The sequence below is a fragment of the Labrus bergylta genome, chromosome 14 (genome assembly GCF_963930695.1).
Source record: "Labrus bergylta chromosome 14, fLabBer1.1, whole genome shotgun sequence".
Taxonomy (NCBI): Eukaryota; Metazoa; Chordata; class Actinopteri; order Labriformes; family Labridae; genus Labrus; species Labrus bergylta.
In genome coordinates this window covers 11,761,418-12,020,126 of record NC_089208.1, presented here as the reverse complement: position 1 = coordinate 12,020,126, position 258,709 = coordinate 11,761,418, and the positions used below count along the sequence as shown (strand labels likewise).

Below are 258,709 nucleotides of genomic sequence, written 5' to 3'. Positions count from 1 at the left end.
TGAATTATATACGTCAACCCCTTACGTTTATGTTTTAAACAGAAATCCTTTGACTCAACATGGAAACTTCATATAGATGTGAAAACAGGAGGAATAAGTATAAAACAATGGACCCTGTATGAGTGTTGGTATGAGCAAATGCTGTTTGTGTGCCATTGATGGACGTTCCAAAACATGGCAAGCGTAGGATCCATATTCACCTTTTTTCTTGGGCCCGTTTTTCTGGGAGTCGTCATCTCCGTTCTTCTCCTCTCCAGAGTCATCTGACTTGGCCTTCAGGTTCTCCTTGCTCTCTTCGATGCTCTCTCTTTTCTCCTTTGACTCCTTCTTGGCCGTTGTCACCTTCTTTGGGCCCTGCAGGTGAAACAGGTTGAGACAGATAGACATTTAGAGTGGTGCTGTGTAAATAGTCAGATCTTAAAACACATTCAAAGAAGAGAGGGATTAAAGGAGACAATGCACAAAGCTATTAGTGGTAACACTTTTTAAAAATGAAATCTGCAGAAACTGGGGATACTGAAATGCTATTACACAAAATGCCATTTGGCCAACTGGAATGTTAGCTTAAAACTAAAACACTTTTTTTATTCTTTGAATAGACATAGATTACAGTCATAGACCGTTGTAAACCCCTCCCCCTAACATGTAATTTCTTATTCTAGTTTAGCAATGCTAGCAGAGGACAAGCTAGAGGCTAGTTCTTTCAAGCTCCTGAGCTAGCAAAGTGTCAGATATAGAGAGAAGTCAAAAGAAATACTTCACTTAGCTAGAGATAATAGAGTCCAAAAGGTTTAAAAGGCTGCTATCTGTACTTTTGTCACAAACTGACTTTTTCCTCTTACAAATCTGGATGTTAGCCCCACTTTAGCATCCTGTTTACTTCATTAGTAGGTAAATCATAATAAATTAAGCATTAGCTACATTTACTAACTCCCCAATTTATTAAAGCAACCATCAATTTTTTTAAATTTCAACCAGCTTTAAATAAAAAGCTGATCATGTCTCTCTCTGTGAAATCAAGAGCTAGGAATTTCTGTTTCTTTATTCTGCATAGCAACAGTAACTCTGGGAGGGGAGGGGCTTCGCAAGAGTGGCTTTTACACTTCCTGGATGTTTCTATGCCATGCACTTTATATCAGTGAAAAATATCAATGTTCTGTTAGTACATTTACACTCCAAACAGAAAAATATGCAACCATTATCTGTATGAAAAATCCAATGAGTGAATCAGATTTTTTTTTTTAAACAGAGTTTGTACCAGGAGGAAAAGGCTGAGTGTATACAGTGTGTACTAATACATCCTGTATGAAACTGTAGTTCATGGAAAGCATTTTATCAACTCAAGTTGAAATTGCAAATTCTACCTCCTGAGGGCCACAATAAAAAAAAAAGTCCAGAACAAAGCAGAGTTTGCATGTGGTTTCCATTTTTCATTATCTCCTCTTTAGTTCTCATTAGAAGGTTCACCTGCAGCATAGCAACACGAGTGCTACCGACTGTCGCCCAGCCCAGCCTGAGCTAACAAACAGTAACAGAAAGAGAATATCCTTCGCTGGTTATCTCTGCTCACAGAGCTGATATCCCGCTTTAATTCAAATCAAACAGAGTTCGGCAGTTCATCTGCACTACGACAGCTCGGCTATCAGTCACACACGTCTGTGAGTTTTGACACCCCTGAGGGGGTTTGCATAAAAGTCATGCAAAGCATTCGACTCACGTGGAGTAAGAGATAGCACACATTTCAAGCCCCAAACCTTTATGTCCACATACTCAAACATCCTGACATGCTCAGCCTGTATGGTGTCATTCACAAACTAATGTAATCACACTAAACTCAAAGGCACCACTTCAAAACGTGCACTGTGCTCATTTGTTTACAGAGTTAGTCTCACAAAATCAATCAAACAACAAAGGAGGCACAAGCAGTTCTGTTCAAGGTTCTGAGTTATAACCGTTATGTAACAAACCAGCTTCAGAATGATTGTGACTGGACTGATGGAGAGTTGATTTTACAAATTGGAGAGACAAACTTTAAATATTATTGAAGTAAGATGCTGTATTAATCCCAGGCTGCCATGTTTCTAATCATCGCAATTATTCATTTTGGTGACTTTCAGGGTTTACACTGATGGATGTGTGTATTGACATGATTAAGGACTTTTGATTCAATGCTTTTCAATCATTTCTTCTAAAGACTGGAAGGAGAGTCGATCACGCCAATAAAGAAAACTCCCTATGAAAATAAAATCTGATTTCAATTGTTTTTTGCAAAGATTGAATTTTGAATCTAGCTTCTTTGGTCACCCTTCATGTTTCTGCAGAACTAGATTACATCATTTCTTTTTATGTCAAAATGGTCAGATCTTAAGAAGCAAACCCACACAACCTTTAAATCACTGAACTGTATGTTTAGGTATGTTCTGCACAGAAGTATTTTTTATCATTTATAAAAGTAGTTTGTATCTTCTTGTTCCAAACTATTTTATCTGATTTCCCTTTTTTCATATCCATAAACCTTCGTTAGTCGTTCCGCAACCAATATTGTTTTGCAGTGAAGAGTTTGACAGCAGGCTTCAGGGTTTTGTTACATTAGCTCTACTTTTTAAGTTATGCACCCTGTACATTACTTTGCGTCATGACTCAACTCCCTGTATGTCATAGCGACTGCTGAGGTTACATAACAAGCAGCTGCTCTGATTTTGACAGTTTGTACAGTTGCTGTAACTTAATCTAGACCCATGAGAGAGAGCTAGCTAATGCTACCGAGGCAGCTATTGCTAGCTAGAGTTGCTAACACTGACATTTCATTTCAGCAAACATTCAAATAAGATGATTTATTTTTATTCTTTGTGTTTTTATTTGGAGTTGGCTTTATTTTAAATGGTGATGCAACATATGGTTCTTCTTATATGGATATGACGGTATGAAGTTTGATATTCACAGCGACATGTGCATCAGTGCTGTCTGGAATTTGATGTTCCCCTTTTATATTTTATAGATTTGTCTTGATTTTGTTTTCCCTCTCTCACAGTTCTAAATAAACTACACTTGTATGAATGTGAAGGAGATGACTAAGCAGTTTGACAGTTAGCATGCTAGCCTAACTGCAGTCACATTTCTGGGAGGAAAATAAAATTATCAGCGCCTCCTCAATGTTCACTGGGCCAGGCTTTACTGTGTTTTCTGTCACACAAAGACATGAACTGACTTAAAGATATGGCTAGATGCTGCTTTCATTATGTGGTGTTGAATTTGGAGGTAATTAACTTGTTACAGGTACGATTATTAGGCAGGCAGGCTGCAGGTTTCAGAGGCTGCAGGTTGGACTTACAGTGAATCTCCATGAGTCTCTGACCTGCCTGACAGTCGGCGGGCAGGACACGGTCCGTGTCAATGCCTCGATCTGAACAGAGGGAGGAGGGAACAGCAGTTTAGAGAGGACAATGAGGTGGACCATGATGTACACACACACACACCAACACAAGCATTCATACAGTATGTAGAAAAAGCACACATAGGGGTACAAATACGAAGCTAGTTTCTAATCTTAACACCCCCATGTTTGGGGACTTTTCAGGCCCTGAGGTGAATGTTCAAAGTCCCGGCACCTTACCAAGTCATCAATGAGTCTTTCTACACCCCTGCAGTTCTAATATGTCTGCTTTGTGCGAGGGGAGAGTGTAACTACTTTATTATTGCCTCTTTAGAAGCACTTCTGTGGGTTGCTTCTCTGCTTTACATTATGAGGGCATTATGTTTCTTTCTTTGCTATCCAACACACTAAAAAGCTCCCTGTGGGTTTTAAAAACTACATCCCATTTCAACTCAGTGGCTAACGGGCTAATGATGTGTCATTACATCCAGAATGAAATACATTTTTCCGCTTCATTGCTTTGCTTTCTGGACAGATGGGAATATGAGTCGACTATTTCTAGCAGGGATAGAGAAGTGTGAAATGAACCATTAAGGTAGACGACTGTTTAAAGCTCAGGTGTGAGTGGTGAATCTTCCCCCCTGAATCATTAAACGTGTGGGCTAACGGCTGAGAAAATGTCGACAGTGATGCTGCTGAGGGATGCTGATTCATTGCTGTTCACCACAGGGAGGAACCCTGGAAGCTCCGGTTACAGTTGCTTTCACAACCAAAAATAAGAATGCTAAACATGACAGCAGCAACTCACAAACACAATGACAATCTTTCCTATCCGGATACAAGTGAGTCAAGAAAATGGGATGATAGGGCTTGTTCCGTGTTGCTGAGCACAGCTATGTGATGCTTTTTGGCAGGAAGCCTGTGTTCAATAGGTGAACATGTGTTACTTTTACAAACTTAAACCATGCTGCCACTTTACAAACTTCACTGTTTAATAAAGCACTTTGCATGTGTGTGGAGAGGACCGAGACAGAAGAGGTGACAAAGTACAAATCTTCATTTCATCAAAGAAAGAGAATGACAGCTCAGAGTGAGCTCTTCTATTTTTATAGAATATATGTAAACAAAAATTGTGCCTTTAATTTGTGTAAGACTTTTAATCCTCATATACATGAGGTAGAACCAGAATGTGTTTTTTTTACATAAAAGTAATAAATGAAAAAAGTATTTATTTCAAAGGGTTAGTTAACTGACATCAACAATAGAAATGAGGCTGTGATTTATGGTTTTTTTATAGTAACACTCGTGATTATTTTCTTTGCTGGCTGTTATTTAAACTATCTTTAATTAATGATTTATTTTGTGTATGAAATGTCAAGTGTGGTTATTTTTAGTGCCCTTTGCCTCTCTTGGTTTGTACTTTCAAAAGTGAATCTAAAAACAGATTTAATCCTCCAACATATACATTTTCCTCCACACTGAAAATGATTCAATTTTGACATTATAAGCTTAAAATCTTAAGACGTTGCTATGATATAATAAAATGATAAAGACTATAATGTCATTATGGTTCCGGTTCAGACTTCTAAAAATTGATAAATAAATATATGTGACTTATTAATGCAGCTCTAACTTTCCTACTTTGAAGATTACAGTACATAGATTGTTTTGTTCAACCTTACATAATGTAACAAAGAACACTTCCTCAATTCCTCACATTGAACGTGTTGAGCATAAAAGTGAATGATAATCATCCAGTTGATAAACCTTCTGCCTACTCACTGTTTCAGGACAAACAAATGCTGTCTTTTCATGCCATTTCATTTGTATGCTTTCAAGACACGGGTTATCTGTCACTCTGGTGTCACTGAAGAAATAGTTATGAAATGAGGCTACTAAACTCTTTATCAATCACCCATAGGAGAAAAGCCACAAGCGCACATTTATAACATAACCCTCACATCAGATACAAACTGTACTAGAATGTAATTCTAACCCACACACATAACTGAGGGTGAGTGTGTTTTTTCATCTACTGTTTGAATTTTAAAACTGTAAAACATAGACTACAGGACAGTTCACTGCATGAAACTTCTGGTTAAAGTTAAACCCCTGGATTTTAAAAAAACCCTCCTTAATCAGTTCTCAGAGTCTGTTTCCCAGCTTATATAACTTGTAGGTACTGAGTGGCTGATTTACAGCTGTAAATGTTATGTGATGTACGGTGAACTCAAGCCCACTAAGAATAGCAGCAGCACAGATCGGGGGGGGGGGGGGGGGGGGGGGGGGGGGGAGGTGGGGTCATTGAAGGGGATCCCTAAAAGGACATCCCATCCCAGGCCTTGGCAACCATCTCCAAACTCCACCCGCTCCTACCTATGAATTCTGCCAGTTATTCCTGGCCCTGACGAGGTGACCCACATTTCCCTGCACTCTGGGACACACTCTCTCCTGGTTGCTCAGACCTGGCTGCCTAAAATAGGAGGGGTCAGCAGGGTTTCTCTTCCGCCGACACACTATCACCAAGAGATCAGTAATAGAAAACGTCTCCGAGGAGTGATTGACGACTGCTGCTACTGTAAGACGACACAAATGAGACACATCCCCATGCAGCGCAACAGCTGTAGGACGAGTAAATATGTAGGGGAGGGGGTCAGTATGTTGGGTGTTTCGACACCTGAGCAGCGGTTCTAGACCAGAGTAGAGCTAGAGCACCCTATATACAGATCAGCAAAACCTCAAACTACTGAGACTGGAGGTAGCACATAATGGCCATTGTTGCATGACTCATGCTGATGAGAATCCTCAGTCAATTCATTAATTGAACAACAATTTTAGCCAAAGTTCAAAGGAGATTATACAAAATGAAGTTCCTTAAATGTCAAAAATAATTAACAAAAAACTGTCTACAGCAGTGAAGCACTTTGTTTCATGTCTACATAATTCTTCTCTCAAATGACATTCTTTTTACACATTTCCATAAAAAGTTAGCATTGATTTAAAGACATGTTGTTATTGTTGTCTCTGAACACTGTCCTAGAAGTCCTGCCACCATAGTAAATCAGAACTAAAACTCCATGTAGTCCTGCCAATACAATAAGCAACCAGCAGGAGCAGACTGCTCTGTGTGGATGATATGCTTCTGTGTAATAATTACAACCACAATATATGTAACTATTATTAGAAAATGACACGCATCCATTACAGCACAATGAAACAGGACATACTGAACTGATCCTTTAATTGGTAGGTGATTATGATCATTAGTCACTTGACAGTTCAGTGATTCTGTTTTATAAACAACAACCTATTCCACACCCTCAATTAGCATTTCAATTATTCTGACTGTTACACACAGGCTACTGCAAACAATCACATTTACATACCAAAAAAAAAAAATAGAGTTTAATGCCAACCAACTAACCGTCTACCACGGTGAGATCGCACTTGTATATACACATCACTGAATGTGTGCCTTTAAAGTTAATTTGTCAAACACATTGTACATTTCCATCCATTTTGAGATCCATTAAATTCAATTCTCCCATAACTGCTGCCTCCTGATCTAACAACACATGTGAGGTGTGAGGAGAGGTGTGAATGCAAACTAAAACTCATCAACAGCTCAGTATTTTGGGAGTTATGCACTTATGATCAGAGTCAGAACACAGACCTTGTTTTCTTGCATGAGAAGAACAATCTGTAACTGCTCGAGAAAAAAAACACAATCATTCCAGCCAATTCCAGAGGTGGAAACAATTCTTCCCTCTACATCAATATTGTATTGCTTTTAGGTGCTTCCTTGTCCCATCTGTCTGCTAGCAATCAACTAAATAATGCCCAGTGTGCAAAAGCTGCAGTGTGCCTTGCCACACTAAAGACAGGGTGAGAAACCCCAGAACTAATGTTTCTATGAGCTGATGATCCTTAAAATTGAGCCTTTAAGAAGACAAAAGTGGATACAGGCATCGAGACGCAAACATAATCCTGCGGCCAAAGTTCCCAACAAAAGTTTTGACAAACGGACACCATCCTCGTCACATCTGTGTCCTCTGCACATTGAGCAACCTGTGACTTTTCAGACTTACGTTTACACCAACCTGCATGTCCTTAGTCGCAATTTCCCCCGGAGTTGGCCAGCTGTTGGTGTCACCGAAATCCCCAACCTGAGGAAGAAATGAAAAGACACAAAGCTGGGTAAGCAGGAGTATCAAAGTTATGCGAAACCTGAGATGTTAGAGAGGGTTGTTCATAATCCAATTCAACTTTAAAGGAGTGGTTAGTGTAATAAACTCCTTGTTTTCTGCTCAAAGTTCATTGTGTTAATGTGTGGGGGAGGAAAAAAACTACAAAACCAAACATCCTATTAGATCCACAAGCTCAAATGTTTCATTAAATTGTCTTTGTTAAAATATCAGCAGTATAATTGAGAGGTCGAAAGCATGACTCATCTTCCCGAATGTAAACAAACACTGAGCACGTTTGCACAGCTAGCGTCGCTCTCATGAGGACTTTGGTCTCTACAAATGTGACCAGGAATTCATGTTTACATTGCCGGAACTTATGAAGGGAGGTTTCTGCAGCTCCTGACGCCTCACAGTGGAGGGATATTCAGTCAGTGTTTGTATTTATCCGAGTGCTGAAGAAGCTCTGACCTAATAAAAACACACTGTTTGATTTGGCTCTGAGCTTACGGTCAATAATGACATACAGAAAAGGTGTTTTCTGAATTCATGACTTGAGTTAATAGGAATTGAGCAGCTCTTGAATAACTCACTAAATCTTAAACTGTTCAAATAGCCAAGATGGTGAATTGTTAATATTATTTACTACATTTCCTAAACTGTATTGATGTCTATAGCGCTTCTTAAATCTGGTTAACTTATGACCTGCCTGTTCTTTTTTGATGCCTTTGTTAAAAATAAAGATATTTGTTGTTATGATTTAACTGTTAATTAAGCCCAGTAATCATTATATCATATTTGGGAAAAAAAAATGTTTTCCTTTACATCATACAGAAAGAAATGAATGAGCATAGTGTATAATAAAGAGTGTTGTGCCTGAATGCGCTGATACTTTTGGTGAACAGGGAACTGAGTGGATCAATCAGCAGCTCATGAACGAGTACTCACAGTTGCCGAGCTCTGTGTGGCAAAGACTGATATGCGGCTCTTGGCATGTGTCTGACATGGCGTGCATCTGGTGTGCGTTATGAAGCACACATTGTTCTTCTCTCTGCCGAGACTACCCATGTTTTCATACAATGCTTTAATTCAGAATGTTTGTCTGGGACAGTTGATTAGTGAATTAAGTCACTTGTAAAGGTATTTAACTTCCTGTGGGATTCCTGCTAAACTTTCATAAAAAAAATGAAAATAAAAACGTCGTCATACATCTATATGCTGGATGTACACTTTGTTTATCATTGAAAATATTCAAATAAAAGTGAAATATTTTAGGCTATATCATCTTACTACACAATATACACATTATTTTCTAATACAGGCGCACACACACACACACACACACACACACACACACACACACACACACACAGTTACCTTTCCTCCGCGTCTGGCTTTGGGTGGGTTCCCTGCTCTGACTACTTTGGCAGGTCCGGTCGACTCTGAGGAAAGAAAATGAGAAGGGCGACGTTACAATCAGCTCTGCATTAATGTAAGAATGATCCTTTAACAGCAATGACTTCAAGTGAACACTGGAATAGAACATTGGACATTTGCTGGACCTATACTTTATGAAAAAAAAAAGAAAAAAAAGGCTGTTGGGAAAAATAAAAGAAATTATGATTTAAGATGGCAGGTGAGCATCTCAACCTTCAATGTGCCATAAACCAGAAAAGAAAACAGCATTAAAAGGAAAACGGCCAGCAGGGATCACAGAGACGCATAAAAGCAGCCACCCAGCAGAAGATGACAGTCATGAGGAGAAAGTGAATAAGAGTCAGCCTGATGGGATAAAATCATTTCAGTAAGAAAAGGAGTGATTTATTGAACAATATTCAATCTTATCAATGTTAGGTAGTAGTGTTAAAGCCAATCACAGAGCCCTAAACTCAGGAGGATATCTTGAAATCAGCTTTAGTCAGACAAATCATCCCAAACCTTAAGATATTATAATAAGTATGAAAACACACCAAGTGTTGGAGAAGCCTTTTGTGTCGTGTTTAGCCACTGAATTCTCATTAATCTAGCATTTTATCTTTCAAGACTAAAAAAACTAAAAGAATACTATTAAATAAGAAAAACAAGGCCAACAACAACACACTTACTATGAAACCAATCACTCAACAACTCAATAGATCTAAAGGCCATAAGAAATAATTAAATAAATGGTTCCTTTTCATTTAGGTCCATCACCATCCCTTAAATTAAAGCCAACTTCATTCGAACATGCATATTCACTCGTACAGATTCATTTGTTTTACATGTTTCAGAGTTGTTGCTTCTCTTACAAAGTTTAGTGTCTTATACAGCTGCAGAGAAATACCTCGCTGTGTACAACATTGTGTTTTAAAAGCCGAGTCTTGCCTCGAGGGAGAACTTAATAAACAACATGACCACTGGGATCAAATCAAGCTAATTCAGTTCCTAAAAATACATAATTTCTAGTGAAATACAAGAAATAATCCCTATTATTGAACAGATTACGTTAATTGATCAGCCCTGGTCATACCTAGTCAAGAATCTTCCCAACAACAGAGCATCTAAACTGATTTAATTGTGCTGATTTGTCTCGTGTCCTGAACTCACAGATCCGGCCTGTTTCCGTCTTTGGCTGCCGTCGCCACAATAGACTATGAGGGAGTGAAAGCAGCTCACATGGACTCAAGCGAGCCGTTTACACCAAAGAGAAAATCTCAGTAAGCTCCTTAAAGACGATCATGTCAAGGGACGAGGCCAGAAACAGGAAGAGAGAGGAGAATACAATCCGTTGGCCAACTATTTCACAGACAACAAGAGGGGCAGCTCTGCGCTTTAACACAGATGGGTTTATGTTTATTGTTAATGTTAAATATGAAAACAAACATTTTACAGGTAAACTGTCATACAGGACAAGAAGAAGAAAATCTGGTTACAAATAGGATGTGAGCTGATCATTCTTTTAAAGGGCCAGCATAAAGAATTACTGCACCATTTATCCGAATGCTAATTATTCTCAATCAGCTAATCTTTAAAGTTGTGGACTGAGAAGTAATTCCACAATCATTTTATATTGGATGATTGTCAAGTCACTGATGATGCAAAAACTTGATGAAAAGCTGTATGATTATAAAATGAATGTTAAGAGATATAGTGCTTAGATCAAACAAAACGGGAAAATGTAAGACATTGCTTCGTCTCCATGAAACTGACTTTATTTATAGTTACAGAAAAAACAGATTATTTTTGCGTCCTACAAACCTTCTGTCAAACACTCTAGCCCCAAACAAATCCATCTTAATCTGCATGTATTGGCTTCACTGCCATTCCTGTTAAACACAGTAGCCCTCTGAGAACCTTCTCATTTCAAAACCAGTTTTGATGTGTTTGTTGTTTCCACAACACACACACACACACACACACACACACACACACACACACACACACCGTCTATCCAGAGAGAACCTCAGCTGCAGTGTGTTAACATGTCACGGTTGTTCAGAAGCTTATGTGGAGGTACAACAAAACTTCACATCCCTGAGGCTAAACTCAGAGAGAAGAAATCAGAAATATTAAAGGCTAGGAATGGACTAGGATCGTTCAACTCAGCTGAATGCAGAACCTACATTTCCTGACTGGATTTAACCAGCATAATATAAGATGAAAATAGATGAAAATATGGTAAATGATATGCAGCAGAAGAAGAGAGAAGTAAAGTGAAAATGTACTGACGTGTGGTTAAATAGTTCAGAATCTCAAAGTTTTCTCTGGATAGAAAGTCAAAGCATATCAACACACAATCAATCGGGTAATAATTGTGATCAGCTTAGCTCAAATGTGTGCAGAGACTTTTTCTGTACCAGCATTATGTGCAGGTTGGTAATTTAAAAACACAAGAAAGTTATTGAATCTAAGTACTTCTTTAGCTGGATTCATTGACAAACTGATTCAGGGATTTAGCTCACGAGTGACAACATTGCAATGAAGCAATGTCAAATTCTTAGCAGACACTTTGACTCTGAAACTATTCCAGTGAAAAGATGGTATCTCTTTTGGTAAGTTTAACCACGGTGTTTAGCATTGGTCGCCATGATTTGAAAACATTTTGTTCAAAACTAGGGACGTGCGTGTTAAGTCAACTTCTTCATCACCCCCACTAGCTGGCACCGTAATTGGTAATCTGTTAAACAAATTATTAATATTTTGACCAACAACACTGGTCCAATGTTACTGCGACTGTAGCCACAGACTGGCTGCAGCATGGTTTGGCTGTACAGTATTTTGATCGAGTAAATGGAGACAGAAATTCAGGTAGGCTTTATCACATTTAGCACCAGCATGTACATTTGACCTTAATTTTCAAGTTTAAATAAAGACATATATAACTGTTTGCTGTAGGAAGGACCGAAGCTCGACAGTGTTTGCACCGCTAGCATTAGCCACACTCGGCAAAGCAAATTATATAGTTTACACACAAAACATTGTGCTCCATTTTGACTGGTTTCCAAGTGTCTACTTATCTGAAGACCAGTGATTTAACCACATTTGTTTTTTTGTTTGATTAACTAGGAATTTGTCAGCTGGGATCATCCCTAGTTCAAATCACAATTGTACAAAAATATCCAACAGCAGGCACATCTGAAAAGTTCAGTACTTGGTGCTGGACAAAAACATCCAAAGACAGAGAGACTAAGTCCACACACCAGAAGCTGCTCCAATTATCACCACATGTTTCGGGCTCTCGCGCCCTTCATCAGACATCATTTCTGATGAAGGGCAAGGGCCCAAATAAAAATTGTAGCCTTCAGGTATAAACTCGCTGACTCAAGTGACATCATTAGAGGTAATAGTACTGCAGCTCCGTCTGAAGCCATAAAAAAGATTATGAAATTTTAACATGAGCAGAATTTAACTTAAAATGATTGGAATTCCCATTTAGATTTAATTTGAATGTATTGTAATTTATTGACTAATTTGACATAGACAATATATTAAAAGGTTATTTTATGTATTCATTCATTTATAATGAAACAAACTTCACCTAGTTCCAATACAGTGGATGGGACTCGTGTTATAAGATGTGTTTGTAGCTCTTGTAGCACTAATTTTAAACTCTTGTTCCTACTGTTTTTAAATGCACGGTGTCAGGCCGCTTTCTTTAGTGTCCTTTTTCGTAAGGACACGTAATTTATTGACATTCCCTTAAATTACTTCTAAACATATTCTCCAACTGTTGACTCATTTTTGGATCACAACGTGTAGAAATATGTTTAGTAGAGACTCAACTAAAGCTTCCTGACACCACAAATTTGACCTTTGCTTTATCTCGTTTGCTAAACTGTGTCACAGTCATGTGTCCTCCAGGGATTTTCAACGGAAAAGGCATGATTTCTGGGAAGCTAGAAATTACAGTGATTCACAGTATGAAATGCCAACAATCTGAAACCTGAGCCCATAGTACAATGAGGGTCAGTTGTCCCGTATTAAAATTGTGTTTGTTCAACATGTATTAAGGTAATATAGCAGGGGGACAGCAACCCCTGGCTCTGGAGTGGCATTAGCCCCCTTTTCCCCTCTCCAGTGGCTCCTTGTGGCATTGTTAAAAAAGAAAAGTAAAGCTTTTTTTTTTTTTTTTTTGTGTCAGACTATTTTTACATGCGCAATATCCTGCTTCAGTGGCACGGCGAGAAACTGCACCTTTCCATTGTGCTGCCTGGTATGAAAAGGATCCCGCTAGGGATGAGGAAAAGAGAGTGATTTCTTGCTGTTGCTGAAAGCAGAGCAGAGCAAATGTACCTTTAAGAAACTGATTAATTCTCCATTAAACTTCTGCAGAAGTTTTGTGGTAGCTCAGGAAATCTTAAGGCATGGAAAGCCATTTACAAACCTTAAATTCAGGTAAGAAACATACATTACAATATCAAAGCACCAGATCTCAGACCTCAAAACCATAAATGGACATCCAGCGCTGACTCAAGACAAAGATGATATAGGCAGTTGCTTTGGGCACGCAGATCTGAAGGGTGCTACCTCAGACCCTGAAAACTATTGAGTGCTATCAATAAAGGGTCTGAAGTTAGCCACTGTAGCGACTTTCCTTTAAAAGTTGTTTTAATATGATGTACAACACTTCCCTTCATGGATATCGTTAGTGCTGCTGATTCATTAGCGGGCCAATACGCGTCTGTCCCTCCACATTCCTGTGTGTATGACAGATAGATAGACAGAACGCAGTGTGACGGAGGAAAATCACCCACTGGAGAGTTGTCACATTTTGTGGTAAAAGATATTAATGTATGCTCATTTCAATTATTAATCATGTGAACAGGCTAAGATAAGCTGCATTAACTTCAGTGACATGTTTTTTGGGGGAGGTGCGGGCAAAAATGGCTCTCTTGATAGAAAATGTTGCCGACCCTCGGTTTAACAGAGCAACTTCTTCCCACAGCATGTTTTGGTATCAGCTGTTCTAACTAGGTAAGTTGGTATACGTTTCAAGCAGTGATACCAATGATTCATTGCAGTTTGTCTTTTTGTTGTAGCAATTTTACCTTGACCTTTCCATTTTTAATCACTTCAGTTTAAGATGTCCAACATGACGCCATTATTAAGGACAAGATTTGGTGCCCTGGACCTTCAATCCAAGTACTTCCTAACTTCCATTCAAAGTTGTTCCAAAACATCAGCCTGTGATTTAGATTAAAAATTATACATTTGCAGGTATGCAAGTAAATCCATTACCTTAATTAAAAAGTGCCCTACTAAAGATTCAACTAGTTTGAGGTAAACTATCATGTGACAGTAACAATTACCAAAAGTATGGTGGAGGTGACCAGTGGTCACACCAAATAGTCAAGACTGCTAGAACAAGCCTACAACATTCATTTAAATAGTAAGAAAGGCCCTGGTTATATGAAGTACAAAGGGGACTTCAAATAGGAATTCCCACTTCCCCTCCCACAATCATGGCAGCCGACCGCAGACTGCTCTAAAAGTAACATAAACTATCAGATGGGACTTTTTCTTCAGAAGAAGTCTTTAGTTAACTGTAAGCATTAATAAGGGTATTTTGATGTGAAGTCTAAAAAATAAAGATAAAATTAGACTTCTTGGAGGAGGTAAATATCTGCTCATGTCAACTATATATCTACTTGGCAACAAGTATTAAAGACAGGTGGAGGATCAGGCTGTAGCAAGAATTCTGCCACATGTGGACCATGTGAACAGAAATCTCACAGAACAGAATGAAAGTCTCCTCTAAGCAGCCTGACGTAGAAACTTGTGCAACAACTTTGTGCTAATTTAAGAGAAGGAATAAGCAAGAATTCCTTCGGCATTTATTCATTCTTATCTGCTTAGTTTGAACAGTAGTGTGCAAGTTACACTGCTGCTTAGAGTGCATAACAGAGCATGTCAAATACACAAGCTGAAGGGAGCTAAATGTTGTGACCGTCACATATTTAGAGAGTGTTGAAATGCTTCAATAGTCTCCTTTATATCGCTGAATTCCTCCGATTCTTAGTGTAAAGGTCGTGTCAACTGATGAAACACTTACTGGAGAGTTATTCTGCCTCGTCATCGTGACGCCTGTAGCATAGTTTTCTCAACTCAGTCTTGTTTCTCTTATGAGGGGGTTGACATTAAGTTAAATTTGCCAATGGCCCTCCAGGCCACTAGTCTTCAGCGATCACTGGCCCGACCATTGTAACCGCTGGCCCAGGAACGTTACTTTTAATAAAAATAACAGTCACCATTTTAATCTTGAACCATTCTGATCCAAGATTAAATTACAACTTTTATTGAATTAATTGAGCTCTAATTATATCAAATATTTTGTATTTTTCTTATATTTATGTGCTCATGTTTATTCAACATGCTGGTCAACTTAATCTGATTGATATTAATATGAGGCTGTGATAGAGCTGGAATTGTTATGATCACCTTTCTCCTTCTCTGTGAGAAACTCTTCATCCTTAGATCTTGACTTTAGGAGCTCTCTTAAGGGCTAAGATGCTTTGTGAATAACTTTTATATTTACCAGGATCTAGTCTTTAACTTTAAGGGGAAATTTAGCTGCAGCGTGTTCCAGCTCATGCCCTGCCGTCACTCAACTCTTCCGGTTATTTTTTGCCTTTGAATGCTGATTGACTTGTGTGATCCCGGCTTTTGACGGGATCTGCTGTTTTTTTTTTTTTTTTTTTATTAGAGAAAACCTGCGCTAAGATCTGTGTGCGAGTTTACAATTTGATTGTAGCGAGCACGCTCGCGGGAGGGACAGCAGTGAAGCCTCAGCTGCCTTTCAACTGTGACACACAAGCGTGCGCACGAGCGCTTGATACGTTGATGCTGTAGCAGTTATTAGCGCGGTTATGTTTTTAAAATAATTACTGACAAAACACCGGTATGACAGGATAACGCTATGAAATTGAGAACGTCTTAAGAGTCTATTTTCTTTCAGGCAGTATTTTAACTGGCCTGAGCAGGCCAGCTGAACGTGCAATCAGCTGGACTGGACGCTGTCAATCATTCAACCGGGCCAGCGGGCCAGTTATAATGTTGAGCCCTGTCTTATGTCTCTCTCTTTTTCATCTGATTAAAAAAAAAAAAAAAAAAAAAAAAATCAGACACAGTCAAACAAAAATTACTCTTATTTCTCATAATTTCATCTGTAAAACAAGAATAAGTATTAGATTTTTTGCGATGGGCTGGTACCAGGGTCCAAAATTAGCACCAGACACTCACATAATGAAGGTAGAAATCCAATTTTGTGAGTAAAATAATTGAGCTCATGCGACATTGGCAGGTGGCCTGAACAGTACAAAACATACTGTAAGTTGATGACCACATTTTGCTTTGCAATGACTTCCCTTTTCCGGCATGTGACTATCAATAATAGTGATGCGCTACTTTGAGTTACCCTTGCTAATACCATCAGCTCAATAAGACCTCCGTTTGCTTTGCAAGTCGAGCTCATCAAACAACCAGTGTTGTGCTGTGTCCGACCTGAAGCAGATTACAAACAGAGTAACTGTTGAAAAAGTGAACATTAAGTTAGCGAACTGGCTGCTTCAGCTTAGTGCTTTGCTGAAGTCAGAACTGTCATCCAGCCAATATTTATATAATATTCCTCTAAATTAAACTGACACACTACTTTTAATTCAGTACTATTCTACAATTCACTTAGCAGACACTTTTATCCAAAGCGACGTAAATCTGAGATGTACTAAAGCAAATGTTTATGGTCACTTCCTATAACTGAACGTTGGGTTTCTATTCAATTAGATATCTGAGAGTATTCTAACTAACTCAACTCGGATGTAAAAGTACAAAGTTCAACATTTTAACATAACTACATCAGCAAAATGAAAGCCGGTTAGCATGCCTATATTAGCTAAAATGATCACTTTGGCTAAGCAAAGCCTCGGTAAGCAGCTAGCTTGTAGGATCCAATAAACTCTGATGGTCAATTTCTAGTCTGGGGTCAGCCTCAAACATTTAACAAACCACATTATTGTATTTTCAGTAAAATAGTTTAAATTTCTTGTGGGTTCACACAATCAGTTTGGCTGAAGATTACTTAAAATCACTTCTATTAATCTAAAGTATAACTTCAAAGACCATGAGCCATCAAAACAGACTGGTTTCTGTTTCATAAGACTATTGGACTGAAAAATAATTGTTTGTAGTCAGTGAGCTAAATGCAGCCGTCTGACAAATAGTGGTTGTTAGAGGGGGGGATAAAGCAGTTTTGTAGGGCTTCTGTGTTCTACTGATCAGCTGAGTGTATGTACCATAATGCCTCCACCCAGAGTACTTAGGTACCACTTACAGACGCTCAGTGGGCCGCTCAGTGTTGGGTGTGTATCAGATGATTTGAGATGATTGTGAAGGTCAGAGGAGAACCTCCCAGGGCCGGGACTCCTGCCAAACCATTAGCTGCTGCTTCTCTGGCGGTCACACAGTCATTGGTGCACTCAAACAAGTTCTTCTCTTATTGAAATATACTTCTGTAGGGCTTTACATTTTCTGCAGCACTGATGGCAATGATTTTTTTCCAATTTACCTTTCTGATGTAGCCATTATCTTTTGGCATTTCTAACTTGCTATTTTGTACATTTTACAAAATTCTCCTCTCACTCTATCTCAACAGCTAATGAATACAGCTCTATGCTTAAAAAGGTCTTGTGAATCATACAAGCATTTCAAGCAATGAAATACAGTTCAGATTTCTGTTCCTGGAAAAAAAAGTAGAGGCTGCTCCCCTTCTCCCAAATTCTACTGTTATCTTGGTTCAACTTTGATCAAGTAAATAAATTTATTCAAATGTATAAAATAAATTCAAACATCAACAACTACAACAAATCCATTTCAAACATTTGAAATAATCACCACAGTAAATTATACCCCCAAGGATCACCTTTTAGTTATCTCTCTTATTTGTTTATTGTTGATTTAGTAACCATATCTGAGATTAGTTAAACATCAATCACAGTAAATGCTCTTTACGTTTTAGTCTCATTACTCAGATCATTACTTGGTTGAGTTTTGTAGTTTAAGATGGTAAATGGCTGTTTGAAAGCACCCTGAGAACAGTCTGACCTGAGAGGTAGGAGTAGCCGCTGGGAGTTATCGGAGCGTTATGTGCTCAACTGTACAACAGGCAGATAAGAGTGTTATATTCTCTAAAACTCAAGGCCGTTTCAGGTGTGTACGATGTCTGTTTACTACTGAGAAGTATGGCTACTAGAAGAGGCAATAGAGGCATTGATCTCTCTCTCTCTTTCAATGACGTACAGCCAATCACAATGCAATTTTGAATGCTCATTTTGTGTTTTGCTTTGAGGAACTGACAGCATATTATAAAAATAAATAAACATATATCAGACATTATGGAAATATTGAGTATAGCTACTTTGTAAACTTCTTACTTACTAGATCAAATGTTGTAAGTACATTTCAAACATGCAGTTGTCTGAAATTAGAAATTGAATTAAGTAAGATTTAAGATGCTCGTGACCTGGTGGAGAAAAAAAGCTTGTCTAACTTCTCACAGAAATGTTACTGATCTAATATAACTTGTCTTACTGTTACAATCACTCTTCACACATTAGATTAAAAATGCTGACATTAACAGTGACAGGATTGTCTGAAAAGGGAAAACACAGCATTCATCATTTACCTGCTTCTCTCTGATTTTAAGTTTACCCTGCAAACACACTACTCAGGTATAATCAAGAATACCTGATGTAGTGACTCCATTCACTCAAATTCATAATCACCCTCTCTCCTCTCAGTTCCTCCCTTTTTTAACTGTCTACTCTCCTCTGAGTTTATTCACTGATCTCTGCTCAGAGCACTCTGAGCATGTTGTTGCAGCCCGTCGCGCACACCTGACTGCCAGAGGCTACCATTAACTTTAGTCACAACTAACCCCCGCCAGCTTACATGAACCATTATCTCCCCCTCTGTCTGTATAAATCTGCTACTTCTAGTCAGTTTTGTTGGCTCTTTATGTGATCAGATTTCACGTTCAAAAAAGTTTAACTGTTGTTTTATTTTCAATTAAAAAGAGGCAGCAGTTTGTCAGAGATCCTCTCTCTATCCATTTGCTTGCTTCCCTCAGTTTCACCACACCCCACAAACTAAATTCTTCTGAAGAACTCACCACGTACACCCCTCAGGTGGAGTCCATAGACGAATTCCCATGGGTGGTGCAGCACAAGCACACGCACGCACGCACGCACGCACGCACAAACGCACAACAGTGACAATACCTGCTAATAAGCCCATAGGGTATCGCTGGTGAACACTATAAATAAACCTTGTGCCACGTCGACACTGCAGGCTTAGATAAACACAGTCGGGACAGAGCGAGGCCTCAGCCAGATGCTGGGCATTTTGTTGGTTGAAGGGATTTTTTTTTTTCAGCCCCCACATGTATTTTATCATCATTGTGATTGTGCCTCACTGTGTCTAAATTAACCCTGTACTGTTGTGGAACAGCCTGGCAAATCACGAGAGCCTATAACAATGCACACTCGGGGTGGGGGGGGGTTATTAGGTTAGGGGGAGAAATTTAACGTTACTCAAATAATATCTTCAAAGAGTACTCGATTAGTCGTACCCATCCCTATCCCTGAGTGTTGTGGATTTGTGAAAGGATATTTCTACATCTTTCAAATTTTAGACCTGTGATTTTCATACTTTTCTTTTTACTTTGTTAATCTTCGTACCTTTATAGTAAATAGGATCGAGTTTTCCTCTATAAAAGGTGCTTTGCAAATAAAATGCAATTGTCTTGCATATTAATAGTAAAGGCTTCTTTGGTTAGTTCTCAGTAGGGGGAAGCACAAATTGGACAAAGAAAATCACCAGTAATTTCAGTGTGAATCTAAATCAATAATGTCTAACGCAGCTTGCAGTCTGATGGTCCTGCATGCAGAGCATAGTTACATCAGAGGAGGGAAGCCAGTCTGCAACAACCAAATATGGAGGAAACGGTCAGAACTGGCAGAGCACCCGCCTGCCAGAGACACACACGTCAAAGACTCTCCTCTGCGTCACATGATCAGAGTGGTGACATCACCTCATGCAGAGTAAGAAGCTCAGACAGCAGAGAGCCAGGAGGCGTCTCCCTGCGCATGCTGAGCTGCAGTGACAATAAGCACAAAGCCCCACACACACACAGACAGACACACACACCAGGTAATTTAACAACAGAGTGACCTGGACATTACAGATCTCACCTAACAATGGCATTGACATTAAACTCTTCAGCTTTGTATCCAGTAATTAAAGGGATATTTCACCCGTTGAAACATGAATCTGTATTGACATTGGGTCATATATGTAGTAGAAATGTGAAATAAATTTTGAAGTTGGTGCCTTCTTGGCCGAGAAAAGGCAGAAAGTGTCTTTTTGGCTCATGTGGATGAAAGACACCAAATCCCAGAATGCACAGCACCACAGGCCACTCCCACTAAGGTCCTCTATATCAGAATCAGAAATACTTTATTAATCCCAGAGGGAAATTCGATCGTTACAGTTTCTCTAAAATACACAATATAGCAGTAGAAATATAGAAATAGATAAAAACATTTACAGACATATTTACTTCAACACATTTCCTCAACTGATTCAGAGATTTCTTCCAAAACTGATCTAGGAAATTACTGGCAGAAAACAGACTCCATGTCTGTGTCCAGGCCGGTCTTGTGTTGCGGTGGCCCTGGCGGCTAGCGACGGCCCTGGCGGCCGGTGACCGCGGGAGCCAAAATACAAGACCGTTAGCATAACTTCCAAGCAATATGGCAGACATTAAGTTTCGATTCTGGGAGTGAGTTCTCACCCACTGATCTGTGATAGGTCTGTAGCTTCAGTGGTCAAAAATGTAAGGAACTAGCGTTGTAGTTTCACACCGCTAACCGCAACAGCTTCCAGTGACGCAATATGACGATATTTGCGTCACTGGAAGCTCCTTTTCAGACTTAGAAATACAGAACTTTCCAGGGGAAATGAGGGCTGGATGCACAACCATTCAAAAATACTACCAGTTTACTACTGATACAATGCTTAATGCAAATGGGTGAAGTATCCCTTTAATATCTTCATAAATATGAAGTAAATCTGATTTTAAATAGAGATGAGGCAAAATCATTACTAGGCCTGAAGTCAACTCTTGTCTTTTTTTCTGATTTTTGTTGTTTCAAGACCAAGCTATGACTGTCCTCTTTTCTTTTTCGTTCCGGATCCTCCACTTAACGGTCTCTCTAAATTAAGATAAAATCAGTGCTACTGTACTAAGCAAGGCATCCAATTCTGCAAGTCTTGAACTTTTGTGCACTAGCTGACTAAAATCCTTCGTCCCCTACAATTATGGTGACCAGATCTTCTGGGACCTCAACCAATAACACAACTTGTCTTATTTTATGATCAAAATGTACTCACCTACAAAAACTGACACTACAGCCCATTATAGAGACATTTTAGAAGGATTACAAACAAGAGTGAAACTTAAAATCCATGAAATAAAGATTTATTTTTAACAAAAAAGTACTGAACGAACAACATAAAGATACTACTAAAACAACTTTGCTACAGTTTAAGCATAACTTTGAAGGTCGATCACAGCCAACACAAGCGGGAAAATGTGCAGACTGTCTTCTGCAAAGGCCCTGTGGAGTTGCTTGTGTTTAAGCACAGTGAAATAAGAGCCAGCTACACTTTAACCTTGTAAGAAATGGTAAAAGGTGACACTGCAGATTTTTGCTGTTCAGGATGGAACAACTGGTCTGGGGTAATTTTAGAAGCAGAGCAGCAAGGATTAAACTGTAAGGTGTTTTTTGTTTTGTTTTTTTGCGGAAGGAAGCCAAGCAGCTAACAATCTGCAGCTTCTGACTCATCCAATGCTTCATTCAGCGTGCCAGTCATTAAACCTACAAACCCTGAGAGGCAGTGGTGGAACTGGAAAAGAAGTAGTTTAACTCTGAGTAGTAGAAGTAATGACATATATAAACCACATTAAAAGTTGTTAAAATTCTTCTCTCAGCTGCAGGAGCTCAGAAATATTTTTTGTACACCACAAACTGGACCCATCCTTGACACTCTCAGTCCACACCCAACAGAGGGTCTTGTCGCTATCGCAGTGTCCAGACACAACCTGATACAGATAAAGCAGCTCGAGGTGGACGACTTCAAGACAAGAGCTCATCTGAGACTCTGAAACAAGAGAGTGTGTGTGTGCACATGTGAGGGTGTGTGTGGCACAGATGTATAGGTGGAGTAGAGTGAGTACAATAGGCTGCAAACTAGCTTAACAGTTACTTAAACCCTTTTCACACATACAGAAATCTCCTGAAAAACTCCAGAGATTTGGCTACACAGAGGCTTTTAGGCTTTTAGGTGTGTGAACGCAAACAGCCGCATTTTTCGCGCAGACTTTACCTGGAGTTTATCCGGCCAGACCCCTAGTATTTTATCCGCAGAATATCCGAGTGAGCTGATGTCTGAACGCGGCAGCATATACTCCAGAGGTTTCCATTTGAGCCAATGAAGAGAGAATGACATTTATACACAGTGACCGGCTAAAGTGTCTGCTTGCGACCACTACGATCTCCATGTACGTAATTAAACGGCTGCATTATGTTTTCTGTTCGTCAGTATGTTGTTCTCCTCTCTTTTGTTGATGTTGTCATTCCATTGGATTACACATAGCATTGATATAAAGGCAAATATTCTCATTATAACGTCGTGTAGCGGACTCTGTTGCTTCGGCCGCTACTTCCGCAATCCTCCTGCGCCCCCTCCCCTCTGACAGGGAAAGTCCCCCGCTGTGAGGAGCATATGTGAACGGCTAGTTCGGGAGAATCTCCGGAGAAGGCCTCCTATAAATATCTAGATATTAACCGGAGTGCATATGTGAAAACGGCTTATATCTGCCCTAAAGTTAGGTGTAAAGCAGGTTAAGAATAAATGCTGTTGAAATGTGTGGTTTAGTTTAATGTATATGTATATATTTGACTCGTATCATGCTAGCCAACTCGAGATGACAGTAAAAAACAATTCAATTCAGAAGCAGCAGCAGAGGGGGTAATAGTATATCCTACAACTGTAGTTCCACACATGCAGCACTCCCTCCAGGTTCATGACCTTTGCTGGGTCCTGACGCATCATAAAACCAGACTACAAATAGCCCTGAGGTGTCTGACGACTGGGGGTAGGGGGTGTGTGTGTGTGTGTGGGGGGGGGGGGGGGGGGGCTGCTTCTTTACGGCTACAACAAAGAGAACCAGAGTCACACAGGAGGGACAACTGTGGCCAACGTGTAATGTGTCCATGCTAATTATGAAACAGCAACCCCCTCCCAGAAGCATCGACAGCAAGAGGGCCGAACATCTTCCAAATAATCACAAAATACAGTGTCCTCCGCTCCAAATTCACAACTTCATTTAGAGCTTCCAAAAGTCTTAAAAGTGTTGTGACGCAAAAACATTCACTATTTAACATTTATAGACAATATAGAATACTTTCATAAATGGCTTAAAATACTAATGCAGTTTGAAGCATATATTAACCCTTATTAAAATTTAAAAAAATCTAGATATGAATATAATGGGAACCCAAAATAGGAGATAAGATAGAATAAATAAATAGAAGTTCAAATATAAAGGTGCTTATAACAAATTAGATTTGTTTTTCTCCAATAAGTCAAGATTAAGTCACAAATTATGAATACAAAAATGACACATCTGTGTTTATATGAAGGTATGGTGTGTTACCAACCATTTATTTTTTATAACCTTCCAATAAATGCAGTTGTAATTTGTAAACGAGCCGAAAGCTTGACAGCAATCTTCAGAATCTCGGACTGAACACAAAATTGTGTGTCTGGATCCTTCCCTTCCCAACAGACCACCTTCAAGTGGTGAGAGTGGACAGCAGAACGTCTTCAATGCTGACCAGCACAAGAGCACCCCAGAGCTGTGTCCTCAGTCCCCTCTTGTATTCCACATCCATGACACAGGCTTCAAACGCCACTGTGAAGTTTATGGATGACATAGCAGTTGTGGTGCTGATCTCCTATGCCAACGAGATGCCTGAAGAGAGGATGTGACCTCCCTAGAACAGTGGAGCCAGGATTACCACCTCTCCCTGAATGTCTCCAAGACCATGGAGGTCACTGTAGATTACAGGAGGGGAGGCACTCACTCCCACAGTCACTATCGATGTGACAGCAGTAGAGATAGTGGACACATTCAAATATCTAGAAGTGAACATTCACAAGGACCTGATATGGGCTAACTACACCGCTGTGGTTGTTAACAGGGCTCAACAGAGACTGTACAGCCTCAAACACCTAAAGAAATTTGGCCTGAGACCCCAAATCCCTGGAGACTTCTACCAGAACACCATAGAGCCTCTTGACAGGTTGCTTCACCACCTGGTATGGGAGCTGCTCCAGCATGTTTTTTAAGGCAATGAAAAGGTCGGGAGCTGCCCAGTCTGCAGAAGCTGTCCACAGGAAGTCTGAGAGTCATCAAGGCCCCCACCCCCCACCCCCCACCCCCACCCCCACCCACAATTCACACTGTTGCCTTCAGGTCGGAGGTACAGATTCCTCAAAGCACACACCAGAAGATTAAAGGGAACAGCTTCTTCCATCAAACCACAGGACATTTAATAAATGAAAACTCAAATACAAAAGTTGCAATTCAACCCTGTGTGCAATACTTGCCTCTGTAGTATCAATCTCTTCTTTATATTCCTATAGATTTTCTGATTTACATTTTTTTGTCTTTCTAAATTTATAGTGATATATTTATGTTTTGCAGCTTATTATTTTTATTAGAAATTTCAAGTCCTTACATTTCATATTTACCATTGTGCAGATCCGAAAATATCGTCCATGTTTGTACCGACATTCAAGTGACAACAAATATCTTGAATCTGGAGAAGTCTTGTTACATGAGCTGGAAATGTCCTTTTCAACTTGTACTTTCTATCCCAAGTTTAGAAGTGAGAAAGGCTGCATTTGCAAGTGTGAATTAAGGTCACAAAACATGCTAAAGAAATGCTAATGCATCTAGCCGAACCGCTATTTACATCTATTCATTTGGCTAACCGGCCAGTTGTTCCTGATTACTTGACCCAAGGGGGTCTCACATAAGCTACAAGACAACAATGCATGTAAGGTTGCATTTCTCACAACTTAAAAAAATTAGTTAGTCGTTAAGTAAAGCCCCTTTACTTAAACAGACTGAGAAATGCTTCCTAAAACTCAAATTGAGAAACTTTATAGACAACTTCTTTATCTCTCAATGTTATGAGTTCATTGTCTCGGAGTAAGGACACATACCTCCTGTAAAAAAAAAAAAAAAATCATGTGTAAGGGGTTCTTAATAAAATGTGTCCATGTCATGATAGTATTTTAAAGCCATCTTGTCTCCTGCACTGTTTACAAGAGCTCTGGTACTCAATGCTGAGGCTGGAGAGCCCTTGGAGTTGTGCCTTCAGGGAAACAGCACATGCACTCACTCAGCAAACATTACAGTAGAGTCATACAATATCAACAAACTGAAAGCATGTGTGCTGAACAGCAGCATAGCAAGAAGGAGCTCTACAAATTTCAGACTGACAGGAGTTCAGCTGTTTCAATGAAACTTATTGGTTGGAGCAGATGACATTTACAAATACAACTCATTACTTAAAAAAGGTAGAAAGTACTTACTTTGGAACCAAATATTCAAAACGTGTTGCTGTTGTGTCACATCAAGTGAAAATGAGTAAATAAAAAAAAACTAGTGGTCTTGCAGATTCAAAACAAATTCAGCATTCGCAAAAAAAATTCTTTGAAAACTGCTACCTGGACCAGTCAGATAAACACTGTGGCAATCTATCACAGGTTGGGTTTAGGGCTGTTCAATTAATTGCAATGTCATGTTTACTGCAGTGTAGTCCAGGAGAGAAAGTGTGTTACACCCAGGTACCATCCAAAACATGCAGAAAGACAACATCATAGATTATATCATGCTTTAACATGAGAGTAGTTATTTAATTATTAATAGAAGTAATGAACAAAGAATTATACCTGACTGACCCATTCAAATCAACAGGACGACCTGTTATAGTGAGATGATACTTCAGATGACTTGAACCAAAACAAAGCAGGGTTTATCTGGAAAAGCAAGCTGACTTTAATTTTGTCAAAATGTAATTAAGCTCATTCTATCGTTTACACTGCAGGGATTGTGACAGTTTAGTAGATTATTACAACCATGATAATTACAGCTCCATGAGCATGGAAAATTGTCGAACCACATCTTAGTTTTTATAACGGCAACTAAAATACTTTACAAATGCATCAACAACTACTGGTTTGGCTTTTCAGTTTCATCTCACCATCAAATGTACTGTAGCAACACATGGCCACTGGTCCCCATATTTATGGATGTTGAACTAAATTCAGTAAGAAAGCAGCTTTATGTTCTGTTAGCAGCAAGAGAAAACTCTCCAGCTTCTCCAAAGTGGCGGCACTTTATTTTGTGCACTGGACGGTCTGATCAACTGTTTAGTTGTACATTCTCCTTGGCCACATATTAGACCTTGCACCAACTTTTTAAAGTTAAAGAACATACAGTTAAGCCTACAACAGCACAGCAAGGTTTTAATTGCCAATTCACCTTTAACTCTCTTTGGGGGCAAAAAACACACTTACTTTACAAAAACATTGAACTGTTCAGAGAACCTGAGCCCTTTAGTCTGGGACTTTAAATAAAAGCATTTAAAATGCTCAGAAGGTCTTGCTGAACTCACTTTTGTTTCACTTTTACACATAAAAAAGAAGTCAGAATCATAAATTACCCAGACTTCAGAGGCGTCATTACAGCAAACTTCCTACATTGAGGAAAACATACTAAACAAACATTTTGTAGACAAGAGATCACCTTCTCCCCACTGCACAAACAATGTCACGTGACCTTTCACACAGTAGTGACTCAGCTAAATGCCTTACATTAAATGTCGGACCATGCTTCTGCACATAGTCAGATCAACTTTTTGTGTGAACTGACTATGGGTAATGGTCAAATGCAGGCTGTGGTAATAAGTCAAAATGATTACATTACAGACTAAAACAGGCTTTTTCAAAAAGTATGTTAAAATGTTAGTCCGACTGAAATCCTAACTCCACAAAGTCCAACCAAAACCATTTTCACACATACAGAAATCTCCTGAAAAACTCCAGAGATTTGACTACTCCAAGGTGCTATGTGTGAACGCAAACAGCTGCATTTTTCGCACGGACTTTACTAGTTTCTCCAGCCAGACCCCTAGTATTTTTTTTCCGCAGAAAGTCCGAGTGAGCTGACGTCTGAACGCGTCAGGTCGGGAGAATCTCCGAAGCGGTCCTCCTGTAAATATCTAGCTATTATCCGGAGTGCATATGTGAAAACGGCTTATTAGGGATTTATACTTACGGAAAACTCCTGAAAAACTCAAGATATTTCTAGAAGCAGTTGTATGTGTGAAAACAAACAGCCACATTTTCACTCAGTCTTCACCAGGAGTTTTTCGTGCAAGACCCCTAATAGCAGGATATTCTCCAGAGAATTCACCTCAAGCCAGTGGGAGGGGGCGGTGATGCTTATATCTGTGACTGGTGCACCGTGCATAGTGTATGCACGATACAGCTTCGATCTCCATGCATATAATTAAATGGCTGCATTACATTTCCTGTTCTCTGGTATGGTCTTTTCCACACTTTTGTTGTTTATGTGAACAGCCGCGTCTGAGAAATTTCAGGAGCACTCCTCCTCAAATTGTCTAGATATTTTTAGGAGTGCATAAGTGAAAACAGCTGAAGAGTGTCTACCTATTGGTGGAGATTCAAATGTAACATTTAGGGTCTCAAAGAGTTAACGCGCACGTCACGCTATCCTAGTGTTAAATGCTCACCATGAGTCAGCTGATTATCTCTCTGTGCTATTACATGTGATGGGTATTAATGATAATTTAACCTTCGTTAATTGTGAGATCATGGACAACAGCTTTAATGTAAACCAAAATCAATGGCTAGCATAGTGGCTTTACAACAAGAAAAAAAAAGTGTGTTTAGCTCTCATTTACAAAGAAATATAGAATTTTTTTCTCACCTAAATTAGTTTTTCCTTTAAAAATATCAGTAAACCCAGTGTGACTACCAGTCTGTATTAGCAGGGCTGAGGCAATGGTGTAGAAGCGCTGCTTAATCGGAATCCACCCAACAAATTATGTCGTACACAGTAACATATTTCTCCTGTGATCCAAGCTGCCAATGCAACAGAATTAATGTGCTGCCTTTCTCTAGGACAGAAGTCGAGGATCTTGTTCAAGGACATGCAGAGTACACATGTCTGATTAGAGAGCTGTTTACCTGTGCAAAAGAATATTGTGAATGCAGATAATTATTTTCAAACAACAAATACTAGTACTTCAAAGAAGAACCAACCAAAAACTCAAAAGTCAAACTTAAAAATTAAAAAAAATAAAACATTTCCTTGCATCTAACATAGAACTTCAAAAATTAAGTGGCTTTGTATTAGGGGGACAAGAAAAAGAAAAACATACATTTTGGAAACTCTCAATCAACAAACGTATTTAGTCTTTAACTGCAATGAATCGTAATGAGCCACTACTGCATTGTTATCTCAACATATGGCTCTTTGCTGATGTGACAGCTTTTAGAGCTCACCCATCCAAAGCACACAGACTGCTCCTGATTCAGCGTACAAGCTGTACCCTAAATCTAGAGACAACAATATTTACACACCCCTCAACACAGCAAGCAAACAAACCAACAACAACAAAAAGGTTGGTCGTTGGTCGGAACAACAATGACCTGGCTGTGCAAATACTAAAACACAGGCTGTGTGCAGGAGGAGACACACCTGGCTGAGAGGCAGGAAACCACGTTGGTTAAACACACAGCAGAACATCTTCATGTGCAGCACTAATAAGTCAATCCAAGCTGTATAATAGTTGATTGTTAATGTATTTAACAGTCCTACCATTGAAACTAGTCCCATGTGTTTATTACAACATAACATTTCGGGTTCTTTCATCGCGAAAATGAGTAATATCATACAGAAGCCATCATTACTCTCACCAGCTCGCCTGTTAGCTTACGTGCTAACTGTGTGAACAAGCAGCCAGGTTTGCCCTGACGACAACACACACACACACACACACACACCCACACAACACGAACACCGGGTCAGATTGCGTCATATGTGTAACCCCCAAATTACATCGTGAAGTCTTCTTTCGCACCGATCCAAAGGTGCATGGGTAGCTAAACCTACACTGCTTTAAAAAAAAAAAAAAAAAAAGCTAACTAGCTAGCCAGCAGCGCCCATGCCTTTTCTCCAGGAGAACACGTGGAGTGAACACGTGATGTCTCATAACAAACCTGCTCCTTTTGGAGATTAAACGAGCACACGGTGAAACATTTAAGCGTTTTGCCGGTTTAGGAGACTACATTTCTTTATTTAAAAGTTGACATGGTCCACTCAATTTGACCAGAAGTGTAGAGTAACGTCATGGGGAGCTAGGCTAACAACCGACTGGGAGGTGGCTTGGACGGACGTGCTAGGCCAAAGAGGAGTCCGTGTGTGTGTGTGTGTGCTATTGTTAGCAAGCTTAGCAGCCGGTAATGCTCATGGCTTTTTCTTCAAACTGTTTTAATGAGAGGTATGTGTCACTAATGTGTGGCGTGGCTGTATGCCGAAAGAATAAACACTGGAGATGTAATAACCACTTTTTTAACTATTAAGACATCCAGCGTGTAAAGGAGGATTTTAAAAAGACTGGGTGGTAGTGGATTAATAAACACTGGCAGGGAGGACATGGGGTTAAACATACGGACAAATGAGTGCCCCGGACTTCCCAAAAAATGTTAAAAATGTCTCCACAGCATGCATGCAAATGGCAGTGCTGTAATGACCGTGATATCCTCATAAACGCAGGAGGAGCAGCATCAAATCCGTCCAGTGCGACAAAGTGACACAGACGCATCAACTTTGCGCTGTAACACAACACAACACACGAAAACGCTCAAGCAAATTAACAGCTATATTAAATTAAACTTCTTCTAATCGTGACTAACTAACGATACATAAAAAAAATATAATCTCATTACAAGATAAATCAGAGGTAAAGTAAAAAAAAAAAAAAATTTAAAAAAAACGAGTGACTGTGTGAAATGTGTGAAAAGTTGAGTTTCCGTGCAGAGTAAAAAAAAAAAAATGTCATTATTGCTAAAAGAAAGCTGTAAAGAATCTTAATTAAGGGATGTACAACTAAAAATCCGTCTGCAATCGACCACCCATGTCCACTTTGCAACCCTGAACTCCAATAATAGCCTTCTCTAGGAGGAGGATGAAGTCGGGGGCTTTCACTCCAAATATAACCAGCTTGAAAGGTAGTAACAAGAGGGCGACCACAGACGGGGCTCCTTTATGCACCTACTTGGCCCTTTTTTTGTTAAAAAATGTAACCAGAGCCATGTGACAGCTGTTTAGCAGTCTCATGTGACCACACCTGGACGTACAGATAGCAAACACAACATTGACAGCCTGTAAATCAACATGTAGGGAGGGGTACAAACCGTGGTGTGCTTGTCCATTCACGCTGACCACGGTCACCGCGTTCATTTTCCTTGTCCACGGGTTCACCTTGGGCGGAGGGGCTTCAGTAAACTCCTTTCTGCCTTTAACACCATCCTCGTTTTGTTTGTCGTCGTTGTCACAGCCTTCTTTGCCTTCTTCCGCCGCTTCCTTGGAGGTTTGCTCCTCCGTGCCGGAGAGCCCTCCCTGCCCATGGCCGCCGCCGCTGCCGCTGCTGCTGCTCCCGTGGTCGGGTATGCCCGCCTGCCGCTTGGCCCCGTCGCCCTGACCGCCCTCCTCCTCCTCCGGCTCACCGCGGATCACTTTACCGTGCTCCTCCGCTTTCGCAAGCGGGTTGCCGGGCAGGAGTGTCTCCACCTGAGTGGCCATTTCCCACCACCGTCTTTCTTCCCCCCTCAGGATTACCAGTCCTCCCCCGGCCCGAATTCGGCTTCAATTTCAGGAAAATATGAAGCTGTTCCGCGGAGTCTGTCGCTCCTAGACCAAAAGAGCTTCAGTCTAAGACGCAGAGTAGTCCGTGTTGGATTAAAACATGTATAAAAATAAAGAAACGTGTCCAAGGGCCTTTCTGGATTACCACCTTAACTCCACCACAAGCAGCAATATGGATGATCCCCACCACGCGATAGCCGGGTACGCGCACGCTTGCCGTAAAGGGGGAGTAGCCACGTTAAAGCGGGAGCGCGCTTTTAGGGCCAGGTTGAAATGGTGCTTTCAAGTGCTTCATCGTAGTAAAACCTCTTTTATTCCAATTTAAGGAGTCATGAAGAGCCACTTTTCCGGTTGTTTGTAGTGCCTTTAGTAAATTGCATAAGAATGAGGCTTTTCTTTTTTTTTTTTTTTTTTAAAGATTAAACTTAATCTAGTTTGTTAAAAAAAAATCAAACAACTGAATTTTGTATTGTAGCAGGTTTTGACAAACCCTTCCCATTGGTTTTGGGGCAGTAGAATGTAGTCCATATAATTAAAGATACAATTTAAACACATGTCCCCATTCCTACAAATATGTAAGCTACAAAATAAAATATTGACCAAAGATTGCATTTTCACCTCTCACATGTCACAGCTTCTTTAGTTCAAGAAAACCAAAATGCTAATAGTTGCAGATAAAGTTGATCTCCTCTAAGGTGGGATTTGATTATATTACAACTGTCCTTGTCTTCTTTTGAGGAGTTGATCAAAGGCTTACATAACTTAACATCATTGTATCATTGTAACATGTTTCAACAAGATTATATCAAACCTAAATATCTCTGACTTTGACTTTTGACACAAACAACCTCATTTAATTTAAGTGCTTCCAAGATACATACACTTTAAAAGTCATGTTGACTCAGAATAGTGTGAATTTTATCAGTGGGCTACTGATAGCCTATTAACATAGGAAGAGATTTAAGGCTGGATGGTGGATATTGGTTTTACTTGAACATTCAGATTAATCTATTTGTCACAGACATGTCTATCTTAATTCACAAGATGCTCAAAATCAACATTATTGGACAATTACCTGGACAATTCCTCTCCTTTTTGTTTTTCTCTTAATGTAACACATTTCTAATTGAAGAGACAGATATTAACATACAACTCAACAATGACATCAAAGCTGAATAAAGATAGGTCGGGTTAACATAGAACTAGGCTTTTAGGCCTACTTAAACATACTGCAAAAACGTAATTAATGGCTTTTTATATACATAAGTGTAAAGCATTGCCTTGAGAAAGATGATTTTTGAACATGAAACAGAATTGTCATCTCTGAATTCCCAGAAATGTTTTGGGTTAGGCATTACATTTCTTTGGCATGATATATCCTACCCTACTTGTTAACTGAACTTATCCCAACGTGTAATGTAGACCTTTCCGACGTATTTGAATGCACCACGTAGCTTTGTGTGACGTCGGTCTCCTTTAGTCGATTCCGCAATTCATCGTTACTTACCTAAATAACAATCCCTCAAAGAAACAGGGTCTCACTGTAACTATCCGATTTTACAACATCCTTTTAATGTCGTGATATGTGTATGTCCCCCACGCGTGTATTTCCTGGTACCCTGATATATAAAACTTGAAGAAGATGGGAAACTGCACCTTAACACCTCAACACTGTTCCTACACACACGTGTCCCTACAGAAAACGCACGTGTGCATTCACGCTCTCAGTCCCGGTTTCCAGAGAACTTCAGCTTGCTTTCCCTCGAGCGTTGAACTTTAACCATAACATAGCCTACCGTGTTTTAGGGTTGTGTATATGTGAAGAGGCCATTACTTTAAGTGCCCGGTATGCGTGATGTTTATGTAGTTACATTCAAACATTAAAGGGCCCTTTTTATTGTGTGTGGTTGATTATATAATAGGCATACGAGCCGGATTTTAAGTGAATGTAATTTGTATGTGTGGGCTTAAATGCAGCCTAATGTACATAACTGAGAACAAAGGTCATGACTTCTGGAAAAGAAACAAGCTTATATAAACATAGTGTAAACTTATTTAAGATGCCATTGCTGTCAAACAATGGAGAAGCTTCCCTGAAGTTTTTTTTTTTTCATAAATAGCCTTTTCAGCAGCTCCTGAAGTAGACACACTGCAGCATCATGTGTGTTTATGACTAAAGCCTCTAATATGCTGTCAGTCAGGAGGCCTACTGATCACATAGTGTAGGCTACTCTACGTTAGTGCCTCTGTAAATGGCTGCATTGTTTTGAAGGGAGCAGTAGGCCTATTGGTTGCTATTTGAATGTTGCAATGACGGGCGTGTCACTGTTCAATAAGTAGTATTTTGTGAATCAAGGTAAAAGGAAAAAGGGGTTTGACATTAAACCGTCATGAATTCACACTTACACACACTTTTTACAACTCCTCCTTGGATCAGTGCTTATCTGATGACTGGGCGCTTACTCATGAGTCATATAAACAATTAGGCAACCTTCAGTAGTGGTATACAATAGCTGTGCAACTTATTTTTTAAATAGAATATAATAGAAAAAATGAGAAAGGCTTTATTGTGCACAACATTCATTCATTCACAGTAACACAAAGAAAACACACAAGAAACACGTCTGAACTTTATGAAAAATATGACATAGACAGTAATTGACTTCAGCCAGAAGAATAAAATAAATGTATTGCACTACTAGACAAATATATTGAAAAAGAACAGAAGAAATATTACACTAAAACTGGCCCATTTGTCTGGGTGACTTTATCATTAGGAAACGCATGGCCCCCGCCAAAAAAATAATTTGTTCAGAATGTAAAACATCAGGAAAGATTTATTTCATTTTGAGTTCAGGTTTTTATGACAACTGAGTGTTTATGCATACATTATACTTGATTTAATGTAACTTAATGAAGTTCGATACCAAAGTCTGTGAAAAAGAGCATCTTCAAGCCACATCAACACTGAAATCCTCGAAATCCCACTCTTAATATGCAAAATCCCTCGGTTAAATGGGGTGTGTTGGACAAGACAGGACCAGCCACTCTCCTCTTGCTGCTGTACACACTCTGGCTGTACTTACATTTGAGTCACATGTGGGAAAGCAAACAGTGAAATGTCAGATTTCCGCTGCGATATAATGTAACAAGACACAATGATCGGTTGTGAATATCTGTACTGGGTAAAAGCCATTCCATTAAATGTTGTTTTTAAACAATTAGCAAATATCTATTTTTCTATTTAATTGTAAAAGAAAAAAATAATGTGAGTGCATGGTTGCAGCAATACATTATTTAAAGGACAGAATAAAAATTAAGACACATTCTAAAGTGATTAACTCCCCTCATAAAAAGACAGTGCCCCAACAAAATACTTTCAAATCACCCAAAATGAAACAAAAGGTCACAGTGCTTTCTTTTAAACTTGTACAGTAGAAAGTCCTTTCTCCCATTTCTAGATATGTTGGTCAGACTTTCTAAACAAGAAAGATTACTGAACTGAATTTGATTATTGAACAATGCTAAACTATATTTGCTCAGAAGAGAAGTGGGTCGAGCAAAGATCCCTGAGGTACGCCAGAGCAAAGGTTTTTACACCTCTTCTAGGGCACGGTCACACTGGCCATCCGTACCGTGCCCAAGCACGCTTCAACGCTAAAGTCCAGTTCGTTTGAAACAGTGAGACCGCTCCGTGTTGTGCTCAGGCACAGTACACTTCCTTTGCTTTGGTACACTTTGGAGAGGTGTGCTTCTGCACGGTACACTTCATGCACGACCACAAGCACGCAGGTACACAACGCTGACAGCCTTCATTGGAGAAATCCAGAGTTTCATGTCTGTATCTGACTAAAATTACACAATATAAGCCACAAAGTAGCTGTCATGATCTCTGTGTTGTTCTCCGATGTGCGTGGCTGTGTCTGTAGCCAAAGTTGTTTGAAAAGTCCTTCTGAAGTTGGACTTCAAGATACATAAGTTATTTGGTCAAAGTGAACAGATCGTTAAGAAATTTGGAATTAATGGTAATCATTTGGCAAGGTTTTTCACACCAGCATTTTATTAATATTTTAGATGTTTTGGACCAGACCTGACTCCCAATAATAGCGCAATGAAGAGGTGTCTGCTTAAAACGTGAATGACTAAAGGGTTCAAAGTATTTTCATTTTAAAATTTGAATGCCTTTGAAAACAATATTGCCACTTTCTGTGTAGTTTCTCATTTAATGGTGCCTGCTATCATAACAACAAACCATGATACAAGACTTGAGGTGATTATATGCACCGATCCCTTTGTTTAGCCTCTTTTAATCTAATATGTCTTTCTCTCTTCTGTCCTGTTCAGGCCACGTTGTGCTGTTCTGTTTGGGAAACAACAAGTGGAATGACTCCTTATATGTTATTTTATAGGCCCAAAGGAATACTGTTGGGAGCAGGTATAATTTTGGAAGTTTGTCAAACAAAGGTATTGCAGTAGTAGCTGTGTGCTCGTAATTTTAAAGCTGGATTTCTTGCTTCCAAAGGAAACAGGCTATCCTAATAGACAGGATTTCATTTACACATAGGCTAACCTTAATGTATTTACCTTATAACACACATGAATCTGTGTGTGACTGTAGAAAAAGCACTTCAGTAGCAAAACAGCGGTTTTGAAAATGCTGACAGAAAACACCTTTCTGTTGTGTAGTTTGTTTGTATAAATGCCACTCATTCTCAGAGTCACACATACATGTCTGAATGTATGGCCACTGAGGTGTAACAAGCTTGAAACACTTCTCTCATGTCTAAGTTTCTGTCACACACCCTTAAACCACATAATCGCTATACACACCCGAACGAAAGCCTTTGTATTCAGACTCTGTAGGTATTGACATGTAGACATACCCACACACACCCTCACCCTGGCCCCTCACTGTAAACAGGCTGATAATTGGTTCAATGGCGACATTCTATTCTCTGCGGCCGATGACACTGGTGACATGTAAAGCTCTCGGGCATTGTCCGGCTCTCTGGAGCTCTTTAGCAGTGTAATCGCCAGTGAAATGGCAATGGGCCACCAGGATGAAAACACAAGTCAGCAGCTGGTCAGCAAATCACAGCTGAAAGCTTCTAAATGGTGGATTTGCCTCATAAGCAAGACTAGCTTGGGGGGGCCTTTGTGGCTTTGGTTTGTGAGTGCATAGAGTTGAAAGGGAAGAAGTTTTTCATAACCATTCATGTAATTAAATTACATATCTCAATAAAAGGCTTTTGGATTAATAGCCTATATATTTACATGGGGTTTCTTACACTGCTTGACCACCTGTAAAATGTAACCCACAGGGACAATTAAACATTATACTGTCAGTAACGGAAAGATGAACTTCATCTTGAACGAGTCTGTGTTTTTTTTTAAGATGTCCATTGATTGTTTGTTTAGTTTGCCCCCCCCTTCTCTTACTGCCCTTTTTTATGTGAGAATCTTTTTATATGATGAAGCTCTAGTCAAGGAAAATGGTCACTCTCAGTGTTGAGGGAAAAAAGGTGGATTATAAAAGTAGAAAGGATTTTTAAACTCTTGTATTTGGGCAATCTTATTGTTTCTTTATCTTTTTTCTTATTTTCAATAAAAAGTCAAAAGTTATCTCAAGTTAAACACAAAATTTTAAACACCTGCTTTGTCTTTTTATTATTATATTTTAAAATAGAAACCATGTACTTCTCAGTGTGACATGTACATTTAGAAGAAGCTAAAAAGATTTTGAACATTTTGACTTTGAGTTTCAGGGTCATATCTTATGTTTTATATTTTGTTTTTACTTTGGCCAGTAAATATGATTTATGTTTTCAACTTTTACATAATGGTATGATTATGTGTGTGATTCAGTAGAACTGAAATGTCCCTTTCAGATTAAAGAAGCATTCTATCTATTTGAATGACAAGTATAAAAGTTATTTGATATGACAAGCAGTTGGGAGGAGGTTATGCTATATGCATTAAAGAACACAACATTTCTAACCAGGGCTAATATCGCTGTGTTCTTAAACGCATATAGCAAATAAATATGTATATCTTTGGGAGCCATAGTGTTGTCAGTCTTTATGCATCATATATTGTGTTTTTTGACAACTCACCCCCTGAATAAGTGATGTGCTTTTCTTTTCTGACTTTTTCAGGAGGGAGATTATGACATCATCATAAGGCAACAACATGCCGAACATAAGAAGTGATCAATATATGTCCTTTTAAGAAAGAAAAAAAGTTTAAAAAAAGTTTAAAACATATTTATTAGCAGTGAGGGTGTGCACACGAGTCAAATAGAACTCTCTCTTTCAGTGTCCATCTGTTATAACTTCTTGTATCTGAGAAACCTCTGTATGATGTAATGGACCCAGTCAAATAGGCAACTTGAAATATTGTGGCAACTCTAACACACCACCTAGTGGTACTTTAGGACAGACTGGCCTCAGTTCTCACTAGGGAATTAAACACATTTTCTTGTCACATATCAATTGTATCGTTTTTGTCACTTTACATTTAGTTATTGTTGTGAGCTACAGATGTCACTGTTAGTTTTTTGTAGTCTTTTTTTCAAACACAGTATTTTAACTTCATTTCCTTTTTCAACTTGTGTTTTCTAATGCAAGATTAACATTTGATGTTTTTTCACTGTTTTTTGTGGCGGTATATATATATATATTGCTTTATTGCTGCTGTTTTGTGTGGATCCCTTTAAGCTATTAAGGTAATCAATTAGGGACTTAATAAAGATTTTTTTAAAGTGTCACTGCATATTTTCAAGTGAAATTAAATGTCTGTGTGTGGAGATTTACACCACCTTAACTACATTTAAGAGTGTGTTTTCCAACAGGACAGCCACAACAACAAAAAAACTTCTGTATTTATCAATCAATTGAGGCAATTGTACTTCTTGCTAAACTTAACAAAAGTCTGTGTCTTGTTGTGTAACTCTCAATATCCCAAAGCATTTCTGTCAGCGGTCTCTACAACTTAATACAACATGCACAGTCTTCTATCAAAACCCTTTAAGCTACACACAAGCACCAGAAAAAAACCTAGTGTGAATTCTGCAACTGTGACTCAAATAGTGAACAAGTTTAGTGAATATCATTAACTGTAAGCCCTGCATAAAAGACAGGGAAAATACTGATGTTTTTGCCTGTGCTAGATTATCACTAACAGGCTAGATCACTTTTAATGTTTTTATTGATCACCTAAAAACACTTTGTTTATGTTTGTGTGGCAAAAGTAAGTAATCAAAGATCATGGACAGAGGTCACAAAGTCCTTTACATCAACAAAATACATACAGCCTAATGAAAACAGGAACAAACGAGTACTTTATGGACTGACATGATTAAATCCTGTTATGAACAGGAACAAAAATAAGCAGAGTAAAACATAGATCAGAAGTGGGACTGAGAGCAGGTGTAAGGTGTTTGACCTAAGCGAACAGGTTAGTGAATACAGGTGAATTCACATACAGTATAAGCACACACATTTTCACTGTGTATGGAGCAGCATTGGCTCAGTATAGGGCCTTGGGTTAGAAACCTAAGAGTTTCCAGTTGAGTTCCTCATTAAAGGTTTGCTACTATATACTGCCTCTTAAAATGCAAATGTAATGTTTGTGCTTGGTTTACTTTATTGCCTTAAGCGATGGTGTTGATTAATATTTAAACTCGTCCTACTTCAAAGGCTTTACAAAATTTGGATAAGCAGTTAAGCACTGATTTGGTGATTCTATAAAGACCTTCAAGTAAACCTAGTATTGTAAATTTGAAGCACTTTATCATTTTATTTCTAAATAACAACCACACCACATAATTTAGCTTCCTCAGCGCATTTATATATATATATATACACATAAAACTCCCTAAATGAGTCATCCAGTAACCACAGCACTATATCTCCATCTAGTGGCCATACATGAGAATGTGTGATTTAAAAGTGAGTGTTTTTTCTGCTCGTGCAACTTTTTAATGCTTAAATTATTTCCAAACTCCTTGCACATTATGCAGAATTGAAGAGGAATTTCCTGAAAGCAGACTGAAACAGTAAAAATAGGAATAATATGAAACACTAACGTGCCATGGCATGTTAAAGTGTATAAAGTTAGTAGTATTAAAAGTCATTTGTGTTATGCCTGTGGGGCGTGTGTCTCTTGTAGCAAAAATAAATCTTCACAAATTTCTATAAAACCCTATTCATATAATCTTAGAATATGCCGTCCTAGCACAGCATGTTGTGACACGCTCAGTATTTGTCTCCAGATGGGCGGTGCCAAGTAGTTTCTACAAAATCCCTGCCGATTTCTCTGTTGTTGTCATTTCTGCAGGGATCTCCAACATCTGTGTTTCTCTCCTCTGACCGAACAGCTGAAATGGCGTTAGATGGTAAAGTAGCGGTGGTGACAGGAGCAGCCATGGGGATAGGAAAGGCAATGACGGAGATACTACTGCAAAACGGTGCCAAGGTAAAGTTTTTTCCTTAGGGGAAAAGCTCACTTATTTGTTTGACACCAAGGATACCACTAGTTTATTGTGAATCTCTGGGTAATAATTAAAAGTTTATTCACTCTAGTAATGCAGTGAAATTTATGCGAGGCACTGGCAGCCTACATTCTTCTTGTTTTACTCTGTTTTGTACTTTTACTCTACTAAGACAAATATGCTAGATGTCTTCTTTTTTTTTTTTTTTACACACCCATATTTTCCTGAAAGTAAAACTCTTCTTTGGTCTGTATTTTAAGTCGTATTTAAAAAAAAAATATTTGGACTAAAAGAATGTGTAAACATGTCAAAAAACCCTTTTAGGAGAGTGTTGTGTAAGACATCTGATCTCATTTTGCACTGTTTTTTTTTACTGGAGTTTAGAGCTTCTATATGCCACATACCATTCAGTTTACTTCTGAGTATATGCTACTGAGCATATACTCAGAAGTGTGGAAATCAAGTGATTTCAAAAAAACTAACCATAACTTTATCAGACTGTGGAGTTTTCAACAGAAAGCAAAGGAGTGGTTCTTTGAAGAAGTTAGCATATGGGAAGCAGATTGATGACTAACTAATTGTGTTGCTATGACTCAGCACGAGAGTACAGACCCAAAAGCACAACTCCGGACACACAAGCACAATCCAAACAGTCTGTAATTGAGATATTGTATACTCAGTCTGAGAGAAGGAGTCCACTGTATTGCATGTAACAATCTAAAGACCTTCTCTAACAGCACAGACCTCCATTTGTGGAGTGGCTGCAGTGCAAGAGTTTCCCTCTACTTTGCTAGAAGTTCAGGTAGTATGTAACGGAGGATATACAACACGATTATGACTCATCTTTGAAAGTATTTCCTGCCAGCTTGCTTCATTGGGTATCCATCACACAGTGGAGCATCAGTGCCGTGAGAAAAAGAAGAGACGTAAAGAAGAATTAACAAACAGAAAAATTAAATGATATCTAATGAGAGATACATAGACAATAATAGAAACAATACTCTGAAATATACCAGAGAGCAAATTAAACGCTAAACCACAAGGAAAGCAGCTTCGTCATCCAATATCATCATAAAGCTTAGACAAGATGTCTCTGACACCATTTAAACAAAACAAAAATAATTAGAACCTCAAAGATCACAGTATGATCCATGACAGGAATCGTGTTTTAGACTGCATTAGTTTGAGCTTGATGTGACTAATAAACTTGCAACAATTGTTTAAGTTATTGCTCGTCTTTGTTGCAGGTAGCCCTCCTTGACTTCAATGAAACTGCTGGAAAGAGTTTACTGGAGGCTCTTAAAAAACAGTATGGACAGGAGAAGACTTTATTCCTCACATGTGATATAGAATCAGAGGAACAGACCAAAGGTAAACACAGACACACACACACACACACACACACACACACACACACACACACACACACACAGGAACATTGTGTGCCATAGATTAGTTTTGTAGTATATGGTATCAGTTCAGTCCAAAGTGTGAGAAAATTATGTGCTGGACTTAAACTTCATGTCAATACAAGTAAAAGATCAAACACACCCTGAGGTCTTTATACATTTACATTGCCATTAAAGTTCAGTCAGGGGTTTTAAGGTTGTTTATTTAGAACACACTTTGTGATTTGTTAGTAATAAAACAGGGTTGTTAAGGAGGTTACAACTTTGTGAATGAAAATAAGTTAGGCCTTTAAAACTGATCAGGTAACTATAGAGAGTCAAGGTTTCTCTAAGAAATGCTAAGGCCAACAATTCAAACTTTTTTTACTGATCTTTTTCAGCGATATGCCTCTTTGCTTGTTTGGAACTAGTTAGTCTCTTTGCCATTGGACTTGTGATTTTCTTTTCTTTTTTTTTGTGAAACCTGAAGTGACCATTTTGAACAACAGGACAGTACTGTGCTGTAAACTTGGGTGTCAATCACAGGTATTCACAATCAAAATCATGACCTGCTTTCCTGTCACTCTAAATGGGAGCATTATTTCTGAAAATGTACACCTGGCTGTATGGAAAAAGACTTAAGTCAAGAAATTGAGACAGATGTTTCAAGTTCTATTGAGGCAATAAATTAACTGAGAAGTAACCTCTGTCCTCATTTCACTTCCTCAAACAAACTTATCTAGAAACCAGCACAATCTCCCCCTACTGGCCTTTAAAAATATTGCAGGTTGGAAGCACATCAGAACTGGCTTCAATTTTGAAATGGGTGGTAAGGGTTAGAGAGGCTACATCCACTCCTTACAGTCTATGGCAAAGACTGAGGACATGATAATGACCTCCTCCTTCAAGCCCATCTATGACCTGATAGGTGGACTCTTTTAGAATCTGTTGGCTCTACTATAAGCCACAGTGAAGAGTAGGGAAACAAGGCACATTATCAATAAGGCAAACCAGAGATTCAATCTTGGCATGGTCTTCTCATAAAGCCTGGTGTGACATCAGTAGCAATGCTGCACTTTTGAAGGGCTCAACTGAAATTAAATACTCTATTAAAAGTTGACGACACACCCTAGATTGAATGATTTACAGATTATTAGTTATAATAATTAATAATCCAAAATTTGACATCTGTTTACACCATGTTTTCTACAATAAGCAGTCTAAAAACCAATCATAATCAGATTACTATCAGAAGAGGGGAAATGAACAACCTCACTAGAGAAGCTGGAAGTGGAGAAAATAAAAGAAAATGCTGTAAAAAAAACTATTTAATTGATTTATGGGATATTAAAGATTTTACAGATTGATTTTCTGTTGCTTAAGTAATCGATTAACTGACTAATTAAGTAAGTACTGTAGAAAGACCAGTTAATCACTAACGTTTTTTTTTTTTTTCAAGCTGCCTTACAGACAACAAGAGAAACCTTTGGAGGAATAGACATCATGTGCAACAATGCTGGCATCTTGAATGAGAGTACTTGGGAGAAAACTGTCTCAATCAACCTGGTAAGAAACAAACTATGTGAATTACATGTATTCAGTTACACCACTTCAACGAGGAGATTATGTAACACATTAAATTTGCAGTGTGTGAAGTACTGCTTGCTCAACTGCAGAAGAGGAAACTCAATGTTGCTTTCGTATCAGCAGTTAATGCGAGAGGAAATCATTTAAGAAATCTACATTCATCAGGTTTTACATTGCGTTTGACTTCCTCTGTTTCATGACACAAGACAAACTGACAAAGAAATGCCACCAAAGTGTTCATTAACAAGAAAAGACCTTCCTGCTTTCAACATTAATCAAACCTGACTTTCCTGGGTTGTAGATGGGTGTTATCAGGGGAACGTACCTGGCTCTGGAGCACATGAGCAAGTTGAACGGAGGTCAGGGTGGTGTCATCATCAACACAGCCTCCATGGCAGGTAAAGCAAACATGTGTTTAAATCTTCCTGAAAACAACACTTGACGAGTTCACTTCTCTTGAATGTAAGATAGGATTCACAGTGGATTGTGTTGATAAAATTAACAGAAACTTCACTGGGTGCAAACTTGTTTTAAAAATCATTTGAAAGAATCTGAAAAGAAAGGGTTTGAATTCTGCAGTTATAAGTACAGATCCTTAAAGAACATGTAACTGTATCAACACAGTAACAACTCAGCTGATTCATGAAACCATATTTTGCAGGTCTAGGTCCTCTACCGAGCTGTCCTGTCTATACAGCCTCAAAGCATGGTGTGGTGGGTTTCACTCGAGCCATTGCGGTAAGTACCCTTGTTTTAAGACTAGACAGATGAATATCTCTGAGATCTGTGTGTAAGAATTAGCGGGGAATATCGTAACCAGCAATCAGATTTATTTTCAAGTAAACGTAAAGAAATGTTGCACACTAGCTGGTGATCACATGACAGCCAATATTAGAAACTGTCATTTCAGAATCAATTTACCTCGTGCATTGATTTGGTCATTTTGGTTACAAAAGGAAATTTTCATGTTGTGTGAAAGATCAGAATTGTCTAATCTACTATCATCTCCTTCTTTTTTTTACTGCTACCTATCACAACAGTCAGCAGCAACATACACGTTCTATGCCCACAGATGAGCTTTTGTGTGTCTGTTATGATGATCTTATGATAAGCATCGAGTTTCTTGGTTACCTGGCTGACAAGTACAGCCCCATGACTGGCTACCCTGAGTTGGGCTGCAGCATCTTTCTGAACAGTACTGAGTGAGATGTTTCAGACTCTATCTAAAGCGTAATGGATTTGCATTGCGTGCAAGCTGACCATAGTTAAGTCTATCATGCTGACCGCTGCAAACGCTAGCCAGGTCATCAAAGGTCACCTCATAGTCTCAAGCACGTTCACTAACCGGGAATAACAAACTGGCCTCATTTCGGGCGGCTGTGATTCAGTTGGTAGAGTCGTCGCCTCTCAACCGGAAGGTCGGGGTTCGATCCCCAGCTGAGCAACATGTCCGATGTGTCCTTGGGCAAGACATTTAACCCTGCATTGCTCACGCTGCTTCGGTGGCGGTGTATGAATGGATTAGTGTTGTACTTACTCTCTGATGTACGTCGCTTTGGATAAAAGCGTCTGCTAAGTGAATTGCAGACTTGTAGAATTTCACTGGCTGAAGATGCTGCGGATTCCCTCTCTGTGGATGGCGGCTGATGATTTGAGGTCTTGCTTGTAAAACTTATATTCATAACATTAGATAAGCTTATTAGCTATCTTACTTGCTCACAGAGGTGCGCTGATTGAATGAAACTCATAACTAATGCATTTCCAAACACTCAAGACAACCTGATTGTTCCTCTGGTCGTTAGGACAGATCGACAGATGGTGATATTTTACCACTGATTAACACCTGTACAGTCAGGGTGAGACTAGCAAGGGATGGCCACTCTATCCTTGAATATAATGCTATAGGAAATTGTCCAACAATGAACTATACTGTAATTAATTGCATATTTGTATGCTGTTTACCAGGCTGCCTCCTCTGCATTGGGTTACGGTATACGTATCAACGTCCTCTGCCCAGGTTTCGTCCAAACTGACCTTTTCTCCAACATTCCAGCCAGACTCGGGAAATTTTCCCTCTTGGCTGATGCAACCAAAAAAATGGCAGAAAAAATGGAAACGTTAAGGTCAGTTTTACTTCTGTTGTTTTTTTAAATAAAGTGCCCCATTTGTCATGGATTACGCTTGTTTAGTTAGGTAATTCCTTGTTTTGTTGCTTGGTTGTCATTTTCTGTCTTTGGTAGTGCTGCTTGTTTCCCTTGTGTATTTCTTTATCTTAATGTTTCCTAGTTTAGTCTTTAGTGTTTCCTCTTTTGTTTTGTCATTTCTTATCCTTGTGTTTCTCGTTGTTCTTGTTACATTCTTGAGTTCTCTGTGTTGTCTTCAGTGTTTCCTGATTAGTTTTGTAGTTCTTGTCCCCAGTGTTTCTTGTCTTTCCTTCTGCCCGTGTGTTTTTTTCCTCCAGTTTTGATTTCCCTCATTGTCTTCACCTTCTTGACGAATGTACTTTGTCTTTGAGTTTTTATAAATAAAATGTATTATTCTTCTTCTTCTTCTTCTTCTTCTTATTATTATTATTATTATTATTCACCTGTTTCATTAGTCTCACCTGTAGACATTTAATTTAAATCGTGAAACCTTAGCAAGTTGTTTAGACTTCCATTTACTACATTATCAAGCACACAAACTGAATGTTCTCTAAAGTAGATGATGTGATGAAGTTCCTCATCATGACCTGGTATGATCAGTTTAACCTCTTAACATTTGAAGTGACTACATTTTAATTCCAGTGTGTCAGAGGTAGCAGAGTGCCTCCTGGAACTGGTGGTGGATGAGATGAAGAACGGGGAGGCCTTCATGGTGCTCCCTAAATCCAAGAAATACATGACTTTTCCTGTACTCCTGTAGATCCTGGCCATGTCAGACTGTACAACGTATGGAATGTATCAGAATATTTTCTATATTTTAATTTACTTTGCTAAGGCTAATACCCAATTATTACCTTTGCTATTAACTACAATAAATATGAAATTTTGTCTCTTATGCTATGTAACTGACAACTGGGTTGACATCACTGATTGTAGCCTCAATGGTTGACATGTCTCAGTTGAATTGGACTTTGAGTAATAACTTAACAAATCGGATATATATGTTATTCTGAAAATTGTATAGTCTAACTCTTGTTTGTTGAAAATATATGGATTTTCATAATGCTGTGCTTTGTAGATTTTTTGTGTAAAACCGTAAACAGTGATGGAACAAAGTGACACAAAATGTTTATTTGAATGTGTTTTAGCCTAACCTATGTTTTTAATGTTTTTGATGTTGCAAAATAATTTGAATATAGCCTACATGTTTTGGCACAACCATAACCACTATAAGGGAACAACACAGTACTGTTGGTGGTGAGTATCCCCGCCTGTCAGGGTTCGATTCCCTGACGGAGAGTACTTGATTTTTGCACCTCATGGAAGGTGGGATCTTGGTTACAGTCGGTTGTAGATTTGGCCAGGGAGCTTCTTTTCAGTCCTGCAAAATGTATTCTTTTCATTGTCAGAGACAGCAGAGAAAATCAGACTGACAGCAAGGAATCCCTCTTCTTCCCTATGAAAAGAAAGGTCACCTCTCCATCACAGCATAGATTTGGTTTTAAGTTGGACATTGGACAGGCTTTCCCGCTGCAGCCAGCGACGTTCGTTTGGGCTACTCGGTCTCCCTGAAAGATGTTAGGAGGACGGTTACCTCAATTCCTGGCACTTGCCCTTACCTACCAGAGACTGACTAAGGGGCCATCAATAAATAACTGTTTCATGGAGACATAATTGTGCAATATTTATTACTGATGATTAGCCAATCTTAATCCTTAACATGCACAAGTGAGACACACACCTTGGTATGTTACATATTTGTGCTTCCTATATTTCAAATACAGATTTTTGTAAAGATAATAAACTGCAAATAAACATAGACGATGCCTCAGTAACGTGACACTGAAGGTGAATTTTGAAGCCCACTGATGGCAGTCGCCATATTTGAAATGTTGTCTCAACCTCCCTCCTCATGTTTTTGCACTTCTTGCACTTTTGTTAAGCTTTTTTAAAAGCTTCAAGGTCATGTGACCTTTTATCCTCAAATTAAGTTATACACTTTATCCATACTTTGATTAATGAGACAAACCTTGTTTTAACACATGTTCTTTATATACTGTCTATTTTTATTATCAGATGTCAAATTATGTTCTTCAAATAGCTTCCGGTCATTTTCAATTCATTCTATTATGTTCACATTCATTTCTAATGTTAAAACGTTCATAAACAAATAAGACATGTCTCATTGTATTTCATATTGTGCTTTTTATTTAATAAATTTAAAGAATATATAGATATAAAAAGCCACAAATATGCAATATAATAAGAAACTTAAAAGTTGAACGCAACAGCAGTTCCTTACAGTAACCTGAAGTCAGGAAGGTTTTATATATGATTAAAATGATAGAGAAAAGGAAAAGTCTTAAAATGGGTTTATCTCAGTAGACAGGCAATAAGTTAATCAAACTCCTCCAGATTAAGAACTTCAAAATGAAAATAGCCATCTTGTTTGACCTGGGTGTGGGAAGAAAAGTAATTGTCACCAGAGACCTAAGGGTGAGATGGAAAATGAGATACAGGACTGGACTGGTAATCTGGCATACCCAGGAACTCTCCCAGGTGGGTCAGTGCACCTTTGTGCCAATATAATCAATCTTTGAATTTTTATTTGCTCAAGACTGACCCACTGAGTAGGGCTGCAATTCTATGAACATTATTTTATAGTGACAGCAGCTGGCCTGATCACGTCTTCCACAGGGACTGAGCTCGCACTTGCCTTTGACATTTTTCTATTAGCTGAGATCTTGGAATGAGACAACTGTAAGATGTAAGAGCTCTCACACAGGGCTCACTGTGACACAAATCATTTTGATGTCTCTGGATCGTCTCAGAGACAAACCAGAAAATGGACAAAATCTCCCTTTGGTCTTAACTCGTGGTAAATAATTTAAAATAATCAATTTCAGCAGTCTTCTTTTCCCGCTTACTTTTTACATACTTTTACTTAAGTGAGGATATTGTAAACTCCATACTTACCTCTGACAAAGTCAGACAACAAAGAGTGAATTTTATCTGTGTCTGTGCAGAAGTTGAAAATACTTCTAAATGCTTGATTAGTTTTCTAAAAATACCTCTGATAAATGTGATAATGAGGAAAAACGATTAACAATGGCTCCTATGTGTGCCCATGCCATACTTTATTCATAAAAAAAGTCATGGAGCTACAATGTGGCACACTTGTGCAATGTCAGTCAATTTTCAAATGGCATGGTAATGTGTTTTAGTTATACAAAGCATGCTTGTACATTAAACACTTAATAAATACAGATATTTCTCTTCTTGTAGCCAACACTAAAAAAATCTTTAACTCTCTGGGTCAAATTGCAAAATAAGTCTTTAAAACACAAAGTTGTGGTGGCAGGAAGGAGGGTCAACGACAGTATTCTCCAGACCAAACACACTCAGAAATACAAAACTGATTTACAATCAATTAGGTAGACGGCATGCATACAAAAATAGACATCTATTCTGATCACTCCTTCAAAATGTACAATACTCATTTTTATTGCCAAGCGTTCTATTTTTTTGTGTGCTCCTGTTTCAAGGGATAGCTTGCTTTCTGTATTACCTCTCATCTGTCTTGGAAAAGTACAATGTACATTCACAATCACTGAGGCACAGCACTTGATTTACAATTTGTACAAGTACCCCAAAACATTGTGTAGTCACTGTTGTAGTTTAATATTAAATATGTATATAAATGCTTAACTTCCTGTACACTCATGGAACAAACATACCCTTAGATCATACATACATGCATGTCAACATGTTGTGTACATCCAAAATAGCTTCTGCTTACTGAGTATTTGTACACAACTGCAGCATAATGTTCAACACAATTCGACAGAAGGGAGGGGAGGTGGCCATGCATGCGAGCGATGATTTACAAAGCTCTCCAACAAGTTTTGGACACAAACGCAAAGCGCCTAAACCCTGTCATAAACCCTGTGACTTTGCAAGATATTTTGTCAGCCTAGATCTCTTTTTTGCCTTCTGTAACAGCCCTCATTTATTATATTTATATATATTTATATATAGAGAGATCATGAGCAGAGGGGCAACAAGTCTTTGTGCTCCTCCATGCTGACCAAGGGTGAAGAGTAGTTAAAGGAAAGGAGATGTAGAGCCGAGCAGGGAAAGCTTTTTGTGAAAGGTTTTTTCGGTGCCTTTTATCTCCAGCAGAGGGATGCCGGCTGTGTGAGGCACAAGCAGAGGCAATACGTTAGGTTGAATCAGCACACTGATCTTCACCCTAAATAACCCAGTGAGCGGTGTGTGTCTTGCAGAGGGACATTCTGTAAGGACAAAGGGTTGACATCAGTAATCAGTTCATGATCAATACATTCTGGGGTTACATTTATGAGCTATGCTGTACATGGCGGTTGTACCTTGAGTGAGCTATGGAGGACCCTGAGGCGATGAAGCTTGTCATTCAGCAAGGGGTCGTTAACTCTACGGACAAATGAGCGCTTGTACTCCAGGCGACTGGCCGATCTATGGTCAGCCGAGGTGGACAGACTGGTCTGCTCCAGAGCCCGGTACAAATCTCCCAGAGAGTCCGCCTGCATCCTGCAGTCCCGCCCAAGGCCTGGATAGAAGGAAACCAACAGAATTCACCATAAAGTGCACCAACATTATCATTAAGGAGAAAAGAGCCTGCTATTTTTTTTTTTTGCCTGTTCTATGCTGAACAAACACATTTCATAGACAGGAACTTCAGCAAAATCATCTTAGCAGTGAATGTTTCACTTAACCATTATAAGATCCTAAAGGCAGCCTCTCTCTGCCCACACATTCACACAAACTGACTGTTTGCTACCTGCCCAGCAGGAAATGGCAGACAGCCGAGCAAACAAGTGGCTGGCGAAGTGACTCAAAAATAAATCTGACAGCAAGGGCAGCGGATTATCCTGACAGACATTTTCCTGGAAAGAAATGTTGCTGTTGAGTTTTTGCGGATGAATTTGTTTCCTGATGACAGTGCCAGGGTTTAAGTGTGTTCAGGCGACATGCAAAGACTGAGATGAAGCTCTGTCTATGTGTTGCATAAAGTGGTGGACATGTATCCGGTATACTTAACGCTAAGTGAAAGTGGTTTAAACACAGTGCAGAAACACTCTGTTGCAAGTTAAAGTCCTGCTTTGAATATTTGATTAATTAATGTTCTGTATGGTAAAAATAGGAACATATTTTTTTATTCTACAAAGAGTGTTGAAACTGTTGCAGCCCTCCTGCAGTGGTGAATATTGTTTTTGTTTCGTACTTGTCATTGTTATTAATTATTGTGCTTTTTTTTGTTTTGTTTTGTTTGTTTGTTTTTTTTTAATTGAAAAAAGCAAAATAAAATATTCTAAAAAGCGTTAAGTGTCATTTCAGAATCATTCAGTTGATTCTAATTTGAGAATGTTGTGTATGCTGGGATCATCACATGTTTTCTTAATTTGATTAATGAGTCATTACAACAGTTTTAATTGTCTGTTGTTTTAATTAATGAATCAATCCATCACTTCAGGTCTCACTGTATGTACTGTGGCCTGGTTAATCCATCCATCCATTATCTATATCACTTTTCCCGTTCCAGGTCGCAGGGGGCTAGAGGTGTTCCCAGCTGTCATTGGGCGAGAGGCGGGGTACACCAGTCAATCACAGGGCTGACATACAGAGAGACAGACATCCAGCCACACTCACACTCACACCTACGGGCAATGTAGAGTCGCCAATTAACCTAACAAGCATGTCTTTGGACTGTGGGAGGAAGCCGGAGTACCCAGAGAGAACCCACGCATGCTGGAGGAGAACATGCAAACTCCAAACAGAGAGGTCCTGTCCGACGGGAATTCAAACCAGGAGCCCCCTTGCTGGCCTGGTTAATATTCCTTATTTGATAAGCTTTTGAAATATTTACGTGGTGAAGTAACATACCAATACATAGAGTTATTTACAGTATTTGATTAAATCCACTTAGTCACTGTCCATCATTGTTTGATGGGTGGGCTTTTCAGATAAAAAAAAAGGTGGGAATAAAACATTTAGTTTTAAGTCTTGATGCTGAAAACAGAAGCAAAAAATAACAAAAACTGTCAGTAAATTAAAATGTTTGTATACGTACAAAGACCCTGCTAGATTAGACAGGTGCAAAAAAGGAATCTTAATATATAGAGACATCAAATGTACGGTAGTTTAATTGTAAGTTAAGTACAGTTTTAATAATGCTTTCACACATTATATATCCACTTTATACTCTGTTTTACTTCTCGAAGCTTCATTAATGTCTTTAGTCTTATTCCCATCCCTAATATTTCCTTTTCATATTAGTTCTCCTTAGATACCTCAATTTTTCTACTAAACCATGGTCATATACAGTATGTCCTCTCCCTTTACTCAGAGAGTAAATATACAGATTTTATGAAAGGCTCACATGATGCATGTATTACATTTAGTACATCATTCATGTCCCTGGTACATCTCTTCATCATGCTACAGTCTTTAGGGAAAATTGGATCTACAACATTTTGTGCACAGCACATACATTTTCTAATAAATTGCCTGGACCCATCTTGTCTCTTATTTACACACACTGCCCTCTGTTGGCATAAATCTAATACTGCACTAATACTGTCTACCCCAACACTAGTACTAGCCTCTGACTCTGTTAGCCGTCCCTTTACTTTGTGTTTTGGAAGTGGGGTGGTTCATGCTGAAGCTTTGGGGCCGAGCTTTGAAATGTATCATGCTTTATTTGCCGCCTGTTTTGTGCTCCTTTCTTGTATTTACAGGCAGTGGTGGAAAGAGTCAACGGTGGAGCAGTAGATAAATGAGGACAAGGAGAAAGGACCCTTGGGCGTGTTTTTTTTTTTCCTGCTCAGGATTCAACACTAATATGGGCTGAAAGGATTCCTCCTTACTTCACCATTCATATATTGCCGAGAGGCACAGTGACATCTCGATTGTGCAAGAGAGAGACAAGAAGGGAGAGAGAAAGACTGAGCGTGAGTGTGTGAGAGAGAGAGAGAGTGGACTGCCAACATAGATCACGATCAAATAAGACACTAAATTTCATCTCACTTAGACAACTGCCCCGGAGGTCTCAGAGGGGCTGAAAATGGGCTGGCTGCAAATCCAATCCAATAAAGCAATAATAGCACATATTCAACCTCTGACATTTGCTGGCTCTGGCTGCATGTTAGCAGCTTTAACTAAATAACCGACGACAAATACGCACACTTGCTCAACACTCTGCAGATGGAAAGGCTGATCTGTGTGTAACAGTGGACAAGAGAATTAGAAAAGATTAATTGATAAAGTCTAATGTGTTATTCCTTTATCTCAACTCATGCTTTCTGCATCGGTTCCCAATATTAATCCTCTAGCACAGTTTGAACTGATTAGGTTTATTTGTATACAAGGGAAATTTAAATGTTTTCCATGAATGATAAGAAAATGATTCTGACTCTTTGTCCTTCTTTGTATAGGAGGTGCACACATATGTCCATACTTCATTACAGCTGAGCATGCCAGAAAAATATGTAGTATGTCCCATTAATTGTATGTCAAACATATCATTATGTTCTCATTTTGCAGTATGCAAGTCAACATGCTCTCTAGCCATTCTGACCCATAATCCTTTGCAGAGCTGAAGAGATGTCACATCAGCTGAGCCTCAGAGAAAGCACAGGCTGATGGGCTACTGATACTCACTGATATACAAAAGCGTTTCAAAGTTCAAGGCGCAATTCTTTTGATGATCTAGTATATCCCAATAGTTAGCAGACTGCATGCAAAGTGCATATCACATCAGGGCAGCTGTAGTACAGATTTTGGTGAGAGTGCTGGTTGGTGTCTTTTTTTCTTGGATCTGAGTTGAATTTGTACTTGTACCAGTACAACCTGTAAGTGTTGTAGTATTTGAAATCGGTCTTGGGACTTTTGGTCAAACTACAAGTAGCACTGATGCACTGGCTACTTCTGTCATTCTTTTTACGTCATTTACTGCTTCCTGAGACTCCCCCCTCCAGTCTGACAGGGCTGTCTGTTGTTCAGGTAAAAACATGTAATGCTCAGATTCTGACCTGTGTCCCTGGGTCGCTCCAGTTGGTAGTGTCGTGGCTCTCTCTGATCCGACGTGTTGTTGGTGGCAGACAGGATGGCGTGAAGCCCACTGTCTCTGGGTAGCGTAAAACTGCGCTGCTTTCCTCCTGCATCTGAGTCGATGCTGGCCCTGAGCGGCAGAGGCAGGGCTCTGTACTGCTCCTGCAGCAGGCTTCGCTGTGCCGGCAGGGTGGACTGTCTGCGGTACTCCATCGCTAGCTGGTCCCTGTCCTCGGAGATCAGGCTGCCCTCCATGGGAAATGTCTGCAGGTAGTGCATCCTGGCGTTGCTCTCCATCTGGTCCTGCCAGGAGTTTCTGTGGACGCTCGACTTCTGCCCAGGGGACACACCGTTGTTGCTGCCGATGCCGTCCAGAGGCTCAGAGTGGAACTCCTCATGGGAAGAGCGGGACTGGAAAGTGTCTGAGGAGGAGAGATGGCCCCGTTTGGGTTCCAGGTAGGGACTCACCTAAACACAAACAGATGGTTAGTTAGTAAAAAAGGAGAACATTTTCCCCTTGAGGGGAAATGTATCTTTTAAAACTGTCAGACTCACTGAGGACGCTCTGGGAAAGGTGTCGTAAGGTGGTGGTGGACTGTCCTGTTTGGGCATTGATGGCATCTCCATGTCCTCATGATCACTCTCACTCCAGTAATCTGTCATGAATGAACAGACTGTGTCATGTTATTCATTCTACAGCAAAAAAAATAAAAAATAAAACTCTTTAAATTGCTGCAGAAAGGAGAGATTTTACATAACCATGTGGATAAAATACAGTTGCACTGTGCTTTAGAATATTCCCGACCTGGATGTAAAGTGGATTGGCCGAGGCTCATCATGGATTATGCGACTTTAGAGCTTAAAGAAGACATATATTCATGTACATTTTATGACAGATTTTGCTTTTTCCCTGCTACATCAGGTCACAAAGATCAGCTCTGTGTATGACTAAGTGTTCAGAAAGGTGTAGCTGCAGCGTTGGTGTGGTGTAGGTGTGAAGTCCGCGTCTGACTGCTGTTGAGGCTGAGTGTGAAGAAGGATGAATCTCATAAGTGAGAACTTCCTGGTAAGTTTTCTGGAGGTGTTATGGGTCCAATTTAGAAACTTGTCTGTGCAGGATGAAGCCCCCTCTTCATCAAACCAATGACAAACCTGATCACACCCACCGCCCACTTTTCTGCAGTTTCTAAGTAGGTTAGTTACATTATTTCCTGTCCGTTTAAGGATGCCAAAGAACAGCAGAATGTTTCAATATCAAGCACGCCTTCATAAACTAGCATTTATATTCAGCTCGAAGCAGAGCTGTTGAATCAGATGTGAAGTGCAGGTGAAACCAAGGAGAGGTGTAAAAAGGAATCCTCTACCACTGATCTCAAAATGTACTGAATTCTTTCCTCCAGGACTTGGGTTTTCTTGGTTATTGACTCAAATCACATAATTTGAGAGAGATCTGCCTTGATTTTAAATTTCCACAGCTATTTGGACAGAAAGCTCATCATGTGTCAATCATTATTTCAAGAACACACAATTTCTTGAGACATATTAAAACGCTACATAAGGTATAATGAAATGTCATGTGCTTGTTGTGTATTAAAGTCACAGAGCCTGCAGCCTTCAGCTCCCTGTTTTCTGCATGTATAAGACAGAGCTGGAGGCAAATCATGTGATAGCATATTCAAACCAGGGTTAGTAAAGACAAGGGAAAATAACTATCAATGCATTCATCATTACTGAAACAGTTATACACGATTTCTAGATTTAACATGGTGATTGTCCCTGTGTTTAAGAGCTGTACACATTTGGACAGGAGAGACCTACAATAGAGTCTCCTTCGCGTGAACATCGTCAGAGTGTGTGACTAATCTCACCTTGGTCATGGCAAATTTTCTCCTGCTCCGAGTATCCTGCCACAGCCATACTGAGACGACTCAGCCACCTGTGTGGGAGAGTCACAGTCATGACGCACAGCAGTTCGACATCCATTACAACATATTGGGGTTGTGTGTGTGTGTGTGTGTGTGTGTGTGTGTGTTTGAGCAATCTCTTTACATAACTTCTCTGCTGTAAAGAGAGTTGGCAGTCCAGTAGGGGAGGGTTCAATTTCCGGCCAGTGGGTGTTTAAATGTGGCTGCACATGTGGGAGTTTACAGCATAACTTATCACAGCCTCATTAACTCACCGGGACATGTCGTCTACGTTTTCCGCCGCAAAGTAGAAGGTCTTTATCTTCGGATGACAAGCCTTGAAAGCACTGAAAGGGAACCGAGGGTATATTTAATCATATGTAGGCACAGGAGCAGGGCTGCAAAGCCCACATTAACATGTGAATACCGGGGACTGTCAAGATAAACTGGCACCAATCACACATACAGTAATTCATACTAACACAGAAAAAAAAAAAAACAGCAAGACCTTGCATTAAAAGATAAACTAATTCTGGGAGCTGTTTGAAAGTCTGAGTCAGTTTACTGTGTGTGTGTGTGTGTGTGTGTGTGTGTGTGTGTGTGTGTTTGTGTGTGTGTGTGTGTGTGTGTGTGTGTGTGTGTGTGTGTGTGTGTGTGTGTGTGTGTGTGTGTGTGTGTGGGTGTGGGTGTGGGTCTGTGCGTGTGTGCATGTGTGCATGTGAACAATCCTGCACGGAGACGTTGAGACAGAAGTTGAGTGGCAGGATTAGGAGGGATACATGAAGGTAAGCCATAATGATGAAACACAACACCCTCATAATGAGTTTTTAAAACCGAGAATTTGCTTGCATCAAGCCTATAAGTTAGACTTTTGCATATCAAATGTGCTAAATGATATTTTCATAATTTGGCTGCATAAAGTAGTTTATATATAGTTGATTATAAGAACTGTGTAAATCCATATACACATTGTCTGTGCAGGATTGGTTTCAAGAAACCAGTGATGATCCTGATCTGACCCACCGCCAAAACTGAATGGACTTCTAGGTAAGCTTCTCTAGATATCACAAAGTCTAGTTACATTACTTCCTGTCTGTTTGTAGGAAGCAAACGAATATGAAAAGAACAAGTTCACCTTCAGTCTCTAAAAATAGCATCTATATTCAGCTCAAAGCAGAGAGGCTTGAATCCAACATAAAGAGGGGTGGATCTTCTTTGTGATTGGATCTTTAAAAGCTTGACGATAGTACTGCGACCTCCTGATGATCTATGTTTCTAAATGTTTTTTTTATTTATTTACACATCTATAGACTACCGTTAGGCTTAAAACAAAAATACTTTCGGGATTTGTGATACATCAAAAAACAGTTTTATAAGGACTGAAATGTGTTCACCTCATATGTTACAGGTAAGATACACACACTGGGTTGTTGTTGGTTGATTTTTGTGTCCGGTTGAAAATCAGTACTCACTACTTCCTTCTGCATTCAGTGGCACGATCAATCTTAAACTCTGGTAGGCTGACGAAGCCCTCTGCCTTCTCATCCTGTGGAGAGCAAGAGCACAGTGAAAGTGCTACATCTTGTATGGGCGAAATGTTGAGAATTAAAAAAAATCCACATGCTCACCTCCTCATTCATGTACCAATACAGGCATGTGTCTTTTAGGATGAACCAGTACTTCTTCCACTTCTGTGAGAAATACGTTTTAGCATCCTTCTTTTTCCACAGCCAGCCCTCGCAGTCCCCCTGACCCAGGTCCCTGCAGGAAATCCGACGCTTGCTGATTAAAGGCAGGGGACTTCCAGCTGCAGGTGTCAGCAGGGGAGCAGAACCGGTGAAGGGGTTAAATAACACACGCCTTGTATAACATCTGCTCATGTTTTGGTTTGAGTGAACATGAGCACTCTGCTCCTACCTTTACTTTTCTTCTTTGACCTTGATAGCAGCGAGGATCTTTCAAACACCTGCAAAAAAAAATATAGAAGAATAACTACATGCCGGGGATCCTTTTTTTGTGTGCTATTTGGCTTTTTATTTTTATTTTATTTTACAGGGGATAATGTCAATTTTAAGATACATATGTGACTGACATGGTAGAGGGAGGCAGAGTCTGAGCTGGATGTAGACAGGGACACTTCCATCTGCAGGGCAGGGACGAGCGTGTAATGGGTGGGGCTGGCTCCTCGCTCTGTCTTCCTCCTGTTCTGACTCAGGCTGCGTCCCAGCAAGAAGTCATCCCCCGGGGCTTTATCTTCACTCGCGAAGCGCAGCAGGGAATTCTCTGCTGGGTCACAACAGAGGGAAACTCAGTACCGCACACACGTTCTGAATTTAAAGACCATTACTTAAATGTATCTATAAAATGACTGAATAAAAAGCTAGATGACATGACAGGACCCCAAAAGTGAAGCCCAGCCCCCCTGCTGACTGGCTGCAGTATATCTCTTAAAGCCCTGCTACTCCATGTTAAGAGGTCAAACTAGAAAATCAGCTTAATAACTTTTTCTCAAACATGGTTTCTGCCTTTAAAAAAATGGTTATCATTATGCTGGTACATGTCCAAGTCTTCATTTTTCTTAGAAGGTAAGTTTTAATTAGTTATTTGATTCTATAAAAAGTAGTCAAATGCCATGATTCACAGCTTTGTTGATAAATTAGGCGTCTGTGTGTATTCGATTGACAGAGTAGGAAAAGGAATTGAGCAAGAGAACACTTAAAAAACAGACATTGAACTTTACTGTTACTGTGAGTGTCTGCTTAAGACCTAAACAAGAGTCTGTACTGAGTTGCTGTTTTAACGGCGTATGAAATGTGTTTTTTTTTTCAGTTGGTAGAAAGGTCTGGATGTCAAAACCATGGTAGAGTCAAATGCCCCAAATGAAGCACAAGCGCAAAATATCAGCGCCTGTCGTGGGCGGCACTTAGGGATTATTTCTGTACAACGGAAGAAGACGCATCATCCATTTTATACAAAGTTAATGCAAAATAATTGACAGAATTCCCCAAAATGCGTCTGAATAATGAACAAAGTCATAATTCTCATCTATCTTTGTTAATGAATCATCATATATTAGTTGCTAAAATGGTTCGTGATCAAACTTTGTGTGATCTCCAGTTGGATCAGTCAGCTGTCTGTGATTTCATGATGACTCTCTGAGATCAGTGAATGCTGATTTTTCAAAAGACTTCCTATTTGAAAGGCATTAATAATCAGTAAAAAAAAGACTGTTGTCAGGCAGGAGGCCCTCAAACTTCCAAAAACTGCCTCTTGTAGATAAATATAGCTCCATCACTTTTTCTGGAAAAAAAAAAGAAAAAAGCCCAAAGGAGCAACATATCACCATCGTCCCCAGAGGAAACAAACACATCACTCAACTCTTTCTTTGAGACTGAAATAAAGCAAATCAGCCTACTCACACTCCATTTACCACCTATTCTGACAGTCCCCAACAAAATGTGAAAATCTCTGGGTGTATTTCTACTGTTGCCAAAGCAACAGTGTACTTTTTATATCCAAACAGAGAGAAACGGCGCAGCTGAGAGCGAGAAGAAAAGGATGAGGGGAGAACAGGAGCAGAGCTAGATTATGAACATATGCAGAGAGATGGAGGTAGGAACTGATATCCAGCATGTTATCAGTTTTGACAGGCCAGCTCATCCTTCTACTTCCTGGCTTGGAGATCTGAGAGGGTGAGAATATTATAAGATATCAGCCCACTCACCTCTTCTCGCTCTGTCCCTCTCTGTCTCCCTCCTTTCTCTGCCTCCCTTTCTTTTTTTTTTCTCCCTCCCACGGCCTCCCACTCACCTCTCCTGCTCTCTCTCTTCATCTTGGCCAGGTCTTCATTGTCTCCCACCCAGTTGTATTCCACTGGCATGGAGATGGGCCTGAGCCTGCCTGGAGGAAGGAGGAACAGTGAATGTCAATATTACACAGCTGCCTACACACACATTCTCATAAACACACACACACATGCCAGAGAGACGCAGACGTCTAAAAAAAAAAAAATAGTCTCTAGAGCGTACACATGTCACATTGGCTCGTGGCTCTAATAATTTCAGCAGCGAGTCTTCAGAAGAGATTCAGGTCATACCATAGGTGGGGGTGGGGGTGCTGCCCCTGCGAACTGATGACACCTCCTGGTTCTGGTCATACTCGTAGCAGTACAGTATTGTGTCTTCCTCCACCAGAGGAAATCGCCCACGACACTCCTGATCCAGGTAGGAGTTTGGTGACTCAGATCCCTCGGCGACATGGACATCGGATTGAGAATCATCACTGGGTAGATTTCCCTTGTCGTCTCTGTGGTAGCAAAATTAAAATGTCAATGACGGCTTGACTAATATGAGAGAAAATGCCTTTAAAAAAAAAAAAGGCTGTGAGTAAGCTGCAGCTCTGCTGTGAAGCTGCTGCCACTAGCCATTTCTCTTTATATTGGAGTTTGCGCTTGTTGATGAATGTAAATAATCCAATGTTTGATCAGGCTTCATCATCGATTTCATTCAAACTAAATTTGGATTGAAATTATAAACTAATTTCTGGCAGTATTGAGTTTTAAAAAAGGTTGACATACTCTTCCCATGCAGACATAAAATCTGTATTTACAAGTGTGTTATTCCTGTGTCAACATGACTGGGGCGGTAGTGGTTTTCGAGTGCTCCATGTACAGAGGATACAGTCCCAAGTGTGCGGCCAGGGTTTAAATCCGATCTGTGATGCCCCACTCTCTCCCCACCTATGAATCTATCCACTTCTCTGTCTAATAAAGGCCTAAAAAGCCCCAAAATAAACATTTTTAAAGAACATTACAATCCATCTTCACTGTCTATTTGTGCTAAAACCTACATCTGGCTCTTGGTAAATATAGGCGAGCTTATTCTCCCATCTGAAAAAAGCAGCAGTATATGACCCATGCCTGAGCCATGCTGTTTGGATCTCTCCTTGGACAGTCTAACTGTACTAAAAGAGTCCACCATCAAGTTCTTAAAGCCAACATCTGCACTCTCACATGCTCACAGTGACACCTAAAATAAACTGATAACAGGCAGGTATAATATTGACCACAGATGCTATCTTAGATTAGCTTGTTAGCATGCTATCTTTTAATTAGGATTAGACACAACGTACAGTAAGGGATGATGGTAGGCAGGGGTGAAAAGTAATGAATTACATTTACTCAAGTTACTGTAATTGAGTAGCTTTCTTGTGTATTTGTTCTTCATGAGTAGTTTTAGCATTTTTTTTTACTGAGGAGCAAAAATACACCTGTTGGCCTTGTTTTTAACAGATTGATGTTGTCACCTTTTGGTCTCAAGGATTAATCCAAGTGAACAGTATTTATATTCTAATGATTATAAATGTTTGGACAAAGTTCTATGGTAATCCAGTTCATAGTTGCTGAGATATTTCATTCTATATCAAAGTGGTGAACATAAATAATTAAATATGAAAATTCGATTCGGTTCACGTTTAGTCTTACACACCTAAATACATTCACCATGTGCATCTAGGCTACTTGACAGACATGATGAATGCATTTATCTCCTTGTCAAACTGTTGTGAAACAGACCTTTTACATTTTACAATATTCTAAATCTTTCATTGTTTGCTAGCCTTGGTTGCGGTTGTCTTCTCCATTGTCTTTGTGGTTACAGTGCTACACTTCTATTTGTGTCACCATCACAAAAGGTCAATCATTGGTGCTTCATGAAGCCTCTGGCAGGAATGAGTATGCTTGTCCTTTTCCCATGTTCATCATCACATGTAAAAACATTGCTCTCAGTGCTTTAAGTGGTGAAAATCTCTATACTGTATGGTATCGCTTAATATTTGGTAAAGTTACAGTACAGGTGAATTTGTGTTAAATGTGTAACTGTGTAGCGGTTTTCACATACGCCCCCCTGAAAACTTCAGGACAATTTCAGGTGGACTGCTCCTAAAATTCTCCTGACCATGGCACCTCACAGCGAGAGACTATCCCAGTCAGATGTGAGGGGGGACAGGGGGTCTACTGAGGCAAACGTGCCGCAAAAAGAACAAAGCAAGTGGGCGAAGCAACAGAATCCGCTTTAAGGAGAATATTGGCTTCATATCAATGCTATGTAGCAAAAAAGAGGAGAACATACTGGCAAACAGAAAACATAATGCAGCAGTTTCATTACATGCACCGATATCACACGGTCACATGTATACAGTCTACTGTCCTACGCCGAATGCGGAGAAGAGAACGTCACCACCCCCTCCCACTCACTCGAAGGGAATTCTCCTGATTTTATCTTGCTGCGTTCTCACATCAGCTCAAGAAGACTGCTTGCATAAAAAAAAAATATGAGGGGTCTGGCAGGAGAAACTCCAGATAAAGTAAGAGTGAAAAATTCAGTAGTTTGCGTTCACACATAAGGCCCACCCCGAATACCTCAGGAGCTTTGCAGGAGTTTTGTGTTAGTGTGAGCAAGGCTCATGCGTTTACCTTGGGGTGTAGGGTTCAGCAGGAGGAGGGGGGATGTAGAGGTCCTGCAGGGCACAGCTACTCCTCCTGGATGGTGTGCTTAAAGTGCTGGTGGGGGTGGCCACACTGCTGCTGGGGCTCTGAGGGAAGATTGGCTGTGTATGAGTGAATGTGTGTGTATGTGTGTATGTGTCAGCGTGTGCAAAAGAGAGAGGGACAGGCGGACAGGGAGAAAGAAAGAGAGAGAGAGGGGAACAGTTATAGGAATTGACATGTTGAAAATTTGAAGTTTTGCAGCAATTGTCAGTCAGTCGGGGAACATTCGTTCGGCTCAGAATGAGCTACACAGCATCTCGGGCGTGAAATGAGCAGCACGCTGCACGTTTCTGATGCTCCAGTTCTAAGAAGTGCGCGCAGGTGAGTGCACGGTCTAGTTTTTCCTCTCATTCATGTCGAGGAAAAACCTGCAGGATAGCCTGCATGTTCTTTACATGGAGAGAGATTACTTCTTTTTTTATGACACATTTTGTTAAAAAAATACGTACAAAATGTGTTTTTAATTCCTATCTTGTCACATTTACAATCAAATCAGTTGGCTGCAAAATCATCCAATCAAAAGATGCCTGTTTTGAGGAGATAAAACATGGACTTCCAGAAGAGCTTGAGAGCTTATTTAATAAGTGAGAAGAGAAATTCTCGCAACAACAGAATACTAATTTGTCACTGCCTAAACTATGCAAATATGTTGCATAACTCACAGCTGACTAATATCACAGATTTATAATCGGGTGAAGAACTCCATCCTAAGACCATTATGTGTGTCAGAGTTACTGCGGGGCTTCGACTTCACAACCTCTTTTAACTTAACAGAATGACGTCTTAATTTTAGTCACATCTCAGAACAAGAAAAATTAAAGCTTTATTTTTTTCCATTTTCGGCCTAAAAAGAAATGCCAGCAGGATACAGAATTTGATTTAGGTGGAAGAGAAGAAGAAGTACGAGGATGTGATGTGAAGGGGGGGCAGGAATGCTTTTCAGGGCCTCTGGGGGGAGAAAACATTTTCTCTGGCCAGGAACTCAAAGAATGGCCGAGAAACATTAATACTCATCCCTCTTATTTCCACCCATTCTGGCTCCAGCACAGGATCCTAATATTGTAATTGGCTTGGCCGAAGTAGGACAACAGATGCCACTGAGGGCTGAAGTGTCAGTATGTGAATGAATGTTGTTGAAAAACCTTCAAACAATAAGTAGAAAATTGTGGTATGAAAACGAGGCGGACGCCATTTAAACGATGCCTGCAAAATATGGGTCAAACACATATAGCATCAACGGCTCATAGCTGTAGAAAAGCAAGTTTTTGGCTTATGGCTCTTGTATTACATCGCATCCTACCTCCATCCTACTCATCTCATATTTTTGGGCTATTCATAGTCTGATGTGGGATTTTGGTTAATAGTAGCCAAAGTCTATGCATTATTATTTTTAGCACAAGCAAGGAGGCACAGAGATTAAAATGTAACAGTTAAATTGCATTACGCTACAATACAAATATAAATATGTGGACAAACACAAACATGCATAATCTCAGTGGCGAACAAAGGCAGTATCCATCATACTTGCAGAGCCAACGGTTTCCATCTCATGTTCTTGAGAAGAGCAGGGGTGGAGGTGAGCGTGCTTTGCGGGCGTTTCTTCAGCGTCAGGGTGACACCTGCAGGGTCCCCACGCAACAAGTTCACCAAGTTCTTCAACTGCCAACCCACCTATCAAACGATGAAAGCGTGGTGAGGGTAACCTTGAGTTACAGGCAACCATATGACTCATTACTACTTTGAACGTGTCAGCATAAATGTCTAGTTAGTTATCAAACTTAGTGTGTATTAAGAATGTTGTAGCCTCTCGGTTTGGAAAGCGAAGCCCACAGAAATGTCTCATGCCTGCATTATTTCTAACGGCCAGTAGGGGGCAACAAAACTGGTTGTTAAATAAATAATTGGATTCAACAAAAACAGATGAAATAATGACACTAAAGCTTACTTGATTTATTACTTCAGACAACATTAAAACATGAGTTCATCATATCTATACTCAGTTTGAAGTCTACTGAATAGCATTATGCTAAATTTGTAATCAATGCTACCACCATGGCTAACTGACCACTGTTGTACCGTTGCCAGATCGTATCACTTCCATATAAATACACCAGAATCGATAAATGTTGCCCATAGACTGTTTATAATATTGGACGAAGCCTGAGTGACATCACCACTGGTTACTGCAGGGGGCTTTGGAATCCCGTCAATGGCAGTCTCCATGCTGGAATTGCTGTCTCACCCTAACTGCAGCCCCAGATGGAGGTTTTTGCACTTGCGCATAGGCTTAATTTTTCAACACCGGAGGTTGCTGCTCGGTGTTGCCAAGCACCTTTTAATTCTTTCCACTGTAACTTCTACCCTCAAACTTTCTACAGCAGATATTCAATTCAAGCAAAATATCTTGAATTATCCGTTAGAACATTAGTTGTGTAAAAAAGCAGTTGCGCATGAATGACAGCACAGCACAAAAAACAAACAAAACACTCACATATCACACATCAACATCCAAAGTGCAATCAAAGAGCACTGAGTGAGTGAAGCTTGTAAGCCGTAACAAATGATGCATGACAGATCAGCAATAAATAATGCTAACATGTCTAATATGGCTTGAAAATGAGGAATGCAATGGATGACTGTTGACAGTTGGAGAGCTTATGAATAAGTGGAAAGATCTTTTGTCAAAAGTCAAAAAGGATTTATCAGCATGGTCACCCACATATAGTAAAATCTGGCTCCGGAAAACTAAAATGTCAACAGACAAAATGCCAAATGCCAGAAATAATGGGTGTCATCAACTCGCTGCATCAAATTCTTGCATGCAGTTTATCTTATCTTTTCCTCTCTCGCACAACGATTGAAGCACGCTTCAAGCAGGCTTTTAACTCAAGGTGCTGATTGGGTCCTCGTTCCAATAAAACGTGGATCCTGACGGTTTGAAACTGCAGAACAAACTGCAGCTCTAAATTGGGAATGTTGAGTGCAGATAAATCACCAAAGGGCATCTTGTACACCTCCTGTGATGTTAATCTGCAGGCGCTGTCGTGGTGTGCTAAGCCCCCATGTTGTACTTTGTGAACAGCTGCATGCCTTGTAAATACTCTTTAACCCAGTTTTGATGACATTTGACACATAAAACATCCTGCCCAGAGAAACACTGACTACTGAACCAAATATGCCAGGTCCAGTTTGGGGAGAAAATATCCTCTATTGCTTGGAAGGCTGCACTGACTTTCAGTACAGCTCGCGTATTCCAGGCAGCCTGAGAAAGCGGGCATTTTTCAGGCACTGACCTAGCAATCACCATGTTCCTTTCCAAGTCATTTTTCACCTTGACAGCCGTTACACAGAAATGTTCACAAGCAAGAGTGCATTAGAAAGGCAGACAAGGCAGAAACACACACTGTTATAATCCAAAACCTGCTTTGTTCTGTGATGAAGAGATTGTTTGTCTGTGTGTCTGTGGCCAAAAAAAAAGTTTATTTAAAGCAGGGAAACACCCCTTTTTTTTTAACCCATCTACTGCTCTCTGTGAATTAAATGTTTAGGTCTATAAGGTGTTTCTAATAAAACAGAATGCCTCTGGTTTCTTCATTTTGTTTCTGCTCCTTCAGGAGATGCTGGTAGACCCTTTTCAGGGTTAAAATTTACTGTCCTGCATGGATCTTTTTTATGGGTATGAAGCCTTCCCTGTTTATTGACCTGCACCAGAAATTCAATTTGTCATTGCTGCCTGCGGTTATTTATTTCGGACACAGTGTCGTTAATTTTTTACAGCCTTTTCGATCCTTTGCTTGTAGGCACTGGACTATTTGTCTGTTTTTTTTCTTCACTTCAGGTGTTCTTAGATGATTCTATATGTGTTATCATATTCAAAAGTTCATCACAAGGCAGATTTTGCCTCTAAGGATTTGTTCTCTGGCTGATGTAACTCTTTTGCCTCAGCAGCCATTCTTACATCTGCTTTTCGATGAAACAGACGCTCAAACCCAGTGAACTTTGGTCTGTGCTGGCCTTCTCCCAGTGGCCTTAATTATAGATCCTTGAACTGTTTCAAGCGCTTCTTCTTGCCTGAATACTATTTTTTAAGCCCTGACATTTGTTCTACTCTCTCTTGGCTTGGGTCTTTTTTATCTCTAGTGTTCAGAACACTACTTTTCTACTTGTGTTTCTCATCATCTTGCAGGAAAAATTGACCTCAACACGTTCACTTTTTCTCCTTATATCTCCAAAGGTTCCATCCATGCTGATGATCCCTCATTATCCGTCAGGATCAACCATCATGAAATTGCAATTTATTATATGGCCAGAGCAAATTAAGCATATTAACATTATGTAATCTTTTCATGGCAGTCATTATGAGTGACAGTTTAGCTTGACATCAGCAGACACTGAGTTCACATATTTCTATCACCCACTTAAGCTGTCAATCTAACTCGGCGACTGCAGCAGCAGGAACAATTCCTCCACCACCACCACCACCACCTCCCAGCATCCACCAGTGACCTCTGTGACTGCATACTGTAGCTGTTTCACACTACAGTACACACTCATTAATTACAGTGAATACAAATAGTTTTACTTTATACCATTTTACCAGATAGTATACAAGCAATGAATGACTCTCAATCTTTTGACTACAAACATCAGTATAAAATGCAAATATGTCATTAGTAACATAATTATGTTTCTTTACATTAAGGTTTTTTTTTTATCCAAACACTGTTGTTGTGCATCACTAATGTTATAAATTACAACTGTCCTGTTCCTGCTATAAGCGGCAACATAGTCTGTGAAGCAGGTCTATAGGTTATGTATTGTTTCACACGAGGAGCACGCACAGACACCACCCTGCTCTCATTTCTGTTAGCCTTTAAACTAATGGCTTAAAAGTGTGATGAAGGAGTCTTTTAAACAGACTCAGCTCTGTATTTGTACTTATTCTCTGTAAAAAAAAACAAAAATCTGCATCCACTGGTTGAGATGAGTGACTGAAATGAACCTGACCTGAGCTGTGTAATTATCATACATCTTACTGTTGCACACACAGGCAGCAATTATTTCAGACAAAAGGGGGGCTATATTTAAACTGTGAACAATGAGAAGTTTGTGCTTTTATTTTCACTGAATTAACACAGTTCTATGTGCACATTAGCAGAATAAAGGTTTTTGCAGTTTTAGCTTAGCAGAAACAATGAATCAACATTTACTTGTTCTGATATGTGCTCAGCTCTAAACCCCCAATGTTACAATAAGATGGATAAACTAGCCTTGGTTACGAGGGGTTTCACTTTGCTGCTTTAATTGTTCAAATCCCCAATTACAGCCCAGCCAAGGACTGTGGTTGCTTATCATGTTGTCCTCCATCCAATTTTTCTTTGCTTCTCTGTTGTGGTTTCTCTTTTTAGTGTTTAAGACATAAATCAACATTTAAAAAAAAAACCACTTATGGTACTTACAACAAAGGAAGTTAAACTTTTCCTCAAGCTCCAGTAGATGTGCTATGACGCATTTGCTGACATTTTCCACAGCCATGCAATTATCACCATTTTTTGAAGGACTAATCCTTAAACAAGTGTGTTTATATAGTCAATATAGTGTTTGTAATTCTTAAAAGACGACAAGGACATATGTATGTAAGGACAATGTTGACATATAATAGCCTCATCTCTTCACTCTGTCAACTTGACTTTGCATCCTTGCAAAGCTTTGTTATAGCCTCTCTGGCTGCTAGCTATCAACAATAATGAAAATGCTCTTTAGCACTAAAGCTCCAACATATTATTTAGAAGACTGCTTTGTAGTGACCACAAGTTCCATTTGTAGGCAGAATAAAAGAGGAATATAAGGCATGGCAAAGCAAGTTCATTTATACTAATCTCACATGAAGCATTTCAAGGTGAGAGAGAAGGACAGAGTGAGTGAGTTGTCCGGCTCTAACAGGCACAACACAACTAGCTTAAATATGAGCACCACGTCTATCAAGCACAGTCTGCACACATCCTGAGACGCAGTCATACAAATGCAGAAAAAAACATGTGTGCGTTAATGATGTTTGAATACTACCAACAGAAATCACATCAAAAAACATGTTTTCCATCTAATCAACTACCTGCAGGCCGACACTTCAACAATAAAAGGGTCCAGAAAAGCTGCAGTGTCTCACTGTGCATACTGCAACACAGATATTACTGCATACACATTGACAGTATATAAAAACACATTCTGAGGCCAGAGTTTCCTTAAGTTAAAAAAAAAAACATATAGGAATTAACCAGACATTTGAATTAACAATCTGCACATGGAAAAAGCAAAAATAATAATACAAATGATATGCAAATTCAGCCAGCAAACAGGAAAAAGACATGGAAATAAGCCAGCAGGCTATTAATGATGTCTTACCACCGTCTGATGATTGACCTGAATGACTTCATCTCCAGCATGGATTTTCTTACAGCGGTCAGCGAGGGACTGATGGATACACAGTGAAGAAGAGTCATTAGCTGCTGCTCACTGTGATACAACAACCTCACTCTACATAATACACATATTAGGATGTGCATATGTTAATACAAAAAAGGCCTGTACTCACTCCTTCTGTTGTCCCAGTGATGACATGCAAACCATCATAAGTTGATTTGATGTACATTCCCTGTGGGAGGATAACAGGGGTATCAATTATAACATTACACAGCAAACTCTGACAACACACTCGTTTAGAACAATGCAACTCAGCTCAGCCACGCAGCTGTTTGCAGAGCAGATCAGGGTCATAGCTTATCTGCAAATCTAGATATTTGTTTTAATCAGCTTGGATTGTACGAATGGAAGGAATTTCAATTAATCTCACTCTTTCCTAACAAGCAGTGAAAGATGTCTGTGTTTTTCAATCTGATCTTAGATTTGCATGTTCAGGAAAAAAAAGAAGTGAAAAACCCTGCAGAAAGGTTCTTGAATATCTAATAGATGTACTTTTGGAAAACAAGCAAAGCACAATCAGATTTTATGCCACGTGGTAGTTCCCACTCATATCGTCCCTCGAGCACAAGAGTCAAACATGAAGGATTATTTATCGAAAGGAAATCGGGTTGGTTTGTTGCAGGAAAAGTTTTCACTAAAATGGGTCCAAAGTGTATCACAAAGACAAAAACAAGCACACACACTCTCTCTCCCTCTCTCTCTCTCTCTCTCTGTCTCTCACCCAGACACACCATAACAAAAACAATTGCATGAGTACTTGCTTTCTTACACACAAACACACAGATACACAGAAGCAGCATGCCAGTCTTCAAGTGGAGGGTAAGAGGTTTATTTATAGGCCACTCGGCCCACTGTTGTGTTCAGGTTTCACTGAACGGATGAGAGAACTTCCATGTCCCCTGCTGGCATGTGTGTGTAGGGGGGGAGGAAGGAAAGGGGGTTGGGGCTTTTTATCGTGGCCCCGAGCAGGGCGCTCGTGCCTGAGTGTAGGTCAGTGTAAAGATGGAGTCCAACAAAGGGCTGATGGCTGATCTGAAACAGAGACTGTGATTTGTTGCTTGGAACTGTTAACATTTAAGTATTTTGTATTTTGCTCATTTCTAGCAGGGCAACATTTTGTTTTCATGTTGCTTTTTGTCAACTGACTCATATTCTCAGCGAAGTCCAGTTTTGGGACAGCTGCAGTGAAGTCTCATATTTACTGGAGAGTATAGTAGCTGTACATAGTGTTTATTCTATACTTAAACATTCTCCTTTGTCCAACAGATGAAATGATACACATGCTTCAGTTTAAAGAAATGTTTAAAGAAAAGAAAATAAGCAGCCACATCTCTCAAGAAAAAATACAAACTCCAGATATTCTGGATAGTCGCTAAAACTTATTTGTGTTGACAACATTAACATGAGACATAATGGAAAGGCTTGTTTCTGAAGGAATGGCACACTGTCTCAACGCAGTGAGTGAGCACAATCAATAGAAGTCACTATGCCTACATTGTTCAGGCTGAGTTCACCTGTCGGGGTAAATGAGCTAATTTATTTTTCTATGTAATAAAGGTCAACCAACCCTTTAAGTAACAGGCCTGGTACAGAAGCCATCATGGTGTTTGAATCATAGAAGAAAGAATCAAAACTGTGATATAACTCCAAGAACTAAAGTAGAAAGAATTAGTACAGCCAGGTGTGGGGCAGCTGCGTTTTGCAATAAGCAAGAAACATGCTGCAAGATAGTTTGCTGATGCTCGATTTGAATCCGAAAGAAGTCAATATGCTGTCAGAGTCATGCTGTTTTCATCTCTGAGTTGTTTTCCACCACCATCACCAGCAACAGCAGCAGCAGCAGTAAAATGATTAGTATGAACATTGTACTTTACTTTTTAGAAGCCTTGTCTCGTGTGTTCATTTCCCCAAACCTGGAAAACAACATAACACCTTCATTCTTTTCTACTACAATAAACTGTGTAAAGATAGAAGGACACGGAGAGCCTGCTTATATGCAGGAGCGTCATGTGTTGGGGTTTGCTGTTGGGTTTGTGTGCTTCTCACAGATTGTTGTGTTTACCAGGAAGAAGAAGGATATGTGCAGAGTGACGCTGTTGAGTAAAGAAAAGCCAGCAGCATCATTTTTGGGAGTTTGGTTCACAGCAGCGACACAACATGTCTCTGAATGAGTATCTCCATAGATTTGATTATAACAAAGAAATCCTTATTATTATCAGGTTACAAGCTATCTGGATACTGTTGGGGTTTTATTCACAATTTAAGTACTGCAAGAACTTCAGGGATAATTTACATGAAATGTTGTAATACTTAGAAGTTATAGTAAATGTGCTCGGCCATATTGATCTTTAATTGAGAATGTAACCTAGTATGAGCAATAACTACTGAAAATATGGATTATCGTATGATAATTATCTGCTGTTATTTTATTTTTTACATGACTTACCCATACCAAAAGCTTTTAATGTTTTATCTTTTTACTTTGAATGACTGATTTTATCCTCAACAACTGAATGACTAATGAGAAACATTCAAACGATTAGAGTTGCTCTTTAAGTCTGGCTTAGTATTTTGTCTTACCAGTCCTTCTGTTGATTTGATGTTGGCGAGCTGCACGACCTCCAGATGTGCAGCCTGGGACACCATGGGGTCAGACGACAGGGAGATGATGTGGTCGCACACTCCGGACAAGGTTTTACACTATGAGGGGACACATATATTGTGGATGAATACAACATGAAAGAGTGTGCAGATTTCAGCGTCTCTGAAAGTTGATGAAGGATTCAAAAAGTCAACAACTCACCACATGCAAGATTTTGTTTTCTGTTTCATACACCGAGCAGTCCTGGGGAACATTCAGAGAGCACTGTTACCTCAAGAGAACGTGTCAAAATGGAGTTATTATTGGCATTTCTGCTGTAGGTGGATATAAGCAAAAACCGAGCAGCTTGGCACCTATAACCCCCAACACTCCCACACAGCCATGCACAAACAAAAAACAAATGAATCACCACTGCGGAGGCATGTCCCTCTCTTTCTCCCTTTCTCTCTCTCTCTCTCTCTCTCTTTCTCTCTGACAGTCTTCCTCGCTCGGTCTTCTTTTCTCTCCTGATCGCCCTCTTTCACTCCCACCTTCAATTTTTCCCACTTACATTTTTCTCTTAACTCCACATAAACATTATTCTCTGTAGAGAGAGAGAGAGAGAGAGAGAGAGAGAGAGATCCTAGAAACGACTCAGTGCTGTTATTTTCTGGTCATCCAGGGTGATCCAGAGCTTACTGTGATTGTCAGCATCGACAGGCTACAGAAAATGTGAAAATCTGAGCTGTGGTAAGTTGCTGCATATTTAGTTTGAAAAACATCCTGACATGTATTTCTTTGGCTGTGAGAAGTCGTGCTTGAATGTCAGCACAAAATGATGAAATCCACTTGAAATACTTCTTATAATGACTGATGGTTTAAATTCATTAAACTAGAATAATAAAGGCTGACATTTCTTTGATTTCATCTCAGCATTGAGCTGGCCCTAAGAAGTTATCTGTTAATGTTAATGACAGTTTAACAATTATACTCTTTGCAGAACTGAATTGTACATACATGACTTAAAACCAAGACATATTATACGTTATCTTGGCATCACTAAAACACTTTCTTTTGTCCTGTATTTGACATAGGTATACATTTGTCCTTGGTGACTACAGAATGTTTTTGAATGGATATACCTGTTGCACGATTGTAGTGAGCTCAAGACACAGCTGGATGACGTTGTTTCTGGTCACGGAGTAATCTGCCACCGCAGCAAAAGGAGATCTGAAAAAGAAGGAGCACCTGGAATGAACCATTAGATCATTCTTCCTCTGAGACTAAATCATTGGTAAAAAAGTGGGAACATGTCTAAACACACAATGTCTACCTACTACAAGACACAAATAGAAGAGTTAGTGTGTGTAAAGTCAGATTTTAGAGAACTACTTGAATGCTCCTTGCATACACAGTATAACAAATAAAATACGAAACAATATGAATGCAGCTACAAATAAGGATATTAAACAGTGACACTCATCAGAGAATTATAAGCCAAGACCGTGTGAAGGTTAAATACACACAGCCTACAATTCACATTCAATTTTTAATTTCCACAACTCTCTCCCACATTAAGCATGCCTCCAGAGTCAGAGACTACAGAGTGTAATTCTGTCAACTACGACGTCTTCAAACATGAAGATGAAACATTTGATACTGAATTTCAATAAGTGTCGATGTGTTGGATTATGTAGATGACGATTTTTGGAAATGATACAGTGATTCGCTCTATTTCTTTTGAATGCTGTCTGCTTTGAACTTCCGTATTCAGCGAAGACACACACACACACAAACACACACACACACACACACACACACACACACACACACACACACACACACAAATACACACACAAACACTAGCAGACGCAAACACATTGGCAGAATCCCACAGAGAAGGAAGGGATAAAGCAACATATAAATAGACTTGCTCAGTGCCTTTTTGGCCATCTTGTCAAAGTCTCCTTATATAAAGCCTTTACTCATCTGTTCTTGTCAGCTCATTGGGTATGGACATGACATAAAGACAAAACGGGTCTATATGTGCTAAAAACACAGTGAAATCCCTGAAAACACACTACAGGAACCAGTGAGTGATGCAAGTTCAAAATACTGACTCATTCCTTTATAAAGACTTTTATATATATTTAATTGGACCAAAATGCAAGGTTATCATTTTTGTTGGAAAGGATTGCACTTTAGGGCCTAGGAAACTTTTATCAAAATTTGGCATAAATTTGACGCCATATTTGACAAAACCAGTTCTGCTACTGTAGCATTGTAGGTCAGAAATGATCATGAAAATTTGGAGATGTAACGTCCGGCAAAAAAACTTGAATTCATGGATTCTGTGGAAACTAGCATAAAAAAAAAAAAAAAATCCTCTGTTAGTTTTTTGTTCAGTTGGGGGCATCATATGCGTCTATTGTGAACAGCTATGTCTGTGTTTACATGTGTACAAATCTGTCTACACATGCTTGTAAAAGCATAGGTACTTCTTTTTGCAATTCTCACCTGTCCAGCCATGCCAAAAGGCTTTTGGCCGCAGCGATCAGGTCGACCACGGAGGTGAGAAAGTCGTTGGGCAGCTTGCGCGTAGCTCGGCCGTCATAATGTCCGCTGCGCCGCCTGCCTGTGATGAAGTTCTGCAGGTTCTTGGCAGACGCGTTGAGCTTGTGCGAGAGCGTCTTCAGATTCTCAGTCTCCAGCCCGTAATTCTAAAGGAGAGAGGAGAGAGGAGAGTAAATTCATTTTGTTTGACCAGTTTGTCTCTGTTTGTTTTAAAGCAATGCCTTCCAAGAATTTCTGCGGTGTGGTGCTTCTCTGTAAATAAAAGAGCACTGACAGAAGAGCCAACCTTGTGTCACTACAGAGGATGCTGCTCATATGAGAAACGAGTGAAGAGGACTGAAACCAGTGACCCATCCACCCATCCTGCTCCCCTCCAGCTGTTACTTTGCATGTGCAGAGAAAGAACAACACTCATTATCCTGAACACAGAACTGCACGTGGAGGCCTGTGGGCGTCGTCACGTCACACTTTCTTGGGAAAGCACGGCAGTAGCGCCACTAATCATATTTAATACAGCAGCGCCGGAGAGACTTTCGACTAAATCCCAGTTACATAAGGAGCTTTGGGGCTGAAACCCCCGCTACCCCTCGTGCGGCGGTGTGGGATGAGAGGACTTTAGATTCAGATTGCATCTGTGACCTCGGTCCAGTAAAGCTCCATCCTCTCTGTCTGTGTTTCTCTCCAACACATCTTCATCTCTTTGCCACCCTCTCTTCATCACGTCTACTTCTCATACATCCTGTTGCTTCTTAGTATCTTCTAAATGTTCAGCTTTAATACCACTTTAAAATGATATTTTAAATTCATTCATCTTTCAAGTTAAGTTTCAAACAAAAATACCAAATAGTGGCTGATTTCAGCATATAATAAAATATAATAAGAGGATAGGCTGTCTTTTTCTGTTTCATTTTGTCATATCAAATATTTAGTGACGTCATATCAGGCTTTTATCACAGCAGGCATTTCACCCTTTTTTCTGACATTTCATCTAACAAAAGACCATTGACAAATAAGCTGCAGATTCTTCAATAAATATATGAACTGTTAGTTTTAACCCCTTTTGATATATATAGTCAACTTTCACAACTAACAAACCACGACATAAGAGAAATATAACGGGGCAATGAATAATTAAAGAAAAGGTTTCCAGATTTACTATTTTGTACATGATAATGCAAAAAATTATCTCTCCAACCGCTTATGCGCATCCATATTTAAAAAAAAAAACTTCTAATACTGATATGCATAACATAAGGAGCTTAAAATGTGCAATCACATGTTCAACGTTATGTGCACTGTTTGCAATGTATTTTTTTCTGTGAAAAAGAAAAACTACATTTGCAACATTTGCATCATGTGCTCTTTTTCTTTTCTTCGTTTTTGTTTTCTGCTGCTGCTTAAAAATGTTCCTGTTGTGGTATAAGGACTGGGTAATCTTAGGGGAAAGGGGGAATATTTATCAACAAGTGGAATAATATGAAAAATCTGATAAATGCTATTCTCTTGGAGAAAAAAGCTCCATACTAAACCGTTTTTTTTTTTTTTTTCAGGATGTTGTATGTATTCAGTCATTTTAACATTGTATGTACATAATGTATAAGGATTTACTCTGCTTCACAGGGGAAAAGTGTGTCCTGAACTGGAAGTTACAACACAATGGTTTCTCTCACAGATCCTGCCGACCTGAATCGCTTGGTGACACAGATCTGAGGCTGCTGATTTGTTACCAGCTGTATTAATATTAGCCTTCCACTGTTTTCTGCAGCATGTTAACTCAATCATCAGAGACGCAGTACGCCGTGCTGACACACACAAAACTTGTTTTTTTTCTGAGAAAGGAGCAGAAATCAGTTCCAGAGGAGTCTTTAATCCACGTCAGCACTAATGACAGCACGGAGGCTCGCCTGTAGAGGCAATCCCAGCCAGATTATTAACTCTGATAGACTTGCTGTGATGTTTGAAAAATTAGTGAAATTCAATCAGTTTCCCTGTTGTGAAGTTTGAACCCTTTTAATATCTTTGAAAATATTGTGTTAATTTCGACAAAACACCAAATATTCACTCATTTCTAAAAACATCTTTGATTGATTAAGAGACTTTGTTTAAGATAACTTTATACAGAAATACATTCAATAAATCATTATCTAAAGAGTCCGTTTTTCAGGACCTAAATAATTGGGTGTTATAGTTTGTTTACAGTAAATATTTTGTTGAGGATCTAATCAGTTTCTAAGATGAGGACGCCCAAAATGTGGGATTAATGTTTCATCTAACACTAGTGCTCTGGGACTTTTTGAAGTGAAAACACGGTTTTGTGGGAAGACAGAGTGAGAAGTGTGGACTGACCAGAGCGCACAATAAGTCCACAGCCTCCAGGATGAGCTCCTGGTGGCCAATCCTGGACACTCCCAGATCCTCCAGCTCCTGGTGGGTGATCCGCAGCAGCTGGTCCCCCCCTACTTTCTCCTTCTCGAAGGTTTTGATGTACTGCTGCAGGCAGTCATCCAGGCCTGAGAAAAACCACACAAGGACGACAGGAAAACTTTTAGGACAGCACAACAACAAGGTGAAAGTCTTATTTCCTAGTAGCATCACACTTCCCGATTTTTTCGTCTATTTGCATAATGTGTTCTGATGGAGCTGTTTTTCTCACCAGAATCTGTGCTGTAAAATCTCTGAAGTGTGAGCACAGGTTGTATTTTGTTATGTCCCAAAGTGTGAAACAGTCTGTGTGTCAGAGAAGAAAAACTGACAGGTCCCCCCTCCTCAACAGTCCTGAGGTGCATTTAAAACTAAAAAGGGATGTCGTGCGTCTGCGCTTGGCTTCTTTTACATCTCTCACTGCAGCAGCAGGTGTGAAGTCGCTCAGTGAAGCAGTTGATGAAGAGCAGCAGAGTAAAACAAACTGACTGATTCTGCAACCCCCGTCTGAGTCGGTGGTTTGCACTGTCTAAGCTGAGGTTTGAAACTATAGGAACTGTGCTAACATATACATCAATATAGTGTACAAACACCAGGACCTCATGCAAAAGAATACAATCTTCAACAAGAGCATCACAAACGACGTCGATGGATTTTAAACTGATTCTTTGTGTGTCACCAGACAAACTCTACACACATGGTCGTGTTTATTTCATTAGAACTCTTTATGTGCTAATGGCGCCATGTTCTCCTTATACAGATGAAACAATGTTCATACCACATGCATTGTGTCATGTTACAAACACCTAAAAAGCCACTTATTTTCATTCACATGTATTAATTAATAATCAACCATCCACACCTCATCCATACACCTCAAACATTTACAGACTTACAGTAATGGGGTTTAATGTAGCCTAATGACTGGTGACTGGTAAGCAGCACAGCAAATTCATTTATTTAATCATTTAAGCATTCAATACTTTTCATTTTGGGCAGTTTACTTCTTTTAAAATGACAGTTAATCTGATATTTCTTTAAAAAAAATCTAATAGACTAGGTATTGTTTGTATCAATCCAGCTTCCACTCATTGATACACATATAGCTGGATGTCACTAGTAAGTGCTCTGAATGCTAACCTGCTATCCTTTTACCATCAGAGACACAGAAAGTAGCCTTTGTGAGGCTTTTCTATACACCCGGTCTGTTTCCATCTTCTCAGTGGGAGAGTGGGAGAGGACACACACACACACACACACACACACACACACACACACACACACACACACACACACACACACACACACACACAAACACAAACAAACACGGACAACCCTTTGCTCATCTCTCCTTTTCATTGCTGTGGACCAATCATGTACATGTGCCTCAGTGCTGTGTCTGAACCTGATCAGGCATTCAGACCGAGTTCAGCTGGCAGCCAAGCGGTGGAGAGGAAACATAGGGAGTTTAGCGGTTTTGCATAAAACTTAAAGGCTGAACTAATCCGCCTCTTTACTTAGTTAATTGAGACTCATTATGTCAATGAAGTATTTCCCATGTTTCCATAGAAACCATCAAGCAAAAGGTTTTTGGCAGGGAATCTCTCTCTGACTGCAGGAGCAATAAAGAAATAAGCAAAGAAAGGGCATGCTCCACAAAGTGACTGCTGCTTTTTTTTTGATTCAAAAACTCCCACAGAATTTTACATTTCACATCATATAGCACTATTTTAATGGGACGTTATAGTGTAGAGACTCACATCAAAGAATGAGACAGCTATATAGACTGACATGCTTTTTGTATGAATGCTTGAAGTTTGATGATTCCCCCCTCTGAAAACGAAATGCCTTATCTTATTTCATAGCATCATTTCCCAGAAAGCCCTTTTCGGTTGGAGTCTATTTCACTGATTGCACTAGGTAATCTCCGCTGCATCAATGTTCCTGTCCATTTTATGCTCGGCTCAGATTATCAGGCAGGATGAAGAGAAATTAAAAGCGCAGCTCTGACACATCCTGATCTCCAAGCTCGATAATCCACTGGTAATGTGAGGTAAGAGAGACGTTTAAGACTGTTAGCGTTGTAAGAAAGGATTTATGCTTAATCTGACCTGTCATTGGTCACTGTGAGTGATGTGTGTGTGTGTGTGTGTGTGTGTGTGTGTGTGTGTGTGTGTGTGTGTGTGTGTGTGTGTGTGAGGGTTGGTGTGCAAGAAAGAGCACAAATATGAAACTGATATACTTTTTTTTTTAAAACATGAATTATGATAATGCATGAAGTCAGGAAGAGAACAGAGATTATACTAAGCCTGAGCATTTGGTCTGTGCTTCAAAAAATAAAATCAAATTTATAAAACAATTCCAAAATGCAACAATCATGCGTTTGCTCAGCTACCATGAAAAAAAAAAAAAATCCTCATCAAAGCTGGATTTCTTTCTCTTTTGTGTTGACAATCTCCTCTTTAAAGCAGCTTTGTCACAGCTGGGAAAGGGCGTCTTACGCAAACAAAACACTACCCAAGACGAGGATGGGGATAGGGGGGTTGGAGAGCGGGAATGTTGGAAGGTCACAGGGCGCCCCTGTTTGGCCTCTAGTGACATCACAGAGGGGTTAAGCTAATAATGGAACTCTATAACGGCAAAACGGTGCCAGTCTTTAGGAGCAGTGAAGGGATGTAAAATAAGAATGAAAACCCCCTCCTCCTCCTTCCTCCTCCTCTCCTCCCCCTCAGTGTCTCCCAGTGCCACTCTGTCCCTCACTTTAAATTACCATTACCGGGCTCTGGGCGCAGAATCGTCTCTGCTCCACTTGTCAGATGTGGGACGCTGAAGAGCCCTCTCTCTCATATCCAATCTCCGCTTCTCGCTGCCTGCCTTTCTCACTCGCGCTCTCAGCTTATTTACACATCTTCCCAGATCTCCTGTGAACTGTTGTGGTCGTTCTGTCTTCGCTTTTTCTCCATATCCTGTCACCCCTGAGTCTCCTTTGTGTTTATAAATCCTCCATGAAGCTGTTCACATGCATTTTCTGTCAAAAACAACCCGTGTTTCCAGGATTCAGGTACAATTTGTAACACACGACTGAGACTCAGAGAGGTTCGATCTTTGCCATCGTAATATGTCTGAGCCAGCAGAAAGGGGCCTTCAGGCTTAGAGTTATGAGTAAGGATATGTGTGTGTTTGTGGGTGTGTTCGTGTTTGTTGAGGCAGTAAAGACGTGTGTTTCGTCCAGAGCATCTCTAAAGGGCTTTGGCCTGTCATGTGAGCATGCGGCTCTATACGAAACAACATACAAAAAACAATTACAGCACTACAAACAAACAGATAAACATTGCAGACTGTGAAGGCATTCCCCCTCCTGAGCTGAACACTTCCCCTTACGGTTTGTATTTGATAGCAGCAGACTAACCGTGGTAATTACTTTGCAATGCAAACAGACAAAATAATGAGTTATCTTTGCCCTGAAAGTCTCCTGATAGGCTTGTGTGGGATATACAGGTCTTTAGGGGGACTGAATGAGCAGACAGAACGTCTCACAGAAACAACAGCTACCAAATCAAATGCGTGATAAGACTTAATTCATGTTGACAACTTCATATTCAATCTTGCCAACTGGAAATAGCCCATGTGTCCAGGCCTTATGACATCAGTTTTCTTTCTAAGGTTGACCTTTGAGTGCCACATTTGATGCTTTAAATGCACGAGTATGACCAGCTCCTTTCTCTGCAGGATGTTCCCAAAATTTGAAGAGATGCTGAAATTTAGATTAAAAAATGTTTACGTCAAGACTAAATTAGTGTAAATGTGTGTCTTGAATATAAATAACTAGGTGGGTATAACTTTCTAATTCAGTGCACCATAAGGTTTAAAAAAAAAAAAAAACCTATGTAAGCCAGGGTTTCATGATGCTGTTGCAAGTCAGCTGTGACTTTTTAATGACTTGTGCCATCATATGTGGATGGACAATTCGCACAGATGGCTGCACAAGCTCTTAAATCGTACACCAAGAAGGCTTTTTCCTTTTTTCTTTTTTACACAATACACATTCAAACCTACCTCTTTTAACTTTGAACCCGTTATTCCCAAACACAACCTCTGACCCCATATCCTCACAGAGGGCTCGTTTTTAGTGTGCAGGTTTATTCCTGGATCTCCGCGGCGTTCGCGTTAACAATAACCGGAGGACACAATGGAGCTTTTCAACCTGTTTAGCGATATTTAAAGACGTAAAGGATGTAAAGAACATATTGTCTTGAAAGGACAAGTCGTATGTGTGTCGTAACTGCCTGCCTGGGAATCGATGTATTGATTTTCTGTTGTAATTAAAAGCCTTTAAAGCGTCGCGCCGATGAGGCAGAGAGCCCTGAGGCTCAGCAGGTGTTTTTTTTTTCTCTCTCTCTCTTTTTGCATCTCGAGTGAATCCGAGTTCAGATGCATTCCGACTCCCCATTTCATTAAATGCAAAATATGCAATGCATTTTGCTGTTATTGTGCTTGAAGCCTCCCTTACCTTTCATCCAGTCCACGACTTGACTTGAGCTCCACTTGCTTACAGGCTCCATAACCAATGCCATGTTAGAAGTTTGTCTTGTTCACGCCTCACAAAAGAAGACAAGAGCCCTCCCAGCAAAGCCCACTCCCGCCTCTAAAAGCAACAAAAAGAAAAAAGAAAGAAGAAAATAAAATAAAAAATAGAATGCAAATCTAATCTCCCTCGATTGTTTTGTGCTGGGTGTTTACAAACAAACCGAGCTAGGTCCAAAATGTCTCTTTGAAGAGCCTTAGTGTTGCCCAGCAGACTTAAGCACATTCCTGTGCTGTTTGCTCGCTTGAAAGAGATCTTTACTTGTCATTCATGTCAGGCTCAGTGGCGCTGATGCTGCTGGGTCACTGTTGCCCGACCCCCCCCTTCCAAAATACATCCCAGTTAGCATCCAGAGCAGAGAGAACAACGCATGGACTGTCACTTCACACTGCTGTCTGGGAAGGTTGGGTTCGCTCTGAGCATCCTCCCTCACACACAGACATGGAGTCACAGCCCTCACCGTGCGGAGTGTGTGTGTGGGTGTATGAGGGGTGGTTTGTGCCACAAAGAGGCAGAACTCTGAGGAAGAGATGCGTCTTAATGGCAGTTAATTAGAGTCCTGCAAGTAGCCCTATACTAACTCTACTGTGGCACCATTACTATTTCCTGAAGTTACTTTTTCAGTAGCTTAGTTCTTTGATTTATTGAGTCGTGTGGCACCTTCCACAAAAGCTATTATCCAACCAAAAAGTTGAAGCCCAGTCGAGCTGGCTGACAAAAACTGTTAAGGATCATGTAAACATCACCATCCATATCTGGTGTGTGTGTGTGCAGGGAGCGCAGGTATTTTTTTCTGTATTACAATTATATCACTCACCAAACCTTCAGCTGAAGTCACGATATCTCTGCTGCGGAAGTTCAGATGATTCCAAGTTAACCACCATCAGCGCAATCTGCAAACGCAAGCGAGCAACTTGTCAACAGCAAACAACAGAACAGAAGTTGTTCCACTTTCTGTTTTTAGGAAACTGTGCATATTTTTAAAAAAAGTCATTAGTATTTATATCTGGCTGTGTTGGATGTAAAACATGGGAAGCATTTTGTGTAGGCCTCATGTTTGTAGATATAGCCCACATATTTTAGTACAGAATGTTCCCATTAAGAAAACAATAATAGCATTGACTGACTTAGGAAACAAATGGATCACTGTTACGGCCCTGTGTCCACAGTCCAATGGTTTTCAATACAAAACCAATGTTCAGCGTTTTCAGTGCTCTATACGCCCTGAGCGCTAAAATGCCCACGGCATCTCTACGCTCTCAGTGCTCCCAGCGCTCTCTATTGAAAGCAGTTCAACTTTTGGAACAGCGCCGCACTCGTCAACGTCACCTCTATCTCACCGACCAACAACACCAGCTTTGTCAACAACAATGGCGGAGGAGATGCTAGTCTGATTTGTCTTTTACAGGCCAAAATTTCCAGAGGTAGAAATGCTGCTGATGCCAGGACATGCCTCCTTTACATTGTGTTCACGTTTTCTTGGTGATATTTCCTTGAATTAAAGCAAATATTAAGCACACTGAGCTATCTTAAACACATCTAACGGACATTACTGAGGTAAGGCAGAGGTTTGCTTTCGTTACCTAGCAACAATGAGAGCTGGTTAAAAGTGGTCTGACAGAAGATTTTTGGAAAAATGTACAAAAAGAAACAAGTCAGATTCTGGGCATCAATCTAATCTTAGACCCTTCACTCTTTATTTTAGGTATAGCTCCTGATACCAAGATGGACAGAGACTTGATTTCCTTGCTTAGAATTTTGCTATTAATAGCAAAGAAAACAATAACAGCATCCTGGCTGAAAAAATCACAGCCAGATTACAGCTGAAAACAAATAGATTTGATGCAAAATGGGCCCCAGTGATGCCTGGGCTTTAGTCACCTCTTAATATTTGTATTTTAAATTTAATTGTATTTATTTATTTATTTTACTTTAAATGCACTTGTCTATTATAGCAAATTGCCAATATGTTTGCAGAAGTTGTTAGTCAATCAAGGAAAAAGGATTGAAAAAAGATGTCATATGTGTGGTTATATGCATGTATGTAAGTTTATGTCGATCTAATGTAGGTATGAAGGAAAGGGTGTGTGTATACATGTATGGATATGGAAGTGTAGTTGTTTGGTAAAATGGCATGTTAGGATTTCATGAGAAAATGGACAAGTGTGACTAAAAAAGCATCTCCTGAAGTTGTATGTTTTATCTGTGTACTCAATAAAAAATAAAAAAAATAAAAAATAAAAAGGATGTGGTCTGACACAGAGATTATTAGTGTTTTCCTGCACAAAAAGAACTGTCTGTGGACACACGCCCTAAGAAAGTAACTTTGATGTCGAAGGCTTTTGTCATGTTGTTGTAGCATTCATAACAAATTTGTAATTATGGCAATGCCATATTTTTGTTGCTGTTTTTTTAAGGCAGATGTGACCTTATTGGGCGAGAGGTTGGAGCTGAAGAGGAGCAAGAGGAGACTGAATTATCAGGGCTATCATGTCCATGCCGATGGCCCTCTAGATGTCTATCACCTTACTTCCAAGGATGCATGAACAAATTCATGTAAACGGCATATTTCCATTGAAAGATGTTCAAAACTGGGTTGAAAGTGAATGTTTTTCAATGACTTTTTGATTAAACGTCTATCAACCAAATTTCCGCGGGAAATCTACCTCTATCACAATTTGTTCACAAGCACAAACTATGAATGAGCCTATATTTATAAGGTTTGAATGAAAAAAGCTAAAAAATAATAATTGCATAGGGTCTTTATGTAGATAAGATCTAACACTGCAAAATTATTTCCGAGCAAAAGTGCACTCTTTCAGTTGTGTTTTCTGAAACATTAATTTTAAAACATACCGACCCAATTTCACCTTGATTTCAACATCATTTCAACATTGAAATCCCGGTTTGTGCTCTCTGGGAAGCCTTTGATAAATCCATTTTACACAATGGTAGGCCTTACAGTAGTTCCTTTGCTTAACCTCTAATTGCCTGGGCACTAATCACCCCTCATACATGCCAGTGTTTTCTCCTGCCGTCTTTGTCGCTGCTCACGCCTCCGTCACACAAAGCTCAGTGTAGCGGTCACTAACGAGACAAGGATGCTTACAGCGCCTCGCTTTTATCATGTTGCCCATTGGAGTAGCCTACTGGTAAACAGTTTCAGTGTTTCGGTCAATACTCATTTCAGTCACTGTTCTCCATATACTACATTAAACTGAATGTCAACCCTAAATATAATTAATAACATGGTTTTTGAAATGTTATAAGCCTAGGGGCTTTAATGTGTTTTTGTTAATTAATCTAATTGTTTGTTTTTAAGTAATTAATTCATGTTTCTAGCTAAACATTTCTTAAAAGGTCTATACACTTTCACCCAGCATAACAATTGATTATTCTGCAGCATAAATACATTATTAAAATGTGCAAAATAGCAAGATAAAAGCATCTGTTTCACTGACAGAGAGTATGAGATCAAACAAACAGCAGGATGTGATTTAGAAAATACAGCATTTGAAAATACATGACCCTCGTAATTTTTCTGACATTTAAAAAAAAGGCTGCAAACAATATAAAACAAGCAGGTTGTTGGGATCAATACAGCAGAAACCCCAACAGAGCAGCTCTGACATTCAACATAATCAATAATCATAAATGAATGCAGGCACCAGGAGTTCATAATGTGAAGTTGATGATGTGGCTGAATTTCACCCATCAGTGTTAATGAGTTTAACCTATAATGAAATAGGAATGAATAAAAAAGCTGTAATTATATTTTAACTTTATGAATCATTTTTTTTGCAGTTTGAAGGGAATTACAAGCACATAAACACTTATAACATACAGTATCAGCCTTGTATAAATGCAGTGCTATAAACCAAGATGTCCTGCCAAGGGATGCTATATAAGTGCAACAAATTGCCTGAAACAAACACAATACAAAAACATATATCACCTTTTCAGAAATGTAAAAGGAAAACCCATTGTTTCTTTCAATCATGGTGTATGTTTACAGTGACTGCTGCATGTGAGAATGTTTTAAAGACCAAAGCCTTCCATGGTGCCTGGGAAAGTTAGTTAAAATTATGTAATTTAGCTACTAATGTACACATTCAAAACTTTCAGCCTGGAAGGTGCATTGTGGGCATGTAGGAGATCTGCTGTCCTGCAAAAAAGGGACCTTTGTTGTAACTCCCCACCTTATAAGATAGAAAGGAATGAGGAAAAAAAAAGGATAATGACTCTTTACTTGGTTCTGCATTCAGGTTTTGGTTGTAACCTTGCTAAATTTGGCCTACGACTATTTATTTGTGGCATGTACTGCAGTGCACAGTCATATATACATTTAGCTTGTTGTAGATCTTATTATCAAACAGCTATTCATTTTGGTATTCTCACTTTAAATTGCTATCTGCGACACTGTAGACTGAATGTTATCACCCCTCCAGACCTCTAGGGGGCAGAGTATGATTCACTACGGTTCCGCTGCTCACCTGACTGACAGTCACAACTTCCCCAGGAAGTTATTCCTACACTGACCGTGGTAAGTTAACATTTAGTTTTTGGCAGTAAACAGCAGCCCCAAAGTAGGAATAATGTATTGGATGTGGCTACATTCACATGTTTGACGGTTTTGAAAGTCATACTGTGTTGTATTTATGGCGTGACTTTTATTTATTTGTCTTCTGTTCGTGGTTTTGTGGAACGACATCTGAAGGCCTCAGCAGATGTCAAATCATTAACGTAAACATAGCTGAACGCGGCCCGTCAGTCAGACTACTTGATAGACAGCTTCAGTTTTTATCATGTTTATACCTAATATTTACAGTGTATGGTTTATACATGAGAGAGACATGGTGGTGATGCAGGAACAGAGTGTTTTAAGTCTGCAAAGTATCTCCACATATCAGTATCTGCACTTTGGTATGAGTAAAAGCATTATCCATATTTCTAGTACTTCTTCTGATGTGGTGCTCTTAAACGCCTTTATTGCTTTTTATTTACCTATTTATTAATCTACCTTTTTGTTGTGTTTTTATTTTCTGTCATGTCATCTTTAAGTCCTCTTATTGTGTCTTAGTGTCATTGTTACTGCTTTTATTCTTTTATTCACTTCAGTTGTTTTGCTTGAACTTATACTACCTTGTCAGACCTGTTGATTCTACTTTAATCCTTCGTATGCATTTATTCTGCTGATCTTTTGCTTTTGCATTTTGTGATTTACTTCTTTTTTTTTTTTTTTTTAAGTTTGTAGGTTACTGTCTCTGTTTGACATGTAGACTGTAAATATTAATGACTATTGGTGCTTAATCTGTTATATTCCTCATTTTCTTTGTCTGTCAAAGCACTTTGTAAACCTATGTTTCAATAATAATAATAATAATTATTAGCACCTAAGAGTATGACTTTACACTACTTTGCTAAATATTGATTGTGTTGTTGTTTGTGATCTTGCTTTAATTGCTTAATTATTTGTGGTCTATTTTGTGTGCTGTATAAAGTAGTTACTGCTTGCATTTATTTTAAAAAAGGGTACATAAATCAACTTAAAACCTTGAACTTGTCAAACCTAAGCACAGACAGCAGACATTATTGATGCTAAAAAGCATAAAATGTCAAACCCGAAAGACAGCCGAGTGATTAGACAATTTATAAATGTTCTTTTTTCTTATTAAAAGGTTTCTAATGTTCGGATGTCTAGTATCTTTCTTTGCAAGGTGATGAACTTGCTGCTGGTATGTGAAGACTGAGCCTTTGATTTGAATGTTCCTCAACTTGTATTGAAGCACATTTGTTTAAGCTTTTGTGTTTGATGGTGACTGGATCTAGTTATTTAGATTTGTACATTGAACTTTGAATTGAGTCCGCTTTTGTATTTCATACTGCAAAAGTCAAAGTACAGAAAGCTAAGAGTGTTTTGTTATCGTTACCGTTGGTTTGGTACATCACTTTCATAACACAGTGAAGACGCAGACTGATGAAGAATCCACCAGCAGAAACCTGAACATCTGGTTAAGTACTTCTTAAAATAACCGGACAGAGAATTTGAGAACTGATATGCGTGTGTTTATTCTGCAGGTATGGACTGCTTAACGTCCTGAGGGATCAGCCCTGGAAAATACGATGTGAATACCCGTCATGTTAGTCAATGGCTGACCATTTCTACGGTGTGATGGACGACGCTGAAATGGAGGTGGAAGCCTCCTCGATAGGAGAAGCAGTGTCTGCTAGAGGAGAGAATGAATATGTAGAAGATGAGGATCTTTTCTACATCCCTGAGAGGAGACCTTCGCTGGACCTGGGGCCAAGTCCAATGGAAGCTACCCACTGGTACTGAGATCACTCTGTCACTGCAGTGAAGTAGTTTAATAGAATTATTCTGAAATATTTGTGGCAGGACAACAACAATCAAATGCAGAAACAGTGGTGGGACGGCAGCTCAGTAGTTCTCCCTAGTGGACTTATTGAAGAACTTTTTCTCTCTTACTTTATCTGGCCTGTTGTCATGTTCTGTTGATGAAAACAAGTCTACTGATTCCACTGACCAACTACATTTAATGGGTGCTAAAAGCATGTCATGGAAAAACAGAATCTGGTTCTCTAGTTTTTTTAAATATCTTCTTACAGAAATATATGAGGCAGATTTGAGGGGGCTATCTGTATCCGTCTATGTCTTGTACCATATTTATGGTCCAATCTATGTTGGAAAAAATAAAGTGCGTCATTCAAAAAGCCTTGATGTTCAACATGAAGTATGAGAATTCTCAGAATCACACAAAGCCATGGAAAGAAAGGGGTAACTTCAAGCCTGTGTCTGTACATTAATACTTATCAGTCCTTTATAAGATTTTAATTATCTTATCTGGCTACTGCTGTTTTTTTTTTTTTGGGGGGGGGCCCCTAAGTAATTATAGCGTCATTCTGTCATCCTTTTTGTTTCAGGCATCATGTGGTCCAGGCCTCGCCTCCAGCTCTCAGTTACTGTTCAATGACAAGTGAGGAGACTTCAGACAACATGGAGGGCGAGGACAGATGCTCCACAGGGTAAAACAAACACACACACACACACACACACACAAATAGAGTAGCTTACAGCTGGTGCCTGTTTCGGAAAGAAGGTTTAACAAACTCTCAGTTTAGAAAACTGATTGAAAAAATAGAAAAACTCTGAGTTTAAGGTTCCAGCAAAGCTGATTTGAGTTTGTTCAATCAACTCAATCAAAAAGCCAACATGAATATAGCCCCAATACTACAATTCACAATGGCCACTGGGCTCAAAAAGAGGTTGTAGTTCTGCACCCCTCTCAAACCAGAAATTCTTATGCAGACATACCGAGGGGGAGATGGAGGGAAACTTGGGGTTAATTGAAGAAAACCTGCTCTTCACTGTCTCATTTAGCATAGATGGTAAATGGTAAATGGATTTGAGCTTGTATAGCGCTTCTACAGTCTTCTGACTATAGACATACTGACGAACAGAAAACATAATCCAGCCGTTTAATTACGTGCACGGAGATCGTAGTGGTCGCATGCAGACACTTTAGGCAGTCACCGTATATAAACGTCATTATCTTTCTATTGGCTGAAATTGAAATCTCCGGAGTATATTCGGCCGCGTTCAGACATCAGCTCACTCGGACTTTCTGCGGAAAAAACACTAGGGGTCTGGCCGGAGAAACTCCGGGTAAAGTCCGCGCGAAAAAAATGTGGCTGTTTGCGTTCACACACCTAAAGACCCTCCGGGTAGCCAAGTCTCCGGAGTTTTTCATGAGATTTCCGTATGTGTGAAAAGGGTGTATGTTACCTCTCTTTCTTGAAGAGGTTTTTCCTCAGGTTTGAGTGACCTCCCTTTCTGAAATGAGTTTGCACTAAACCTGCTTTCTTAAACTGGCCTCTGTACCTAAGTATATACTTTTTGTTGTGCCTAAAATAATTATTGAAGCATTACTGCTGCTTGGTTTTAGGGTCGAGCTGAACAGAGCAGATTCATTTTCCAGCTGCTACTCCTTTGACAGTGACGACTGTGAGAAGAGAAAGCCAAGGTAAGAAATACAACCAGTTCACGCTGATTTAAAATGTTTCAGAGTTTGATTACATGTTAGACTGACCCTAAAGATTCTTAAAATTCTCCACAGCGGCCTCACCAGGGATAAAGCCGAAGAGGAAGCTGCCTCGGAGCTCACGGACACACCTGAGTTAATGACAGACCCAAATGAGATAAGGCATCCTTCTCTGACAGTGGCATTCACTTTAAAGGTTGGTCTTTCTTTATAAGTTTAAAGCAGAAAATATCCTCTGGTCTAAAACCACAGCAGTGACTTTTATCCTTCTTCTGGTATCAGGCTATTTGTAACACCCTTGGGAAGTTGTCAAAAGGTGACATACAGAAATTCAAGGGGATGCTGTGGAAGCGTTACCCACAGTCTTTTAACACTCATCCACAAAGCATGGACTTGTTGGACCTCGTGGACCGGCTTCTCGAGTGTTACAGCCTGGAGGTCTCTATGCAGATCACCAAAACCCTTCTGCAGGAAATCGGGTTTAAGAAGTTGGTTAATTATCTCCAGACTTTGTGCATCAGAAGTAAGTCAGCTCCTGCATCTCCATGTTTTTTTTTTTTTTTTTTACTGTTTATTTGATTTCAGGTTATGGACCAAACAGACAAAGATAATAATGTTTACTCTTTTTTTTTTTTCAGATGAGGTGCGTCATGATTTAAGCGAGACTCTGAAGAGGAAATACGGCAAAGCATGTGAGGATTTGAACACACAGGGAGAGAGGAGGTCCTTTGATGACAACTTTGCCAATCTCTACATGACCACAACGTGTGACAATGGTCCGAATATAGAACATGAGGTCTTGACTATAGAGAAGTTGGACAGCAACCGGGAAGAAGGGAAACTGCTTTCTACAAAGGATATTTTGAGCCCTGAGAAGCTGAAGCAGACCAACTTGAAGTCTATGTTTATCACAGGAGTGGCTGGGTCAGGGAAGTCTACGGCGATGAGACGACTGATCCTGGACTGGATTGAAGAGCGTTCACATCAACACGTGTCTTTCCTGTTTCCTTTTACTTTCAGAGAACTCAAACAGTTCGAGGGTTGTAACGTCTCCCTGTTGGAAATCATACAAACAGTCTACCCAGAGACAAAAAAACTGAGGGATGAGGAATATAGATCTGAGGACTGCAAAATCATGTTTGTCTTTGACGGACTTGACGAGTACAACAGAAACCTTGACTTTCAGCACACCGAGCTTCTCTGTGACCACACGGATTCCACCACTCTGAACGTCATTGTAGTCAACCTCCTCAGAGCGAGGCTTCTCTACCGCGGCCTCTTCATCGTCACTTCTCGCCCGCTAGTGAAGTGTTGCATTCCCTGGGATGCACATTATGACGAGATGGAGCTACGAGGTTTCCGTGATCCTGACAAGAACGAGTACTTCCGGAAAAGATTTCAGGATCCAGATCAAGCAGCTCGTGTGATCGCATATATCGATTCTCTGAAAACGCTCCGCATCATGTGCCACCTGCCCTTGTTTTGCTCGCTTGTGGCTGATGAATGCCAGTGCATCTTTACAAAGCGGGGGACGCATGCAGAGCTGCCCCGAAGCATCACCCACATGTACACAAAGCTGCTGCTAACACTCACACGTCAGCATCGCATATTCAGAGCTCCAGATCTTGACCCAGAAAGAGAGAGAGACTTCCTCTTAAAACTGGGGAAGTTGGCCTTTAGCATGTTGGAACGAGGCCAGTTCAAGATCACAAAGTCTGACTGGAAGGAGGTTGGAATCAGTGATGAAGAGGCGGTGACTAACAGCGGGCTTTGCACACAATACATCACACAACCATTTGTGTTGCTGTCGGAGAAAGTCCTCAGCTTCATCCACCCCACCATGCAGGAGTATCTGGCTGCCCTTTACGTGTTTCTCTCCTTCAGAAACCAGGGGAAGAACATTTTCGAGCAGCCACTGAAACACAGGGTCAGGGGGCTGTTGAAGGGGCACAAGATGATGGAGCTGTACAAGAGCGCGTTGGACAGAAGCCTGCAGTGCAAAGATGGCAAACTGGACATTTTTATGCGCTTCCTGTTTGGAATGGCAACCAAGACCAACATGGAACTTCTCCAGACGTTCTGCACGTCCCCTGTGAAGTGGCCAACAGTCATTGAAGATGTGGCAGCCCTTATCACAAAGAAGATCAGAGAAAATCATCACCCTGGAAGGACAAGCAACTTACAGTGCTGCCTGGAGGAGCTGGGCATGTCAGCCACAGAGGCTGCCTCAAGTTGATCTAAGTCCATAACCACCGTGTCGATTTATTACAAATAGACTTCCAATAATTTCAAAGGCTCACTTTTTAAAAGTGAGCCTATCGCCATGGAGAAACATTTGTCCTTTATAACAAACATGTGCACTAAAGAAGCCTTTAAGCAAAACACACCATGCATGTGGGATGTGTAAAGGAAATTGAGGTTGTGAGTGTGTGTTTGATTGTGTGTCATGGGTTGAACAGTTTTAAGTTGTTTATGATGAATGCTTCTATTTTTTTTTAATCTGAGATATATAATTACTATTATTAAAAAATGTGATCGCAATAATCTGAATTTGAATTTGAATTTCCCTCGGGATCAATAAAGTATCTATCTATCTAATGCTTTAACTGATTGATCTGGCTGTGGGAATCATGTCCTCACATATCTTGTTTTGTTTACAAACTATATTTTGAACTGTCATTCATAAATATTCTTTTATACTCTACTTTGTAAAAAAAAAAAAAAAAGTGAATCAAAAATGTTGAATCATTAAATGGATGGCGTCTACACAGATAAAGGTTTATTTCTCAGTTGGTCCATTGTTGTACTCACCAACTGACGTCTTAAAATGAGCTTTTTTAACTGCACTTTAAAACAACGTCATGATGCTTTTAGAATGTTAAATAAATGCTAAGTGTTTTTTTTTACTTTAAAGTTGTGTTGTCTGTCATTCCTGATTAATGACATGAAAGAGTTGGAATAACAGCTTCCATCAGTGCTGTACTTGACAGTGTTGGGTTCAGTGTTGTAATAATGAACCCTTGGAAAAAAAAATAGTTTTGTTTTTGAAAAAAATGACACGATTACCAATGCATATCTGAGAAAGAACTGAAGCACTGGGCACTTGAGTTTTTGAATGAATTGTTTAAACTTTCATTTATTTATTTTTCACACGCAAATAACTCCAATCATATTGTACATAGATATTCTCCTGTCAATATGAAGAAGCTTTAGTACAGGTATTTATTGACAGATTCTTCTAGTGTTTTCTCTTTCTCCCTCCACTACAACCACTCCTTTTGGTCGCTAAGGTTGTATTCTTTAAAGCTGTCCCTGCAGCATTGGTCACAACACAGGTGAAGGTGGATTTGAGGTCCTCTGATGTGACATTCTTCAACAGCAAACTCCTCTGGAGGATGGCGCCGTCCTCTAAAGTCGATCTAAAAACAAATAGTCACTTGTGTTGAGATGCAGGTCGGCTTCAGGATGTCAGAACACAGTATTTTAAAGTTGAAAAATAATAACTCCAGCATGGCAGTTCCCTCATTCTCTACTGTGAATATTACTCACTCATCTGATTCTACTATTCTGCCACTGCTGGGAGCTTCTTCAGGGAAAGTGCCGTTTACGAGCCAATAAATGACGGCCATGTCAACTTCACAGTTTGCAAACGCGTCACAGTGAAGAAGCAGCGGGTCACCTGTAGAGGAGAATATATCCAGACCCATCAGACTGTTTATAGCTTCATTATATATATATATATATATATATGTACAACAATCATTGAAAAAGGTTGCACAATATAACAAGCAGTAATCTTTTTCTCTAAAAACACATTTCATTAGCCGTATAATTCAGAAAACTAGTTTGTAATGTCTACACTGTTACCTGGATGAGCTTTTATTTGAACGTGATCAGGCCCAATGATCTCTGGACATTCATCCTTGGAAACTGGAGATCACATTTGGGTAAGTAAAAAAAAAAAAAATAGAGAATTGATAAAATGAAACTTTGTTATCCACAAAACATACTGTACCTGGAAATCCATCTGCAAGCAGCAGATAGAGAGGTATATAGGCTGTCAGAGAGAAATGTCAACATTCACAAGCGATGCCATGATAACATGAAAAGAACACTGGTAAAAGAAAGTATGGTTACCTTGGACAACAGATGACAGCTTCATGATGATTCTTCCTCCGAGAGCTTTGTGCGGCTGACTACGGGTTAGGATTATATATACAAAAAGCACTTCCTCTACTTTACACACAATGTGTGGACATATAAGGACAGGGGGATTTCCTGCACTCATCTTCGAAGTAAAATTGAGAACACTGTATGGTTACATAAATAAAGCTTGCTGACTAATCCAGTGGTTTAGAATTATGTCCTAACAAAACCCAATGATGGTTGGAAACAAATTCTTGAGGAATCATGGATGAAACACCTACTCACTATCGGGGCCATGTGATGTTTATTATCTGATCACAACGAAAACATTGACAACACAAATGGATCATGCGGGCATGTCCTACAGCGTGGAGTCTTACCTGTTTGAGCTGATGGAGAGGTCAGAGTAAAGACAGGTGGTGTTATGAGATATGATAATTAACCAAGCATCTTACACAAAACATCAGGCCAGAGGGATGTTAGATGATAGGAAAATAAGACTCAGCCATCCACACTCTCAGTGAGTTTCAATTAAAAGACAACCGTTTTCTCTCCTTGTTCTGCTCCATATTAGTTTGAAATATGAGTACCAAATGTTTGTGCTTTCTGGGTTGCTCTTATTTCAGAGCAACTCTCACCGTTGACGGGCAGTATTGAACAATACAGATAGTTTTGCTTCTATTGCCCATGCTTTGTGATATTTTTTTTATTTTTTTTTTTTATTTAACTTTCACTTTTCTGCTGTCAACATAAAGCAGAGATACATTTTTAAAAATCACATCCGGCAGAGTTACTATGTCCCTGGCTAGATACGACTGAAGGTGGGATTTTTTGTTGCGGTGGTAATTTCAGTGAACAACACTGCACTTAAACAAATTACATCTCTGAAAACGCTGATGTCATTTTCAAATCCAGTAACTTCGAAAGTTCCATCTCTATTAGTACTGTATGAGGAATCCTGCTTTTGCATGAGGAAGCCTCCAGTCACATGACGCATGACTGTGAGCGATAAGGAAACCCTCGTTTGTGTCACTTCAAAATGTGGAATCGGTGTCAAGTGGGTCAAACGGCTTTATGAGCGATCATTTTAGATGACGCAGAGGAAGTCTCCAGATTGTGTGGTCATGTACTTTGGAAGAATTATTCAGGTTTCAGTCAATATTTATTACTCATGTTTGACAGCCATCAGACATGAGGATTAAAAACTCCAGCAAGATCTTTTAAGTAAGTATCAACAACATTTAAGACATAAATTAGTAAAAAGCACCTCTCTAATGATTTTTGACAACCGCTTTACTAGGCCAAAAAAGTACACAAACAGATTAATAGGATGTAACATTGTGTAGCAATGTTGTGTTGCAGACATCCAAAATACTAATAAAATTAAAATCAACCGTGAATACAGATGTGTGCCTATAAATATGTACAAAAGTATAGACACTTTTTTTTTTTGTTGGTGTTTCAGTTCAATGTAAGGCCCTCAGTCCTTTGAGCCAGTGCATATCGACTCCGTATGGCGTTGCTTGGCGTTTGTGTCCATTGCTGCCAGTCCCAGGTCACTCCAGACCCAGGATGTAGTTGATGCCTTGAACAAATCCAATAATGACGGGCTGCCAGGCAACCAGGTAGCGAAGCCAGTCTAAAAGTTGTCCATACATGACATGTGGCCTCTCCCAGCTACAAACATATGGGTCAAGGAAAACACAACGGTTTAATAAAAAAATTGAAATAAGTGAAAAAAAGGTGCTCATAAAAATCATTTCTAACATTATTAACTGCTGTTATAAGAACAAGAGGAGGTTGTTTCTTTAAAAGGTGATTATGTAATTAAGAGCATCAGTGTGTAAAAGGTTAACCACAAGTAGGAACAGGAACTTGATATACAACCTATAAATAATGTTGTTCCAAATAGTCTGCATAGGGCTCTGAACATAAAAAGCACCTAAACTTCCACTTTGTTACATGATAACGTCCGTCTCCAGTAACCAGGCATGACTGGGTTTATGTTGCTTTGAGGTCATCAGTTAAAATGGCCAGATTTATAGTCATGCACTTTACCAATTTAATCTCCGATATCATTTTTATATTGCATGAAAATAAAACATTTTCTAAATAATGTACAAAAGGGAAAAGAAAAAGCATGTGGAGCTCACATGTGTGAGAATGACAGAATAGAAAGGATACGGGTTACTGAACATCCTCTTCAGATCCACCTTCTCTTTGCAGTACGGGCACATCTGCTTCTTTCCCACGATGCACCATCCTCTGATGCAGAACTCGTGGAACCTGGGTGTGAGTTAAGGCTCGACACAGCGGTGTTTCATCAGCAGTTCAAATCAACACAAAATGTTATTACTTTAAAAAGACGGTTTGTTTGCACTGCGGATCATCTGGTTCAATAAACAGCTCATTTATCGAACAATGTGTCACAGTAAAAATCAGCTTATTTGTACACAAAGTTACAACCACATCATCTCATGAGGGCAAAAGGAGCCTTCTAATTCATCAATATAAATCTAATAATAATATGCATATATTATAATATCAACCCTAACATTTTGAGGGTTTTAAAAGGGCAAAATCAAACTCCAGTAAGAAAATGTTAGCAGATATTGTTTTTTTTAAACATTACTTCAGTGTTGGCGAGGGCAAGGTTATAATAGTTTGTGATTTTACTTTTTGTTTTCAATTTAATTGAATGTTGGTTTGCTGTAGTTTTTTTTTTTTTTTTTAAATGGGATGCTTGTCAGGACAACGTTCTGATCTGTAAAATGGATGAATCAGTGTTGACCATCCAAACAAAACACTAACAGGATGTTATTTTTCATTAGTATAAGAGCAGTTACTTCGTTAGTGTTTGCTAATGATTAGGACCTTGGGGCAAGGGAAACCTTAAAAGGTGTTAACATTTTGTATTTGCATTATTCATTTCTTATCAAAATAACAAGTATTAGTAAACAGAATTCAACAGATTAAAAAAAAAGAAAAAAAGGTTACGTTGCAGCGACACTATGTAACTTCAACTCCGTAATGAAGAGTTCAAATATATCAAACCTGCAGAAACTGGTGCAGTGAAAGGTTTTGTGTGCCTCTAAATGTTATGAAAGTGAAAAGAGAAATATCTAAGCCAATCAGGGTTCTTGAATTATCATTCATGCATGTCATTGTAATGATCTGCAAAAAGATTTCTCTTTAATGTGTTTCAATAAAAACCCACGAGAACAAATTGAAAGAGAAACCCAGCAGACTGAAGTTCACACTAAAAAGGTACATGTGTGGTGTGTGCCGTGTGTTATGTACACAGCACAAAAATGGAGGAAGTAACAGGTTCACAAACAGATCTTCATAACATCAACAGTCTGCCATAAAGGTTAATTTAACTGGCAATTCCCCTTTGGGCTGTGACGAGTACACCACATGGTTCTTAAACACACCTACGTCGAAACATTCTCTAGTGCAAATACTCACCATGAAGCTGCACTTCTTCTGAAAGAGAGTACAGTAGAAGTCTCAAAAGGAAGGATACACATGGTTGCATGATAATCTGTATGTGTTTTCGATAATCCCCTCCTCACTGACATCTACGAGGATAGGCTGACCGCACACGGCACAGATATCGTCAGAGAGGTGCTTTGTTGGCATGCCAGATGCACTGTAGTACTACAAACGAAATAAAGACAGAAAAGAGTTGAAGTTGAGTCACAGCTATTATCTCCAACAGCACAGACACATACAGAGTCTGTAGTCTGTCTACTTACCCCAACGGTTGAAGCCATGAAGTCTGCACACATCTCTGCAAAGTCTCTCCCTAGAACCCCGTAGTACAGCCCGTAGAAAAGGAGTGAAACACCAAAGTCCATTGCATCCTCCGGCTTTATCCTGGACAGAGAAGGCAGGGTGGCTCAGCTGGTGTTTCTTCAACATCTATCAGCTCATGAAACACATGTCTACCTTCAAATACTACAGGATAATCTACTGCATTTTGAAGAACAACGTGAACTTGCCTTAAATATTAGTCAGTAGATGTTGAGCCAAAACGCAATTCATAAACCAAAAACATTTTAACAAACATTTCCAAGCCTACAAAGGCTGAAAAAAAAAAGGTTTGCCTCAACTTCAAAGAAGTATTCAAGTAAGGATGTATTTTCAGGTAGGAAGAGGATCAGAAAGTGAATCATGATAAAGACTCACTAAAGTAATGTAAGCACAGCTGATCTTATTTCCAGAGGTTCCTCACCAATACATGAACTGACTTTAGTAATGGCTGCATAAACTGTAAACTCTTTGATGACTTCGAATTCCTGAGTGAATTCACTGACTGTTGATTTTGAGCTAATCCCAAATTGAGCACAACTGAACTGGGGCAAAAAAATGCCATGTCTTTGTTTTTTGTTCTTTTCTACTATTAATCTACATTTTCAGGTAGAAGAAAAGTTACTATCAAAGAAAAACATTTACTATAAGTAAATAGATACAGAATACAGAGAACATTTATTATTACATTTTGAATCAATGCTTTAAAAAGGTGAAGTTTCCCTTTTCAAAATTCAGATTGTATTAACAGCTGCCAGAAAATACACAGAGCAGTATTACACACAACTTCAAATACAGACAAATCAAGCTGCTGTGATTTAGGATTTAATGACTTTTAGGTGTTTTTTGGAGTGAGAACCAAAACAGATATAATAAAAGAAAAATAAAAGCATCATCTAGTGGCAGCAAAGAGCTACATGTTTGACAGAGGCCAGGAAAAAAGATCAGGTTTTTTTTTTTCTTCTTTCATTTGAGATGGAAATCTTAAATTGCATCCTGACACAGAAGACTCCTCATGTCGACTATAAACTACTTATTGGAATGTTTTATGTGCACCAGTTAAATAAAAAAATACAAGGATATTTGTGTTCATGGTTGAGCTCCATTAGCACAACTGAAGTGATGTTGACATGACAATACATACCTGAATATCAAGTTTATACCAAACAGTGTAAACATAACGACAGCGTAGCCAACTATTCCTGTGGCATAGCTGATCTTGTACAGGAGGAGGAACCACTTGTACACCAACCTACAGTATGCAAAGAGAGAGAGTGTGTGTGTTTGAGTATATGTGAATATTAGAAAAGAATTAATCCAAATAAATGTAAAGTGACAGGATATGGTGAAGTTCAAACGGGGGTCATACCTCGGTGTGGTGCAGGCCAGAGGCTTGCGAGTGGCACGGTAGGAGACGTATGCTGTGATGACTGAAAAGATGAACCACGTGCTCAGGAATCTCCACCAGTGAAGTTTAGTGGTAAAGTAGAGAGGAACTACCCACATCTGGAACAGAGTCACTAGCTACAAGACAGCACAGTGTGTAAGTTAGAAAATGCGTGTAAAGTTAAAAAAAAAATACAATTCAAAATCCAACAAAAATATACAAAAAAAAAAGCTAAAGATATTACATTAACATAGAAATGGGGACCAAAAGGAAAGTGCAACATCCCAACGGATACAGAAACGTTAATATAGTCATGTGCTGCCACATACCGGTAGAGAATGAAATAAAAGTGTTACTTGCAAAGTACAAGCCTGCGCGTGTTCATAGTCTCTAATTCCCCCTTTCCCATCACAGTAAAAAACACACCTTAAGCACACAGCTGAATTTATCTGTACCCAAAACAAACAAGATATTTTCATGATGTGGTTGCATTGCTAACAGTTTGGCCAGTGTGTCTTACATTGTATGACTTTGGATGTCTCTGTTTCCACTGCACAAGGACTAGCTGTGCGACGACAAGGGTGACTATGAGGATGAGCACCATCTCTGCGTGCATGGCCTCATGGCCTTTATGTTTTGCATGCATTCTTGCGTGCTCCACCCTGTGAACAAAAGAGGAACACACTCAGCTAATGTCACATAACTACATTTTTCGTTAATTTATAAAAGTAGGCTAGGTGTGACAATACAGGTGTGCTGCATAATTGCCCAGAAGTTGGGGAATTGTACAGTGCACTGGCAAACCTAGTACAAGTTGAAGCTTTATAGTGAACACATTTAAAAATTAGACAAGAGTGTTAAAAGTATTATAAAGATACTAACCTCCACTTCTCTTCTGGTGAAAGCTTGGACACATCGAACTTTTAAAAAAAAAAAAAAAAAAAAAGAGGAAAAAACAAATAATTATATAAAAGCCAAAATGTTAGCTTCGACATTTTAAGGATAATTACACCAAACGATGTTGAAGAAACACCACTGTAGGGTTGCTGAGCACAGTGTGTGTATATTAACCTTATTAAAAAGTGACAACATTTTAATATTCGTTCTTCAAACCCGACCAAGATGAGATTTAGTAGTAACTTTATACAAGTAGTAACAGCAAACTACTCAAGAATGACCTCTCACACAGTTGTCTTTAAACCCCTACATCTTTAATTGCAAACAAATCAGTCTTTAAAAAGGATTATTGATTAGAATTCAAATGACTTTAGCTGTGCCTGTGTGGCAAGAAAGCAAATGCATCAAATCTGAGTGAAAACTCATAGGCATGTGCATAACGTAGATTAAGAAACTATTAAATCACACAAAGTATGTTTAGCCATTACAGTCACTCCCAGGTTGTTCGGCTTGTTTAACAACCGTTCTGAGGGTGAAGTTAAAAGCTGGCAGCAAGAAAGGGATGCAATGTTTTCTTGTGTCAGAGCATCCTATCTTTAAAAAAGGGAAATGAATGAAGGTTGGACATGAACTCCTCTGATCATAAATCCTACAATTTATAACCTATTGCTTTAACAATACATTAGAGTGGAAACTCACAGATCGAAAGAAATTAAATGTCAAATATTCAAATAACCCATCAATAATTCAGAATATTTTTCAAGTATTATGTAAAACATTTGCAGGATACAGCTTCTTAGATGCAATTTTTACAGCATATTTACATAAGATGAATACAAAAGTTGGGGGATTTGAACTTTTGGATCCAAGATTTGAAAAAATGTAAAGACTCAACTGTGGGCCCTTGAAAATACTATGAGGTTTTGCTCATAGTATTTTCCATATATCAATAAATCCTAATAAAAAAGGCATGCACATTTGTATACTGAAAAACATTGTAAGATGCAGCCCTACTGCTGACATATGTGTGAGATAGGCGAGTCTCTCCATGCTTGATTGAAACTGATTTTTTTTTTTTTACCCAGAGGAATAAAAACATCTTTGATTAAACATTTGTCCTCTTTCTTTTTTCTTTTTACACAAGAGATGACAACTGACATCTGGTCACTACTGCACATAGTTATGGTTACATCTGTTAGTCCGATCACTGTCCACTTAATATCTACTCTTTTATATTTTGTAAGTTATGTTCAAGCTTTAAGTTAAAATTGACACTTTATATTTAGGTTAAAATGTTTTGTTTACTTGCACTGTTGTTAATTTGCTGCTCTGTGTGCCCCCCGGGGACAAATAAAGTTTTTTTTTAATTGAATTGTTATGAATTGAACCCCTTGTCACCTCGTCTGCCTTCTTTTCAAACCAAAGCTTACATCAATAATAACCCAAACATGAGGGACACATCAGATCAGCCACATTTCGCTTTTAACACCTGGTTTGTTCATTCTGCAGAGTCTGGCCTACTGTGCACACCTGCTCGATTCGCTCAATCAGGTGTGTGTTTAAGCTTGAAAGGCCACCGGAAGTGGTTCCGTCACTTCCCCTGACTTGACACCACTTGTCCCTTTAACCCAGAAATGACCATACGCGACCTTTAACCTGCTCAGCCCACATCAGCTGTAATAGTTTTTTTTTTTTTTTTTTTTTTTTTAAAGCTGCGATAAATCACAGTGTCAGACATTTCTCTTACAAGCAGTGCAAATGACGGCTGCTTGGAACTGCACCTACGTGAATATTCAAATACATGTAAAAAAGAAAGAAAAAATAACACAGGTGCCACGTCGACCAAATTAAAGCTAATGCAAGATTTTAACATTACTTGGCAAGCTGGCGTTAGCTAGGTTAGCACAGCTGGTCTCTCATAAGGGCGTTTCTCACTGCCCCCATTGTAAAAAAAAAAAAAATGCACTCTATGAAATTAATCAGACAATGCATGTTATCTTACTCTCCGCCCTCTGTTTGAAAACAAATGCTTTTAATGTGGCTAGCTTCTGACGCTAGGCTAAACCCACGAGTTAAAGCCAACACACACACACACACACTAGAGTTAGTCACTTGTTTTAAATTCACCAGCATCTTTTTTTTTGTAATCCTTCAAATGAAAATCAGTGCGTCCCTTTTACTCTCACCTGCTGCGGTTCATCATGATGCCCCAGTCCATGGTCGTGCTCCACACCATCAACCTCCACATCGAACACCCCGGCCATCTTCGGAGTTGCTGCCTTACCTTTCCGGGTCCATTACCATTAGCATCACTAGCATTAGCACGTAACTTAAGTCACATCCGGCCTGGCTTTGCCTTTTCCTTTTCAAAATAAAGTCGTGGTGTAATTTAGGTCAAAGTTACGTGTTGAAATTTTTTTTTGTAAAACACTTGTTATGGCTACTGTGATAAATAGCGAGCTGTAATAAGTGTAGGATAATCTATTGCTTTCAATATTTTTAAATTTGTTTTAATCTATTTTTTTGTAGATTCTTAATTTTCCTTTTTTTTTTTTATTTAAATTGTACTGTGTTCACTTTTTGTTTGCAATCTTTGCTCTTTGCTGCTGTAACACTGTAAATTTCCCCATTGTGGGATAAATAAAGGATTATCTTATCTTTGATTACACTGTGTAAACAGAGTCATAGCTTATTGATCAAACTTTAGATGCTCAGCTTTTGTATGCGAGAAGAACAATAACAAGTTAATATAGGCTACCTAACTTAGTTACTGTATATTCAATTGTTTCCTGATGTATTGCCTGTAGATATTTTTTTACTTAAACAGTCACTTATTCTTTTTGTTTGTTAAATGAGAAACTAATTTTAAAGGTATTATCTACTAGAGATGGATAATTATATGTTGTGAATGTGTCTCCCCAATTAAAAAAAAAAAGCATCAATAGAATATTATTAAAGATATTGTAATTTGAGTATATTAAGTTTTAACGTACAATCCAAAATGTAATGTGTTCATACCGTTCATACAAATTAATGAGTTAAACCCTATTTACAGTCTATGGATAAACCTTGTTTAAAAAAGTTTGTGACGTTTATCGATCAAACCTTTATTTATCTTCAGAGGACACCGGGGTTTTCTATCATTTCCAATACCGTCAGTGTAATTTTTGCACTGATCATTTACATTAACTTGCTGCTTCTGCAGAAAGATAGTTATATCAAACCGGTTGTTTTAAATATCCCGCTTGATTCTTTCCGGAAGCTGCAATAACAGCTGAGTGCTGGATAGTGATTGGTTAAGACAGGTGCTGGAGTCTTCTCTGATTGGCTGAGCTGTTGACACAAAGTAGTGTAACTGGATTGTGGCTTGTTGGCGCCCTCAATTTAAGATTTGACTGTGTCTGCTGATGTTTCTACTGCTGTAACAACTTTACATTTTAGTCATTTCACACGTTTGAAGTGACGAGCGGAGAGAATAAAAAAAAAACACCAACCCCTGCGTTGAGGAAACCAGCTGCTTTGTTGCCAACATGCATGTTGTTAAGCGAGGTAAAGTAGCTTACTTCAATATTGTTGTAAATTAAGGTTAGCTGACACTCTGCAGGGTAATACGCAAGTCTCGGAAAAATATTAAAATGTGACTGCTTCAAATGGTAACACTGTGAATAAATGCCGCACTTTAATGTCTTGCTCAGTTCCTCATATGTTATATGTTTCTTTGTTTGGTGCGTTTCCGTTGAGACCTCTAACAAAGACAAGACTTGTGAAAGGACAAATGCAAGCGCATGTCATTGTCTTAACTATTTGACAGGTTTGCTGCCTTTTTTTTTAAACTTAACAATAATTTATGAATAGGTTTGAAATACCAGCAAAAGGTGAGACTCCCTAGTTTTTTTTTTTTTTGTTTTTTTTTATAGCTCGCTGTTATCGGCTTGTTCTCTTAAAATGTAATCTTTAAACCTTTCCTCCTGTTATTAGGCAAGAAAAAGGGGGCTGATCATTCAACCACGTATTTAAAAGTTAAGAAATGTGAGAGAAGGGAGTTATAACAATCATGATCTCTTAGGCTGATGGCGCGAAGAAGCAAGGTGCCCTTCCTTTTGTTATCATAATAAATCGTTAGACAGGTGTTTAGTGCGCGGGTTGATTCACCAGGATCCCAATTAACAGCGAAATGTTTATACATCATTTTTCAATTTACCCGAGATATTCCTGGTCGATAATTGATAATTGATTGATAGGATTAAGGTTTTGAATGTGTCTTTGTATTCCAGATGGACGCCAGGAGGGGGTTACTTTTGATAAAATTACATCTCGCATCCAGAAGCTTTGTTATGGACTCAATTGTGAATTTGTCGACCCTGTAAGTTTAAACCACCATAAATAATACATTACAGTTTATTATCAGTGTATGGAGAAAAAAAAAAGAAACTGAAGTCATGTTTTTGCACTGGTTGCAAAAGTCTACCTCAGTGATAGTCAACTATTAGTTTTCTCTGTTTTCGTAGGCTCAGATCACAATGAAGGTGATCCAGGGTCTGTACAGCGGAGTGACCACTGTGGAGCTGGACACTCTGGCTGCAGAGACTGCTGCAACCCTAACAACCAAACATCCTGACTATGCTATCTTGGCTGCACGCATTGCTGTGTCCAACCTGCACAAGGAGACAAAGAAAGTGTTCAGTGGTGAGTTGTAGATTTAAGGTACATTCAAGAATACACAATGCTCTATTATACCTTTTTTTCTTCTGGTAAGTAATACATCTATTTATAAACATGACTTTAAATCACAATTCATTTACTTAATTCACTATTTAAGACATTATAATACAACCAAGTGGTACATTTTTAGTTGCTACAAAATAGCCCTAAAATATTTAAATGATATATATATATTAAAGATTAGTGGACATGGCCATTATTAAAACCCCTGCCACTTACAATTTTAACATTTTGGTTTGCTGTTTGCAGATGTGATGGAAGACCTGTACAACTACGTGAATCCGTTAAACAAGCGTCACTCTCCTATGATCTCCAAGAAGTTGCTCGACATTGTTTGTGAAAACAAGGCGGTAAGTTACATTAAATGTGCCTTTTATGTCCATGTTTTCAAATTGATCAAAAAATATCCTTTTGATATTATATTGCATTTTCTGCTTTCTGCAGCGCATCAACTCAGCCATCATCTATGACAGAGACTTCTCTTACAACTTCTTTGGCTTTAAGGTATTTCTTAATGTCATTTAAAATTCAACATCTCAGGCAGATGTTAAGATTATAAATCTAATTTTATCACTTTGCTGTTATAGACTCTGGAGCGGTCGTATTTGTTAAAGATTAATGGCAAAGGTGAGTGTTGACCAACCACTAATACATTGAGGTAGAGACATGCTGACATGTCATGTTAAGTGCATATACTTCAATTATGAATTGCCAATTACCTTCATTTACTGTAGCTGCTGAGAGGCCCCAGCACATGCTGATGAGAGTGGCAGTCGGCATTCATGAAAGTGACATTGATGCAGCCATTGAGACTTACAACTTGCTGTCAGAGAAGTGGTTCACTCATGCCTCCCCTACTCTGTTCAATTCCGGTACCAACAGGCCGCAGCTGTCCAGGTAAGGACTTATGCAGTAATAATGCAGTAACTTTTAGGCTTTTAGGCAAAGTTGACCAATGTAACTATTCCACCGTTAAACCTTTCTTTTCTAATTTGCTTTGGCTTTTTGCAGTTGTTTCTTGTTATCCATGAAGGACGACAGCATCGATGGTATTTACGACACTCTGAAGCAGTGTGCCCTCATCTCCAAATCAGCTGGAGGAATTGGACTGGCTGTTAGCTGCATCAGATCAACAGGCAGCTATATTGCCGGGGTGAGAAAAAGCAGCATCACATTGATTGAAAGCACATATAAAGGAGCTTTAATGAACACTTTCTCATATCTGTATAACTTAACCTTGCTTATTGTTTTTCAGACTAACGGCAATTCCAACGGGTTGGTCCCTATGCTTCGAGTGTACAACAACACAGCTCGTTATGTTGACCAGGGAGGAAACAAGGTAAGGAATGACATTTAAAACACATCGTAATGGGGCTTAAGATTTTGGATCTAGAGTCTCCTCTGGTAGTAAATCAAAACACTCTTTACCTGGGTTTGTTTGTTCAGAGACCTGGGGCCTTCGCCGTGTACCTTGAGCCATGGCATTTCGATGTGTTTGACTTCTTGGAGTTAAAGAAGAACACGGGTAAAGAGGAGCAGAGGGCCAGGGACCTGTTCTTCGCCATGTGGATCCCTGACCTCTTTATGAAGCGAGTGGAAAGCAATCAGGTGAATATTGAAGGGAATCTCTGCTACCAATATTACATTTCTAAATGTCATCAACTGTATTTTATAGTTTGGTGCTCCTGCTAATGCCACTCATGCCTTTGTAGGACTGGTCTCTGATGTGTCCCAGTGAGTGTCCCGGGTTAGAGGACTGCTGGGGAGAGGAGTTTGAGAAGCTCTATACTCGGTAACACCAGCACATCAAACTCATTTCTTAAGAGAAAAAAAACCACATTCATTGCAGCTAACCTGTCACAAACTCATTTTGTCCTCAGATATGAGAATGAGGGCAGGGCTAAGCGTGTGGTGAAGGCTCAGCAGCTTTGGCATGCCATCATTGAGTCTCAGACAGAAACTGGTACACCATACATGCTCTACAAGGACGCATGCAACAGGAAGAGCAACCAGCAGAATCTGGGCACCATCAAGTCTAGCAACCTGTGCACAGAGATTGTCGAGTACACAAGTAAAGATGAGGTGAGGGGTCGTGCATAAACAACAATAACTAAAAGGTATAACTTGCTGTTTATTTGATATAAAGTTAGCTTTTGTAATATTTAAGTGTTGTTTTCTTATGTTTTTTTATTAACTAGGTCGCGGTGTGTAACCTGGCATCCATTGCTCTCAACATGTATGTGACCTCAGATAGGACCTTTGATTTCAAAAAGCTTGCATCTGTCACCAAAGTCATCGTCAAAAACCTGAACAAGATTATTGACATCAACTACTACCCAGTGCCTGAGGTGGGCTTCCTTGTAGTGCTGTTTCTCTATCGAACATGCAGCCTGGTCTAATGTGTTCTGTGTTAAAGAATGGCTCCTCTGTTCTGTTTTACAGGCTGAAAGGTCTAACAAGCGCCACAGGCCCATTGGAATCGGCGTGCAGGGTCTAGCTGATGCCTTCATCCTCATGCGTTTTCCATTTGAAAGCCCGGAGGCCCAGCTGTTAAACATTCACATCTTTGAGACAATCTACTACGCTGCTTTGGAGGCCAGCTGTGAGCTAGCAGCGGCGCTCGGCCCTTATGAAACATATGCTGGCTCTCCTGTCAGCAAGGGAGTGAGTCGTTTTGTTGATATAGCTGATCCATCGTGGGTATTAGGTTAATATGTGCAGCAGATCCTAAGTTATTCTATTTTCCAGATTCTTCAATATGACATGTGGAATAAAACCCCAACAGACTTGTTGGACTGGAAAGCATTAAAAGAGAGAATTGCAAAGTGAGTCTTTCTGAATATGTTCCGTGTTTATTTTTCGCACCTCTTATCTACTGTATGTAAAGATTATAGCACATATGTGATCCACCTTCCTCTGTGTGTCCTCAGGCACGGTGTGAGGAACAGTCTGCTCCTGGCCCCAATGCCCACAGCTTCCACTGCCCAGATCCTGGGCAACAATGAGTCCATTGAGCCTTACACCAGCAACATCTACACGCGCAGGGTACTCTCGGGAGAGTTTCAGGTCAGTACTCAGTGCATGAGCTTTTACTCCAAAGAGGTGTGTCCATGGACAAAATGTTGAAAAGTGTCTTTTCTGCCTCCCCTATAGATTGTAAATCCTCACCTACTGAAGGACCTCACAGAGAGAGGACTGTGGAGTGATGAGATGAAGAACCAGCTGATTGCTCAGAACGGGTCAATCCAGGTAAAAGATCATACATAAATTTAGTGAATTAAATTATACACTATAAAGTACAATTCCAACAATGTTTAACTTTTTTAAAATGTATTTTTTTAATACACATCTGACTGCCCACAGGAAATTGAACAGATCCCTGAGGATTTGAAGCAGCTGTATAAAACAGTGTGGGAAATCTCACAGAAGACTGTCCTGAAGATGGCAGCAGATCGCGGCGCTTACATTGACCAGAGCCAGTCCCTCAACATTCATATTGCTGAGCCAAACTACGGCAAACTAACCAGCATGCATTTCTATGGTTGGAAGCTGGTAAGTTGTAACTGAGGGAGCACATGCTTGATGCATGCTGCGTCGTAGTACTTTGTAAAACGTCTTAAAGTGCCTGTCTTTTTTTTACTCTGTAGGGCCTGAAAACTGGAATGTACTACCTGAGGACGAAGCCTGCTGCCAACCCCATCCAGTTCACCCTTAACAAGGAGAAATTAAAGGACGCCCAGACAGCCAAGAGTGAGGATGAGGAGACCAAAGAGCGCAACATTGCTGCCATGGTGTGCTCCTTGGCGAACAAAGACGAGTGCCTGATGTGTGGCTCCTAACTCAAGTGTTTTTCACTCAGATAGAAAGACTCCCCCCTTATCCTCCAGCTTCCCCAATATATATATATCTATTTTTGGAAACAATCAGTTTTTTGTATTGTATTTAAGATGTAACAAGAGTTTTACACATGCTGCTGTCTTCAACTCACAAATTTTTGCAGTTTGTATTTGATCTTCTGCATTTTTATCATTAAACATGTTTTTATGCATTTTTGTATAGAATTTATAGAATACAGTGATCTGATATTTACCCTTTTTATAGTTAGTTTTGTATTATCTGGGTAACATAAATGAACTTAAAGTTTGTATTTTACAAGTGTGTGGGTTATTAAATTGTTTTACAATGCTATAAATTAAATCTCAATTCTTATTACAGTTTCTTTCTTTTTCAATAATACTTAAATGAATACTTAATTGTATAAGTAATGTGTTTATCGGCTGGAAGAGTCTGCGAGCATTGTGCCCTGAGACGGTAGATGCTCCAGGTGGTTAATTAATTATGTGGTGTGTTCATCTACATGATCTCATGGGAGCAGTACTTGTTAAGCAAGCTGAGACCTGCACTGTCACACTGTAGCGGTGTGTGGCTCTGCTGCCTACTGAAGAGACACACTAAAGCAACACAGCCTCTTTCATCACAGATTTAACGACACCTTAAAATATGAACATGAAAAAGACAGAGAAAATAATTTGTAAATGTTTTAATAGTGTTACAAAGTAACTCCAGTTTGAAACTTTTTTGTGAGAATCAAGCGCATTTTTATGTATAAGTTAGAATAACTTAGGCTCTTTGTTACTGACAAGTTGAAGAGTAAGTAAAGGGACAGCAAAATATATAACAATATAATCAGCCTTAATTGACTGACCAATGAACCTCCACTATATAACTTTTTGTGGTCTTATAGGTTTGGCTTAAGTGAGTCATTATATTATTCACCCATGATGTGAGTAGAATTAGCTGGAAAGCTTCATGCTACAATCTTTGACAATTAGCATGGATTCAATTAAAAGTACTATCACACTATCAATGATTAGGGTAAATAAATTCTTGAAACTTTTTACAAAATACAATGATTTGCTTTCTGGTGATAGATGAATGAGAAGATAGTTACCCCCCCAAGTCTGTACAGTTATTATGAAGCTAAAGCTGGCTGCAGGTTAGCTTATGCTAGCCCAACGGTAAACAAAGAAAAAAGCTAGCCTCGCTTTTAGGCAAACAGCAATTCACTTAAAGTTCTATTATTTACAAGAAATGCTTTCTTATAGTAGAAAAATAATAAATGAACTGTTTGCTGTTTTATGGACAGGAATGTAAAGGGCTACATTCCTTAAATTCAGGAAATTTTGCTTCAAGATTTTTTTCAAATCTGTAAAAAAAAAAAAAATCTACAAATGGTTCTAGCACAACAGTAACCTGACAATAAAGATGTGTGCTCAGCCAATTTAATTACAAGAAACATCCTGCAAGTATTCTTACATTATATTTGCTGGTACTTATTTTCTTAGACCCTGCTCATGAGGTCAAAATGGTAGGTCTGTGTAGTCACACAGAATAATTCACTTAGGACTTCAAATCTATCAGATATTTTGAAGCAATCTGACATTTGCTTACAATTTGTTGCTTTGGACAATAGTTCTGAGTGGACACACTGAGAACATCCCTACCACTAAGCCTTGTTGTTAACATAGCCAAAATTATAAAGCTGAAACCTTTCAAGAAAACATTTTAACCAAACATATTGGATGTCTTTATTAGGGACATCGACAATGTCACGGTCTCACTAGTATCCCATCAATTGATTCCTCACCTTCCTGGGAACCGAAACCTGTGTCCTGTGAACTACTGCTGCCTGTAGGTGAAGGGATCGTTTTCTTTGTTCCAGCTTTTTCTTTGCCCTCCTTGGCACCAGACATCTCAGGTGCATTATACTCAAACTTTCTACCAATTATCCTTTTTGCCTCCACTTTTTTTTCTTGCAGCTCTAAGTCTTTAAACTTGTTCATTATTCTCTGTTTGTCTGGGTTTTCAAAGTTCACTTTCCTGCTTTTAGGTCCTTCAGGGGTCATTTCCATGTGTTTTTGTCCTGCCTTTGTCCCTGTCAGAGTTTCTTCTTCCATTGTTTTTTCTACCTCATCCTGCTTAGCCTCATTCACTTTATCCTCTACATTATTTAAACTTGTCCTCATCACCACCTCCACTTTTACATTGTCACCTTTTTCATTTTTGTCTGCTTCTACCTGCTCCTTTTCCTCACTTTCATCCTTGTCTTCTTTCTCTGCTTCTGCTCTTCCTTCTTCCATTTTCACCACATCACAGTCTGTTACTGGCTTTGACCCCTCTGCTACACATTCATTCAACTGATTCTGTTGAGCATCAGACTCCTGTTTTCTATCCGAGTCAACCTTTTCTTTACCCACCTCCTCCTCTCCATGGTGCACAGTCACTTTAAGTGATGCATTTTTCTCATCCTGTTTGCTGTTAAAACCTACAAAATTGTTCTTGGCACCAATGATGTATTTTCCCAGTACGGAGGAGCCCTCCTTGACCAGGGCATCACTTGCAGTGTGTCCATCATCTACCAGAAGCTGCTGGATCACTTTCATATCAATGTGCATCCTGGAGACTGCTTTGCTCAGCTCAGTGATCCGATTACCGATATCTAAGGGGAAGAAAATGCTCCAATCACAACACAGAATGCAGGAACTTTTGTAATTCTGCTCTATTAACTTTTGGTTTAAAGCGATCTTGGGGTTTTATTGTTATTATGTTTGTGTTTTTGTGTAACTAGTTTTCAAGTTCAGAAAAGGGTATATTGGTAGTTTGCTATACCCAACATTTGCTAGCTTACACTGCTAACACTGACTCCACAATTTGATGCCAAAGTGATAATAGCCAAAGTTCAAAGTGAAGTAGATTGCAAGAGCAATCGTAAGGATCAAGGTTTAGATACTGTGTTGGTGATTTTGAATTGTAGCAACCTGTAGTTGGTTCATTCAGAAAAACATAGCCATTGTTATATTTTTTTTAAATACTTTTTCACCTAGTGATGAAAATATAAACAAAAAATAAAATGTTTATATGGAATCCCAAAAAAGCCAAGCTTCATCATTACTTGCACTTCCTTAAAATACGGTACTTCAGACCATTTAAAAGCACAACTTTTTTGTCGATTGTAAGGGGTGTCATGCCATGTCGAGGTGAGAGTCAACAGGAGTTTTGAAGGAAACACAATATACTTGTGCCCCAATGAAAGGATAAGCGCTGAGTGAAGAAACCCATCATCCCAATTATGCCCCTATTCCCTAGTGATAAATTACATAACCTACCCCATGGCCCTTAGTTGCCACAGAAACCAAAACAGCATTATCACCTTCAACAGACCCAGGCTCTATTTGTACGAGCTACCAGGTAGTGACAATGCCGATACTTCTTACCCTATCACATGGCCCCTATTGGCCCCCATAACTAAATCGTTTAGACCTATGGGCAGCAAGAGCCAGGTCAAGTCGACCCTCAACACCTTGGGAAGGCTGGACAGTTAGCTCTGGCAACCTATTTTACCACATGGCCATCACAGCCTAAACAGCATTGCCAGCTTCAACAGACACAGGCTCTGTTTATGCAAGCTACCAGGAAGTGACAAGGCAGATCATACAACATGGCTCCTATTGGCCCTCACAACCGAAATGAATCTATTTCTGGTGACAACATTACACATGAAAAGAACGGCAAGAAGAAAACAAGAGAAAATGGAGCAACACAGAGAAAAGTCTGTAAATATAGACAGTGGAAGCATTCACCTCCGCCAGATCGGGCTGTTGCTCTACCTCCCCCTACTTCCTTATTCTTGTGAGAGAAGAGAGTAAACCAAAGCAGAGAGACTCTCCTACTTTTGAATTTGCCCCCAACTGGTATTATTTCTTATCATCCAAATCCACTGTCTGGTTTTAGCTGCTTTATCTATCCTACAATCTTTTACAAACCCTGCCCACAGCTTCCCAGTTCTCTCAGTAATGAAATAGCTGATTGTTCTATGAATCCTCTTCACCCCACTTCTCCCGGACAAACCCTGACTATACATCCTTGCTGTTCAGCTTCTGTCCCCCAAGTCTAAGCATATCTAAGCTTTTTCCTTCCATATGCTTCCTCCACAGAGTCCTCCCATGGAACTGTCAGTTTTATGAAATAAACTATCTGCTGACTAACAGACCAAAGTACTATGTAAGGCCTCAGGTTAGTGAAAACTATTTGCTGTGGCACAACAAGTTTTCCTCCCAAATCTACCTGCATCTCCCAATCCTCAGCACAAGATGACCTGTTGTCTTCGATTATCAATACCTGCTGCTAAGCTTTTAAAAATCTGATTAAGTCCTGTCCTTGCAACGGACTAATCTTAGAGCCTGACAGAGTATGCCTCAAAGTTGATGTCTCTGACCACAATGGGCATGATGGTTCCCAGTCTAATCAATGTTTTAGGTTCTTTGGTGATGGCAGCACATCCTGCACCAGCTTCCTTCTTTTTCTGGGACCTGCTTTAGTCCACTGGTTTGCCTGAACTACGCTTCCTCTCAATTATCTTTCCTATTGACAATGAGATGCTCGAAACATGCAGTACTCATACACATTCTTATATTTTGGAAGCATGTTTTCACCAAGTTTACATAACCCCTGGTATTCTAAAGGACTCAAATGTATTAACTTTCATGGTGCTCCTCCACAGCGTACTGCACTGAACTGAAGAAGCCCTGAAAACTGACTGATGACTCATCAGCTTAGGAGAAACAAAAAAATTTGCATTCCACTCCAAACTGAACCAAACCAAATTTCCATATACTTCATTTTAGCTTCCTGAATCATGCTGCAACCAAACCAGTCTTGTATATTATATGTACCCTGCAGAACCTGTGATTCCTGATTACTGTACTGTGGTATCTATTAAGCTTTTCTGTTCAATGTAGTCTGCTAGCCTATGTTTCCCCGTTCTACACCAAGTTTGTGGTTTAACTTTTTATCCCACAATATTCTTAGCAGTAGTATATTCTCTAGGCACTTTGGTCGTTGGCCATTGTGTGCCATTGTTACCTTTCCTCTTGGTCTCCTCGAACTCCTTGCGAGCTGACTCAATGTAGCGTTGCACTAAAGCTTCAATCACCTGCTGCTCAGATCCCTTATTATTGGTCTTCAGACACAAAGAAACATGTAGATTATTTTTTCATACCAATGTCAAACTAACTTCTGCATGTGAGGACTTTACACACACTTACCATAGAGGCCAAGGGGGGATACTTCTCTTCAGAGTTACAAGTGCAGCAGCAGCAGATTCGTCTAAAGATACCCCTGTAAGAGAAAATAAAGAGCAAAAATTCATATACTTTAGATATAAAACATTGTTGTCTTTGCAGGAAAAAGGTGTTTTGAATTTCAGAGCTCACCTTAAAATATAAAAGACAGCTTTGGGCGACGGTATGATGTTGAAAGGCACAGGCATAGTGAGACCTTCTCTAAAGTAACTGAGGTATAACTTTGATCTGGCAAATTTCCACTCAACATCGGCATCATCCTGAAATAACGAGGTTGAGATTTCAGTGCCAGTCCTTTGTTTCTACTTTTGTTTTAGCTTAGAAAATACAAATTCTCTGTACCTCAATTTTCTGAAAGGAGTTGGTGATCATAGCAATCAGCATGTTGAGCAGGACGATGACGATGACGAGTGTGAAGATGCCATACAGAATCCTCCCAACAAACTCCGCCATCACAAACTGTGGCATGTCCACGTAGTCCTGGTTGGCTACCCCAAACATGGTCCAGAATAAGAAGTGGAACGTCTCGTTAAACCTTCAGTGGAGGGGTAGATGTCATGATACTGTTTTCATACATTTTCTTTACTAACATGATAAACTCCTTTTCTGGAAATAGATGATTTAAAGTCAAAGGTAAAAAAAAAACCACTGATCAACACTATCATTTAAACCTGAAACCAAATTTTGGATCCAATAGAGTCAGGTTTTTAATCAGACTGGGTTAGATCTTTTTTGGGTTTATGGGCTAATAACACTTGAAGAAACTGAAGATGCCGTACCTGCCAAGATGTGGAGAGACAACATAAGGGACATAGATGTTGTTGATCCCACAGAGGAAGGCTGTTCCAATGATCATTAATATAAACATGAATCTATAAAAGAAGACGACATTTTCACTGGCTTAGTCCTGTAAGCTGATTTCCCTCCTTGGTAATGACCAATCCACAAATTAGCAAATGGTGAAACAAAAAGTCCTCGAACCTCATCATATCATCAATCATCTTCCCAATGGAGATCTGCAGAGTTCCCAGAGATTCATGGGCTGGCAGGATGTATGCAAGCCGTGTGAAACTTAACATGCTGGTCACTGCAAACAGCAGCTCCGCAATCAGCTGGGGATCCTCCTGATGCCAGTTGTCACGCACTGCAAGGCAGTTTAACATCAACACCAATTACCAAGTTAGATGTTTGACAACTTTTACAAATTCTATCAATCATTAATTCGATATCATTGACTAACCTGTTTGAGTGAAGTAGATACAATCCTCCCCGCCACTTTGGTCATTGCAGAGAAAGTGTCCTTTAAGCATGATGAGCACACGTAATGCAAACGATGCTAAGTACATGCTGAGCACCATCATGTCCAGGCAGTTCCACCAGTCCAGAAAGTAACTCCGAAGCCCCTCAATCCACACTTCTTTACACTCGTACCAAAAGAATCCTACAAGGTGTGGCACAATTTGAAATACAACACAAGATATCCATGCCCTAATGAAAAAGATGGTATTATAACCATTTATAATAAAAACGTTTCTGATTTGACTGCATAGAGAAATTTAAAGACTAAGTGACCCTACCAACAACCCACACCATGTGGAAGGAGCTATGCAGGATGTTCTGTTGGCGGGAAGCAAATTTGTCCCGATACATCTCCATTATTATTGATTCTCCAAGTAAGGTGATGAGGAACCATAGATAAGAGGCTGAGTGAAGAAGAAACTTGATAACAGGAATCTTCAGTATCTTTCCCATCTTTAGAAACCACAGAAAATAATTACATGTCAAACCACACATTTGGCCTTTATACTGTAGTAATTGGAACTCAGTGATCTCAAATTCTTTTAATGGTACCTTAGATTTGGGTGCGACCCAATAGACAAGGCAGAGAAAGGGCATGGTGAGGAAGATCCCCACAGAGACTAGAAGCTTCCAGGCTGTCCTACTACCTCTCCATCCTGCCAGGTTCCCACACCAAATAGATGACAGCACCTGCTGGCAGATTGGGTGTGCCACAAACTACAAATACAGAGGATTGGGCATCAGAAGGGTTTTCTTGTTCTCATCAATGGGTTGACAGTATTGTCTACCTACCTGCTTCTGGTTGTAGTTCACAGCAAGCCGGAAACGAGACAGGTTAGGAATTCCTTTCTCAAAGGCCTGCTCATCCATGGAATTGTGGCTTTGGTCTCCACAGCTGTTCAGGATTGTGGTTACCTCACTCTGGTTGCGACACATGCCCAGCAACTCAACGGCAAACTCCTGACAAAGCTCCTCCAGAGCCAGGTATTGAGGCTGTGGAAGAGAGGCACCAAAAAGAATCTAGTAACAACAAAGACACCCAACATGAACAATAACTAGTAATATGTACAACTCTCCCCACACCTTGAACTCTGGTTCTTTTTGTGAGAGCTTACGCAGCTCTCTGCTGAGACTAAAAGCACTGAGCATGGAGTCATCAGAGGTGACTGAGAGGTAGGCCCGACTAGCAATGCCACGGTAAGTGTTGATACGAGATAAAGAGAATTTGAGTAGGTCGTACTGTCGGCCATTACGACACTCCAGACAGGCACAGGAAATCTTATGAGGCCATGGGATGACATGGCCTTTTTGGGTTAGCATTGTGACTATATCATACAAGTCTTTCTGGCAGGCTAAAGTCAGAGGCGTCACACCAGGGGCAAACTGGGAGTTGTCAATAGAGTGGTCAAAGATGGCCTGAGAGAAGGATCGCACATCCATTTTGTTGCCTTTCTCCTGGTCCAGACGGTCCAGCAGACGCTTGACCACTTTGGGCTGGTTGGTGTCTACAGCAACTAGCAGGGCCTCATGAATCTGCCGGAAGTCAAACTTAACCCCCTGAAGGAGAGCATCCATTGCATCCTCATTGCCCAGGCGGATGGAAAGGTTGAGAGCTTCTCTCCACTGGCGATCCTCAGACTCATCCAACTGGCGGATAATGCCATCACCGGTCTTCAACAGTCCGCACAGCAGCTTAATTTTCCCATCCTGAATGGCACGGATGAGCTCCGGAGGGAACCGCATTTTTCTGTTCATAATCTCGCGCCATTGTTCTGGCTAAGGACAGGACAGGACAAAGACAGGTAGATGCATGATTAGATGTCAAATCCAATTTTCTTACAAGATATGTTGCCAAGTATTACTGAAAAACATCATAGTTCAATTCTAAATAAATGGCTAAGATTTTCTGAGAAATTAAAAGATACACGAGCATGGCACATTTTACAAATGAGTGCATAATTGAAGACATTTTCCCAGGCCTTCCCAAGTTTTTTTTTCCGGAGAAGACAGGACTAAAATAATTCTAGCAAAAGCCAAATGTGATAGCCTCACAATAATTCTTAAATTAAACTTTGACACAATGAACACCAAATTCTACCAACTATATGTGAATAAAACTCTACTTACTGTGAGGTTCTCCATCCCTGATAAATCACAGCACAGTTGTGATCAGTGGTCCTAGAGTGAAGACACAACCATGTTTTCGAGAAGCATGAAATATGTTTTGATCCGACTATTTTTATTTCAAGCTTCAGAGATGAAAGGGAGATATCTTTGCACAAGATGCTCCAAGAAGAGAACTGAGCACTTTGGAGTCCTACGATCATGTGCTACCGGCTGACTGCACGGAATCAATGCCCACAAACTCAATAACACATTTGAATCCCCCATTGGGCATGGCCAATTAAAACGTAACCGGTTACAAGTGTTCATGCTTGGCTGGCCCCAAACCCAACTGTTTCTGCTTCTAGCCTCTGTATTGGAAACAGCAATGGCACAATTAAGGTAGCTGTTACTGAACAGGCAGCAGCTGTCACTGTTTGCCCCAGAGGGCCTGGAAGGAGTTCACAGCAGTGGGAAAAACAAGGAGTGGCAATTTTAAAATATACAGTGATCATTCTCACCACTCTACTTTCAAGTAGAGATAATAACATTAAACATTTCTCTTTTTGATGTGAAACTTCTGGACGGTTTTGTCTCAGCTGGTGTTTTCACCTTAACTGTACGCTGCGATGGAATGTCACTTTATAGATCTTCTTAAATGCAGTATTATTAAATTACAAATTTAAGGTCTCATACTCCTACTTCACTTATGCCTCTTTGTACATCTTTTTGAATTTGAGGAAGAAATGTTCAGAGAATGTACCTGGAAGCCTTCATCATCATAGTGGGTTTTCTATCAAAGATTTCTGACCACACAATAACATGACAAAGACTTTGTATCTATTTTGGTAATGTCAGATATATTAAAAACACTTGACGAGTTGATACTAATTTAACATGCGGGAAGCGAGCCACAGGTCGGATTCGAGCCCGGGCTGCAAGCTTGGAAGGCTAAAGTCTCTGTACATGGGGCTTGCGCACTCACCACTAAGCTACCCCTACCCCTCTGAATATCTGTCCTCCACTTTCCAAGAGATTAGATAATCAACCGCAGGAGGAGTGTTGGGATAGGTTCATCTCGTTTGATTCCTTTCTCTCCAAAGAGAGAATTGGATTTTCAAAATATGACTAAAAACAACATCCATGGATCTCAGAACTATAGATAAATGTGAGATGATTATTATCTTGAGTATTACATCTAATAAGAGTCCATTTACATGTCATTAGATATCAGTAATTTGACTCAAAGGTAACATGTGAGAATGAAGAGGTGACTGAGTCCTGTGATTATACTTTTGTACAGTAGAGGGAGTAAAAGAGCAACCTGTGAGTTAAATACTTTGTATTTACATCAGTACATTTGAATAAACAGGAAATAAAAAAACAGACTGAAAACTTTACATTTCCAAAATCTATTTTCAAAATGTCTTTTTTTTTTATTGGTTTATGATGACGGGTGAAATACTATTTTGTATATGGGTCCAATAATAAATTATCTTGAACTGTATTAAAGCTTCAAAAGTAGCCCAAGGATTCCTAAATAGATCTAGAGATAATCCTACCATCTATGCTTCTGGGAAATGGGACCACCGACAACAGACTCTGTACAAGCAAGTAGAAAATTACGGCATGCAATTCCTGAGAAAGAGGAACTGGGTTTTAACTTGTTTCCTTGTCGTAATCAACAAGCAAAAACAGTGTTTCTCACCACAGGCCACAGGTCTTTCTGTGAAGTACCGTATGTCAAGAAGGAACATACCCTGCACACATTAGTGTAACAACAAAAATAGATCTCTCAGAAAATAAAAAACAACACTATAATCAATTAAACAACGGCTATTCTATGCTTGTTATTCACTAAAACTGTTAGGTAGGGTAGTCATGGCAACTGAAAACCAAAATTGAAAATATTTAAATGTTTTAAAGACTACAAAAAAGTACCAATTCAAAAAAATTAAAAGACATATTTACTACACCTTCAAACAACTATGTCAATAAAGTACAATATTAACACAATTTTATTTAAAAAGTCAGATTATTGACATTTCTAGGATTTTTTTTCCTCCATCCAGATTTGCAAGTAAAGTCCAAATAAGAATTTGCTTTATGTGCTGCATTACAGTTGCTATGCCCCCCACACTTTGCTCTGAAAAACATCATTAAAAAAAATGTAACGTTTACTAGCATGGTATTTGAAAGATATGACTGATAGACATATAAAAATATTGTTTTAGTTGAGATACATAAAGGGTGTTTGCATATGATGTCTAGCTTTTTCCAAGTAAAACTTAAGTTAATGGAAACCAATACTTCAAACAAGGAATCCTTTAAGGTATTCAAAATGCAAGGAGTGAAGCTGAGTGTAAATCATGCAGGATTTTGTTGTAGGGACGTTTGATCGTTTTGTAGCTTCTATCGCTTGGCACAGACAAAAAATGAACCTCAGATCGTGTGGAGATTCCCCAACACGCACTCACTTGAAAAGTAAAACCACTGCATTAAAAAGACAAAATGATTTCCCTCTGAGGCTGACAGCTAATCCTTTCTGAGGGAAATAATCATGATTTAACACAAATGTCTAATCATGATTCAAACCTTGGAAACATGGACACGAGTCTGCTCAAAAAGAAGGTCAACATGTTGAAGGTCCTGATAGCACATAGACGTACCCATTTTTTTTTCAAGATAATCAATATCTGAACAATGCTTTTGACAATTCAACATTTTTGCAATTGTGAAAAAAAAAAAAATCTTACAACACCCACAAAGTTAACATCACTCCTAAAACCAAACCAAACCTAAAGTCAAAATTGAAATGACATTCACTGTCAATCATTATTCAGTTAAAACACTCCGTTATAGCATTAACAAAAGAGAGGAGAAAGTCCTCTATATTCACATATCACTCCTCGTAGACAAAGTTAAATAAAAACTAAAATTCAATTCTAAATGTACACAGAAACTCGTGTTTCACGTTGCGACTAACAGTGCGTGTCAGCTCAGTAGCTTTTAGAGTCACTCCTTCCTGGATTCTGCATCCTCCTTCATCTTCTGCTCCTGCATGCGACTGCGAGTGGAGCCTGAATGAAACAAAACAAGGTTTAAAAATACAAAACACGAGGGAGACTAACTTTTAATATAAAAAGGCAAAAAGAGAGCTGAATCTAAAATGCTGTTGACTTACTCATTTCTGCGAGCTTCTGAATCAGCGTCGAGTCTCCTCCAGATTTGCTGTCAAAGAAAAAACATGAGGTGAACTTCTTTTTGATGTACAAACACATGCTTCAAAAAGTGCTGTGTTGGGTACAGTTTAAAAGAACATAACACCAGTGGTGACCAACCTGCCATCAGCTTCATCTTGTCCGTCCACGTCGAAGCGTAACCTCTTCAGAGGTTTCGGGGTGGAGCCGAGGTCCAGAGTCCTCTTAAAGGAGCGATCGCTGCTGTTTACCATCTGATTGATCTTCTGGAACCTGTTGGACAGCTGAGGAGGAAAACAGAAAAAAAAGAAGTGAATCTAGATATAATAATCACCATTCCAGTTGTTAGAATGAGATGATCCTTCTGGTATTCTACAAAACAAGAGTGCCTACCCCAAAAGATTCACCGATTGATACCAGCATTCTGCAAATACAAACAGACGGATGAGAAAAATGTATGACCAGATATTTTCTTCTAAATTAAAGAAGCCCTGAACGGCCATTTTGGTCAAAATATATATTTAAAAAAAAAAATGATTCTATGAAAATACCTGGAGCGAGGAGTCATGATACCCGGGGACATGCGGGAGCTCTTCATAGGGGAGATGTACACGTTGTTGCTTCCAGGCACACGCAGGGGCGAGTTAGGGAACTTATAAGGGCTGCGTGGAATTTGTGGTATCGGAGAGAGGGTGGGTGGCTGCAGAAACAAAGCACCAGCAATGAGAGAGAATCAAAATACATATTTTAACCCATCCGTGCATTTGTTAACCACATTCACATTTTTTTTTTTTTTTTTTTATGTGCCTCACCCTGGTAGATGCATACTGCAGGATGTTGGTTTTCAACTTTTGCATGAACACTTGATTGTAGAAGACGATGATGGAGTCATAATGGCCCTCAGAGATCAACACATGCTTAAAGGTCTGCAATAAACAATATGACACAAAGATTGTACAAATTAAAAATCCTTTAAATGTCTTAGTTCATCATTAAAAGTTTGAATCGGCAAAAATACTGCTTTGAAGATGAAAGAGGTATTCATATCAAACAGAATCACCTCTTGATTGGTGTTGGGCATGTTCTTGTACGCTGTGACGATGGTCTTGAAGCGGAGATCAACGCTCTTCACTTTACATATGGCGTACATGGCGGACATCATCAGCTATAACAACCACATGAATTAGTTAGAGAGGGATCAGGAGAATGAATGAGTAAATTAAAGAGAGAGCAGCCTTTTTTCTCTTGTAACCTGGTCGAGGTGGCGGTCTCTCATCAGCTCGTGCTCGTGCTGCAGAGTGTGCTGGAACAGGGTCCATATGATGGGCTCCAGTTCAGGGTGAGAGGACAGCAGGTAGGAGCAGAGCATCTTCAGCCGCAAGTAGGCCAGGCGGTACACTACGGAGGGAAGAAACCATCAGGTGTCAGACTAAGAGATAAGCACCATGAAATCATGGTACTGTAATGAAAAACTAAATGATATGGGTTCTAAGGGGAGGAAAAAAAAAAAAAAAAAAAAAAAAAAAAAAACTATCTTCAAATGTATACCATGTAATTATTCATCTGAATGTTTGTTATATTTCCAGCGTATATCAAACTGCAGATCAGTTGTGACCAATAAGGTGAGTGTAATGAATAACAGTTTGGAACATGGCAGCGTCTTACATTTTACAGAAGTTAACCAGAATAACTCGATGTGTAAATTACACCAACAAAGTGTGAGTGCTTGAATGAGAACTTACATTTTTTATAAAAGAGGCTGAGGGAGTTGGACTTAGGGAGTCTTGGAGTCTGACCAGCAGGCTGGGTCGGAGGCTGAGAGGACGCCTGAGAGCTGGTTGTGGCCGAGGACTCAGGAGGCAGGACACGAAGACCTGGCCGCGTGGGAGACAGATATCTGCAGAGACAATGATTAAATCCATCATACCATGACCAGAAGGTTTACAATAAGGTAAGAGAAGAGGTTCAAGCTACAGACAGAAAGGCTCATAGGAAGTATAGTCATGAAATATTATGATGCAATCTCTGCACTTATGACTCAGTGTTCTTTTTCAACAGTAATAACGGTTTTACAGTCTTAGACCAGCAACTCATAAAAAGACAACTAGATTGTGGGATGGCAGACTTACAGGTCAGCTGCAGTGTGGTTGTGCTGCAATGGTTGGCTAAAGCTGGCTGGAGTCTCCACCTGCTCTGCTGCTCCGCCATCATGCTCCTGTTTCAGCAGCTCAAACAGCGGGGAACCCTGCAAAGACATTAACATACATTTAACTAACTGGTATGTTTTAAACTGGAAAATTGCAGTTCTAGAAAGCATTGTGTTGGATCTGTGAAACAAACCTGACATTTCAATTCCCACACTCTAACCAGAGGAAACCATCGTTTGTTCACCCATCAGATAATGCAACCTCGGCTTTTTGTGGCATGAAGAACCCTCAGACAGAATCAGGGCTGTTATGAGGGAACATAATTTATTTTGATGTTTACACTGTAGTGTACCTTACCAAATAAATAAGTTGCAAGTTTGGAAGTTAATAAATATCAACGTGTTCAGGAAAACATTCATAATGACATTTTACACAATAACCCAAAGGCTAATCTGTAACTAAAGACAGATAACACATTTGTCCCTGCTTTATGTTGACCCAAGGACACACCCTGGAATATACCTAACTGATAAAAATGATAATAATAAAAGAAGCCCCATTTAACAGAGACTAAATAATCATTTGGTTTAAAATGTGTAGCACCTAGACACCACAGCTAACTACACTCTTTCAACATGCAAACCACCAGACAAAAAAATAAAAAATCTGCCTCGAGCTCATTCGAGGAAGTGGGTGAGGTTTACTACTCAGCAGTTTACAGAAACTGCAGGTACAGACTTGATGTGAGAACATTCTTCAGGCATGCATGCCACGCCTGGCTGACACCACACGCACGCATTTCAAAAGTACACTTGATATTGAACTACGCTTCAGTGCATTATTGCTCTGGTTTAGTGTTTTCATTATAAGCAATGCATTGAGTAGGTATGACGCTATGCCGTATACTGTGTTAGCAGGGAGAAAATTCAGTCTCCTTCTGAAAACACACACTGCTTTTAGGAGGCTGATCTCAACACATCTAAAACGATTACTAAGAAAGCCCCCTGATTTGAGTTTGAAAAAAAAAATAAAAATGTGATGGACCGCATCACACAGGGTTTCAAGGTCTCATTCAGTGCAAAAAAAAGAGCCAGCAATAGGAGGACTTTGGTCCAGTTTTAGGCTCCTCCCTCCCTCTGTTTCAACTTTGTGGTGGAGCCTCTAACTTCACACCTGCTTAAGGAGAGTTGTGCCTGCTTAGGCTGCTGCAGGGACAGACAGGAGAGCGAGAGAAACGAAGAACTACTCGGCGGCTCACAGCTGAACAGAGGCACATGACTCCTCTCTACGAGGGATAAACATTGCAACATTCATCCGTGAGAGAAAAAGGGAAGAGACTCAAAAGCTCCCTTAACTCTGGAATTACTGAAACTGTAGGACAGCTACACTTACAGAAACATCAGCGCGAGTTTGGATACTACTACAGGTAAATGCTCCCTGCCTGTAGCACAAGGCTTGTCGAACAAACTGAACTTGGATTTTAATGCATCAGACTGAGGATAACTTTTGGATTTCTTTTAAATGTTTGAAGCTTTTCATGCAGATCTAAACATGTTAAATAGCACTCAACAAATGGGCCTTACGGGCGTCAACCAAAATCACATGAATTGCAACAAAAGTGATGACTTCAAGTACCCTCTGTATAGCTCTGTTTTCAGTGTGGTCTTTGTAATAGGACTGATCTTCAACACGGTGGCTGTGTACATTTTTGCCTGTACACTGAAGCTGCGGAATGAGACCACGACATACATGATGAACCTTGTTGTTTCAGACTCTCTCTTTGTCCTCAGCCTGCCGTTTCGGATTGCATACTTTGTTAAAGGTGAATGGCTGTTCGGAAGTGTGCTCTGCAAGATATCTGTTGCCCTCTTCTACACCAACATGTATAGCAGCATCCTCTTCCTCACCTGCATCAGTGTTGACCGTTTCTTGGCCATAGTGCACCCATTTAGGTCCCAGATTATTCGTACAAAGAGGAATGCCAAACTGGCCTGCTGTACAGTGTGGGTGTTGGTTCTTTCTGGAGGCATAACCACTGGGTTCCTTTTGGATACCACTTCACCCATAAATGCCAACTCCTCTGCACACTACTGCTTTGAAAACTACTCCAAAAAGCAGTGGAAGGCTGAGCTGTCGAAGGTGGTGGTGTTTATCGAGACTGTTGGCTTCATCATTCCTCTGCTGCTCAATGTCTTCTGCTCGGCCATGGTGCTACGGACTTTAGGGAAACCCCAAGCCATCAGCCGTGGAGGTAACCTCAACAAAACCAAAATCCTGAGGATGATTATTGTGCATCTGCTCCTCTTCTGCTTTTGTTTCATTCCCTACAATATCAATCTCATATTCTATGCCCTGGTCCGCTCCAATATATTAAAGGGGTGTGATGCAGAAGATGTGGTTAGAACCATCTACCCAATCGCTTTGTGCATAGCAGTGACCAACTGCTGTTTTGATCCAGTTATTTACTACTTTACCTCAGAGGCCATCCAGAGCTCCATCAGACGCAAGTCCACAGTGTGGTACAACGGTGCCAGGCTATTCGACAGGCTGCAAATAGACAGCTCGCAGAGCAGTCCAAGCGCTACACCCAAAAGCCTGAACCTGAGGTCCCAGAGACCCAAAATGTTTGACAATGAGTCGACTGTCTGAACATCTACTAAGTAATGTTTTGAATAATTCAGTGAGTATTGCTGGTAATACTTGATTTGTATTGGAGGACGCAGGTGGAAGCAGAGTGGCCTTGGAGATCATAACAACACGCAAACACAATGGTTACTAAGGAGTCACACTCTCGTCTACTGGGCGCCACAAAGACTTTAGACTGGGACTTAAGAGGCTGATCCCTCCAATCAATAAAGAAGGGAAAAGTTTTCGACAAGACATTTTTAAACTGTGTTTTGCAGCATAGGTACCCTTAAAAAAGGACGGCAATTTACATCTTGGATGTAAAAGGAGTATTAATTCTATAAAGATACGAGATAGTAATGTCAAAGTGAAAATAATGATGGTGTTTATTCCATAGTCATGAACATGGTGCTGCAGATAAGTATGAGCTGATGTTGTATATGTAGACTCCCCCCCCCCCCCCCCGAGCAGATTCTCCTTTAGGGAAAATACTGCTGTAGCAACGCTCATCCAGTATTAAACTCTTTTTATGTTCTTTATTGTTCCATCTGAAAACAACTGTGGCCTCACTAAGGCTTTTAAGCACTTTATAGAGCGGTGTGCTCTATAACAGCTTTTATTTGTTTTACTGAAAGCTAATAAAAATGATTTTCTACTTGTTTGATAAACTGGGGTGTTGTGAAATATTTGACATAGTAAGGTATTAGTCATTCCTATTTCACCGTTTATGAGTGCAAGCAAATGATTTGTCAAGACCTGTAAGTCGTAGTTGGCCACTGCCACACACTTATTGAATTAGTCAATCTGTTTTAAAATGTAGACTCCAGGTATGGTATATATTTGACAGCTTTGTAGCAACGGCCAACAACAAATGAACAGTGCCTCATCAAGTAGGTGTTAAACTCTATAAGAACAGAAAAAATGAAGATATGTCGATTTGTTAACACACTTACTCATAAGAAAATCTAAAGCTCAACTCTGTGTAAATGGAAAACAGAGCAGCTGGAATGCAAGTGAAATATTTGTTCTTTCTTGTTAAAAAAAACTGTTCTGCAAGACCGAGCGCTACTGCATTCTTGTTGCGAGGCTTAGCCTAAGGGGTCTGCACTGAGATCAGTTCACTCATCCTCACTGCTCAATGATGGGAAGGGTTGTGAAACAAAGCAGGCGAGCGACAACATGCCTCCGGAGAGAAAAGTACGTTTACTCAATAGAGCACAGTTGAGGTTACTGAAAAAGAAATGGTAAATAATGCAGAATAGAAACAGAAAGCGTAAGCTAAAAGACTATTGAAAATGTCTGACTTTACCACGTTTGGACTTGCTATTCTTATTTATGGCAAACAAATATAATTCCACCCAGAAAGCACATACTTACATTTGCAAATAATATTAGAATAAGGTCTGGACCTGGTCTCTATGTCTTGAGATAACAATAAAAAGATTGATTGACTAAAAAGGATAATTGAGTCTGTTAAAAAAAGGCATCTGATTAATCCAAAAATGAAATCATAAAAATATAGCCTTTTATCATTTAATACTACATACCGCTTTAAAACTAGTGATTATTAAAAATGATGTGGATATCAGACAATAGAACATAATTTTGCTTGTGCCATTAGGATTTATTGAATAAAAAGTGAAACTCTTACCCCTCACCACCAACTCTCTCTCGGTTGTCACGTCATTCATAACATGACTGTGAGGTGTATATTTTATTTGCATTAGATAAAGACTTGTGTCCTTTGTTTATTCCTACTTACCGGTAATTGAAATTGTCTCACCAGAGCTAAACAGTGTAGCTAAGTCTTACTACATGCCTTTTGAACCTTACATCTAATATGATCAATATGAAAGAAAAGAAAGAAAAACGATGTGCATTCAAGGTGCCAAAACAATCATTTTACACAACTTACATTCTCAGAGTGAAGAGGCTTTAACTTTACGTCTGCATATAAAAGAAAATTATTTTATGATCTCTCTTGGGCTCCAACAGCCATAGCCTGAGGCATACCCTCGATCGTCCCTCCTCAAAAGCACCTGTACAAAGGTTTTCTACAAGGACACAGATATACCGATGTCCAATTACAACCCCTAGTTTCAGTGCTTTGTTAGTGGCCAACAAATAAAGTTAACAATTACCGGTAACTCAAATCACATGCAGGTTTATAACTGGCAGCCATAAAGGGATCAGACGTAATGAAAAAATCTGTGCAATAATTTCTGAACTGATGACACGATTCAGACGAAGTAAATGTTAAAAACCAGATAAGGAGACTCAACCCTAACTAGGTATCAGTATTTATTTTCAAAGAGGTTGAAAACAAAGGTGTGTGAAGACGAGGAGTGAGGGAGGGAGTAGAAGAGGATAGAGGGTAAGAGAAAGAGAGAGAGGGAGAATTTAACCTGTGTGTGGGGGTAGGCGTGTCATCACAGCATCCTAACACTGATCCTGCTGCCGAACACCAGCTGACCGGATAAATGTCTTCATCAAAGGGTCACTGAATCGATGACATCCTGATACTGGTGAGTGTTGTTTATCTATTTGCTGTGTTTAAACGATTGTGCTCGTATAAACACTACGTGATATTAGAGGTTTGATTCAAATGTTTTTGTTACAACTTAAAATATATACAGTATATATGGATTGTCAATCAGTTCCTCAGGATTGCATTCAGATCAATGCCAGAGTAACGGACTCATCAGACATCGTATCTGAATTATGATACAGGACTCAGTATTTCTGCAAAAAGGAGATTCAATTTGAGTAGGACTATAGAAGAGAAAAGAAGTCCAGGATTTGTTATAGAAAATAATATAGTTTCATCAAATGCTTTCTCTGAGATTGAAAGAAAACTTTCTGAAAGTTTACATTGGACGGTGATCAGTGTTTAATAAATTCATGTAGAGATTAATTTTGTGTCTTGAATATGTGGAGTTTTTCAAAAGACTAAATTTCAGGTGCATTGTCAAAAGAAAAAATATTACGGACGAAGAAGTTCTGAATCGTGATGGTACGTTTTACATAAAAGAAAGAATGCTCACTATCAGACGTTTCTGACTCTGACGAAAAGATATCTGACCAAATATTTGCTTATGCACTAAAAACTACTGCCATCATTTTATGTAAATGAACTATGAATATGTCAATGAAATATTATGAGCATTGCTAAGTATTTACTGCAGGGTGATGGTATTACAAAGTCAGATCTTTATTTTTCCCCACTGCCTGTAATGAAACCAAATGTGTGCTTACTTTATGGGAGCAGGAATTGGCAGTTAAACTTTATTGTCAGAATGCGTCTGATTGTCGTCTTGCATATCAAATATTAATTTACCCGTGTTAGCTCATGTAGTGTGTTCATGTCGCCTCCGTATATTTACATCCATAAAACAGCAGACTTTAGGGGTTTATTAAATTTTGACTTGTCACAGGTTTAACTACACCAGCAGAACCTTCTGAAGTGAGTTGAAGTGTTGGAGCAGAAAATCATTTTTGAACATGGAGCTGTGGAATACTACAGATGAGCCTGAAACGCCATTCTCACTTCTGTCTAACTGCACGATAGACACCAGCTACCGCTTCACCTTCTATCAAGTGTCTTACAGCGTCATCTTCCTGTTGGGGTTAGCAACTAACAGCCTAGCTCTGCACAGATTGCGTCAGTCTTCCTGCGCAATGAGCAGCACCGCCATCTACATGGTCAGCCTGTCTGCTGCTGATATGTTCTTTGTAATCTCTCTGCCTCTAAGAATCTACTACTACAACCAGAAGGCTAAAGACCCCTTCAGCTGGACTCCTGGAATAGCTTACTGCTACCTCACCTTCATTCTCAAATACATCAGCCTGTATGGAGGCATCTTCTTCCTGGTGTGCATTGCTGTGGACCGTTACTTAGCTGTAGTGCACCCGCTGGTGACTATGCATAGCAGACAGCTTGTTGCACAGCTGCTGAGTGGGGGAATCTGGTGCCTGGTGCTGGGCCTGAGTATAGGTCTGCCTCTGCTGCGCTCTGCAGCTGCTCAACAACATCAGCCCTGCCTGCTGGATCCGTCCTCTCACCGCCACCGCACCATCATCCTGGTAGCTCTTTGCTTAGTGTGTGGGTCATTTCTGCTGCCAACAGTGGTTCTTCTTTACAGCTACTGCCGAGTGCTGAGTGTGCTCCGCCAGCCAAGACACCGCTCCCGCAGCAAGCGCCACAGCCGAAAACACACGCTCAGACTTATTTACCGTGTGCTGGGTGTCTTCCTGCTCTGCTTTGTCCCTTATCATATCAACCTCCTGGGATACACACTCACACATGTGGGGCTGCTGCCACACTGTGGTCTTGCAAAGGTGACCAGGGCTGTGCACCCTGTGGTGCTATCTCTAGCAAGCTCTAACTGCTGCCTCAACCCACTCATCTACTATTTTTCCAGCAGCCTGGTGCACAGAGAGGCGCTTGGAGGTGGAGGCAGTAGCAGACATTGACCCAGATCATTTGACCCAGATCATTTGACCCAGTTCTTTAAAAAAATAAATAAATAAATAAAAAAAATAAAATAAAAAAAAGGGAACGATGTAACCATACCTTACAGAAACTACAGCACTATAATGTACCTCTCGTAAAATTTACATACTGTGTAAATTTCTTCAAAGTTAGAGCATGGTGTGTGTTTGAGACATCATTTACATTCATTGAAAGGGTTCAATATGTTCACTTAAGCCCACAGCAGTGGTAACACATGAAGCAGTCTGAGGTTCAGTGCTATGCATAGAAGCATTTATTTCAATTCAGATATTTTTGTCAGGACTCTAATGTGTGTGAAATGCAATGAATTTTAAAAGTAGTCCAAATAATCTACAGGAAAGTTTTTCTTCTAATGTGTATGTAATGCTATATAAAGCTTATTTCACAGCACTATCTGTCTTTGTTGTATGTAATGATGTAATCAGTGTGCAGTGACATAATAACTGGCATACATTAGAAATGATAGGAGACTAAACTGACCGTCCTCCATGCGATCCTCTCCATGATGAGGTTCTCGCAGATCTCCAGATGCTTGACAATATCTTTGCTCAGGGTGGGGTCGGCCTTGATGAAGCTCTCGATAACTTTGTAGAAGTCAAAGGCTGGGAGGTTGACCACATCCAGTATCCAGGGGAAACACATGTCTGTTTCAGCCGCTTCACAACCATCAAGGTTGTATCCTCCCGTCTTAAAACTGCTCTCTGATCACAAAAAGCAAAAAAAACATACTGAAAACCTGTATCAGATCAACAACACAAATACCAATACAACTTAATACTAATAGCTGCCTCAGATTTAATATGCCACTGCATGTGTAAGTAACATGAGACAAAATGTGGGACACACCTCCATACGTCGCCATAACTACTTCCAGAGCACAGGCCACAAGTGAGGTGTGAAATGTAGAGTCATTGAGGAGTTTACTGAAATGAAAATCAAACAGAATACAGTAGGTTTAAAAAAAAAAATACATATGTGAATACAAACAAGTTCATATTTCCCATTGATAAATGAAAAAACCTGAAAAAGCACATACCTGAAATTTTGCACCGACAGTCGTTTCTCTTCCTACAAAATAAATAAATAAATAAATACCAGTAAGTGGTGAATTTAAGAACACAAAAACAACATGAATGTTAGGGACTCATGACACTATGTAAACTACAAATCATGCAAGTTGGGGCCTATCTACATGGTTTATGTAAACAAATGTTTGAAGAGTAAAAGAAAAATGTCTGAATGCAGAACATGAATTGTTGTTTTTTGAGACACATCTTTGCCATTTACCCTGGGAAGTGCATTAACCTGATCCACTAAGGGGAAAAACCAAGACAATGTACAATTATTGGGGAAAAAAGGAAAAGTACCGATTTCAGCATTGCCTCCATGATTTTGTAATACAGTCTGACACCGAGGGTAAATCTCTGAAGGGCAAAAGTCAGAGAAGAAAGTCATTCAATTAATTTCAGTTTATCACGTATTGCCATCGTTGTTCATCATCTTCCTGGGTGGATTTCATACCTGCCTGCCGAGTACGACACAGCGCGGGCCGACTGCCTGACCAAACCTCTGGCTGAATGTCAGACCAAGTACCTCCAAACGCTTCAGCACGCCCTGCGTTGGGTCCACAGTGCAATTCTGTTGACATGGGGGGGAAAAAAAGACAAGTTCAATAAAAGGTCGAAGAAGCCCTTCCATGAAGCATTTTAATTTGAGCCAAAAGTTGACTTCACCCACTTTGAAATATGTAGCAAGGTTAGTAGATGGCTGGTCCCCACTGCAGGTGAGGTCACCTCTCAGTTGTTTAATGGAAGTCATGGCAGCTCTGATGAAAAAAAAAAAAACAGACCGAGCTGTAAGACATAATAACCAGAACAATCTGTAATGTTTGGTTTCCCATGTTTGGGTGCTACAAACATTTGAAAGATGATGCTATACATATTTGTACAATTTATTATCTTGTAAGCTTAACAATTGTGTTAATTTGTAGTTGATCCTGCTTTAGGGGCCGGCAGTAGCTCAGTTTATAGGGACTGGGTTGGGAACCAGAGGGTCGCCAGTTCAAGTCCCGGGGCAGACCACATATGGGAGTTGGTCTGGTAGCTGGAGATGTGCCAGCCGAGGTCCGCTTGAGCAAGGCACCTAACCCCCAACAGCTCTGGTGTGCTCCTTGTAGCCCTACTCTGACATCTCTCCTCTAATGCATGTCCACATGTCCTGTTTGTGCATGTGTGTGTGTATTTAGGGCCTGTGTGTATGAGAAGCATGTCTGTCCAATAACAGAGTGTAAACAAGAATTCCCCTCAGGGATTAATAAAGTATTCAAAATAGAACAATAAAAGAAATGTATAGGACCACTCTCCTAAATATATTTAGTGGATATGTCTGCACGTTTTAAGATGTTATTTTGAATTGGGATATGTTACACTGTAGTTTTTTTATTTGATTTTCAGCTCTAAACTTTTTCAAATATTCACATTAGTCATTTCAAAATGCACACATTGATAGCTAAACAGCCAATACTGTTTGTTTTTAACTGTACAAACATTCAAGCAGATGCTGCTGAGAACCAACACTTCTCACTACTCATGTCCTTCACCTTGGGATAAACAATATAGAGTCGGCTAGTGACTGCTAAGTGCTCACCTGATGGGAGTCTGGGGAGGGATGATTCCAGCGTCTTCATCTGGAAAGTTCTTCTTTGGCGTTCTCTCCACCTGTGATCTGAATTCAGGTGGGGATTATTAAACACTATATTTAACATGACATTTAAACAATCAAAACCTTAGAAGAGAAAATAAATTACATCTCCACTTTAGGCATGAGAACAGTCTCATCCCCGTCGAAAAACAGCCGTCCGTCAAAGTCTCGGCTCTTGAGGTAGTGCTCTTCATACTGTTGGTTTAGGTCAGACACCTGTGGTGGAAATTAAAGGATGAACTTACTCAAAGTAAAATAACAAAAGTAAAGAGCATCCCTGTTTCATTAACTGCACTTACTTCTGCACATTGTTAATAAAACATCTGCAATGCATTGATACTACCATTAAATTCTATATTTAATTAAACCTAAGGTGCTTAAATATACATGTAAATTAAAATATGGTTCCTTTATGAACGAGTACGTTAGCATTGTACATTATGTTACCAGCTCTATATTTGAGGTGAAAATGAAATGCACCCTGTACTACTGTAAGAGGATGTTTTCCCTTTGTAGGATTTGCAGGAGGCAAACTATTCCTTGTACTGCTACATAGATTAAGAGAGCTCAGATGTGGTGTTTGTTTACGATGTACCCAGGCCTCTCATAACTGAGATCAATAAGGGGAGACATACACATAAAGGTATATGAGACCCTTGTAGAGTACAGGGGGAAATTGAACAGTTAAATAAATATGTCCTGTGTTCTTCTTCAGAGGAGTGTGATGTTGTCAGCAAACAGTAGCATCCTGTCTCTTTTGTTTTCATACCTGCCTCTGCCATATACTACCCTGAAACACTAACAAATGGTCCCCTGCTTGAGTACACATTTTCCTGACACCGTGTATTTAAAAACAAACATGTCTAAGCGGCAAAGAGAACACCTGACAGCTGTCGCACACTAAAACATTCACCAATGACAACAGCAAGCAGGAATGGATAACTAATACAGTGGGAGAAGAGCAGATGTAGTAAAAAAAAACAAATCCCTCCCTACCTGAGGAAAATCTGGAGATTTGGATAGATCCAGTGAGTCCAGGAAGGCTGAGAAACTCGTCTGGTATACATTCTTCACCTACAAAGACAATTACAAGGCAATTGAAACCAAATACTCACAGAGCAGAGGGGATTGAAATATGTTTAGAATATGACTGTAGGAAGTGTACAGAGAGGGGGGCTCAGACCTCTTCTGTGTTGCATTCATTCTCGTCGCACAAGGTTTTCAGAAGCTGCAGGTCCACCTCTGGTTCTGCAGGTCGTGATTTGGCTTTGCTCTGGTTGCGACGAGATGTCCGTGTTGGGGGGCTCTGAACTTTGCTGATAGCTGATTCTAAGGGGAGAAAACACTGAAGTTGTTTGATGTCTGAATGATACTCATAAACAAAGTATCCTTTCAGAGAAAACATTGAAAACGTCCCTATCCCAAAGAAAACCAAGCTGAATGACTACCGTCCTGTTGCTCTAACCCCCCTCATCACAAATTCTTTGAGAGAATAATTCTCTCCTACATTAAAGTAGCAAAAAAGATCAACAGATGATGCACACAGCCCCCACATAGCAGTGACAATAAATACATATTCTATTCAGTAATAAAGGCTTATTAAGGAAACAGAGAGGCTAAACGAGTATATCTAATGAAGCTTACTGTAAAGAGGCTGCAGAAGCTCTGGAGGGCAGCGCTTGATGCACAACTCCAGAGTACAAAGCAGCAGCTGGAACGATATGACCAGGTCATCTTCCACCTGTAAGGCCCTTCCTGCAGACAGCAGAGACGCAGAACATGAGAAGCAACGCCATAACACTATTGCTGTGGACTGACAACAACAACACAACCGTGACAATGAGAAGATTAATTTTTACAATTAATTCAGAGCCCTTAAAAATAGCACGAGAGGAGGATGAATGGAAGAAGATGGCAACACAATAATGCTATTCTATGAAGTGTGTTTCCAGCTCTATCCTAATAATCTACCTTTGGCCAGAAGAAACATTGTCCAACAGCTCCGCATGGTCTCCCTCTCCCTTGAAAAGGCACAGTGAACCATTAATCATGCACCTTCACCACATGAAGATAACAAAAAAGAAGGGTAATAAGGACATTTCACTTATATGGTGATTTAATGTCCAACTTACTGTTCATCCGCGACCAAAGCAAAGATTTTCTTGCATGTTCTGAAACAAAAAGAAGTATTTAGAGTAACAACTTTACCCAAAATAATTCTACACGCGTCAAGCACTGAATCTGAATTCATGTGATCACTCACTTCTCAAACCTCTGGTAGAGAGCCAGGGTCACATCATACTTGTTCTCCAGGCGCGAGAGAGCTGAATTCACCTTGGTGCTTATAGTATCCAAGTTCACATCCAACTTCCTCACCAGAGCGACAAACTGTTTCACACTACAAAAATCATGTGTGGGTGAGAGATCAAATCAACACTTAAAATTGTTAACATGTAACATTCTTCCACTGTCTGGGATTTAGAACACGAAAGAAAAAAGGACACTTGATAGGTTTTTACATCAGGCAGTAAGAATGAGTGCTACATCACAGGTTATTGTGGATAACAAAGATACACCTGTGAGTGATAAGGAGCACACGATAATAACACGACATCACGCACTTTGACTTCAAAGTCAATACTTACTTCAGATTGACTGCTTTCAGGACCTGCGTTACAGTGAAACAGGAGACATCCATGTCTGTAGCTGACACAAACAGACATGCCCCCCACAGCCTTTTCTGACTGTCCTGAAATGAAATGTAAACAAAAAAAAAACTACATATGAATCTTAGAGAAAACATTCTAACCCTGACCTTTGTCCAACGGCTAGAGCTTCACTGACACAGATGCAACTTCTCACACAAGACCCGTGGGTGCCTAGTACGATACACCTTTCTGGAGTTTCTTTTTAAAAATCTGGGACTATATTTTCCATAAAAGTCAACTTTTGTTTCTGACCTCGGCTTCTGCTTGAAAGGCGACTGACTGAGCAACATACTTTACATGTTTGACTAAAGATCCTTTATCTGAAGAAAGCCGCCATTAAGTGTTTAGACAATGACATTTATTTGGCGTGACAACATTCTCATTAAATAGTTACAGCCTGATGCCAGAGTGGACTTTTCTCTTCAGACCAAACTGAGTCAACTGAGCTGTCTCCTTCTATTATCAGACAGTCTTCAACCAAACAATGCCAGTCAATAACATACTTGAAGACAGACCAACAAGATCACATCCAGCCTGTAACACACACACACGACAAATACATACTGCGACTTCTTCCAAGGAGTCTTGAACAGTCTTCCACAGCTTCCAGGCTTGTTCACACAGCACGTCTGAAACATGAAGACCTTTACACAGGCTGACAAACTCAGCATCCTTGTCTTTGTGTCTAGAGAATAAAGACAAAAAAAAAAAAAAAGAGATGATCATGGACAGCACAAAAACAGTAAATCCAAAACATGCTGCACTGATTACTACAGACCCCCTGTGGTGAAGTCAACAGCTTTAAAGCTCCTGTTACACCTTTTGGTATATACTTATTCCCCGTGGCTATTTCTTAGAGTTGAATGGCGTTAATGTTAAGAGGTATTAGCTCTTAATACAGGCCTGGCTGGAGTACAACACCAGCACAGACTCACTGAATAACAGACTACAGAGTAAACTTCCTATGACTCTAGATGTGCTTCTGCATATTGAACGTGAAAATACGAATTTCCTTGCCTTTTAACAGACAACTCTGGACTCTCCTTCTTGTCCGGAGAGGCACTTCCAGCACCGGACCTCAGCTCCTTGTTCTGTGCCGTCCCAGCGTTTCGTTTTTTCGGTGGCATCTTGGTGTCCAGTTACCTACCAGGGCAAATACAAGACTTTATAATAGAAATGTCTTCAAGAAGCAACGAAAAAAAATTAGCTTTACAAAAAATTTAAAGCCCAGTTTACAAGTTCCGTGGCAACAATACAACAACCCTGACTGACTTCCTGAAACCGTGACGGAGTGGTGCTCGTTTTGTCACGCCACCGTGCGCCGCCGGCTGCATTCACCGACGGTGTGTCGACATTTAGACGCCCTGTAAAGTCTGCGTTCACAATCCCAGTTGTACTAACCTGTCGACGGTGTTATTTGAAGATTCTTCTGTGTCGAAAAACTGTTTTGTTATCGCGCCATATGTAGCCCAGCGAGCGCGCTGCTTGATCACGTGACCAGCCGAAAACGAACTAACCCAAAGTCTCGACACGAAAACGCGGGAAAATGTCTACGCAACTTCCGTTCATTTGTGTTTATCCCGCCACTAAAGACGAGGGTGCAAAGGGTTTTTATGAACAATGCATAAGACGAGTAGGTGACACGTAAATTCAGCTAATCGAATATTTAAATAGCGGTCTTGAAATTATGTTCAAATTTTGAAATAATCACTCAATTCTCCACGTGAGCGTGTTTTAAAATGTGTTTACCTTTCACAAAAACTACCTTTTTCAGTTTTTGACGCGTTATGACGCAGTACGCACTTGATCAGTCATGAATACATAGTCATCAATAATATAGGTTATTCTTCTCTTAGTTTCGGTAGTCCCCACAAATGTCACGTTTTAGCAATCTATTGATGAAGTCAGATGAATGTCCCCGCAGTCTATGGTCCCCCACCCTGCACTGATGGTCCCAACGATCGCCCTCTTGTGGTAAAAGTCATACATTGCTTATACAAACGACTGCAAGGTTTGAGAACCTTCATCCTGGTTACTGCACACATTAAACATAATTTAACTCCATTTAAGCAGTCATACTTTCATTGTGATCCTTATGTTCAGGGTGTGTGTGCTTTACCTCATCGGAGATGGTCAACAGCGACTGTTCAGATCACAAATGTTGAGTTTTCATCACTGTTTTGAAACATTCATTTTTTTGTTTCTGTTTAACCTATATGGAAGAAAAAATACCAGACTAAAAGTTTAAGATATGGCTAAACAGAAGGACTAAATAGTTACAGAGAGAAAAACATGTTTAATGTATTATGTACACAGATAACACATGGACAAGACAGGGCATCAAGGTGTACAAAGGCAAAAACGAAAAGATGAAAACGTAGGGCTTTCCTGACAAGGCAAACAATCCTAAAACAAAGGACAATAAAATACTTTTCAGCAAAGCAAGATGCTTTGAAAGAAAAATCAATGACTAAGTGGCCTTTGTAACACAAAGTCGAGTAAAATACAGTGATGTCATTGTACGATAATATTTTGAAATAACTGTGATGATGAATTGCCAATAAATAACATTCAAACAGCCTTTGTCTTCATGTTTAGGCAGGAGCTCAAGAGGATTTTCTGGCACAAACTTCAACTGACAAGGTGCATGAAGAGTGAAAGGCTTAGAAGAGGTCAAATTGCTCCAGCAAAACTCATCAGGGTCAAGATTAATACCATGAAAATAATCATGTTCCTTTGACCAATGAGCACCTCTAAATAGAAGAATTCAACCAATGATATTCAGTTACTTAAGGAGTGTTTTGTGCTTATTGACAAAAGAGAAGAATATATTATCCACTGAAGGACAATCAAAGCCAAGATCCAATAACATGAAAAAGTAAAAACCAACCTGTGTGTAAAAACCAACCTTTGTGGTGAAGGCAACAAAAGATGGTAAATAATTTGAAGTTACCTTTAAAAGCCCATCTTAAATACATTATACACTGTAAAATGCAGATCTTAAAAAAGACAATAGCTACTGTATGCATTTTAAATGAAAACTTGAATTCACTAAGATGAAACGTCTGAGTGGTAAACATGATAGAGACACAGAAACTACTTATTTTTGCAAGTGTCTTTTAATCTATTTACTATTGAAATATTTTAAGCAATACATTTTCAAGATGGATTCAAATAAATCCTGACTGTGTCATCACCACAATTTGGTCCGTCTGTCAATTTCCGGCTTAATCCGAGGTTGTTGAATGCCATCATGAAGAGTCATTGCACTTTTCAACCATTAAAAGTTAATTATACATGGATAAAATAATAAATAAGATAAGCAGATATGTGGCAAGATCATCATCCCAATGTCCTGTTAAGAGTCCTACTATAGGAAATTTAACTGCATATTCTACAGAATGTAAAAAAAAAAAAAATACAAATTAAAAATCCACAATATATAAATAAAGCAAAGAAAATCCACACTGCCCAGCAGGACACAGTCTCTTTAGACACGGCCACCAGAGCCTCGCTGGAGCCTAAAACCTCATTATTGACAATATGGTATTTTTTTTCTAGGCTGCGTAAACATAGTGAAATGAAAATGACAGATATGACAAAGGAGACACCAGACACAGTGTTGGTGGTCAGAGCGTCAGAGGAACGTTTAGCAGGTCAATCTGTTTCTTCACGTAGTTTGCTCATCACTGTTAGTTCGCCCCATGCTCTCTGTCACGCCTCGCTTCTCATCTCCCAACTCATCGCAGTGTAGTCCATGTCTGTGAGCGTGACAGTGAATGGAGCCTCCACCCTCTCTGGCTCCTCCACTCTTGCCGTGCTCCTCAAGTTGTTCACCCGCCATGAATTCAGAGGCCGGATTGATTTATGGAAACGCTGGGGGAAAAAAAAAGAAAAGAGAGAGGGTCATTAACTCTGATCAACAGGCAATCTCATCTAAAAATGATACACGTTTAAAATCATTCACCACTTGTTATGCTCAGTTTGAGCAGATCTAGTGTGGCTGAGGTGTAACATTGTACAATACAGTGACATGACGTTGACACTCACATCTTTCAGAGTTCCAGTTTCTTTGCTGATGGCCACAATGGCCCAGATGAGGATTTGCAGACAGCAGGTCGCTCCTATACACACGCCCAGTGCTTTACCCCACCGTGGATACACATAGGACCCGTACAGGAGCGATGTGTTGTACATCTCAATGAAGATGTAGGTCAGGATGAACTACAGGCGCAAGAGGAGAGGTGCAGAGTGAGCAGTGGGAAGAACAGAAAGCCACAGAGAGAGAGAGAAGGTCAGCAGAGAAATGCTTCCAGGGGGAACTCAGATTGAATGTCAGTTCCTCCTCTTCAATTATTCACAACAGTGCTTGAGAAGATGTCAGTACAGTTGGCATTATTTCAAAGTTGTGATGTTATTTCAGTTCTCTAGATGGAACTTTTTCTAACAATAGGTAACTTAGTTTACATACTACCTGAGTCCCTTAATGGGATAATGAGCATCACATTACCCTTTGACAGCAAGTGAAACATGTATTACAATGAAAGGTGGCATCAAATGACCGTTTCTATATAAATCAGCCAAAACAAGGATTCTGCTTCAGGGGACAGGAGCAGTGAGGAAACAAAACTACTGTAAAGCTACTCGATCACCTTTAACCCAGCAATAACTGTTCAGCTCATAGAGATCCTTTAGACTCTAAATGTTTTTTCTACATTATTAAATGTCTGGCTTTCAGAAAGAATACAAACATTGATGATAATGAAGAATTTCAAAGCAGAACTGAATAAGAGAATAAATATATTTAGAATGATTAAGAGCCTGCAGGATGAGACCGATCTTTAACCAACAACTTGTATATTAATCTTTCTTCCAAAACAGATGAGGCAAATAAAAAAATCATACACCTGATAGTAAGCGAAACTTTAAATTGAAAGATGCACATTTTGCATCATCAGTATTCTGGTATAGTACCTACAAACTTCAGTGGAATAGATATCTACCATAAAACAACTTGTATTGATATTCTTAAAAAACATGTGGAATACTTCCAATGCTTAGGGACTCAATTTGCACCTGTCTCTCAGAAAACATGAAGAATTCATATAAATGCAAACGGTATGTTCAAACTCACCAGCAGCAGAAATGGAGTGATGACAACCCAGCATGCTTTGAAGTAAAGCAGCAATATGCTGCACCAAGGAGGGCAGTGGCAGATCATATCAATGATGTCCTGACAGAACTGGTTCACTCCTGATAGAGAGGTGCATAAGATGCAGAATGGGAACCCATGATTAAATGAGATATCATAAGGACAACAAAGAGAACACACAGTGTTCAATGTGGTATTTATAAGAACAATAGATTGTGAGAAATGGAAACAAATAATTTACAGCAGTCAAAAACTTAATGATGTCAGCAGTTATAAAATCAATACTGGATTTGATTAATTCCTCTTCTTTATAAACATCAGGGCCTGTATTCACTCTGAATCCTCTCAGAGAGCGCCTAACGTAGCTTCAACATATCTGACAAGGAGTCTTAGCTCAGGAGTGATTTAGGAACATTCTCAGAGCAACACTGAGCGAGGAAGGGACTGTCACTTTTATCTTTGTGAGGAGGCGCAGATTGACTGTGTTGCTAGGCAAGACACATTCTTTGAAAAAGTTGTGATTGGCTGATCTAAAAAAGAGAAAAAAAAAAAAAAGAATAAAACTGCCTAACTTCTCTGGTCAAAACAAAAACAGACCATTAGGGACCAGAATCTAATGGCTGCTGCATTGTTGTCAGAGAAGTCAGCACTTCAACATGTCATGTTTTCTATAATGTTGGATGATATAGTAAGGTCCTTTAATGATTTAATTCAGTAGATATCTTACATAATGCTCCTTTAACATGAGGCTATGTCAAAGCTCTCTTAAGGACTAAGATACCTTCACAAGGATCTAGTCTTAACTTTAAGGGATAATTCTGAGCAAATGTCACGATTCTTAGAATATCGTCACAAGGAGCATCTCTTTGTTCTTAGGAGGCTTTGTGAATACAAGCCCAGATTTCCTGGATGACTGGAGGAATGGTGAGGTGTTACTAAAGTTTGATGTAAAGGTTAGGGGTAATGAGATAGTTCACCATAGAAGAAGGAGATGCCAATGCACATGAAGAGGGTGATGATGATGAGGCCGAAACTAGTGCTGAAGGCGTCAATGAGAGTGAACCAGTAAATCCCACCCTATGAAGACACACAGCATGGGGTATATGAGAGTGATCACAGAAAAGACACAGTTGCAGCTGAATTCATAACATATTGCATCTCTTCAGAATCCCAAACTCACATCAGTCACTAACAGGAGACCCATCAGGTAGAAGCAAAAACACAGAGCACCCAGGAACATGGACTTGTGCAGCGCGTTCTCTCTGAGATGTGGGAACTCGTCCAGCACAGCCGTTGTGATGCCCTCCATGTTACCAAACTGTAAAGACAGCAGAAAAGAAGGTATGAAACATATGGACTTGTACGTCTTTATTTCTGCTTATGTCTTGGTGTGGTGTGTGGGTTTACCAGTGTATCGATCCCCAGCATAAAGAGCATGAGGAAGAACATAATGGACCAGAACACCGAGCCTGGCAGCAGAGCAAGGGCTTCTGGGTAAGCAACAAAGGCTAGCCCAGGACCTGAAGTGAATACATGAAGTCCAGAAAGGCAAATTATAGATACGAATGCAGTAAAATACAATTTTAAAGTATGGATTTATAAAGAATTAGGAAAAGAATTGGTTAAGTTTGTAAATAAATTAGATGCCAATACATTTGTCAGGGAGGTCAGTTCAAAGAAATAAAGACTAGTGTATGTTGTGTTTAGAATGAAATATTCTTGGATACAAATAGACAAAAATACACAAGTATCCTCATAACTCACTAAAAATGCTTAATTTTGCAAGTTTAGCTGTCTGCATTGAAGAATTTAAACAAGATTACTGAGCAAAGTGACTACCTGTATCTGCCACCTCTCCCACAGGCACCCCTTTCCTCCATGCCATGTGTCCCAGGATGGAGAAAATAGCAAATCCTGCAAAGAAGCTGGTGCAGCAGTTTCCTGTGGTGATGATCAAAGTGTCCCTGAAACCAAAAGAAGCAGGATGAAAAGTCCGAACCTTTCATGGCAGTAAAAACAGATCCAATGCAACATTGGAGCTCGTACTCACCTGATGACGTTGTTGTCAAACTTATTGTAAGAGGCCATTGAGAGCAGACCACCAACTCCTATACCTAAGGAGTAGAAGATCTGTGACGCAGCATCATTCCAAACCTGCAATGTATGAGACAAATTTTTCTTTAACAATCAATGTAATCAAACATTTGTCTTGATATGATGAGCCAAATAACAAAACGGAGGATCACTTGTTTACTGTTGTGCATTCTAGGTATCGATCCAAGAGTTGATCACTTACAGGAGTGAGAATGCAACTATAAATGTGTGTCTCTTACTGGATGGAAAGATGTGCAATAGAACAAGAATCAAGATATTAAGAACACATCTCAGAACCGATCTTTAGCTGTCAGTCAGCCGTCAATGCTAAAGCCTCTGCAAAATTGTAATTAACTATGGCCAACCTTGCAGAGCTTTCTGTGTAGCCAGCAGTTAGGGATAAAGGAGTTCCAACCAAGACTTCAATTTACGCTTGTTGTGATCGTTTACAGAGTTGAAACCACAGAATGAAGTTGGTGTTGGAAAACAACACCAAAAAGGGATTATAAGCCACACTTTTATAATGATATCTATTCATAAACATGTATTAAAACTTTGTCTTCCTCAGAGGATTGACAAGACATGATGAGATAAGATGATTCTTTATTGATCCCTGGAGGCAAAATTCAGGTGTTGCAGCAGCACAAAGAGAAAAAAAAAGCGAGTAGGTACCACAGGTTCAAATCAAATAAGAATAAATAAAAGTAAATAAATTATACAGGACACTTTAAACCATTACTGATAGGTTCAGGGTTTCATTGCGGTGGGTGGCCGTCCGTCCTTTTTGCTCTCCTCAACGACTGTTTGCCTGTCTACAGCCAAAGCTCGCTGAAACACCAGTAGACAATACTATTTCTCCAAAACACAGAGACCAGAACAATTCCAATACCAACATCTGGTTCCAGATAAATTAAGGACATACCAACATGTGTTGCTATGTAAAAACTCAAGAAACATCACTATAGGGAAGCTTTATAAACATCTAGGGGAGCTATGAGGAGTTAAGGAAAGTAAATACTGGTATTGATCACTAAAACCAAGCACTGGTGTGGAGACAGATGAGTTAGAGATAAAAGCATTCCTTGTGATTTTTTTTAATAATCTGTATTTAGTCATAACAATAAGACCTGTATTTTCATTTGATGGATGACTATTTGCTGACAGACTGATCTTTTAAACTAAAAAGCCAATTCACAGTTACTATCACAGCAGGGTCAAACTTAGTGAGTCTTCCATCACATGTACCTGTGCATTGGCTAATCGGCTCCAGTCTGGTGTGAGATAGAAAGCAATGCCCTGCAGAGATCCCTCCAGTGTGGCACCTCTAATGATCAAAACAATGAGCACCAAGTAGGGGAAAGTAGCTGTTACGTAAACCACCTGAAAACACACACAAACACAGAACAACAGACATAAACATTACGTCAACAAGATGTGAGAGCAAAATGCAGGATTGTGTGTACGTTTGGAGGAAGCGGACAATAACAACATTGTCTTGATTCACCTTGCCAGAGCTGCGGATGCCCTTGAGCATACAAAGGAAGATGACGATCCAGGCGGCCAGCAGGCACAGAGCCAGGGGCCACCGGACAGGGCCCGGGTCATGGAGGCCCTCACTGTTTACTACACCCAACACACTCTCACTGCGAGACACACAAGTCAAAAACATGTAATACAACACTTAACACCCCTACTGACATGCTTACTATGCATGTGGTTGGGCAGACATGTTGAACTGTGAAGGCTCTAGTCTAAAGAGGAGTTCTTAAAAACTACTGTGGATTTCTTACAATGGCAACATTTAGTTCTTTTGTTTTATTACATTAGTTCTATAAGACAGTGGATTTAAAAAAAAGAAGGATGATATTATTAGCAGCATTTTCACAACATACAGTATGTACACAATGTGTTGTACAATATGCAGTATTAGAGTTGCTATAAGCCTTGAGAATGAATAACATATCCCTAATGAACAGTTACAGCAGTACAGGATTTAACATGTGAACATAGAGAACAATAAGATAAGATCAACACAAGTGAACATACACTTTATTGATCCCCAATTGGGTCAATTCACTCATTAGAATCACCTAATTGACAATGCAATGTCAAGAATTATAACTGTTCAGAATTTTGTTTATCCATTCTGCATGAAATGTTAAGGTCTGGTGAATATGGTGTTTTTCACACATTTGTCAAATGGAGCACATACTATGTGATACTACAAAAAGAGCTGGAATGAAAAAAAAACTGGGATTAAGTTCTTATTCACAGAGTAAATGAAATACAAACGCTGGGCCCGTCATTCAGCAGTTTGTAGTTTGGATGGGATGATTGCATGAGGGGAGGGGTTACACTTCAATAGAGAAGCGGCCTCTCTCAGTGCCTCTGAGTGCCTGCTGTGCCTCACTGAGGGAAGGCTGCAGTGATCAGGTCAACAAACAGTCTGACCTAGATGCTGTATCTTGCCTCAGTTTGAGCCCTTTGGCTTGTTTGCTGTATGTAAATAAACGCCTTACTTCTACTCAAAGCTGATGATTGATGATATATTTTCCAGGTACAAGCTACCTTTATTTTTTTTACAAAACAAGGATCTGACTGACTGAGAGACACTTACTTCCAGAAGACCTCTGAGGGGCTGAGGACTCTACCGCTGGAGCTATTGCCTGCCGTGCCATTTCCACAGAGTGCTGCGTTGGCAATAGCATCACATGACCAAGGAAGAGGGCTCTGGAACGAGCTGCCCAGGTAGTAAAATGTCCAGGCTATAATAACGTTATAGTAGAGACACACCAGTATTGACACGCAGAGCATCCCGATGCCAATACCTACAAGGGGAGACACAGCAGTGTGTACAAAAAGACAACATGATTACACTATAGTCCAATGAGAACAACCTTTTATTACAGGTATATATAAAGGAAGAAATCTATTTATATAATTATAAAATAAAGACTTTAGATTGCATCACCTCTCCAATAAAGCATTTGAGAAATTCAATGCTGCTCCTTGTAACGAGCGACTCCTTGTTTATTTTTGGTACAATTGAAGGAACTGTTTCAAAACAATCTCAAACTGAGCCAGCTAAAAATAAACTTGTCTTTTAATAAACAAAAAAAAAGCTGCTTCTCCGGCTAGATTTTGGCTCTAAGACAGTTCCTAGAGGTTTCCTCTTCGGATGTTTATATTGGGCAATTCTGCTGCTTGACTCTCAGGAATGTTTAGAGTTAGCCACATGACATAAAGCAGTGAGATGTCCAACCAATGTGAGTCAGCCGGTTATTTTCTTGGACTCTAACAATAAATGACTGTTGACACAGGTATTTTGTTGTCATCTTGAGAGCCTGCTTACTCAGATGGTCACATGTGGATGCTCAAGATGAGAGGAGAATTAACACAGAGCTGTGATCAGATATTTTTATACTATTTATCACAGTCAAGCATCAACCCACTTTAAGTCTCATATAGTTGTCTCCTGGAATGTTCTGAAGGCTGTGTCCTTGAATAACCGTGCATGTAAGTGTATTATTACTGCGAAGGCTAAAAAGCTCAATACAGGTACACATTACCTTTGAGCAGAGGACAGCATTTCCACACTGTGATGGGGCCAGCTGCTCCATACTGGCCTAAACTCAGCTCCATGAGGAAGAGTGGGACACCCGTGAAGAAGAGCATTATGAAGTAAGGGATGAGAAAAACACCTGTGAAAAGGAAAGAAAATACCAGCTTTTAGGAAACGAGGCACTGAAGGAGACATTCAGTGAAAAGGCCTTATTGTGTGACTACAAGTAGACGGCCTGTTGAAGCAGGATAACTTATGAGCTACGTGTAGGTGGTAGTTTCAGAGTCAGATGCTGTTCGGTCAAGCTTTAACATGTTTGATTTTAGGTGAAGATGCATATTGGGTAAAAGAGGCAGACCTCATGTCTGGGGTGCAATCAAGGAAAATGCTGTCTCTACTTATAGGATTAGTTCGTGCTCTGTGTTCTAGCTCGCAGATAGGAGCGCTTTGTGCAGAATAAGCCAGCATGATTAGATGAACAGTGCACATTCAAGGGCAGGGCGAAGGGTGCCTCTTGCCCAAATGGGTGTAACTAATTATTACAGACACAATATTACGGCATTTCAAACATTTGAGGCATCAAAGGGGCAGTGAGTGAGCACGTGTAGACCGCTCACCTCCTCCATTGCGGTAACAAAGGTACGGGAACCTCCATACGTTCCCCAGTCCTACGCAGTATCCCATACAGGAGAGCAGGAACTCATACTTCCCTCCCCACTGCTCTCTCGGGATAATCTGGGTCGCTGTGGGTGTAGGACTCGTCGGTCTGGAATCAAACTGTTGGTACGGTACCGCCGGAGCTGTGGGGTTGTGTCCATTTTGAGTTGCAGCGTGTCCTTTCAAATGTCCTGAATTCTGGAAAAATGAAACCATAACTGTTTGGTCAGTGAAATAGAAGTCGGAGAAGCCATGTCTCCTCTACATTTTTTCATGACAAAGTACTCATGAGCATTGTATATAAGAGTGCAGAAATTATTATTAGATAAATCAGTGATAACAACTGTTACACATGGTTTGTTTAACCTGTCTAACATAAAAGGTGTTAAAACCACAAAGTAGACCTTTGTTCCCCTTTCTCCCTGCAGGCCGACCATCTCTATCAAGAGAGGAACTCTTTCTCAGGTCGCATTGAGGAAGTCGGATGAAGGTAACAGCTTCCGCTTTATAGGCTGTAAACTGTCACTGTTACGTGTTCAAAGATGAATAGTTAATCAGTTATTCCAATGACACAAGAAAGTGTGGATTGGTTAAATAATACTCGTTGTTTGAGACTTTCAGAGTGTAATGTCTTGCAACCCCAATTATCATATCTGTTACACTCACAAAGTGAAAATATGTGAACATTTTAACTTATGGAGGTGTAGCATGATCCAGGAAGTTAGCATATTACAACAAAACTTAACAAAGGATTATGCTAAATCTATAGTAGAGTAAACCAATGGGACTCCGTAAGAATAAGTGAACTTCAACGGGCTTTTTAATCATCATCTCATAAACCGGTAGATCATTTGTAAATAACAGTATGAAAGGCACTGTATGACAACTTTTAACATTAAAGATAACATCAGAAAAGACGTCTCTAGGTTAGTAAAGCTTAAGGTTAATAAAACAAATTATTTACAAAATATTACAAGAAAACAACAACTTGTCCCTCTTGCAGGTAATGTTTGTTGTCTTAAAAAATGACTGCAATGATTCATTAATTGTATAAATGTTTAGTAGGCCTTCTACTCTGCAGACCATTCAACTGACTTTAACGCAGGACTTTGTAAAGTTTCTGAAATTAATACCATTGTTTATAATAAGGCAAATGTGACTTGTTAATAGCCTATAATTTGATTTTAAAGCATGATCAGCATTAGACAACTAAATGGCACTAAAGCTCACAAAGTTGAAAAGGTGAATGTCTTTTGGATCTGCAGCAGATCAGCAGCTTTAAAATGTTCTGTTCTGTATGTGAAACTTGAGAAAAGTCTGAGCAAACACACATGTTAAGTAATCAGCTTGGTATCGTCTGTGTCTACAGTGTATCTTTAGGTAGCTGAATCCTCAGAGGTGGGAGGGAGCAATGCGGACTAACAGGTTAGACAGCTTCTTCTAAAAACATTGTGCCTGCCCTCACCACCGGGAGCACAGGAAAGTGAAGCTAAATCACCTGTAAAGAGGTCTCACGCTGCTTTTTTTTTTTTTTTTAAGAGTTGAGCATAATGTCTAAAGTCCAAACAAAGTGAAATATTTGGTGTTGAGAGCCTGAATTTCAAACCTCCGTCCCTACCTGCGCGGTGTTTGCGGGGCTTCCGATTGCCGCTTTGCCGCTTTCGTCCTGCATTTCCCCCCCCTCCCCACCGCGGCACAGGTGGCGCTTCACTTCTTTTATCTGTCGCTTGTTAATCCATATTTTTCACGGGACAGCAATCTTGAAAGTACACCATGTTGCTGTATTGTCAAGATGCCGGGTTAAAGGAGGTTACAGTCGAGTGGACCGCAGGCGGCACGGAGGTATCAGCGATGACGAGGAGGAGGCAGGTCGTTGGGCGGTGATGCGAAGGACTAAAAAAGGCAGGGCACAAGTGCAGCACAGTACACCTCCTCCTCCTCCTCCTCCTCCTCACCGGTCTTGTTTAGTGTGAGATGTGGGCAGGTTGAGGTTTGGTTGGGGGATTAAAATGCATATAAAGGAGTTCCCTGGCCCGGGTAACTTTAACGAAAGTTGCGTGTAAGCTTCAGCTTCTTCCTTCAAAAATAATGAAGCCAGAATATAACCTATTTATTGTGAAAGAATAAGTGAAATGCTTTTATCAACATAGCATATACCAACAGAAACAAAACTGGTGTGGGGTCAAGCTGCTTGGAGCATTCATACTTTTCCATGGGTAGTCTATATATTATATTAATTTTAATAAATAGTAATTCATTTCAAAGTGTTTGCACAATTTCTGTTTTTTTCTTTAAGAATAATAACTTGTCATTTAATAGGTGGTTTAATAGAAGGATTTGCTTGGCTAAAGACTCAATTAATTCTTTGTTTCCGATTTTTTTCTGTGCTATGGGCTTGTTGTGTAATGTGTTCTTGTGCATTACATTTTCATATTCTTCTGCAGGCCATTTACAAGACATTTCAACTGCATACCATTCAAATTAAGTAGGCCTATAGATTAAAATGATAAGAGATTTATAATAAAAATACACATTTCTGTCTGAATGATCAAACTTGTTTGTGTAGGCCTATGTAGGCTACATGTAAAATGCCTCTAGTGCTTTATTTACCCTACTATCTTATGGAGACTCTAAATAGCTTAATGGTATGTTCCCAAAACACTCAGCTCATCACAAGAAAATGTCAAGTCGGTTAGCACTAGCAGGCCAGTTAACTATTAATATAGCTTTAATATTATTTTTCTTTCACATATATATTTTTTTTAAATCAGCTGTTAACCTGTTGTGAAAAAAAAACAAACAAGTAGCTATGATCTTTGACATTTGGGTGACAAAGGAGGAGAATGTGAGGTAGGGTACATACTTGTAAGGGAAGCTCTAAATTTTGTGCTAATCTGTTTGTGTGCTTGTTTTACCTGACACACTTCTCAGTACGACTTCCTCAGGTGTGATCAGTGAGTCGTGTAGGCTACTGTTGAAAGAAATCAACAAAACACATTCAGCTATGAGTTGTTTTTTTTTTTTACAACTATAGTCAAGAAAAAACATATTAATGGACACATAGAGGAAAAAACAGGCCCTAACACTAGATAGAAAAAAATCCTCAGTAATGACTGGGGCAGTAAGAGCTCAAAACTCCTGGGCAGCTTGAACAGCAACATTGCACCTCCTATGACTTGACCAAAGAAGTAAAAACAAATATAAATAAAAATATATATGTTCATATTAGTCCTGATGGTGTGATGTTTAGAGACTTTTGTCTTTCTTAGCAACTCACGGACTCTTTAATCCAGGTAAGCTCATGATGCTTCTTTAAATCCATCCAAGCTGTTGTGTGCCTATACTTAACAGCCCTACCCAGCAAATGTGGGTCAAAAGATGCACAGTGAAGGAACCCAGTAGCTGCTAGTGCAGTTGGAATCTTCAAGTGGTTATATATTTACAGTAAATGTTTTTATAGAGGGCTTAGGTGGACTAAAACTTAACTGGATAAGAGCCGGAAGAAGTAAGACGTTTTGAGGACTCATTAAGAATATGGAACTCCACCAAGGCCTCATGGAGAGTGATTGGAGCCGGCATTTCAGCAACCAGCCACCAGTGGAGTGTGACACAAGTTCAAACCTTCATCTTCTCTTCAGTGAGTTGAAAAGCAGCTCTGGGAGGCAGGATGGGAACTCAGATCCATACAGCCGCATCTGGACCCTCACTGAGCAACCAAGAATCACAAGTTGTAACAATCACTCGTATTCCATGGATGCTAGGTTAAGACTAAATAACTTGAAGGCAGGGTGTAATTCATTGCTGCCTTTTCCAGCCGTGGACGGGATATTGTACAACTATAATTGTCAAAAAGACCTTTGGAAGAAGGACGATCCAGAGGAAGAAGAGTCTGCCTTGGATTTGGTAGAGCTCCTTGATGTAGAGGAGGATGTGAATGATGAAGAGAGCTGGTAGGTACCATCAGACCTCTAAAAGACATTCCATTTTAAAAGATATAGCCCTTGTTTAATAAATAAATACAAATATTTTGGGTGAAATTACAATAAAGCTATTTCATGAAATATTACTGAATAGTGAGTGGGTGCATTTTGGGGATTTTGGCACAAATGTTGGTTAGTATTATGAATATTTGATATTATCAATAATAATCAAAACCATCATAATCATACCAATACTAACAATAACAATAATAATAATGAATATTGTGTTTATTATTGTCATTGTTATTATTATTGTTGTTGTAGATAACAATTGTATTTGCAATTTAAAATATTTGAGTTATTATTATTTATCAAATATTATTTCCAGAGACCTGACATTGACCAGTGAGCAATTACTGAGCCACACTGGCAAATAATCTTTCTATTTATAGGCAGAAACCTCGAGCAGAATCCGACTCATTGGTGAACAGCCACCTGCTGCAACGATCATTCTCTAGATGTCTTTGTTGTACAAGCCAACGCACACTTTTAAAAGACATACAAAAGTCTGAGTGGCTGCCATGTTGATGTCATTGGAAGTACTTCTTCATACGACTAGTTTTTAACAAGAAAACATGTCTGCTCTTTATTAGAGCAGAATTAGGATATGTTGTGAACAAAGGGACAGTGCTCTGTTTTTTTCCCCACAGGTTATATGAGTCTCCAAAGAAGCCGGTGTTTGAGGAGAAGACTGAGTCTGCTCTCACATGGTGTCGACAAGTCCTGGATAACCCCAGTCCTGAGGTGGAGGCAGCATGTCGCCAACTGCTAAATAGACTGGATGAAAGTAAGCCACAGACTCATTTTCACTTCATAATGTTGATCAGTTTGGCAAGAGGTTTCCCAGCGAGCACAAACTGTGATATTAGCATGGATTTATACATGAAAACTGTCTGATAAACAGTCTGAACTTCAAAGACCATATCTGTTCCCCTTTCAACAACATGAAACAAAAAAATAATAATTTGTTCAGTGTTTTAGATTATTTGTCCAGTTTAAGGTTGAAAAGGAGAGAATATTGATCATCGTTCCCCAGCTCATGCCCCTCTCTGTATTTATAGGATCAGGCAGCCACTCCTACAGACGTCCTGCAGTTCTCCCACATACTGGGGATGTGACTGTGGGCACCTCTTCGGATAAAACACCTGACATCTCAACAACAAATCCCTCTGATGTTTTAGGTATTATGATAATGACAGCAATATTTTGTCCAAAATACCCTGAGACATAGAATTTAATTCTGTCATTGACTAATCACGCAAAATAAATCAAGATGGAGAAATATTCAATTTTACAGCCAATTTTATTTCTACTAAAAGACCACCATGATGATAGATTTAAGACATCTCCTTTTATTTATCTCCACAGATATCAATGAGCTGAGCATCTCCAATGACTTCACAACCACAAGCTACAGACTGCGCAACATCACAGATGTGCAAACAATGGCTCGTTTACAGGAAGCCAGTGAGTAGAGAAGAGTATTTATGATGAACGAGTTTGCTCAGCTTAGGTTTGATTGGAATAACTTTCATATATATTTTCAGGTTTAAGACAGGACTTTGTTTCCACGCCAGCCACTGCTCTAAGAAGAAGCCCTGAGTCAACAGTGATGTCTCCATCCTATTCTAACACCACCTTCGAAAATAGTGATGACTTCACTCCAGGAAGTCAAGCCGAGGCTTCCTCTTCCTCTTGCTGGCTACCCAGTCTGCTGTCGCTGAGCTCATCCCCGTGTCAGTCCCCAGCATCAGGAGGCAAACAGGGCTGTCAAAGTCCAAAACTGGCCAGACTTCAACAGCAAGTCACCCAGTTCAAGTTGCTAAAGCTTGCTCAGAATCAAGGTACAGAGAGCATTCACAACTTCTGCATTCGTATTTTTGAGTAAGAGCTATTCATGTTCTCACATGATTTATTTATTTATTTGTAAAGTTCATTTCATTCATCAACCAAACAATACAACTAAATACAAACATAAAATCTCAACTCATTAATGAAAAGAGTTTTGTTAATGAATGTCTTGTGAAAGGAGCAGAAAGATCTTTCACTCTTTTATAAGACATTCATTAACAAAACAGATTTAGAGGAGAAATTGTTCTTCTTTGTTAGAAAATAAGATCCGGAATAACTTTCAAACACAGGTTGGTAAATGAGAAAGGGTCCTGTTAATGAATATTTTGAACAAATGTTTGTATTGTTAAACATTTTAAACCTCTTTCTTATGGATTAAGTTGATGTTAAATACATTTTTCCAGTTTTATTATACAAAGGATACATATGAGTTTGTTGAGAGATGTTTTTCTTACAGTTGAAATAGTGAGTGAATGTGAACCCTGAGGTGTTTTGCAGCAACATCAACAGGCAGAACCAGGTCACCTCTGCAGACCAGCCTCCGCTCTCTCCAGGCTGTGAGGAACAGCCGAAGTTTAGACACAGACGGCTGTGGACCTGCTGATCAAGACAGTCATCCAACATCAGGTGTGGATCTGTTTGTCACGTTTTATCTGTCAAATCTTTTTACATAAAATAAACATTTATGTTATTAAAAAGTAGACTTAACATAAAAATAAACATCAAATTGTTATCTCAGGTTCACCACCTGCCATAACGGGCTCAGGTTTCTGGTCCCCATCACGTTCTGGAGCACAGAAGAACTCCAGTGGCTCAGTGCACTCAGGGGTGGACGTCTCAGCTCGGATGAAGAAGCTGCAGAGGTCTCAGTCTGCCAGCCCCTGCAGGATCCCTCACTCCGCCAAGGGATACCTGTCGTTCAGTGGACGTGTTTTTGCCTCACCCGAGAGGTCAGCCTCTTTGGCGTGGGGCAGAAATGTTCCATCTAGTCGAAGGTGAAAGTTTTTACAAGTTGATTACCTGCGACGGTGATGTAACATTAAAGTAGGATTTAAACATCAAGACATTTTTTTGGTATTAAACTACTTTAACAGTATGTATTAATATTTACGTTCTATGGTTTTATCCTATAAGGAGCGTAGGATTTTGAAGGAATTCATGAAGTCGTTCTGAAAATTATGTTGGTGATGGTTGGTGACACAGATTTCCCGGCAGTTTTTTCAAAATTACAAAGACAGACAGAGCTTTGCTGTTTGACAACGAACCTCAATCACTTGTACTATTATAGCTGTTAAATGATTGAAATGTTCAGTTTATTCTTGTTGGTACAACAGAAAAGGAAAGTCAAAAGATAATGGTGACAGGTTTGAGGCCTGGTTTATCAGGACTTAGCGTTAGTTTAAAATTCAAGTCAAAAGTTTGAGTTTACAGTTTTTAAGTTTGACTGAAACTCTCAATTGTTTAATTTAAGCAGAGGTGATTCAAAAGGAAACAACTTGCAGCCTGTTGAAGTACCGGTATGTGTTAATGATGTCAGATCAGACAGGTATTACGAGGTTAACTGGTTATCAGAAATATCTCTTAAGTCTTGTCTGAAATTGATAGTGAGTCGGTGAAGTGATGCTAATTGGTGGTTGGTGTAATATGATCAACTGTCATTTAAAAAAAATAGGGGAACAATATGGATATGTTAGAAACATTGTACCTTGAATACAAATCTCTACACCATGAGTCTAGCCTATTATTTTTTATTGCAGTTTTAAGTGTTTTCCTAAATCGTTTTTTAATCCAACTCTACTTTCCAAAGAGCAGATCAACAGTTGTCGTGTCATTATCCTGAAATCATCTTCTGAGGTGACCATGAATGCTGAAGCATGTTGTCCAATGCAACTTTTACAATGTTCTTTCTTTAATTCTTAGCAAATCTATTAAACTTCTGTTCAGCTCTGTTTGACCTCTGCCTTGCTTTCTGTGTCTGAATAGGACACATCAACTCACTCTACTTGCAGTTTTACTTTAACTATACTTGGATTTTTAGACTGTTGGTCGGGTAGAAAACACAATTTTTTTCTGTATTTGTAAAAGCATGCATTTTGTCGAGCCCAAGCCAACAGGCATGACGGTACCCGGCTCCTGGAGTGGGCTCACTTTTTACCACATTATTACAAGATTTTCATGATGACCAGAGACAATAAAATAATCACACAACACAATCAGGGGTTACTTTGTAGCCTTCAAGCTCTCAGTTTTAGTGACCTCACCAGCACACAAAGCATCCGTCACATTTTGCTTTGGTAAAGTGTTAATGCTGTCTCTAAAGATGGGTGTGTTGTAATTTCAACAAAGGGAAGCATTTGAAGAATTTGAAGAGGAAGTTCTTTGAAAGCGTTCTTACAGAAAAGGAAGTGGATGTATACTATAAATGGATTGTCTGATTCTTTCCTACCCAGAATCCCAGCTGATGAGGAAATGAATGTTAACTTTTCATTTGATATATCAAAACTGAACACGGACCAGAATCCCTTTGATCCTCTCAAAGGACAGCTGAGTAGAGAGTGTGTAAAGTTAGACCACTTTAATAAACGCTTTTAGCAACTGGAGAATAATGTCTCATTCAGGACATTATAATTTATACACAGTGTTCCTGATTTAAATGTCTAATTGTATTTCAACCGCAAAAGAGGAAAATTATTTATTATTGCGAGAAAAATGTTTTAAAAATACAAAAAAGAAAACTCATTACACCTTTAGTCTGTTTACTCTTGTTTGTAATTATTCAGTTGGTTAGAATAAACAGCTGGTCTTTTGTGAGCGCAGGGTACGAATGATTCAAAAAGTAAAAGACATCTTAACACTTCCATGTTAAAACACATCGTAGTACACAACAATCACTCGACATAAAAAAGGCTAACTGAAATTTACAATGTGCCATACTGCAGGTACAACAGTACAGGAGGAAGCTATTAACATTAGACATCATTTACAAAATATTACAAAACGATCTCCTCGCAAAGCTCCTTGTCTTCATTTTAAAACGACACTTATAAACACTGTCTTCTTAATAAAAAAAACAATAAACCTAACTAGTTGTCTGAGTCCATGTCGCTGTCTCCCCCGATGGATCTAAACTCCTCGCTCTCTTCGTCTTCACTGAGCTGAACCTGGGAGAGCACAGCCGGGCCTCTCCTCCGCGCTTCATCTTCTTCATCTTCCTCCTCCTCGCTGATGCCGTAGTCTCCGTTTCCCATGCTGGAGGGCTGCAGCTGACTGCGGCTCTCGGTCTCCTCATAGCTGCCGTAACTGAGACAGAGAAAGCAACAAACATTTGGTTTGATTCAACTCCATTATTTCTTTATATAGTGGTTAATAATTGTTGGTCCTCACATGCCTAGTTTTGTTTTTTTAATTCATTTCATTGATATCTATTCTCCAGATTCTCAAAACAGAGCTGCATTGATTAATGCTAATAAAAAGTTCTTCTGGTGACATACAGGTCGTGTAGATTTATCGGTTATTAATCACAGGTTGAAATTTTCATTGTTTCTTTTTGCAGATACAAAAAACTCTTGGTTCATATTTGTTGTTTTGTATACTTATATCTGATGCATTTTATTTTGTACCGAGAATGGATTGTCTTTATTGATGGCAATCTCTACCTGACATTGCTGTCTTCCATGTGAGGCTCATCAGGCCCGTCCCCTTCGTATGACATCATGCTCTCGTCCTGCTCCATGCCCATACGAGCCGTCTCTTGGGTTCTCCGTGGAGGCGCAGGTCGAACATCCAGCTCTCTGTCCGAGTCACTCCCACTCTCTGACAGCTGAATGGCTGCAGGAGACACATGATGAATGGTAAAAAAAAATCTGCACACTGTTTTTAGAGCTTTTGATGTAAGTACAGCTGCGACACTTACAGGAGAAAGGGTTGTCGCCCTCCTCTTCGCTAGCGTCATCCTCTCCGTCAGACATGAGCAGGTCCTGGTACAGCACGCTGGCCTGGGCCGGGCGGTTAGATCTTCCATCCTCGTCTTCTTCCTCATCCTCCTCTTCATCACGGTCGTGCAGCCGTCTGCGAGGTGGCAGTAACATTTCCTCGTCGTCGTCGTCATCCTCTAGATCTCCATCTGCGTCCTCAGCCTGAAAAAAAAAAAGAAAAAGAAAAAAAAAAAACACAGGAAGTTCCCTCAGTCAACTAAAAAAAAAAGTAATAAGAATAATGGAACATTCTGAAGCTCAAATTTGGCAAGAGGGTATTTGGTCTGTCTGACACAAATAAAAACAGCTGACAACATCGAAAGAAATGGCTTCCTCAGTTACACACACACACACACACACACACACACACACACACACACACACACACACACACACACACACACACACACACACACACACACACACACACACACACACACACACACACACACACACACACACACACACACACACACACACACACACACACACACACACACACACACACAATTATACCATCAAACCCCTCTATTGAAAACTGGTATTGATATGAATGAATCTACAGCAGGCGTGACTAAATTCCCTTCAGTGGTCTGTTTTTCTTACCGGAGCAGGAGTCTTAGGTTTGCCATCATCATCCTCTTCAAAGCCTTCAATGTCCACGTCCGACTCCTCCTCCCCGGGTCTTCTGCTGTGGCGACCCTGGGGGAAAGATGAAAAAATACTCTTGAAGGGAGAACAAAAAAAGCAAAAGAAAACACTTTCACACAGTCATGTCTGTTATGTTCTAGTATGGCCAGTTTGAATAAGAAGCTGGGTAATGAGAGGATAGTTTAAGGGAGAGGTGGCGTGTGGTTGTGAGCCTTTATTTTTGTCTCTCTCCATACCTGCCCCCCTCTCTTCTCTGGAGCAACCACTAGCGGTCCCTCAGAGAAAAGGCTGCTGGTCTCTCTGGGCAGACTCCCCGAAGCCCCGCTGTCAAAAAGATCAGCAGGCTGGCCAACACCACACAGAGGGACGCACACACAGGGAGAGACAGGGAAAAGGTGAAGCGAAAAAACAGGGTGGAAATAAGGAAACACTAGAGTGAAGACAACTATGTTGTGCAGATGAAAAGTTAAAGTCTGGACAGGAGAATTAGTGTAGATCAAGTGAGGAAATAGAAGGGTCAGGAGTACAAGAAGTGAAGGAGACTACTACATCTAGAGAAGTTTACACTACCTTGTGTGGCACATTAGAAACAGCTGAAACTAATCAAGTCTGCATTAAGTGTAGCAAAAAATATCCAGTAAAACTTGCATTTGCTTATTAACAAAACCGGTCCAAGGCTACTCTCCTACCTGAGGTGTGTACGGCCCGGGGGTCATGGGGTCGAGACACTCCAGATCTGCTGCGTCCAGAGCGGCCTCTTTAGCAGTGGAGATGTCCTTCTCCAACTGGGTCAAGTGCTCATCATACTGGAGGAGCAAACAAAGGTGATTATTATAAGACAGTTGTTTTTCCTGCTCCAAAAATGATTTGTTATAAATTTGTTTCAGATGTAGGTTTATCTTTTTAGAGTTCAACTCAGCCAGAGTAAAAAATACAAGTTGTCCTTGTCTAAATCAAATATGAATCTAAACCAAGCACTTGGGTAAAATAGAAGATATTTTAATAAAAGATGTACAACTTGTTTTTTTCAAGAAGAAAAAAATATTGTTAGACAATTTGATGTTATGTTTATTTTAAAAAACGGTTTCCTAAAATAATAGGAGATGAAAAGCAGATAGAAAACATATCATTGCATCATAAAAATGCTATCATGCTATCCTGATAATATACTAAAGCCCTGCCCAGCCCAGAGAAGGTAACATACTGTATAAATGCTCATGAACATGATCCTTCCCCCTGACATTAAAACAACAAACTAAAATGCAAAGCAGCAACAAACCTCTGCCAGGGTTTGCTTGCACACATTGACGATATCCAGGGCGGTCTTTGTGTAAGGACTGTCAGGACCTGTGACACACAAAACAAGAGCATTTGAACTTTACACAACTTTTTGCCTTAGCTAGAAAACTCGCCTCTCAATTGGTCGTTATGTTTGATAAAAGTTCAAAATAAAAAAGTGATGCTGACACCTTTACCATTGTACTTGATACTGTTGGTATGGATAAGACCAACATCTGAAAGGAACACCTCTCTGTTTTGATATTTGTGTTTGGAGATATTCTGTAGAAGAAGAACAAATTATATACAAGTGCAAGAAAAGGACTCTTTCTGTATCAATCTTTGTAGTGCATATATCAAGAGATTCAAATAACTGTATTTGTTTTAAAGTTGATAACTTGTATAACTCCTACCTTGCGGATACTCTCCAGATCCATGGGGTTTACTATCACTTTATAATAATCAGGCACAAACTTTTTGTTGACGGGATGATGGAATGGCCACGACTAAAGTGAAGAAAAGAATCACAGAGTTATTGGGAGTGATCTGATTTCAGACAAACTCATTCGTAGTCTTAAATGGATTCAGGTAGGAAAACAGAGACTCACATCAGGAACCACCATCATTTTCTGGGTCACGATGTTGTCCAGGATGAAGGAGAAGGCCACCTGATCGTCGTCATCCAGTAACGGGTTGATGGCTTTCTCCAGCCTCACCAGCCTGTCCTCTTTCTACACACATACACATATTAATTAGTGATGAAAATAAAGAAAATGCTGGAAGATAATGAAAAAACACAACTATTGACACACACCTCTTTGAGTTTAGCATCACACAGGTCCAGCATGGACTGTGCAACCTGTGTTATTGGATGTTTTGCCCCTGACGAAACCAAAAATAAAGAGCCATTTCATTAACACTATAACATTTGATGTTTCAAATTCAGTCCAACTCCTGAGCAAGGGTCTTCCTTAAGTCGCTCGTTTCACTTATTTTTTTTCATAATAATACAGTACCATTGTAGGTGGCGCTGTTTTTGACAATAACTTCCACGGCCTCTCTGAACTCCTCCCTGGATGGGTACATCCGCTTCCGTACGTTCTCCCTCAGCGTCTGCAGGTCCATGGGCCGTGTGATGATCTTGTAGTAATCCTTAACCACCTTTGCATTAACAGGCGTGTGGAATGGATAGGTCTACATGGAAAAGGCGAGAGTAGTAAGGAGTGCGGAAGAGGAGGTGAATGGGAGCGAGTGAGTGAGGGATCTTACATTGGGGTGGTCCCGCATGTCGTTGATGATGCTCTCTAGCACAGAAGACAAGGTCACCATGGGGTCAGTGCGTCGCCGGTGGATCGCCTTGTGTGGTTTCTGTGATTTATAAGAACAAAAACATTCTTAAAAGATGAGCAGAAGAGATTCTCAGTTCAAATGTGTTCGAACAAAGAGTAAAAACATGTCTTACATTGAGATAGTCACAGTGCACTGCGCTGCCGACGCGTCTCTTCTTCTTTGGTGGAAGCTGTTGCTTGGGAAACTTAAGTACTAAAGACTTTCTGCGCACCTCATCAGCACTGTAGACGACATAAATGTTAGAAACGGCAGAGAGGCGAGGCAACAGAACATCCATTTAATCCAAACAACCAGTTACCTCTCAATCAGCTGTTTTCCCAGTACGATCTTGGTGCCCTCCACCTTGATGAGCTCCTCGTTGTCGTTGTGGATGACAGTCTTCTCCAGCTCCTCCTCCTGCTCCTCTGTCATGGCAACAGGGTTAGAAGGCGGTGCGTTGGTCTGATAGTACAGCGGGCAAAACTTGTTGGTCCTCATGTGTCCAATGGCTCCACACGCACCGCACTTTAGCTAGCGGAAAGAGGCAAACATTAAGGAACGCGAAATAATGATGCTGCATGTTAATAATACTTAAAGAAAAAAACTATGAATGGATGTATTACCTACAGCAACAGAAATAAGTCTGCTTTAGATTTGCATGAAGCTATGTACCAACAAGTTGGTGATAAAAGGAAAAGAGATAGAGAGTATAAAACTGAGTCAGCAAGCTTACTTTTACCTTGAGGTCTGGTCTCTCCTTGACCTTCTTGGCCTTCTTCTCTGGAGGTCCTTTGATCTTGTCCTTCTCCTGGTTCCTCTTCAGCCTCCTCAGCTGCTCCTGAATACGCCGTCGCTCCTTCCTCATTTCTTCTCTGTGCTGCTCATCGAAGAGGGCAAACTTTCGTCTGCAAATTCAAAGACACAGAATACGGGCTGTTTAATATTCACTCTTTCAGTTGAGATTAAAAAAGATTAATTAAGCAGCAACTTGATTCTTCACTATTAACAAGCAAGACTTTTTACACACAGTATTTCATGTACAGAGCATTGAAACAGCAATCATAGCATATGTTGTGTGCAGCTGCTTCAAAACTTGCATTCTAGGTGCAGAGCAATAAAGTCATCAGTATTCATCTCACCAATGAATCATGATAGAAAATAAAAATGATTATAATTCATCAAGCTGTACAATTTAGAACAATCTTGACGTGATGCAGTGGTTTTATCCAAACAGACTCACATGAATTCATCATCTTTGGTTTGTCTGATCCTGAGGTAAGCGTCGATGACTGAGGCTTTGCGAACCGTCTCACAGCGCACATATTCCTTGCCATCCTCGTCTCTAAAGGTACGATAGATTTTGAGTCTGCGTCCGGTGGCCGAGGAGTTTAAGCTGGTGACGGAGGACGTGTCGTCGTCCTTGTGGGAACTGGTGGATAAGGAGCTGGCTGTAGAGTGAAAAAGAAGTAAAGCTCACAGTCAGAAATGAAAACAACATATTCAAACCTCAAAGTCTTCTGCAGACGAGTCCTCAGAGCGCCATGACTCACACAAGCCTTTGCGCCGCTCCTTGCGTCCCTTGTGGTCACGATCGCTCTCTTCCCCCATCAGCATCCTCTGCAGCTCCTTCCTCTCCTGCTCCTCCCTCTCTCTGGAAAGCTGGGAGCTCGTCTTCTTGTTCTGCAGCATGTTCTCTATGTTCTTCCCCATCTCCTCAAAGTCACTGTCCTCTGCGGAGCTGCTGTCTGTGTCTGTGGAGAGCACCTCGGTGGACTCCAGCACTCTGTGGTAGGGTTGTAACAAGGGAAGAAAACTCAAGAGTATGCTCAGACATAAACACAATCTATACATGAATAAACACATTTAACATAGGAGTCCCACTTGTTCTGCAGGTCAAAGATCCTCTGGCACTCTTCCTTGTAGCGCTCCTGATGTTCAGCAACCGAGAAACGGGAGCCTCGGGCAAACTTGCTCATTGGACCTTCACCTGAGCGCGCCTGCTCTGTGGACATGGTTCTCACCACGTCAATCACCTCCCAACGGGACAGCTTTTTGATCTAATGCATAAAAAGACACAACCAAATAAGAAAGCAAACCTGTCTTGCATTTGTACTTATAAAGACATTTCCAAAATCTAATCAACCCTGATCTGCTGCGATACTTTTAATCACATATATATTGCATTAATTGTCATCTATATTTAGTGTCTGCTTGAACTCAGGGCTGTTATCAAACCTGAGATCCTCTTATTGGAAGACAGTCTCTTTGACCACAAGCTAAGTCGTAGAACAGTTTAGTGTTCTAGTGTATCACCCTGGTCTTACCTCTTCTTCTGGTACACCAAACTTGCGCAGCAGCTGTTTGGCATTCTTCAGCGACAGCCTCCTCAGATCAGCGTCTGTCCCCGTAACTGTCTTCTTGGCAGGCTGTGGCTCTTTATCATCCTGCAAAAACAAACAGGATGGAAGTTTTCCTCCTCTACTCAAAAACAAGGCAGAACAATGGCTGATAAGAGTTTACGATTAGACTAGTCAGACCTTTTGTTGAGTGGGCTTGTTGGGCACTTTCACGTAAGAGAAACCTTCCCCGCAGCCTGTAGGATCTGCTACACCAGTCACCTCCAACAGGCATTTCCCTTTCATGGCAGAAATGAAGGCTCTTGTTGTGTTCCAGGGAGCTGTCCGCACCTATCATAAGTGACACATGATGAGCTTATTTGTCATTTCAATTCTGGAAACATTTTACCCCCATTATGAGGAAGCTTTTTTTGATCAATACCTCATCATCAATCTTCATTTGAAAGTCCTCTTCATTCTCCTCGTCTGGAGCAAAGAAGGATTTCTCACCATATCCAGCATCCTAAACGGGTTGTAAAATAGCTTTTAGTGCAACAATACTCACCTGTGGTAAATATAGGATTCTAGATTGCGTTACCTTAAGTCTCTGCTCTGCCACCTGCATGCTGTAATAAGAGCAGCACTGCTCTGGAGACACCATGGCCCTGATCTCCTCCTCTGTGGGCAATCTGAAGTCAGGCTTCAGCACCCACCAGTTAGAGTCCATCCCTGACATGATTACAACACACAGTTAGAAGTCTTCTCCTCCCTGCTGTCTTACAGGTGATCATAAAATACAGCATTATGCTCCCCAAAAAAAACATCTTCTAGTCAGAGTTTGGAAACTTTTATGTCAGACTTTTTGGAATGGAGATAACATTATAGAAAACAGAAATGTCTTATGTGATTTACTCTAAACATTTTGCTTCCTGTGTCTTGATACTGTCCTTAGCCTACATCTTACCTGAGGGCAAAATCCATAGAAGTTGTAAAAAGCTCTGACCCTGCACAGATTCCTGTCTGTCAGTTCAAGGCACACACACACGCATCTGAGCTCATGCAGTTTTAAACAGCACTCTCTATAACCTCAATACTGCTCTGATGTAGCACAGCTTAGGCAGGTTAGTCAAACTATTGGTAGTGGTGACTGAATGATGGATATACAGGGTGCAGAGTTTACCAAAGAGCCTCGTCTACCTGTACGTTTGAAGTCAGCGCAGAGTTTCAATCGTTTCCTGATGCTACTCTCCGAGTGTGACGGGAAAGCTTTCTTTATATCCTCCATGCGGATTCTGCGGGGTCTGTCTTTGCTCTTCCAGAACAGGCGGTAAATGAAGACCTGCAGAAGACCGGGATGAGAGCTCGGTATTTGCACCAATGACATCTTGCGTGTCTGGGAAAATGTGGCGCAAACGAACATACCTGGAGGAAATCTCTGATGTGAGTATTTGCTCGTTTGGAGTTTGGCCCGGGAACCTCAAACAAAGGACACGCCTGCCCCACTACAATAATGTCCACAATCTCTCTGATGTACAAGCCATGACGCGTTCGTAGAACTAAGAAATCAGTCTCTGGCATCTTGTGCTGGTAGATCGGAGCACGGAAAAGGTTGTTTTCAAATGCCTGAAATAGAAAAGACATGGCATTTCATGATTAGCCAGGCTAAGAGTGCAGTGATGCCTTGCATATCATATCTGAGTACTGAGTCTCTGTCTGTGATGATGCTGACCTGGAGAAGCTGCCCTGGATGCAGAGAACCCAGGAAAGGGGACGTGTGGCAATACACAGTCTCTCCGTATTTACAGTCAGGTGCTCCAGGATCTTTACCAGGTTTCTGAAGAACACACAAACAAACGTCATGACATATTTGAATAATTACATCCATATAAAAACGTGATGAGTAGAAAGTACAGGCGCAAAGACTACACTCACTCTTTTGTAGTAGTTTTTGATCTTGGTGGCCATGCCGACTTGCATAATGAGCGGCGGGTATTCTTCACTGTACTCTGCAAGGATCAAGTCTCCATCTTTTCCCGTCAGGTCCTGTGGCGTTCGCATGAAGAACATGTCTCCTCCTCCCGCCGCCTGCCGCTCCTGCTCTCGCATCTATGCAACATATATTAAAACAAACACTTAGTACACCATTAACATAGCAAAACACTTTGAGGTTACCTGAGTGATCGTGTGCTTGTTGTGAGCAGGGACACACCTTGGCCTTCTTCTTGATGTGTTTGAGCAGCGGCTGGACAGCATGTGGACCGGGCTGAGCCAAAGATCCAAAGGAGTACTTCTTCAGAGTTGGACGGTGAAACTGTCGTAGTTTCATGGGCCCCATGTGAGTGGGGAAGAAGGGCTGCCTAAGCTCCAGTGCTGGGATGGAGTGCTGTAAAAAAAAAGAAGGGAAAAAAAAAAAGTCACAGGTTATTGCTCTGTGTCTCTTTGTTTCTGTGAAAACATAAAGAATGGATCACAATTCAAAGCTTCTTCACATTGATCACATCTTGTTAGGTTTATCTCACCTGGATGATGTTTCCACCAAAAGTGCCCCTCAGGCCCTGCTGTTTAGGATAGTAGAACTCATCATTGGAGAGGTTCCAGGGGTCCTTGACTTCAGGCTGGGACATGTTCTGAGAGGAGAAAGAAATATAGTTCTCAATGTAAGTCAATCAAACCTGTTCAATGAGATGTTTAGATAATATTCTAACTCTTCCCTACTCACAGCACGCACAGCATTCCCTGTGTAGCCTGAGGTGTAAATCTTTAATCACGTTCATTTTACCGCATATGTCTGCCCTAAGCTTCCTTATCACAGATTGACTTTTAACAATTTCTGCTCCAAATAACCCCCATGTTCACATTATTGTTATTATGCCGTTTCACAGCGACAAACCTGAGCCAGCTTACCTGCTGTGGCTCATCTTTTATCACACCGGTCTTCCCCAGCAGGATGCGGCTCTTTTTGATTGCCGTTTCCTTCTTATTCTCCTTTGATGGGGAATGAGAAGTCATCTCCTCTTTTTCATTAGGTATTTCTACAAGAGACAGTAAGATGTCAATTTTGAAGAAAAGCAAAAAAAAGACATGCATGTGAAGACCAACACACAATGGGAATTTTAAATTTACCTAGGATGATATTTTCATCATTGGGATCCAGAGTAAGAACAGGTGGCATGAGCATGCGGTCCATCTCCTGGTCATCCCAGATGATGTTATCTTCCCAGCGTCCATAAACCAACTCCTCATTGTCAATGGGGAAAATGGAGAACCAGGGAGAGTCTTCTTCATGAGAGGCTGCACAACAAATGAAGAGAATGCAGAGAACGAGAAAATTAGGAAAGATTAAAAAGTGCTGCTTCCTAGATGATTCCATCATGTGCGTCTGTACCTAGAAAATTCACTCACCTTGATGATCATGGTTGTTTTTGTCTCTCTTTGGGCCGGAGATTGAAGAAGCTTTGGGCATAGGTGGAGGTGTGGGTGGCACAAGCTGGGAATTACTTCTTGTCAGACCTGTAAAAGATTGGTCTTCTTTCACACACATGAATTTTTACAAGCTGCTCCAATACAATTCAAATACAATAGAACACTTTCAAATGTAGTTATTTTAGGTATTTTTTTAAGTATGAGGATTGCATCACAAGACTCATTTCAAATTATATACGCATGTCTTTTTTTTCTTACCTTGCTGTGCATTGTAAGCATTAGCATTTCGGGTCATGCTAGAAGGGAGCCATCCAGCCAGGCTAGCTCTCTGAGTCTTGGTGCCCTTGTGTTTCACTTCCTCTCCATTCCAAATAATATCGTCCTCCCATTGCAGCTGAGTGACCATCAGGAAGAGCTCGTTCTCAAGGGTTTTTCCATCCTTTTCTCCATTTTCACAGTCACTGTCGTCATTACCATCGTCTTCTTGCCTCAGAAACTACAGAAGAATTATACAAAACATCAGAAACACAATGAAAATACGTATCCTGTTATTTCTACGGATGTCCAGGTCTGCATACCTCATGTGGGGTCTCTGTGATTTCTTTAGGCTCGTCCTGCCTCGGAGAGTCACTGGACTCCTCTTTTAGCTTGAACCCGTAGTTGAAGTTGCTTCCGTCCTCAGAGACGCCCAGCATGTCATACCAAAGCTGGGCTGGACCGTATCGCCATTCTGCAACTCTCGGTCGAGACTCTGCCTCTTTGTCCCCATCACCGCAAATCTGAGAGAATTTAGATTCAACCGGAGCCATCATGGTAATCTGGACAGAAAAGAAAAGCATGTTAAGAGCTGAAGACGATGACATATTGCCAGACTACTACAGTCTGACATTATGGGAGACTAAACTAGTTCTTAATAATGAAGCATCTACCTCATCATCAGAGAGACACTGCTCTGGAGGTGGAGGAAGTGAATACTCATAAATCCATCCTGACTTCTTCTCCTGGCTCTGTTCTGTAGGCTCTCCTTCTGGAGGAGGGGTCCCAGGCTGAGGGTCTCTGTGCTTCCTTTTCTTCTTCCTGCGGGCACTCCTCCAAACTGAGGGCATGTTTTTTCCAGGACCAAACAGTCGCAAGAACCTGAGCACCTGGTAGTACATTCAAGACAGGGGTGTAAGTGCAGTCCTTGTTTTAAAATGGTGATAAAGTAAAACTCTTGGCATGTAAAAAAAAAAAAAAAAAAGGTGCTTTACCCTTCCGGGCCTGAACTCTGGAAAGAGCTCTGTGACACCTGGCAGTGCTTTGGCTGCATCTTTCTGCATGATGCCAGCAAGAGGGAGGGTGAGTCTATCTGGGGGGCCGGGTCCGATGCCTTCACAGGGACGGTCAGTTTCTGACTCTGAGTCTGAGGAGCTGCTGAAGTCAACCTTATCAGCCGTAGAGGATGGTGCGATGATGGAGGGCAGGATAATGCCATCACCCTCTTCCCCAACTGTGAGGAGAGAAAAAGACAGCAATAGCAGAGACAATCTAACCTCATTATCTGATACAGGTGATCAGAATTACTAATTTAACCAGAGTTGATATTGAGTTGAATTTATGATTCACTGAAGTTTCTGTTTCTCTACATAGACTAGAAACAAGTAAACATGTCCTAACCATTTGTACTCGGAGCTGAGGGTTCCTCTTTCTTAGCTGCTGTAGGAAGACTTGGTGGCGGTGGAGGGGGCATGAGTTTAGAATCGATGTCCTCGCAGTCAGCATCATAGTCATCATCATCATCTACAATATAAAAATATGAAAATGTTCAATTAGAATGATTTAAATATAAACCCAGCAACATTTATGACTACTTGGTAACATTAAACACCTATAATTCATGTGTAACTTTAATTGAGTGAAACATTAATAAAAACAAATCTGCCTCTTAGAAGCTGTAAGTTGATTACCTGTTTTCCTGCTTGGCTGCAAAGTGCCCATGGCCTGACGATACTTCTTAGTCTCATCTTCAGCAACCTCACTGATATCAGAATAATCAACTGCATCTTCCGTGCTTTTAACCCAACCTGCATTAAAAGGCAAATATTATTTCATTTTGTTCCATCTTGTTTCTGGCTCAATTAATGCAAATGTAACTTTCACGTGTAATCTGACCATCTGCATCCACATTCCCAGACTCTTTGCTGTCTTCTTGTTCCTCTTCATCATTGGCAGTGATCTCTGTAATGAGTGAACCCAGACCGAGAGAACCCAAACCAGCCAGATGCTTTTTGGACTCCTATGGTGCCAAAACAAAAAAAACCCAGCAGAAAAAGAAATAAATGTAATAATAAGTGCTGAAAATTAAAGAGAAAACAACAACAAAAAACTTGAAATTCCTACAGCATTGTTCAAAACATTTAACAATCTTGTTTTGCAAAATAGAAGTGATGATACTGAAATGTATTTCTACATCTATTATAGAAAAGTATGTAAGACACACACATTGTCCAGGACACTGTCATCCTCTAGTTGTCCATCTTCGTTGATGTTTCCGAAGAGGAAGCCGGTTATGGAGAAAGGACGATCCTGGTCCTCATCACTGTCTGAGTCCGACATCCTTAAAGAGAAACGATTAAAGTTTAAGCATTTTGTCTCTGCTCCTGATACTGAGTGACAAGCACAATGAAGGATCACCATCAATCAATCAAACTTTATTTATATAGCACCTTTCAGACAAATTAAATTGCAGTTCAAAGTGCTTAACAAGAGTGCAGAAAAGTTATTGACGAAAAGCAGTTTATAAAATCACTGAGAGACCAAAGCACACCAATAAGAATTAAACATAAAATATATGTATGAAAATAAAATACGACACATAAAAGCAACAAGATATTAAAATAAATACATAAGAGGAAAATATTTAAAATTGTAGTAGGATTAAAAAGACAATACAGTAATGTTAAGATTTGAATTGATATAAAACACTATATAAAAGCCAGACTGAATAAATGAGTTTTAAGACTGCGTTTAATAATCTCGATATTCTCCTCTCAGACCCTCACATGTCTGAGTGATGCAGCTCTTCTTATTATCAAAACACAGAAGCCTTACTTCAGTTATCTTACGTTAAAACCTGTTGAGATTAATGTTACGCAATGTCTTGACATCTCCTTAGTGTATGCACTCACACTGCGTCCATCAGTGACCGTCGTATTGATCAGTGAAGGATGTTCAGGCTTCTCTTGATGAACATTATGAGCTGGTTGCGTCGGCTAACGTGAGCTAACTCGCTAACGCGTGTAAACAAAGTCAGGACTGTCAGAGGTGAAACTTTAAACGTACCTTTTGTAGTCACCTAACTTCCGATTAGGTCAGCTTTAGTTGAAGCCAGCTTTCCGTTTCCTCTGAATGATAATAATTAATGCAATTCAATCACAATCAGTCATGCAAAGTAAGCTAAGTTAGCTTACCTCTGCAAGACAAACTAACTTGTTATACGATACTTTAAATTGCTTAAATAACTGTTCTTTGACTGCAACAGCTCGATGAGCTCAAAATAAAACATCACAGAATTTTATTCAGCGCTTAGGTTTGGTTTAAACTTCTCTTTTTTTATTATTATTTTTGTGCGGCTCCGCTGCGAACTGCAGCCAGCAGCACCACCGCCACCGCCAGCTAAGCTAGTGGAGTAGCATTAGCTAGTCTGGCAGATGCTAAATTACCCGGATGAGCAGAATGAGGCGTTCAGTTTCTCCTTCGAAAGTGGGAAACTTTAGCTTTAACAAAAGAAGCAAAATGAGTCGATGTGCTGTACAACATCGTGCGCCAAAACTTTTCTAAAGGAAATTCTCAATTATGAACTAAATACTTGTGAATATATGCCCAAATTTGTCCCTTCCTTGAAATACAATGTAATGTTATGCAGCTAGTTTATATTCAATATCTTATGAATGATCACTAGACTTTAATTCTCCAGTTGAAGGACGGACAGTTTAGTCGCATCTGTTAGGACAAATCACACCAATTTGCCGAAAAATATGTTCCCATTTACTCTTCAATGATAACAATTGTTTTACATTGTTTCTAGGCACAACTCACCGGATATTACATATTACAAATATGACAAGTAGCAATAGAACTGAAGATCAACAAAGGGAGTTCATATCAGTGTGAGGGGTTGGATTGCCATTGCACCCTTGTTTACTGAGCTCGTTTTCTCCAGGGTTTGAGAATCTTATATTTCAGCTTTGTCACCTCATAACTACGGCTAAAAAAAAAAATTACAGAATGAATTACTCCTAGTTCTTTACTAATCAAAATTGGCAATGGTTTACAACCTGTCAAGATTTACGCTATGGTATTATAACTTTGGAGGTCCAAAAAGATCTTAATCTGAGAAGTTTGTCATTTGAAACAAGAAGAAAAAACACCAAACAATAACAGTTTAGCCAGTTTTAATAGTTTTAAAACAGTTGGTTTGGAAAAAAGTACAAAAGTGATCCTGGACGCCACAGTATGAAACCAGCCCAATTATGCAAGGTGAAAGGTGTGTTCCTTTAAAAAGCATCTTCTACAGACATGTTAATTTCAACTGGCCTTACTATACACATACTGTACTCACTAAAACAGATACAAGCAACAGTTTAAATACAACGGCTGACCCCAGAAATACATTTACAAGTGATTCTTAGAAAACTAATATAAAGGGAGGGATAAAATAAGTCCGACCACAATGCCAACCCGTGTCTGGCAGTAAAATCATGCAGTATTACAAACGTTCCACTTAAGAGAAACAGCAAATCACTACAGCTGTCACAGTGAGAGAGAGGGCAGCCAAGAGGCGTCACTCTATCAGACAGCCTGTCAAAGTGTTCATTGGTTGATTTATGAGTTGTTACTGAGAGAGTTAGGAGTTCTCTCCTGTTGAGCAGCAGCTCAGTGGTCACCCTTCCCACATTTGCATACATTGTTAAGTTGCACAGGGTCTCCATTTAGGAGAACGTATCCCCCACAATCAATTTAGAAAAATAGAACTAATCCCTATTGAAGAAAACCCCCAAATGTGGGATATTCTCTTAGTATGTTGTGAGGAAATAAAAAAAGCTAAGAAATATAATTGAATAAATAAATTGCATGACATTCTTAAAAATTAAGTGGATACACAGAACAGAATAATATCCACATATGCACACCATGCTTTTTGTTTTGGCCCGGCAGTGTTAAAAACGAGGGCTCCATCCTCCATCCACAGGATAACAGCCTGTGGGAAAAAAATCGCTGTAAAAAATTTAAAATAAGTTGACATTTAGAGAAAGGTTTCTTTAGTTCAACATTTGTTTACCATGTACAACATGGTGTCTGGCTAGAATTTAGAAATAACTGATGTCAATGGCAATGAGTAAACACAGGAGGGAGACTTTCAGTGTTACATGAAGCCGCTCTGTGTTGGTACCAGCTGGCCGGCCTATTGTTAGGGCAGCAGCAGAGAACTTCCTGTCCGGTCAAACTTCTTTCCCTTAGAGAGGGCCGCAACTTGTTTCATCAACTCCCTGTTCTTGGACTGTGGACAGAAAATAGAAACTTTGTAAGTATTTAGAAAAACTTTTAAGATAAGATACTACTTTATTGATATTGGGTGGATTTACTCATTGTTCATCAGAGGCTACTAACAGAAATGTTTTGGCTCAACATGGACAACTTTCAATGTTTTTAAAACCCCTTTATAGCACAAACACAGTCAACCAAAAAGTCACACATACAACATAACAATAAAATGACCTAACGGTGACAATAATCGTATCCATAACAACAAGTTTTAAGCGACTCATCCATGTTTCATAATGGCTCTTATACGTTTCATTCTGGTTTTAAAACGTAATTGCACTGAAACACACTTTTAAGAATGTTTAATGATCTGATCTTAATCGTCAACTTGGGAGACTCTGCTTTTCTGGTACTTTAAGACTTAACAGCTGCCTCTGACACTGTCGAGCACTTGATCCTCTTGTCACTTATACAAAATTGTGTGGGGATCAAAGGTGCTGAACTCAAGTGTTTTTCAGTCCTACTTGACAGATAGGAGCTTCTCTGTCCACCTGGGGGACTATTCCTTTGAGAAAGATGCATTTACATGTGGTGTCCCACAAGGTTCTGTTTAGGGCCCCCTCCTATTTTTTTATATTTGCTGCCCCTGGGGTCAATTTAAAAAAAATATGTCACGGGACATCCCATTGTTGCAGACAAAGTGAATATCTATGTGCCCTTGAAAGTGAGAAGTAAGGGCTCACTATAGCCCTTACTCGATTGTCTGCAAGACATAATGACTTAAATTGTTTTGAATCTAAAACCCTTTTCACACATATGGAAATCTCCTGAAAAACCCTGGAGATTTGGTTACCCAGAGGTGCTTTAGGCTATGTGTGAACGCAAACAGCCGCATTTTTCACACAGACTTTACCCAGAGTTTCTCCGGCCAGACCCCTAGTATTTTATCCGCAGAATATCCGAGTGAGCTGATGTCTGAACGCGGCCGAATATACTCCGGAGATTTTCAGAATGACGTTTATATACAGTGACCAGTGTCTGCACACGACCGCTACGATCTCCGTGCACGTTATTAAACGGCTGCATTATGTTTTCTGTTCGTCAGTATGTTGTTCTCCGCTCTTTTGTGGATGTTGTCATTCCACTGGATTACACATAGCATTGATATAAAGGCAAATATTCTCATTATAACGTCGTGTAGCGGACTCTGTTGCTTCGGCCGCTACTTCCTCGTTGTTTATTTACGTCACGTCTTACGTCGGGAAATCCCCCGCAGCCCCTCCCCTCTGACAGGGAAAGTCCCCCGCTGTGAGGAGCATATGTGAACGGCTAGTTCGGGAGAATCTCCGGAGAAGTCCTCCTATAAATATCTAGATATTATCCGGAGTGCATATGTGAAAGCGACTTAAGCTGAAGACATTCTTCTCTTTGGCTTTCCCTTCATGATGAGAATGTTTTCGAAGTCCTACCTGCTGATGCTCCATTGACTCTTTGTGTGATTTCTCCATTTGGTTCATCTTGACTCTCATATTGGACTCCTGGTACTGAAAGTCAGCTTTAATCTCTGTGAGCTAGAGGGAGATAGTAACAGGTACATCAAGCATGTACAGGTACAATCAACAGTAATGCAACTTCGTGGAGACCAATGAACTACCTTTCGGTCCTTCTCCAGGATGGTCTGATCCCTTTGCTGCAGAAGTCTCTTCAGAGACATCACTTCCTCTTTCAGCTGGCTGATGAGAATGAAGTTGTCTGTTCCTCCAGAGTCCATCGACTGGGTGATGGAACTACTGATGGGAGAGAAGAAAGAACATGAGGCCATATGATTTTGGTAGTCAACAGCTGAGAGAGAAAAAATGACACCTTTCATACCTGTCCCCGTTGGATGGCTTCATCTCCAGTTTTGGTTTCTTCTTTGGAGTCTCCTTCTGGATTGAAGACGATTTATGGCTGCAAAGAACATTGACCATTAAAATTAGCAATTTGTGCTTTAAAACCTTAAACGGTAAATTGTTTTCTGATTAATAGTATGCTGTGAAAGGAAAAAGGTAAAGTGTTACCTCTGCTTCCACAGTCCCTGCTCCTGTTCAGGACTCAAGCTTCCACTCAGCCTGCAAATGACAAGTTACAATATTAGATTATGTTAACCTCCCTTCTGCTCTTTACTCTATGTAAACAGTGATACAGCTGCATGAAAAAGACACAAATCTAACTGTTCTAACTGAGTGGAATCAGGACTGGACTGTGAGAAGTAACATAAAGGAGGACATACTTGTGATGAGAACTGCTGTGTCTGTGTTGGTGGTGGTGGTGGTGATGAGGTCTGGAGTGATGGTCTTTTTCGTTCAGGGATGAGGAGTTGGAGGAGCCAAAGCCCTTCCTCTGCTCCTTAGTCTTCTGCAGGACGCGGCGGTAGGACAGAGTACAAAGCCAGCACAGCAGTTTCCCGTCCACCTGTGAGACAGGTAGGAGACAGTGTTTTTTTAAGACTTGCTGTGACATATTAGCTTACGAGTATGTCTGTGTGTGTGTGTGTGAATATACCTTTCTTCTTCCCTCCTCCTTGCGATCAAAGGCGCATTGCTGTTTGCATTGCTCACAGGTCTGTGGAGGTCCATATTTCTTCTCTGAGTTGGTACAACGCTGGCACTTTGTCCCAATAAAAGCGGCAATGATGTTACAGTACTGACAGGGTTTGGGCTGAATAGACAGACAAAGGACAAAGTTTAAAGTGTATCCACACATGATATTAAGCATTAAGCGGGGTGCTGGATAGCCTAGCAGTTATGTTGGACACTCAAATTTAAAGAGGCTTTAGTCCAAGAAGCAGGCAGGCCGGCTTCATCTCTGCCCCTTGGCACTTCACCGCATGTCATTCCCCACGCTCTCCTCCCTGTAAATGACTCAATCCACTGCCCTCCCTCTACAATAACGCCATGGCAAGCCCGGAAAAAAGAATAATTAAGTAAGTGCTACTTAAAAGTACTCAAGGAACAAACAGGAAAAACTTGTTACTCACTGTTCCAAACTGTTTGACGTTCTGGGCGCATTTCTTGCAGATTGTATTAGTTTTACTGTAAAGAAAAAGAAAGAAGTATTTTATTATGTAAACATAGAATTTCTTTTTTTTTTGTCATATGTATCTGATTTTTATACTGGGTGTAAATATCCTACCTTTCCTGTTGAAACTCAGACCTGCAGTATGTGCACTTCACTATTGGATGTGCAATGCGACACTCCTATGGGGTCAAAACGAAGAAACGTCAGTTCTTTTATCAACATTTGTTGGCGAAAGGTTGACATGACATTCAATGAACACGTCAAAACACAACAGCTTCACATGTTGTTGCGTTAACCGGTACAACGCGGTGTTTGTTGTGTAACACATTTTGGCTACAACATCTGTGGAAATACCAACAACCGATTATATGGGTGTATACAAGAGGACGAGAATAGAACATCTTGTATCTGCTTTTGTTTAATAAAGACATTAACCTGGTAGGGTCAGGTAGTGTCGGAAAGAATAAATGTTATTAACACACAGCTGTAGTGGGGAATTCTTCAATAACAAAAAAAATCATCCAAGTGTAATTGTATTTAAGTGTTCTTCTATTGACAATGTGCTGTAACTATCCTGTGGACAAGTTGTCCTAATAGTCAGGGGGGGGAACAAGCGCTGAAATGCCTTGTACAGATTTACTACAACAATCACTTTAAAAACTGTGACTTAAGTGCAGACTGACAGTGATTGAAGGAAAGATGTAAACAGAAGTCTTTGTCAGAGGCTCCAAAATATGTCCTTCTCACTGAATTTAAATGTCTACGAGAGCAACAAGTTAAGTAACTAGAACATAAAACTGTAATTATTTAAAGTCTAAAAAAAAAAAATGTCATGAAATAAGAGGATGAACATGTTTGGATGTGTTGAGCCATCCAGCCATGGTTACAGTTACAGTATTTGCGTGTCCAGGTCAAAGAGATAAGTTATATAAGCTGCTCGACGTTACACCATCACTCTCAGTGAGCAGTAACACTGGGGGATGTGAATGTCTTGTATATGGTCATCCTGTGTCACACACACACACACTCACGTACCTTACACAACTGCTGGCCCTGCGACAGCTCCTCGAAGGGATACCGCTGGTTACACTTTGTACAGGCGTACAGAGCCGACGTTGCCATTCTCGCTGAACTACGGTCACCGAGCTAGCAGAGGTTACCGGAGTCCAGCTGCAAACTGAACGGATTAGCGGCGCTTTATTTTCTTTTCTAGCCCGAGTGCTAATTCAGAACTAAGTACACACTCACTGTGCTGGCACCCAGCGTTAGCTAATGGTAGCTAGTGCGGCTAGGTAGGGCAACACAGAAATAGCTTAGCTGGAGGGAGCAGGCGAAGAACAATAAACTCCAAATATTTGTGATCTTTAACCGATCAGAGGTTGTCAAACCACGCAGACTAGAGGTCGATGGTTGGTTTCACCGCCCACTTAAACAACCAGTTGGTATACGTCAAGCTATTTATGTTAAGTTTCCAGTGTTCTCGCCAAGAAAGAGATATTTTCCTGTTTTCCTTCTCTCTTTTTTGTATCGACGCCGTCGTCATGTAACCGGAAGTGGCAAGACTCTCTCTCGAGAAGAAGAAGAAAGGAAACCTATCGCGACACAACATCCCGTCCGCGGGATTCACGGTTTGAAAATCAGCAGAGCCAATCACACGTCTGGATTTATTCAACACAGCTCTACGGCGTTTAATTATGAAACTATCTTGTTCAGTCTTTAACTACTGGTCTCTAAAATAACGACTTAAATCAATGTTAGTTTAATTACACATACTCTGAATACACATTTTTGTTTCTTGTTTCTTTCTTTTGTTAATCTTTTATCTGTATCATTACTGATTGATTTAATGTCTAGTAAAATATGTTAATTGATTCAGTTATTCACATAGACTCTGGTCATTCCTAACATAGGGACAGAGCCAGATTATAGCCATAAGATAATTTCCATCTGTAGTCCCCTGCCATGTTGATGGTACACACATACACAAATGCACATAGGACCTCACAAAACAAAGGTAGCACGAGAACAAGCAAAAACCAAACAACAACAAAAACTGTATATTAGTTGACAAAGACACACATAATGATACACAAATTGGCTCTATGATTGTACTCAAAATAAACCAGGATTAAAGTTACTATCAGAGTTAAAGTGCTGAAAAGAAGAGATGTAAAGTGCTGTATTGCACATCATTGTAAGGTGCTGGTGCAAATTGCACATTTGCCATAATGCCCATTTCTGTAAAGTGCTGGTGTAATTGCACAAATGTAGCATGTACAGGTATGTGTATACACATAGTATTGCACAGGGTTAACATATATAAATATGTTTTGTATACAGTACTGCACTGGAGTTGCATAGATTTATTTATGTATGCACTGTGGTGGTTAGACATGGTCACACATTTTGCTTTGAGCCACACCTTTAGATGACCCTTTGAATCTTAGAAGGCTGTTTCCTAATGTGCTACTCCAAAGGACATTTGACCAAAGGTGGATCGTGTAAGGCAGCAGTTCTCAACTTGTCTACCCTCAGAAACCACCACCAATCCTCAGAGAAATTGGCAGGCCACATTTCTGATATTTTTCAAACAATCTGATTTATTTCATGAAAAATTGTGCAGTTTGGACCTCAAAGGTACAGTTTAAAAAACCTAGAATATTGTGGAAAAGTTTTTTTTTTTTCATAATTTAACTGAAGAAGTATGGACGCAATCAGCCTGTGCCACTGCTGAGGTGTTATAGAAGCCCAGGTTGCTTTGATAGCCTTCAGCTCGTCTGTATTGATGGGTCTGGTGTCTCTCATCTTCCTCTTTGTAATAGGTCAGGCGAGTTGGCTGGCCAATTAAGCACAGTAAAACCCAGGTCAGCAAACCAGTTAATGGTAGTTTTGGCACTGTGGACAGGCACCAAGTCCTGCTGGAAAAGGAAAATAGCATCTCCTTAAAGCTTGTCAGCAAACAGAAGCATGAAGTGTCTCCTGGTAGACGGCTATGTTGACTCTGGACTTGATAAAACACAGTGAACCAACACCAGCAGATGATATAGCACCCCAAATCACTGACCATGGAAACTCCACACTGGACTTCTGACCTGAAAACTCAGAGAGCATCTATGGGCTTTTGTCAAGAGGAAGATGACCAGACCCAACAGGGCCGCAAAGCAACCTGGGCTAGGATAACACCTCAGCACTGCAAAAGGCTGACTGCATCCACTTCACGCTGCACTGATGCAGTAATTTGTGCAAAAGGAGCCCAGACCAAGTATTGAGTGGATAAATTAACTGACTTTTCAGAAGGGTTGACATTTATGTGTTATAAATCCTTGTTTTGATTGGTCTTGTGTAATATTCTAATATTTTGAGATAGGGTTTTTTTTTGATTTTCAAGAGCTGTAATCATCAAGATAAAAAGTAAATAAGGCTTTACATATTTCACTTTATATGTAATGAATCTAAAATATATGAAAGTGTCAGTTTTTCAATTAATTTACAGAAAAGAAATGAACTTTTCCATGATATTCACATTTTTTGAGCTGCTCCTGTATAACAGTACGGGGTCAGCTGAATTAATCATAACGGACCTGACACAGTCTGTGGTGGGGCCGATGTTGTAGCCTAGGACTAGAGAAAAGAAGAATATGCAAGGCCATCCCATCCATGTAAACATGATGTAAACACGGCCCGACAACAGTACAGCTGACGGGACTCGGGTTTGTCACTCATTGTAGACGGTCATGACTCCGAGAGACATTTACAGGATATACTTGATTTCTGCTGTATTCTTCCTTTAAGGTATGTGGATGAAACAGTTTAAACATAAACATGCTAATAGTTTTAGATCACGTCTTACGTTGCCCCGCAGCACAATCACAAAGTAAGTAAAACTTACACTTAATACTTATTTTTGTTCATTTATAACAAAACTCCTCCCCTTTATTATTGCCAGGCATACTCTGAAGAAGAGATGTCATACAGGCTCTGACAGTATTTGAAACAGAAATGTAAAAACACACACTGACTCCATGAAATTGATTCCCATGTTTATTGCAAGTTTGTACATGCAAAGAGGAAATGCTTACTTACTCTTTATTTACTTACTCTATAAACCTTAGCAATTAAAAAAAACTGTGCACACTGTTCTCTTCTTTCAATCAGCCACTCAGAGGAAGGCACAGATATCCAATCAGATTAGTGAAACTAGACAAAAAAAACAACCACTCAAAACAAATGATTAGTCAGACATTCTGCTGTGAATAAAAAGAACATCAGCTGACAGCTTTGAAAAAGCATCTTTTATGAAATGTCCTCTCACATGAACAAAAGAGCTATTGCATATTCTCTGTAGTTTGTTAATGTTGCATGGGAACATATTTCCTCCACTAATAGCAAGAGAAAAGAGTGTTTGTGAGCCATAAATACAAGTCTGCACTTAATGATAATAAATAAAATGAGCTAGTTAGAAAAATGAAACTTATGGAACTGAACTCGCTCAATGAGAGGAATGCCAAACATGAACCTTTATGTAGTAACACAAATATTTGGTCACAATAATCTAAAAGCATAGATATTTGTTAGTGTGCTCTATGACTAGTTCTTCATTCTTAGAGGATGCTGACATTACAGCCCTTTAGCTACATGATGAGATGTTAGACAACTCAGGAGCCACTAAGGCAGTTTTAGTGCTAGTGTGAGAAACTTCTGCAGAAAATGAAATTCTTCACATTTGCTTCAGCAGTATTGCTTTCAAATGAAAATTGAACAGTTGTAGTGTGCAGGAATAAGCAAGTGTTCCTATGAAGTGTATAAGGCATATATAATTTACCTGCGTAAAAGTAAAGCATACTTTCAAAAACACTGATTGTATAGGTGGTTTGTTATGCTAAACAGTACTCTGGTTTTGTATCCTCTGAACTGTGAAAGTAGAGTGCACTATGGCTGTATTAAAGCAGCCTGAGACACACACAGACTCTACATAACCCTGTGAAAGATGCAAATACAGCAATCTGCTAAGTCTTAGGTGGTAGTGTTTCAACATTGTGTCACCCCAAAAAAAAATGCACACAGGTCCTTTATGGCAACAGGTGTGACCTGAACTACTGTATGGCATCTCCCCACAAGTCAAATTCTGCTTCTGCGACCTGCATGAGGGTCAGTGGGTGTCAAACAAAGGTCTGCACTGGAGTGATGGAGCGTGTGGGAGAGCCCGCCCTCTCAGAGGAGGAGGAGGCCGAGCGATTGGTCACCTCTCTCTGCAACTCGTCCACTCTCTTCTGCAGCTCGGCGCGCTTTGCGAGCAGCTCTTTGTAGCGCTGATGAACCGGTTCCTGACAAATGCAAAGCCCAAGTTCAGCAACTCAAGTGAGGCACGTATAGAGAGCAAACATGTTTTTGCAACAACAACAAAAAAGAAAGAAAAGAAAACATTGACGTCAGTTTAACTTGAGAAATCATTTTTCACATACCTGAGGTCTCATGCGAGGGTTCCAGCGGATGTAATAGCCAACCCAAAGCTCCAGGTGACGTAAGCTGACTACAGGGAACAGCACATGGTTGGAATAGTTCACATACAAAGGATTGGTGAACTCCTCTAGCTGGCTGTTTATATAAGACCACAACGACACTGTCCTCTTTGGAATCTCCTGTAAATTAAAAGGTGTGGTTGTGAAGACACTGAAAAACGTATAAATAACAGACTTTGTACTCCACCCTCCTAATTATTCTAATTTTGCAACCATAATCACATGCTGCTCTTACCTCCTTCAACCTCTGTTGTTCACTGTTACATAAGAATGTCCCAAACAGGCAGCTGTACAGGTGGTCCAGGATGGTCACCAGGAAGTATTCATTAAACTCGAACGCAGCAGGAAACTTAAACAAAAGCAGCTTCATTAGTTTCATAGAAAGATGTTATTATGAAGAATTTGTAAAAAAAATATATATTTTTTTTTTGCTTCCTCTACTCTCCATTCAGATACCAAAATTTGTCACAGAAACTTCCAGGCTTCGTTTCAGAAAGGAGGTTCAACTGAGTCTTACCCTTAACTCTAAGCCCCTGTATCCACCTAGCGTCTATGACAACAGTCTGTTGACAACGTCCGGTGTATGACAGACACAGCTCCCTCACTTTTTACTGCATGTTTCATGTTAGAGATCGTTTTTTTTACCCCAGCAGACACGGAGCAAAGAGGATGTGAGTACAAGATACAATCCGTAGAAGGCTTAAATACGAGGAATGTCATACATTTTGAAAAGAGCGCCGGTGACGTCAACAGCGTCTTTCTGAAAAGTTGAAAAGATTTTCAATTTGGTGTGCTCGGAGCGGCTGCACAAAAAACGGTAGAGCGCTTGTAAAAAAAGGCGGCCGCTTTCTACTGCGAACGCTCTGAACTGAAAAAAGACGCTGGCCCTGAGGAAAAAAAAACGTTAGGTGGACACGGGGCCTAAGTTTGTTTACCCTCAGTCTCAAATTGTAGAACAGCTGATTTGAGTCCGCAAGCTCAACGTTTGTATTCTTACAAATGCTTCACTGTATAGTTATTTGTTCATTTTTTTTAATTGTTTGTATTTAATGTCACTGCTTTGTCAAGTCAAGAAGTAAAAATAAATAAAAATATTATCCCATGTATTGCTTACCTGGCGAGTCAACTGCCACACACAGTCAATGAACTGAATAAAAACAGGAGATCGGTCTGCGTCTGTGTGGTTCTTATCGCCGTGACCGATACGCTGAAAGAAATAAAGAAAGGAAAAATGAGTCATTACTTGCAAACATCCCCCACCTTATGGTCTGTGGTTTCTGAAACGTTAGAATTGTACATTACTGCGGTTACCAGTTGGAATCGGTGGCCAAAGCTGAGCCACTCTTTCTCCAGCAGCACCTCAAAGCCACGGATGGTGCGGTAGTAGCCATCCAACATGAGCATGGCCAGTGAGGTGAGCTGGGCTGTGCGGTCCCAGCCGTCGCTGCAGTGCACCACCACGGAGGTTTTCCCAGACTCCACCTTGTCTGCAATCCTTAGGGCTCCTGCAAGGATCAGCTAATAAACACACAACCTGTGTGTAAGACTCAGGGACTTCATTTATCTGCGTTTTTCCTTTCACCTTTCTTTTCTCTCCTTGTTCTGAATCAATTCATTATGTTCACCTTGATGTGCTCAAGCCAATGAGTAGACTCCAGATTAGAGAGCCAATGGGAGTCCTCGATATTTGGGTATACCACGTCTTTCAGCTTGCGGAGCGACTCTCTCATCACATGGATGTTGTGAATATCCAGAAACACCAGCTCAGCGTTTTGATAGGCGTCCTCACTTTCATATCCGCCCCCCTTCATCTGGAGAACAACAACAAGCAGACACTGATGATGCTGTACAACACTTCCCTCAAACAAACACAAACACGGGTAAATACCAAATTCATTTCTCCTATGATACGATATTGAGATCTTAAAGATTTAATAAACCTTGTTAGCAGCCGCGTTGACACTGGGCCGGGCATCAAAAATGAAGAGTTTGTGGGATTGAGCATTAGCATCCATGATGGCCTGGAGGTATTTCTCATCCTCTTTGCTGCGCTTCCCGTTCACCCCAACCATTGGCTGACTGCAGCGTGTCACTGTCGCCTGGCTCTCGGGATGAATCCATGACAACACCTGCACACAGAGGGCGACAACTTATCCCCAAGACGGTCAAACAAACGAGCAGAAAAGTGGATTCATGTTGAAAATCGTTCACTCACAGGAATCCTCCCCTTTGCTCTGAAGGCAGCCACTCTCCTCAGCTCCTCGTCTGGAATGTTGACTGGCACCGCCAGGGTTGATGGGTAGGTGTCACAAACCTCGTAGTGATCGTTTATTTTGGTTATCCTCCAACTTTCATTGGGTATACCCTTAAAACACACAAAGCGGCCAAGCTGAGGCATTTTTCTTAAAAAAAAAAACATCAGCAGTGTGACGTTGGGAATTTAAAATACCTGTCTTTTGTATTCAGACACAGCGTCGTACACCTTCCATCCGTTTTCAGGAAAGACTTGCCCATATTCAAAGGCAAAGATTTGCTGTGGAGAAGCAGGAAAGAAATCCGTCAGTCGACAGAGGGGGCAGAGAGACAGGGACGTGGACAGTGTTTCTGAAAATCACTCACCAGCCCGTTGGAAACAGGAAACGCAAATTTCATCAGCACTTCGAAAATGGACTTCCTCAGTGTGTCATCCATTTGTTTGTGTGCAAATCGCAGATTTCGCACATCCTGCACAAAGCAAGCAGAGCTGAAGGTCATGGGCAAATCAGAGATAAGCAGTTTAGGATTTCAGAGCAGCAAGGCCAAAGCATGCCAGAAACACACAGCATCAAAATGGGTTTGCTTTTTCTCCTGTTCTGTGTTTCTACAGCAGGGCTCAAAGAAGCTTGTGCACACTGAAACTGTAAACATCCCAAAGGCCACATAAAACAAGCGCAGTTATTACAGACCATTTCCACATCTTACTTACCTTGCAAACCAGCCCATAGGACAAGTCACCGCGGCTTGAAGCACTTCCAATTTTTTCCACACGACTCACCACACCCAGGGGAATGTCGAGCACAAATGTTGGCTCCTAGAAACCAAACATAAACACATTAAAAAAATAAAAAAAAAACCTTCCTTTTGAGTGTTTCATGAAAAACTAAAATAAAGCATACCCTGTCCATGCATCTGAAGAAAAGTCTGTAGTTGGTTACTGTCACAGTTCCCCTCAGTGCGCCAATGAAAGGACAGAAGTAGGTGACATCTTGGGCTACAAAGGAAAAGAAGAAGAAAAGGAAGAAGGAAACCCTGATTTAGCCAAGTAAAAATAGAAAAATAGAATAAAATAAAACTATTGTAAGGTGGAAAGGACAATTTCTAATATCTAATAAAATCCATAACGTTTTTATTGGCGCTGACAGAATCACAGACAGTTAGTTACCCATGTCTTGCACGGTTTCATTTGGAAGTAACTGTGGTTCCTCTTTGTCCGACTCTCTCAGCACCTTCTGTAAAAATAAGACACACAAGAGTGAACATTAGACATACAAATGAATCTGACTGTGGAGCAGTTTTTATTCTAAGACAAATGTTTTGCAATACTTAATCGATGACATGGCCTACCTTTGCAGCAGCTTTGGGCTTAACCTTGAAGGGTTCAGAAAAGAGGAGTGTCATGCTTTGGTTGTTACAATTAATAATGAATGAAGCAACACAGTTTGAGAGAACCATACACACTTTAGCCTTTTCTGCCAAAAACAAAACAGAACAACTTTATACTGTTTTGAAAGAGTAATTATCATGTAGTATTACGTGTAGGCTACTTGCCCTCATCTCTGGGGAGAGCTCTGCAGAGGTGGCAACAGACTCCGAAGACATTGCGGAGGGTGGCTTGGCCGGGGCTGACCGGTCAGAGCGAGAGGTGGAAGTACTGTGGAGAGACAAACAAGAGAGAGGATGAAAGGAAATTTAAGTCTATGAAGAATGTCAAGACAACCGTTTCTCATCTCATTCCTGTTTAATGAAAACACATTTTTAGGAAATAATTAAACAAATGAATTATTTATTTATTATTATTTTTTTATTAGCTGAGCTAAAGTGTTAAAGTGGGCATGTTATGCAGCATAGATAGTGCCTAATCTAACATCTTTTATTTGACTGAACATTAAACACCAGCTCTTTTTCCAGCCTCTAAAATGATTTTTATCTTTCTTTTTTTTTTTTTTTTGTAAGCAAAACAAACAACTTCAACATGAAATTGTTCATATTCAAATCACAACTTATTGATCGAAACATAAAATCTCAGAAATCAATGAAGCATATAATTTTGCAAAGGGTTTTCTTTTTTTCTTTTTTTTAACTTTATCGGTTGTTAGAGTAGCCTCAGCATGTAAATATATCAAAGTACTGTGGACTGTGATCTGCTTTTCAACCTTTGGTTTTTTTGACATGGTGCTTCGTTCTTGTGATTGTGCCGACAATGACTGCTGCCATTAAATGATGCAAAACTGCACAAGTATAATACGCGTTACTTTTCACTCATAGTACATAAATATAACCCCTTGTGGTATTTTCAAAAACTTTTCGCTAGCTTGAAACGCGATGTGTTGTGTTAGGTTTAGCCGACCTGGACAATGAATCAACACTTGGCTGCCGGGAAGAGGATCGTTTCGAGCCCAGACTGTCGATGCTCCCGCTCTTCTCCATCTTCTACAAACGAAGTGTTACTTTGGAGCCAGACTGTGCGATGGAGGTCCGATTATCCACTGAAGAGAGACTTCAGACACCTCCTCGGAGAACAGCAAATCCCCACTTTCAAAAGGAAGCTGCCATCTTTCCCAGAAGCCTCCCTCCTGTCACAAGGAAGCAATTGTTTGAGACGGCGCCACCTGCTGGCCGATTCTGGGGCTCCAATGCACCAGGCCTTTACTCTGAAACAGCAGTGAAAGACTTCTGTAATGATATGAAAACAAATGTAATCGACGGTTCAATTTGCATAGAAATGTGAAAATATCGAATATATTAATATTTAATTAATAAATTAAATATAATAATTAATATTTAATTAATAAATTAAATATAATATAATTAATATTTGATTCGTTTATCTATTCACAAATTGAGGATCTTCTTGTAACAAAAATCTCTGACTCAGAACACAAAAAACATTGACCTTATGTATCATTTTAATAATATCATTATATGCCCCCCATATGGGGAATCAATAAGATTTTCTTATACACCAATTGTGGAAAATATCGATATATCCAAAATATTACTCAATATAAATTATGCAATACATTCTGGGTCCAGATAGAAAACATGAAGAAAAAGTATACTTGTTAAAAAGCTGTGAACAAGTTATCATAAACAATGACAGCCATGTTTGTCAAAGAAAACCAACAAGCCATTAAAGACACGTTTTTGTTTATTGAGATTAATAAAAAAAAACAAAAAAAACTAAAGACAACTCAGATGTTGAATTACATTTAACAAAGTCGTCAACATTTCCATGAGCTGTAACTGACAGGATGTCACTCACCAACTAATTTATTTACAACATGTAAGCTATATCTGTACAAACACCAATGCATTTGAATACAGAATGTGTTTGAATGACATCTACAATTACATGCATGAGGGCAAAAAGAAGGAAGTGAGAAATGAAATAGAAAATAGTAAAATCTGGAAAAACAAAGTTCTTTATTTAACATATTTCTCCATAAATTTCTTATGGAACTCAGAGCGCAGCGTGTCGTTGACAAAGCGTTTTTCCTTTCGCGCTTCATCCACTCCTTTGGCGCAATTCTTGAACACAACATCGTCATCCCACCTAGAAAGATTTGAACAAATTAAACTTTGTTGTCTCCAAGTTGAACAACCCTTATTTACATATGCATGTTTTTGTGTAGATACCTTCTCTTGACCCTGAATGTGTTTTGAGTCTGGCTCATCTGTTGTTGCTGCTGCTGCTGCTGCTGCCCTGCCAAATTAATCAATGGATTGCCACTCAAGATATTCTCCATGCGAATCCTCTCCTCTTCTGCCTTTTGCTCCCGCTCCTAGGACAGAAAAGCAGCATATTTACTCAACAATTACCACATGTCCTAATGACCTAACTGTGATTTCTGAGCAGGTAAAAACACTTCAGTCTGAAGCAATTCTTTACTTTGCGTTCTTGCTCTTCAGCACGCTCCTTCTTGATCTTCTCTAGTTCTGCCAGAAGAGCTGCAGTGTCATCGTCGTCACTGTCCTCCTCAGAGTCCTCGTCCTCATCATCCTATTAACAACCAAACATCATTTGTAAGAGAACTTAATGAGCACAAATCACCCCTAAGTGTCCAGTAAGTCATGCAGTGAAAGCACTCACATCAGTTAGAGGGTCATCCGCATCAAGGTTGGCTGCTGGGATCTGATCCAGTCTGGGCCGCTTTGAAGATGATGATGAAGACGAAGATGATGTGGTGTGCTCTGAAAACGAGGGTCAACGCACTATTGTAAACAGCTGTTGTCATGGGCGTAAACTTGGTCAACATTTTATTTAGTAAAATCATTTGTAATAATCAGTAAAGCTTATATCTGCAGTAATACCATTACCAACCTCTTGGGCCCCTTTCTCTGGTCTTCTCACGTGCAGCTACACGCTCCTTCTCCTCCAGCTCCCTGCGGAAGTCACGGGCGCGGACCTCTTCGGGGGCATCCTGGGTCGGTTGCCTAGAAACAGGGAGTTAATAAAAACAGTTAAAACGTGCTTCCAATGTGTATCCTCAAACTCAGACTTAGCAGAAGAAGTAGAAAACAGTTGAGACAATATAACACTGGATTTCAATCAGTGTCTGTCGAAGAAGCAAGCAGTAAATACACCAACACACTGCTTAAAGTCACATTCATGTTTGATCCACTGACCTGTACTTGATCTTGGTGTGACCCGGTAGATCTCGACTTGAGTACTGCTTGGACAGGGCACTCAAATCACCTTCTCCTTTACCCCTCCCTCCTCTGGCTGGCTCAAATGTTGGCCTTGCAGCTGTAGTCATTTTTGATGGCTCTGCTGCGTCAATGCATGAAAAAAAACCCAGTTAATTTAGATATAAAACAAAACAAGACTGAGGATGGGAAGAAAAGACAGAGGCATCTCATGATACAATAATGAAGTTCAATCAGCTGATAATGAAGCAGACAGCTCTCCAATACTCATAACTAGGAGCCTCTTTATCATCAGGGGCAGGGCTACAATCTATTTTTCATAAACAGATTATGTTTTTCTCAAGTAATACAGTTTGTAGAGTACAAATGTGTGAATTAATTGTTGCAGTTTAAAGAGACAAGTCATGCAACATATAGAAACATTTTTCACTTTGAGGCAATAATTAAACTTTTTTAGTGTAAAACATTATACGGTTAAAATACAAGCCTCAACAATAAATCTGTCTATAAGTGTTTTTCTAAGACGTTTTCCCTTCATTTAAAGGCATATAAGATGTTTTGTGTAAGTAGCTCGTTATCCTGGTAGCTATGGCTTCCACAGCTAAAAGGTGCTAACATGCTAACATGATCAAACATCACTGTTGAGGTGGAAAATGAGATATATCGCATCTCCAGCCGGGAATTCACTGTCACAATAATTACACAAAGGTACATTTGTTGACGTATCAAAAGACTTAAATAACGTGTTTCAGAGATGAATTACAAAGCAACAACACTTACAAAGCTGCCACCACACGAAGAAACAGAAGCGCTGCTACTCGTGTCGTCACTTCCTGCAGATCGCAAAGCCTGCAAAAAGATGCATTCAAAGACACCTAAAAGTGAGAAATCACAACTACCTGCTGAAGGTATCATCCGGTATCAACTTTTTCCACTTCATCCTACATGTCTGGGTTTCTACCTTCATACATCTATGTAATCTTAAAGCGAATCTCTCTTTTTTTTTTAATCAGTGTTGAGCCTAGCAGTTAAACTTCAATTATTTTTCTGTTCAAATTCAAAAACTTTTGCTTTTTGGTCCATCTTGATGTGTGCAAACTAGGGATGGGTTTTGTTAGGATTTTATCGATACATACCGGTACTGCTTATCGATACCGATATTAACTATACTACTCTTCATCATTTGGGTCAAAAACTAAACACATGACATGAAAGATGTCTAATGTCAAACATAAAATATAAACATCAAGGGGATTCATTTTAGCTTTATGTTTCAAGGAAACATTTGTAATTTAAAATGACTATATTTTAAGTTGAAACATGTTGGAAATATATGTTACATATGAAATATATATAAGTAACCTCAAAAACTCTGTAGCATATGAACTCTTATGGTTAAACTTTGTATTTACCATTTCATTAGGCCATTAATGTGTAAAAGTCTACAATGTTCTCTGTGATGCTTCTCGTGATATGTTGGAGCTTTTCCAGCACACAGTAAAAAGCTCATATGTTAAAATGAGATCTTTATTATACTGAGACCAAATATATGCCAAATATTAAGTTATTAGTAGGAAATCCAGACACATTGCTCTTCAACAGGCCGAGGATGAGAGAGAGATAGATAGATAGATAGACAGAAGAGAGAGAGAGAGAGATGCATGTTGACAGAGGAGCAGGCGTGACAACCTTCAGGTAAATCATCAAAGGAAGTGAGCAGCATCTCTCTGTTAACGTTGACAGACAGCTGTCTCGCATGAACGATCCTCCACAGACTGAAGCTGAAGAGACATCGGTTGATCCCCCACATTATTAGTAGCAGGAAATACATCTTTGATCAGAATCATGCTGTTATCATTTTACCCAGACAAATGTGATGTTGTAAAGGTAATGTACTGATTTGATGATTCATCTGGCACATACCTGCCTGTAGTATATGAGGACAACTTTGAAATGCTTCCTGTGCACGTCACGTTGTTCCATATGTGTTTCTGGTGTCCTCTGAAGCAGAGCGTAGTGATGAGTGTCTCTGTGCATTAAATCAAAATTATTTTTTCTTTCCTTCAATCATTTTGCTCATATATATAGCCTATATCTAACACTCTTCTCATCTGAGCCTCTGCGCCCTCGCTCTTATTTGTATAACGCCAATTCTGAATAAATGTTCAAGACACTTTCCAAAAAGCAGGTAAAAAGCCCTTACTCTTTGTTATAATATATTAACCAAAGAGCAGGTAAGTAAAAGACCTTACTCAAATGGAGGTACATTGCTCTAAAATGAACAGGAAAAGCGAGCCGCAACTTGTTAATTTAAAACTATTTTATAAGACTCAACAGAAAAAGAAGCTGATTTTGATCTGGGGTGGCACACACACACACACACACACACACACACACACACACACACACACACACACACACACACACATTTTCCTTATTCTGCTGGTGGCCATATAGTCACAATTCTCAAAGTACAATCTCAATCTCAGATTTGGAAGAAAATATAACTTTTTAAACAAATTACTTTTATATGGCATTGAGTACAATGTGGGAAAATAAACACTCACTATCAGGTTCAAAATGTTCCCTCGTTTTTCTCTTCAACCATTACATTGAGCAATACGTACCTGTTCTACCACATCCCCCCTGTGTGTTCTGTGTTTGGAACTTTGTGACACATGACTTTCACAACTTCTGTTTTTTTGTTCTGATTCCATGCTGTTAGAACACCAGGTATTTCTACTGAATATGTTGGCTGAGGTTCAAGCAGGAAACCAACAGAGGAGGTTTTACTGGATTCCACACAACTTCTGAATGTTATCCATCTGAAGTCTTTTGTTACTTGGACAACTTCAATGCTTCCACAGGAGAAAAAACACCAGAAAAGCAAAGACAAAATATAAAACGATTTATGGCGCAACTGTACTGCACCGTTTTATCGCAGTCTCACTTATTATATAAGCACCAGTGTGTGGTGGTGAGGGATTTTGTAAGGCTGCAGTCTTTCATTCACTTTCGGGCCATATGTTAGGCATAAGTCTGCACAGATTGAGAAACATTTCATCAGTTCTCTTGATTTGTGAATGCAGTCCACAAAGAGGCTGTGTAACTTGAACAGATAATTAGATCCGCAATGAACAACAATATGAATTAATTAAAATAAGTAACTTGGCTGTGATGGAAAATTACACTTAAAAAGTAAATGGTGACCAACATACTCTGAACTACAAGCAGAGGAGACATTTTAGTTAATTATTTTATTTGTAAAACTACTTAACCATCAAAGACTGTGGTTTAGTTTGTTGGTGGCATGTATCCGTTTCACTAGAGAGATGCTTGTATCACTTACATGTAGAACAATGTATTCAAAGTTCCTGATAAGGCAGGGGATTACATTCCAGATAGTTAAAACTCTGATCTCTTTTAAACTCAATCATGATGAAAAGTGAAACAGCCTATTTTTTTTAAAGATCTGAAAATGTAAAAAAAATGAATCATGGGCCGCTGAGTTTCTGGAAACATTGACAGCATGTTAAGTATATTGTAAAGGACGTAAATCTGTGGAAATAAACACAGACCACAAGTCACTAAATTATAAGGCTGGCATAGATGGTGTAAGGTTGCCCCACACATAACTGCAAGCAGGAAAAACAATGAAAACATTTTTTTTATTGTGTTCTTTGAAAAGTGTGAAAACCTGTAAAAATAACACTCAAATGTAACATTCAACACATTGGTATATGTCTATGTCTGCACTCTTTGATTGTTATGAAAAGCAGCCCACTTGATAGAGCTGCACTGCAGTAGGTGTGGCACTTTCTATCCAAAAGGGGTGGAATCTGAAGAGACAGGGGGTGGGGGCTTGTGTTGACGTTTCTTGACCTGCCTGCCTGTATGACATTAATTCCCAGAGGACGCTCTACAGCACTGCGATTCCACAGCGCTCATACAGCTGACCAGCACACAGGTGAGATCACAACATGGTGCAGGGATGGACTTCATACTATTTCTGGTTTCATATTATCATATTATCTGTTTCTGCAGGGCTATGGCTCATTACAAAGTCAGAATTGCTGTCATTTGCTGTGTGTGCATAATGAATTTGACCTAGATAATTGATGCTAAATCTCCATTGAGGCTCATTCTATGAGATTAAAAGTGCAGGTCAAAATGTTAACTCAAGCTCAAAGAGTATACAAAGGAGAAGAACAGAATGAGAGGACAAAGTGAAACCTGACCTGACAGTACATCGTTTTTATCGCAGTCAATCTGCAAAAACTGTATTAATCTAATCTGTCAGGGTTGAAGTTATATTTAAACATACCATTTCAGTGAGCACTTACACAAGAATTAAAAACTCTTACATAAATACATAACGGAAGATGCCGTAACTGTCAAGAGTGATAAATTAACAAGAATACAAAATACTTTAATGTCACTTTTACAATCTGGGGGAGTTGATTCTGTGCAGAATGCAGAACAACAGGTACGAGATGCTGGGTAATCTGTAAACAGGTCTGAAGTCAGTGGGATGGACTGCTGCTGGAATAATTACAGGTCAAATGCATACCTTTCAATTCACACATTTTTTCCGATTAAATCATTTCAGTAGGTTGTTACATCTGAGAGAACAGCATCATGTCAAAAGGTAAGTCACATGTAAATATATATATATATTTTTTACTCAATTGAATTTGGCGTGCAGGTATTCTTTGTACTACTCCGTATTGACAGAAAATTTGCATATTGTAGAAGTTGACAGAAAACAGGTGTTTCAAACGACCAGAGTGCGGACTTCACTGAAGAACGATCTCAGCTGGATCCAAAAATCAAAACAGCCACAGAAAGAGCAGGAAAATGCAAGGTATACTATAAGTGATAAAACTGCAACATCAACAAAAAAAAAAGAATTGTTAATTTAAAGCATTATGGCACTTACTATCATGGATGCTGTTGCTAGTTTGCTTTCCTTTATTTAACTGATATTATATGGTTTAAGCAAAGCCACTTATGTTTGTTTTTCCACTTATTCATTATTACAAGTTCTGAGTGCACCGGTGAAAATGTTTTTGTTGCAATTTCAACATACTTGTGTTCTGTTTTATAGAACTGAAGAGGCTGTGGTAGAGACCAAACCCAGTCCAGTCAGGCAGAGCTCCTATGTCCTGTCCACAATCAAGAAGTTTGAGTGAGTGCTACTGACTGAATATTTAAAGATATAAATAATTCCTTTAAAATTTGACTGAGGGGGTGGATTGCTCACTGAGAAACTGAAAATCCCTCGTGTCATACAGTGGTTATAAAAGCACAGCTGCATAATGGTTTTATAATAGGCCTACAAACTGGACACAACATCAGTAGAAAAAACCCTGAGTTCTTACTGTGTGATAATTGTCACAGACGTATGTCCATCCATACAGTAGTACCAAAGTTTGGCCTGCAGATGTCACCTTTTTCACTTTATCAAACACGGTGTGAAATGCTTACAAACTCAACACTGCTCAACTGATATACAGTCACTTCTTCAGACACACATTTCATGTATCACTAAATGATGTACGAGTATTACATTTCATTGCATATTTGATTTAGTCAATGTAGTTTCACAACATGTTTGAAACAAGTTCTTGCTATTAGGTACTTTTTTTTTTTTTTCTCGCATTTTATAGATTTAATTAGCAATGAATTATGGGTTATTAATTCTGAACTAGTTGATTTTTAAACACTATATCTAAGCTTTTAACAATTTTTTGAGTTCAAAAAATTCTGAGGCTGAAACCAATTTATTCCAAGGCTGCAAAAACATACTTAAATGAAAAAGACAGTTATGAGAAAGGAGACACAAGACAAAGGGTGTTGGAGCGTCAGAGGAACTTTTAGCTTCCTGTTATGAACTCAATGTATTTCACTTGTATACTTAGAAATGTCACTTCTGAAGGCTAAACTGAAATTCTCCTTAGTCTGTGTTGTGTCAGTGAACGAAAACAACAAAAATAGGCTTCAGGCACACAAAATCCCCATATGTGACATTAACATACATAAACATGAAGTTAGCTCTGGGCTGCTTTAATACTCATGAAGACTAACAGTGTGATGCTGCCTGAACTGTGCTCTTTTTCTGCAATCTGCAAATACAAATCCTTCAGGGGTTTTATTTCCCCAAAGGCACAGAGGAACACACAGCTGCTCTAACACCTGCATGTTTCCCCTTCAACACAGATTCAGCCGGCCGAAAACGTGAATTATCATGATGACAATGAAACACACTTTGAGCTGTACAAATACCGTATGTTACCAGCCATTTATTTTTTTTAGTCAGAACTTGTGTGCTAATGCTAATGCAAGGATTTTTCTCAGCATAGATTTCGGATTTTATTCATAAAAAGTTTTCAATAATTATAGATTATGCCATACTAAGTGTTTTCTAATGCAGACAAACCGTCTACAGAGTGCCAAAATTATAAGTATTTATAAATGCAGAAGGGCTCCTTGTCTGTGTATTGTTGCAGCCAGACCCATTGCAGCAATATTACATCATCTGACTTTATCATCGCACACACACACGCACCCCCTTCAGTAAATTATTAAGTTTCTGGAACACATTTGTGCAGCAACAATAGTTACAAAATTCATTTATTCAGGTTTTTTTCCCCTTTACATAATTCTGTCGGCCTGTTCTTCTGTGTGTATAGAAAACACAACGTTTTTGAACACATATTTGTATAGACACCCATCAACAAACCAGCAGCAGGTTACACAGCTAATGGCTCGAGTACCTCCAGAATATTTGAGCAAAGAAATAACAGATTCCAGCCTAAGTGGTTTCACAGAGATGGTATCATTTCTCTTCTACACATTTAGAAAAACATTGTTCCCCCCCTCTGATCTCTCGGTGTGTTTCACACATCATGACTGAACAACACAAAGGAAACATTTCTAATTAGAGCCATTAGATTATGGCTTATTAAATGAGGTGATCTGATCATGCTGTAATATGTCAATTGAATGAAAACACAAGCTCCCAGCATGCAGCATGTTAACTAGCTCAAAGCTTTTGATCAAGGATCCAGTTAATTAGAAAATAAACAAAACGTTTCCGTATTCATACTGCTAGATGTGAGTTAGCTTAGCTAGCTTTCATGGAGTTAAACACAAACAACACAAAAAGACAGAGCTTAAGAGACTGTGTTCTACATCTCTGAATGTTACGGCTTGTTTAAACCATAGACTGTAAATATTAATATAATATAATATAATATTTAAACCTCTGACTCCCTGTCTGGCTTTATGGGGATATGATTAGTGAGCAGTTCAACTTAAGACTTTGTTAAGTTGAACTGTTCCATTTCAATAATATCATGAGGGCCTGAAGGGGTAAAGGTAAACAACATTTTGAAATAAAAAATAAAAAAATCTTAGAGAAAGTAAGATGTAGTTTTTTAGTATCAGAAATAAAAATGTTTTCTTTAAACTTGGACTCCACTACACTTAAACCTTTGTTATTCAACTTCTGAATCTGAGCACAACGTAGAAAATATCAGCACAGCTTGTTTTCTTTGAGCTGACAGACAAACAGAGCGCTCTAGAGGGAGGTACAGGGCTGTCAACACATTCAGTGTGTCAGATCGGATGATCGAATTCATCGTGTTTATCCCCATGTTATTAAATTAGTCCAGCTCTGTACTTGACAGTAGTCTCTCTGGTGGTGAGGAGCTATGAGGAGGGTCCAGAAGCTGTAATGTCCCTTATACTGTGCAGCCCCTGTGCTGATGTGGAAAGTGAGGCTCCTGCTGCCGACCCAAAGCTGTGGGACGGCGTTACATGACCCTCATTTATAGCAAACTGGTTCAGCGGGTAGATTCCACATTTCCTAAAGCCTTCCTTAACAGTCCTGATACCCTCACACTCCTCCACTACCTGATAAGTTCCTTTAAACACACCTGAGAACTCCTTCTTACTGACTGCAAAGTGAGTGTCAGTGGCACAACCGTCCCCTATGAGGGCCCCAAAACGCTGCTTCAGTAGAACAAAGAGCCCTGCATCGAGTGGCTGCAGGATGTGAGAACAATGAGGGGGAAGGCAGAGAAAGATGACGTCCTCTTTACGAGCGGCTTCCACCACCTCGAGGTTCACAGGAGACTTGTGGCCGTCGAAAATCAGCAGCAGGGGACGCTCCTTCGGTGCGCACGGAAGGAAGTGTTTGAGGAACCATTTCTTGAAAAGCTCAGAGTTGATACACCCAGTGTCTGACCATCCGTAGAGAGCATTCGGAGGCCCTTGTGTCTTGTAACAAACTCCTCCTGGGTAGGCCTTTGAGTAGATAATGAACGGGGGAATGTCCTCTCCAGCTGCGTTAAAGCAAGGCAGGACAGAGATCTGATCTCTTAAACCTGCCGTTGGCTTGCAGCCCTGACTGGTAGACTTGGGGAGAATCACCCTCCTCCTGCTGAGCTGAAATCCTGTCTCGTTGCAGTTAAAGATCTGGTGAGGTTTGTCTCGGAGCTCTCGAGCGTCCATGACGGTGTTCAGTAAATGAAAAAACTGGTCCACTGCTTCTTTCCTAACACACACAGACCTCCCTCGGACAACATTGTCCGCCGGCTGAATTGTTATGTTGTTTTCTTGCCGTTTTCGGAAATTAAGCCACCAGGTCTGTCCTAGTTTAGAGAACGCGACCCTCCGATGCTGCCGCTTATAAATGGACGAAGCAAATGACACCAGCTGTTGCTTAGTCAGCGGAAATCCATGCTTGGACATGTATAAAGAGAACTCCACCAAAAGCCCCTCGTCCGCAGATGTTATAAGCTGAGCTGGCCCGCTGCGACTCCCCGGTGTCACCCGTCCGCTGACTCTGTCCCCAAGTGACGATTTCGGGACTCCAAACTGCTTCGCGGCCTGTCTCACCGTGCACCTCCCAGACTTCACCTCGATCAGCGCTCGCTCCATGGACTCCTCTGTCCATTTCTTCTTCGTTTTCCTCCCGATTTTGTCAAGATGATTTCTCGATGGCATTTATTTCTAGGATGGCATTCAATGAAATGAATTACAATCACAACTAGCTTACAAATCTTAATGAATTCAGTTGAAAACAAAAGTTTCTCACGAAGACTCAACACATTCAGTAGTTTTCATCTTCTGTGGTCTTTCACTTTCACCTTGACTACAATGAACAGCAGATAACACACAGTTCTCTGATATGGGAATTACATCATATCCTTATTTATAAGTGCAATACTCAGAATTTGCAGCAGCAGAGTCCCAAACACATCTTTTTTTTCTCAGGTGATTTTTCTTTTTCCAAAAAACATCCAAAAAAACCCCTCTTTATAATCGACTTTCTAACAAACTTGTGAAAAAAAGAGCTCTTAAAATAGTAGTAGAACATCTCCATCAAGTTATCTTTCTTTACTCACAGTTATTCATTTAGCCTCTCTTGCCCTAAGGTTTCAAAGATCTCCTTTAGTGGAGGACTACATGTTAAAACTACAGGTCACTTACTTGTTTTGGGCAGCCGTCGTTCTTCTCCTGAGTTTAATGTGACGCTGAGCACGCTGTTATCAAGAGGGGGGGGTTAATTCATTGTTAAATATATATCGTGACAGAAGGTTTGAAATACGCGGTTATCTTTAACCAGGACAGAACACTTACCTGCTTAGCATGAAATGGCTAACGCGGATACACAACAATCCAGGAAGTATACCGGAAGTTACGCGACGAGTGCCGTCAAAGTAAGAGTATAAAAGTTCCTGTTTACACAATAAGTGTATAACCCTGAAGACAAACGTGAACATAATAAATGTCATCCTATCAAAGTACAGCTACGAAAGAGAGCTGGAATATTTATGAGAATAAGAAAAGAAATCAAACCAAAACTATGGCAACATTTTTTCTATCTTTCTCATATCAAATTGTGCACCCTTCCCCACCTTTAGATGGTTTGTGAAATGTTTGCTGTTAAATAGCCTATAACACCATCTTAACTAGTTAGTTAGTCATATATGAGTACACCTTGTTTTGAGTATGACACAATGACCAGTATTGCATCGGTTGTGTTACTCTCTGCTCTGCTCTTCTCTTGGACAAAAAAACAAGTGGAGCATGACCTTACGATCGATCTGGAGCTGAATCATTATTGAGATGTTTTGCGACTGCAGGCATAATTGACTCTTGTCCAATATTTGTGCCTCTGATTTATTGCGTGCATCGCTCATAGATGAGACACAATCTGGGACCAAATTGACTCATGGATGACTGGATCAGTAGGATTATCAAGAAAACATCTCCACCCCTCACTTCAGAGTAATGTGTTTTGTGGCATTTGAACTGTTAACAAGCGTTTGTTGATATTTAATGCCGTATTTATCTGCTTTACTTCATCAATAAATGTAGCTTGCTTGTTCTGTTTTTTTTTACCACTCAGCTTAGATTATTGCATCTTTTATGTTAAACTTGTTGCGCTCATCCTCTAATAAGTGACATTCTGTCTTGGAAACATTTTTGTGTGTAGGACATAGATGAACCTCTCACACTTTCAAAAAGAAGAAACTCTTTAAACCATTGTATTGCAGCCCAGTCAGCCCTGATGGGAATTTGAGCCTATAGTGTGAAGCTGATGAAATCTTCCTCTGCTTGTGTAAAAAATTAATTAGCAAGATATAACTATCTATTTTCAAGTCTTCTCAGTTCTTACAGGTTATACATGCCAAGGTTTTTTCCAAGGTTGACTTCTTGTTCTTAATCTGTAGCTCAGAAAATGATCCGTTGAGTCCTCTCCACAGACACTTTGTTCAGTCTAAGAGGCTGTATACTGAATTTTAATAACCCACAAACAGTGAATAAATTGAGCAACTATTCATGGTTACCCTGTAAATCCACTTGTTTCAAGGTTTGAACACCTAAACAAATTTTTACATACATTGGCCTAAATATTTACTGTATAACTTAATTCTTTTCTGTTCCACATTTTAGCCTAATCAGGCAAATGTTGAAGTTACTCCTCCCCAAAAAGATGGGTATTCTTCTTCATGTGCTTTTTTTGGATGCTTGGAATCAGTATCTGTCTTCTGTTACAGGCCCGAAGCACCTGCTGAGCGAACTATCCAAAATGATGGACCAGAAATATCTATTTCCAACACAATTGCAGAAAACAAGGGAGCAAATGCAGATGCGTCAGTTGACAAGATAAATGGAGAACACATAGAGGTGGCTGCTGAGGTCTCTGCAGATGTTCTTGTAGAAGAATGCATTCACAATGGAGAGGCACAACCAGTGTCTTCTGCAGAAGATAAAGCTAAGCTACAAGTTGCAAACTCAGTTGCAATATTAAAGGAAGAGGTTGCTGATACAACCGTTGAAGAAGCTAAGATCTCTGCAGACACTACAGTGGAAGATCATGTTGTCCATGTTGCACTTCCAGTCGAAGTCAAAACTCAAGAAAAACCTGCGCCTGAACCAGAGTCAACAAATGCAACACTTGTGGAGGATGGAGCAGTTGAACCAACAGTTCAATCTACAGAGGAGAGTCACCCTCCTGAACAGGCTGCAAAAGAAATGATTAAATCTGTAGTTGAGGTCTCAGTGGAGTCATCATCTGACAAGACTGATGTGACTGATGCCAAGCCAGGAGAGGATAGCGCTCTCCAAGAAAGTGTTGAAAAAGTTGCAGAGTTATTGGCAGAATCTGAGTCTGAGTCGCCCACTCAAGCTGTTACAGAGGAGAGCTGTGAGAAAGATGTTGCAGAAGAAACTGTTGAAGCCACAGCCGCTGTGGAGTCGTCTCTTAAGACTCCTGATGTGACTCAAATGGAAAAAGAAGAAGCTGCCCCCGGCAGCCACAAGGAACCAGTCCCTGACTTAGGTGCAGATACTGTATCTGTATCCCCCACTAAAGTTGCTGCTGAACCTGAAGTGAAGTCTGTGGCATGTGAAGAGTCTGCAGCCTCAGCAGAGCCACTTTTAAAGACAACAGTTGAAGAGGTAGTTGAATGTGAAATCCAGCCTGTTGTCGAGCAAAGTGTTGAACCAGCTCCTGAGAGTGCTGCAGATCCTGTGGTGGATGATGCTGAAGCTGCTCAGGATACATTCACCTACAGGGTCATTGAACTGACAGATGCATTAGATGAGGAGACGGCCACTGATGAAGTTGCTCCTGAACCTGCGACAGACCTGAAAGAAATCCACACAGAGGAGACAAAAGTGATCCAAGACCCTGATGTTATAAATGAGTGAGTGAGCTCTCATAAACAACAGGAAACAAAACATATTAATGTGGAATATTCATATCTTTTGACTTATCCCTTGCCTATTACTTTTATTTTGTAGCTCTGAAGTGATACAAAAGCCTGTGGAGGAGCAACAACCAACATACACTCTGAAGGAAACCAGGTAATGTCTCACTTTAAAAACAACTCTTTAGAGTTAGGTCATGCAAAGTAGGGTCTTCAAGTACCTTTTTGTTTGTTTATTGGTGTAGATGCAAAGTTCATACACAAAGGGGATACTCTTTTTAAACACGTTCTCTCTTCTGCAGCAATGGAATACCTTTTTGTTCGTTCTGTGACAAAATAATTGATGGAAACATAAAGATCAGCTTCAGTGAACCTCTGGTGAGGTGCCACCCTGACTGCCTCAAGGTTTGTTCTTCTTCTTCTCTTGTAAGGAAACATACTGCTGTTGCTTTGTATTGAATCTGACAGGCTCTCGTCATTGCATAATTTTAAAATTGAGTGTTTTTTTTTCTTCTGCAGTGTGGTGTGTGTGCTCAGGCCCTGGGAGATTTTCTGACCCCCATGTTTTTGCATAACCAAGTGATCCAATGTGATGGCTGCTTTGCAAAAGCTCTCAAGACCTAAAGCCTAACTGGGACAAATATGTCATCAGAGAAGACCCAGAGCGTTCTGTGATTAATGTGTTGTTTGGAGTGAGAAACTCACCACTGCTGCCTTATCTGTGCATTTCCACACTGGGTTATTTTTTAAGGACATGGTGCATTGTCAGGGGAAGGGATTCTGTTTGGATTGAAACACTTTCTTTTATTGCAACATTGCATACTGGTTTAAATAAAATGACAGATTACTGCTTGAGATTTAAATGGTTTAATCAGCCTTAATTTTAAATGAGCACACACACATACACACACGAATCACCTGGAGGCCCGTTATTGAAGCATCAACACCTCAGGAACTTAAAAAAAAAAGCATAATTGAAGCAGTAACCAAAAAACATCTCCAGTAAAATGGGTACGCTTTTTTTGTTTCATCTTACTCAGTGCTGTTCAAGCAAAGCAGAAATGTATTATGAGTGAATTCAAAGTACATGTATTGTGAGTAAAAGTACAAAGAGAAAAACTGTATGAGGATTCACCTTACACTCACACAGAACTTTGGTACATTCAGCTTCACTTGCTTTAGTTGATAATGAGGCAGCAGAAAAATCAGAATCAAATATATGCATCAGTAAACTCTGGGCGGATGATACGCAGTTATGATTTGCAAGGCGAGCTGTCATCGCTTTTAATTATTCATGAAACGTCGTACATCACAATCTGACAACAGCATCAGCACCGATGAAGCTTCACAAAAAGTATCAAATGAGAGACACGTCCCGCGAGAGGGAAAATGAACAACAAAGCCAAGAGAATCATCTGAGGAGAGGAGAGGATTTGTTGCTGGATGTGCTGGGTGTGAGTAATTTTCATCTCTCTGTCTGTTGTTCATACGAAAAAATTACGTCTGTTATATGAGATGTCTGGAGAAATACTTAAGGTTTTGAACGGGCTGAGTCCCAGAGGATGAATGCTGCATGTGCTGACTTTCCCTCTGGGATCCAGTGGATAGGGGTTGACTGGGTTGGAGGTGTTGCCGTTAGCGGACCCCTTTCCTGCCCAGGAACCTCAACACTGCGTAGTTGTAGGTGGTGGCAACCATGTACAGGAACTACAAAGGATGACATTCAGATGGTGGTATTAATAGTAGAGCAAATATCAATGCATGGTTAACTACAAGGTTTGAAAAGTACTTTTTTAACGGGCCAGTACACATTATAGAATGAACATTTACTTTCTTACATCAATAGGTATCTAGCTATGAGAGTAGTTTTGTTTGGAGTAAGGTTTTAGCTTGTTTTTTTGTTGTACTAAGTAACTTTTTTATTATGAGGTATATTATTTTGATTTTTTTTACATCACCAACACTCATATACAAAAAAATCTTACAATCTCATTACTGAGACAATATATAGAGACGGAACAAACTAGACAAAATGTAACAGAAAATGCAACATGACAACACAAATGATTTTGTTTCTCCTGTACACATACCACTGACTACGGCGATATCCTTCTAACTTTACATATTTCAGATTTACTGTGAAGTATAGGTCGGGACTTTTTCATCAGTAGGATGCAGGTTCATTCATAACTAGTTTTTTTTCTTTTATTCATTTTTTTCATTGTTTAATGCTTGACTTTCATTCATCTCATCTCATTTGCTGGGCAGACAAATATTTCTGAACCTGGCCAACCCAAAAGACTGAACTATGTGAATACGTCGTACTACAATTAAACATGTCATGTCTTTTTGTAAGTTGGGTGAACTAACCTTTAAAAAGTAAGCACACTTGAATCAAATGTAAAGTCTGACGGACTGAGTCTAACTCCCTCTGAGTCTGAGTCTTACCAAAAAGCATCAAAATGTCAAAGCAGTTGCTCACCAGTGCTAGGAGAGTGATCCCGGCACCAGCAAATGTGGCAATGTACAGGTCATAGGTGACATAGAACTGTAAAAAATGCCAAACAGAGTTTAGTTCATATTTATTCAAAGAATTAAACACATTACTTGTATTTTTGTGTCTTTTTATTAGATACAAATGCTAATTCTCTTACACAGCCATCCTCATTCAGAAGATAAATTGATTCTGCACAATGTTTTTAAAATGAGGAAGCAGATTTGAAATACTAAAGAGTTCGATTGGATTCATCTACTCACTTCGCTGGTTTTGCAAATAGATGCCAAGGTCATCCCACAAGCTTTTCCTGGCATCGCGTTCCACGGGAGCAGACCTTAAACGGAGACATGACGTAAGTACCTCTGACTGTCGCTGAATCATGATGAGTTATGACGCATTTTAGTTCTAACTTGCACACAGCAAATCCGGGAAAACAGTAGTAGATCAAATAAGATAAAGGTGTAGTTATCTCCATCATTTTACAACTTATCCACTAACACATTTAGATTCTCCAGATCTGGTCAGTCATTACATAAACAACTCACCGAACTGCCTGGCGTCCATGCAGATCCAGCCGTGCTGATTGATGCTGGGGGTGGTTTCAGCCAGGATGTTGACGGTGTGGCAGGTCTGCTCCATGTTGAACAAGAAGTAGACCGGGATAGCAGACAAGGCGAAGACAATCAGCCAGATGAAGGCCAGGATGTACGTCACAACGATGAACTGGAGAAATAAAAAAAAGTGCATGGAAATAGTTTAAGTATCATCATATCATTAAATCAGCTATCAAACCAGAGTTTGTGATTCTGCTGAGAAGCTTTCAAAACCACAGACTGCATTCGACTTTGTTTTACAATATGATATATTTAACATCATTATTTCTTTTTTTTTCTTTTTTTTTATAAATGTAAATGGATAGAATTGGCATAATAAATCAGCCCAGCCCCAACATTCAATAATGCTTTATGTCTTCTTAAATATAACAACAAGATGTTGTTTCTCGCAATGAAGAATTTAAAATAAATCGTATTCATGTCAGGACAGTATTTAGGTTCTGGTGATACACAAGACTTGAACTGATGACTGAGATGGCTGTGGCTAAAAAAACCACGAACAATAAAAAGATATAGGCCATAACATTTGGCATAGTGTGTCTCATACAACCAATCATTTCACAGTAATGTCTTAGATCTCTGGAAATTGTCTGATCCCTTTCTTGGGGCATTAATTAAGTTAATTTGAATGAAAGATTCCTTTCTTTATGACAGATATGCTTTCTAACTGTTGCCTCAAAATATGATATTAGATTAAAAGAGTGTATCAAAGCCGTTCATACCCTCTGCAATCAGATAACAAAATGCTCCCAAAGATGAATTGTTCTTGACAGTCTTTTTATCCTTTGATCATGAAAAATCCTGTCATCAAGACGGCTCTTTAGATTTTTTTTTTAACTAAGTTTCTTTGTGGCCTACTTAATAACAGTACTTCTTTTAGAACTTATCTCATATTTAGCACATATGTATAATTTATTGTTGTCTGCACGCACTGTTTTCTTAATATAAAAACTGAACCAAACCAATCACCGCTAGTGGGATTTATAAAGTTGGTTGAATTAGCAGTGAAGAAATCGCTATGGATCCTCTGAAGCCTACATGGTACAAGTTGGCAATGATGTCATAACCCCCCCCCCCTTGTTATTCTCACCGTCAGGCTGAGGCAGCGGCCACAGTGGGTGCTCCTGAATTCACCAAACGTCTGCTTGACAGCACTGGTGGCGTAGAAACCCTCAGCCAGCAGAAGGATGCCAAAGAGGAAGAAGAATGATGCAAGGCCGTAGATGACGTACTGGAAGTATTTGATACTGAGAAGTTGGGAAGAAGAAGCGGGAGTAATCAGAACAATTTAACAATTCTCAACATTCCAAAAACCACACTCTAGATGGTGAAATGAAGTGTTACTCACAAGGAGGCCATGATGGCAAAGTCCTGAACATTGCGGGCAAAGTAAGTCTCCACCAGGACTGCGGTGTTGGTCAGCGCTTCATGCCCACAGCCACAAAATAATGCCATGCCAGCATAGCACAGCAAGGTGGCCACCAGGGACGGGTAGGGCACTGCCCCGAGGCAGCGGATACAGCAATCATAACAACCTGAGGGGGCATAATAAATCAGCACACAGGCGGCACACACCGCACATATTACCACACAGCACATCTACGCCACTGTGGGGGAGCTATGAAATAGGCCTTGCTCTGTCTGCACATCCATGTACACACACCCCAAACTCAGCAAGAGGCAAAAAAAAGCAACAGAACAAAAAAAAATGATGCAGTAGTTCAAGCAAAGTTCAAGCAGCGACTCCCATCAAAAGCGTCCAAACAAAAGTGTCTTCACATCAATCTCATGCACCTCTTCCAGTGTAAGCAGTGCTGTTGAAGCAGGTAGCAAACATCCACAGTGTTAATAAATGCATTGGCAGAAATGGGATAGAGGAAAGCACCTAAGGCTTTGCAAAGCCAAGGCTGCCTGACCGGAAACATTTGCTGCTTCTGATCCTGTGCTCCACAACAAGAAAGATCCCAAAGCCAACCAGGGATGAACAAATCTGCCTAAAAGCTTTTCCTAAAAGTAAAATAAGCCCCTCTGACACGCTGATTTCATCCGCATGTGAAAGGTCCTTCGCCTGTACCAACACCTCACAGCACAAATCAGGTCCTGCCCTCTGTCTCCAGTGGTCACAGGCGTCACCAGGCAAAAGTGAGAGATGGTGGCCTCAAGAAAAGGCTTCTCTTTGTGGCTGCAGATAGAATATCCATTGTTTTTTTAGCCACGTTCGGGGAGGAACAAAGGGCAGCGGTGTCAAACAAACAAAGGCAATAGTGCCACAATACACATACACACACACACACACACACACACACACACACACACACACACACACACACAAACACACAATGTAGTAAGTTGTGGCAGTGGGGTCACCAGGACTGCATCTACACCACAGGCAATGTCACTACTCAAGCCATCCTCCACCCACAGATGGCTGAGACTGGTACCACTGAGAGTTGATGCCAGCAGAGGGTGTATTCAAGTGTTCAAAGAGCAAGCGGATCTTTATGAGCAAGGGGCAATTTGAATGGATCCACAACAACAACAACAACAACAACAACAACAACAACAACAACAACAACAACAACTTAAAATATATATAAAATAAGAGTTATGTAGTTTTAAATGTAGAAATCGGACCTGATTCAGAGGAACGAAAACATTCAGATATTTCACAGATAACAGGATTTTAGTGGGAGGAAACACTAAGTATGTTAAACAAACTACTTCTAAAGTATAAATAGAAGCAGCAGAATGAGGACCCCAAATATGATTGTGCCCGTGGACGCCCACTCTTCAGCTGTGTAGTTACATTAACAAAGTGACAGAGGCCATTATAGGCCTCTTTATTCTGTGCACAAACCTGCATAACAGAAACAGTAGATGCCAGGTTGTCAATCAGGACTGGAAATCTGTTATAAAATGTGCAAAAGAAAGCCCACGAGATGCCTGTGAGTGAGAAAAATGGTTGGCAGAAGTTGTTTTGGGTCCTCAGTTCTCATGGAGAATAGTTAATTTATGCCTGCAAAACATGTGGGAGTATTTGACCTCTTTCACATGAGTGACCTGGCATGGCCCTGGCATGATGAGACTGTTCGTCTCTGTCTGCAGCTCTGAGTGCAGTCTGCTTTATGGGTTAAAGGGTTAGACGAGGTAACAAGGACTGCTCTCTTTATTCAAAAGCAATAAATCCTGAGAGACTGTGCTGTTTTCTTCTCAATCTTCTGAAATTGTCGTTGTATGTTAACAAACATCATATATGAAGAATAAGAGCAAAGTGTGATTGTATGAATAATCCATATGTGGATATAAAAATACTTCAACACAAGGCTAAAGCAGCAAATCTCTCCCACGGGGCAGAAGGGCAACACGATGACTGAGGACAGCAAGGATATATTAAAGGCAACATTAGTAAGTTATTGAAATCCACATTTTCAAATGGCATTAATAATAGATGATAAGAGTTATTAAAAATTCGATCCACTCACCCATGTCGAGAAAGAAGTGCGCGGGTTATTGAAGTTTTGCTGGTTGGCTTTGTGACTCTGATATGAGGATATGAGAAGTTATTCCCCGCCACTCCTATATGAATCTGACTCGCGCTTTTGTCTCATCAACAATAGATAGAGCACATCTCCCCGAGTCACATCTTAAAGTCACAAAGTCCCATTTCAGCTGCCAGTCATTATTTATAGAGCCATGGGTGTAGGACAGGGGACACAGAGCAGCTCACAAACTTGAATATGAGAGTTTATTGGTATTTGGGGATGTTTTCTGTATTTCAGATGTTCTGAAAAATTCTTGGTGCATACTTTAAGTAGACAAATACACATGAATTATGATAGATATTTATGTAATATTACAATATGGCAATTAAGTAAGAATTTGACTTTTGCTATGGTCAGTTAGAAATATTTAGTTTTCTTATGCAAATGAAAATGTATTTAAACTTAGTTCAGCGCTTTCAGTTTATGTTAACCCACAGAGTTGTTAATTTTTGTGCATAGTGACTTCAATTACCTTTCACAACAACAACATGCTTTGTAATCAATCTGCACACACACATGCTAGACATCAGTAAATTGGATTGAACATGTATAAGCGGCATCTTGAGAAACAAGGAAAGAGAAGAGGACTGCACAGACGAAATAGTGAAATAAATTGAATCGGCAGTGACTGACATGGATAAAGTTGACTAACAAGGGTGACATTGACGGTCGGATCCAGCTGCTGCCCTCCTTCCCTCCCTCCCGCATGTTTGACCCAGTTGATGTCAAAGCTGGGATCAGTACAAAGAAGCCAGTGTGGAGCAGGAGGAGAAAACACAATTTTTTTGGAGAAGACCCTCATCCTATTTATGCTTCACATTTTAGGCCCGTGTCAAAATGAAAATAACTGAAAAATACATGATCTACTACAAAGTATTATACTATATTGTTTTATATTTAAATGAAACACTATTAAAATTGTACTCTTGGTGTAGTAAAATGTATTGCAAATGAAGCTAAAGACACGTTGACATTTCAATGACCCAGCTAGATAATCCTCCATGTAACAATCTTGTTCCACGAACAAACAGGCCATGGACTTACATGTACACACCACTGTTAAGATGATGTCTTTTAAAAATAAAGCTGATTGATTGGTAAATTGTTTGGTTTGAGTTTACAGTCTGTTACCTTTTGTCTCTAAAAAACACAAAACAATGACAGATCAAATAATAAGTATGTGGAAAGGGATAATGACATCCACTTTGTTAAGCAGTGAGGGAAGGGTAAAAGAGGTCAATGCCTTTGAAATCTCAGAAAAATGTGTGTGAGAGAGAGAAAGAGTGAGAGAAGGAGAGGAGAGCATTAATTAACCTCTGTACTGCATGTGAGGGCTCAGAATGGCTGTCAGCTTTACTTGAGAGATGTAAATTAGCAATAATGTTGATTATCAAAGGCGGGGATTAGGTAGGAGGACAAGTTTTAGAGGCTTGCTTTAGCTGGGATGACATGAAGAGAGCGATTCATTCAGTTATGAATAAAGCATATTCCACAAAAGCTGAAGCAGATGGAGGTCACGGATGTAAGCAGCTCAGATGATGAATTATTGGGTAACACTTAGTAGAGCCGCCTAAAAGTCATAAGTAAAAAAATAAATAAATGCATGATCTGTTTTGAACTAACATATTACTTGCCAAGCTTTCAAGTGAGCTCTAAATGTTATTATGCAAAAATCCCTATCTCTCTTTATATGTGCATAATCAGATAGAAATGGTATATATATCATAATCAGCACCATGGACAGCATCCACTTCATTGTAAGATTACCCTAATGCCCTGTATATGAATGCACTGTGACTACATGTATAACATTGCACAGTGATCTTTGCTTGAGGTTTTTAATTTTTTTTATAATAACTGTTTGCTGTGCGATATAGCCACATGCTAATATTTACGCAGTGAAAGTGCTCATTTGCATGTGTTTAAACAGGGGAGGAGTGGGAAAGGGATGTATTTGCAACCACCTTCTATCCCCATTATGGTAATGTGTTATCATGTGACCAAAGGAGCAAACAGACAAAAAAACTAAAACAAACATAGTAAGCACTTAGGGGACAAAGACACATGAGGTTTGATCAAAAGTGGGCTCAGTGGCTTTGACCTCCTCTGTTTTGGGTTTGAATTGTATGACTTGTAAAGGTATGACTTATCTGTTCCCCATTAAGTAAGGTGTTCATTTGTGAGTGTGTGTGTGTGTGTGTGTGTGTGTGTGTGTGTGTGTGTGTGTGTGTGTGTGTGTGTGTGTGTGTGTGTGTGTGTGTGTTCTGAGCCTCTGTGTTCTGCTTGGGAAGCATCCAGCCATGAGGCACCAGGTTAAAACGTCTTTAAAGATTACCCCTAAAATTGCAGCAAGATCAGAGCAACAGCAGTAGGAAACAAATTCAGGTCATGTCCAGGGACCTGAAAAGTAGGGGTGCCGAAACAATTATCATAAAGTTAGCAGAACAGAAGGCTAACATTAGCTTAAGAAAGCCATTGTGAGCAAGGCTACTGTTACACAAAACGAAATTATGTTGTCAAGGTAGAAACATTAAGATTTCAACGTTTCTTCATGAAATAATTTTCCTCTCCAAAGCTGTCCAACATTACCGCCAATAAAGTCCATCAGCTAAAAAGTTGGGTAGGATATTTAGGCTTGTGAAAACAGAAGGGTTATAATATTGTTTTTATCATACATTAGTTTAATTGAACTGACTTAAATTACGTCAGACACTGGACTAATGGCACTTTTCTTGGCTGCCTACCTTTAAACTGGGGTGAATACAGATCCTCTGTGCTGCCGGGATGAAGATCTTTGGAAAGTTCCTTCATCATGGCTTCACTATATTGTTCAATAATAAACAATATATTGGCCCAGAATTTACACATATAGTTAACTCAGTTTTTGGTAACAATCATAAACTTTCACAACTTTCTCATCTATTAGCAGTCATTACAGGCTCAAAGATATGATGCCAACTCTAAAACTGTTGGGAACCTCCTACTTTTTGAAACACATTTTAGTCCCGGAATACCTACATTAACCATATGATTGATCAAATCCCAACTTGTGACAAGAGTCCTCCTTAGTTTTAAAAATCTTTAATAGTTGTCTCATGTAGATTAAACAACATATGATAGGTTCAAAGAAATCAAATTTCAAAGCTTAATATCATCATGTCAATTCAGTAATGACTGACCCCTGTTTATGTGGTGGTATGCACAGGGTCCAACCACTAAGAGGAGTGATAATCTTTAAGTTTCATGAAACTCCTTTTAAATTTTGAATAATTGAGTTGGTATACATACAATTACAATGTAATTACAGTTATCCCTCTGAAGACCTTACAGTATCATAATCATCAAAGGACAAATAAAATGCAGGTCTAAGGTTATTCTGTACAAAGAAGGCAAGCCAAAAGAACCATGAGTTGGTTGGAGTAGGAAACACATCTGAAGCGATTTTCTTTTCATAGTAAAGCAGAAGCTATATTTCTACAATGTATTGAGCAAAAAATTAAAGACACATGAAGCAAAACATATAGCAAGGATACTCAAATAGACTACAATAGATTACACGACAATACATATGCCAAACTGAATTATAGAATCCAAACAATGCCTAATTTACAGTTTTCTAGCGCAATTGTCAGTTCATACACACACACACACACACACACACACACACACACACACACACACACACACACACACACACACACACACACACACACACACACACACACACACACACACACACACATTCAATAACCCACACATACACCCAACCACCCACTGGCACACATTTGGGTGCTATATTTTGCACTACCAGAGAGATATTTCACCGCATGTGTGAACAGTATTTGAGGAAAATTTTGTCCATTGCTGTTGTGATTCCACAGTAAATCCTTATGTGAGTGGTTTACAAGGCATTTTAAAGTATTTACAGTAAAAATACAGTTCATTATAAGCAATGTACCATGAGAAATATGTATAAAATAGCTTGATAATATCAATAATAATCATAATAATACAGCTTTCCGCCCAGATCTCCCCTCCGTCCACCTCGTGTTGTAATGTCACTTTGTTCCACAAGATGAAAATATATATCACAGAGTAAGAAAAAGCTTCCCATACAAATCCAACTGTATAAACATTATACTAAGTTCTTGCTAGGTAAAGTTCCAAAAAAGCCATAGTGGAAAATGAAATGCACTTTTTCTTTTTGTCTGCCTTTGAAAATGATTATTAGAAAATGACTCTGCAGTTACACTTCCTATTATGAGAGAGCAAAGGCAGGATGTAGGCGGTAGTACACCTTTGGAAAAGACAGAACAAACATAATCAATCCTATTTTACCTACACAGCCTAAATACAGCTTTACATTTCCATGTTTTGCGTACAACACAGTTTCAAACTCCAGCTCCTTTGGTCTTTTGCCAGGCTATACCCGTGTGGTAGAGTGGGTGCTGGGCAAGCCTGCGGAGCTGTAACCAGCAGGGAAGGTGCTGTATGGACTCATGTTGGACAGGCCCATCAGGGAGTTGGGGATCATGGTGATGTTGTTGGGCGTCATCAGAGGGATGTCGTCAGGGGAGCGGCGATGGCTGAGCGAGTAGTCCATGCTGGGCGAGACGTGAAGTGGGTTGTGAAGGGCCTCGCACTGGTTCCGTTGTGACGACAGGGTCTCATCGATGGTGGTGGTGTGGCCCACGTTGTTGCCCTTGCTGTCCCGCTGAGGACTGGGCTGCTGGGATGTGTCCTGCCGACTGCGCTTGTCCTTGCGATAGTAGAGAGCGGCGAAGGCCAGGACATTGAGGAAGAGCAATGATGCCCCTACGGCGATGGTGACACTGAGCTCTGTGGAGTAATCTCTTGGGTTGGGCATGATCAGCGGACCCATCTCTCTCCCGCTTTCACCCTCGTTAAGGCCGTTGGATAAAGGAGGTCTGCCGGTGCTGCCGGGCCTCTTCCCGTTAGACTGGGTGGGATCCAGCGGTGTGACCTTGGTGGTGGTGGAGGAGTAGTGGAACATGTCATGGAGGTTGTAGAGATGGGGCACCAGGTGTTTCCAGAAGGCCACCTTGGTTGCACGGTAGTGATCCCGGATACGAGGCTTCAAGCCGATGTGAAGGTACAGCTGGTCGTAGGGGTCATACTTAGACCACGCTACCTCCTCAAAGCGGTTTGCCTTCGTGTGAATGAACTTCGTGTCCTGCGGCACTGGCTTGTTTGGATCCCTATGTACACATTAAAGAGAAAAAACATGAAGGATAAAGAAAAAGAGGTGGAAAAATCCTTAATGAAAGTAGCCTTTATGGAAAATTTTGGTAGGAACTTTTTCCAAATACTAGGCACTGTTAATTTGTCTTGAGATAATATACGAGGTAGATATATAAGAATGTGTATCTCTTAAAAACCTGATTAAAAACAGTTTAGCTGTTTTGACCTTTTCCCAAGACTATGCATGTGAAATCCTGTTTTGATTGATACCTCACTAGTTTTGACATACATCTCTCTGGCTGTGGGCACAACAACAGCCAATTTGAAAATAAGGATATCATGTTTGAGAAGTCTGGTTAGGAATCAGGCCAGGAAGCAGAGGCTTTTTTTTTTTATCTGAAAATTATTCATGCCAATTAGTCACCAGATTAGGCTTTGCTATCCATATCACAGTACAGTAAGCATACACATGAATCTTTTGCCTAGATGCTAATGTTTAATGACTACCTCTTTTTTTTCCCCCAAAAGCTGTTATGGTGATATCTTTAGCTTTAGCTAACGCCATACTTTTTGGGGAACAAAACTGCCTATGCACATCCACCACCAAAAATACATAATTAAAGTTGACACAACACTCGCAGCCAAAAATGGTCACCCATGCTGAGTGTTGATAGCCTAAATAACGACTGGTTAGCCAAATTTAAAGGCAGGGTTGGTAATTTTCGAAAACTAGCCTGATTTTGAAAGTAGCATTCCCTTAGTGCTCCGTCTGCACCCACCCCTCCCCTCTGTGCTCCCTCAACAGCCACACCCCTCACTTACATGCACAAGCGCCATTGGTCCAAAGGCATGATATGATTGGTTCATCAAATTGGTACCTCGTGGCAGACATTGGTCAAAGTTTTTACATGCTTACAAACTTCTACAGATGATGGATTTTCTGCGTTCCTTTTTCAGAGCACATGAGTTATTAATGTCTGTCAAGACATGAAGAAAATTTCAACCAAAATCTTAAAAGGTGTATCTGGAGAAAATGACCAACCCTGCTTTTAATGCATGATTTTTGTAACAAATCACAGAGTAACCATGTCCATTTTAACCTTAGTTCAGGGTTATCACAAAAACGTAGGTGAGAAAAATGTGTCTTTTCTAAAATTTATATATGTCTACTGTTTACTGTAACCCAACCCTATGGTAAATGGTGAGCAGGCTATTGTGGATTTTGGATTTTAATGCCAAATGGATTCAGAACAAGATGTATTTAAAAACTTCTCGTGGATTTTTTCAAATAGATTTATAGACATTTTATTTCATCATTTAATAGTAAATTAAACTGTTAAAGGAAAGCAACCTTATTAATGGTGTGCTAATGAAGAAAAAGACTAAGGGCAAAAAAGTAGGGCAACACAATGTAATATCACTATGTCTCCTCAAGGGCTCAGCATTCCCTTATGCCGTCACACTGAAACAGCAGCCTGCAGTGACCCGTGGTGCGTCCTCCTGCTGCTGAGGGTCATCCTCCACTAAGACTCAATGCAGCTGTACATGTGAACTGCAGCGAGGACATCAAAGGAGTCCTCCACAACAGTGTGAATCACTTAGGTGTCTCTTATCTTTTAAAACAAGAAGAAATCTTTACCTCTCTATGACAAATCGTATAACAAGCTGTCAGAGGGAGAGCTGCAGAGCTTCACTCTGGTGCACTTTAACAGCATGATACTCCAGTGCTGAGTCAGTGAGAGTGTGATATCAGACAACATCAAATCATAGCCTGTCAGAGACAATAAACTTTCATGGCTGAAATCTTTATAAGGCTTAAAAATCAAAAATGTTTGCTAAAGAATATTTATAATCCAAAACAGATACATTGCATGTGCCAAAAGGAAGCCTAAAGAATGCATATGTGTTTTGTCTCTCTGTAATCCAAAATAAGTGCTTGACATCCATTGTTAAATAGGTTAAGAAGAGTTTATCTCTGCTATATATATTATATTCCCTTTGTGTGTTTTTAAAAACTTGTTGTATACCGGATGTAAACTATATATTTATTGTTAATATTATTTTGTTCTTATTATATTTAATTATTGTCAGCCCATTTTTGTTTTTGTTTTATTACATTTTCCTTTTTTGTGAGCTCTTTTACTGGGGCATTAATAAAGTGTATCACTAATTTATGGTACAAAAGTATAAATACATTTATATTAGGTACCACTTACTAATTACTATCAGTAATGTGTAATACAGCATGCTACATTTTGGCATTGATTATTTTTGTCACCACTACTTGAAATCACAACATGCTGAGGGTTTGTGGTATACATTGTAAAGAGCATTTCATTCAACAGTGCTTTAACTATTTATGTGACTGAAGCTGTAACCTTTAAAGATCAATCATCTTTAGAAAGTCTGCCCAAAGCGATGAAAATCTGCTTTGTGTTTAAAGAGAGTTTACACAGAAGGCTAACTTGGCTCTTAAAAGAAAAGACAACATGGCATTTGAAACAGCTTTCCTTGGATTGCGTGTGTTGTCTGTATTCTACAGTTTCATCATTTTATTCGACTATACAGTCAGGCAGAGAGAGAAGGAGCCAGTTCTTTACATTGATGGTGAGGTCAAATCAGTTCGAGCAAGCAGAAGCTAAAAGTAAGATGTGGTTATTTAAGAGAGCTAATTCCAGAATTCACATTTGTTTGCACCACTTATCACAGACAAGATCTTGTTAACTAACAAGGTTGATACGGTTTTGTTTAGCTGAATCTCACTGTCATTTATGGTAAAGGAATTCAAATTGTAGTAGAAATCAGGAATCAGGGAAATCAGGTGCCAGGTAAGGTCTTGAGGTCAATTGTGTTATTGAATCATATTTTCATCCAACTATAGTAAAATATCCAGCATTCAAGTAAAATGAACTTGATTCCTGTTTTGCTGCTACTCACCCACTCTTAGCAAAGTTGGTCCAGTAAGTCATGACCACAGCGCTGAGCATGATGTCGTTCCTGGAGAAGTTACAGGGGAACAGATCAGTGGGACCCACCATGGGGATGCCAAACACGTAAGGCACCTCGTCTCCATGTGCAGAGTCTGACCACACCGGCTTCATCAGACTCTGGCAGTGGTGGTAGAAGGCGTAGAAGTAGGTGGGTGAGCCGTAACGGGCATGCAGGTCAGCTGTCACCACTGAGGGCTCCACCCACTGGTGGTCGGTAAAGAGAGCCACTAGGGTCTTCCTCCTGGTCTCTGGGTTGTCCTTGTCCGCCCAGTCTGTGTACATGAACTTAATCGTCTCCCTCAGTGTATCCTTTCCTTCTGGGTAGCCATACAAACTGTCCACAAAGTCTGACACAGCAAAGTCAAAGTCACTGCCAGACACGCCGTCCTCCAGGTCCATCACATTCTCCACAAAGCGCAGTCCCTCGCCCTGATTGACACCCAGCATTATGTCATAGTTAAGAAACTCGCCCTGTTCCATCAGGATTTCTGGGTCGTCTGGGATGACGTCTCCGTCGATAACAGGGCCGAAAGCCACGCGGTATCGGGCAGCCTGGATGTCTTGCTCCACGAGCTCCTTTGCACTCTTCTTCTGTAGGCAGGAGACCATGTCCACGGTGTCGAGCACGTTGCAGCCAACCCTCTCAGCTAGCATGCGAGTATACTTTACTGGTTGGTAGTTGACAGCCCAGCTCGACAGGGCCGACCCGCTTTGGATAATGGCTCTGTGGAACAAACCTTGGAACACAAAAAAACCCAAGAACAACAATAGAAGGCCGGAAAAGAAGAGGTTAGTGATTTAAAATTCACATTATTAGTTTAGCCTGACACATACAGTAAACCTATATCTGTTAGCCAATACTGCTGACTCATAATGGTCTATCAAAGATATATGGGCATGTTTCTGTTTTCAATATGTGTTGATAAGAACACTCTTTTCACAGAGCATAATATACATTAAACAATGCTAGGGGTGGTTTTGAAATGATGACATCAGGCACTTTGTCTGCTACGACTACATAGTTAACAATACTCTCAACACTGTCTGCAGCACACGTAGCAGAGCATCACAGCTGATGCGGACAGCGTTTGTAACGTTTTATAATGTTAAATTATCTTTAATCAAGTTTCTTTTTTCCCAAGAAAGCAGGGTGTCCCCTTTTAGAGTCATACAGTATCAGCACCAAATGATCCACATAAAAAAAAAAGTTCCCACTCAAAAATTCACTTTGCTAATCATCACATCTTTAACTTTCCATTCTCGAATACCCTATCAGCCTAATATGTGATTTTCTTTTTTTTTTTTAACACAGACCTCTAAAGGCTGCTCCCCAAGCAAATACAAGATTCACTTTAAACTCATTGCTATTCATAATTAAATCAAAGGTTTGTTAGTAAAAAAGAATGGCTAAATGTGATTTACTCTGAATACTAGCCAGATAGTTAAACCAGTCTAGTGTGAGGCTGCTCTGTGAACTGGGTGTTAGAAAGAAGTGTACTGGTATTAGGATATTGGCCCAGTCTATTGTAAAATATAAGAAAATAAAATTGCTTTTCGCTTTTGATTCTCTCATATGTTTCACATGTTGTCATATACTATATATATGGCAATGAATACAAGTCAAAATAATGATCAATTTGCATCACTGTTTCTGTGTGTGGGAGTCTACTTTTATGTATACCAGTTATTCAAAGGCACACTGTAATTGTGGGATTGTTAATACTGTGTGTCTAACAAGCTGCTTAGCTTACATATACACTGCTGATGCCAAGTGTGCAGTGGAGGGTCCGTGCTGGGAGCTGAATATGCAGTAACCCTGATCCTTCAATGTTGATACAGTAAACATCACTCTGTTGAATTGTTTATATGCAGTGAGTCACCTCTGTCTCTGGGGATTTCTGTATCTACCACCTAAACTGACAAATGATATGTATCAACTGAAAAACACTCTGGTGAGGTTACCGAAGTCTTTGGGAAAAAGAGTGCAGAACCAGTGTCACTTTCAACCTCCTTTACTGTCATTTATTACTTTTTTTTTTTTGGGATAGGGTGCAGCAGCTAGCTAGTCTACTTCAAAGACAGCCGGAGGTCTTTGTAAATTCACTGCAGCCGAGCTTGGGCATCAAATAGGAACCTTACAAAGGACAGTTGCCGCAGCCTCCCTGGCATTGATGAGAAAACACAATTTCTGCCCTTCTCGTGATTCTGTCCAGCTTCAATAGGACGGCCGGAGCAACAATACGGCAAAGATAAGAGGTTTTAATCCCAAGTGGGTCACCCATATTGAAATATGCCCCTCTGATTCCGGCAAGAAGCTTTGAACAAGTGTTAACCAAAAGACATGATATCGGCTAAAGAGAAAAAATGGGAAACTTTAACCTTTTTTTCTTGTAAGTTGAAATCCGATTCCAGTTTCCAGGATTCTCAGTATAACTTTGATTTTGTCCTTTTCCAATATGTTGTATCAACCGTTGATTACATATACTTGCACTTCAAATTTAACTAGAGCTGGACCATTTTCAAATAATGCTTCAGCTTATCTCTCTGAATATTAGCATTTACATAAATATCTGAAGAATCTTGATGTTTTACTGATCTTTCTTCATCCTTCAAACCAACTTTGTCTTTGGTAATCAGCATCTTCTCTCAAGTCATTTTACAGAAAGTGGTGAGAGGTCAATTTCAGCACGTACTGTTCTTATAAACCATGTTCTTATAATTCAAATATGAGGATTCAAAAACTACCACCGTGTAAATGAAGTAGAAAAAGTTAGGCCTAACATTACCAGCTGCTACATTAAAGCAGTGAAACTGTATGGATGATGCATTTGTGTATGTATATTTTGAGTACAATACTTTTGCACTTCACTTGAATTTGAAAAGTTTACACTTTAAAATACGTTGAAACAATGTGTTGATGTTTGTTTAGAGAACTATACATCTGCGCAGGCAGACAAAAAGAGAAATAAACAGATTTGAAGCTTATAGTAACATGAATCGTGTAGGAAAGCTAAGGGTCACAGGTAAACGTGATGACATGGTGCAAACTTTATAATGCCTGCAGCCATCTTTAAGAGCTTCACATTTGAAGAGGCAAAGCTTTTAGACTGATTAGACTGAGTATAGGGGGAACAAAAGCAATCACTTACTTAACAAATTATTTATTCTACTCTCATATCATGACACTTCATCTCTCTGACAGACTATTTCATTCTGCACTTGAAACTGAGAAGAAATTAGTTAAAATTATTGTTTAAAAAGCGACATCTTCAAGATATGAAATTGATATGATTAAAATAAAATGAGATTTTACATCTAAAGTTTGTGAATTTTGACATTACTCTTGAATCATTAGTAATTAATTCTTCAACTTTAACTACAAATAAATCAGTATTGAGATCATTGAGGAGGTGACTGGCAGGTTCTCACCCTCAGAGTGGTGCGACAGAGTTAGCAGACTGACACAGGAGGCACCGATTCCCGATCCAAAAACAGTGATGCGACCTGGGTCTCCTCCAAAGTATCCAATGTTCTTACTGATCCAACGGAGAGCTTGGATTTGATCCAGGAGTCCGTAGTTTCCCTTTGCAGCCTGGTCCCCGGTACTAAGGAAGCCTGAAGTATATGAAGACACAACAGTGCTGAAGAGGAGATCCACAGTATCTGTAACAGCTTTGATCTAAAGTTGTAGCCCAGCAGGGCATCGGAATGAACTGACACCGTTTCCCCTCAGGTGCAAATACGCCTCTGCTCTCTCCCAGTGTCTCGACTACTTTAGTCAACTCTTTGTAAAAGTCTCCATGCAGCTAGAGATATGGTCTCAGCTCTTCAAATCTTGCTCTCCTTGGATGGGACTTTATAAAATGTAATATGCCTAAAATCCTTAGCTTGTCCTTTCCTTTATGCATTTCATAAAACCACACAGAGGTCACTGGTTCTCTTACAATTGATCCTATTACTTATTCCCTTGTCTCATCTCATCTAAACAACACACTCTTTTGAATGTTAAACGCAGTGATATGAAAAACTTTTGACCTTGTGAGTGCTTGTGAATGCTGCATCCCTGCATACAGTATTTAAATCATTTTTCTTTGGAGAACAACAGAAGCTGATTATCTTGTACAGAATAGATAAGGAAGGTAAATAGTGTTTTCAAAAGAAGTCTTAAAAGTCTCTGTTAGACAAGGACAGAGCATGTATTTGCATCGATTTTCCCCTGAGGCCAAAGTTTGAAGGCAAATCAAACCATGCCAAGTCCAAGTTCTCAGTTGTCCATAATTTCATGAATTATCTCACATTTTAATGTCTCTCTTAGAGATGGACTGATACATCGGTTGGTCAATAATTTTTAGTTAATGTGGGACTATCACAAATGTATCAGTATTAGTTTGCATTTCCCAATTTAAGCTGATTGGAGGACTTGAAATTGCAGACATTAAATGCTTGAGGTGATTGGGACATGTTTTCATAATGCCGTTACAAAAATTGGCTGAAAATGTGTAAAAATTGAATATAATAAAGTTATTTTATAAGAAAAAAGTATCTTTACAGGCACATGTCAGTTATAAAGCCAGCTTAGAAGAGGTGAAATTTGCATTTTTTTCTATTTTGGCCAGCGATCCAAAATCAGAGTTATTTTTAACACCTTAATGTCAGTGTGGGTATCAGTTTTAAAAATCAATCATCTCTAGGGCTGTGGTCTGCACTTTTCAGTTCATAAAAGCAACAGAAGTGGAAATCAACAAGTTAAATCTGAGGGTCTAAAGACCGAATCTAAACTGTCATAAAAAGTTACCACACATCGACGCGTTCTTCACCTAATATTCCGATTCTGTAGTTGAGCGTAACGACAACAACATTTCCATAACTGGCCAGCACGCTGCCGTCCATCATGTTCCCCGTGCCCTCCATGTACGAGCCTCCGTGGATGTACACCATTACAGGTCGAGCTTCAGAGTCCCTTATATCTGTAACATCAACACACACACATACATAGATGCTGAGCAAACAACTGCAGAGGCAACAGTAATGAAACAGAGAGTTAATGGAGCACTGTTAATAAAACTTGATATAAACAGCATGAGTCAGAGGGAGATCAGTATGAGGTATGGGGGAACTGCTGCTTAGAAAAGGTGCTCAGAAGCAGTGGTGGGCCTGAGGTTTGGAAGCTGTAATGACATTCAGAAAATGCATGGGAAATACAATCTTACAAGGGGTGTATGAATAAAAAGGATTAAGAGTAATTAACCGCTTTAATACTACATGCTTAACTTTGCATTGTTGTGCTCTGAAAGTATCTGGTTCAGGGATCAAAAGAGTAAAGAATATATTGATATAACTTGTGGTTAGATCTCAGTTGAGTCAAATGTTCAATATTATAGAATTCTGAGTTTTTCAGTTTTTCATGCACAAATTAAGAAAATACATATTTTTCAGTGTAGACTTTATCATTTAAGTACCACATAACATTCAACTTTTGTTTTCAATGAATGCAATGTCAAAAATAAGCTTTATTTTTCACTAAATTACAAAATCTTTGCACCATGTTTGCAGCCCAACTAAATGTATTGACCATTGAAGGTCTTTAAAAAGGGAACTGTGAGACAGATAAGTAGATAATGCATCTCTGGATCAATCTGCACAGCAGCACAGATGTAGCACATATTGAGAGGATTGCAACTGTGCTCAATTCAAGACATGAGATGCAGCAAACTTATGTAATCATAAATCAGTTGACAACATTATTCTTACTCCTTCTCAAATAAAAGAACACCCGCAGTTCCTCAGTAAAGTAAAAATTGAAAGATCTTCATCCAAAAAAAAGAAGAAACTCAAGCCAAAAGAATCCATGCATCAAGATTGTGAGCTCTTGAAAAAATACCTTCAGATATATGAACCTCGGCATGTGAGAAAGCCGCCCCCTTTTTCCTGTGTTGGCTCCCTGGGATTCACATGAGGACAAAAAAGAAGTAGAGAATTCAAAATAGAGTGGTTGAATGTGTCTCTCTAATATGTATGATCTAATCAAACTGACAGAATCAGGGAAAAAGATCCATAAATTAGAGGCAGAAAGAAGATTAGCCCATTTACATACAGTATGTTTGCACTTTTTCCTTGTAATTGCTTTCTGACAAAATGTGGATGGCATTATGTTAAATCTTGAGAGATGCATGACACCATTACATTATGAGGTAGAGTTACAAATTCACAAGTGTCTGGAATCTGTTTTTTACCAAGTCAACAAAGCCTTGTTCCTTGTTATAAGTTTGTAGGAAATGGCACATTGTGTGTCTGTGCAAACACACAGTGTTACCTCTGAATGCTTTATTATCTGCATCATTATATTGACCCAGCTGCCTCTGTTTTGACAGTAGGAATACATCTTTCTTGGTTCATTTTATCACTCGGTGCAATTATATTTTAACACAAACTCTCATGTTGATTCTCTCACTGCAGCATAGTTATCCTGAGGATATATGAGGTACAGTGTATGGCTTATTGATGAATTATTAATGAACTATGACTTGATTGGGGCATCAGGGAACACAAATGAATATTAAATCATTTCAGAAATACACTCTTTCATTAAAACTGTTGATAAGTCAAAACAGCAGAGTTTTTTGCACCAGTAAAAACACATATAGTGCATTTGAAATACACAACGACACAGCCTAAAGAATGAGACTGTATGGAACCTATATGGGCTATGCTGTTTCCTCTGAATGCAACGTGAATGTAAATGTAAAATTTAATTAACCTGCTTGTGTGTGGGGTGAGGAGGCAGCACTTAGAACAGGAGCTTTATAAAACGTGGGCTGCTGCACCATTTTGGACAGCTCTCTCTCAAGCAGGCTGTTTATGTGTTGTTGCTACGCGACTATAGAAAAGTCAGTAAAAGAGTGCCGTGTTACATACAAAAGCTGAACACTGTTCAACTTTGAATGCTGGAAGTTGTGTATTATACTGCTGGCGAGGGAGGAAATACTCTGAATCCACAGAACAATGTTTAATTGGACCATTGCAGGAACCTGAATAAGAGTTTGTCAACACTACATGCAGAGAAGACATAGCAGTTCTTTGGTATGACCCTGGTCTGCTAATCTACAGATTTACAGCACACACATCAAATACTCCCTTGCTGGTTCATTTTGCAGTTTCTGTTATACAAAAATGGGATAAAACCAGCAAGCGATAGACAGGACTTGACTCCTGTATCTCACTAATTGGCCCCCAACAGACTCAGTGTCTGCACCAAGCAGAGATTCAGTAAAATATAAAGAATTTGTAATTTTTCCCAAACATGGCAGCTGGGTTGTCTAGCTTCTCCTTTGTAATCCTTCATGATTACATTTGAAGCTCAGTGATGGTCCCCAAATATGCTGGGATCATCATTTTTAAGGCTGAAACTCTGTTTCCTTGGACCAATACTTACACCTATACAACACCTACCTCAGCAATATTTTGTTGTGCGTATATTAGTGGGAAACCCATACACATACCCCGCACATCTATGTTATGTCTTTCTAGGTCCATACATATTAAGGTGCTTAAAGGCAGTTGCAATTCACTTTAGATGCAATATTACCATGTGTCAAGGGGAACATTGAGGATTTTGGAAAATATCACTACATTTAATTATGGCAATATTTTGTGAAAGTGAATTAAAAAGAAAACCACTATTTATTTAAATAAATGACACACTTATATTGTATATATTGCATTGTAGGAAAGTGGTGGTGTGAGTGTTTTACTGTGACAGCTTTTGTGGAAATGTAATTAAAAATAGCAAAGTCCCAATATATGGGAATGTAAACCTTGTATCATGATACTTATTGTATCTCCATATTCTTGCATATACAGCAAGAGGAAAAATTATCAATATTTTTAATGAAATATGATTGCAACAGAAGCAGAGAAACAGAGATGGTGTTGCTGAGATGGTAAATCAGCCTTTAGTGTCAGCAATGACATGAACAATGTTCAGTCACACACATGCTTTATGGTGATGACATTAGAGCCACAATATCAGTGACTAATGGACATGGAGAACCCTTGCTGTCCATTCTACCAAAACAACTCACCCTCCTCTGTCGGTGTGTAGATGTTCAAATACAAACAGTCCTCGCTCTGATCCTGAATGTATGTGGCCACCGTGTCCAGGTTATAGGTGAACCATATGGGCATCATGATCTCTGGCACCGTGTTGTGGATGTTTTGAGGGCACACAGGCATGAAGTGGGTAGCATTTCTGATACCGGACCAAGAAGAGGGCTGGTCTGGGGGCATGAAACGCTTCTCCCCAACAGGTGGAGCAGCATAGGGAACCCCCAGATACTGATCAACGGGCCTTAGAACCTCGCTGGGCACAGGAACCCGGAGGCCTCGCAGTTTTCCAAACTGGGTGGTCACAGTTGGGTAGAATTTCTGGCTGGTTGCCTTGGTGAGTGACCAGCAGGAACATAGTATCCACCAGAGAAGAGCACAATGGGTGATGGTTACAGTCCCTTGATGATGGAGAAGGTGTGAAGGCAACAGATGGTCTCTAAATGTAGCCAGCCACATGGTCTGGGCCGGACAGTGCCCTTCACAGCACAAATGCACACTGTAGTGTCCACTCAGTCCGTCTGTGTTGACCCCGTCAAACAGACATCACTCACTGAGCCTCTGGTTCAGAGGGTTATCAAATCCAAATACACCTCAGCCAGGTAAGAACTCTTGGAACCTCCACTTTTCATTGCAGTGTACACAAATCTGAAAAGAGATAATCAGAAAAGGACAAGAGTTAAATGTAGAACTTAAATTTAAAAAAAAGAAAGTCGTACTTGTGTTATTGACCAACTTTTAGCAGCAGTAGGAGAAAAAAAAAAAGTTTATCATTTCATAAAGTATTTTGTTACATCCTCTTAAATTATACAGTACACTTGTATTATATTGATGCAAATCTTATCTTCTCTTATATTGTATCACAACGCATTGTCCTGTGTCGAGTCGTATAGCATCGTTTCATATCGTGCTATTGTAATGAACTGCACTGACTCTAATAAGGCATTATATTAAAGCCAATCAAATTATATTAATCTTTCTGAACCGTATTGTACTTATTTAATATCATATGGTATCCCATTGTTTTGTGTAGCATTGTATGGTATGGTATCATGTTGTGGTATCTTGCACAGTGTTGTACCCAATACTATATTGAATTTGATCAAACTGTATCGTATTATTTATTTTTTCTCGTATCTGGATGTATTGTATTGTATCTTATCATTTCAAATATGCTCTCTCTTCATCCTAGGACTCTTTAAATATAGTTTCATTTAAACTTGATATCAGTTTGCCTCATCCTCTAATGCAAATAACATTTTGCAACAAATTGCTTTCTTAAAGAAGCAGATATATGCTTTGAAATGTATAATCGCTGAATACTGATCTCTGTGTTCATCAGTGGGGGAGGCAATGAGCAGAATTGGACAAATCCATCTGCTGTGATGTTGAAGTGATGTTGCGAAAGCATCTCAAGATAAAAGGTGTTAAGCACCCCTTTTCTTATGTAAAGGCAACAAAGTGAAGTGAGCATAGCCACAGACTGACACATCTTTAATATGCACTGACTATAGAAATTAGAAAGGACCACACAGAAAAAGAAACATCTTATCCGACTGTGATGTGTCAGTGTTTATTATGTTTCAAAAAACACCAAATATCTCACATCATGAATAATGTTGGCTTCTTTAGTGTGTCTTTCATCTCAGCAACACTGCCAGCTACTGAGAATAAGATGCAAAATGGAAGTGTCTTTGAACAGACATGTCTGATGGGACCACACATGCTCAGCCCCCTGTCTTATAAAGCCCAGTAATTGCAGGTTAATTGAAAGACTTGACGAAGGCTTCTAGGTAGTGAGAGAATTCAATATCAGATGAAAAGAATTATTTCCTCCTTGTTAAGAATGATATTTGTTTTATTCTTGACTACTGCATACCATTCTTTTACTTCTACAAACGGTTATCTTTTGAAAAAAGGAGGGAGGTGTGGTTTACTGATCAAGGTTGTTTCTAAGCGAGATATTCCTTTTTCTTGGATCTGTAAGGTAAATGTGAGCACAACCACGGAGAATTACAAGGAGGGAACAGTGTTGTCCTTCTTCCAATCAGCTTCTTCGTAATCCAAAAATGCATCCTGCCTTCATCCTCATAGACTAAGATAGTGGTTAGCATAATAAGCTCAACATCAGGATCTCACTGGCTCGTCAATGAACAAAGCAAAAACAAGCTTGTCAACCTAATCAAACTTATTGACGAGTACCGCCTCCAGGATTGTGAGAGACTGCAGCTAAATAGCTTTCTCTTCAAGTGTGATGAAGCTACAGTAGCTATTAAGTCAGGGGACAATTTCTTCCCTCCTAATATGAGAAGCTAATTAGCCATAGATGTGATGCATTGGCTTTTCTAAGTCCCTGCAGCTGAAAGTTTACACTAGCAGCAAAATAAACACAAAAAATAAAGGCAACTCTTGTCCTCTTTCACAGGTGTGCATTAGCACATTAGCTGATACGACATCATCACAGTTTGGCCTTATAAAAAAAGGGGGACAAATCAAAGTAATATCACACAAGATCATTTTAGACATATTGTATATCTCTGCCCGGCTTTGTCTGCATTAATTAACATTTATAAATGCTCCCCATAGCCAGAAGAGGCCCAAACTTGTTCCAATCCTATATCTGTTATGTGACAATGATGAATGACTCCCAAGACATTAAAATGGAAAAGATAAAGAACCAGTTCTTTTTTTTTTCTTTGTACAGTGTAGATCAGGACACATCTTCTGGTTTGGGGCTGACACTGATAATAAATCATCTAGAGGGGGAAAAATCCTCTCTTTTCACACAAAACCTGCTGTGGAGTCATTAGAAGTTTAAGGTTTTTTATTTTGTTATTGTGTCATAGATACATACATATAAGCCCCAGTTCACATATTGGATTTACATGACACCATGAATTTAAACGTTCCAGGATCAGAGTGCATAGTCGGTTACAATAAATCATTGCCATGGAAGAAAAGGAAGAAAATGAATACAACATCACCTCAAATTAAACAGACTATCTTGTTTTCTTTTCCATGCTTGACAAAATCAACAAGCTTAAACACATCAAACTTAAACAGCCATTCCAGGATGTGCTCACGGGGCCACCACAATATTTCAGGCTTTTGGCGAGCTATTTCATGAAACAATAACTCTCTCAGGTCGTCGAATTTTGTACAGAGCAAAAGAAAATGGGAATCAGTTTCCACTTCATCCAACACTGGTGTCTCCAGTGTGCCCTAGTAGACAAAATGTGATAAAGTGCCCTCCAAGGTGCCCTTCCAGTGGCCAAAAAAAGAGTTAACGTTTCCTCCAGGGTGCTCCTCCAGGAATATAATTAAAAAAAACATTGAATCTTAACAAACATTTCTAACTATTTCCCGATAAATGATGCCTTATTACCCCACTGCTAGAGCAGGTGCCCTTTTTTGATTTTTTAATTTTTGCCCCTGCAGTTCAAACATTCTGAGTCTGCCAGTGATTCAAGATATACAGCATATCAACCTCCTCAAAAATTGAGTTAGGCTATTTATACTGCTTCACATAAACACTCATGTTTATTCTGTCCTCTATAGTCAATTCCACAATCGAATCAGTTCACATTTTAGAAATAATCAAATTTCTCATTCTGCTGTATAGAATAATGTTCTTATTAGACATTTTCCTCTAAATTATACATTGATTCTTTATATTGGCCTAAATGTATTTATGCTTTTTTGCTATCAAATCAAACCACTTGTTTAAATAGTCGAAAAGGTTTCAGGGCTATGCATGGTAAACAGCACCTTCATTTTGTTTTACAGATCCTTGTGCAGATTGTCACAGACTAAATCTTGGCTACAGAGTGTTCTTTTTTTTTTCTTTTTTTTTTAAACTTGTGCTCAGGGATGGGACAGATGTGGATAAAACATTTTATCTTACACCAAATGAGCAATGTAATGAACGTAAGCTTATCAATCAGTCAAGTTAGATTCCCTACAAGTTTTTGTGTAATTTCACAACAGGAGAAAAGAACAGCAGCAGCTACAGGAAAGACGAAGCTATTTCTTGCCTATTACATGCATCAAATCAATATCTGAGTATAAAAATACCAAAAAACCATTGCATGTCATTAATGTGCTATTTTGCAGCAGGTGTTTATGCATCAATGGTGGGTTACTTGGGACTCTTAATACTTTAATTCCCATTTGACTGACTGGATCCTAATTGCAGCCCTATTAGAATGATTGCTATAATCATGTTCCTCTCCCACCATTACAATCGCTACACCTCCATCACTGACAGGCACACAACTCAACACCAATTCAGCACTTATAAAAATCTCTGGGACAACATCATATCGATTCTTTTCTTGTAGCCCGGGGCCCTTAAAATGAAAGCATTTTGAGAAGGAGCCTGGCATGTCAAACAACAGAGCTGGGTTCCTGATGCCCTTGTAATTCGACTGTGGTAAGGATCAAAACCGTTTTACCGGATTCCCCAAATCCCCCCTAATTTAGCTGAGAAATAATCAAGACCAGGGCTTGATGCAGGGGAGAATACCTTATAGCGAACATGCAGGTAGCGCTCAACATATGGATCGGTGTTTTATAAATGAATGCATGCAGACTCACAGTGAAAAGCAAGCCACAGCCCCGATAGCATCGACAAACTGCTGTAGTGTGTGTGTGCAGCGAGGAGCTTGTTTAATCTAGGTCTAGGACAGGGGAAATAAAAAAAATAAATTGGGGGGGAAATAGCGATCTACCAAATGATAGGCTACAGCAAGGTTTATCATCTAGAATCGACATGGGTGAAATAATTGTAGAGGGTGTAAGTGATCAATCCAAACAAATATCGTAAAGTAAAAAAATAAAAAATAAAAAACAGCCTACACGCACACACGTAATCATTAGGTTAACTCACCTGCTTTTACAGAAGCTGATAATACGCGCTCCATCTCGAGATTTCCTCCATACCATGCCCGTCACTCTCGCTTCCTGAGACAATGTGGCTGTGTGTGAAATGTTCCCCCCCCCTCTGTTCCAGTATCAAACACACAGATCTGTACTCTTATCTCTCCTGCTTTGCACACACAGTCTGTGTGCTTTGCGCATTCACGACGCCAAGGTCAGGAGCGCCAACGGTTTTAATGGAGCGCCCACCACACAGATCTCTGTACGGCGCCCACTGCCAGCGCGTTACTAGGCAACCACCGGGATACGCCAGTGCATTAAATTCACCCTCCAACAACCGACAAAATCCCAATTTAGAAACCATTAAGTAACCACCTTAACCTCGGACAGCTCTCACGCGCTCACAACGCTTTGTGCTCGGGCATCTACATTTGACCAGATAAACGAGTGAGGCTCTTAAAGAAGAGAGCTGCGAGGATAGAGACGGTGCTTTCAGAACATCTAATTAACATGGGTCTTCTGCTGCTCGATGGGATAAGGAAATCAAGCATCTGCAACCGTTCTCCTTTATGTTTTCCAGTCTAAGTCTGATAAATAGCCTTCAAATGTACTAATCAGACCTCCTGTTGTGATGGCAATTGTAACAAAAAAACTACCAGCTCTGTAACATCAAGCTCACATAGCCTAATCAATTGAATAGCATCCCCTGTAATGTAAACTTCAAATTATATGCATTACAAGGTTTGAGGAAATGAGTGCATGACAGGGTGAAAGGTGCTCCTCTTTCAAATTTCCTATCCTGAAAATCACTAGTAGCCTATCTTCTCCTGTAGCTTTCTATGTTCTTATGTAAGTATCTTATCAAGAGTCCAGAAAGTTGCTGACACAACAAATCCCCCCCCCCCCCCCCACCACATATGCTTTTATATCATGCCTGATGGCTATAGCTGCACAGCTGTGATTTGTGCGTTTATAGAGCTGAGGGATCAACCTAGGAGAGATGCTGCCTATTGGCCTGTTTCAAGCTGGGCTGCAAAAGCAAAATAAGCTTAGAATTGATGACTTTATCAAGTGACAAATTACAGTGTAAAATATAAGGATCACATTTTTACAGTAATTTATATAGACATGTAAATGCAGAGCGATTATTATAAGAATGCTGGCCACCTCTGCTGGGCTTGCCATTTATTTTGTGTGTAGGAAATGTATTTTTGTGTGCTGAACTTATCAGCATTTTCCTGAAGGTATGTGAAGAGTTCAACAACAAACACATTCCTAAAGGAAGACACTTAATTTTACAGTCAAGATATTTTGCAGTCATGGGCACTTTGAGTGCACAGCTGAGTCTGCTTGATTAGGGACAAAAAGACAAAGCAGCTTCCGTTGCCGGTGTGCGAAGATATAGTGTCCTTAAAGGACGCTATGAGAAATATCTATATTCTTTTTCATTACTGAAGATTCATATCTTTGCTGAGCTGTTGTACTCGAAAGGACTGTTGCCATGGTGCCTTGGACATTGAAATACCAAGCAAGGCACCAAATATTTTATTCATGTGTGTTTTCCTGATCAACAAAAAATCTGAGGAGGCTAATGTGTGTTGTCAGGGATCTGTGTGCCAGGCTTCTCAGTTTCTTTTACCAGCCTGACTAGTTCTTCACTGGTTTGGGCATCTGATAAGAATTCCTTCCAGGCACATCCAACTGGGAGGAGACCCTGGGGCAGACGAGAACACACTGAAGGGATTACATATCACATGAGACCTGGGACATCCTCGGAATCCCCCAGGAAGAGCTGAGTTTAATTTTTAACAACAATTCACAATCCTCCTTCAATCTTCCACCAACTGTTTTCCAAATGGCCTTTTTTTTTCAGTAAATGTTTCAAGAACTAGGCAGTGAACTTACACCTTGATTAGCTCTCAAGTATTCTTCAAAGAAATAGAGCTGCATCTTAATTCTGCCCTCTTTCTAATAAGGGTCAGTATTGTCTCTTTTTTCTCTCTATTCTCTATTCCCCGTGGCCCCTTCCGATCCCTCTCTTCCTGTGCTTTGTTCTTCGGGACCTGCTGCAGTGCATGTCGAGTGCTGAAGGAGTCTTTACCAAACTGCCCAAATAATGCAAAGCAGTTCCAATGTTATCCTAACCAATTCAATGAATGTGTCTCATATTGTCACACACTAGCAATATGATGTGAAACTTTATGTAAATACATTTAAAAAAACGCTGTCTTATTTCTTCAAAGATTTAATTAGATAAAATAAAACTTTAATGAAACCCAGGGGAAAGTGGGTCATGGCAGAAGAGAGAACATTATACATTCTAGGTGCTACAAAAACAGTTGCTGATGATACAGAGGAAATAGGATACATGAAAATACTTTGGATTGAGCCTCATTGAGCATACTAAATAGTGAATACTGCAAGTGCCATTCCTAAAACAAGCAAGGCTATGTTTGCAGTTCATAGATGTACAGGACAGATGTATTGCATACCAAATGTGCATTACTGCAGATGGAGGAAAGTTTTTGTTCAGAAGTCTGTCAAAATATGCAAATGCATTTATTCAATTATTCATATACATCAAGTTAGATAATTTATAGCTCTATAACATATTTAGAGGGGGCACCTCAACCATAATATGGTTAATTGCATAACCATGTTATCACCTATTATCATTCAAACTTGCGATTAGTGGCTACTATAATACATGCTCTGGTAGTCAGACACCAAAAAAGAAACAACTGCGTTTTTTCCCCTGCTTTCAACGTGACTAGGTGTACTGACATTGAGACACCCATTTCCACAAACTCTACCCAATCATTTTTCTATGGTTGTGTCAATATCAGCATTAACTCAACTTCAACTTTATTTGTCCCCGAAGAGCTAGGCTATCTCCAGAGGTGCTGCTGCTTGTCAACAGGCGAGGCAGGCAACTGCTTGGGGCCCCGGAGCAGTAAAGGGCCCCAGATAGCTCACAAACTCAAACCAAAGCAGTGGCCAAAAATGTGCACTCAATGTCATTGACCTGCTAAGCATCGCATGCATTATTGCTGTGAAAACCCAAGTTTGTTAATGAAAGTCACAGAAGAAAAATGAATGATCTGTCTATGTGAGAAAATAAAATAAACAGGACAAAAGAGGAAGAGGAGTAAGCGTTGGCTGGCAGACATGATGGTGATGGACTCTGGTTGGAGGGCCACCCAATTGATTAATTCCCTAGGGCCCCAACAGACTCTAGAATCACCACTGGCTATCTCCAAAGAAAGAAGTAAATTGATACATCCTTCCAATATTTCACATTGCATGTGCTTGTATTGATGAAATTGGACTCTGCTATAATATAGACTTACTATTTATTTTTTTTTCTTGCCCAAACTCTAGGGATTCCCAGCTGAATTGACTCTCTCAATCGTCTCAATCAAAGACGCTAGATCCCAGAACAACCCCAACTTTGGGCGGCAGTAGCTCAGTCTGTAGGGACTTGGGTTGGGAATCAGAGGGTCGCTGGTCCCAGCACAGACCAAGTCCAGAAAGTGGCCTGGTAGCTGGAGAGGTGCCAGTCCACTTCCTGAGCACTGCCAAGGTGCCCTTGAGCAAGGCACCTAACCACCCCACCAGCTCAGGAGCGCCCACTGTGGGCAGCTCCCTCACTCTGAAACCTCTCCATTAGTGCATGTCCATAGGATCCTGTTTGTGCATGTGTGTGTATTTCAGCCTATGTTTGTGTAGCATGTTAACTAGACAGAGTGTAAAAACGAATTTCCCCTCGCGGGATCAATAAAGTATACATTATCATGAAATAGGCCGACAGAAACGCAGACTCGCCACCGTTGTGCACATAGACTGTAAATATTAGTATTAATATTACATTGGTTGTGCACCAAAATGTGAATTGGATGTAAGATGTCCTGAATTTCGACTGTCAGGAAAACTTTCACCCGGGTTTTGTACTCTACTTTAACCTTCCTTGTTAAATTAACAATGCACGAACCATTGTAGAGAATAGAGCCACTACAGGATTATCGATAACGGAAGCGACACTTCAATACAACACGGGCTGGTGAAAGACCACCCTGCAAGTCTAACATCTGGGCATAACTACCAAGTCATATTGACCTTCCTTCCTCTTTCCCGTGATGCACCGCGAGGTTGTGTTAGTTGTTTTTTGACAAACCATTTCATTTAATATAAGTCAAAAATAAGTAAATATATTTGCCTGGATGCTATTAGCAGTCGCATGTTTGACCAACTCGTTGTTCGAGTATTAAAAGAGTGCTTAAAAGTTTAGCTAAAGCGTAAAGCTCTTGCAGGTTACCGTGGTAGCCCGTAACTTAGCAACGACGTTTGACGGGACTCGCGGGAGAATAAAGAAGAGCAAAACAACAACGGAGTGTTTTACTGTTTACGTTTCCTGTGATATTTACTGAACATGGACGGACACAATTTGGGAAACGAAAGGCTCATAGTTCCAAATGACTTCACGTCATCAGCACTTTCAAGTAAGTCACCTGTTCTAGCTTCCAATTCAGCTAAATATAGAGTTTGATATGATCTTAGCGAGCTAACGTTAGCCTACTGTATAACTTCCTTAGACTTAAAGAGTGAGTACTTGTTGAGTGTGATTTATCATCTTATGTTAGTGGATTATATTAACATAGAGGAACACGAAGCAAGGATATCTAAGTATGCGAGCAAAAACACATTATTTTATGTAATTTAGGTAGTATCCAGAAAGAGTTGATACCCCCATCGCATTTTACATCGAGGGTCCAGCCTGTCGTAGCAAACAGAAGCGCAAAGATCCAAGACCCATCGTCATCCATTTCGTGGATAAACCCAAGTACAGCATCGTTACCATCAGAGGAGCATTCCAGTCCTGCCAACCCATGGCTCGCCATATCCCAGGCCCAGCAGGAAATCTTGGAGCTGAAGAGGGAAAATCAGAGGATCTTAATGTCACAAAGAAAAAACAGAGGAGTAGGGGTTGCTGTGGATCATCCTTCCGACCTTAGGCCAAGGTATCCAGCTGTATGTTCAAATACAGATATTTTAACAATATATTTTACAATTATAGTCAGTTGGATAGTAAATTAGGTACATGAATAACTACTCCCTCGAAATGCAGGTGTCCAGGAAAAGGTGACCAGTGGTCTAGATGGGAGTCAGGCTGGCACCCGGAGGCGGAGAAGCACAAGGCCGAAGCTGAGCGGTTGAAGGGGCAGGTGGAGGCCCTGAAGGAGACTGCAGAGAGACAAAGGGACGAATTGAGGGACAGAGACTACAAACTGAACAGGTAGGAGAAGTGCTTATGTTGTTATGCAATCAAGTCTTTTTACAGTTTGGTCAGACATTCTTTACATAACACTTAGTGAATCACTTAGATGAATCATTTTGAACAAGCTGAACATGGTATAACCTTTGTTTGACAGACAGAGCCAGGAGTTGGAAGCACTGTGCAAAGAGCTACATGAGGCTAATGTAGTACTGGGTAAAATCAGGAAGGAACTCAGTGAAAGCAGTGCACAGAAGGAGAATATAAGATCACAGGTAAGGCTGTTTACTGACTAAGTTTCATCATGACACTGTTGTTGACAGAGATCACCTGGGAGTTACGGGTACCTCTAATTCTTTTCAGCAGTTTGTAGTCTGGTGTTATTGAACAAGCTTGTTATCTTTATAAGTGCTTATAGTCATCTGACAGTCTTGGTCTTGTAAGTTCAACATTAATTACTTTTTATTTATGAGGATTCTTCCATGTTTCACTTTTTCTATTTTGCAGCTTGAAAGACTGGAGGAAGAATCTTGTGAGGAAATTGCAAAGCTGAGAAGTGCTTTAGAGAGGAGTAAAGAGGACTCCCGGGAGCTTGTCCTGAAAGCTGAAATGAGCAGGTTACAAGCTGAGGAGGAAGCCAAACAGCAGACTCTTAAATTATCAGAACAACTGGAGGGAATGCGCAAGAAGCATAAGGTCGAGGTGTGTGGCACAATCTCTGAAAGGAATTTTAAACTGTTTTAAACCTTTTGCATACTGATTCAAATGACTTCTGCTCAATACCATGCATGTGAGACCCCATATTAATGGGCCTCTGCTATGCTGTAATATTCTTTAGTAAAACAGGGAGTATGTAGCACAGTGCTTTACTGAAAATGATCTGTACTTCTGACATTCCCACTTCTTAATGGAAATCATTTGTATTCAGGTTAGAATTTATATCTTTCAAACCTTTCATTGTTTCTCTCTCTCATTACTTTCAGCTTCAACAGTCTAATGCTTACCACAGTGCAGAGCTGGATGCAGCAAGCATTACCAGCAGAGAACTACACGGCAAACTTCAATCAATGACCTCAGAGGTGCTTGAGCTGAAAAAAAATCTGGTGGTGATATCTACAGAGAGAGACGAGCTGAAAGAACATTTAAGGTGCAATATTCAGTCTAAAAAAAGAACCCAGCTACACATTTAACGCACTGTGCAGTCAGATTCTATGATTTTCTTTTCGGGTTTGTTGTTTATTTTTCAGCCAAATGGGACAAGCGTTTGAAACACAATCAGCAACACTGCATAGCCTCAGAAATTACATTGGTCAGCTTGCCCCAGAGAAAGGAGAGAAGGAACGATTAAATGACGCTGTTGAGGTGGGGACCATATAAACAGTATTGATTACAATCATCCTACTGTAAAGTAATTGCTTTGGGGATGAAGCTTAAAACAATCTTCATTTCAGCATGTTTAAGCATAAACTGTTGGATAAATCAAGAGCTAGATCTATGAATGATCATGCATTGAACTATATAGCAAACCTTATAATGCTTTTGATTTTGTCAGAGGCTGAACAAAGAGAAAACATCTCTCCAGAAGACCACAGAGCTTTTGACTGTCAGGCTTCACTCTGTGAATGAGATACTGGCCCTCCAAGAAGAGAAAATGATTAAGAAGGTCAGTCTTTTTTCTTTAGATAGCAATGGATGATACCAACCTATGCTGAAAACAAACCACCAGTTGTGCTGCTGCTTGCAGACTGAAACAATGATTTCTTCATTAGGCTTTAAACAAGATTTTCTTGTTTCCAATATATTTTTTTACAAACATCTGTGATTGATTTATCCCTATCACAGAGTACTTGTGTTAAATGCATCTTAAAGAAGAACATGATTATAGCAGTGTGTTGACTTCATTCAAAGACTTAGATCTTTTTAGTCAGAAAACATCTGTTTTTATCAGTGATTCATGCTATGCTTCAGTGCTACGCTGTACTGCAATCTAAACCTTTTAATCAAATCTAGATAATAGCAACAAATGCATGTAACGGCTAACAGCTTATGATTGGAGTCGCTCGATGTTTTGATCAGAGAATAACAACTCCACCTCTCCAAAATGCTATTAGAAGTCCTTTCAATGAGGCCCACCAGGCTGAGTAATTACTATATACACTGCAGTCTATCCTGTTACTAAACCAAAATAGCATTGACCATTGCTATCTGTGATCTGAATCCAGATGATACTCTCAAGTTGTCACTTCTATGTTCATAAGAGGTGTCACATATGTTACTGTTTGTTGAATCTATACGTACATTTCTTGAATGGAACTGTGTAAGGATTTGAACTGACTGTGAGTTCTATCATATCTCTTTACCCGACAAAACATACACTTTTAAATATGTGTTAGTGTCTCCTGGCTATAAAATTATCAAGCTTTATCTTAGCTCTAAGAAACTTGAATCCACTCCATGGAGGATGATTATACCTAACATTTTCTAAACCATACCCTGGGGTTTCACTTCACCTGAGGTGCTTTTCTAAATGTTGTGTATTTACAGTCTGACCCTTCAGCACTTCAGCAATGTTTTTTCATACTTTTGAATGTGTTATTTTAAAGTGCATTTTGCATAGTTCCCATAAATGCCAACCCTTTTATAAACTTGGACATTCCTTGAGAAGTAATTGTCCTAGTTGACTGCTTGGATTCTGAAGTTCCTGTCAGACATTGTACTACTGTAGCTCAGTGATTAATTTAACAGCAGAGACTGTTTTTAAAACTACTGGCAGGATATTATATATGTGGCAGAAAAGGGACACATGGTTTTAAAGGGCTGGATTATGTCTTGGAAATGCCAAGGTTAATTAGTGATATATACTACTGTACTATTATTCATATTCATGTTTTGCATTTACTGCTGGAGTGTTTGACATATATGTGTTTATGTTTCAACAGACCTTGAAAGAACCACTTCTGAAGAATGGATCAGAAAGCCTTCAAGTGCTCCGGCTCTGGAGAGAGAAAGTGTTCAAGTTGTGTGTCCAGCTTCGCTCAAAGGACATTGAATCAAAAAGAGAGAAGAATGAACTTCTTTCAAACGTATGAAGACAGTCATCTGATGTTATGTCATAGCAAACTTATCATGCTCAATGTCTTTGAGTCTATGTTTAAAGTGTGGTTCTGTCCTGGTCTCTGATTTAGGTAAGAGCCATGGAGCAGCAGCTCCAGCAGGAGCAGCACCGGACTAGTGTGCTCCAACACAGTGTAGATAACAGGAGAGCTGAGCTGGACCTGGAAAGAGTGGAAAAGGAGGTTAGTACCACAGCAAGCGATGTGATTTACGTGGGTGTCTTAATATTTGATGATGCAAGATAAATTTGGGGCTGCATAGGAGAGTGATAAATGCACGTTCATTTGTACCCCTGCACACAATGCTGACTCAATGAAAACTTTGCTTGGTCTCAGTCGTACTTGAGGTTATGAACAGCAGCTGGCTAGTAAGATATTCTTAGCACTGAGAATCACAGTGTTATTTGTGTATGATATGTTGTGTTTTTGACTTAGTTTGAATTTGTCTTTTCTCTTAGACACTGAAAATGGACTTGGCCCAGGCTCACAAGGAAAATTCTCAGCTGAAGTCACAGAATCAAAAAGCAGAAGCTGATCTTGAATCTGTTTCTGAAGCAGTGCAGAGGTAAAACAAAATACTCTGGATTCAAAATCAGAAGATGAATTCATTACTAAGGAAAACGGTTGGAAAGCAAATGTGTTCTTCACGTCAGTGTGGTAACTTCTCCAGTAAAATATATATATTCACCCTTTGGCTTTGCTTCCCAGGTTTACTTTAGCATTTGAAAGCAAGGTGGCAGAAATGGATGCAGCTCAAACAAGGCTCAACACTTTAACACAGAGGCTAACTTTTGCTAAGGGACGAGTGGAGACAATCCAAGGTGTGATTTTAATGGCCGTTAATTTGATGATTGCATGGGCCTCACTTTGGATATCATATCAGGTTAAAAAAGGACATCATGTTTTTGTTTTGACAGGTTTGGTCATGAGGAGGGTTGCTCTGCAGAAAGTTCAGCAGGCCAGTAAACATGCAGAACAGGCTGCTGACAGGTATGAGGTCATTTTTACACAACAAAATGCTCCTAATCAATCTCTACTGACCTGCAGGAAGTAAAGTCTTCTTTTAGTCCTGTTTGCCTGGTAATTCCCTCATGCATTTCATTACAAAAAATGTAAAGTATGTACTTCAGAAGACAATCTTTAACCCTCTTATTGCTAAAGGCTAGTCATGTCTTCAAATTGCACTTTTTGGCTGATCGACAGCCTCCAAATTCAAAATATTTTATTTATTACATCTAGTGAAAAATGTCAGGGATCTATTTTCATTTGTAAGCAGTTAACAGATGTTTTCAATTTCACAGTCCGCTTAATTAAAATTCCTAGTGAGATATTTTAGATTAACGATCTGATGATCTAACCATTTCAGCGCTAATCCTTGGAGTGGTAAATTTGATCCTACTATTACTATACTATTCTATTACTCTGTCCAAACAAAGGGATGTTTGCCAGGGCCATGTATAGAGTCTGAAACTGAGGAGAGAGAGAGAGAGAGAGAGAGTGGGGAATGACTTGCGGGAAAGGAGCCATAGGTTGGACTCGTACACCGGCCAGGCCTGGTGCGCGAACCCACTACCAGGCCCTTTCTGCTTCCTTTTGCACCTCCATTTTTCTCTACTATCTTGTCTGTGTGTGTCCCGCAGCATCTCAAACCTGCACGCTGAGCTCCGTTTGGTCTGTGAAGAGAGAGACAAACTCACATGGGAACTCAAAAGAACCCCGGAGCTCATTGAGAGAGCACTGGCTGACCTAAAAGAACAGCGTGAGCACACTTATATCTCTCAACGCCTCAACATGATAAGTTAATCTGCATGATGCCTCATTTATCTTTTTAACATCCTCCTCAGATGAAGGCAAAGTGCATCAGCAGCAGCAGGAGCTGGAGCAGAGCTGGATGGAGGTCCGTCAGGCTGTGGCAGGTAGACAGGAGGCTGAAGAGAACTTGCTGGAGATCCAGACCCAGCTGAAGGAGAGTGAAATCAACCTGGAGAAACTGCGCTTTGAGTTCCTCAACCAGCAGGAGCACAGCGAACGTGGTGAGGCAGCAGCTGTGGCATGACTGTTTTTCAACCTTGACTTATCCAGGGAAAGCTGGCTGAGCACCCCCGCTCATTTCCAGAAATGCCCTACACATTTCACACCTGACCACCTCCTGCCTGCTCCACAGCTTTGCTGGAGCAGTGGGGGATTAAGTGACACACTCAAGAGCACCTTGACTGTACTGGTTCAGGGACAGTTACCGATACTAATATGATATTCCCAGTTTGGCCATTTAGGAAATATCTTACTTTTAAATCCACATTAATGGTATAACAGCACATTTTCTCATGACTGTTTAAAAACCGTTATTAGGCACATTCAGTTTATGTACTTTAAACTGGAGTTGCTCTTTAATTTGCCAGTGGGAGGAATAATTGAAGCAAACAAAACGTTTTTCATATTGGCACCTCACTATTGTGTTTGTACACATTTTGAACTACTACCCTTAACTAATTGTTTGGCTTCATGGGGGCATTTCAAAAAAGTTAATACACAGCACTGAATCACTACACAAAAATGATCCGTAAAAAGTTCCTTCATTTTTAATAAAAAAATAATTTGATTTAATTATATTTGGACTCCTTTCAGTTACAGAGTACTATTAACATTCTGCAGTTGTGTTCAAGTACTCGTACTCCTCTTGAGCTCTATTTGATGTTACACTGATTCCTGAGGGAAATATCTGATTCTTAAGCTGCAGCAGATAGCGCTGCTCTTTTTTAAAACAGATATTTGCTCACTGTGTGTGCGTTCTATTTGGTGTTAGATGTTAAGAATTAAAATTTTTTTTTAGCTTTTCATGGGTTACAGAAAACTGCTGCCATATATAATGTTTAAGTATTGTTATGCTTGTATAGTGTTGATTAGTTCTGCTTTAACAGTTCAAACATTTCATCTTCATTGTTTGATTTTGTATTCTTGAAATGCCAGGTCCTAACTGTATTCCTCTAGCTTTACTGTTTTACGATCTGGTCACATGGGTTTGATGTAAATGACACGAATCAAAACGATTAAATGTGAACTTTTGCTCACAGATGCAATAAAATCCGGTCTATGCCCTGGGGTACAGAAACAGCATTAGCATGTGCTTCTCATTGTGTACGCTACTGCCCTGAAGAATCATGCATTTGTTTTTTCCTTTTCAGTGCTGCAGGAGAGAGTGTCTGAGATCAAGGACCACTGTGCTGAGAAGCTGAGAGAGATGGAGGAGCAGGTCAATACTGCCAGAAGAGAGCACACCAAAGCAGGTAGCAGGATTAGTAGCATGCTGTCTCAGCCCACAGTAGCTTAAAGCAGGGGGGTGGAGTCATATCTCTGATCTAATATGATTGTTTACTCTGTATATGGCTGCATTTCCCTGTGGTCTTCCATCCGACTGTGTTGTTTCTTGCAGTTATGACTTTGCGTCAGTTTGAAAAAGTGGCAGGAAAGAAACAGGATGAGATGAGAAAAAGTCACCACTATGAGTTTGAACATATAAAAAATAAAGTCCAGATTAAACAACCCAAGGAGACCATGAAAGACAAAAACCTGCTGCTGGTAAGACTTCGCAAAGCAAAAGAAAACTGTGAGAAAAATGTTGTTTCTGTCCTCATGATTACAACACATAACCTGATCCAGGTCTCTGTTGCTGAGAGAGAGAGTACGTCTGAGTATACAAGAGCACAGACAACAGCTGTACAAAAGTCTCAAGCACCAAGGGAACAACCTTCAGACATAAATACAGATGGTAGGTCGTGTCTTGACGCTTCATGCATAAGACTCTTATTTTCAAGTCCCCCAAAAATGCCACATCGATCTTAACGACGGTTTGTCTGCTTCTTGTCAGCGAGGCTCCTGTCTGTTTTAGAAGAGCTCCACAGTCTCAGTGCTGCAGTGGTTAACAGCTCTGAGGACTCTGCGGAGGAGGAGGGACAGAGTGACAGCGTGACAGCGTGGGACTGTCTACAGGCAGTCGGGCTGCTGAAACCTGATGATGAGTCACTTGAGCCAGCAAACACACCTTTAATTTGTACAAGAGGTGGGCAGTGATGATGTGTACAGAGCCAAAGAAATACACAGAAAGAAAAAGAATGGCTCTTTAGAACAGACACAGTGTTCGTGAATTGAACAAAAACATTTCACCATTTCAGTACATCTGTGTTACTAGAGGACGGCTTTTATTTGAAGAGAATTTTGGAAGATATTAATGGACAAAGTATTTAATTCAATCAACGTTTTGGGCTGAACAAATAATACAAAAGCACTTCTTAGCACAAGGGGAAGGAAAGAGATTTTTTTGTTTTTAATGCAATTATCAATAGTTTCTTCTTAGGAATCTGCTTTTCAATTTCTTGCTTTCTCTTAATTGCCTTACCACAGAAACTATGTAGACAGAACACTTTAACTTCTGACCCTTATTTTAATGATATCCCCTTTTAAAATTTGTCCTTGAATAGTCTGTGTTGTTCCCTTTAGGATTTAAAGTCAAACAATTACCAAATTCTATGGTGAAAAGGATCATTCACATTTTGAGTCACATCAAATATATATAAACATATTTTAAGATTTATTTTTGTAGGACAATGAGCAGAGTAGGAAATCGGCGATAGAGTGGGGAATGACACTCATAGCCTCTGTACAGAGGGTGTGACCTAACCGCTAGTCCATCAGTGCCCTGCATAAACAACATTTATTTTTGGGCTTTTTGTGCCTTTAATGTAGAGATAGGACAGTGGATAAAATCAGGAAGAGAGAAAGTGGGGAATGACATGCGGGAAAGGAGCCACAGGCTGGATTTGAACCTGGGCCGCCCGCCTGGAAGACTATAGCCTCCACACATGGGGCGTGTGCACTAACCACTGCGCCACCAGCGCTCCCAGAAACTATTTTTTTAATAACATAAAACCTTGCAGACTTCAATAAATATATATTTAAATATAAAGACTTTCAGTGATATTTAAAAATAAAAATCAAATGCAAATAGAAATGTTCTAAATAAAAGGAGATACTTTCTAGTGAAAAGAGTAGTAGTACTATTCCTAGTAGTTTGTGATGGTTCAAATATGCCTGTGCTTTCAAGAGACCTCTGTTGTAATTTTACAAACTAATAAAGTATTGTTGATTGCAAATCTATGGTGTTAAGCAGTATTTTGAGAAATAATGACGAAGCAATGCATGATTTGATATGAATCTCAATTTATTTCTAACTGCTGATTGTCTGTTATAAAAATGAAAGCCAAACATTTTTTTTTTAAATTAACATATATGTTAGCAGAGTTTTTGGATACAGCAGATATTAGAATAAAATGCCCATATGATTCTTGCATGACATTTTTTACAACTTTCTCATATTTATCTGACAAAGTTGAATTTGTTATGATGAAGTAGGTTTATATGCCATAGGGTTTCTATTTATATTACATCAGTACAAAGGGGAAGACCTATTTGATTTAATTTGGAAAGAAATCAATATTTTGTATTTAGAAGTTCTTATAGGCGTATTCTTTAAATCTTTTTTCGGGTTAATATATATGTATGGGAGGGGGATGTCGGTTTTGTGGTTAATTTGTAACAATGTTTCATGTCATGTATGTCTTTGTTACCTGCTACTGGATGCTTTGAATTTCCCTCAATAGAAGAAATAAATAAAGTATCTATCTATCTATCTATCTATCTATCTATATAGAGGTCAATCCAAAAATAACTGTGCAGTCATAGGATGGATGATGATAAACATCATGATGAACCAGATAATTGTGCTATTTGTCAAGTTGTCATGAGTGCTAATACATTTTGCAAGAGTTCAGCGTTTCAAGCCTCAAGGTAAAACTCATGGAGAGCCGAGTGGAAATTCTAATAAAGTCTAGACCAAAGAGCATCACACATATTGAGAGAAACACTCACTGCTTCACAGCAAGCAGAAGATGAACACATCAAATACATTCTTTACAGAATATCACTTGATTTTATCCAGTGCACTCTTGGATCAGTCTGATGATGTGAGTCTGCAAAACAGCATGTGAGCAAAACTTTTGAGGAATGTTCCTATTCTATCTTTGACTATCAGCCTTTTTGTGTAATAAGCTTTAGATCACGTCATGCATTTAACACAAATTCATGCCAGAAGTAGTATTTTTCAATATCACGTTACTATTTATAATGTAGTAATAATAAAAAAAAAATGCATGTTATCCTGCTGAAAGAAACTGAATTTGAGATTAAGTCTTTGTCCTCATGTGCATTGAAATTCCAGCAGAGGGCGCTGTTGTCAAAGGTGAGGGCATCACCTATGAGAGCGCTGTGATTTCCAGGAGAATTTCAGACTTTACGCTTCAACGGCAGTCTTCATTTAATCATTATTGAAGGAAATACAAACATTATTGTTTCTTAAAAAGTCGTTGAGAGTGAAGGTTGATGCAAGGTATTACCAAAACTTGGATTACCTATGAGATTTACATTCCAGTCCAAAACTGCTTGGGTACTATTTGTAACCTTTCCCGAACTAGTTGCACAAAATGTTAGGCGTCTAAATGGTTAATTGTATTTTGCACCCCCCCCCACCCCACCACACACACACACACACACACACACACACACACACACACACACACACACACCATTATGCCTTGACTGCAGGTCTTCAAGTCAGCCTTTTGCACTCTAAAAGTTAGTCTGTTTTAGCACCAGGCAGACCCAGAATCATCCTTTAAGCTGTCAGATAATGAAGAGTGGTTGTCCTTGTCATAAAAAAAGGTGACATCGCTTCAGAGTCCAGTTGCAGAGCTTTACACTTCTCCAGTTAATGCTTGGCATTGTGAGGATTGTGTGCAGCAGTTCGTCCATGGAAACTTAATTCATGAAGCTCTTGGTTCACAGCTTGCGTGCTAATGTCTCTTCCAGAGGCGGTTTAGAACTCTATGCGATACGACAGTTGATAGGCTATTTTGACATGCTATGTGCATCAGGACTCTGTGTGTTAGTCTGTGCTACCACTTTGTGGCAAAGCTGTTTTTGCTTCTAGGCGCCCCACTTCACAATAATAGCACTTACAGTTGACAGGGGCAGATTTTGAAAAGTAGGAATTTAAGGAACTTGTAGAAAAAATGAAATCCTATGAAGTTGCCAAGTTGAAGGACACTGAGCTCTTTTTCGCCCTGCTTGGTTTTCTTAATGTTTGTGTTTTAAGGACTTAATGGCCACATTGTTGATTTTATGAACCTATTAGCAATGGGTGCTGCTAAAACACCTCGATTCAGAGATTAGTACTGTTGTCATGTCCACTGACTTCACCTAATAAAGTCAATGTGAACTTGTAGGTTGAGGAATCAATTTCTGAATCCATCTGAACTGGAAACAATAACAGAACAATCTAACGCTGTATTAACTTTATTTCACCACTAATGGGAAGCAACACAGGAACATGATTCTAGTGGGAAACAGGCAGTGCAGCCTGAATTAAAGCTTTTCTGCCTCTTCATTGGCACTTCGCTGTAGTGAGATCTGCAAAGCAGCCAGACACTGTGTTCAGCGTTGCAAACCAGAAGTGACGTGAAATATATTATAAAAAGCAATCAATAGGCTCCCCGACGATTTTAATCAACATTCAGAACAAACGGTGTGTAAAATTAGTGGTCCAGGCAAACAAGAAAGTTAATAAACTGTCTCCTCATGTCTGACTCCAAGCAGCACTCGAGCAGGATACTAACTTTGGATCTGGAGTCGCTACTTGTGTTATACTCCAAATCAGCTTTAAGTTTCCAGCTCTTTTGAAAAATCACATCAAATACATTAACTATACGATAAAACGTTCCTAAACGCTCCTGTAGGGAAATAAGTGTTGGAATCTATCCTGCTGTTCTTCAGAGGATATAATCAAACATACTGCACCGTCAAATAAAATATCTCAACAGCTCACAGCTTCCATGTACAGTTACAGGTACACATACACTCCTGTTTAAAGTTGAATGTTTGCCGAAATATTACCCCTGACCTTTAACCAGCTCTGAAATGCTGTCTTCACCGACTACTTTTTTTTTGTATTGATGGGTTTGTAACTCACTTTGATGAGTGTCAAATCAGAACATCTGCTGTCATCGGCCCTGCCCGTCATCAGCAGTCTGCGTCAACACCAAGTCTAATACTTTTTATTGAATATATGTCAAAAACAAAAAGCTCTTCATGCTGTTTGAGAAAGCGTTTCCTTTAATGGTATTGGTTTATATTTAAATAAATATTTATTGGACTTAATATTGAACCTGAACCTTGAATAAAATATTTTTGAAACAAAGAATGGAAACTAACTCCTGCAAATACCTCGTGATTCAAACGAGAATACTGTATAGTCCACTGAAAGAAATTTGCGCCAGGGGTTGGGTGCTCTGTGCAAAAGATCTACACAAGCCTCTTATCACTAGATTCATCTTTGCTGTCTCTGCAAACCACATATCTGCATTTATAACAGCTTATAGGCAGAGTCAAACATGTCTGAGGTGTTGTGAAATCTCAATCCTTCGCTGCAAAATGTGTGTCACACCAAATGTCCCCAAAGTTAAGTCCTCTCAGAGGCGGTCCTCATTCAACTTTATAACATCCAGTGACAAGAATATGATAAAAAGAATTCCTAAAACTGTGTACTTTTTTTTATCATGGTATATTCTCTCACAGACCATAGCTGTTTTTCAATATGCAGTAAAATTATTATTATTTTGCTGCCCCTACTATTTTAAAACTCCTCTAAAATTACAAATTTCCGTCAGGAGCAATTACTCCTGTGTTTGCTGATCATATTAAAGGATTACATGCTACAAAAATAATCACATTCCTGGTCCTAGGATGAAGATGACATTTGGATATAGACAAATAACATTTTCAAACAAATATGTCTAACACAGAGCCTTGGCTCGTAATGCCCCATCTTTGCTAAGTTCTCATAGGCCGCAGGTCTGAGCAAACTTGGAGCAGAACCGAGGCTGATGTGATCCAGTGAGTCAGGGGTGTCGACCACCAGCGCTTCGTGCTGTATGGCTGCTGGACGGCTGTGTGCTGCTGTGGCAGGCCATGCTACAGGGGAGAGCAGCAGCCACAGAGAGCAGAGTGAGAAAAGGCAGCCAAGTTACACTATTTATAGACGCAGTTGTTTGGGGGGGCTCTGTGAGCTGAACTGTCCAGTCTTCAAACTACACCAACGCTTTCTGCTCTCTCCTACACTGTAGGTGTAGTTGACGACGATTTTAAACATGAGCAAGGGCATGAACTCTTAAAAAATATCAGAAGAAACTCAGACTTGAAAAGGTTTGCAAATCTGACGACATTTACTGCATGATTTGTCTTCATGGAAATATGTGCTGTTATGCCAGAGAAAATATTGAGGCAAATCATACACAAGCAGGTTTTCCTTTCTGATGTGTGCAGCAATCACACATTACCCCTAAGTATTCTCACACATTTCAATTTGTTTTACCATTTCAGATCAATAAAAAAGTAATAGCTTGAAGCCAGATCTCTTTCACTGAGAATGTTTAGAAGTAATATCCAACATATGGTTTCCTTATTGAAACACTAAATTGAACATGTCTTCATCCACGTGGAATGAAGTCTCCACCTGTGCCAATCAGTCACCTTGTTTGGAGCTGTAATTGCAGTTCGCCTGCGGGCTGTTCAGTGCAATTTGGGACAGAGCAGCTGAGGCGCGCTTTTTGTATTTCCTAGATGCATATGAACACACGTTGTCATGGATACGCCTCATCTTTTATCACCACACTGAGAAGAACAATACATCTCTTGGCCTGCATGTTTTTCACATGTTCTAAAAACATTCCAGTATAAAAATGAGGTAAGGAAGCTGGACAAATGTTGCTCAAGTCATTGTAAGTGAAACTGAAGGTCAGATTGACGGATTGAAAACTGTGATTTGTGGCTCATTTGAAAAGAGTGGCACGGAGATGCGCATGTCCCTTTGGTGCAAACTAAGCGAACCAACAATCCGTGGAAACACCTAAGGACTTCAATTCACATGTTTTTATTTATTTATTATTCTTTGTTTTTGGACAGCGGATTATAAACAAGCTTTAAACAAAAATCTAAAGGTTTGCTTCCTCTGCAGTCCTTAGTTTGTTGTTTTTTAGGATAAGAGATGTAAATAAAATGTGTGCGAGAAGTGGTTAAAAAGTGATATAAATTCACTCCTGCATATGTTTGGGTCAAGGAAGGAGATGGAGGGTAATGATGACTTAGTTTAACTTCATCATCAGATGAATATTTATCACAGCATCTTTACTTAAAATCTACATTTACTCAGAATAATTTGATAAATTGCTGTTGCAGATCTTAATAAGAGCCCGAACGATTAATCGGCCTGTCGTTTATATCGGCCGATATTAACGTATCAAGTGACAATCGGTATTGGCTAATTTTATCGCAGATGTGCGCCGATAGTAGAAGATTTATTCATCAGTCAAATAGCATTTAATTTGAGTTTCATCGTATTACATTAGCAGATATCTGTCACCAGCAGAGTGTGCTCTATGGATAACAACAAGCATCATCACTATTCAGAGTGTCAAGCGCTGATGCACGTACATGTGAAGTTACCTTCCAGTTGAGTGACCATCTTGTCTTTGATATATATCTTTTCCCCAAGTGTTTGATTACTGTATTTGAGGGATAAATGCAAAGAAAGATATCGGTATAGGATTTTTTTCTCTACCTTATGTCGATATTGGTATTGGCCCCAAAAGTCTCATATCTGACGGGCCCTAATCTCAATCCATGTTTATGAAAACATATTTATTTACTGAAAAAGAATCATTCAGGACTGCTGGATCTACTGAAAATAGACTCTGAGTTCAGGTGCAGGTGGAAAAAAGAACTCTTGACTTTGAAGCAGTTTTTCAAGAGGTGTAAGAGCACTGATTCCCTCTGTCAGAAATGAAAATCAATGTTACCTGTGACAAACCTGCAGCCCACCTGTTATAAAGACCTCAGGTTATCTTATGTAAGAAAAATAGTCTAAATATAAAAGTTACTTGTATCTGTGTAGGATGCAACCAGCATCATATTCTGTCCCTAATTCATCAAGCACCACTATCATAATATCACCACTCCACTACTACATCAGATGCCTCCGGGTCACCATCTCAGCTTCAGCATTTAATGTGCTTTCACATATACCGCAAACCTCACTGAGCAATAATAAGCATTTAAAAACATCAGTGGTGCCACGTTCCTTTGTGTTGGTATCACTGTGAAATGTTGGCAGCGCATTATATTCATAAAGTGCTTCGCTGGTGGATTGCACGCTATTAACTCTGTGCTCGGCTTCTAATGGCAGCAACTTGCATTAAGCAGGGTGGCAAAAACTGCAGCACTCTTTGAGCCATTTACACTGTTTGTTTTCTGAAAACATAAGAAGAATATAACACTGAACTATTGAATTAACACTCCACTCTTTTGAAGGTAATGTGAACTATGGAGAATATCAACGCAACATCAGCCAAAGGATAGAAAATCTGATGTTTGTTTTGTCCTTAAAAACATCTGTTGTTGAGGTCTCATTGGGCAGGAAAACAGACGTGGAATGAAAGAACACAGAGTATGGATAATTAAAATTGCTGGGTTAATTTGTTTTGTTCTGAGAGCTCTTTGCCTGTGGGATATGCAGTTAAAGACGTGAGAATGTTTAATCAGATTTCCATTAATATTCATCTGTGCTGCTGCACCTTAGCTCTCCCTGGTAACCATCACGCTGTTCAAATATCTTCCTAATTACCACATTTTTAGACTTTCACTCCATCCTTTCTCCATTTGTGGGCAGTCTGTTCTTCAAAATATCGTTTTGATTCAGTTGCTGCTCTTTCTTTCAAAGACACTTTGTTTCAGAGGATCGCCATGTGACAGTTTAATTACATTCTCAGAATAATAATGGTCTAGTGGACTCCCCCCCCCACCACCACAGTGGAATCAGCTCTTTTAAATTATGTATTATCCCAGGTTTTCATCTTGTCAAGAGGAAAAGAAATAATGGTATGCTTAGGCAGTTGTGCCATCTGCAAACAATAAATACCTGTCAGCTTGTGACTTAGTCTTAGATTCAGAGGTATTCACAGCGGCTATGCCCGCAAGTGCCTCAGACAGCTGGGACAGAGGGATTGGTGACGTCTGTTCTTTGGGCCTTCAGATGTCAGTCAGAAATTTACTCTGCAGCTTCAGTCTCCATTGCCCGTCCAGTTGCGCTCTCAACAGTCTTTGAAGCCTTAGAGTTTGTTTTTACCAGCTCAGACTTATAGCCAAAATAAAATCATACCTCCCTGCCAATGATCTAGAAACAGTACATGCATTCATAACATCTCGCCTGGACTACTGCAGCTCACTATATGTGGGCTTGAACCAGTCATCCATCCAACGCCTGCAGCTTGTCCAAAATGCGGCTGCTCGCCTCCTAACAGGCACATAAAAGAGGGACCACATAACCTCTGTGCTCCGTTCTCTCCACTGGCTTCCTGTTTGCTACAGGATTGATTTGAAAATGTTACTTCTGGCTTTTAAATCATTAAATGGCTCAACACTTCATTACCTAAGTGAACTACTACATGTTCATGCTCCATCCAGAGCGCTAAGGTCCTCCAACCAGCTGCTCCTGGACGTGCCCCAAAACAAGGCTCAAAACTAGGGGCGATAGAGCCTTTTCTGTTGCAGCTCCGACACTTTGGAACAGATTAGCTTTTAAAATAAGATCTGCTGCCACAACTGAACAGTTTAAATCATTTTTAAAAACCCATTTATTTTCCTTGGCTTTTTTCTCTAGTTGAGTGTTTTATCCCAGCAGCAGTATCTACAGGAACTTTTACCATTGTTTTGTGTTTTAATTTACTTTTAATTTTTGCTTTTACGTGTCTTTATGACGTTTTGGATGTAATGTATTTTGCCTAATTTACTGTACAGCACTTTGGTCCGCCTCGGCTGTTATAAATGTGCTATATAAATAAAGTTGACTTGACTTGACTTAAAGAAAAGAGCCTAATGATTACAAAGCCCTCTAATTCATCCCTCCACATACAACATTGCCTCAAGCTTCCCCTTCTTCATAAACAAGGCAATAAGGCAATAAGGTGTGATTTTCACAACAAGTAATTAATTTGTATTGTTTGCATCTGTATGATTTCAGCGATGAAAACTTAAATTAAATGTAAAGATTTAAAGGTGATCAGTTAAGAAATTAATAATTCATGACATTACGGGTCACGGAAAAATGTTGTGTAAAAAAAAGTTGTTTTACAAAGCCCTCCTGCTTTAAAGAGGAAATTTAACAAATCAACATTAGTTAATAATCGATGATCAAACTTCTAAAATGCATTGACTTTCAGTTTCTGCCCTTAGTCACTACTTAATACATGACTGTTGACTTTGTTTGAACTGTCTATATTGTTTAAAATGATTGTATTATGTACAATGGCTGAATTAAATAATACCCATACATAAATTAGAATAAAATGATTACAAATTAATGAATACATGAAGGATAAGCACTTAAGGAGATAATATAAAATGCCTCAGACAGATTTGGCAGTGTTATAGTGATGAAAAAAATTATTTTTGGTTGATTAGAGGTATTGCTAATCTAAACGCTACACAATTGGAGTCTATGAGAAATTAAACAATCCTACTACAACTTTGACCACATCAGTATTGCATGTTTCAGGTCTACTTCTTGTAGAGTTGTCTCACAGAAGATCTCCAGAGGGGTCCAGTGATCCACTTTGGCTCCAATCCGACAACACCAGCTGTCCAGCCAGGTGATGAAGACGAGTCGGAATGTTTCTCAGCTGGCCAAAAGTGTCCACCTTGGTAGACTCGGTAGAAAAGTCTCTGGAGTTTTACTTTACATCTGTTGTTCAAAGGCAGGAGTGTGACTTTTGATGTATTAAATTGAGATATCTTAAGGTGCAAAAGATAAGAAAAACAGGCTTTTGTTGCTGTCGCAAAAGCAAAACTCAAGAGCTTGACAAGAAGACAGAGAGGATGAAGAAGAGAGCGAGAGCACACGAGTTTATCGGAGACCTAAAAGGGACGGTCTGTCTCATGTTTGTCTCATGGTATATCAAATCAAATCAGTTGAGATGTTTTGTCGATACAAAGTCACAATTCTTCACCCCTTTAAAAAACAATCAAGTTTAAAGTGATAAACATGAAGAAACACAACATTTCAATTCATCCTAGAAGAACACATAAAATACATAATTATCGGGCAAACCTAAATTAATCCAAAAGTCCTCAAAAGATCCTAAGAAATGATCTCTTAAGACGCTTATTTTCAACATTGTTCATTAAAATCACAGCCGTAGAACTAAAAAGTAAAGCATTGGCAACAAACTTTTGGATGGCAGTTTGGTATAAAAGACTTTTTAATAACAGTTATCACATTTCATGCTTGTGTGTACGAGACAGAAATAAAGAGTGACATATATATATGCTCTAAATGCATTTGAGTTATTGCAGTCTTGAGTTTGTATCAGCCTGGTACACTTCAAGTCCAAGATATTGCCCTGTAGTGTGTTTCAAGATGTGCTAAGCCATAGTGAGGATGGATGGGGAGTGACTGTTCAGCTTCATTATCTCATAGTCATGCCCGCTTTTCAGTAAAAAGCATATTAGAGCTTAAGCTTGTTTTATTCAAGGATTTTTCTACTCATGCTTTTGTCACATCTTGTTTATATAATTGTGATGCATCTTGTACTTTCATGACACATTCATCCTTAACTCATCTTCAGTTGGTTTGAAACTCTGCCGCAAGTCTCCTTACACGTATTTGTCCTCTTAAAGCTTGTTTACGCTTTATCAGCTCATTTCAATTTGATTTAAAAACCCTGTTCATTAACCAGCCCTTCAGTGGCAGATTCACAATTACATTTTATGCAAAGTGAGTTTAATACTTCATTAAGGCATCTATGCATCATTTACTGTATTTAACTTAATACTTTATCACTAAGAATTAATGCACAGACTTTGGTTATTATCTGCGTAGTAAAATTGCCAGGTGCATACTTAAGTTTCTTCTTTAGGCCCATAAACACTGTGTATCCAGTATTTAGTGCATTAAGCAGCTCATGTAAGTACTTGAGCCAAAATTTGTTCCATTCAATCCGTTAACTATTAGCTACAGGATTAAATGAACAAACAAAATGAAGGACTCGGACCCAAAACTGAACTTTCGTGGCTTGTTTGTTTAAGAGGATGCATCTGTGTGGTTTTTCTTCATGCTAGCTGCTGCATGGCTCTATGGAGGGTAAAGTCGTTTGGTCGGCCCTAACTCAAGCTTCACCATCACGTTCATATTTGTGGCTTTGACTCAACAACTACTCACCATATTAAAATGGTGGCCAATTTCATCTGATATGGTGAATAATCTTCTTTCCTGCGAAAACAGGAGAAAAAAGTCTAGCAGGACATTATGCCTAATTTATTAATGAAAACACTAATCTGATATTTATATCCTTTACACATCAATGGCCTTCTCGTATTATAACAACAGATTACCGCCGCCTGCTGGCATGGCGAGTTATTTCCTCTCACACATGCACAGAATGTACAAAAGGTGACGTGACGTCTGATTGGTGTATCAGGGCCTTAAGACTTAAAGGCAGGGTTGGTAATTTTCTCCAGATACACGTTTTAAGAGTTTGGTTGAAATTGTCTTCAGGTCCTCAATTAATAATTAAGCGCTCTGAAAGAGAACGAAGAAAATCCGTCACCTGTAGCATTTGTAAGCATGTAAAAACTTTGACCAATGTCTGCCACGAGGTACCAAACTGATGAACCAATCATGCTTCCCTGCTCTTACTCTACTCCTTGCGTGAACTAACCCACACAAAGCGCATCACAGATGACAGAGTTTATACTGTGAGTTCATTGTTGGCTGTGTGAGTAGTAAAAAAAGTAGTTTTTTTTTTTTTTTTTACATAAAGTTTATTGTTTACTTACTGCTGAATGAGACATGAGACATTGAGTTTCTACACAATGCAATCGATGAGCTGAGGTCCGCTTTTGGAGCAACGGCGCTCGTGCATGTAAGTGAGGGGCGTGGCTTTTGAGGGAGGGGGCGACGGAGCACCGAGGGAATGCTACTTTAAAAATCAGTAGCAGTCCCTGCACTGCCTGATTAAGCCAAGAAGCTGCTAGCACAACCTTAGACTCTTGTCTAAAGTATTTTTGTATTATGGGTTTCGGCACACAAAGCAACTCTAGATTTCTTGAAAATACTTTATTTTTAGTCACTCGCTTTCCTAACAAAAATTACATTATATAAATATTAACTAATACAATATAGAAAATACATTTTCAAAATATATTTTTCTTCTAACTTGAATAGATTTAAATATCTTGTGACTTGTGCTCATCTTGAAGGAAGTGAAGTTAATTTGCTCTAATGTTTAGAGCTGTGAGTTGAGACCTAAAAGGGACAGGGGGGGAAAAAAAACAAGCGTAATTATTTATACATGAATTAATGTTGAGATTCCATCTTCCAGAAGGTTAGGTAGATTTTGCCTGACGGTCAAACACAGGGACATCCTGTGCTGTGTCCGCCGTCTGTCTGTGTGATTACACAGAGCTGTCAGCTAAAACTGAACTAAAACTGGTGTCATGGAAGGACACATCTGCACCCTGCATTTGTCCACTCAGCCGCTCCACAGAAATATATTTGACAGATTCACTGAAACACAACAGCCTCTGTAGTTCTCAATGACAAAACACCTTTCTGTACAGTCTCTATTAGTTATCACTCTTTTAACGATTTTTCTTCTTTTCATTTCTGAGTGACACTTTTTTTTCTCCCAGAGACTAAAATATAAAGTAGCATCAGATCTACTTTTAATGATACAATAGGTAGAACATAATTAAGATTGAAAGGTCAGAATGAAACTGACAGTGAGTTAAACCAGTTAAAACCAGTCTGTGTTGCGAGATGTGGTAGATGATATTCTCAAGGCCCTTACTGAAGCTAAAACTCTGTGTTGTGTAATAAATAGAGGCATTTTGCAGGAAGTCTTGGAAGATCTTGGAACATAAAAGGTTTTATTGTGAAATTTTAGAGAACTCGGCAAGCTCTTTTTATCCCCTGACCTTTTCTGGGAGCTACAGACCACTAACTGCTGCCCTGACCTTGGGGATGATAATAAAAAAAGTACAATATCATCATTTCATTTCAAGAACTTTGAATGCATTACTTTTATTATTTAGTTACATGTAACTGCCTCTCTTGGGAGCCAGGAGGGCAGGCACATACTGTAGTGTCCGTTTTGGCAAATGCATTATTATTCCCATTTTCCTGTGCACTTTTATTTAGGTTTTCTATTTCAATGGCTAAATAAAAGTTTTGTTTTGAAAACGTCTACTGCAGTCTGACTTGCAGGAAACTTGATAACACTTTGTTAGATGATATCTGCTGGCTTTTGATCCCTGACCAGGAATAAATAATTGCTCTAGGTGAACAGTTCCTCTATTTGGTTTTGAAGATATTGTTTACAACTGCATTTCTCATCTTTAATTAACCAGTGCTAACCCTCATTTATTTTGTCTGCCCAGAGAAAATGAGGCTGCGCCTGCATCAAAGCTTCTGCTGTGTACTTTTCAATTGTCCCAGCAGGCTTTGTCTCCAAAAGTCATCTTGAATGTGAATAGCAGAGCTGTGCACGTTGTTGTGAAGTTCCGCAACTAATTTCACAGGTTGCTGCTCTGAGTAATGACACTAAAACAACTTTTGATTAGGTAAACAAGTGAAATCACAAAAGCATTTCTTACAGAATGATTCAACAACAGGAGTAAAAAAAACATAGCCCACATAGCTTTGCGTATAACGTAGAAATGGTTCAGATACAATATCAAAAGTGTCCTGACATGAAGTAATAAAATGTCTGCTTACTGATACACTTGACACCGTCCACTCTGTTAATGTTTTTCGTTTGTTGTATATTTATTTTTATTATTTCCTGTTTGGTTATTTTTGCAGTTTTTTACTCACCCTGTCTTTTCAGATCCTGCTCCTCATCTTCCTGCCTTGTGTGTCGGTCCCACACTGAGTCCCCACACCTGTGTCTCATTATCCCCTGATTGTCTGTGTATTTAACCCCAGTGTGTGCTCCCTTATATTGCCAGTAGGTAGTGTTTCAAGTTCAACAAAGTTCAATAGTGTTAGAAACAAAACATTTTTAATCCAATGTGACTAACAGACGGACTGTTTCAACACAGCCTTGCATGATTAATAAACTAAATGAAATGCTGGTGGGTCACCTCCCTCACCTCTTACTAGCCTATGTTACCCTTCCCTCTTGGACCTGTGTGCAGTAGTTCCTTTACATAATCGTCCCATGTTGAACTCATGGTCAAACTGGCACAGTTACTGGTAGCTGTCAATTCTTATGTAAGGTTTGTCAGTTCAGTTCAACTTCCTGAGGGTGTTTCCTTTTCTGAAAGGTGATGCCACATAATCTTTTCAAACAGGCCCACATGCTGCCTCACTTGTTCAGGGCAGTTCAAGCCTCGTAGGTATTTTTTTTTATATCAGCATCAGTGTTTAAATTTTTTCACAAATGTTCACACTGAATTGTGAAGAATGATCACAACTGAGTAGAAATAATTTTCATTTTTGATGACTTCATTGGGGATGACTGTGACTGTGTGCTCCCTGCTAACACTGTTATGTCTAACACTGGATGTGCCTGTATTTAGGCCACTCTGCTCCCTCAAGCTTACAACTTGTGTGCTTAATTCTGTGGGTTAAAACAAGCGCTGGCTATATATAAAACAAGGTCAAGTTCACTGACTTTGATAGATTGGTATTGATAAGTGATTGAGTATTCTAGGATATATCTGTGGTGTTTTTTGTGTGACTTTACACACAGTATTCTTCTTTGAAACCAGTGCTTCTGTTTGTTTGCACTGAATCTCACTTATTTGCATGAGTTTGTGGTATACCTTCACATGCAGTTTATCCTCTTGCCAGAAAAACAGTATGCTATGAATTGCACCCACCATATGGTACACGCTTCATGAATGCCATTTTAACTTTAACACCATCAAAGGTTCTGGAAAGACCTGCTGACATTTCCACACTATTGAATCTTGCTAAAGAGGTTTTGTTTCAGGAAGACTCCCCGAGCAGATCTTATTTGCCACAGTAGGAAGTGGGAAGCATGCCCAAAGTGTGTTGGATACACGGTCCTGTTCTAACCTGAATGCTCTCCTATAGACTTCTAATGCTCACTGACGTGCTGCCCGATATTTACTCCCAAACTTCATACTAAAGGAAACTGTGTTATCAGATTGTCATGTTAGGGACTGTATGAAAATGATCAGTAGAGGACAGGGGGCAAAAAAGAGATGTGTCTTGTTTTTTTCTATGGTCACTTTTCTATGAAAAGAATTGGTGGCCTTTAGCTATTTTTTTTTTTTTTTTTTTTTTTTTTTTTTTTTTTTTTTTTTTATTATATTAATAGTTACATTAGAAAATGTTTGTTTAGTACCATAAGATGGGGACAGCTGTCTTAATCAGGGTTTTATTAATTTGTACTTAAGCATTACACATTTGGGGTTCCACTAGGAGGTCAAATTTGTGGTATCTAAAAAGTTGTGCAAATTTTAAGCAAGGCTTTGGTATATATATCATTGGTATTTTTGATGGTGTACAGATACAGTGTTTGGGGTCAAACTAACTTTCTCATTAATACGACTTATTTTTTTTTGGTCCCTTTTTTTCTTCTCTTCCCTGTCAAGGTTCACTAATGTCTGTTTGCCTTTGTCATAATGTAATGTACATGGTAAATAATAAAATAATAAATGAACTTGAGCTTGTATAAGTGCTTTTTTAGTCTTCTCACTACTACTACCGTTGTACAGTTTACCCAATTTTTCACATTATAATCCTCCGAATGCACAGAATAGAAGAGATTCGGCCAGATCGTTCGACCACACAGTTAGTAAAATGTCACAGTGGCGATTCCACAGACCTGAGATCTCACAGAAACTTACATGATCAACGTGACTTCAGAAGAAAACAAATATGGAGGATTATCCATGTCATCATCCTTTTGAAGCGAAAAACCAAAAACAAGTAAAAGCATATGGGTGAAATCCTGGCTGAGTAGATGGATAAGGTGCGAGCTGTAGGTGAATTGTTACATCCAGTTGGTGGCGCTTCACCTCATTGGCTTTGCAGGCAGCCCGATCTGGAATTGTAAATATGGATCAATATATATATGATCAGGCCCAAAATTGGGTGTAGCCAGCCAAAGTAAAGTGTCAATCCAAGTAAAGTGTCAATCAGTAATTTATCCATTCATACACATTAACTAGCCGCTGACACAGCAGGGGGAGCAATTTGGGATTCAGTGTCTTGCCCAAGGTGTGACTTGCTCTTTAACATGTGACTGCAGGAGCTGGGGATCAAACTCACAATCTTCTGGTTGAGAGACAAGCGACTAACACTGAGCCACAGCTGGCCCCATGTCCCGACTGTAAATACCAAATAAAGGCTGGTAAGGTGTTTGCCTTTGGGCTATACCAGAAAGCCTAGTCTTTAATCATGGCTTCTTCCATGAAACTCTACCTGCAGTACTCAACTAACAAAGTGGGAGAAGAGGTGTTGGAGGTGCACACTGGCAATGACAGAGGTGTCATCCTCCCTCTCACTTTTCAGTGTCCTAGGAAAATCACTTTTGTAGCTTTTATTTCAATGTAGACAAGGTACACAATGTTTCTTTGACACTAGAATATTTGTACGTTTTTGAGCAACTCATGAGATTTCTCAAAGACAAGTTAAAAATGGGATTTAGGAAATAACTTGCAAACTGGTTCAACAGCATTGAGACAGCATGGAGAGTTAAAGTGATGTATTGCAAACTGCAATAGATGTTGAAACACAATGATCTTGCATAAGCATGACTTGTAAGAATTTCATTCAAAGGTATCTGAGTTAGTGTTTCAGTACACTGAAACTAGTACTCTAACAGTTCATGAGGCAGAGGATCATATTTAGAAACCACATGCTTACTGTGGTGTGTGTCTGTGAAAAGGTCATAACATTATTTTTGCTCATTAAATTGAACTTAATTATAGTGCAGTTGTTCAGCTTGCGGTGTCGTGTGAGAAATTGGAGTTGTGTGCCAAGCATTAAATCACATCCAGATCAATAAGCAGGGACTCTGTAGTGTTCTGCTGTGCTGGTTTTTCAGTAGTCTAACAGGAGGCTGTAATGATTTCTACCTCTTACGCACACATATACGGTATATGTGTATAGTGCATCAGTCTCTCTCTCTCTCTCTCTCTCTCTCTGTCTATATATACACACATATATATTTATATATATATATATGCTACAGTATATACACTGCTGTTTCTATGAATAACACATGCTAATTGATATACTGTTCAGTTAATCTAATGGAATGTAAAAGTTGCCTGCTGCAGTAATGAGTAAGCAGCACTGGAGTGAATTAATGGATTTAACTTTACTGTCTTGAAATGGATAAATGATTAAAGAGGATGAACTTTAAGTAGAGGAAGCTTTATCGTTAAAAGATCAAGTTCAATAACTTTATTCCAATAGAATGAATCACAGTGCTGCAGCATGGAGAACAGAGAGAGCTTTAAATAATTCATTGACATACAACATAAAGCATTTTATATGACTGTAAATCACCTGTAAACTTAATCTAGCTTTGAGATTTCGTAAAACCCTCCATGCTGCATTTAGCACAGGCTGTAGACATGATTACAGACTATTGATTTAGACAGGAATTAACAGAGTTGGGGCTCTCCATAAGACGAGTGAAAAAAAAACGAGCGATATAATCGAGTATGTAGATCTGCACCAGATTTAGCAGAACTGCTTTATTAGTGTCAAGCTCTTAATCACAGCAGTGCGTACAAGACAAGCTGAGGGTTTGTTGACATTCATTCATCAGGCATTTAGATGGATGGCTTGAGATTACCCAGCAATCAAGTCTGATTTCCAGGCAGAGCACAACTTCCTTGCCACACTGATGGTGTTATAATTGGATGGACTCTGTTATACCACCAACATTTTAAGTAACAGAGTCCATAGATCTGTCTGCACTGATTCCTCCCTCTACCACATAGACTCTCTGCTGTCTGAAGAAGCAACTTTAAAAGATCAACAACTAAAAGTACAAAGGTTAATTTAAAAAAAAACAACCTTTAAATATCTCATGCTTTGTATTTTGAGTCTGCATTCAAAGGAATATTTTTTTTTGGGACTGTCAACAGCCATAATTGTCCATGTTTTCTCCACAACAGAGTACCAGTCCGCCTGACTTACCAGTGAAGTCCTCCTCCTGCAGCAACATGCTGACTTTGTTGATGATGGACCCAACTGGTAGCTAACAGGATTCCATGACACTGAACTAGACTCTGGAAGCTGGATGTGATGGCACTGGCAAAGAGGAGGTAAAGACTTTGAGTCAGTTGAAATGAACAACACTCTCTGGACCTCCCTCAACTGGTACTAGCCTATACAGCAAATCTGTCACCCTTTCAACCACTTTAAATGAGCCGCCATAACGCCTCTGTAATTTTTGGACACGCGCCCTGCTTCTTAGCTTCTTTCTGCACCCATACAAGCTCTCCCTCAGAATAATACTGAAAGTTGCCCTGAAATCATAAGATGTTTTCTGTTGTTCTGTATGCCTGGTCTGGTGCCTCTGAATTGCCTCTCATGCAGAAGACAATGTGTCCCTAAACTTAGACACGTAATCATCCACTGTTAATGACATTTAACAACAGGCAGCACAATTTCCTGCCCAAACAAAACAGATGGGAGTAAAAGCGGTGATAGTATGGACACTGCTACGATAGGCTAACATTACATAAGGCAAAAGAGCATCCAAGTTTAACTAATTATCTTCCACAAAAAGAGACTCAGTTAACCCATCTTACTGGGGGGAAGGTATGTGTGGGACTTGTGAATATACAAGAACCTACATATTTCTTTAAACAGTGTGAACTCAAACTCGCAACCTTGACTTGAGCTAATGCTGCATAATGCCTCAAAGCGGCACACCCACTCCTCTGTCAGTCTTTAGCAATAATGCATTCTTCCTGGTTCAGAAGTGGAAAAGTACAGTTCTGTCCATCGGGCTTACTGCCCCTCTAAACACTGACAATTTTGCAGCCACCGCAGATATTTATGGTCAGTTAGTAACACAAACTCTTTACCCAGTAAGTAGTGTTTTGTGAAAGTAACCATACTTTGAAGTTCTTTATGGTAGTGGCATATTTGCGTTCTTGTTTTGTAAGGGCCGACTAGCATAGCACAACACCATCCCAGTCCCCAAATCACTTGAGTCTGTATCCAAGATAAGATAGGATAAGATAATTAGTGTCAGGATATGCCAACATAGGAGTTGTAATCAGACTAGCCTTAAGCTAAATAAAAGCGGTCGGACAATCTCTCACATAGCACCTCCCTTTGAAAAGCACTGTGCAAAGGGCACAGTGGCCGCACTGTGCAAAGGGCACATATTAGCAAAACCCTTTACAATCCTCCTGTTGTATGAGGCTTGCCCTGCCTCTGAACCTCTGTCTAAATTCTTGGGACAGGTTCCCTAACTGCCTCAACTTTGGCAGGATCTGGCATCATCCCCTTGGCAGAGATAACATGCTCAAGGTAATCTAAGGAGGAAATCTCCTGAAAAACTCTGGAGATTTGGCTACCCGGACGTTCTTTAGGTGTGATGTGTGGACGCAAACAGCCGCATTTTTTGCGCGGTCTTTACCCGGAGTTTCTCTGGCCAGACCCCTAGTATTTTATCCGCAGAATATCCAAGTGAGCTGATGTCTGAACGCGGCCGAATATGCTCTGGAGATTTTAATTTCAGCCAATGAAAAGAGAATGACATTTATACACAGTGACCGGCTAAAGTGTCTGCTTGCGACCACTACGATCTCCATGCATGTAATTGAACGGCTGCATTATGTTTTCTGGTCGTCAGTATGTTGTTCTCCGCTCTTTTGTTGATGTTGTCATTCCATTGGATTACACATAGCATTGATATAAAGGCAAATATTCTCATTATAACGTTGTGTAGCGGACTCTGTTGCTTCAGCCGCTACTTCCGCAATCCTCCTGCGCCTCCTCCCCTCTGACAGGGAAAGTCCCCCGCTGTGAGGAGCATATGTGAACGGCTAGTTCGGGAGAATCTCCGGAGAAGTCCTCCTGTAAATATCTAGATATTATCCGGAGTGCATATGTGAAAACGGCTAATGATTGGCCTGCCGAAAGCTTCCTAAGCACACCATCCAGGCTCATCAGGTGTTCCTGAAAGGTCTGGCAAACCAATATTGTCATCAAAGTAAACCAAGAAACCACAAGAAATATGCAAGAATCACGTGCATCAAGCACATCAGTCACTTCCTGCTGTAGATGTCAGCAAAACCCTTTACAAACCTCCTGTAGTATGAGGCTTTCCCTACAAAGCTCTTAACCTCTGTCTGAGTTAATGGGATAGGCCACACACTGACTGCCTCAACCACATCAGTCAGGGGCACAACCGTAGTCTCAGACTAGACTGAGACTACCTGGGGCTCTAAGGACGAGGGTTGAGGTCAACCAGGGGAAAGAGTTCTCCCATTATCTGACAGGTCTTTTCTTAAGCAGGTCAACCACTGCAGGATACTGAGATTAAAAGCAAACCCAAGCAGAAACTCCTCAGAGAGATTTTAGAGATTAAAGTGAGGCAACAAGAGCAGGAGAATCAAACCGACACACTGTATACCAGGACTCCACAATATGAATCCCTGACTATTAGCTGCTGTATGCTTGCCAGTATAGCCTACTAAATGACACCCTCCTTTAGTAGCAGAAAGCCACAGCTGTTTGTGGATGACAGGACAAGGGGCTCCTAGATCTACAAGGACAGTCAAACCCACCCATTTTAGCTTTCAGATAGCCAGAACCACCCTTTGTGTCATCAGGGGCCAAAGCACACAAAGGAGAGGGGGCAGGCATTTGGTTATCTGTGCACGCCCCACTCTAGTTTCTTTGTACATAAGGACAGTCACGTCTTAGGTGTCGGTTACACCACACAGCACTCCAGAGGGTGAACCCCTTGTTTGGGTACAGGAACATATGCCTGGGTCAAGTGTCAAGGAGCTAACCCTGGAGGAGTTGGTGCAGAGGCAGATTTAATTGGATCTATTTATGCCTGTACAGTCGTCTGCAGAGTTTTCACTTCCTGTCTCAGACATTCTACAACACATTGACTTGCTCACCACTGTAAGACTTCTGACCAACCCCACACTCTCTCCTTCCGAAACTGTGCAAGCCTCTGATAAATTGAATCTCTGCAGCAAGAGCATCTTCAAGTATGACAGGTTTGGCACGGCTAAAGTTGACACGCAGGTCCCTATTTCCCACATGTGCAACAAAATGGTCTTTAGCTAACAGATTTTGAGAATGGATGTCTGCAACATGATACGCTTTAACCACTACATGGTGCAGTTCAATGCCAAATTATCGACTGTTTCATTGTGTATACTCTGCCTTGAAGACAAACTAGCCCTGTTCCAGTCAGCGCTA

The 258,709-nt window shown here is 39.7% G+C and overlaps 22 protein-coding genes across 51 annotated transcripts in view; 8 read left to right on the top strand and 14 right to left on the bottom strand.

Annotated features, from left to right (window-relative positions):
• larp1 (La ribonucleoprotein 1, translational regulator) overlaps nucleotides 1-31,323 on the bottom strand; it is a 49,754-nt gene extending 18,431 nt beyond the window's left edge. Inside the window, exons 1-5 of one of the 4 annotated variants that reach the window (XM_020635546.3) lie at nucleotides 30,673-31,323; nucleotides 8,935-8,999; nucleotides 7,462-7,539; nucleotides 3,332-3,403; nucleotides 201-354 (exon numbers count right to left, since the gene is read on the bottom strand). In XM_020635546.3, coding sequence (XP_020491202.2) covers nucleotides 201-354; nucleotides 3,332-3,403; nucleotides 7,462-7,539; nucleotides 8,935-8,999; nucleotides 30,673-31,060 — 757 coding nt within the window. In that variant the 5' untranslated portion in view covers nucleotides 31,061-31,323. The remainder of the gene's footprint in view (nucleotides 1-200; nucleotides 355-3,331; nucleotides 3,404-7,461; nucleotides 7,540-8,934; nucleotides 9,000-30,672) is intronic. The other 3 variants (XM_020635548.3, XM_020635550.3, XM_020635549.3) reach the window with 3 other exon arrangements.
• Nucleotides 31,324-39,440: 8,117 nt separating this feature from the next.
• On the top strand, nucleotides 39,441-45,801 carry zgc:56585 (uncharacterized protein LOC393297 homolog). The gene is made up of 7 exons (XM_020635592.3): nucleotides 39,441-39,598; nucleotides 40,862-40,985; nucleotides 42,462-42,568; nucleotides 42,891-42,987; nucleotides 43,251-43,327; nucleotides 44,555-44,712; nucleotides 45,376-45,801. The coding sequence occupies exons 1-7, from the start codon at nucleotides 39,506-39,508 to the stop codon at nucleotides 45,491-45,493; spliced, it is 774 nt and encodes a 257-aa protein (XP_020491248.1). The 5' UTR covers nucleotides 39,441-39,505; the 3' UTR covers nucleotides 45,494-45,801.
• Nucleotides 45,802-48,869: 3,068 nt separating this feature from the next.
• Nucleotides 48,870-80,335, bottom strand: LOC109985260 (connector enhancer of kinase suppressor of ras 2). 7 transcript variants are annotated; one of them, XM_029277662.2, is made up of 23 exons: nucleotides 80,077-80,335; nucleotides 79,839-79,973; nucleotides 75,254-75,417; nucleotides 72,851-73,053; nucleotides 71,476-71,581; nucleotides 70,556-70,597; nucleotides 70,333-70,452; nucleotides 67,865-67,924; nucleotides 67,675-67,743; nucleotides 62,797-62,943; nucleotides 61,198-61,331; nucleotides 58,822-59,030; nucleotides 58,536-58,625; nucleotides 56,818-57,011; nucleotides 56,643-56,691; nucleotides 56,354-56,532; nucleotides 56,198-56,271; nucleotides 55,001-55,072; nucleotides 54,690-54,757; nucleotides 53,377-53,477; nucleotides 52,803-53,289; nucleotides 49,122-49,321; nucleotides 48,871-49,028 (listed from the first exon to the last, which is right to left on the bottom strand). In XM_029277662.2, exons 2-23 carry the CDS (start codon nucleotides 79,900-79,902, stop codon nucleotides 48,981-48,983), a joined length of 2,880 nt encoding a protein of 959 aa, XP_029133495.2. In that variant the 5' UTR covers nucleotides 79,903-79,973; nucleotides 80,077-80,335; the 3' UTR covers nucleotides 48,871-48,980. The 7 variants fall into 7 exon arrangements, with proteins under 7 accessions (XP_029133497.2, XP_029133495.2, XP_029133494.2 ...); XM_029277664.2 differs by having other exon boundaries at nucleotides 48,870-49,028; nucleotides 61,198-61,316; nucleotides 79,839-80,335; XM_029277661.2 differs by having other exon boundaries at nucleotides 79,839-80,335.
• Nucleotides 80,336-84,371: 4,036 nt separating this feature from the next.
• On the top strand, nucleotides 84,372-90,886 carry nlrc3l1 (NLR family, CARD domain containing 3-like 1). The gene is made up of 7 exons (XM_020635510.2): nucleotides 84,372-84,456; nucleotides 85,992-86,243; nucleotides 86,856-86,957; nucleotides 87,878-87,955; nucleotides 88,049-88,169; nucleotides 88,256-88,496; nucleotides 88,612-90,886. The coding sequence occupies exons 2-7, from the start codon at nucleotides 86,062-86,064 to the stop codon at nucleotides 90,207-90,209; spliced, it is 2,322 nt and encodes a 773-aa protein (XP_020491166.2). The 5' UTR covers nucleotides 84,372-84,456; nucleotides 85,992-86,061; the 3' UTR covers nucleotides 90,210-90,886.
• A 190-nt stretch (nucleotides 90,887-91,076) lies between these two features.
• LOC109985253 (interleukin-1 receptor accessory protein) lies at nucleotides 91,077-92,226 on the bottom strand. Its single transcript, XM_020635513.3, has 5 exons — nucleotides 92,111-92,226; nucleotides 91,989-92,030; nucleotides 91,841-91,903; nucleotides 91,523-91,652; nucleotides 91,077-91,392 (listed from the first exon to the last, which is right to left on the bottom strand). The coding sequence occupies exons 1-5, from the start codon at nucleotides 92,133-92,135 to the stop codon at nucleotides 91,212-91,214; spliced, it is 441 nt and encodes a 146-aa protein (XP_020491169.1). The 5' UTR covers nucleotides 92,136-92,226; the 3' UTR covers nucleotides 91,077-91,211.
• Nucleotides 92,227-93,268: 1,042 nt separating this feature from the next.
• rnf121 (ring finger protein 121) lies at nucleotides 93,269-100,550 on the bottom strand. Its single transcript, XM_020635512.2, has 9 exons — nucleotides 100,403-100,550; nucleotides 98,202-98,239; nucleotides 97,840-97,981; nucleotides 97,302-97,456; nucleotides 97,077-97,184; nucleotides 95,878-95,998; nucleotides 95,646-95,779; nucleotides 94,304-94,405; nucleotides 93,269-93,796 (listed from the first exon to the last, which is right to left on the bottom strand). The coding sequence occupies exons 1-9, from the start codon at nucleotides 100,478-100,480 to the stop codon at nucleotides 93,676-93,678; spliced, it is 999 nt and encodes a 332-aa protein (XP_020491168.1). The 5' UTR covers nucleotides 100,481-100,550; the 3' UTR covers nucleotides 93,269-93,675.
• A 1,047-nt stretch (nucleotides 100,551-101,597) lies between these two features.
• LOC109985277 (ribonucleoside-diphosphate reductase large subunit) lies at nucleotides 101,598-107,147 on the top strand. Its single transcript, XM_020635556.3, has 19 exons — nucleotides 101,598-101,765; nucleotides 102,491-102,579; nucleotides 102,725-102,902; nucleotides 103,188-103,288; nucleotides 103,383-103,442; nucleotides 103,526-103,565; nucleotides 103,673-103,835; nucleotides 103,950-104,091; nucleotides 104,194-104,277; nucleotides 104,385-104,546; nucleotides 104,651-104,730; nucleotides 104,819-105,020; nucleotides 105,137-105,286; nucleotides 105,381-105,602; nucleotides 105,687-105,763; nucleotides 105,869-106,004; nucleotides 106,092-106,187; nucleotides 106,302-106,490; nucleotides 106,586-107,147. Exons 1-19 carry the CDS (start codon nucleotides 101,747-101,749, stop codon nucleotides 106,775-106,777), a joined length of 2,382 nt encoding a protein of 793 aa, XP_020491212.2. The 5' UTR covers nucleotides 101,598-101,746; the 3' UTR covers nucleotides 106,778-107,147.
• A 322-nt stretch (nucleotides 107,148-107,469) lies between these two features.
• Nucleotides 107,470-116,758, bottom strand: LOC109985332 (short transient receptor potential channel 2-like). The gene is made up of 13 exons (XM_065962858.1): nucleotides 115,505-116,758; nucleotides 114,461-115,153; nucleotides 114,170-114,370; nucleotides 113,930-114,094; nucleotides 113,656-113,830; nucleotides 113,319-113,519; nucleotides 113,060-113,222; nucleotides 112,858-112,950; nucleotides 112,421-112,613; nucleotides 112,211-112,338; nucleotides 112,043-112,115; nucleotides 111,861-111,957; nucleotides 107,470-109,437 (listed from the first exon to the last, which is right to left on the bottom strand). The coding sequence occupies exons 1-13, from the start codon at nucleotides 115,517-115,519 to the stop codon at nucleotides 108,548-108,550; spliced, it is 3,087 nt and encodes a 1,028-aa protein (XP_065818930.1). The 5' UTR covers nucleotides 115,520-116,758; the 3' UTR covers nucleotides 107,470-108,547.
• A 133-nt stretch (nucleotides 116,759-116,891) lies between these two features.
• rb1 (retinoblastoma 1) lies at nucleotides 116,892-134,991 on the bottom strand. Of its 2 annotated transcripts, XM_065962859.1 has the most exons (28): nucleotides 134,775-134,991; nucleotides 134,391-134,516; nucleotides 133,938-134,058; nucleotides 133,311-133,414; nucleotides 132,929-133,063; nucleotides 132,798-132,836; nucleotides 132,637-132,686; nucleotides 132,310-132,420; nucleotides 131,849-131,994; nucleotides 131,662-131,739; nucleotides 130,772-130,881; nucleotides 130,612-130,689; nucleotides 129,703-129,790; nucleotides 129,487-129,603; nucleotides 129,333-129,389; nucleotides 129,002-129,033; nucleotides 128,812-128,888; nucleotides 128,446-128,666; nucleotides 120,810-120,925; nucleotides 120,423-120,577; nucleotides 119,933-120,078; nucleotides 119,741-119,845; nucleotides 119,493-119,606; nucleotides 119,232-119,380; nucleotides 119,074-119,104; nucleotides 118,822-118,964; nucleotides 118,665-118,711; nucleotides 116,892-118,560 (listed from the first exon to the last, which is right to left on the bottom strand). In XM_065962859.1, the coding sequence occupies exons 2-28, from the start codon at nucleotides 134,498-134,500 to the stop codon at nucleotides 118,496-118,498; spliced, it is 2,745 nt and encodes a 914-aa protein (XP_065818931.1). In that variant the 5' UTR covers nucleotides 134,501-134,516; nucleotides 134,775-134,991; the 3' UTR covers nucleotides 116,892-118,495. The 2 variants fall into 2 exon arrangements, with proteins under 2 accessions (XP_065818931.1, XP_020491198.1); XM_020635542.3 differs by lacking the exon at nucleotides 134,775-134,991 and having other exon boundaries at nucleotides 134,391-134,664.
• On the top strand, nucleotides 121,779-124,120 carry LOC109985267 (lysophosphatidic acid receptor 6-like). The gene has a single exon (XM_020635543.3). It carries the CDS (start codon nucleotides 122,349-122,351, stop codon nucleotides 123,474-123,476), a length of 1,128 nt encoding a protein of 375 aa, XP_020491199.1. The 5' UTR covers nucleotides 121,779-122,348; the 3' UTR covers nucleotides 123,477-124,120.
• On the top strand, nucleotides 125,498-128,355 carry LOC109985269 (lysophosphatidic acid receptor 6). Its single transcript, XM_020635544.3, has 2 exons — nucleotides 125,498-125,977; nucleotides 126,887-128,355. The coding sequence occupies exon 2, from the start codon at nucleotides 126,954-126,956 to the stop codon at nucleotides 127,923-127,925; it is 972 nt and encodes a 323-aa protein (XP_020491200.1). The 5' UTR covers nucleotides 125,498-125,977; nucleotides 126,887-126,953; the 3' UTR covers nucleotides 127,926-128,355.
• A 658-nt stretch (nucleotides 134,992-135,649) lies between the features above and the next one.
• On the bottom strand, nucleotides 135,650-146,721 carry slc6a7 (solute carrier family 6 member 7). Of its 2 annotated transcripts, none has more exons than XM_020635624.3 (14): nucleotides 146,457-146,721; nucleotides 144,799-145,056; nucleotides 144,189-144,320; nucleotides 143,237-143,447; nucleotides 142,124-142,262; nucleotides 141,865-141,999; nucleotides 140,576-140,679; nucleotides 140,365-140,489; nucleotides 139,933-140,045; nucleotides 139,706-139,843; nucleotides 139,503-139,602; nucleotides 138,508-138,626; nucleotides 137,424-137,597; nucleotides 135,650-137,249 (listed from the first exon to the last, which is right to left on the bottom strand). In XM_020635624.3, the coding sequence occupies exons 2-14, from the start codon at nucleotides 145,052-145,054 to the stop codon at nucleotides 137,088-137,090; spliced, it is 1,908 nt and encodes a 635-aa protein (XP_020491280.1). In that variant the 5' UTR covers nucleotides 145,055-145,056; nucleotides 146,457-146,721; the 3' UTR covers nucleotides 135,650-137,087. The 2 variants fall into 2 exon arrangements, with proteins under 2 accessions (XP_020491280.1, XP_020491279.1); XM_020635623.3 differs by having other exon boundaries at nucleotides 144,799-145,036.
• A 691-nt stretch (nucleotides 146,722-147,412) lies between these two features.
• LOC109985254 (SLAIN motif-containing protein-like) lies at nucleotides 147,413-152,621 on the top strand. Its single transcript, XM_065962733.1, has 7 exons — nucleotides 147,413-148,788; nucleotides 149,469-149,605; nucleotides 149,880-149,999; nucleotides 150,187-150,285; nucleotides 150,366-150,662; nucleotides 151,168-151,296; nucleotides 151,409-152,621. The coding sequence occupies exons 1-7, from the start codon at nucleotides 148,373-148,375 to the stop codon at nucleotides 151,666-151,668; spliced, it is 1,458 nt and encodes a 485-aa protein (XP_065818805.1). The 5' UTR covers nucleotides 147,413-148,372; the 3' UTR covers nucleotides 151,669-152,621.
• Nucleotides 152,622-152,889: 268 nt separating this feature from the next.
• Nucleotides 152,890-167,317, bottom strand: taf1 (TAF1 RNA polymerase II, TATA box binding protein (TBP)-associated factor). Of its 11 annotated transcripts, none has more exons than XM_065962723.1 (41): nucleotides 166,982-167,317; nucleotides 166,142-166,256; nucleotides 165,812-165,935; nucleotides 165,607-165,723; nucleotides 165,317-165,439; nucleotides 164,911-165,149; nucleotides 164,590-164,805; nucleotides 164,239-164,478; nucleotides 163,919-164,156; nucleotides 163,640-163,765; nucleotides 163,361-163,528; nucleotides 163,142-163,269; nucleotides 162,757-162,864; nucleotides 162,447-162,620; nucleotides 162,170-162,343; nucleotides 161,967-162,071; nucleotides 161,660-161,860; nucleotides 161,435-161,576; nucleotides 160,836-160,966; nucleotides 160,680-160,760; nucleotides 160,439-160,588; nucleotides 160,226-160,345; nucleotides 159,783-159,958; nucleotides 159,452-159,684; nucleotides 159,142-159,349; nucleotides 158,635-158,806; nucleotides 158,221-158,432; nucleotides 158,035-158,143; nucleotides 157,842-157,940; nucleotides 157,589-157,766; nucleotides 157,387-157,454; nucleotides 157,181-157,303; nucleotides 156,986-157,078; nucleotides 156,764-156,854; nucleotides 156,574-156,641; nucleotides 155,984-156,100; nucleotides 155,531-155,638; nucleotides 155,250-155,345; nucleotides 154,583-154,805; nucleotides 154,326-154,497; nucleotides 152,890-153,969 (listed from the first exon to the last, which is right to left on the bottom strand). In XM_065962723.1, the coding sequence occupies exons 2-41, from the start codon at nucleotides 166,253-166,255 to the stop codon at nucleotides 153,753-153,755; spliced, it is 5,982 nt and encodes a 1,993-aa protein (XP_065818795.1). In that variant the 5' UTR covers nucleotide 166,256; nucleotides 166,982-167,317; the 3' UTR covers nucleotides 152,890-153,752. The 11 variants fall into 11 exon arrangements, with proteins under 11 accessions (XP_065818795.1, XP_065818797.1, XP_065818798.1 ...); XM_065962725.1 differs by having other exon boundaries at nucleotides 156,770-156,854; XM_065962726.1 differs by having other exon boundaries at nucleotides 158,641-158,806.
• A 759-nt stretch (nucleotides 167,318-168,076) lies between these two features.
• Nucleotides 168,077-173,804, bottom strand: fam76b (family with sequence similarity 76 member B). The gene is made up of 10 exons (XM_020635628.3): nucleotides 173,279-173,804; nucleotides 172,358-172,422; nucleotides 172,203-172,257; nucleotides 171,728-171,883; nucleotides 171,456-171,637; nucleotides 171,244-171,294; nucleotides 171,056-171,133; nucleotides 170,838-170,973; nucleotides 170,653-170,754; nucleotides 168,077-169,199 (listed from the first exon to the last, which is right to left on the bottom strand). Exons 1-10 carry the CDS (start codon nucleotides 173,363-173,365, stop codon nucleotides 169,110-169,112), a joined length of 1,002 nt encoding a protein of 333 aa, XP_020491284.1. The 5' UTR covers nucleotides 173,366-173,804; the 3' UTR covers nucleotides 168,077-169,109.
• Nucleotides 173,805-176,271: 2,467 nt separating this feature from the next.
• Nucleotides 176,272-182,601, bottom strand: mtmr2 (myotubularin related protein 2). 2 transcript variants are annotated; one of them, XM_020635639.3, is made up of 16 exons: nucleotides 182,369-182,601; nucleotides 181,555-181,672; nucleotides 181,366-181,389; nucleotides 181,184-181,250; nucleotides 180,918-181,012; nucleotides 180,728-180,832; nucleotides 180,382-180,486; nucleotides 180,212-180,295; nucleotides 179,978-180,127; nucleotides 179,703-179,891; nucleotides 179,388-179,573; nucleotides 179,074-179,280; nucleotides 178,877-178,969; nucleotides 177,998-178,111; nucleotides 177,706-177,882; nucleotides 176,272-177,567 (listed from the first exon to the last, which is right to left on the bottom strand). In XM_020635639.3, the coding sequence occupies exons 1-16, from the start codon at nucleotides 182,446-182,448 to the stop codon at nucleotides 177,403-177,405; spliced, it is 1,959 nt and encodes a 652-aa protein (XP_020491295.1). In that variant the 5' UTR covers nucleotides 182,449-182,601; the 3' UTR covers nucleotides 176,272-177,402. The 2 variants fall into 2 exon arrangements, with proteins under 2 accessions (XP_020491295.1, XP_020491297.1); XM_020635641.3 differs by having other exon boundaries at nucleotides 181,570-181,672; nucleotides 182,369-182,600.
• An 824-nt stretch (nucleotides 182,602-183,425) lies between these two features.
• Nucleotides 183,426-185,528, bottom strand: cwc15 (CWC15 spliceosome associated protein homolog). Of its 2 annotated transcripts, none has more exons than XM_020635593.3 (7): nucleotides 185,449-185,528; nucleotides 184,648-184,792; nucleotides 184,343-184,455; nucleotides 184,112-184,212; nucleotides 183,911-184,021; nucleotides 183,658-183,803; nucleotides 183,426-183,574 (listed from the first exon to the last, which is right to left on the bottom strand). In XM_020635593.3, exons 2-7 carry the CDS (start codon nucleotides 184,776-184,778, stop codon nucleotides 183,445-183,447), a joined length of 732 nt encoding a protein of 243 aa, XP_020491249.1. In that variant the 5' UTR covers nucleotides 184,779-184,792; nucleotides 185,449-185,528; the 3' UTR covers nucleotides 183,426-183,444. The 2 variants fall into 2 exon arrangements, with proteins under 2 accessions (XP_020491249.1, XP_020491250.1); XM_020635594.3 differs by having other exon boundaries at nucleotides 184,648-184,789; nucleotides 185,449-185,494.
• Nucleotides 185,529-188,358: 2,830 nt separating this feature from the next.
• si:dkey-125i10.3 (zinc finger protein 185) lies at nucleotides 188,359-197,750 on the top strand. Of its 2 annotated transcripts, none has more exons than XM_065963379.1 (8): nucleotides 188,359-188,635; nucleotides 189,281-189,316; nucleotides 189,421-189,532; nucleotides 189,776-189,856; nucleotides 195,741-196,892; nucleotides 196,990-197,052; nucleotides 197,198-197,300; nucleotides 197,415-197,750. In XM_065963379.1, exons 2-8 carry the CDS (start codon nucleotides 189,307-189,309, stop codon nucleotides 197,517-197,519), a joined length of 1,626 nt encoding a protein of 541 aa, XP_065819451.1. In that variant the 5' UTR covers nucleotides 188,359-188,635; nucleotides 189,281-189,306; the 3' UTR covers nucleotides 197,520-197,750. The 2 variants fall into 2 exon arrangements, with proteins under 2 accessions (XP_065819451.1, XP_020491161.2); XM_020635505.3 differs by having other exon boundaries at nucleotides 188,360-188,635; nucleotides 189,278-189,316.
• Nucleotides 190,433-195,734, bottom strand: si:rp71-1d10.8 (uncharacterized). Of its 2 annotated transcripts, XM_020635504.3 has the most exons (3): nucleotides 194,317-195,734; nucleotides 194,167-194,219; nucleotides 190,433-193,686 (listed from the first exon to the last, which is right to left on the bottom strand). In XM_020635504.3, the coding sequence occupies exon 3, from the start codon at nucleotides 193,678-193,680 to the stop codon at nucleotides 192,382-192,384; it is 1,299 nt and encodes a 432-aa protein (XP_020491160.2). In that variant the 5' UTR covers nucleotides 193,681-193,686; nucleotides 194,167-194,219; nucleotides 194,317-195,734; the 3' UTR covers nucleotides 190,433-192,381. The 2 variants fall into 2 exon arrangements, with proteins under 2 accessions (XP_020491160.2, XP_029133493.2); XM_029277660.2 differs by having other exon boundaries at nucleotides 194,167-195,734.
• Nucleotides 197,747-203,646, bottom strand: plp1b (proteolipid protein 1b). Of its 3 annotated transcripts, none has more exons than XM_020635507.2 (7): nucleotides 203,489-203,646; nucleotides 201,355-201,541; nucleotides 201,097-201,253; nucleotides 199,938-200,115; nucleotides 199,653-199,726; nucleotides 199,378-199,443; nucleotides 197,747-198,602 (listed from the first exon to the last, which is right to left on the bottom strand). In XM_020635507.2, exons 1-7 carry the CDS (start codon nucleotides 203,490-203,492, stop codon nucleotides 198,531-198,533), a joined length of 738 nt encoding a protein of 245 aa, XP_020491163.1. In that variant the 5' UTR covers nucleotides 203,493-203,646; the 3' UTR covers nucleotides 197,747-198,530. The 3 variants fall into 3 exon arrangements, with proteins under 3 accessions (XP_020491163.1, XP_020491162.1, XP_065819452.1); XM_020635506.3 differs by lacking the exon at nucleotides 203,489-203,646 and adding an exon at nucleotides 201,892-202,146; XM_065963380.1 differs by lacking the exon at nucleotides 203,489-203,646 and adding an exon at nucleotides 201,923-202,144.
• Nucleotides 203,647-207,180: 3,534 nt separating this feature from the next.
• nlgn3b (neuroligin 3b) lies at nucleotides 207,181-224,976 on the bottom strand. Of its 3 annotated transcripts, none has more exons than XM_020635540.3 (7): nucleotides 224,732-224,976; nucleotides 219,822-220,491; nucleotides 217,622-217,681; nucleotides 216,558-216,707; nucleotides 215,170-215,355; nucleotides 211,688-212,477; nucleotides 207,181-208,767 (listed from the first exon to the last, which is right to left on the bottom strand). In XM_020635540.3, the coding sequence occupies exons 2-7, from the start codon at nucleotides 220,300-220,302 to the stop codon at nucleotides 207,972-207,974; spliced, it is 2,463 nt and encodes an 820-aa protein (XP_020491196.1). In that variant the 5' UTR covers nucleotides 220,303-220,491; nucleotides 224,732-224,976; the 3' UTR covers nucleotides 207,181-207,971. The 3 variants fall into 3 exon arrangements, with proteins under 3 accessions (XP_020491196.1, XP_065819450.1, XP_020491197.1); XM_065963378.1 differs by lacking the exon at nucleotides 224,732-224,976 and adding an exon at nucleotides 224,440-224,460; XM_020635541.3 differs by lacking the exon at nucleotides 217,622-217,681 and having other exon boundaries at nucleotides 224,732-224,975.
• Nucleotides 224,977-228,846: 3,870 nt separating this feature from the next.
• On the top strand, nucleotides 228,847-238,253 carry cchcr1 (coiled-coil alpha-helical rod protein 1). The gene is made up of 19 exons (XM_020630254.3): nucleotides 228,847-229,220; nucleotides 229,442-229,739; nucleotides 229,847-230,014; nucleotides 230,151-230,268; nucleotides 230,501-230,695; nucleotides 230,977-231,140; nucleotides 231,241-231,355; nucleotides 231,546-231,656; nucleotides 232,933-233,076; nucleotides 233,179-233,289; nucleotides 233,565-233,671; nucleotides 233,815-233,927; nucleotides 234,024-234,096; nucleotides 234,747-234,865; nucleotides 234,951-235,139; nucleotides 236,289-236,390; nucleotides 236,537-236,682; nucleotides 236,764-236,872; nucleotides 236,972-238,253. Exons 1-19 carry the CDS (start codon nucleotides 229,151-229,153, stop codon nucleotides 237,172-237,174), a joined length of 2,655 nt encoding a protein of 884 aa, XP_020485910.3. The 5' UTR covers nucleotides 228,847-229,150; the 3' UTR covers nucleotides 237,175-238,253.
• The last annotated feature ends 20,456 nt before the right edge of the window (nucleotides 238,254-258,709 follow it).

What these genes read in the sequence shown, in the direction of transcription:
- zgc:56585 (XM_020635592.3), top strand. Translation starts at nt 39,506, where the DNA reads ATGGCGTTAGATGGTAAAGTAGCGGTGGTGACAGGAGCAGCCATGGGG. An exon ending in TACTGCAAAACGGTGCCAAG is followed by an intron (nt 39,599 to 40,861) that starts GTAAAGTTTTTT and finishes TCTTTGTTGCAG; the next exon opens with GTAGCCCTCCTTGACTTCAA. An exon ending in GTTTCACTCGAGCCATTGCG is followed by an intron (nt 43,328 to 44,554) that starts GTAAGTACCCTT and finishes GCTGTTTACCAG; the next exon opens with GCTGCCTCCTCTGCATTGGG.
- LOC109985260 (XM_029277661.2), bottom strand. Translation starts at nt 79,902, where the DNA reads ATGGCATTGGTTATGGAGCCTGTAAGCAAGTGGAGCTCAAGTCAAGTC. An exon ending in TCACTGGGACAACAGAAGGA is followed by an intron (nt 67,744 to 67,864) that starts GTGAGTACAGGC and finishes TGTATCCATCAG; the next exon opens with TCCCTCGCTGACCGCTGTAA. An exon ending in GTCAAAGAAGAAAAGTAAAG is followed by an intron (nt 56,533 to 56,642) that starts GTAGGAGCAGAG and finishes TGACACCTGCAG; the next exon opens with CTGGAAGTCCCCTGCCTTTA.
- nlrc3l1 (XM_020635510.2), top strand. Translation starts at nt 86,062, where the DNA reads ATGGCTGACCATTTCTACGGTGTGATGGACGACGCTGAAATGGAGGTG. An exon ending in CCAATGGAAGCTACCCACTG is followed by an intron (nt 86,244 to 86,855) that starts GTACTGAGATCA and finishes TTTTTGTTTCAG; the next exon opens with GCATCATGTGGTCCAGGCCT. An exon ending in CAGTGGCATTCACTTTAAAG is followed by an intron (nt 88,170 to 88,255) that starts GTTGGTCTTTCT and finishes TTCTGGTATCAG; the next exon opens with GCTATTTGTAACACCCTTGG.
- LOC109985253 (XM_020635513.3), bottom strand. Translation starts at nt 92,135, where the DNA reads ATGAAGCTGTCATCTGTTGTCCAAG. An exon ending in GCTGTCATCTGTTGTCCAAG is followed by an intron (nt 92,031 to 92,110) that starts GTAACCATACTT and finishes TCTCTCTGACAG; the next exon opens with CCTATATACCTCTCTATCTG. An exon ending in AGAATAGTAGAATCAGATGA is followed by an intron (nt 91,393 to 91,522) that starts GTGAGTAATATT and finishes ATTTGTTTTTAG; the next exon opens with ATCGACTTTAGAGGACGGCG.
- rnf121 (XM_020635512.2), bottom strand. Translation starts at nt 100,480, where the DNA reads ATGGCCGGGGTGTTCGATGTGGAGGTTGATGGTGTGGAGCACGACCAT. An exon ending in GACATCCAAAGTCATACAAT is followed by an intron (nt 97,457 to 97,839) that starts GTAAGACACACT and finishes GCTGTCTTGTAG; the next exon opens with CTAGTGACTCTGTTCCAGAT. An exon ending in AGATTATCATGCAACCATGT is followed by an intron (nt 94,406 to 95,645) that starts GTATCCTTCCTT and finishes ACTCACACCCAG; the next exon opens with GTTCCACGAGTTCTGCATCA.
- LOC109985277 (XM_020635556.3), top strand. An exon ending in TTAAAAGAGAGAATTGCAAA is followed by an intron (nt 105,764 to 105,868) that starts GTGAGTCTTTCT and finishes GTGTGTCCTCAG; the next exon opens with GCACGGTGTGAGGAACAGTC. An exon ending in ATTTCTATGGTTGGAAGCTG is followed by an intron (nt 106,491 to 106,585) that starts GTAAGTTGTAAC and finishes TTTACTCTGTAG; the next exon opens with GGCCTGAAAACTGGAATGTA.
- LOC109985332 (XM_065962858.1), bottom strand. An exon ending in TGAACTACAACCAGAAGCAG is followed by an intron (nt 114,095 to 114,169) that starts GTAGGTAGACAA and finishes CTGTATTTGTAG; the next exon opens with TTTGTGGCACACCCAATCTG. An exon ending in TATCTACTTCACTCAAACAG is followed by an intron (nt 113,223 to 113,318) that starts GTTAGTCAATGA and finishes ACTGCCTTGCAG; the next exon opens with TGCGTGACAACTGGCATCAG.
- LOC109985267 (XM_020635543.3), top strand. Translation starts at nt 122,349, where the DNA reads ATGTTTGAAGCTTTTCATGCAGATCTAAACATGTTAAATAGCACTCAA.
- LOC109985269 (XM_020635544.3), top strand. Translation starts at nt 126,954, where the DNA reads ATGGAGCTGTGGAATACTACAGATGAGCCTGAAACGCCATTCTCACTT.
- rb1 (XM_065962859.1), bottom strand. Translation starts at nt 134,500, where the DNA reads ATGCCACCGAAAAAACGAAACGCTGGGACGGCACAGAACAAGGAGCTG. An exon ending in GTGTCGTACTCGGCAGGCAG is followed by an intron (nt 129,390 to 129,486) that starts GTATGAAATCCA and finishes TTTGCCCTTCAG; the next exon opens with AGATTTACCCTCGGTGTCAG. An exon ending in TGCCCAACACCAATCAAGAG is followed by an intron (nt 119,607 to 119,740) that starts GTGATTCTGTTT and finishes TGTTTATTGCAG; the next exon opens with ACCTTTAAGCATGTGTTGAT.
- slc6a7 (XM_020635623.3), bottom strand. Translation starts at nt 146,510, where the DNA reads ATGCAGGACGAAAGCGGCAAAGCGGCAATCGGAAGCCCCGCAAACACC. An exon ending in GCCCCGCAAACACCGCGCAG is followed by an intron (nt 145,037 to 146,456) that starts GTAGGGACGGAG and finishes TCATTTTTCCAG; the next exon opens with AATTCAGGACATTTGAAAGG. An exon ending in CCCTCAGAGGTCTTCTGGAA is followed by an intron (nt 142,263 to 143,236) that starts GTAAGTGTCTCT and finishes TGTGTCTCGCAG; the next exon opens with TGAGAGTGTGTTGGGTGTAG.
- LOC109985254 (XM_065962733.1), top strand. Translation starts at nt 148,373, where the DNA reads ATGGAACTCCACCAAGGCCTCATGGAGAGTGATTGGAGCCGGCATTTC. An exon ending in GGCTCGTTTACAGGAAGCCA is followed by an intron (nt 150,286 to 150,365) that starts GTGAGTAGAGAA and finishes ATATATTTTCAG; the next exon opens with GTTTAAGACAGGACTTTGTT. An exon ending in AAAGCTTGCTCAGAATCAAG is followed by an intron (nt 150,663 to 151,167) that starts GTACAGAGAGCA and finishes GGTGTTTTGCAG; the next exon opens with CAACATCAACAGGCAGAACC.
- taf1 (XM_065962723.1), bottom strand. Translation starts at nt 166,255, where the DNA reads ATGTCGGACTCAGACAGTGATGAGGACCAGGATCGTCCTTTCTCCATA. An exon ending in ATCCAGGGCAGCTTCTCCAG is followed by an intron (nt 161,861 to 161,966) that starts GTCAGCATCATC and finishes TTTCTATTTCAG; the next exon opens with GCATTTGAAAACAACCTTTT. An exon ending in AAATGATGGTGGTTCCTGAT is followed by an intron (nt 157,079 to 157,180) that starts GTGAGTCTCTGT and finishes TCTTCACTTTAG; the next exon opens with TCGTGGCCATTCCATCATCC.
- fam76b (XM_020635628.3), bottom strand. Translation starts at nt 173,365, where the DNA reads ATGGCAACGTCGGCTCTGTACGCCTGTACAAAGTGTAACCAGCGGTAT. An exon ending in AGGGCCAGCAGTTGTGTAAG is followed by an intron (nt 172,423 to 173,278) that starts GTACGTGAGTGT and finishes TTGACCCCATAG; the next exon opens with GAGTGTCGCATTGCACATCC. An exon ending in TCCTGGAGAAGGACCGAAAG is followed by an intron (nt 170,755 to 170,837) that starts GTAGTTCATTGG and finishes ATCTCCCTCTAG; the next exon opens with CTCACAGAGATTAAAGCTGA.
- mtmr2 (XM_020635639.3), bottom strand. Translation starts at nt 182,448, where the DNA reads ATGGAGAAGAGCGGGAGCATCGACAGTCTGGGCTCGAAACGATCCTCT. An exon ending in TGAGGGCAAGTAGCCTACAC is followed by an intron (nt 181,390 to 181,554) that starts GTAATACTACAT and finishes GAACCCTTCAAG; the next exon opens with GTTAAGCCCAAAGCTGCTGC. An exon ending in ATTGGCTTGAGCACATCAAG is followed by an intron (nt 179,281 to 179,387) that starts GTGAACATAATG and finishes TGTGTTTATTAG; the next exon opens with CTGATCCTTGCAGGAGCCCT.
- cwc15 (XM_020635593.3), bottom strand. Translation starts at nt 184,778, where the DNA reads ATGACTACAGCTGCAAGGCCAACATTTGAGCCAGCCAGAGGAGGGAGG. An exon ending in CAGAGAAAGGGGCCCAAGAG is followed by an intron (nt 184,213 to 184,342) that starts GTTGGTAATGGT and finishes CCTCGTTTTCAG; the next exon opens with AGCACACCACATCATCTTCG. An exon ending in CGGATGACCCTCTAACTGAT is followed by an intron (nt 184,022 to 184,111) that starts GTGAGTGCTTTC and finishes GGTTGTTAATAG; the next exon opens with GATGATGAGGACGAGGACTC.
- si:dkey-125i10.3 (XM_065963379.1), top strand. An exon ending in TCCACAATCAAGAAGTTTGA is followed by an intron (nt 189,857 to 195,740) that starts GTGAGTGCTACT and finishes CTTCTGTTACAG; the next exon opens with GCCCGAAGCACCTGCTGAGC. An exon ending in GACCCTGATGTTATAAATGA is followed by an intron (nt 196,893 to 196,989) that starts GTGAGTGAGCTC and finishes TTTATTTTGTAG; the next exon opens with CTCTGAAGTGATACAAAAGC.
- si:rp71-1d10.8 (XM_029277660.2), bottom strand. Translation starts at nt 193,680, where the DNA reads ATGCCATCGAGAAATCATCTTGACAAAATCGGGAGGAAAACGAAGAAG.
- plp1b (XM_020635506.3), bottom strand. Translation starts at nt 201,931, where the DNA reads ATGTTTCCGGTCAGGCAGCCTTGGCTTTGCAAAGCCTTAG. An exon ending in GCCGCTGCCTCAGCCTGACG is followed by an intron (nt 200,116 to 201,096) that starts GTGAGAATAACA and finishes TTATTTCTCCAG; the next exon opens with TTCATCGTTGTGACGTACAT. An exon ending in CATGGACGCCAGGCAGTTCG is followed by an intron (nt 199,727 to 199,937) that starts GTGAGTTGTTTA and finishes TCTCCGTTTAAG; the next exon opens with GTCTGCTCCCGTGGAACGCG.
- nlgn3b (XM_020635540.3), bottom strand. Translation starts at nt 220,302, where the DNA reads ATGTGGCTGGCTACATTTAGAGACCATCTGTTGCCTTCACACCTTCTC. An exon ending in CTACACACCGACAGAGGAGG is followed by an intron (nt 217,682 to 219,821) that starts GTGAGTTGTTTT and finishes TGTGAATCCCAG; the next exon opens with GGAGCCAACACAGGAAAAAG. An exon ending in TCTGTCGCACCACTCTGAGG is followed by an intron (nt 212,478 to 215,169) that starts GTGAGAACCTGC and finishes TTGTGTTCCAAG; the next exon opens with GTTTGTTCCACAGAGCCATT.
- cchcr1 (XM_020630254.3), top strand. Translation starts at nt 229,151, where the DNA reads ATGGACGGACACAATTTGGGAAACGAAAGGCTCATAGTTCCAAATGAC. An exon ending in AGAATGAACTTCTTTCAAAC is followed by an intron (nt 233,077 to 233,178) that starts GTATGAAGACAG and finishes TCTCTGATTTAG; the next exon opens with GTAAGAGCCATGGAGCAGCA. An exon ending in GTTTCTGAAGCAGTGCAGAG is followed by an intron (nt 233,672 to 233,814) that starts GTAAAACAAAAT and finishes TTTGCTTCCCAG; the next exon opens with GTTTACTTTAGCATTTGAAA.